This window comes from Talpa occidentalis, unplaced genomic scaffold, assembly GCF_014898055.3.
Source record: "Talpa occidentalis isolate TD23 unplaced genomic scaffold, MPIMG_talOcc4v2.1 talOcc4.9, whole genome shotgun sequence".
Lineage (NCBI taxonomy): Eukaryota > Metazoa > Chordata > Mammalia > Eulipotyphla > Talpidae > Talpa > Talpa occidentalis.
The window spans coordinates 105,917,391-106,129,124 of record NW_023605305.1 but is presented as its reverse complement, the minus strand read 5'-3'; the positions used below and the strand labels follow the sequence as shown (position 1 = coordinate 106,129,124).

General features: G+C 46.0%; 7 protein-coding genes, 1 long non-coding RNA gene and 2 other non-coding genes across 17 annotated transcripts; 5 read left to right on the top strand and 5 right to left on the bottom strand.

Annotated features, from left to right (window-relative positions):
* Positions 1–1,851: 1,851 nt before the first annotated feature.
* Positions 1,852–26,527, bottom strand: CELSR2 (cadherin EGF LAG seven-pass G-type receptor 2). Its single transcript, XM_037498542.2, has 34 exons — positions 22,749–26,527; positions 17,416–18,063; positions 15,336–15,558; positions 14,840–14,955; positions 14,591–14,679; positions 14,072–14,229; positions 13,532–13,695; positions 13,247–13,372; positions 12,739–12,905; positions 12,163–12,450; positions 11,903–12,077; positions 11,541–11,682; positions 11,245–11,365; positions 10,711–10,894; positions 10,442–10,543; positions 9,749–9,843; positions 9,291–9,500; positions 8,675–8,858; positions 8,430–8,558; positions 8,166–8,346; positions 7,837–8,007; positions 7,631–7,757; positions 7,320–7,520; positions 6,841–7,015; positions 6,452–6,564; positions 6,223–6,302; positions 6,007–6,133; positions 5,778–5,900; positions 5,051–5,178; positions 4,769–4,857; positions 4,483–4,671; positions 4,187–4,354; positions 3,853–4,087; positions 1,852–3,449 (listed from the first exon to the last, which is right to left on the bottom strand). Exons 1-34 carry the CDS (start codon positions 26,029–26,031, stop codon positions 3,428–3,430), a joined length of 8,733 nt encoding a protein of 2,910 aa, XP_037354439.1. The 5' UTR covers positions 26,032–26,527; the 3' UTR covers positions 1,852–3,427.
* An 11,677-nt stretch (positions 26,528–38,204) lies between these two features.
* On the bottom strand, positions 38,205–57,020 carry SARS1 (seryl-tRNA synthetase 1). Of its 2 annotated transcripts, XM_037499286.2 has the most exons (12): positions 56,816–57,011; positions 50,631–50,701; positions 47,069–47,149; positions 45,930–46,088; positions 44,768–44,911; positions 43,888–44,043; positions 41,118–41,339; positions 40,152–40,281; positions 39,732–39,889; positions 39,360–39,434; positions 38,913–39,042; positions 38,205–38,628 (listed from the first exon to the last, which is right to left on the bottom strand). In XM_037499286.2, the coding sequence occupies exons 1-12, from the start codon at positions 56,949–56,951 to the stop codon at positions 38,471–38,473; spliced, it is 1,620 nt and encodes a 539-aa protein (XP_037355183.1). In that variant the 5' UTR covers positions 56,952–57,011; the 3' UTR covers positions 38,205–38,470. The 2 variants fall into 2 exon arrangements, with proteins under 2 accessions (XP_037355183.1, XP_037355182.1); XM_037499285.2 differs by lacking the exon at positions 39,360–39,434 and having other exon boundaries at positions 56,816–57,020.
* An 88-nt stretch (positions 57,021–57,108) lies between these two features.
* LOC119235102 (uncharacterized) lies at positions 57,109–124,321 on the top strand. 2 transcript variants are annotated; one of them, XR_008550435.1, is made up of 6 exons: positions 57,109–57,253; positions 59,989–60,045; positions 66,415–66,502; positions 111,444–111,592; positions 123,674–123,820; positions 124,161–124,321. It is a non-coding gene; the product is annotated as an uncharacterized LOC119235102 (long non-coding RNA). The 2 variants fall into 2 exon arrangements; XR_008550434.1 differs by lacking the exon at positions 124,161–124,321 and having other exon boundaries at positions 123,674–124,151.
* On the bottom strand, positions 69,001–130,886 carry ELAPOR1 (endosome-lysosome associated apoptosis and autophagy regulator 1). 2 transcript variants are annotated; one of them, XM_037498175.2, is made up of 22 exons: positions 130,550–130,886; positions 97,834–97,954; positions 96,359–96,551; positions 91,088–91,235; positions 90,527–90,607; positions 89,881–89,986; positions 89,595–89,744; positions 84,089–84,177; positions 81,749–81,926; positions 81,008–81,136; positions 80,745–80,835; positions 79,368–79,473; positions 78,967–79,104; positions 77,969–78,232; positions 76,566–76,739; positions 73,841–74,021; positions 73,443–73,539; positions 72,852–72,953; positions 71,636–71,762; positions 71,380–71,558; positions 70,684–70,849; positions 69,001–69,330 (listed from the first exon to the last, which is right to left on the bottom strand). In XM_037498175.2, the coding sequence occupies exons 1-22, from the start codon at positions 130,700–130,702 to the stop codon at positions 69,289–69,291; spliced, it is 3,015 nt and encodes a 1,004-aa protein (XP_037354072.1). In that variant the 5' UTR covers positions 130,703–130,886; the 3' UTR covers positions 69,001–69,288. The 2 variants fall into 2 exon arrangements, with proteins under 2 accessions (XP_037354072.1, XP_037354071.1); XM_037498174.2 differs by having other exon boundaries at positions 69,001–69,299.
* LOC119237326 (U6 spliceosomal RNA) lies at positions 123,484–123,592 on the top strand. Its single transcript, XR_005123265.1, has one exon. It is a non-coding gene; the product is annotated as a U6 spliceosomal RNA (small nuclear RNA).
* Positions 130,887–131,964: 1,078 nt separating the features above from the next.
* On the top strand, positions 131,965–136,925 carry CFAP276 (cilia and flagella associated protein 276). 2 transcript variants are annotated; one of them, XM_037500106.2, is made up of 5 exons: positions 131,965–132,215; positions 134,482–134,598; positions 135,121–135,236; positions 136,240–136,367; positions 136,751–136,925. In XM_037500106.2, exons 1-5 carry the CDS (start codon positions 132,135–132,137, stop codon positions 136,819–136,821), a joined length of 513 nt encoding a protein of 170 aa, XP_037356003.1. In that variant the 5' UTR covers positions 131,965–132,134; the 3' UTR covers positions 136,822–136,925. The 2 variants fall into 2 exon arrangements, with proteins under 2 accessions (XP_037356003.1, XP_037356004.1); XM_037500107.1 differs by lacking the exon at positions 131,965–132,215 and adding an exon at positions 132,223–132,423.
* A 2,063-nt stretch (positions 136,926–138,988) lies between these two features.
* On the bottom strand, positions 138,989–139,332 carry LOC119237375 (small Cajal body-specific RNA 2). Its single transcript, XR_005123311.1, has one exon. It is a non-coding gene; the product is annotated as a small Cajal body-specific RNA 2 (non-coding RNA).
* A 496-nt stretch (positions 139,333–139,828) lies between these two features.
* Positions 139,829–145,079, bottom strand: TMEM167B (transmembrane protein 167B). Its single transcript, XM_037500277.2, has 3 exons — positions 144,964–145,079; positions 143,054–143,185; positions 139,829–142,252 (listed from the first exon to the last, which is right to left on the bottom strand). The coding sequence occupies exons 1-3, from the start codon at positions 144,971–144,973 to the stop codon at positions 142,170–142,172; spliced, it is 225 nt and encodes a 74-aa protein (XP_037356174.1). The 5' UTR covers positions 144,974–145,079; the 3' UTR covers positions 139,829–142,169.
* A 6,713-nt stretch (positions 145,080–151,792) lies between these two features.
* On the top strand, positions 151,793–159,301 carry TAF13 (TATA-box binding protein associated factor 13). Its single transcript, XM_037499937.2, has 4 exons — positions 151,793–151,870; positions 152,658–152,736; positions 156,053–156,150; positions 157,958–159,301. The coding sequence occupies exons 1-4, from the start codon at positions 151,844–151,846 to the stop codon at positions 158,126–158,128; spliced, it is 375 nt and encodes a 124-aa protein (XP_037355834.1). The 5' UTR covers positions 151,793–151,843; the 3' UTR covers positions 158,129–159,301.
* A 7,635-nt stretch (positions 159,302–166,936) lies between these two features.
* On the top strand, positions 166,937–210,404 carry WDR47 (WD repeat domain 47). 4 transcript variants are annotated; one of them, XM_054691078.1, is made up of 15 exons: positions 166,937–166,967; positions 175,794–175,960; positions 178,116–178,199; positions 180,923–181,028; positions 182,055–182,857; positions 185,737–185,863; positions 188,547–188,725; positions 191,264–191,521; positions 195,417–195,492; positions 196,374–196,531; positions 199,561–199,730; positions 200,550–200,720; positions 201,464–201,599; positions 206,166–206,380; positions 209,056–210,404. In XM_054691078.1, exons 2-15 carry the CDS (start codon positions 175,803–175,805, stop codon positions 209,196–209,198), a joined length of 2,784 nt encoding a protein of 927 aa, XP_054547053.1. In that variant the 5' UTR covers positions 166,937–166,967; positions 175,794–175,802; the 3' UTR covers positions 209,199–210,404. The 4 variants fall into 4 exon arrangements, with proteins under 4 accessions (XP_054547053.1, XP_054547055.1, XP_054547054.1 ...); XM_054691080.1 differs by lacking the exon at positions 166,937–166,967 and having other exon boundaries at positions 180,923–181,007; positions 185,740–185,863; XM_054691079.1 differs by lacking the exon at positions 166,937–166,967 and having other exon boundaries at positions 180,923–181,007.
* Positions 210,405–211,734: the final 1,330 nt, after the last annotated feature.

Here is a 211,734-nt window from a genome sequence, read left to right as displayed (position 1 = left end):
GGTGAGGAGCTCTTTGGTGAGTACCCTAATATTGAGCTTCTGGCTGATTGCCTCAGCCAGAAGATTCGGGAATACCCCATGATAATTTACCTTCTGTCATTAGAGCTCTCGGTGTTTTCCTCCTACCGCCTCTATGAGATTTGAGGTATAACACCAGGATTTATAAACCTGTGCAGGCCTAGTTGTGACACATTCGTGACAGGGAATTTCATTTATTGAAAAAAATGAGGGGAAAATAACGTGTTTGCTGAACGAATGATACTCATTTCTAACAGATTCAGCTAAGGGCCTCCCCTGTATCACAGGCTTTGACTCTTAAAACCAGAATCACCTCAATTCCTTGTGAGTCTTGAGAGAATGTGCTTCCTTTGAAGGCCAGGCCATAACTTAAGGAAGCCAATAGGCAACTGGGCAAAGGGAGTGGGAGAGCCAGCTGGTGCCCTCTGCTCCCCTTGCCTACATGCCCATGCTCAGGCATTGAAATGCCCTTTCTCCTGGACCAGGACTCTACTGCTTCTCCTTTTTATATAGCTGATCTGAAGGTTCAATTAACTCATTCACCTGTACACAGCGAGAGCTGAGTATTCACCTTACTTACTCTGACTGACCTGGAGTCTTCTGGGGTTCCAAGAATTGAGTTGGGGGGTGGGGAGTGGAGACAGATAGTGAGTTTGGCAGAGGCAAGAAAACTTCATGTTTCCCAGCCGTGGCTTGCACTGGGGTCTAAGGAGCAGGAGACGACCTGCTCTGACAAAAGCACAGGAAAGTCATCAAGTCTAGGCATACACTTAGGCATGGCCAGCAGATGGCTTGATTGGGGGGCTTAGGTATGAGCTGGCTAGGCAGCAGTCCTGTGTGCTGATGCCACCTGGTGGCCAGAGAGGACCAGTCATATTCCCTTTTCCCTCTTAGGTCAGCTGAGTTTTGTACACACACCCTGTCAGTCACCACCACCCTCCAGCCCAAACCTGCTTCAGTAACATTCAATAGGCAGTACCAGCAGGGAGGCCTGCCTGCCACAGATGCCCTTCTTGTTCTCCTTGCTTGCTTTCTTCCCTTTTGGGCTGGCATTCTATTTTTCTCTCTTATGCACTCTACCTCCACCCCCACCCAGGAGCAACAGTGAAGGAAGCCAGTGTTTACTGGCCTCTTACTATGCACTGTGAACTGTTCTAAGCGCTTTACATGTGTTAACTCATTTAATCCTCATAAAAGCTCAATTAGGCAGATGCAATTATCATACTTGTTTTGCAGGCAGAGAAACCAGACTCAGAGAGATTAAGTCACTAGTCTGGATCCAGGGTTTGTATGCTTAATTGTTTATTCTCCATTACCCCTGTGTTAACACCCTATCTAGTTTGTGAACAGAACTTTGAAAAACACAAAACTAGAAAACAAGTAATGTTGCAGAGCATGTAGTTGAGAGCATGGTAATTGCCTCATTTCTAATGGGAAAGAACACAAAACAGTCCAGAGCAGTGGCACTTCTAAATTCCCACCAGCCTCTAAACTCAGCTCTCCCTGCCTCCTGAATTCTGGCCCCAGGAATCTTGGCCATCTTGGATTTAGCCCTCAGGGACTGGTTGGAAACCTGCCTGCTCTGTGCGCTCCCTCCATCTTGGTGAAAGGACATTTTCCCGCCACCTGTCACATCTTCCTTGGAATGCAAAGCAGGGGTTCTGTGCTGATAAGGTTTTTGGGGAGCACCACTGGGGTGTTTGTAAAGTGGCTGGCTCATCACGCACTTGGTATCTGAGCCCCCTTCCTAGTGGGGCCTCCTGGAGTCCCGCCTGCTTGTTTTCCAAAGACCAGGCCTTCCACGCCTGGAAGGACAGGGCCCCACACAGACACACACGACCACAATGCTCAACCCGCACAGAACTAGTTTATTCAGTAGTATGGGGAAATGAAAAAAACAAAACAAAAACCCTACCGTATTTACAGTAACAATCAAACTGTACAATCTGATGGTTAGTATCAAGTTAGCATCCAGCATCTTTGTATTTTTTAAGTCAAGTCATCAGTAGTAAAAACCAGTTAAATTTTTAACCCTTTGCAGGAATTGCTGAGGGGAGAGGGCAGGGAGACTCCACGGCAGAACAGCTGGAGACTAGCCTTCTAAATGAGGAACAGGAACCTTTTTTTTTCTGCCCATAGCCTCTTTTTTAGCCACCCGCTCCAGAGGGAAGCTGGTGACAAGTCTGGAATACATGCTTCACGTAAGTGGTGACTCAAATGAATTGCAGTTGGCAAAACCAAGAAGGGAGAGGAGAGGTGGGTAGGTGACAACCTGGCGCAAGAGGAAGGGCCTCAGGCTCAGGCCCCTACGCCAGGATGCCGGGTGCACACCCAACCTGTGACGGCCACCACACACCCCCGGGACCAGACACGAACCCATCCTGACACAAAAAGCAAATAAATAAAAAATATATATTAACTCTCTCTTCGCAGGGAGCTGGGGGAAGGCTGGGAGAGAAAGAGGAACAGGACCTGGTCCTTTGAAGAAGAGAGCCAATTCCAAGAAGGGGTTAAAAATAGAACCTGTCTCAGAGGCCACAGCAGGTCAGACAGAGTGTGGTTTGTCTGATCTTGGGGGGCTGGGTGAGTGGACACTGGAACCCAGACTTGAACCCTGTGCTTGAGATGCTCGGGGTAACCGACCAGCACTGTACTGGCTCTTCCTCCCCATCCCACCCACACAACAGCAAAGAAGCGCAATTTAACACATGACTGGCCTTCCCCAGTGCGGGTCGGGCAGGGAGATGAAGCACTTTTGGGTCAGCGAACTGAGCAAACGCCTGGGCTGCGGCACGTGGCCAGAGTCCAGGGGAAGGAGAGGGCTGGGGTAGCCCAGCCGCCGCCCGGGGCGTGGGCTTCCCTCACAATGTGTTCATGCAGCATTTGGGGGTCCGGGGGCTCTGAGTCCTTCTGCCCCCTCACCGGACAAGGCTTTTTCAGTTCCTGGGAGGCGTGGCACAGGTGGGGTGAGGCGGGCCCTCTGCCCAATGCTCACGCCATACTGAGGCCTGCCCGGGTGCAGCCTGCAGGGCTCAACACCCTGGGTGCGTGTGGCTTTGTCCTTTCCTTTTGGTGATGGCAAATTGGGGGCAGGCCCCCCAAGAGTCCCTCTCCTCCCAGAGGCACAGCAGATGGGAAACTGAGGAGAGGCTGGGAAGCATCCTGGGAGGACCTATCCTCTTTGGGAAGGGAAAGGGAAGTCGGTTTCCAGCGTATAAAAAAAATTAATCCCTGAAGTCATGAAGAGTGGAGATCCTTTTTTAAATTCGTTTTTTCTCTTTTCTGAAAAACTTTGTCTTGGAGATGTTGGCCCCAGGGGTCCAAAGTGCAGTGAGGGGGATGGCGGGGGAGGGAGTTGGCACTAGATGGCCTTGGGGAGGGGTGCCCCTCCCAGCAAGGCCCCGGCTCCTCAGATGGACGTTTCGTCGCTGCTGCGGGCAGGCGTGGGAGCAGGGGCGGGATAAAGCACAAGACAGGAGTGGGCATGAGTGCAGCTGGGGAGGGTAAAGGAGCCTCAGGGTGTAGGAGCCACCGGCCCAGGGTTAATGCAGGAAGTTAAAGAAGAGAAATCTGGAGAGGCAGGAAAGGAAAGCGACAGAAAAGGCAGACAGAGGGTTAGTCAGAGCAGAGAGACAGTGAGAAGCTTTCACCAGAAGGAAACAGAAAAGCAACCCAGCTGCCCGCCCTCCCTCACTGCCCGATGCTGCCTGGGCCAACCCGCTCGCCGCCTGGTGGTCCTCCACTGCCAACCAGGGTAGCCCGGGAAGCCGGGAGGCCGCTCCAAGAGCAGCCGGGCCTCGGGGCCACAGCCTTCCTGCCCCCCGCCACACTCACTCGGAACCTGACGAGTCCTCATCCACCGTGCCCGCCTTGATGCTCATGGCGATGGGCATGACCCCGTTCAGCTGCTCCTGGAGACTCTGCCGGGGTGGGGGGCGGGGAGGGTGCCCACCCCGGCTGCCCTCACTGGCCGAGGAGGCCCGAGAAGACCCTGTGCCCTGCTCCAGGGGTATCCGGAGGAGGCTGCTCTTCTCGCTGATGGTGGGCAGACACTTCTTCTTGAGGATGCCTGTGGCCAGGAGGGCGGGCACCATGAGCAAGTGGAAGGAGCACGGGGCTACCGTAGGGAGGCCCACTGGGGGGACGCAGTTGGGAGGGCCCTGCTTACCTTTGTGAGGTTGGGCTGAAGGGCCTGGAAGGGGGCCCAGAGACACCTCCCGCGGCAGGGCATCTCCATTCTCCCGTGGTCTCTCCTCAGACGCCCCGTTGCCACTCTCCTTGGCTGTGGTCCCAAAGTCTCCTGGCCAGGAGCTCTTCCCAGGCCCTGGCCCCCCATCTGGAGGAGAGAGGAAGTGGATGAGACCTCCAGAATGTAGGCAGCTAGGAGCGTCCCCACCTTAGTCTTGCTTCCCGGGAATCCCAGGCCCTCTGCCCCGCGAAGGCCCAGCCCCAACGTTGGCCCACCCTTGGGGGTGCTGTGCAGGGGCAGTCTCTCGGCGCCAGGCCCCAGCAGGCTGTCCCAGCCTGGCTCTCCGGGGAAGGCGGGCTCCTCCTCCTCTTCCTCCTCCTCACTATCTGACGAGTGGGTGGAGGCGTAGGAGCCACTCTGGTCATCTTCCAGGGACAGGTCGCTGTCGGAGTCCGTGTCCGGATCTGGGAGGTAAGCAAGAGATCACAGCCACTTCCAGCCACCTGGCCAAAGCCGGCCAGCTGCCCCCTCCCGCGGGTCATCTGGGGCACACGTCCTCACCATGCTGCTGGCCTTGGCCTTCCAGGAACAGGCTGCCTGGGTCTCCCAGGCCAGGGGGCCCTTGACCAGGGTTCAGTGTGGACTCCTCCCTAAGAAGACCAGATCGTGCTGGAGCGGCCAACATGGCCCCTCGCCCATGTCCCAGTCTCCCTCCCTCCTGCCTTTCCCAGTCCTGTCCTGGGTTCCTGACTGCCTCTAAGTCCAGCTGCCACCTGCGGCAGTCAGCCCATGCCGTGCGACTCCAGCAGCGGGCCGGCCTGGGTCTCCATCACCAGGGTTCACCTTAGCAAGAAGGGGATGTAGCTGGGCTGACTCTTGCCCGAGCGGCTGGCGCTGTGCAGAGAACCGGCCGAGTCTCCGTAGGGCTGGTACAGCCGCCCGTCTGCGTACGGGCTGGGGCAGTTGTAGGACTAGGCAGGAACAGAGAGGTCAGTCAGTGGGGGAGTAGAGTGGGAGGCCCCAGGCTGCGAAGTGGAAGAGCTGGGGAGCGTGCTCTGGGTTCCACCTGCCCCGGCCCAGGTCTGAAAGAAAGGGGGCCCACATCCCGCCACATCAGGGCCTGGGAGTGGTAGCCCTGCTGTCATACCAGACTAGTGCACCCCAAGTGCCCTGGACACGGCTGTATAAGGGCTTGTGGGGAAAAGATGACAGCAGGAGTTGTCTCCTGAGGCCATCCCAGGAGACAGGCCATTTACCAAAGCTCATGAGGGAGGCTCAGGTGTTGGTCATTCAGAACCTAAATGCTTGTCTCGGCCTCTTCCTCACCTTTCTCTTCCCAGCTGCACCCCCATCTCTCCCACATCAAAATCCTCCTCCTCACCCCTCAGGTCCCCTTCTTCCCAAGCCACACATACCATTATACCACCCTCCATCCCTGCAGGAAAGGGTGTAGGGATAGAGGAAAAGGGAGACAAAAAAAGCACAGAGAACAGACTCCCTGGGCCTCTTCCTCCCAGCCCTCCCAAGACCCTTCCACCTCCCTGACCTCCCTGACCCGCAACCCCCTCACCGAGGTCAGGGTGGACTTGGTGGTCAGAGCAGGGTCAGGGCTGGGCTTTCGGCTACAGGCAAACTTGAGTGCTTTCCGGACCTCCTTGCTAAGCACCACATAGGAGAGGAAGATGAAGGGGCCCTGCAGGCAAGCGACAGCAGCTAAGTGCTTGTTTGGGCACCCCACAGGCCAGCTTCCCCTTTCTTCTCTTCGGGGCCTCCCACGAGGCATTGTCTGGCCCAGGTACCTGGATGCAATTGCAGGCAGCAAAGAGGTAGTGGAAGAGGAGCGTGTCGCTGTTGACGGACAGCAGCGCCAGCAGCCACGTGGCACTCAGCAGCAGGAGGACAGCGAAGGAGGGCCGCAGGCCTGAGCTGGGGCGAGGAGCGGGCTGTGAGTCTGGCCACGAAGCCACCCACGCTGATGCCCATCCACTGCCCCGGCACCCGCACCCCATACTCACACAGGGCCTTTCTTCTCAAAGCCCTGCCGCTGGGCAGCACAGGAGGCCCGGGCCGCCAGGATGTACAGGAAGACACTCATCTAGCAGGGGAGGGGGAGGTGTGAGGGGGTCATCGGGGGACAGACAGCTTCAACCCCACTGCATGGGGGCCTGGCAGCCTCAGCCATTCCTGAAGGGGACCTGAGGGCACACGAGTCTGCTAGCCCCCAGCCCACTCTCGAGCACTTACTGAGACAGCGAAGACCACGGGGCCAGCGAAACTCCAGATGAGCGTATCATAGATGGAGAGCCAACAGAAGTCGGGGTTCCCGTAGCCTTCGGGATCTAGGCCCACTGCTAGACCTGGGAGTACAAAGACAGCGGCAGGGTGAGGGGCGGTGAGGGGCTTGGGAATCAGTCAGGCGGCAAGTGGCTCACAGGACCTGGAGCAGAGGATAAGGGTACTGCCCACCACGTCCTGGATGGCGGGGGCTTCATGGGGCAGGTTAAATCAGAGGGCCAGCCATGGCACAGGGAATGTGAGGCATCTGGGCCCGGGATGTGAGTGGGGAGAACATGGCATGAAGGTGGCTCTGGGATTCAGGGATGCGGAACCTCAAGGCCGGGAACGGTGGGTACCTGTGATGAAGGCCGGCACGCCCCACCCCAGCATGTAGTAGAAGCGCATGGGGCCAGCGTTGACGTCGCGCACCTCGGTGAGAGCCCGGTACAGGTGCAAGGCCTCCAGGAGAGCCCAGGAAAAGGTGCAGAGGTACAGGAAGTGCAGCAGAATGGCGATGACTGTGCAAGCAAACTGGGGGCCAGGTCACACCTGGTCAGTTCTGGGCACATCCAGAGCAAGGCTTCTGCTCTTGGTGGCCAGGGGGGTGGAGGCCTGGGTGCTGGGAGCTGCTTTGGGGCAGGGCAGGTACTTGCAGGGTCCTGGGGAGTTAAGGGGGAGCTAGAGAGGAAGAAACTGTGGACCAGGCCGTAGGCCAGGCTTTTTATCAGTTACTGCTATGGGACCAGGGATTGAGGGCAGAAGACCAGCAAGGACTCCAAGGGAGCCTGGGAGGGCTGGAGCTGGGAAGGTCTTTGGGTGAGGAGGGACATCTTACAGGGAGGTCAGCCTGGTTGATGCCCAGGAGGAAAACCAGCTGAGCCAGGCCCAGGGCAGCTGTGAGGTTCCGTCGGATGCCATGCTGATTGGAGCGCAGGGCCCGAAGGACAGTGAGGAAGAAGAAGGTGAGCAGCAGGGCAGCCAAGGTGACTCCTAGGGCCACATACGTCAGTGTCTTCAGCGGCAAGATCTCCCCATTCTGCAGAGTGAGTGGCAGGGGGTTGGAGGAATCAGAAAGGGCAGGACCTGAGCACCCAGCCCAGTGCCCTGGCTTCCCACCCCAGCCCTGAGACACCCTGTGGGCCCGACCTCTCGCCGGGACACGTCCATGAGCACAGCGAAGCTCGTCATGTGGTTGCACTGGCAGCTGACGTGACTCTCGTTGCGGAAGACAACTTCACAGCCTCGGGCTGACCAGCCCCCTGTGCCGCTGACCCTGCAGGAGGGGACAGTGTCAGGAGGTAGGACGCCCAGGGGCCAGGGCTCGTGACCGAAAGCACTAGGGGGAGGCTCACAGGATGGAATGGTTCCAGAAGACACAGATGGGCTTGGTCCGCTCCTCTGTCTCCAGCAGCCGAAACTGTACGGTGACCGGCTTGTCCAGGGCGCGGGGCGGAAGAAGCTCCTCATCGTCATGGACGCTGATGCTCACCACGGGCGTGTTGATGACAGGGCGCTTGGGAACTCTGATGCAGGGCGGGTAGGCGCACGGTCACCCTGGGAGTTGTGTGACTGGGGGACACCCTCATCTCCCTGACATGCTCCCAGCCCTGAACCGTCCTCTGCCTCGGCATTCACGTGCCTGGCCTGCACCCCCAAGCAGCCCTGCAGCCCCTCCACTCACCTCAGGCTACGCTTGTCCGGGTCATAGTTGTGAGGCAGCAGCCCGGCCAGGGTGCGGTAGATGATGACGCTGGCCACAGCCTCCCCCTGGCTCAGCTCCGGGTGCCGCCGCTGCCGCCGCGCCAGCTCCTCTGGCTCCTGGGCCTCTCCTGGGCCCGCAGGCCTGAGCACTGGAGGCGTTTCTGGGAGTGGAACACTGTCCACTCAGCGGGGTCCTGCATGGTCTGCCCTGACCCTTGACCCACCCCTTGGCTTTCCCACTGACCTCTGAAGACGGACTCAGGCAGGATGACTGTTGTCTCGAGGTCCGGAGGCCGCTCCCCCCGCAGTGCCTCATAATGGGGCAGCTTGGCCCCAGCAAAGTTCCCCTTGTCCAAGCGCACTACGGAGATGACTGGGTGCGGGGAGGTCACAGGTCAGACCCCATGGAAGGTGGGCAGGGTCCCAGCACTGCCATCCTTGCCAAAGACTCTCTCTCCAAATTCCTCCCAAGCCAGGTGCCAGTCTCACCGATATTGGGTGTGATGATGGTGAAGGGGCTTAGGTAGGTGTGCCGCATGTTCTGGGCCAGAGCGCTGGCGTAGGCTTCGTAGTGCTGGAGCAGCCAGGCGGTGCCACCCTCTGTCTGCTGGATCAGGTCCCAGTGCCGCTTGTTGGCTGCGTCCAGGAGTGCACTGCCCACACGCAGCAGGTTCTACGGGTTGCACGACCAGTGAGATGTGCCCACACCCTCTTGTCCCCACCACCAGGCCCCAGCCTGTGTCCAGACCAGTCCTGGATCCCCTAGATGCACCACAGCCCTCCTAAGGGCTGGGTCCCCTCGTCCTATGCCTGTACCCACATAGCTGAACTAATACTGATTCCTCCCCAGTCTGGCTACTGGGCAGACCTCACCAGGAACAATATTCTTCCTGGACACCTTGCTATGAAAAAGCTTAGGAGAGGCGCGCTACATCACCAAGTGCTGGGCCATAGCGCCAGGGAGCTCACAGAGGCATCCTGCCCCCGGGAGCCCCCAAAGGCAGGGGTGGGAACTGTACCGGCTCTACCTCCGGGCTGCCAGGAGCAGGTTCACTCACCATGACCCCCACAGACCCAGCCAGCCCTGCCCCCCGCCAAGTCCCACCTCAGTGAAGTGCACATCCTGTGTGGCAGAGAGTCCGAAGCCCCGCTGGGCGCTCTCGTGGGCCAGCAGCCGCGTGGCCAGCTGGTAGGCCACCTTGACGTCGCTGCCGAAGTACCCGGCCGTGTGCTGTGTGGCGTTGCGCAGAAGCAAGGCCAGCCGCTGGGAGCGCCCCGAGTCCAGGCCTGACTCGTTCCGCTGAAGCCGCTCGGCCTAGGGCAGGGCCAGAAGGGAGGGCAGAGGAGCACGGGATGAGGCAGCCATAGTGCCGAGCTGGAACTCTGGAGTAAATGGGTGTCAGGGAAGGAGTCAAATGGCCTTTCCAGGTGAGGGCCCCAGGAGAACAGGGGCTGGAATCTTTCTCCAATTCCAGAAATCTCTTTATCAAAGCTGGAGGGGGTATTGGTAAGTGAAATGGGGGCTGGCGGGGAGGGGAGGCAGAGATGAGGCGGTTCACTCACAAAGCCCTTCAGCTCTGAGAAGGTGACTGACGTGCAGTTGAAGAGGTTGGGGGGAAGCCACCCCCTGTGCTCGTCACAGTGGCGCACAGCGGTCCCTGAGGAAGGAAGCCCGGAGCTTGGCTCAGGGAGAGGCACCGGGAGCCGCGAGCCCGGCTGGGCAGCCCTGATGAGGTCTGGCCCCTGTGGGCCAGGACGCCCCTCCCTCGTGTTGCCCAGGTGGAAACAGGAAGACAGGTGGGCAGGACACCAGAGCCCAAACCCACAAGACCAGCCCGAACAGGGGCTACAGAAACATGGGGCACCGGGCCTCCTTGTCCCACCAGACATCGCTGCCCCTCGGCCGCCTGTGTTCACAGAGTGAACTCTGCCATAGCAAATCCAAGCACCGGTGCTCGGGGCTGGGTCTCCGGGGACGGCACCCACCGCCCTTCTCCCTGGGCTCCAGTTCCAGGTGGCGAGTGAAGGACAGGAGCCCTCCGTGAGTCCCGGCCTGCTGGTGGGCACACTGCAACACCAGGCACACTTTGCCTTGGCACTCTCGGGAGTGAGGGAAGAGCAAGCCGAGAAAGGACGTGGCGTCCATAAGGGGGCAGGGTTGGGGGAATTTCAGGATCTGCAGCCAGGGGCTCCCACCCTCACCCCATCGTGAGAGGCCCAGCCCTCACTATCACATTCTGGGCCTAGGGCACGTACCGAAGGAACCTTTGGGGCAGGGGGCGGCAGCAGGTAGTCCGAAGCGGGTGCGGGGCCACCAGATCCCAGCCTCAATCGCCCGTGGGCAGCTGTCGTAATTCACTGCAGGGAAGCACCAGAGTCACCCAGGAGCAGCTGTCCCCTGGCAGCCGTGCCCAGGATCCCCAGCCCTCCCCGCAGAGGCCCCGGCCTGCAACTACCGCTCTTCCTGGCCTCCCAGGACACTAGAAGGCAGCGGGGAGCACCACCACCCATGGCGAAAGTCCTACCTTCACAGCCGTTGGTGGTGACCTCGGCAAAAGGGTTGTCACAGCGGTCACACTGGCGCCCAATGACACCCGGCTTGCAGGGACACTGGCCATCCTCGGGGTCACAGACTCGGGACAAAGAGCCCGTGGGGTAGCAGTCGCACAGGAGGCAGGTGGGGCTGCCGGGGGGCCTGTAGTGGTTCTCCTGGGAGGGAGGATGGGGTTCCCTGGCTCAGGCTCTCTTCCCTAGACCCTCACAGATGCTTTCAGCTGTGACCCCTTTGAAGACAGGCTCCCTGACCTCAGATACCCAGAGTGGTGGTCAAAATATTTAACGACTGATGAAGATTTGGAGTCTAACCCATCAATGAGACACCAAACAGTGAGAACAGGCTGCAAACACCCACACAGCTGGCCTAGAACTCGCTGTTACGGACTGTTCCCGGGTTCTCCATGCCCTTTGCCCTCCCCAAAGGCACGTGGCCCTCAGCTCTCGGCAGACAGCTTCCCCGCGGCCTCCCCCAGGGCCGCCGTGGAGGCAGGTCGGGCTGTCACCTTGCAGTGGCACTCGCCGCTTGTCTTGTTGCAGTCTGGGTCAAAGCCTTTGCTGGCGTCACAGTTGCATGGGCCGCATGTGGGGTGTCCCCACCAGCCTCGGGGGCAAGGCTGATCAATCCTGCAGAGAGGGGCCCGGGCAGGCGTGAGCTCCTTCTGCTCCCCGGGCCCCGGTGTAGCAATGTGTGTCCCTCCTGACCCCACTGCGGCTCAGACAGGCCTCAGTGCTCTGAGGGATGCACCAGAAATAAGCAGTGGCCACTGGGACCTGCTGCTGCCGGTCCTGGTCCACTCACCTGGTCTCACAGTATGGCCCAAGGTAATTCTGGGGACACTCGCAGGTGTAGCCATGAGGGGCACTGGGCTTTCGGGTACATGTAGACTGGTGTTCACAAGGGTTCAGGTCGCACACATTAGTACAGTTGTCTCCATAGTAACCTGGGGCCAGAAGGAGGGGAAAGGCTCAGTTCTCACCCTCCCAGCACTTTCTTCAACACCCCCCGCCCCCCGTGCACCTCCTTCTGCTCTGAGCACCATACTAGCTGGGTGTGGGTTTGTAGAGCCAAAGGACTAAGCTCAGAAAATGAGCAGAGCCAGCAGAGCCAGAGTGTGACTCCCGAGGGGTGGCCTGCCCCACTTCCCTGGAGCTTTGGCACACCTGGATCACAGCTGCAGGAATAGCTGTCCCAGTCATCGCTGCAGTAGCTGTTGGCAGGACACGGGCTGGAGTCGCAGGGGTCTGGCAGGCTGCAGCCCGGCTCCACATTGATGCTTTCTCCACGGTTGGGGTCCAGACTGCTGACACCTTCAGGCGTCTCGCTGACCCGCACGCCCTGGGAGAGACAAGGACAGGGTGGGCCCTCGTGGAGCAGGCCTCCAGGTGACGGCAGGTACAGGGAACCAGGGGAGGAGGCTTACCTGCAAGCAGCCCCGGAAGCCCCGGGCCACACCGCTGCCTGGCCCAGGCACGCCCCCCACCGTAATGTTGCTCAGATGCAGTCCATGCAGACGGGGGCCCAGGTTGCCCTCTGCCTGCTGCTGCCCGTAGTCAAATGACAGGATGGCGTGGCCGGGCCCTCCACTGGCTCCCAGTGCCAGCTGCGCATGGTGCCAGTCACCATCGTTGGCCCGGCCCGGCTCCAGTCGGAGAGAGGAGGCCTGAAGCCCTGTTCCCTCGACGCTCAGCACCACATGGCCCTCCCGCAGCTGTCACCAGGGGGAAAGAGAAAAGGGTCAGCAGCCTGCCGCAGCTGGCTCTTCTTCCATTCCACTGTTCCTGTCCTGGACCAGCAAACCCATCCTGCCACCCCACTGGGCCAGAAAAGAAATGGTGTTATTTCCTTTAGGCCCTGTAGATGGCAGCAGGGACCCACCAAACAGATCCAGCTGCTTCTACTAGGAGGGGAAAAAAGACCCCACCCTAGGTCCCAGGCTGACTAGCCCCCCAGGAGGCTGCCCCTGCCAACCCACCCTCCCTAGCCCTGCCTGCAGCACCTGCAGGGTGATGGTGCTGCGCCCCCTGGTGACGGCCTGAAGCAGGACGCCTTCAGCTTGGCGCGTGCGGAACATGAGGCTGAGGTGCCAGGGCTGGGAGATGGGCAACGAGAGGCCGTGCCAGGCCACCAGGCTGTTGCCCAGGAAGCGCTGTGGGTTGGCCATTTCTGGGGAGGCAGAAAAAGGGAGAGTGACGAAAGGAGCAGCTGAGTGCCCCAGGGTGGCAGCTCCATGGGAGGGAGGGCACTGTCTTTGCAGGTACCCACTCCCCTGGTCAGCCCCGCCCTCCAAAGCACTTACCTGTCCTGGGCCCGCCCCACACTGTGCCCAGGCCTGCCTCTGACTGGGCCCTTTGTCTCCTGCGCTACCCTCACAGGGCTCTGCCCAGACACGCTTTCCACCCACAGCCCAGCTCAGCTGGGCCCTGCCCAGGGCCTGCCATGACCCTGCGGTGTTCTCAGCATGGCTGATGGCCCCAGGCCTCGGCCCATGCGTCTGCCCCACCTACCCTGGGCACAGCTCTGGCCCCCGAAGCCCAGGGGGCACTCGCAGCTGAAGGCGCTCCACTGGTTCACACAGGTGCCCCCGTTCTGGCAGGTGTTGCTGTCGCACACATTCTTCTTGGCAGGGCAGCCTAGGAGGGAGAGAAGGCGGCTTGGCAGTGGCTCCAAGCAGGCTCAGTGGCAGAGACTGGAGGGGGCTTGGCTGCCCCCAAAGGCAGGGTTCCCCACAAGAGATGCAGCCCCTCCTCTGCACTGGACTCCTGCCTTGCTCCTGGCCCCGGCTCCCGTACCCGGCATGGTGCCATTGTTGGCGATGAAATCGGCCATGTCCACGTGCCGGCTGTCCACCTGCAGGTTCCGCATGCACCCCACAAAATGCCGTGTGCGGACAGGGAAGCTCTCAGGCAGGTCAGGCACCCCACCCAGCAGCAGGGGTCCTGTCAGATCCAGAGACCTGGGGGTGCAAAAACAATGGTGACATGAGGGAGAGCGGGGAGCTTCTGGTTCTTCTCCCCACACCCTGACACCAGAGCAGAGAGGGGAAGGGCCAGGGTAGGAATCCACGGGCCCAGCAGAACAGCACCATGGAAAGGGAGGCACCCCAACCTGGAGTTGCTCCCATCTCACACTCCTTCACCCAACCCCCAGGTGGTCTGCAAGGCCCTGCTCAGATCCAGCCTTGCCCACTCCCCACCACGTCCTCCCTACAGCCTATGCCCCTTCCCCCAACCCTGCAGAGGGTCAAGCAGGACCAAGGGAAGCAAACCCCTGAAGGGTTCCCATTTCAGGATAGCCCAGGACCCCCCGCCCCTGTCCCCTCCCCTGCTCACTTCTTGCTGCCGCCCTGGGTGCCCTGGGCAGCACACGAGTAATTTCCCAGCACCGCTCCGAAGCGCAGGGCCACGCCTGTGTCACAGCCATCCACCGTCACCACTGCCACCTTCTGTTCAGATGGGCCCTGCGGGAGCCCTTTCTGGCCCAACAGCGGCTGTGGAAAGGGAAGGGCAGAGAGGGACCAGTGGACAGGAGCTCACTGGGCTCCGGGGTCAGGCCCAAGGACTCCCTTACCTGCGTCTGCCTGTACAGAGGCACAGGTACGCAGGTGCATGCACACACTCGTGTACACACACACCTGACTTATATGCTTAATACCCTTCTCAACGTCCCCGTGAGTCTGTGCCTGCCTCACAGAACAGGGAGCACCAAGCGGTGGCCCCTGGAAGGGGGTGTTCCAGCAAAGTGGCAAGTTCTTCCTCCCTCCCTTTCAGCCAGAAGTGCCATGACCAGCCTCCCTGGAGGCAGCGCCACCAAGAGAACCCTCCCACTCCCTGGCCCCCTTCCACACCCACCTTGTTGTAGTACTTCAGCTGCACTGTGTGCCACTGGCCGTCGCTGACCCCTCCAGGCACAAATGGGGAAATGGTGGTGGTCGACTCCCCTGGAGAAAGGACCCAGGTGAGCTGGACACCAGGTAAGGGCTGGGGAGGGGGAGGGGGTGGTTGGGACTGGACCCAGGTTTGGCTGGGGGAGTATGTGACTTGGGGTCAGGGGCTAAGGGCCATTTAGATATGAGCAAGGAAATGGGCACCCAGAATCACCTGCAGAGAAGGTGAGCTGGACCTGCTCCTGGATCACCTCGAGGGCCACGAAGTCATGCTTCTCGTTGAAGCGCCCGTTGTACAGTAGCAGCCCATCACGCTCCTTGGTGGCAAACCTGAGGCGGAGAGGGTGGTGGGAGGAGGGAATGTGGTGCCCACCTGGATGCTGGCAGCCCCATCACCTAACTAGCACCCGATGCTACTCAGGACCCTCCAGAGGGTGGAGATCTTGGGCAAAGCTCCTGGGCTGGATTATGGAAGATGGATCCAAACCAGAACCAGAACCCTGGCGTCCTGGCCCCACCCTGCAGGGTAAGGGCAGGAGCAAAGACGGTGGGAGAGGAAGACCCCCTGCAGTGCACGGGCCACCCCAGGTGCCCACCTGGCTCTGCCCATAACTGCCCCGTGCACTTGTGCTGCCTGTCCTCTCACCTTGTTTGTGGAAGGGAGACTGCCCAGGCTCCCCCCGTACCCCCGCAGCCCAGCGTCCACTCACGAGAGCGCCAGGGTGAAGTGGAAGCGCTGGCGTAGGCCACGGAAGGTGACGAAGGAGCGGGCGGGGAAGCTGCGCGTGGTCACCTGGCAGTAGGGCTTCTCAAAGTCTCCGGACGGGCAGTCACACTTGAAGCCACCCACCAGCAGGTTGACACAGGTGCCCCCATTCTTGCAGACACCCGGGGTGCAACGGCCCGAGCGGGCACTCACCTCGCAGTGCTCACCTGGACAAATGAAGACACAGGTGAGTGCCAAGTGCCCCAGGAGGAGAGCAGGGACTCCTCCCCTGCGATGTCTCCCACAGTCTCCTGTGAACCCCACCCCCATACTCCAAACTCTCCCAGGCACCCACCTTCCCTCATGAGTCCATCTCTGAGATCTATGAAACCCTGGCCTTTCCGGGTGCCATGCTGGGGCCCACTCATCACAACCCTACACTGTAGACTGCCCCCCTGCACATTCCTCAGAGTTCCCAGTCCCTCCCACACCCGTTCAGCCTCCAGAGCACAGGCCTGAGAGGTTCCAGGCCATATGGCCCAGGTCCTAGCAGTCTTTGTTGTCGTGGCTAAAGAACAAGCTTGGGGTGTTGTGGCCCCTGCAGGGGTGAATGTGCATAGAAGGAAGGTCCTGAAGGACAGCATGGGGGCTCCCCCTCCTTCCCAACCACTGGTGCTATTGTCCCTCAGTTTCAACTGATACCATTTTTCCCCCTCTGGGGATGAGCCCCGGCTTCCACTGAGATTTGCTGGATTGGAGGGTGTGGAGAGAAAGCTGGGGTCCCCCCAGCAATGGGGCAGAGAAATCCCACCCTGAGCCCGGGGATCCAGACTGAAGACCTCTGTGCGCTTGGAAAATGTGGTGAGCGTTGGGTAACTGAGCCCTGGGAGTAGAACAGGATTCAGCGGAGGAGCTGAAAATTCCAACATCAGATGGGAAAATCCACCCCTTTCTCTCCCTCTCCATTCCCAGATTCTGGAGATAGGTTCTCAGCTCCTGTGCCTAGTGACTGGCTCTTGTTTCCATGGAAACTGTTGTTCGGCTACTCTAAGCACCCCCCTCCCCACCCTTCTGGACAAAGACTCCCTTCCCCTCCCCCAAGCCCGCCCCTCCCCCCCACCCCACCCACAGCAGCTGAGTGAAGTCAAGTCTGGCAAGTTCTGGGCAGGGAGATGCGGCAGGGAAGGCGGCGAGGGCCTGCCTGGCGCTGTTGGCACAGCCAGTGGGCATGGCTCTGGAGGACAGCAAGGGAGCCCTGAGACATCTGGGAAGCAAGGGCCATGGGGAGAGAAGGGGGTGTCCTAAGGAAAAGGGAGACTGCACAAAGCAGAGGCAGTGACCACCCCACTGCCCACTGCCTGGCAATTTGATGTGTGAAGACCCCAGGCTGCTAGGGAGGCCTCCTGGTCATGACCTTCCTTTACCAGCCCCGGGGCGGGGGTGGGACTCTTCTGCTCAGGTGACCCACGACAGTGAGCTGAAACACCCCTATCCCTCCACCCAAACCCCTCAGCTCTTCCGCGGCTTCCCCTCACTGTCTAGGAGACATGCACCTACTGCAGGTCAGAACGTTAACTCACTCAGCAGGGGGGAAAACCAGCTTCTGGGCCCAGCCTCACCCCTGATCCAGCTGTGAAATGACATCTGGGGCAAGTCACTAGTCTCAGCAGTGCCTTAACCCTCCGCCCACACTTCCCACTGGCCAGCTCTTTATATGCATTACATTAATTCCTCCTCACAACCACTCCATGATAGAAGTGGAGTCATAACCTCCATTTTAAAATTGCGAGGCACAGAGAGGTGGAGTAACTTGCCCATGGTCACACAGCTATTAGTGGCAAAGTTGTGCCACAAACCCAAGCAGATGGCCTCCAGGGCTAGAGCCCACCTGTAGGGGTCCCAGTGGGAGAAGAAAGAACTTCCCTCTCCACCTCCCTCAACAGGTCGTAAAAGGGCACATGGGCTTTGCACACAGCCAGTGTGACCTGTACTTGGTCCAGTACGGCAGGAGGCCAGCCCTGTCCGCAGCCTGACAGGTGCCTGCACAGCAGCATCACCTCCCGGCTGTCCCATCCCCGGCTCACCGGTGTAGCCCTCGCGGCACAGGCAGGTGTATCCGCCCTCGCGGCTGCGGCAGCGCCCGTGGGGGCCGCAGGGCCTGGAGTAGCAGAGGTCCACCTCGGTCTCGCAGTAGTCGCCCGTGAACCCGGGTGGGCAGCGGCACCGCAGCCCCCCGACGGGGTGGATGGGCCTGAAGAGCACGGAGGAGGAAGCAATGAAGGGTGCCGAGGAGTCGAAGCGCAGCACCGACACGCAGCGCATGTAGTTCTCGCAGGGCTCACGCAGGCAGATGTTGTCATCGAAGGGCAGCACGCGCTGGGCCGAGATGGCCGTGAGCAGGCTGCGGTTGAGGTACAGGCGCTCCTGCAGGTCCTCAGAGGGCAGGAAGGGCGGCCCGCCCCCGGGCCCGGGCGGCTGGCCCACCGACAGGCTCACGTTGAGAATGTGGCCGCCCGGGGCGTCGGTGTCCCGCTGCACGTTGAAGACCACCACGTGGTCCGGTGGCGTGGCCAGGGTGGCTGCCACCGCCTGGATGAAGAGGCCCAGCAGCGGCGACAGGAAGCGCTCTGGGGACATGTCCTCCAGGCGCAGAGTGATACTGTGCGTGAGCATCTCGTCGGTGATGATGGTGACCCGCAGAGAGCACTGGGCGGTCACACTGTGCACGCCGTCTGCAGAGGCAACGTGGGTTAATACCAAGCCCGGGCTGGGCGAGGAGTGGGGGGTGCAGGAGGGCCCCCCTCCCCATGCCCCAGACCCGTCCCTGCACGAGGACACCAGGAGGAGGAAGTGAGGGGGCAGGAATCCAGTCTGCACACCCCTGCTTTGCTCACTTGCCAAGAAGGGCGGGGCCTGGACAGGAAGGGGCTTTCTTTCCCCGCTGGCATGAAGGTACTCGAGGAGGTGTGTGTGACTTCACCTGGGATCAAGTCACTCCTTGAGGGCTTGCTCCTGCCCCCCTGGGCATTTAAGGGGGGCAGGGTTTCAGAAGTTCTGTGACACAGTCCCTAAACCCTCTCCTGCGCACAGCATATTTTTTCACATTTGTGCACTTCCCCCCCGCCCCCAAGTCATAGTCCTCCCACCTCCCCTTTTGCTGCCATCCCAGCCTGGGGCTTCCCTGCATAAGAACCCTAGTTTACCTTTTTTCTCTCCTCTCTACAGGGCCCAGAGGACCATGAGAGGCCCAGAAAAATCATCCTTTTGCCCCCTCAGCCTCCTTGTCTCAGCACTACCATAAGCCTGACCCTGGCTGGGATCCTGTAGCCCCCTTGGGGCAGGGTGGGCGGTAAACTGGGTCAGTGGGCCACCCAATTCCCCTCCCACTGAGCCCCATGGCTGCTTGGGCACAGGCCCACTATCCCCATGGCAACGCTCCACACAAAGCAGTCTTCCCGCCCAACACTCCAGGCTGTTGGGGGTAGCCTGGGGGGCCCCACCCCAAGAAATCTAGCTGAACCACCTTGCCAATAGCAGCACCACCCACTGCCCTGATGCTGTGGGGTACCTGGGGGGCAGAAATGAGAGATGGGGCAGAGATGGAAGGGCCTGGATAGCTCTCTACCCTAGACCCCAGACAGAGCCCCACAGGACTGATATTTGCCCGAGGGCCTCTAGCTAGTCCTCCCCTCTTGGCTCACAGCATTGCACTCGGATGCCTGCCACACCCCCAGGCCACACACTCACTTATACACAGCTAAGTATCAACACACTCTGGTGTCTCACTCCACCCACACACCCTAAGCCCAGAAATACCGTATACGCCTGAATGCACATAGACATGGGAATGGATCTGATTTAGCTCTAAAATAAAAGCTAGAAGCCAAGGGGTGGGGACATGGCTTGGTGGGGCTATAAGGGAGCTTTTTATTTAACACAATGTCTGACACATAGTAGGTGTTCCATAAATACTAAGATGTTGATGAGAATCTATTCAGACTCCATTATTAAGAAATGATTTTTAAAATATAGCAGGAGGAGCTAGATGTAAAAAAAGACACCCTAGCAGAAGTGAGTTCCAAGTTGGTGTTTCCAGGGTGGGGTGAGAGTAGGAGGGATCTGGGAATAGATTCTGCTTCTGTGTTGTACCTGCTTGAGGTGGCTGACTATACTAGACACCCACCTTGGCCATGTCCTCGGCCCATAACCACGTACCTCCAAGCCTCATTGCTTGAGACTGCTAAGGCCCACCTGCTCTTGCCTGCAAGCCTGCTTGTCATCACCCACTTCTGCTCTGCCCACTCTTGTCTGGAAGCTTCTGAACAGGCTGTTCCTTCCTATCTGGTCCAGCTTACCAGTCTAAGTCCTAGTTTTCTTTCTTTCTTTCTTTTTTAAAAAAGATTTATTTATTTATGCATACAAGAACTGGGGTACAGGCCAGAGTGTGGGCGGTGAGACGATCCACCAGAGACAGAGTGGGGAACAGAACATGCAGACTGACCAAAATATACTGCTGAGGGGAGCAGCGGGCGAGACAGGAGAGGTCTGCTACGCCATGTGGGTAACTCCCTGGCCGGGGATTGAACTCATGCTGCAGTGGCTACGGTTAGCTTCACAGGTTGCGTCTTAACCACTTGTGCCACCAGGGAGGCCCTAAGTCCTACCTAGTTTTCTAACCTGCCTGAAGCTCACCTATTCTAGGAAGCCTGCCCAGATTTAAGGCCACAGGCTCTATATCCCTCTCTGTCAGAGATCCCTGCTGTCAGATGCAGAGCTGGCAAATGACTTGTGCACCTAGTGCCTCTGCATAATGATTCCTGGATGGGATGGTCCCTCCAGGAAGAAAGCAGCCAAGTCTGCAGAGAGTGCTCCTAACTGATCAGGGAAGAGAGGGGGGCAGTCAAGGCCAATGCAAGAGAAACCCACTTTGCCTTGGGAACAAGCGGTCCTCCCTATGTCCCCCTCCACCATCTCAGGTCCCCCGCCTATGCCCCTCGCCCAGTATGTCTCTGTTGCTTCCCATCTGGCCCACCATCTGTGGCCACCTGCCCCCTCTGCTATTGTCCCCCATCCCCAGCAGTCAACCCACTGCTGTCTCCTGCCTCTTTGTTCTTCTCCCCTGCCTTGACCTGGCTCACCCCTCAGGTGCAAAGGCAGCAGCAGGAACAAGGGTGGAGGGGCTACTTTGCCTGAGTCATGCTCCTGGAATGAAAAGGTTTGGGATGGGCTATGACCCCAGGAAACACCACCTGTGCCCAGGGCCCAGCCAGCCACACCTGGAAAAGTGCCAGGTCCCAGACTGGCAGAATCAGACTCCACGCCTCTCCCCCAGCAGGTGTGCCAGTGGAGGTGTAAGCCTGGGGGAGATCTGATGCCCTGGAGCTGAGCAGGCCGTGGCCTGGAGCTCCCGTGTGTCCCAGCAGAGTAAGAGAAAGGCAGGGAGAATTCAGTCTTCTTTAGGAGAGCCGTTGGCCCAAGCTGGGGCAGCTACAACCACAGGGAATAAGAGAGGGGGAAACCAGAGAGGCCTGATCATGGAGACCAAACAGAGGAAGACAAAGGGCAGGAAAAGAGCCAGAATGGAAAAAGTAAGAAGGGAGGAGATGCTGCTCGCACAGGAGCGGGGAGAGAGCAACAGAGAGGGCTGGAGTGGAGGCCCCACGGGCAGGGGCCCAGAAAGAAAGCAGAGACAAAGAACAAGAGAAGGAAAACAAAGGGGCAGTGGGAGTCAACTCCCCCTCACCCCAGCCTCCCTGAACTTTGGGGTTGCCTTGGTGACTGCCTCCAAGGGTCAGGGCCGAGGGGAGAGAATAGGGCTAGGGCTGAGGGGCCAGCCTGGAGCCTTGCTCTCTGTTCTAGGGGACCTGAGGTCTGGGACTCTGGCCTGGTTGGAGCCTGAAGTTGGGGGCCAGCCCTCCTCTGTTCCCATTCCATGGTGGACAGGGCAGGCCGGGGAGGGAGGTCCATCCTTCCTACTCCTTGCCGCCGCCCGAGTCTCCCAGCACAGATCAGGAATCTAGAGACAGGAACTCCAGCCCCCTGGAGGTGAAACTGAAGAGTCAAGAGGCCTGGAGCCTTGTCCGTGAACTCTAAGAGCCCATGCACCCTGGCTGTGATGGCCACATGCCGGTGGGGCGGGGAACATCAGTGCAGAGGGGACCACGAGTTAGGGAAGGGGCTAAGGATGGGCCCTGACTCTCACAGGCCCCTCACCGAGGTCCCTGCCTGGCCCAGACTGTCCGAGAGGAGTGGTGTCAAGCTCTTCTCTTGCCCCTCCTTGATGCATCTGAGGCTGGCTGGAGTGGGGTCCCTGAACCATCTCCAGGGTGCAGCTAACAACCCTCCTGAGGGTCCCAATTGTTCCCAGGCTTGGAGAGGGACTCAGCAGCTTGGGACTGGCTCCCTCCAGTCACTCCCCATAGCTGACAGAAAAGATCGAACGCTGCCCCCCCCCACCCCCCGACTCTCCTCCCTTCTGTCCAGGGAATCTGCAGGCTGAGCGCTTGGCCAAGCAGCAGGAATGCCCAGCCTGGGTTCTGGCCAGGCTCCCACGCCCCAGGTCTCTGTTGTCTCCCCACTGGAGCAGGGGGCTCTGCCCTTACAGCCCAGCAGGCGCCTGGCTCATCCTAGTCCCCACACCCCATCCCCGGGGCAGGGGCTAGTCACAGGCAGCAGGGAAGGCTAGGCACCCTAGGAATAGCCTTTGGGGTGACAAGAGAGCCCAGGAAGCCTCAGTCTGCCCCTGACTTCAGCCCTTCCCCAGAGCCAGACCCCAAACCACAGCCTCTGACAGTGGGGTCTGTTTGGACAGAGACAATGAGCTCTGGCCTCACTTCCGGTGGGAGCTCTGAAGGGGGAGCCAGGCCAAGCTCTCTCTGCCTGGAGGGAAAAGACTGCACTAGACAAAGTCCCCCTCAGCTGGTCTGCCGCTCAGCCTGGAGCCAGGAGGGGCCAGAAGAGGCCCAACCGCAGGGTCCTGACCCCTTGGTGGCAACCCTGTGGCCCCAGAGCCCTCAGCTCTGTCAGAGACTGTGAGATCACAGGAAGACCCTGCTGGGCATGATGGGGTGGCTTCCCCCACCCCTCAGTCCTCTTCACCCTCCCCCCTGGCCCCCCAGTCTTCCTATGCCTTTTTTCACAATTCTTGGCAGCCGCAGCCTCATAGCATTTCCCCCACCACGTCACAGGCTGGTAGGCAGGGGGCAGCCAACCGAGCAGCTCAGCCCTGCCTGGGGCAGCAGGCGGGGCCTGCACCAGCTGCCAGGATTCCTGGAGCATCTTCCCAAGCTGCTTCTTGCCCCTCGACCTCTGTGCCAGCCAGCACTGGGCAGAGGTGGATCAGCAGTTCCTCCCCGGTGGCTGTGCAGCCTCGCCCCCAAGGGTCACCCCACCCCCACACCACCTGGGCCCGGCTTACCTGACACCAGCACGCTCATGATGGCCTCCAGAGGCCGGTTGTTGTCCAGGGCCCGACTCAGCCTCAGCTCACCGGTGGAGGCATTGAGCAGGACCAGGCTGAGTTCATTCCCCCGCTCAAAGCTGTAAGTCAGGCTATCTGAGATGTCAGGGTCGTGGGCGGGCACGCGGCCGATGGCACCCCCAGGGAAGCTGCTTGAACGGTTGGTGACATAGTTGTTGAAAAGAATCTCAAAGTTTCCCAGTACAGGGGGGTTGTCGTTGCGGTCCAGCAGGCGGACGTGGACGGTGGCCCGGCTCACGAGAGGTGCAGACGTGGCCTGGATGACCAGGATGTACTCGGGCCGGTCCTCATAGTCCAAGTCCACCAGGGCAGTCAGCTCCCCGGAGAAGATGTCCAACTGGAAGACCTCGGGGATGTTGCCCTCCACGATCTGGTACATGATCTGGGCATTGGTGCCTTCATCAGGGTCCGTGGCTGTGACCCGGGCCACAGCCAGCCCAATGGGGCTGTTCTCTTCCACGAACACATCAAATTCGTCCTGCTCAAAGACAGGTGGATTGTCATTCACATCCAACACAGTGACTGTCACTTCCATGGGTGTGCGGGCCGGTGGCATCCCCTTGTCCACAGCGTACGCCCGCAAGACGTACTGGGCCACGTTCTCACGATCGAGCCTTCGCAGCGTTCGCACGATGCCCGAGGTGGACTCTACAATAAAGTCTCCGTCTCCATCGTCGCCCCCTTGGAAGGTATAAAAGACCCTGCCATTAAGGCCAGAGTCACGGTCAGTGGCTGAGATCTGCAGGACACTGGTAAAGGGGGGAACATCCTCATAGACGCTGCCCTGGTAGGAGTCCCGCAGGAACTGGGGGGCATTGTCATTCACATCATTCACCAGGATCTCCAGGTAAGTGGTGTCAGACTTCTGGGGAATGCCATTGTCCCGGGCGGTGATGGCCAGAGTGTAGGACACTTGGTCCTCGTAGTCCAGCTCAGCCTGGGTGGTGACAGCCCCGGTGTCCGCATCGATGCGGAACTGGGGGATGCTATCCTCCATAAAGTAGGTGATGCGGGCATTCTCACCTGTGTCCTCGTCAGTGGCACTGATCAGCACCACTGTGGTGCCCGCTGGCCGGTCCTCGTTGACATTAACTGTATAGTGGGAGCTCTGAAAGACGGGACGATGGGTGTTGGCATCGGTGACGTTGACCACCACCTGTGCTGTGTCCTGCCGCGTGCCATCGGAGGCAGTGACAGCCAACACGTACTGCCGCTCAAGTTTGTAGTCCAGTGGCAGGGCGAGGGACACCAGTCCACCCCCACTCTGGCTGGTGATGGAGAAGCGGTTCCGGGTGTTGCCACTGGTGATCTGGTAGGTGATGACGCTGTGGGCATCCCGGTCCACGGCCGACACCGTCACCACGCTGGTGCCCACTGCTGCATCCTCATTGAGCCGCACTGTATACTCCGGTTGGGTAAAGGTTGGGTTGTTGTCGTTGACATCCAGGATGGTCACGCTGACACTGGCTGAGGCAGTAAGCGCCGGGGTACCGTGGTCTCGGGCTTCTACCCCAAAGCTATAGAAGTCAACCTCCTCCCGGTCCAGCTCAGCAGCCACGGAGATCCAGCCGGTGCCATTATTGATGGTAAAGGGGAAGTCATGCCCCACCCCAGCAAGGCGGTATTCCAGGCGGGCATTGTCGCCAGCATCAGCATCAATGGCCTGGACGTGGAGAACCAGGTAGCCTAAAGGGACACTCTCTAGGACAGTAGCCTGGAAGGGGGTGCTGACAAAGATGGGGGCGTTGTCATTGATATCCAGGACTTGAACTGTCACCAGGCCAGAGACATTGGAGAGTGGGGGACGGCCACCATCTTGGGCCCGGACCCGGAGGGTGTACTCCTTGGTGGTCTCATAGTCGAGAGGGCTCACCACGTCCAGAGCCCCGGTCTGGGCATCCAGGTAAAACTGACCCCGTGCATTGCCACTCATGATGCTGTAATGTACCAGGGCATTGCTGCCCTTGTCTCTGTCCGAGGCTGTGACTCGGAGCACCGGGGCCCCTGGGGTCACATCCTCCCTCACCTGGACCACGTAGCGCTTCTCGCTGAACTGGGGGGCGTTATCATTGTCATCCTCCACGGACAGGAAAACAGTGGCTGTGGCGCTTCGTGGACCTGGGTCCCGACCCTGGTCACTGGCCTCCACTGTCAACTGGTAAGCTTCCACCTCTTCCCGATCCACAGGGCCCCGGGTTCGGATCACCCCTGAGCGAGGGTCAATCTCAAAGACTTCAGAGGGGCTGCCCCCAGGCCCCTCCAGCAGGCGGTACAGAATATTGGCATTGGGAGGGGCGTCACCGTCTGTGGCTCGGACAGTGAGCACCTCGTAGCCAACCTCCAGATTCTCCCTGAGACTCTCCTTGTACTCCTGCTGCTCGAAAACAGGGTCGTGGTCATTGGTGTCCGTCACCAAGATGGTGAGTGTGGCCAGGGCACTACGTCTGGGCATGCCATGATCCTGCGCCGTGACCCTGAAGACATGGGTGCTTTTGGTCTCTCGGTCCAGCTCCTCTGCTGTGGTGACGGCACCGGTGACCGGGTCCAAGGAGAAGAAATGGTTGGAGCGACTATCGAAGAGAGCGTCCATCGTGTACTCGAGCCGGCCGGCCTCACCCTCATCTGGGTCGATGGCCCGCAGGGATGCGACAGGGGTGCCCGCCGGCTGGTTCTCGGGTACCGTGGCCTGGTAGCTGGGGGGCTGGAACTGGGGTGCTGTATTCACATTCCTTTTCCGGCGCCCGCCCAGCGCCTCTTCTGCTGACCTGTCCCCCGTCCTGAGCCCTGGGGTCTGCACCAGCTTGCACGACTGGCATCTCAGCTGTGGGGCCTTTAAGCAGGGGTGTTCGTGGGGCAAGGTGAGCTTGCCCTGCGGCGAAAGGTGGCCTTGGATGCCCAGAAGGCGACAGCTCCAGGGGCAGCCTTCAGGGGCTGGCGGCAGGGGGATGTGGGCCCCCGATTCGGGACACCAGACCCTCAGGCCATCGTGGTGGGGCACCAGGTGGCCAGTCAGCTCTACTCCCGCACCCCTGCAGCGGCTGGTGTAGAGCCAGAGGTTCGAGGCCGAGGCTGGACAGAGCCAGCCCACGGGGGCGCAGGCCCCGGCGGCGGCGCCGCGTCCCCCGGCCCCGAGGGATCGGCAGGGCCCCACTTGGTCTCCCAGCAGCGGCGGCAGCAGCAGGAGCAGCAGCAGCGGGGAGCGGGCCGCCCGGTTCCGCATCTCTTCCTGCTCCCGGCCCGCCGGGTCAACAGCGGCGGCGACTCCTCCTCCGGCTCCGGCCGGCCCGGCTGACCCTCATGCCCGGGCCGGGGTGCCGGTCCCCAGGGGCCACTCGTGCGCCCCGCGGGGCCTGCACCCCGCAGCCGCGGCGGGCCCGGCGCTACGCCCGCGGACGCCCCGGGTCTCGCCCCGCCCGGGTCGGGCCCGCAACCGGGTCACCCCGTCCGCCCGCGCGCCCGGCTCGCTCCACCTGCGCCCGCGCGCCCCGCGCGCCCCTGGCCCCGCCGGCCCCCCAGCCCCGGGGCCCCCCTCCGCGCCCGCGGGGAGCCCACCTGCGCCCGCGGAGCTGCGCGCCCGACCGCGGCCCAGTCCCCGCGCCCCCGAGGGCCCCGCGCCGCCCGATCGCGCACCGCGTCCCCGCCGCGGCTGCTCCGGTCGCCGCGGCCCCGGGCCCAGCCCCGCGCTCCTCGCCTCCCCGCGGGCGGCCGAGCTCTGCAGCGCGCGGCGGCGCCTCATTACCATAGACCTGCTCGCGCCGCCGCGCCTTAAAGCGGCGATGCCAGCCGCACCGAGGAGGGTGGGCCCCACCCGAGCCCGCCTCCGCGCCAGGGGCCCGCAGGCCCGCCGGCCCGACACCCCACGCCAGCACCAGCACCGGCCCAGCACCCGCCCTCCCGCGCGCCCTGCCTGGCCCTGGGTGGGGGACAGACGGACAGACCAGACCCCTGCCATTGCCTAGAGAGGAATTCATCAGAAGCCAGACGGCGGAGAGTAATATGGAGGCAAAGCTAAGTAGGCGCAACTGTTTGCAAAACATTTGGAGTCGCTCAGAGGCCAAGTGCCCTCCGCGCCCCATCAGTTGGCTGCTGATAAGAGCCGGTCCCCGCTTGCTGTCCCCTCCCAGAGGTCCTGGGTCACACTGAGTTTAAAGGGCCCTGCTTGAGTTATAAAGCCTCCCCCATATTCCAGAGAGACACCCCACCTTCCTAAAACTCACAGTGGGGTCTCAGCCACCCTCCTCCAGAGCCCCCCCATCCCCCAGCGTGTTTGTAGTTCTAACCAGGGTATCAGTGGGAGTCCAGCGGCCTGACTGACGGAAAGATCCCAGCTTCATTTTGGACACTACTTGAGTTTGGGGGGAGCTGCAAGCTGAACCCCTAGAGCAGAAGGCAGCTGGTGTAAATTTGCTAATTATACCAAATTGAGACTCAGAGAGGGCAAAACAGATACAGGGGGGGCCTCCCTGGAGGCAAAAGGGGTTAAGCACAGCGCTGTGAAGCTGTTCAGCCTCTGCAGCACCAGTTTGATCCCAGGGCTGGCCAGGGAGCTGAGCCACATGGCACAGCAGACCTCTCCTGTCTTGCCTGCTGCTCTCCTCAGCAGTGTGTCTGTCTGTCAGTCAGTCTGTCTGATGCGGTCCCCACTCTGCCTCTGGTGCATCCTCTCACCCCTCCCCCACCACCTCTGGCTGGTACCTGAGTTCTTGTATGCATAAATAAATAAATCTAAAAAATCCAACGTAGACAGGGTCACAAGACTGTTAGGGGTGGAGCCAAGGTAGGCTTCCTGGTCATCGACCATGGCTTTCACTGCTGGCCAGGGCCTCCTGGAGACCTGGCCTCTCACCCCTCTCTTCTTCCCCGGCAGCACCAGCCACTCTCCTCCTGCCACCCAACAACCCTGCCCAACACACAGGGCTGCCAAGCCGCTTCCCAGTGTAGGCCAACAAACTGGACCGTCCACTTGAAGGTGTATATGAGTTTCCAGGATTCCTGGGGGAGAGCCAGGCTGTGGAGGTAGAAAGTGATCCGGAAGGGGCTCTCCTCTCTCTGCGCCCATCAGGAGCTCCCATCCAGGAACCACAGGACCAGCTGGGTGACAGGCAAGGGCCTGGTCACATAGTGTGAGGACTGACCTAGATAGAGGGGAGGCCAGGGCTTTGGTCATAGAGCCTCGACCTCTGTGACCTTGGTCAAATTCCCGTGCCTCAGTTTCCCTTTTGAAATACAAAGGGTTTGAATGAGGTCAGTGGTTTTCAAAAGTTTATTGAGCAATAGGGCCTCCCCGGTGGCGCAGCGGTTGAGCGCTGGGTTGCGAAGCTGTCCGCAGCCTCCACAGCACCGGTTTGATCCCCGGCTGCTCCCCGGCCACCGGAGGAGGGTCCCACATGGCGCGCAGACCTCTCCTGCCGCCCGCTGCTCCCCTCAGCAGTGTACTTCGGTCCTTCTGCCTGCTCTGCTCCCCACTCTGGCTCTGGTGAATTCTCTCACCCTCCCGCGCTTCTGGCTGTACCCAGTGCTTGCATAAATAAATAAATAAATCTTTAAAAAAAAAAAAAAAGTTTATTGAGCAATAGAATCCTTTTCCAAATGAAATCTGAGTAGAACCCCCAAATATATGACAGCTACAAGTAATCTTGCTGGGGTAAGTGGGGGCCAGGGGTCAGGGTCTTGCCCCATTCCCTCTGACCTGCCCCCCAACCAAGAATCCCCTGTGGAGTTGGAGGGTCTGGAGGGGTACACTTGTAAAGTTAGACCAGGTGTGCCCCTCCTGCCCTATGGTTACCCCAGTGGGTCACAGCAGAGGACCCATGAATCCCCCTGGGGGGGTGGGTTCCTGGTCCAGGTAACTTCTATGTGGTCAAACAGTGATGTCAAGAATGAGAAATCAGCTTTTCTGATGGAGAGGGATCCTAGAGACAGCATGAGGGGTAGGGGCTAGACTATACTCCTGGCAATCCTGGTGGACGGGATGGGGAGAAGAAAGTGGGTGAGGACCCAAGGCTCTGGGAAGTGCCCTCCCCTTGCACTGAAGATGTGCTCCTTGCTCTGGGCAAAGCTAAGGGCAGTTCCAGGGACAAGGGGTGGTGTGAGCAGCCTCCGCAGAGCTCTGCCTCTCCCAGCTTCCATTGACTGTGTGGCTTGGGAGGATCTAGGGGTTGCGTGGGCATTTTGCTCTTCACCTAATAGCCATGTGGCGCGGAGAATGCTCGGAAATTATACCATCTGTTAATTATCCTTTGAATCGAGGTTGGGTAATGAGTCTCTCATTTCTGATGAAGGCCCGAGCCAACACATGGAGAAGCTGCAGCTCTCCATTCATCTCTCCCTTTGTGCTAAAACAAGCTTTCTGGGTGGGAGAAAGAAACAGCCTTGGCTGTGGATCTTGGAACCTGGTTCTGCAGGCTGGCGCCCAGGCAGGGCTTACCGGGGAAGGCCTGGGGACAGGAAGCCTTCCTCTGGGTGCATGGCCTTTTGCCCAAGGGTGAACAGGTTGGGGGATGCAAGGACCCCCTCCCTCCACCTCCAGACACACTTGGCAAATTGTCCTTAAACCTCTCCTCACCCTGCCCCCTGGGAACAGGACCTTAAACTTCTCCAATTCCCTTTCATCTCTGCAGCTGCTCCCCAAAGCAGGAAGGAAACTTCCAAGTCTTCTGTGCATCACGGCCTCAAACTGGGGCTTGCCCTGGGGGGTGTCCTCCTTGACCCCAGGAGAAGGACTGCCTCCTTCATGGAAATTTCCAGCTGTACCTTCAGACCTCACTCCTAAAGGAGAAAACCAAGATCCTGAAGTCTGTTCAAAGGGAATATACAACGTGTCTAGGTCAAACCTCCCACTTTAGAGAGAAGGTGGGGAGGGATCTCCCCCTGCTTGGGGTGGGGGGGTCTTCTTCGCCCATGCTGCTTCCTGAACTCCCCCTCCCCCTGACATACAGAGAATAGACACCCCCTTTATCCTGGGGGATAGGTTCCAAAATCCCCAGTGGATGCCTGAAACCTCAAAGAGTAATGAGCTATATATATATATATATATATATATATATATATGTACACACAAATATATATACACATACGCACACGTATATATGTATATAATGTTCTGAAGTTAAATTTGTAAACTAGGCACAGTGAGAGATAAACACTAATGATTAATAATAAAATAGAACAATTTTAACAACGCACTGTAGTAAAGTTATGGGAATGTGGTCTTTCAAACGATCTTATTGTAGATAATATTTTTAGGCCATGGTTGGCCAGGGGTAGAGCTGAGACTGCAGAAGAAGGGGCTTGTGTACACACTTGTGTAAGGGACGGCTCTCGACTGAGCAGGGAGGCATGGGTGAAGTGCTTTAAGAGCAACTGAGGCAGAAAAGGCTAAAGGAATTGAGAGGAGAGAGCTGAGAGGGTGAGGGAATCCCACGGGCCTCCTAGAAGAGGTAGGACTCGGGTTGCTCCTTGAAGAACCAGGAACATCATTTCCGGTGAGAGGAACTCAGCAGCAGCCCATTCCACCTGCAGGTTAAGGGTCTTCTCCAAGGTTGCACAGCTAGTAAATGGCAGATCTGGGATTTGAGTCCAGGCCACCGAGTCCAGGTCCTTGCTCTTCAAACTATGGGTGAATGAGACACAAGCGTCACCTTAGCTGAAGCCAAGATTGGGGTGGGTGCATTGTGGCCCACCAGAGGGACCGATGGGGCTCTGGGGCAGGGGTCGATCCTTGTGGGTTGAAATGCTGGGATAGATAATCTAGTTGAAAGGAGGGGTGTGGAGGGTGGTTGCTGAGGGAGAAAGGTTACAGTGACCTTGGGTGAATGGGCAGGGCAGTTTCTCTGGCAGGAGATAAAGGTGGGGAGAGGCCTTGGCTCCTGACCCTATTTCTGTTGCTTTATACAGGGCCTAGACGTGGGGCAGGAGAGCCTAGCCATGCGGAGCCCAGACTGCGGGGTGTGGTAGGATGGAAGGCACCAGGAAGCAGAAATCGGAGCAGTCTCCTGTCTACACTTCCCTTGCCTTGCTCCCCCTGGAGGGGGTGCCCCTTGAGGGTGGGCACTGTTGCTTCTTGGCCCCCTACTCCATGCCTGGCACAAGGGCACTCAGAGTTTTGTGGATTCTTCATATGGTTGCTCCCCCTCCAAACCAGTCTCCACTCCGCAGCCTAAGTCACCCCTTTTTAAAAAACTAATAAACAGGGGCCTCCCTGGTGGCGCAAGGGGTTAAGATGCAACCTATGAAGCTTGCCGCAGCCACTGCAGCACGAGTTCAATCCCTGGCCAGGGAGATACCCACATGGTGCAGCAGACCTCTCCTGACTTGCCCACTGCTCCCCTCAGCAGTGTATTTCAGCCAGTCTGCCTGTTCTGTTCCCCACTCTGTCTCTGGTGAATCCTCTCACCCCCCACAACTCTGGCCTGTTCTTGTATGCATAAATAAATAAATCTTTTTTAAAAATGAATAAACAATGTTTAGATTGAAAAAACAATTTTTTATTTTAGAAAATGTCAAGCATTCAGAAAAAATGCCAAAGGATATGACGCACACCAGATACCCTGCCCATGGAGTCAATGCTTGTTGACATGATGATTTTGCTCACCATTTTCTGAGGACAAAGGAAAAGTGAGGTGAAGCATCAAGGTCCCCCAATCAGACCTCTCCCACATCCCAGAAGCCCTGCCCCCCAACCTAGGTGTGATTTAGGGATCAGCTAATACCTAGCCCCATTCAAGGTCCTTACTGACACCAAAGTCCTCCATGGCTGCTACTTTCAAATCAGAAGTTCACGCATTACATTTGGACATACGTTGCCCTATGGTGGTATTAGTGATAGTGATAGTCATGAAGACTCCAGACCAGCTTTCTTATGTCTTCTTTTTTCTTTTTAAGATTTATTTATTTATGCATACATGAGCTGGGGTGCAGGCCGGAGATGTGAGGGGTGAGAGGATTCACCAGAGACAGAGTGGGGAACAGAACAGGCAGACTGACTGAAATACACTGCTGAGGGGAGCAGCAGGTGAGACAGGAGAGGTCTGCTGCACCGTGTGGGTATCTCCCTGGCCAGGGATGGAACTCCTGCTGCAGAGCCTGCAGACAGCATCACAGTGCTGTGCTTAACTCCTTGTGCCACCAGGGAGGCCCTCTTATGTCTTCTTGAATGCGCCATTCTGAGTTTATCAGATGAACAGACCTCTTGGGGTGTCATCTGCAGAGAATATGGCTCCCTTCCTCAGGCCCTTCTCTGAGCTTTTCCTCACTGGTGCATCCAAAACCCAGTGTGGATGGGCCCAGCCTTGTCTTATTCCTCCTGCTTCTCTCTCTTCTAAGCATCCCAGCTCTTGACTACAGCAGTCTTAAACACCCTCTCCTTCATGGTACAGACCCAAATTGTGCAGTAACATAAAGCATTTATTTGTTAATTCACTGGGCTAACACCGCTCCTGTCCACTAACTGTAAGCGCCAGGAGCAGAGAGAATACCTAGCATAGTAGGTGTTCAGTATATTTTGGTCACATGAATAACACATAGTTGTCACTCAGGAAATTTTGGTCACATGAAGAAATGGAGGGGGGATGGCACAGAGAGATGCGGGTGTCCCTCTATTCCCGGAGCTGCCATCTGGGGAGCCGTGGGGTCTCTAGGTTTCTGGCAGCCCTGGAACTCATTCACTTTAACCACAGCTGTGATTTCTCAGTGCCAGCTGCAGCCAGGAGTTGTAGCTCCAGTCCCAGCAGCCAAGATAGAAAGATATCCTTTGGGGTTCATTAAAGATGACACTGGAGGGCCTCCCTGGTGGTGCAAGAGGCTAAGCACCACACTATGAAGCAACCCGCTGACTCTGCAACACGAGTTCGATCCCTGGCTGACCAGGGAGCTACCTACATGGCGCAGCAGACCTCTCCTGTCTTGCCCACTGCTCCCCTCAGCAGTGTATTTCACTTAGTCTGCCTGTTCTGTTCCCCACTCTGTCTCTGGTGAATCCTCTCACCACCCACGCCTCTGACCTGTAACCCAGCTCTTCTATGCATAAGTAAATCTTAAAAAAAAAAAAAAAAAAGATGGCACTGGATGCCTTCGCCCAGTGACAGGTTCAGCCCGCAGTGTTGAGGGGTTGCCCAGGGTGGCTCCATGGGCCCACATTCCATACTGATGTACAGTTCACCCAAGATCCAGCTGAGATCATTTTTGGCTCTTGACCACAAGAGGGGTAGAGATGGAGCCCGGGGCCGAGCTGTGAGCTGCAAACCCTAAAGCAGCATCTGCAGTAACTTCGTTGTTAAGTTGGGGTGGGGTGGGGCAGGAGGCGTTAGGGAAGGTTCAGTACAGGAGGTGGCGTTTGAACCTCCCTGACGGGGAAGTGGGTATTCGGTAACAGGCTTTGCACAGAGGGAACTGCATGAACAAGTGTGGAAGGGCAGACTGCAGGGTCAGTGTTGGGAGAGGTGGGTCACCAGGCCGGGTTGAGCTCAGGGCTCCTGGTGGGGAGGAGAGGCCACAGTCTGAGGGCTCTGGATTCTGGTTGAGAAGTCTGGACTTCATGGGACATGTTGAGGGAGGCTGCTACAGCCCTTCAGCAGGGGAGGGCGGCTGTCAGACAGGCCTCTGGGGACAGTGATGCTCTCACTGATAGAGGCCCTGGAGTCTGGCAGCCTGGCAGGAAATGGCGGGAAGAGTCCAGATGGAGGGGTGCCTGTCCTGAAGCTGAGAACAGGCTGCCACAGGGGCTGACTGAGTGAGGAAGAGACTCCATAAGGCTGGTCACAGAGGAAGAGGGAGGATGGTCCCGGGTGACTCGGGGTTTTTGTCGGGGTGCCTGGATGTCTAGAGGAGGGTGGGTAGAGGGTCAGGTAAACAACTAGACTGGGCTTTTGGGTTTGGGATCCAGGCAGAGATGCTCACGGTGTACGTGTGGCCTGAGAAGAGCTAGAGATGAGACCCAGCCCTTCCACTTCTCTCTCCTCAACCCAACATCCCCCTGGCTCTGCACTCCAGCTCCTCAGGCCTTTTCAAGATCCCTCATCCCTCTCTTATTCTGGAACATTCCACTGTCCCTTGGTGGAATAGGAGGAATAGGAGGAGAATAGGGGAATGGATGGGCTGGGAATTTTTTTTTTTAAGATTTATTTATTTATTTATACAAGAGTGGGTACAGTCAGAAGTGTGGGAAGGTGAGAGAATTCACCAGAGCCAGAGCAGGGAGCAGAGCAGGCAGAAGGACCGAAGTACACTGCTGAGGGGAGCAGCGGGCGGCAGGAGAAGTCTGTGGGCCATGTGGGACCCTCCCAGCTGCCAGGGATCAAAAAGGTGCTGCAGAGGCTGCGGGCAGCTTCGCAACCCAGCGCTCAACCACCGGGGAGGGAGGGCTGGGAATGTTGATGAGGTAGCAGTGGCTACAAATGTCCACTGTTTGGGGCTAAGGAGCCAGAAGGTGTCATAATTCGACAGCAGAGGCAAGACTGCGGGAAGGCTGTTTTAAGATGGGGAAATGTAAGCAGGTAGGTTGAGGAGAAAGGGTGGTGAAGGGATAGGGAGAAGCGAGGTTCAGAAGAGGGAGGGCTGAAGAACAGGCATCTGGAGTCACTGACTGGCCATGAGATCCAGACTCCAGTCGAGAAGGCTGGTTTTGGAGAAAGTGGGAAATTTTTTCCCCCTCTGAGACAAGATGGAAGAAGAAAAGGCTAATCGACCCTATTCTAAATGGGAGCCTAATTCTTCGGTTTCTTTAGGGTTTAAAAAAAAAAAAGAGTTAGGGGCCTCCCCGGTGGCGCAGTGGTTGAGCGCTGGGTTGGGAAGCTGCCCGCAGCCTCTGCAGCACCTGTTCAATCCCTCTCACCCTCCCTCGCCTCTGGCCTGTACCCCAGCTCTTGTATAAAAATAAATCTTTAAAAAAAAAAAGAATTGGGGCCTCCGTGCTGGCGCAACGGTTTAAGACGCTGCTACCTATGAAATTATCCGCAGTCACTGCAGCACGAGTTCGATCCATGGCCAGGGAGCAACACACATGGCACAGCAGACCCCTCCTGACTCACCCGCTGCTCCCCTCAGCAGTGTATTTCAGAAGATCTGCCTGTTCTGCTCCCCACTCTGCCGCAGGTGAATCCTCTCACCCCACAGCTCTAGCAGCCTACACCCCAGTTCTTGTATGCATAAATCTTTTTTTTTTTTAAAGAGTCTCCCTGAAATGTCACACCATCTTACCAGCAATTTACACCTCAATGAAAATAATTTTCCAGACCATTTCTGACGGCAGCGGGGAGGGAAGCCCGAGTCCAAAGGAGGGACCCACATGCTCTCCAAAATGCAGGTCTTGCCAGCCAACCTATCAGAGCAGCTAAAGACGGGAACTTCCCCTCCAGAAAAAGGGGCTTTCTCAGAATCATAGGTCGCTGGGAGCCCCCACCTCTGTTCCACCAGTGGCGAATGGAGGAACCTAGAGATTGGGACTGGCGAGGGGACGCTCCATCTCCTTCCCGCAGGTCCAAGGGGAGCTGCACTTTGCAGGGTTTCTGCAACAAGAACCTGCCTGCAGCACCCCCGCCCTGTGGGGGGGGGTTCTTAAAAGGGTAATGTCAGAGGCAGAGGTGTCAGCCCCATCAGGCAGGCCCTCCTCCTCCGGAGAAGCAGTTGTGCCCCCACTTTGGTGTCTCAGGGAGGAGCCTTTGGGGAACCGGGTGCTGGGAGGTGATTGGGGGAGTAGAGCGGGCCCCTCATCCTGGCGCAAGCTCTGACTTGCAGCACATTTCTCAAGGGCCCATCCCAGCAGCTCTGTCTGTCAGACTCATCCTGGGAGCACAGCCAGGGCGCCCCAGGCCCCCAGTGGGAGGTATGGGGGTGGGGGGAGGGGGAAGGAGGCTTCTCAGGACCCGGTAAACTGGAAAAGCTTCTGGGAAGGAAAAGCTGGACAGGCTCTGCAGGGAAGGTGTCAGTACCCAGGAGTGGTTTCATTATTTGGGGGGAATGTTGGGCTCCCTGGACACTATACAGACGTTCCAGGCAGACTGAACTCTGGCAGGACGTGGGTCCCCACGCGGTGGCCTGGTCTCTCTCTCTGTACAGGTCTTGCCTCCTCACTCTCTTGCCTGAAGCACCCAGACCCGCATCTTGGGCCCTGAATTCCTAGGTGTGGGAACCAAGGCTTGGTAAAGGACCCAGGGCTCTGACTCACTCCACCGGGTCTGTGGGGGTTGTTTGCTAACTGAGGTAACCTGGGGAGCTGAGGTTGGAGATGGGGCAGGCCAAGGTGCCAGAGATGAGGGCATCCGCTGTGGGTTGTGGAGGCAACTGCTGGGGTGGAGTCTAGGTTACTTGGGCCCATTCCCAAGTGCTGGGTTTCCAGGCCAGCCAGCCCATCCGAAACAGGGTTTGCATCACCCACTGCTCCAGGGAAGGAAGGAGTCTGGTTTTGGGCTCAGTCTGGAGAAGGCAAGCCACACCTTTCAGTGACTGAGTTCTTTTGAGTCAAGACTGTGTCCCATTCTTTCTGTCAGCCCTGCTGCTCAGGCCCGGCACAGGGCAGTGCTCTGTAAATGAACGTGCACCCATGTGTGCTTGCCTGCTGCGTGCTGGCAAGTGATCTGCTGGGAGGGGTCTCAGCTCCAGGGTCATCCTTCCCGCCACAGATACCCACCCATTTTCTCTCCTGTGGCTTCAGGAAGGTTTACTTTCTGCTAACACTAGTTGGTTTCTCAACTAGTGGAAAAGTTTTGCAGCTCCGCTCACTCCTTTTCGGTCCCAGGCCAGTCCAAATGCTGACCCAGCTGCAGGGCAGATGGGGCAAGGCTGGCAGGGATGCTAGGCTGCCAGCATAGGGCAGGAGGCTCTCTGTACAAAGCAGACAGCAGTCCAGGTTCCAGGTGCAACCAGGTCCAGAAAACTGGTCAGGTGAGAAGGTAAGTCAGCCAAAGCAGGGGGGAGCTACATTGGGAGGGCCAAAGCTGGGGCCCTGGGCTTTTTAGCTGCGTGTTCAGGGCCATGACAAAAAGCAGTGCCTCCTGGTGGAAGGAAGGTCATGGGCACCTGGAGCTAAAGGGAGTGGGGCACAGAGGCAGCTGTAGTGACCTCTAAGATCAGATGGGGGGGAGGTGTCTAGGGCATCTGAAAATTTCTAAGCCCCAGTGCCCAATGGGCTTTTCAAATGGGGAGGAAGGTGTGTGGCAGGGGGCATGAGAAGAGCAAAGCCAGTCTCCTGCCCACTGTGTAAACAGCCTTCCTTCAAACCAAATTGTCAAGGCTGCAGGAATGTAACTTTCTGATTCTTCTGAATAATGGGAGGAGCTTGCTCTTTTGTCCTCTTGCCCTGACTTTGTTGGAGGCCAATGGGCTACATGAGAGGCTGGCTGTTCCAGTCTGCCTGTGGCTAGGGCCACTGTGGACATTTTTCAGGTGCCCCGTTTTGACAGGGTTTCCAGCAGCAAGGTGAAGAGGATAAGGCCCTAGCCCCAGTGGAAAACCAAGCACATGGCCTCTTTCCTTGGTGCCAAGCTCCAATAGGCCAGGGGAGGCTGCTGTTTAGGGACTAAGGAAGCTCAGAAGAAATAAAGGTTCCTGAGTGACAGGCCAGTTCAGAGTTCTGCTCTCATCCTCCAAAAAAGCAAAACAAACACAAACGCTGAGGAGTCAGGCCTCCTGGCTTCCACCTGGACATGTTGTCTCACCTCCATTATCCACTTGCTCTGTCTTCCATGCGATATAACAGGTATAATCATGTCTCCACCCTCCCTTCTGGGACTGTCACAAAGATAAAAGAGATCATCTATAGGAAGTATTTCAGGCTCCTAGGAGGGCAGCACTAAACTATCATAAGGTGTTATTAAAGTACATGTTTGTAGATTGCAGATGAAAGGCAGCATGTAAATAAGGAGCCTAAACATCACCCTCCCAGAGAAAGGATGAACTGGCTATTAGGCAACAGTGGGAGCTCCAGAGAAAGGACTAGAACATTCTGGTCACCCCCCATCCCCTGTGATGCTGGTTATCCTGATCTTTTGCTAAGCAGTTTGCCTCCCATTTGGGAATGACTGGAAAGAGAGCAGCTGTTAATAAGGCCCTGACCGTGCTCTTGAACCCAAAGGCTCTTTTGGATTAAACACATCGACCCGGAGGCCTCACGCCCCTTTCCGTGGAGTCCTGCCCAGGGAGCCTGAGGCTTTTGATATCAGTTCTGGTCTCTAAGCTAGTCCCAGCTGGTTTTTAAGCAGAAGCAAATTGATAAAGGAGGATCCTGGCTCTTGTCCTGCAAGCTTGTGTGTCTACACAAAGGCTTCACTGGCCCTTGAACCTTTACAAACTTGGCGCTCACCCTCCTTCTCAAACGCTCTCTGATTGGCTAAATGGAACAGCCTAATTGAGCAGAAAAAGCAAAAATAAGTATGGTGCCAGGGGGAGCTGTCAGAGCCTGGGTTCGAGCCCAGGGAAGGAGACCGAGGAAGCGACCTTGTCTTCCCCCCGAGATGCTTTATTACATGGTTTCCCCAGCCATCAGTGATTGGATCCTATGCCCATGTGGAGAGACGGGAACACTGCCGTAGACACTGCAGATGGCTCCCCTTTTAGCTGTGCTAAAAGTCAGATGGGATGGTGATGAGTGGGTGCTTGGCTTCCCTGGGGGGAGCGGGCTCTGGGCTCCAGCTGACAGAGTAAAATCTGGCGGACGGAGGGACCGTTCAGGAATCGGTGACCTCCATGTTCTGCAGCCGGTTTTCCAAAGTGACATCTCTGGCTGCCCCTTTCTTTTTGTTGCCCTCATGCTGCTTCTTCTGCTTCTTTGATGGTTCCTGGTCAATGGGTGCAGGCTTCACAAAGGGGATTAGTTCTTGGAGACCTGGAAGGGAAGAGAAACATATAATCTCTGGGTTCTCAGGAGTTGAAGCTCTAGGACATCTGGGGGGAGTCCAACAAGACAGTGACCCCTGTGAACAAAGGGGACCTGGTGAGCACTGGTTCTATTTCCTCTTTGCTTCCCAATTGGAATTCTAGCTGCAATTGGGCAGGACATCACACAAGAGTCGACTGCTTTCTCAGCTTGCCTAGCGCGGCCCAGCACTGGAGGACAGGGAGAGCTGTGGGACAGCGTCTGAATAAGGAAACCTGGGCCCAGAGTCTTACCTGGAGGCATGAACTCCTTCAATTTCTCGGGCACGAGGATGCCGTTCTCTGTCTGGTAGTTCTCCAGGATGGCGCAGATGGTCCGCGTGGTGGCGCACATGGTGGCGTTGAGCATATGCACAAATTCCACCTGCAAGAAGAGGGTCCCAAGAGCGGGCAGTTACATCTACCCTGGGCCAGGAACCACACAGCCAGACCCACAGACCATGACCACCCAGGTCAAATTCTATCCGTTACTGTCTTTCTCCAATCTTGAGCATCTTGCTACTACTTATTGCTTATTAGATGACTCAGGAAGAGTCCTCAGGCCTCCATGAACTCCCAGTATTCTGAGAGGTGGGCCCTTTAAGGGAAAGGTAGGCCCACTACCACAGTGGCCTCATTTTAACCTTTCATCTTTCAAGTCTTTGACCTAAATTAGGACCTAAATATTGGGAGTGAAAGGACACACTTCCTGGGCGAGGAGAGAGAATACATCAGCTCTGCCTTGTTCTGAGTAGGCAAAGGGGAGTTATTCTTTATCTGGAGCAATGAAAACCAAGCCCCCAAAAGAAAAGCTAGAACTACTTGGGAAAAAAAAAAGAAAGTTCTAGAAAAGCTAGAACTCCCTGTATTTGTAGAATACAGGGAGATTCAGGTTTCTAGCTGGAAGGCCTCATCCCTGATTCAGTAGAATCATTTTCAGATTTCCTTTCTGGTCTAGATTGAGAAGCTCAGATTTTCCCAAGATGCTGGGAAGTAATGCGGTCTAAGCCTTGAGAACTAGACAGGTCTATTCTGCAGTGAAGGTCAGCTTCCCGCCTCCCTGGGGCCGGCTACCTTGTCCATCATCTTCTTGGTTTGCCCGTAGCGGATTCGGAGCCGGCGAGCCTGGTAGTCTGTGCAGTTTGAACAGGAGACTAACTCCCGGAAGGCTCCTGAGCCTGGAAACCAGGCCTCCAGGTCCAGCTTCTTACTGGCGGCATGATTCAAAGAACCTGTAAGGAGAAACCCCTAGAACTCATGCAGGAGGGGTATTTCAGAAGGCTAAACTTCATCAAATCTGAAGAATTCTTTAATTCCCCTTCTACCCCAGAAGAGAAGTCACACCTAGATATTCTCATCACTGAACACTCCCAAGTGAGAAGAGTGTGATATTTTAATTAATGTGGGCAATTAATTGGACTGTGAGCTATTTCACTGTGTGGCAACTCAGTGGGTGAGGGTGGTGCTTGTGGGCTGGAGGAGGGAGCCTGATACCTGAGACAATATTCACGATGTGGTAGGGGATCCCCAAGGACTGGTAGAACTCCTCTGCGGTCGCAATCATCTCTTCAAACATCTCCCATGACTTGTTGTCATGTGGTGACGAGTACACAAACTGTTCAATCTGCAGAGAGGGACCCAAGCAGACAGTGACAATGGGACAGGGGGAAAACATTAAAGGACAGGGCCTTCCTGGTGGCCTAGGGGTTAAGTCTCAGCACTATCAGCACTATGGCCTGAGTTGGGTCCCCAGCCAGGAAGCTAACCCACATGGCTCAGCAGACCGCTCCTGTCTCACTCGCTGCTCCCCTCAGCAGTATATTTCAGAAAATCCGCCTGTCGTGCTCCCCACTCTGTCTCTGGTGAATCCTCTCACCACCCCCATCTCCGGCCTACACCCCAGTTGTTCTATGCAAAAAAAAAAAAAGACATTAAAGGACCCAACAGGGAGGTCTCCTTGCAATGAAGACCCATTCCTACACACTGGGAGTCAGGCATGCCTGGGCCCCATCAAGCCAGATGGGCGCTAAACCGGCCTGGGAGGTGATGAGGCACAAGCTCAGAGTGAACTGACACCAGGCAGGCCAAGTACTGTTCTAAGTGTTCTGCATACACCAACCATGGAGCCCTGTGTAGGCCTACTGGGGAGCGTACTACTATTATCCTCCTTTCACAGAGGAGGAAAATGAGCACTGAGAGGTTAAGCAACTTGTCCAGGTCAAACAGCTGGCAAGCAATGGGGCTAGCAGGCTGGCATCTGGACACAGCAACTTTGTTCCAAATTCTGTGCTCAGAGGCACTCCAGCGTGTGCTCTCGGGCTCTTTCCAGAAACACAGATGGAAGCAATGAGAGGGAAGTCAGGAACCAGAGCAGGCCTCAGCAACAAAGACTCCTGCTCTCCTCTGAGTGTCCCAGACAGGGATAGGGGTACCACTCCTCACCCTGAGCCACCCACTCACCTTCTCAAACTGATGGACTCGGAAGATGCCGCGGGTGTCGCGGCCGTGGGAGCCCACCTCCTGGCGAAAGCAGGTGGACAGGCCGGCGTACTTGATGGGCAAATCCTCTGGCCGGAGCCACTCGTCCCGGTGGAGGGCGGCAATGGGCTGCTCTGAGGTGGCAATCAGGTACTTCTCATCATAGGAGTTGTCATCAGACTTCTCACTGCCTTTGCCGATCACCTGTAGGAGCAGGGACTCTCCCAGTTAGGGAGGGTCAGGGCCGCAGCGAGAGCAAGACACCACAGGACCGTACTGGTGATGGGTCAGGTGGGGTTTAACACTCGCCCAGAGTGAGCAGGGGACACGAAACAAACAAGGAAGGGATTGGGTTAGCCCAGAATCGGGTCCCTAATAGAGATCAAAGAGGTGCAAATTGAAAGGAGATAAAATATTCTGATAATACTCTACTTAGCTGATAAATGAAACAGCTATAAAGGCTAGTGTTGGCAGGCACGCAATAAAGCCTGAGCTGGTAGCAACAGAAATTCATTCACTCAACAAAAGTTTGTGAGGCCTTTACCAAGTGCCAAGTCCTTTTTGCCTGCTGAGCAAAAGGAGACATAAAGTCCAGGATTATAAAAAAAAAAGTGGATGAAACTAATGCAAAAGAAAAAACTGCAGGTGGGACAAAGTTCTTTGCAAAATCACTACTGACAGCAAGAGGAGAAGCCCCCTAAATAATTAACAGGAGAAGCTGACTCTCCTGCATCCAGCCCCATGTCTATTATGAAGCCACTTAAAAACAAAGGTTATCAAGACCACACCATAACACTGAAAAATGCTTTTGACAGACTGCTAAGTAAAGGCAATCTATATACGTTATGATTAGAAGCATGAAAGCTAATATATGTGTGAAAAAAGGCTGCAAGAGAATATTAAAGACGGTAACTGTTATAGTAAGTAATGAAAAGGAGATGACTGCCCCCTGCCTATTTGGAAATCTTCTGCAATGCAGCATTATTTTAAAGGGGGAAAAAAAAAAAGGTGGGGCCTCCCTGGTGGCACTGGGGTTAAGTCTCAGCCCTATCAAGCCATCACCAGCCATTGCTGCATGAATGTGATCCCTGGCCAGGGAGCTAACGCACATGGCGCAGCAGACCTCTCCTGTCTTACCTGCTGCTCCCCTCAGCAGTGTATTTCAGTAGATCTGCCTGTTCTGTTCCCCACTCTGTCTCTGGTAAATCCTTTCACCCTGCACGTACGGCCTAGACTCCAGTTCTTATATGCATAAATAAATAAAAATAAATTAAAAAAAAAAGAAAAAAAAAGAGGGAAGGGAACTTCCTCTGTGCCAGGGTTTGGGGCTCAACAAAAACCACCTTGCTATCTGACAAAAGGCATTTAGTGCCTTGCAGGGCTACCTCACATACAACAGAGAAAACCCTAGGGCTGGACAGCCCAATGCAGCACAGGCACTAGTGTGCCCTGTATATTCTAAGTTGACATGAGTTGGTTTCCACTGTTTCATATGTTCAGGAGCCACATATGGCTGGTGGCTGGACACCACAGCACAGATTCAGGACGTTTCCATCACCGGGCAGAGAAGGAATAAACTGAGGTTTATGTCAGACAAGAAATGCCAGCCAAACTCCTCACTATCCCAATGGGGGATTCACCTTGCCTGTGGACCCAAGAAGCATCTGGATAAGAAGTGGCAGATGCAAGTAACTCAGGGAGACCTGCTACCTGACATTTCTCATAATTCTCCATGTAAGTTTCCCTCCCTGGTATTACCTGCCTGGCCTCATCCTTCTAGAGTTCTGTTAGTGTTTATCCAACCTTGGAAGTTGAGAAGAGAAAGAAAAAAGATCAAATAGGTTTAAGTTGATATATGAACACATTTCTTTCATTAAAAGGAAGAAAAGAAAGAAGCGAGGAAGACACTAAGGTTGTACTCATGCTCAGGATTTTGCTCCCACTGCATCTTGAATGAAAATAGAGCCCTGAACTCATCTACAGGACCCAGTGGGAAGAAGATTCTGACTATGAACCTCTATCCACATAAGGTAAGTCAGGTGAGCCCTAAGACTGGGGTCTACTGCTCCCCTCCATGGGTCTTGGGAAGCAACAGGCAATAAGAACAAAGTCGCCCCCTTCTGACAGAACCTTCTTGAAGAAGGACAAGGGACACGTGAACTTTGGGGCAATGTGGCACCCTCCAGCAGAGACACTACAAATCCTGAGTGCTGGGTATAGACTAGGGGTGTCATGGCTGGTGTTAGAACTGGTGGAACTGAATGACATTCTGAACCTTGACTCGGATCCTCTGGCTCTCTCTCTGATGCTAACTATTGCATCAGAGCCAAGCCAGAAGCCATCCCCACCCCAAGGAAAATGTCTTATTCTGAGGAAACTTTCAGTCTGGAGTCAACAGTAGGAGGGAAGGAAAGATCAGCTACTTCTATCATTTCCTTCTGTCCCAAGCACTCAATAAATGTATTTCTGGTCCAAGCTCATGGTGTTGGTGTGCTTTTCATACACAGCAGATAGATGACCTGGGGAGTGGTGTAGGGGGGCATAGGACAGGGCACGTCCGTGCTGTCCAATATAGTAGCCACTAGACACAGTTTTACTTCCCCAGTTGTATTAGCCACATTCTATGTGCTCAAAAGCCACAGCCAGAGAGCAAGCATTCCCATCGCTGCAGAAGTTCCACTGGACAATGCTGCTCTGTATCCTTCAGGTTAAACTTCACAACCTAAGAAGCCACCCTGAACGGGCCACTCACCTTATAAAGTTCTTCATCAAACTGGCTGAGCTGTGCCACCTCCTGCATGACCTCCTTTCTCATGAAAAAGGGGGTGTAAATAGGAGTGTAGCCCCGGCCTCCCAAGGTGCGAAGCGCGTACTGGATGAGTGCCTGTTCCAGGAACACCAGGACCCCCTGAAGGAGCAAGAGACCCGGCACTGTGAGAGCAGGTTCTGTCACTGCATATCCACCTACTAGGATTACATGAATGTGACTCCCCAGGGACATACAGGAGGCCAGAAAAGGGCCCCAACAACTGACTCAAAACCCCCCTGGCCTATCATCCACGTGAACGGTGAAGAGATTCTCTCCAAGACTCCAAAGCAGGGAAAGGGTCACTCACCCAGGGGGTGTGGGAGTTACCTTGTGCTAATTCTTAAAGACACTGGACTCATTTGTATACATAGAGCATGCCTATATATTTATGTATTTCCCAAATTATTTTACCCCGCCCTCCTGCAAGCCTTCCCTGCGTTCACCTGCCCTCCATCCCAGCTTATCTGGATTGTTGCCTCTGTCTACCCTTGTCATGGCATCGGGCCACCTAGCGCCACAGCGTTTATCACTGGTGGCTTTTCCCCTGCTCCTTGTCTGACTGTTCAATCACCTTAAAAACAGAGACTGGTCTGATTCAGTCAGCAAAATATATTCATTATGAAGGATCACATAGTGGCTTTTGTTCTAAGGAATTCTGTTAAGCAGAATTGCTTAAGAGAAAGAGCAATCCATCCAGTTGCTAGTAGGTATGTGGCGGAAAGGTGGGTATAGGTGGTGAATCGAGGGGCCTTTTAGAACAGCTTAAGTTTTCTATACTTTTATTTTTTAGCCCCTTCTCTCTAATCCCACCCCCAGCTCTTACCTTCAGGAAGTACCCTCGGCTGCCGGCCACCACGGCCCCCTTTTCGCCTTCAAAGCCATCAACCATCACCACCAGGTCCACGTGAGAGTACTTCTTCCTGACTGTACAATCACCCCAAATCCTCTCTACTTTGTTGTCAGCATCCTAAGCAAACAAGACGAGGAGGAAAAAAAAAAGATATGTGATTTCTACGTCACAACCTCTGCCCTCTCAGATCTAATTCCAAGAACGACCTAGTGTTCTGGTAGGCCAGTGGTCACCGCATCCAGAGACTAGCAGGGGTTCTGCTAGAGAACGTGTCCTTGATTGAGAAATAATTCATGAATTCTTAGAACTGTACCCATGAAACTGAAATCACTATTTCCCAAAAGATCGAGGTGCTCTCCCCGGGCCTGCCCCCCACCCCCCCTTTTTTTTTTTACCCTTTTAAATGACTCCTTGAAAATCCAGCACCAGGACAACCTCACACAATCAGCATTGCCTCGGGTGCAGAGAGAAAGTAGCTTTTTTGTTCCAGGCTCTCATTGGTCCCCGGGGCCACAGGAGGGAGGGTTCAGGGCCCTGACCTTCCGAGAGTCTGCAAGTCTGCCCCTGACACCAACTCCCCCCACCCCCCCACAAGCCTGCAGTTTACTGTTCACCAGGGAATGAATGAAAGAGGCACAGATGGGCCCTGCCACTGCTGGGGTGTCAAGGAACAAAGGCTGGGCTCAGAGCAGCTTTGTGCTGGGAAGCTCCCACTCAGCAGGAAACTTTTATCATGCAGATTTCCCTTCAACCTGCAGCTTCTCAGCAGGGTGTGGGTGAGGGGTGAGGTTGATTTAGCAGATCCCTCCCACAAGACTCACTGCTACCAAGGGCAACACGCAGTGCAGGACAGCAGCCCGATTTAGAAGAGATTTCTGTGCCAGGAGTCTCCTCCTACCTGCTGTCTCTGCTACTTCCCAATCAGGCAACGATCTGACTCCTTCCATTCTCAATTGGTGGGCAGAGGGAATACACAAAGAGCTTGCTTCTGACACAAGGACTATTATACAGAGAGCGCCAGCGTCTCACTGTCCCCCTCCCACCCCGCCCCCTTCCCAACCGAGAAGGCATGTAGGGCAGCCGAGAAGGCATGTAGGGCAGCCGTCTGCTGTGGCACAGACGCCTGCCTGCCCACCTCGTCATTACTGATGGGCACAGAGGGGTGCAGAAGGTTCCCGATCTCCCTGAGGTTCTCAAACCGCTCTGCTTCCAGCTTCACACGCTCCGCATCACACTTGAGGATGGCTTCATCGATGAGGAGTCTGACTTTTTTGATTTGTGAGACTTTCAGGTTCTGTAGCCAAACAGACCAGGAAATCGAGTCAAGGACAGAATAGAAGACTGTGGCCGAAGATCTCAGGCTGAGCTCTGATGACTACCGTGTGAGGGGATCTTAAACACTGAAAAGGAAGGTTCTGAAAGAACCAAGAGCCACTGCTCTCAGGGACAGACACAGTCTACTGAGCTGCTGGCATTTTCCTTGGGGTTCCTAGGAGAGAGATGGATCAATCCTGGCCACTCCTCTTGTTCCCATCCATGTCAGGAATCTTAATTCTTGTAGATCTTCTAAGAGTTTTACCTTATTTTACACTTCATGATTTTCCTGATTAAACCAATTTAGCACTTGAATATATGCTATATTTAATGTTCCCTCTAGAAGAATTATAAATTTACCAGGAGCAAGAGACCTTGTCTTCAACTTATTTCGTAATCATTATTGCAGGTGTTTCAATCTGTACTTTGATTTCTTGGAGGGGACCCTTACCAGGTAGGGCTAGACAGAAATAGCACCCCTGCAGCAACTTGCTTTTTCGGTTCAGGCTCTTGCTATGCTTTTATATTTTTTCATCTTTTCGTTTGTTTTTTTTGTTTTGTTTTTTTAATGCTTTTATGTTAAGGGCCATAAAAAAAGGGGACCAATGCCTACAAAACTTGAAAATCACTGCCCTTGGCTATGGTGGTGAGCATTTACTGAATTATAGCAAAATGAAAAATTCCTTCACTTTGTGGAATTGGACAAACTGAGCATAATTGGGCTCCTCTTCTCTTCTTCTCATTCATGGCTTTCACACACACCCTGACTCCATTCTCTGCTGTCTAATACATCACATCAGAGTATAAGAGATAGACGGGGACATTTCCCAGCTGCGGAACTTTAATCCCAGCTGCAGATGCGAAAATGCTGTGTGGAGCAGCGTGGCAGCACCTGATGTCTAGGACTAGAGTTAAGATAAAAGCACAGAAATCCCAACCTAGAGAAGGACAGTAACTTACAACTAGTGTGTCTGCAGTGAGGTCATCAAGGTTTAATGCATTCTCTGGAATGGACTCATCATCTCCCACTGGCTCCTTTTTCTGCAGGGAAGGGGAAAAACACTATTAAATAAAAGAAAATTTCTCTCTCTTTTTAAGATTTATTTATTTATGCATACAAAAGCTGGGGTACAGGCCAGAGATGCAGGGGGCTGAGAGGATTCACCAGAGACAGAGTGGGGAGCAGAACGGGCAGACTGGCTGAAATATACTGCTGAGGGGAGCAGTGGGTTGAGTCAGGAGAGATCTGCTGCGCCATGTGGGTTGTTCCCTGGCTGGCCAGGGATCACATTCATGCTACATAGGCTGTGTATTGCTTCATAGTGTGGAGCTTAACCCCTTGCGCCACCAGGGAGGCCCAAAAGAAAATCTCTTATACAGTTTCATAAGTGTATATCCAATTAATATATCATCTAAACTAATCCCAAAACTTTGCACATAACTGTCCCTAAAAGATGCAATACTCGAGAGCTGACTCAGTGAACAGGTTTAAGGAGTCAAAGTTTCAAGTCTCTGTTCTGCCACTTTCCAGCTTTTTTGACAGACTGGTTAACCTATCAAGGTCAAAAGGTTGATGTCATCAGGAATGTAAGAAAAGTGGCTGCCCTGGACAAAGACCCATCTTGGGCACTGGTAAAGTGTGAAATGCTTAAGAGAAGCTGTGTGGGGCTCAGGGGTCTGTACTGGGGAGTCAGTCACCTAGCTGACCTAGCTCTCAGCCCACCTGCTAAGAGCAATCCTAGCACGGAGCATGGGGGAAATGGATGGGAGGATGCAATGTTAGGAGGCCAAAGAAAACAAAAATTGTCAAAATCTGGAACTAAGTTTGGAGCAATTGATGAATCTTGACAAAAGGGCAGGGTGTACCCCGGGCAAGCTTCTCCTCTCTGGTTTCTATCTTCCTCCTTTTTTATGATGATTTTTCCCACATCATTTCTAATCCTTGCCTAGGGCTATGGGAAAGATCACTATAAGAGTCAAATTTTCCCTAAATTAAACTGAGTTAACGAAAATTAGTCTCAGGCCATGATATCAAGATATATAAGTGCTCAGCAAAATTTGTATAAAAATAAGTTGAGGAGATTTAGAGTCTGCTTTGCAAGAACAAATAAAACAAAATATAGAGATCATGTTCAATGTCCCAAGGATTTATAAAAATTCTATGTATGTAACAATGAGTAATTATGTTTCTACAACCTCATCACCCATTGTACAAAACTAAATCATGAGAATTCTTCATGATCTTCTAAAGGCAAAGCATGGAGATCCTTTAAGCTCATCAGATATCTTCACACCCCAAAATGGGGCAGTGGTATTCTAACCACAACCCAGCTCACATTCTTCAGTGATTTAGGAAAAATCACCTTCCAAAGTTGAAAAAGCCTGAAAATATCAGGATGAGTCTGGATAAGAACAAGCTTATACCACCAGGGTAGAAATAAAGGGCCCAATCTCAGAATTTTCCATATAGTATCAATGACAGCTGAAGTTCCCTTGCTGATAATCCCTCAAGGCAGCGGATTCAGGTTCTGAGTTCAAGTTCTGGCTCTGCACCTAGTGGCTTTTGGGTAAGTCCCCAAATTTCCTATATTCCCTTATCTTTTTATAATAAGGCTGACAAATTTACGACCTACACTCCACAAAGATCAAATGAAAACATGATGTATATGAAAGGGTTTTGCATATTTTCAAGTGTGATGGAAGTTAAAGCTCTGTGAGTAGCCTTCCCAAGGATAGCAATGAGGACACTGCTTGCAGGGCTGGCAGGGAAGGGGTGTAAGAATGATGCTGCCAATGAAAACCCTCATTCCCATCTTCCTGCTATAAAAACCACTCAGCTGGCACTATCTGTATATAGGCCCCAAAGTATACATGAGCGGGGGGAAGGGGGAATTAATCTAATGATGGCCCCTCTGAAATGTAAACGATTAAGCATCATGAGTCCCATAGGAAGAAAACAGCGATAATGATTTCTGCAGCCAGTCATAGGCTGACAGTGTAATAGAATGTTATGAAGAGAAGAATGCAAACTCTTATGAAATGGAAGGTGCTGGAATCCCAAGGAAATCTTTATCATGCTCTTTACTAATCAACATTCTAACATTTTAGAATTTTCTTAATTTCGTTTAGAGGTTTATAACCAAAATGAGACATTGTAGGATGCATTTAATGCTATTTTAAAAGCAATTGAGGGAATAAAAATATATTTTTGAAGATAGCTTAAAAACATCAACTATTTAGGATACCAAAGTAAGGCTGAACTGAAATGTAACATTCTTCAAGCAAAGGAAGGATTTCTGCAGTCAAATGTTCTGCCCCTAGGCCTCCCTGGTGGCGGAGGTGGTTGAGCGCTGCACTGTAAAGCAGTCCACGGCCTCTGCAGCGCGGATTCAATTCAGGCTGGCCGGTGAGAATTCCACATGGCACAGCAGACCTCTCCTGTCTAGCCCACTGCTCCCCTCAGTAGTGTATTTTGTCAGTCTGCCTGTTCTGTTCCCGCTCTGTCTCGGGTGAATCCTCTCACCCTCTGGCACATCTGGCCTGTACCCCAGTTCTTGTATAAAAATAAATAAATCTTTAAAAAAAAATGTTCTGCCCCTGAGCTATACCCCCTTTTAGGAAGAATTTTAGGACAAAGGCCAGTGAAGACTTGTATCCACTGTTACTCCCAATTGCTGAATAACTGCAGTGTTCTAGGCAGTGTGCCAGGCTCTCTACATTAAAAAAACTTCGTTCTCACAATTCTGTTTCATCAGTGAAGATACTGTCATTGCACAGATGAGAAAGCTGAGGCTCAAAAGTTAACTTGCCTGAAGTCATCAGTCTGGGCTTTGGATCCCATATCTGGGCTCTTCTCATTAAAGAGCATGACTACAAAGAATCCGAAGTCTGCCCTAAGAAAACCCTCTTGGCACTGTTACTGGTGGAATGTACCTTCTTATAAGAACAGAATGGACGAGTAACCAGTGTGGCAAGAATCTATCTTGCTATAGATAGATGTATGTTACCCCGATATTTCTGTGTCCCTCTGACATCCACAGTGATGGTATTTGGAGGCGGTGGTCTTCCAGAGGTGATTAGAGCATATCACATCCCTAATCTAAGGGATTAGAACCCTTAGAAAATAGGTCCAGAGCGCGCCCTTGTTCCTTCCACCACATGAGCACACAGTAAGAAGACTGTCCATGAGCAGGAAGTGGGTCTTCATCAAACACCCAATCTGCTGGCCCCTTGATCTTAGACTTTCCAGACTCCGGACTCTCAGAAATAAATGTCTGCCCTCTCTTAAGCAGTCGGAGGGACTAAGACTTAATCTGAATATAGATGGAGTCACCAGCCCCTGAAAAGTACCTCTGAGTTCCCTACTTTCTTTCCTTTCTTTTTAAAATAATTTCCTCCCTTTGATAAAAAATTCAGTATCTCACAGAATGAAATATTAAGTTAGAAATTATGTAAGTATCAACTAAGAATAAGATTAAATACCTCTGTTCATGTTCTCAAAGCTGCTATTTAATTCTCTTACCTTCATTTTCTCTCCAATTGTTTTGCTGCAAAGGTTCTTCAGCTTGTTCAAATTGTCTGCCCGAAATCTGCCTGGAGAATAGGAAACCAAGAATATACCAAAAATGTACATGTATTTGAGATCCCTTGGCTCCTTAGGACTGATGTCAGCCCAAAGCTAAAATGCAGGCAGAACTAAAGGATCTACCTCATGAAGTTGTGAAATCTTATAGCTTTTGAGCTCCAAATTCAGTTGGCATGTATTGGTGACTATGCTAGAGCCCCCCAGCACTTGGTGAGGAAGAAAAGGCCATTCTGAGACTAAAATTAAAAGCAACATAACCTGATGATACCTCTGTAGAGCAGCACATCTGAATAATCTGGAAATTACTCAAGTAACTACAACCTGCTTAATTACCTAAGATTCATTTGTAGAAAGCACTCACTGGGTTCTAGAAAGAAGGCAGTCTTGTTTGCATTCCTATGAACTCTTTGTTACTCATGTGTGCTAGGGATGGTTTATGTTTTTTTCCTTATTCTAACACAGGGCTCGACTGGCAGCCTCTGGCTTCTTATACATTTACTTTTTTGGGGGGAAAACAATGTACTAATCAGCCTACATAGTTAATCTGGCTCAAATTAACATATTGGTATCACAGTTCACCTGTCTAACTGCGATTAGCAAAGTCAGACCTCTTGAGTAGAAGCTTTAGGAGCAGTATGGTAAAAATCAAACTTTTGGCATTATTGGAAATGAGAGCACCCAGTCATAGTTCTTCTTTAAGATTTTCCCAAAAAAATTTTATTTACATTTTAAAGGACAGGGTTGTTAGGAAAAGGAGAAAGAAAAAGAGGCACTTGTGTAGTCACAGGTGGGCAAGAGAGCTGCTGATTTTGCCAAATTTTAACTAAACTAAACTTAAACTAAACTTTAGCACAAAATAATATAACTGCTTTCTCATTCACTTACATTAATTACAGAGCTGGAGAATAGTATGGGCTGGGAGGGGTTAGACTAGGAAGAGGACATGGATAGCAAGAGGCTTCACAGTGGTGATGGAACAATTCTGTATTTTGAGTATGGTTGTGGTTAAAAACCTACATGTGAACACACACACACAGAGCACTATATGTAAATCTGAATAAGGTTTGTGGGTGGTAGCAATGTCCACCTCACGGTTTGGTATTATACCAGTTCTGTCAGATGTTATCGTTGGGGGAAACTGGGTGAAGGGTACATAGATAGGACTTCTCTGTACCATTTTGTAGCTTCCATAAAACTGTTACAATTTTGAAATTAAAAATTTAAAAAAAAAAAGCTATTTGGTTCCTCCTCTTTGCAAGGTCCTGTGCTGAGTGTTGGGAATATGAAAGAAAATAACATGGTAGGTCCTAGGAAATAAAAGAAAATAAGACAATTAAAAAATAATATTGCAACAATGCTGAATGACTCAATCAATGAATCCAGTATATCCTTTCAACATCTTTAATTTTCCTCAGCAATGTTTTGTAGTTTTCAGTATAGGGATACTGAATGTCATAGATTAAATGACATTTTTAGGAATCAAGATGCTTTTAAATTGCTGTCTGCATACAGAAATATCAGTGACTCTGTATAATTGTATAAAATGATCTTGCTAAAGTTAATTTTAATAGTTCAGCATACACAATCAAGTCATCTGCAAATGATAGCTTTACTTCTGTTCCAATCATATATTCCTTTTTCTTGCCTTACATCCAACTGTCTGGTGACAATGGATTAGAAGTAGTGATAGGAGATATCCTTGTTTTGCTCCCAATCTCAAGAGGAAAGCATTTAATATTTCATTATCAAGAATAATGCTAGCTAAGCAAGTTTCTGATAAATGCCTACTAACAGATTGAGGAAGTTTCCTTCCACGCCTTTTGCTGCATTTTATCATAAGCAAGTATATTTTCCACATGAAAAAAACAAAGTGAACTTTGCGCCCTATCTCACATTATATATCCAACCAATGTGAGATAAATTATCTCCCTAACTGTGAACGGCAAAGTAATAAAACCTCTAGGAAAAAAAATCAGAGAATCTCTTCAGGAACTAGGGATAGGAAAAGATTTTTTAAACAGAGCACAAGAATCACAAACTAAAAAAGATCAATAAATCAGACTTCCTTAATAAGATCTATTCATTAAAACTAAAAGAGTGAAAGGCAGATCAGAGAATGCGAGAAAACAGCAATATGTCTATTTGACAAGGTCTTGCATCCAGTGTAAACAATTCCTACAGATCAAGAAGAAAAAGCTAACAAGTATATGAAAAGTTGCTCAATACCTTCAGTCATCAGGAAAACACAAATTAAACTAGTAAGATACCACTATTTGTCCAACCAGAATGGATAAAATTTAAAGGACTGCCGATATCAAGGACAAGGATGAGAGGAACTGGAACTCTTAACTACTTGCTGGTAGGAGCATCAATCACTACAACCACTTTAAAAAACTATTTGGTAATATAAACATAGGCCTACCCTATAACCCAGTTATTCCACTCCCAGGTATATCCCAACAGAAATGAGTGTTGCTGTCAATGAAAAGGAACATGTAACAATGTTGGTTGCACCTCTTTCATAACACCCTCAAAGAATCCATCAATAATAAGTGTTCATCAATAGTAGTGGTTGGTATATTTATGTAGTGGAGTATTATGCAGCAAGGAAAGTGAACCAACCACTGCTATACAGAACATGGAATAATCTTACAGACATCATTTTGAGAGAAAGAAGTCACATACAATAGTAACAATGTTTATTTACATGAAGTTCAAAATCATATAAAAGCAATTTATGATGACAGGAGGCAGAATATAGTTATTTTTGGAGTAGGGAAAATGACTGGGAGCCTGGGAGGGTGCTGCAAAGGTCTTAGATCTTGATCTGGGGGGTGGTTATCAAATTCCTCAAGCTGCACATTAAGATTTATGTACTTGACTGAATATATTATCTCAACTTAAAAAAAATTTAATAAGATATATACAACAGAGATATATGAGAAAACATTTGGAATGCACTCAACAAATAAGGCAGTGCTATAGAAGCAGAGCTAGGTGGGAAAGAGGGCTGTTAATAGTAGGGGCAGTGTCCTGGTGAGGGGTATTCCAAGAGACAACAGTCATGGGTGTTGCATACAACACTGGAACAAAGGGCAGAGGCATATGTGGGAGAATGGCAAAAAAATGAGGATAGAGGGCCTCCCTGGTGGAGCAAGGGAGTAATAAGCTATCCTCAGCCACTGCAACACTAGTTGATGGAAGTCTGGAAGGTAAATGATTATATTTGCATTCCAAAAAGATCACACTTCCTGGGCATGGCCCAGGGCTGGGTGAACTGAAAGTAGTTAGAAAGATATTCTAATGACACTAGCAATAAAGGTTAAAAGGAAGTAACATCTTTTTTTTTAATAGAGGCATGTTATTTATTTATTTGTTTGTTTGTTTGTTTGTTTATACATGCACTGGGTACAGTCAGAAGCGCGGGAGGGTGAGAGAATTCACCAGCGCCAGAGCAGGGAGCAGAGCAGGCAGAAGGACCGAAGTACACTGCTGAGGGGAGCAGCGGGCGGCAGGAGAGGTCTGCGCGCCATGTGGGACCCTCCTCCGGTGGCCGGGGAGCAGCCGGGGATCGAACCGGCGCCGCAGAGGTCGCCAGCAGCTTCGCAACCCAGCGCTCAACCGCTGCGCCACCAGGGAGGCCCAAGGAAGTAACATCTTAAACAGAAATCTCATTCAGAAAATAGGATCTTCTTTTAGGGGAGGACAAAGTTCCAGTAGGTAGCAGCTGATTTCAAGATATATGGACACCCAGTGGTTCTGTTACAGGGCAGCCTTGATATAAAATGGGTTGCCTGGCTGTAGGTCCTCACCGGCGCGCTTAAAAGGGACTTATTAATACTCCACTGCAGGCACACACAAAAGGTTAATAAAAGGTTTATTTACAAGGAAAGGTGAAATAAGGAAATGTACAACTCAGGGAGAAAATAGGGAAATAAAGTCTCAAACGCGTACTACCCAGTCCGCCGACCTGGAAATCCAATGGCATTCTGAGAGCTAGCTATGAGCCAAGAGCTGTGAAGCCAAAAAGCGGCCCCCAAGACCCACATGTCTGGTTTTATACCAAACCTGGCTGTTTAACTCCACCCTCAGGTCCCAGTAACCTTCCCTTTGGTGGTGATGGGATTTATCTTTCCCAATGTCCTGATGGCTTTAGTCTGGAGTGGGGTGGAGTCCGCAAAGCCTGTATGGAATTAGCTTAGGACATCCTTTTCTCCCTAACAGTTTGGGCTTTGGAAATAATCAAATGTTTATCATATGCCTAAATGTGTCCTCATTATATTACTCTGAATTAGAAAGAAGAAATCACAAGAATTTAATTCTGACTGATATAAATTAGCCTGTGGTAAAATTGGTTTCATTATATGTTGTTTCTCTTAAAGTAGCAGTTTGTAAGAACGTACTTGCAATGTTAAGTGAGGACTCACTGTAGCTGTAATGGAGAAGTAGTGAGGCTCCTGCATCCTCAGTTGCGGAACAAGATCCGGGTTCTTAATATGGCCCTGGGTTGTTAGTCCTTACTGCAGCCCATGAGAGAAGAACCCAAGCCTCTGATGTGAGGTTTGGATGGAGAACAACCCTGATACAAGATCTGTCAGCCAGTCTCTGGAGAAAAATCAGTAATTCCCTTTGGCTAAGGAGAACATTGGTAAGGGACGTCAGGTAAAAAACAATCAAATTAATAGATGTGTTGAAAATAAGCTACATACATAAACTGCTTTTCATACAGAAGGGCAAAGTATCCTGAACACAGAAGATAGTTACGAATTCAACAAACTGTTGTTAAGCCCTTACCAAGGACCAGGTGCTGTGTTAGGTCCCAGGATTATCTACAAGCTGGTACATGTATTTCCTGCATGTGTGTATGTATACGTAGGTAAACACAACTCATTCCTGAATAACTCATTTCCTCTCCACATGGTCACTTACCAGTTAAGGGACAGACCCTCCAGTAGAGGTGTATATTATATGTAAGAGACTAAGACAGCTGAAGTCATTTTGAAGCCAATCGTTAGCTTGAAAGGAAAATTTGGTACTTCTGATGGTGAAACAGTGTCCAGTCTAGTTTTTTCCCTTCCATTCAAGTTAATTTCATTGAACTCAAAACTTCTGGTTCAGGGGGTGGGATATCACAAACCACTACATTAGAGCAATTGAGATGCACAAAATCAACAGACAATCTCAGTTTAACAAACACTCTCCTGGTACTCAATAACGTTATAAATTCGGAGAAATCAATTTTCCTAATAGAAACCCACCACACACTTGGGCAGTCACTGCTCTGGCAGTGTGATGTCAATCCTGGCTCTCAGCTGCTTGCAGAACTATTGCATCAGACAAAACTAATCACATGTGCTTGACAGCATCCGGCCAACCACGGACTTCTCCAGCTAATCAAAGCAGAGGTTGACAGGCATTTTATTCAGCTTCACGAAAGATGCTCGGATTAGCTCCAAGTTCTAGCCCAACTCTACAGTGTCTTTTTCGGGAAACTTCCACAAATCACAAACAGCCTCAAGAACGACAAGCCCTTTCTTGTCTCACGTCACCTCTCTACTTGAAATCTGATCTACTACGAAAACACTTCTTGATTCTTAAAGATATGCCCACAGACCAGGGGCATAGCCTTTCCGAAAGCTCTATGTTTGCTGTTTTTAGCCAGGAGAGGCTTCCAAAGCTCCCAAATTCTACCAACATGGGTGGAGGGAAACTATTTACGATGCAGAGGAGATTCAACCTCAGGCTTGAGCCTTTAATCCAATCAAAGCAGAGGGCGACCACTTTCACCCGCGGAAGATGAGAAAAAGACTGGAGGCGACCCAAGAGTCAGCTGCTAGGAGAGGGGAGAGCCCCCCAAGCCTCCCGCGGGCTCTCCTGGTTACCCTTGAGCCGGGGAGGCTTGACAGCTCCCGATGCGCATGCGCCGTGCTCCCTCCCGGGCTCAGGCGCCCCGAGCACGCGTGGAAGGTTAAAGTGGGACGGTCCAGCTTCAAGGATGCTTGGGGAAAGGGGGGCAGGGTAAACCTCGAAGCCACCTCAACCTGGGGTCTGACGAGGGGTGACGATGTGGCCTCAGGAGAGGCGGCGAGGACCCGGGGTACCCAGCGCGTCCGCGTACTTACATCGTCGCCACTCGCCGTCTGCCTTCACCAGCTGATCCACGAGCCCCGGGTCCTTGAAGCGTTTCTCCTGCGTCTCTCGGATGAGAGCCGGGTCCCCTCCTTTATCCACCCGGAACAAATCCAGATCCAGCACCATCTTTCCTTCTCCCGGCCAGCGCGAAGGGAAGTGCGGACTCGCAGCTGGCGCCGGTGACTGACGCACTGCGCCGGCGCGCTGACCCGCCCTCCTCTGCGCAGGCGCAGCGCGGCGCCGCGCAGGCGCCCCCTCTCGGCCAGGAGCGGCAGTGCCGGCGCCGGGGCTCCAGAGGGAAGGGCGCAGCGCGTGGGTCTGGAGGCTCGGACTGTGCGCGGTTCTGGTCACGCTGTGGCTTTGCCCGCCGCTTGTTCTTTCTCCTCAACGCTGCCCGCCTCTGTAGAGCCTCTGGTTGCCCCACAAAAGTGAGTGTCTCGGTTTCTTTCTTATGTTAATGAGTAAATCTCCTGTTGGGCAGAGCCCATCCCCCCCTTGGAAGCTGGAGCCTCCAATAGATGCCAGCAGACACCCCATCCTGAGGCAAGAGTATGTCTACATGTATTAGTTCCTAGATTACCTCAGCTCAGGATACCTGTTCTCCTGCTACCTGTGGAATTTATTTATTTATTTATTTTTTAAAATTTATTTATTTATGCATACAAGAGCTGGGGTACAGGCCAGAGGTATGGGGGGGGGTGAGAGGATTCACCAGAGACAGAGTGGGGAACAGAACGAAGTGCATTCCTGAGGGGAGCAGCAGGAGAGGTCTGCTGTGCCATGTGGGTAGCTCCCTGGCTGGCTGGGCATGGAACTGGTACTGCTGAGGCTGCGAATTGCTTCATAGTGCGGTGCTTAACCCCTTGCACCACCAGGGAGGCCCCCTACCTGTGGAATTTATAACTTTATTAATCTGATTATTAAGTCACATTGCCCCTTTACCAACCCTTCAAATTACAGGTTGTAAAAGTGGGATTGCGTTCATTTAAGAGAGAGATGAGTGTTGTAGAGCAACCCCGATACAAAACGGGGTGCCTGACTGTGGGTCCTCGCCCGCGCGCTTAAAAGGACTTGTCAATCCATCCTTTCCCCCTAACATGAGGAGAATTTTCCAAGGGGAACACTATTTAATAGATTTTGAAGGCAGTTCAAAGTACTGAGGTCATGTCTTAGGATGATTTGAAAACCTGAACAAAGATTTCATCATAATTTAAATTCGTTGTGTTCAGGCCTTTATGGTGAAATATTCTGGTTGCTGAGTGGAGCCGAAGTTATTAAGGAATCTTCCTGATAATAAGAGGGTATTTGGAGGATTTGGGAACAGGTCTTTTGTCCCCTTCCTCCTGCCTGCCCCCCATCTTCCACTTAATAGAGACTTTAGAACCTCAGTGCCCCAAAGCTAGCTGTGTGGAGACCCTCTTGGTCCTGCGCCACTCACATGGGCTTCTGTAATGAGAATATGACTTTGATTTCTCTACTCCCCAGCAAACCTCTGCCAAGCCAAGTCTGAGGTGTAGGACAGGGGGCTCACTGTTGGGGAAGCTGACAAGTAGAGATCCAGAGGGAGGTTTAGGAAATGGGCTGTCTGCTTTTGTTTCCCTAGGTTCATCTGCCTAGGATGTTAGATATGAAACCAGCGGAAAGGAAGTCTAGGGAACTAATTTCTGAAGAGAGCATGGAAGATTGTCTTCTGAAATCTTTTGAGAGCAAGGTCTGTGATGGGGTGCTAACTGCTTCTGTGTCGTTGAAGACACTGCCAGAATGTACTGTGCACCAAGTTTCAAAAGCTGAAGACCCCACAGTGGCTCAGGGTTAGGAGCAGAGGGCCACTGGGCCTATTCTGTAAGAAGGTCACAGTGTATTTGGAAGGATGACCTTAAAGTTCTGGTTGCTCCAAATTTCCACCATTATGTTATTTGATATTGTTTTGTTTTGTTTTTTAAAAAGATTTATTTATTTATTTCTACAAGAACCGGGGTACAGGCCAGATGTGCGGGAGGGTGAGAGGATTCACCAGAGTCAGAGCAGGGAACAGAACAGGCAGACTGATGAAATACACTGCTGAGGGGAGCAGTGGGCAAGACAGGAGAGGTCTGCTGCGCCATGTGGGACCCTCACCAGCGGCCGGGATCAAACCAGTGCTGCAGAGGCTGCAGACAACTTCACAGCTCTGCACTCAACCGCCTTCGCCACCAGGGGAGGCCCTATGTTATTTGATATTGTATTACTTGATAAGTATAACAAATGAACATAAAAGCATACTTCACTTATCAGCTTAGAGTCTCAGCTTAGAGGATTTTTAGAGCTGGAGGTGAATCTTAGCTATCTGCTAGTCTAATAATTCCTAATCTTTTCACCACCCAATCCCCCAAGATTTGAAGTATTCTTGTCTAACAAACATAATTAAAAAAAAATAACTAATGTTCCCTTCTTACTAATCAGATATACAAGGTTGCCAGCTAGAATTTCCCATCAGCAGGAAATGCACAGTGTTAATACTCTAAATAATTCCTGCCAGAAGCTAATACAAAAACAAATCAACATAATACTTCATACCTCTTTTGGATATGTGATTTGTTAGTCTTTTTTTTTTTTAAGATTTATTTATTTATGCATACAAGAACTGGGTTACGGGCCAGAGGTACGGGGTGGGGTGGTGGCGTGAGAGGATTCACCAGAGACAGATTGGGAAACAGAACAGGCGGATTGACTGAAATACACTGCTGAGGAGAGCAACAGGAGAGACAGGAGAGGTCTGCTGCGCTTTGTGGGTCAGCTCCCTGGCGGAGGATCCAACTCATCCTTCAGTGGCTGCAGATAGCTGCAGTGACTGCGGATAGCTTCATAGTGCTGAGACTTAACCCCTTGTGCCACCAGGGAGGCCGATTTCTGTTAGCCTTTACAACTAAGACTAGCTCTTGGGTGCTGCATTTGAGGACTCAGGGGTTTAAGGAACCCCAATTGGAAAAATAGCTATTCCAATCTCTTTATCTTCTATATGAGGAAACTGAGGCCCAGGGAATTTAAGCCATGGAACTAAAACCTGATTACTGCTCAGTGTCTAAGGTAGTCTTATGTTTGGGATTGTCCCATTGTTAACATTCTTTACCAGAAAACAGGGCTTTTTAGGAACTTGGTTAGAAAATGTGTCTTTTTCTTATAGGGCAGAAACCATGGGATATTGGCATCTATATCGCCACAGGACCTAGCACATTGCCTGGTAAGCACCTTAGTAGACGCTTATTATATAACGCTTATTATATACATTGCATTGCATGAGTGAATTGCAGGAATTAGACTGAGGGGTTAGAAGCTTACTGCAGGTACAGAGAGCAGAATTATAGGTGAGAAATTACCTTGGGGCCTTGGGGAGCTATTGGGAGCCCAGAGGGAATGAGTAACTGCAAGTGTTATTAGACAGAGTAAGGGGTACCCCGGGAACCCCAAACCTTCACACTCTAAATGGATTCTGCCACCTGCCACATCAAGACAAAACATACTCTAGTACATAAGTCCTTCAGTAGAAAATAACTTTAATACAAATAGTGTGCAATAGAGAGAAGAAAAGAGAAAGAATCTAGTTTCAAGTAGTTCCAAATCAAGCACCCAAAGTTACCCATCCCCTCGTGGGCAAATGCCCAACCAAATAGGGTTAGCCCAAAGCAGGGCTGCTGAGGCCCAAAAGCCTGCCACAAGTCTGAGGCACCTTCTGGTGGAGACACATAGGAAAGCAGCAGAAGGGGCCAGGCAAGTCTGGAAGAAAAAGAGCAAAATAAAAATCAAGGTAAAAACTGCCATTGTTAATCACCCACAGGTCCCTCACCCACGTCTGTTTCCAGTGTCTCCTGCCATGTTCCCCAGGTCCCTAGTATCAGTCCAAGGCCAAGAAGCCAACACAGCTTCTTTACATGCCTCTCTGCCCCATGTGCCTCCTCCAGGTCCTCTCCTTTCTCCCAGTCTTCTCTAGCTTCTTCTCCCTACTCTGCTCCACCCTTACTTAGGGTGCGGCAGGGAACCTGGAACCTCACCTTTCCCTATGGATTACCCTATTAAACAAGGAGGAAGCAAGAAAAGAGGGGTGCACCCAGCCATAGATGTCCTCCTCAGTTTTTACTAGCTCAGCACTGGCTGACGTGGGAAGGTTCTCTTGGGCCTCACTGCATTCTTCTTCTTTTTTTTTTTTTTTTTAAAAGATTTATTTATTTATGCATGTAAGAGCTGGAGTACAGGCCAGAGGTGTGGGGGTGGGTGGTGAGAAGATTCACTAGAGACAGAGTGGGGAATAGAACAGGCAGATTGACTGAAACCCACTGCTGAGGGGAGCATCGGGCGAGACAGGAGAGGTCTGCCACACCATGTGGGCTGCTCCCTGGCCTTGGATCGAACTCATGCTGCAGAGGCTGCGGACAGCCTCATAGGTTGCGTCTCAACACCCTGGCCACCAGGGAGGCCCTGCATTCCTCTTTTTGCCTTGGATTTGGAGTAGGGTTTGTCAGTGTTTGACAAGCAAGCTCCATCCTCTGACTCCCCTGCTAGTGATGTCGTTTTGTGAAGTTGTGGGGTCCTTGGGTTCACTCTGGGAAAGGTTTCACCAGAGCTCCCGTTTCAGCAGCACATGGCGAGTTTCCCAGGCGTGTTTCTCCATGAGACAGAGACGTTAGTTATATTTAAAGAGCAGGTTTATTAGGGAAAAGAAAAGGGACAGGTTTTGCTAAGAGAGGCCTGCATGGTTGCAGGCAGGCGGCCTTGAGGAGAGCTGCCTCCGCTGAGGGAGGTCAGTGAAGACAAGTCCTGGCATGGGACAGATCACGGGCAGGCAGGAGGCTGCTGCCCTGCAGAGGGAGAGAGTTGGTAAAAGGAAGCACCTGCATAGTCACAGGTGGGTAGTGGGAGTGCTGCACCGAACCTGTGCGGATACTGCACTGATATAGTCCTTTTCTCTTTGGGAGGGGTCACTCCCCCGTGGAGTGGTTGCTTGTTGCCACTGTTGGGTAACAGGCAAAACTAGAAAGGGACCAGAGGGCCTCCCTGGTGGCGCAGCGGTTGAGCGCTGGGTTGCGAAGCTGCCTGCAGCCTTTGCAGCACCAATTCGATCCCCGTCGGCCGTATGAGGGTCCCACATGGTGCACAGACCTCTCCTGACGCCCGCTGCTCCTCTTAGCAGTGTACTTCGTCAGTCTGCATGCTCTGCTCCCCGCTCTGTCTCTGGTGAATCCTCTCACCCTCCCACGCTTCTGATTGTACCCAGTGCTTGTATAAATTAAAAAAAAAGAAGAAGAAAGGGACCAGAGATTCCAGGGTGGGCCCAATCTCCTTATCTTTACTCTTAGGCCTGAGCTCCACTCCCTATAGCATCTGATCCTGCTTGGGTCTCCTGCCTTGTGATAAGGCACTGGTGCCTAAGGGTCAAGACCCTTACAGCTGGGTTAATGGTCCTGTTATTCCCCTCGACCCCTACCTCCTTGTGTGAGTCAGGTTTTAGTCTTGTGAGGCCTCCTTTCCAGTCTTTCTGATCTTGTTCTTCATCACTAGCAGCCCTCCATGATTACCCATTGCCCTTGATTACTCCTTGCAGAGTCCTTGATTTACCCTTACCAGTTTTGTTATAGGACAGCCCCGATATTGAACGGGTTGCCTGGCTGTGGGTCCTCACCTGCGCTCTTAAAAGGGACTTATGAATACTCCACTACAGGCACACACAAAAGGTTAATAAAAGGTTTATTTACAAGGGAAAAGGAAATAAGGAAAATGTACAACTCAGGGAGAAAATAGGGAAATAAAGTCTTTTTTTTTTTTTTTAAAGATTTATTTATTTATTTATTTATACAAGCACTGGGTACAGTCAGAAGCGCGGGAGGGTGAGAGAATTCACCAGAGCCAGAGCGGGGAGCAGAGCAGGCAGAAGTGTAACAGGGTGGTCCCCAGGAAAGGGGGAGGTTCCCTGCCCCTCCCAAGGGAGGGTGGAGCTGAGCAGGAAGAGGAGAAGCTGCAGAAGAGACTGAGGAAGGAAGCAGCATGGAGCCAGGAGACCTGGAGGAGGCGCATGGAGCCTAGAGACACGTGAAGAAACTGCGCTTGTCTTTTGGTCGTGGACTAGGTGACACAGATGTGGGTGAGACCCGTGGGGAGGTGACAATGGCAGCTTTTATCTTGATGTTGATTTTGCTCTTTTCCTTCCGGGCTTGTCCAGTTGTTTGTGACCCTTTTCTGTGGGTCCCCACTGGAAGGTGCTTTAGACTTGTAGCAGGCTTTGGGGCCTTGTTCTGGGCCAATCCCATATGGATGGACTTTTACCCACGAGGGGACGGGTAACTTTGGGTGCTTCATTTAGAAACTAGACTCTTTGCCTTACCTGTATTGTTTCCTAGTTTTATTAAAGTTCCTTCCCATTAAAGTCTCCTATGTTTTGTGTTGATGCGGCGGATGGCAGAACCCATTTAGAATAGGCAGGTTTGCGGGGCTTGGGCTGACCCTCTCCCTGTCCTATAACAGAAGGACCGAAGTATACTGCTGAGGGGAGCAGCGGGCGGCAGGAGAGGTCTGTGCACCATGTGGGACCCTCCGGGGAGGGGATCGAACCGGCGCCGCAGAGGCCTTGGGCAGCTTCGCAACCCAGCACTCAACCGCTGCGCCACCGGGGAGGCCCGGGAAATAGTCTTTAATGCCTCCTATCCGATCTGCTGACCTGGAAACCCAAAGTCACTCTCAGAGCTGGCCCGACGCTGCGAGCTGGCGGGGAGCCAAAATGGGGGACCCCCCCCCCAAAGCCCACGTGTCTGTCTTTATACTCACTTGGCTGCTTCACCCCACCCTCAGGTCCCAGCCACCTTCCCTTGGGTGGGGATGGGATTTGGAGTTCCCAGTGTCTTTGGCTTTGGCCTGGGGTGGGGGTGGAGTCCACAAAGCCTGTATGGAATTAGCTTTAGGACAGCCTTTTCCCCCTAACAGTTTCTCTCCCATGTTCCCTTTATCTCTTGATATCCCCCCCACCTCACATTCTCCAGACAAAATATTTGTGGCTTCCCTTTCTTGCCTCTGAGCCTTGTACAAGCTCCTTCTACCTGCACCTCCTTTCCTTCTCCTGTTCCTCCAAACTGGCTAATTCCCCTTCTTCCCAGAAGCTTCCTCTGGCACCCTCTTGACCCCTCCCCCAGATTGGTCTGGCATCCTCCTAGGTTCCCACAGTACAATAGCATTTATCATTTGGTTTCAGGAAGAACTGACAATCCCATGGCAGCTCCAGGCTGCCTGCCCCCTTCGATCAGAGACACAGGAACAAAGGAAGCTGACGTTGCTGCCCTTGGGCAACCAAGGAAGAATCATTTAAAAAGAGCTTAGGTCAGAGCTAGCCTCTAGGATGGGCTGAGGGTGGGGACTTTGATCTGGCCTCTCCCTCTGTTGGAAAAAGTCACTTCTACCACATTGTACTCTGTGAGGAGTTACATTTTATGTGGAATTGCTAATGTCAGCCCTAAAATGCTGTTTCTGTTCCAGAAGCTCCTCGCATAGGTTATATTACCAATAAATTTCTTTGTACACAGCCCTTCATACATCCTCTCTCTGCAGTGGTCATTGTTGCTCTGTGGTTCTTAAGTGTCTTTTTCAAGGGTTAGACCAAGTTATTAGGATCTTCTTGCCTGGTTACCTGTTAGTGTGTTTCGCTCTTCTCTGTCAGTGATTGGGGAGCCCTGAAAATCATTCACACATTTCCTCCCCTCGCTTCAAGCTCGGTCATGTTTGCTGCGTGTCTGCTGCCCTGGAACACTGCACAGTGTATGGTCGGAATCCTGTAAATTAACTGCAATGTCCCCAAGTAATTGTTTCTTCACTATTGTATCCCCATCGGTGATCCAGGGACGGTTTCACAGTGGGGTGGCTTTGAAGGTTGATTTGTCCAGTGTAAGGGAGGTGGAGGGATAGATGCAGTCAGATGCCAAGGCAGGAGGTGCTTATCACTGGGGGACAGTCATAAGTTCTGTGTGGTTATGTTGTAGGACAGCCCCGATATTGAACGGGTTGCCTGGCTGTGGGTCCTCACCCGCGCGCTTAAAAGGGACTTATGAATACTCCACTACAGGCACACACAAAAGGTTAATAAAAGGTTTATTTACAAGGGAAAAGGAAATAAGGAAAATGTACAACTCAGGGAGAAAATAGGGAAGTAAAGTCTTTAATGCGTCCTACCCGATCTGCCAACCTGGAAACCCAAAGTCACTCTCAGAGCTGGCCAGACGCTGCGAGCTGGCAGAGAGCCAAAATGGGGGACCCCTCCAAAGCCCACGTATCTGGCTTTATCCCAACCTGGCTGCTTAACCCCACCCTCAGGTCCCAGCCACCTTCCCTTTGGTGGTGATGGGATTTGGAGTTCCCAGTGTCTTTGGCTTTGGCCTGGGGTGGGGGTGGAGTCCACAAAACTTGTATGAAATTAGCTTTAGGACATCCTTTCCCCACCACCCCTGAACAGTTAGAGTATCAGCAATGTGGGGAGAGGTGGGGCAGGCTGCTAAGGACCTTGTACATCATGTTCCTAATACTGTAGGAGGTGCAGTTTCTTCATCTGTTATAATGGGATTGTTAGGGGGAAAGGATGTCCTAAGCTAATTCCATACAGGCTTTGTGGACTCCACCCCCACTCCAGACCAAAGCCATCAGGACATTGGGAAAGACAAATCCCATCACCACCAAAGGGAAGGTTGCTGGAACCTGAGGGTGGAGTGGAGTGAAGCAGCCAGGTTTGGTATAAAACTAGACACGTGGGCCTTGGGGGGTTTCTTTTTGGCTCTCCACCAGCTCTCTGCTCTTGGCCAGCTCTCAGAGTGTCATTGGGTTTCCAGGTCGGCAGATCGGGTGCGAAGCATTTAAGACTTTATTTCCCTATTTTTTCCCTGAGTTGTACATTTTCTCATTTTCCCTTCCCTTGTAAATAAACCTTTGATTAACCTTTTGTGTGTGCCTGCAGTGGAGTATTATTAATAAGTCCCTTTTAAGCGTGCGGGTGGGGACCCACAGCCAGGCAACCCGTTTTATATTGGGGTTGCTCTGTAACAGTATCATACCATTATATCATAAAATGGGTTCAAGGACAATGCTGTGAGCATGAATTTAGATTCGGCACTTAATTTAGATGCAAAATTCCTTGGAGTTTTGGTTCCTACTTTCTTAAAGGTTTGGGCTTTACCCTGTCAGTAGGGGCGATACTTCGTACAATCCAGGTACACCCAATCAAAGCAGATGTGGGTCACAGCCAACCAGCTGTAGCAGTTCATTTTAGGGAATCAACTGTTCTTGACGAGAGCATGTTTTGTCTTGATGCGGCGGATGGCAGAACCTATTTAGAGCAGGCAGGTTTGGGGGTTCTGGGGTGCCCCTCACCCTGCCCAGTTAACGGAAGGAAACAAACATGTGAGGTGTTTTATGTGTTGCCTCTTTGGATCGTCACTGCATCTTGGGAGACAAGATCTTGGGTAACAATAGATGCATTTTATTATTGTGGAAACCGAGGCTTTGGCTGATTCTACAACAGATGGTGAGAGGCTTCCAAGTCTAGGCCCATGTTGCTCAAAGTATATTCTTTTCTTTATCATTCTAGAGACTTGGGATCCTCCTTCTCCTCAGCTTCGAGGACACAGTATTTCTCACGTACCCATTGAGCCCATTCAAGAAGAACAACTTGAAAGGTATGTTTTTATTTCTCTCTCTCTCTCTCTCTCACACACACACACACACACACACACACACACACACACAGAATGTGACATGCAATGCCCATTCCCTAACAAACTACAAACTCTTGGAATACACAGTAAAAAGGAAATCCAACCAGTCTTGAGGAGACAGAAAGCTGAAAAATCCAATACAAAGTCTCTGTTGTATATAGTAAGTCTTATCTTTAAGGTAGAGACAGACCAAAAAAAAAAAAACAAAAAACAGGTCTTATTGGCTTAAGAAATCCTGGTCCTTAAATATATCCCAGTCTTCATTTGTATTCTCAGTCAAATACAGGTAATTCCCACACGAGGAACGTCACTTGTGTGTTCCTGGCCTCTAGGTGACAGTGTGGGATTCAAACATTTTCTCTCCTGAGCCCATATTCCTTCCCTCAATAGCTTGTGCAAAACTTATAATGTTAGTTTAAGGATGAAAGGCTTTTATCCCATATAAAAGCTACCATGTGTCTGTTCTAAGATTGATTGTGGTGTTAGATGCACAACTCTGAATATACTAAAGTCCATGGAATTGTACATTTAAAATGAGTGAATTGTATGGTATGCGTTATATTGTGATAGAACTGTTAGACATTATCTGACATGTGTCTAAGTTACTGGAGGGACAACAGGAGACCCCCACAGCATACCTAGGAGTGTGGCAGGTAACAGGGATGGTCTCCCAAAGTCAGTACACTAAGGGGCAGGAAAAGAGAGATCCCAAAGGTATTATGACTAAATCAGTGGAGTTTAAGGTTGCTCTGAAGGCACCCCATTTCATGATGTCAGAATAAAGAACAGCCCTCCAGAATAGGCCAAAGACCTTCTGTGGTCTTTGTCACCAAAGAAAATTATTTGGTGGCAGGGCAGTAGCCCATAGTGATCCTGAGGCCACAGGAACTTACGACCGGAGCTCAGCCATCCCATGGGAGCACCCCAACATGGCCGCAGGTTCTGAGAGCCCAACTTCCTCAAGAGGAGGGAGAATTTGGATGTGCAAAGAAAAGGTTCTGGATCTGTTGAACCAAAGGGTCTGCCTGAGTGCTGCTGCTGTTGGCCAGAAGTCAGGCAGGGCCCTTGTTCTCAGCATTGATGAGACCACCGCCAGGGCAACGATGGGGAATTAGGTCAGCAAACCATTTTGTAGCACACAAGCCACTTAGAAATGCCATCTCCACTCTATACCTACTACCTGGTCATCAAATAGCCATTCAAAAAAGGAAATTGGCACAAACCATGGGCATCTGGGCCCTTGACCATGGAATGGTTACTTCTAGCTTGAGCTTGAGGGAGGAAGAATTGCCAGTAGTAGAAAGAAGGGAATGTAAACTCTTGTTCTGGCTTTACCATTCTGAACTTGAAGTTCATCAATTGCATTTAGTGTAGAAGTGGAGAAAAGGGCCAGAGTGGATATTTACTCTACTCACCCTTTCAAAAGGGGAGATGGCCAGAAATCAGGACCAGAAGTTTTTTCTTTAGTATTTTTTTTTTTTTAAATCACACAAATGAAATGAGAACAGGCAAAAGGAAGAGAAAGGGGCATAAAAGTGTGAAGTGACCCAGTTTGGTGAACACCTGGTTCAACTTCCCAAGTCTTTTCTCCTTGGAGGCTGATCTGGTTCTGCCACTGGGGTGTGGCCCTGGGAGGTGATTCCTTCTTTGGCCAGCCTAGAAATTTCCATTCTGAGGCCAAGCAGGGGACTTAAACTGAGAGGCAGACATCCTGGCCACCTTTAATCCCAGTGCGGGCTGGATTCCCCCAGGATGGCCCATTAAAACTGTGGGCCCCTTGTGTTCTTTCAAAATAAGATACCTCTGCTCTGTGACACGGCCCTAGCCTCTAGGAAAGGGGCACTCAAGCCTGGAGACTTCCTCCTTGGCAGGGATTGTCATCTTTGTGCATAAAGTGCATAGAGAATAAGGGTGGAATACCCAGGGCTGGGGCTTACCTGGTTCTCTGTCATGGGGAGATGCTGTGAGGCTCTGGGATAAAGGGGAGAATAGATCCACCAGGCCTTTGGGCATTTTCTCAGTGAACTTTTCCCTTTGCCTCCAGTGAGGCAAAGAAAAGGGAATGAAGCTCCTAGTTTAAAAAAAAAATACCCAAAAAACCTTCTTTGTTGCTTCTTCTTGTGCTTTTCAAGTCTGTTCCTGCCCAGCCCTTACTCACCTTGCCCTCAGACAATCCTTTCCATTCAGTTTGAGCTGTCATCCAGGAAGGTGAACCCAGGCTACCATGCAGATGGAGCACTGAGGAAGAACAGCACCCTACTTCCCCAATTGCTCCCCCAAATTGATCATGAGCTGAGGGAAACCCCCTGGGTTGCTTCTGCCCTTAAGTAAGAGGGTGGAGGAAGGAGTTTCTGTGCTTAAGGAGAGAGAAATGTTTTCATTGCAGAGCTGCAGGTGAAGCGATGGTTCCAGCGAGTGGACCATTTTGGGAATTAAGATGCAAGCAAGGGAGTAATGTAACAAACAAAGTGTGGGTATATTTGGCAGATTTGAGGCAAGCAGAAAGAAGGGTTTGGGTACTTTCTATAAAAAAAAAACAACAAAATCTGAAATTCAAACTTCTTCTGATAAGGCCACAATGAAGAGCTTTCCAGCAGTGGGTGTTGCAGGAAGCTGGCACCCAAATCGCCACAGTCTTGCAAGGTGAGGTGCCAAGGTGAGGAGGCAAGGCAGGGCAGGGCAGTGCCTCTCACAGGTCCATTTCTGGGCCTCCTGAGGACGTCTTCAGTGGTACCGAGTCAAATCCATCAGGAGTCCTCTGAAAGAGAGATGGTGACAGGAGCTGGCTGCTGCACAGAGGTATGTTTTGGGAACAAAGAAGAGAAATGGAAAATAGGTGACAGAAGGAACCCTTATGGCATCCTGCTTTCAGTTGTTTTGTAGAAACACAGATATAAATTATCCCCTATTTTTCTTGCTCCCTTCAGTGAATCAGAGGAAAGAAGTCTTTAGCCCCCACTTTGCATGTTGGCTGAATTCTAGAAGCTCCAGGGAGATGCTAGGGTCCTGGCATGCACTGTTCTCCCAATGGTTGTGTATGTGTATACATATCAATATCTCAGGAGGCCTAGGGCGTCACCCAGGCAGGTCAGCACAAAGAATGAGATTCAACCACCTGGACACCTCCTTGCTTCCTTGCTGCACCATCCCTCCTGTCCTCTCTTCTTTTGCCACCTTGTGGGCCCACACCTGTTTGGGTGAACTGGTTCAGGGCAGCAGTGGGGTATGGGTGCTGGCAGCATGGGACTGTAGAGGGTTGTCCCTGGAGGAGCTGCTGGGATGCTCTCTGCTGGCCCCATGCCCAGGACAGCGCTGTCTGTATTGCATTTATGAGCTTCAGACTCACTCAGTCACCCACCCACACAGAGCTGCCTCTCCCAGGTCAGAACTGCTCAGTGGCGGACAGCTCAGACTTAACTATGACTCAGCCCCCAAAGCACCAGGCCCAGACATCTGGGGTACAGCACCCTCCACTGGTCAGAGGAGAGCCTTGCTTCTGTCACAAGTTGATTTTGGACCTCGCCTCTTCCCCTCCCTCAAAAAAAAAGAAAAAAAAAGAAAAAGGGCGCAAGGGTTTAAGAACAGCACTGGGAAGCTATCCACAGCCTCTGCAGTACGAGTTCGAACCCCGGCCAGCCAGGGAGCAACCCACATGGCATAACAGACCTATCCTGTCTTGCCCACTGCTCTCCTCAGCAGTGGATTTCAGTCAGTCTGCCTGTTCTGTTCCCACTCTGACTCTGGTGAATCCTCTCACCCCCCGGATCTCTGGCCTGTACCCCAGTTCTTGTATACATAAATAAATCTTTTTTAAAGAAAAAGGGGGAGGAGGGAACTATTCTTACAAGATGGATGGTTCACTATGCCTTCTGGAAGTTAAAAGGCCCAAATAGTCCATCAACTGGAGTGCAGGTTGGGAGAGAAGGACCCCAGTCAAGAGCAGCCTTGGGCCCCAGGGAAAGAGCGCTGGTTTGGAAATGCAGAATGCAGAAGCCAGGATTTTCAGGGTGGGAGACAGAGTAGCATGGAGGGTGGGGAGCAGAGCAGTGGTCCATGAACAGTGTGGGGCCCTTCAGTGTCTTAGGGTTGGTATCTTCTCCAGTCCTCCAGGCTGACCTCTCTGCACTGGCCAGGCTCCCTACCTTGGAGGTAAATGATTTGATCTTCCCAAAGAGTGACTTCTTGCTGGTAAAGATGAGGTCATCCTCCACGTCCTCGCCTTCCATGATGGCACAGCTGTCGGCTGCCGGCAGGTCGCAGTCCTTGAGGGTCGCGTTCATCACCAGCTTGGAGTACTTGTACTCCAGCCTATGAAGCAGGGGGTGGGAGAGACCAAAACATGGAATTGGGGGGAGGAAGAGGTTGGGCTATCAACAGGAGATTTATAATATAGATACCTGTTGATAGATACCGCTATCCATAAACAGACATCTGTCAGTATCTATAAGCAGATATTTCCATACAATGGGGAAGGAAATTGAAACACAGTAGAATGGTGTGAGGCTGGTGTGAGGTTAAGGCCAGCTGTTTCATTATCTCAAAGCTTAATAGAAATATTAGAATCGTAAAGTCGTTTTTAGCATTAACAGTAACAACAGATTAAGGCTACTCTTTGCTTTGCTTTTGAGACTATCAGTCACATATAGACTGCCGCGTAGCATCACAGCTGCTCCAGAGTCAGGAGAAGCTGTACACTGGACCTCAGTGACTCCAGAGGTGTCTCACCAGAGCTGGTATCTGTGGCCCATTCCAGAAAAAAAAGCCCCATGAATTGATACTCCTTCTGGCTCAATGATCCAACCATGTCCACCCCCAAACTCCAGTACCCCACCATGTACTTTTGATTCTTTTTCCAAAAGTAACAGGTCAAGACAGTGAGCAGGATGGCAGTGCAGGTGCCTGCGGAGATGCCCACTTTCAGCCAGAAGTCTATGGTTTTGCAGATGGAGACCCTCTGCTCAGGCAGGGAGATGCCGCCCACACATTGCTTTGGTTCTCGCCATACATAAGTGGTCTTCTGTTGGGGAGGAAAACAGAAAACTCAGCTACCACATTCTTTTCTCCCCTTGAAAGCTCACAAGTAGAGAAACTTACCTGGATCCCAGCCACGCAGCTGCTGACGATGGCGTGGTAGTCGGCTGTGGAACAGAGCGGGCAGGCAGCCATGCTCTCCCACAGGAAGTGAAAGTTACAGCCATCACAGGTCCCTTCGGAGCACGTGCTGGCAGAGCAGAAAAGGAGATGGGAGCAGTCACTCGCTGGACAGACCGGTGAACAGGATCTGGGTGGAGTCCTGTCATTTCACAGCTTGCCTGACCCAGCCTCTCCTTGCCAAATGGTGAGCCCCATGGTCTGCCCAACTGGTTCTTAGCACAGGCTTGCTCGCCAAATTCTCTGCTTATGAAAGCCTTCCAGGCCCTCCTGGGTTCCCCACCCGCTGCAGATTATTTCTGCTGACATCGGTGGTGTGCAATGCTTGAGCATGTCTGTCTGCCCCAACTAAGGGGTCACTCAGAGGCGTCTGTCCTCCTGTGCCTGAGGGACATTCTGCAAAAGCCACTTGGATGCAGCTTCCTGGGAGTGGACATCTGGAATGGACACAGGTCGTGGATACCTGTCATGTACTTTATTGTGATATTTATGGCAAGAGTGATGATTTTGCATTCCCAGACCCCTGCCGGGTCAACGTAGCCCAGCTTGCTCCTCTTGTGCCCCCTAATTAGAAGCAACATTTCTAAATCATCTTCAAGACACTAGAATCCCTCGGGATGTTAGTTAGCTGGTATTATATGGGAAAAGGGAGGTGGGAAAGGGTGATAACTGTGTAATCACATTAGTTCCAGAATTCTCCATTTAATATACTCAACTCTTAAACCCGGAACTGGTTCTTTTAGTTATGAAGTCCCTAAACCTTTACTAATCCTAATAACAGCAAGTACGTGCCAGACCCCAGGAGAAGTTCTCAAGTCTCATTGTCTCATTTAATCCTCATAACACCCTCCTGAGGGAATTCATGATTTCCCCCATTTCGTAGATAAAGAAAGAAGTCTAGAAAAGGCAAGAAATGTCTAACAGAGCTAGCAAGTCTGGCCCTCAGCCCAGCTCTCAGCCACTGTCTATAATGCTGCCTCCAAAATGGTCTGAGATATGAGGGTAGTTTTGACTCTTCCTCTTGCCCAATTCTTCACATCTGAAGATCAAGAGTCTGGAGCCATGCCTGTGTCCCCAAGAATCCATTAATGGATCGCAGACTCTTTTCTCTTTTGATGGAATGAATCCAAGGAAGGGAGACTTGGTTACAGCCTTTTACCTGGGCAGTGACAGAGTTCCAGGGGCAGGCTTCAGTGGACTGCATCTGACCCGGATAGTAGTTGATCTCCCAGAACTGCAGGACTGGGTCACATCATTGGACCTGCAAAGAAAGCCAGCCCCCCGTGGGGGCCAAGTCACTCATCCGTGCCACTGGAGAGCCACTAAGTGAAATCAACCTGGAGCGGTTCCCTTGCTGGGGAAATTCAGGACTTGGACTCTGGCCTGATGCATAGGGAGGTCATCCACCCTTGTTTATACCCAAAGAAAGCAGGGATCGGGAGCACTGGTCAAGAGGAAACGTGCTGGCCTAGAGAAGGCTAGCCAGTGAGCAATGCTGGAGACCTCTTAGATGGGAGGGGAAAACTGTCATTACTGCTCCCTGCCTCTAGGGCAGACTTGCCCCAGAAATACCCAAGAAGCAGGGATCAGGGAATTCCCCAGCCTTTAGCTCTCCTTGCCAGGCAGATCTTCTAGACCTCATACATGTTCTAGCTTGGTAAGCAGAGGATGGCCAGAGAGAGAGGGATACAGCAGAAATTGTGGAGGAGTTCTAGGATGCACTTGCATTAGCCTGGCCTCTCATCTTCACCTGTAAAAGAAGATCACGTCCGGTATTCCCATGGACTCCGGGTGGAAAAGTTCAGCTGGGGAGGTGATTCCATCAAGAATCATATCTGTTGTCACCCCTGCCAAATTAGAGCTCCTAATTAGTTCTCACTGGTAGCATTAGCTGGCAACCACTTCAATTCTTTCAATATACCTGTTAACATCCACCCTTCCTTCATCTCTTCACGTCCCTGAATGGCTCATCAAAGGGTGAGCCAGAGGTTTGTCAGAGGCCCCCAGGGGCACTTGGCAGCGCAGAATGGACTAGAAAACAGAGATCAGGAAGTGGTACCCCTCACCTGAAGCTACCTTGAGCCTGGTAGTTTTACTCTTCCTCGCACACATAGACGTCTGCCCCGGCTGGCACACGGGGTCACTCACCTATAAGTCGATCCGCGAGACTGACAGGCTGCGAGGACACCCCGGCCTTGTAGCCTGTCACCTTCGGGGGAATGATGACGGCCTGGCAGACGTAGGCTGTGATGGATTTGGAGGAACCCGACTCACCATCAGGAACCCGGAGGTCGGTGACATTGTCAGTGCACACGGACATTTTCTTACCCTGGCAGGGAGGCGTGGGGAGGAAAGCAAGGTCACAAAGTCCCCAAAGGGGGCAGGGGACAGTTTTTAAGTCTCTAAAATGCCAGCACTTCAATGGTGTGTTGCAGTGGAGTGATTCACCCTACATCTAATTACGAAATAGATTTTTTTTTTTTTCAGAAGCTAAAAATAAACTAGATGTCCTAGTTTCTGGAACTCTGGCCGGGGTCCCTAGTCTTGTTTCTTTGGAGTCTCCTGGGAGCCCTAAAAGAGCAGGGTTGTGATGGTGGCTGCTGATTTGGAATCTTATCTACCAGTCTCCCAGTTAAGGGCCTTCCTTATCCTCGTCATTTCTCCAGACTCTGATGTATGTAACTGATCCCATGAGATATGTTGCACATCTGGCCCGGTTCACATTCCCTCTCTGTCTCCCTGGGTTCTGTGAACCCACCATACTTCTCCCTGAAACACCTTCTAGACAGAGACTCCCAGGGGTTAAAACAGACCCCATAACTAGCCCCCTCCCTGCCTTGAGGTGGGGTATTTTAGAACATGTTCCTGTTTTTAAAAAATGTATCAAGAGAAGAAAGTATGCTTCTCCTCCAGTCTTTTAACAACCTACACTGTAGAGAATGCTATAAGGTGGTAGGAGTCTTTCTTTTTTTTTTTAAAGATTTATTTATTTATTTGTTTGTTTATACAAGCACTGGGTACAGTCAGAAGCGCGGGAGGGTGAGAGAATTCACCAGAGCCAGAGCGGGGAGCAGAGCGGGCAGAAGGACCGAAGGACACTGCTGAGGGGAGCAGCGGGCGGCAGGGAAGGTCTGCGCGCCATGTGGGACCCTCCTCTGGTGGCCGGGGAGCAACCGGGGATGGAACTGGCGCCGCGTAGACTGCGGGCAGCTTCGCAACCCAGCGCTCAACCGCTGCGCCACCGGGGAGGCCCGGTAGGAGTCTTTCTTTCTCCAGACTTTGTAATAGAGGAAATGTTGAGCTGTTGTTCCTCCCCAAATGTTAAATTTATAGAACATCAATACATAATTTGTTGGCTAATATAAAAATTATTTATTTAATATTTTAAATTTAAGTGGACTTAAAATATAGAATGTAGGATTTTCAGCATCATAAATTTTACTACAAATAGAGTTAAATTGCGAAATCTGGTTTCTCTATTTTCTAGATTGTAAGAAATAAATACCATGAGAACAGAAAAAAACCCTTTGTTATTGTAAAACAAAGAGTTATTTTGTCTTTGAATTGAAATAGTATGACACTACACAGCAGGTATTTCTAAAAATAATAAAGGAACAAAGAAACAAAAAAGACATAATCTCTCCGAATTCCCCAGTTCCATCTCTTTCCCAACTCAATGACTGAAACGTTTGTTACATGGGGCTCAGGTGAGTCTCAATTCCTGACTGATCACCGTCACTTCTGAAGCTCTTTGTAACGTCTCCAAAGACTTAAAAACAAGATAGAGACATCTATGTCTGATCTTCTGCAGAGCAGTTTATAAACGCAAATCAAAGGGCTGAAATATTTCCTTTCACTTTATATAAACACAAATCTATATAAAAAAATCAACTTTTGTGCACGCTGCAGTGGGCAGGGAAGAGCCACCACACACTGTCACAGGCTATATGCTCCAATGCTCTGTATCTTACAGCATTCGAAACTAACCTTCCCACTGCTGATCCTGGTTGGTCTGTAATTTCCTCCCTGCAGTGATGGTGTGATTGCCCTATATATTTCTGCCTTTGAATTTTGGGTCTAAAATATTTGCAGTAGCATGAAATGGTGGGTGGTGATATTCTTTCCTCACCATTGATGCCTTTACTTTCTTTTGCACTGTCATCAAAGATACATGTAGATGAACTAAGAACAGTTTATTTTATCCAGAAACTGTCTAGAAAACAAGTGCCGGGGCCTCCCTGGTGGCACAAGGGGTTAAGTCTCAGTACTATGAAGCAATCCACAGCCACTGCAGCGCAAGTTCAATCCCCTCCAGGGATCTGACCCAAATGGCCAGCAGACCTCTCCTGTCTTGCCTGGTGCTCCCCTCAGCAGTGTATTTCAGTCAGTCTGCCTGTTCTGCTCCCCATTCTGTCTCTGGTAAATCCTTTCACTCCCCCCCTCCGCCCCTCCTCTGGCTTGCATGCACCCCAGCTCTTGCATGCATAAATAAATAAAATAAATCTTAAAAAACAAAGCAAAACAAAAAGCAAGTGCCAAGTGCTGTGATAGCTGAAGACTGCTACTTGGAGGGGAAATAAAAGCCACCACGTCCCTGCCTACATTTTATATACTCATTTTGAAGGAATAAAGGCCAGGCAGGAGTAAATCACCATCTTATTTGAAGCATTTTGATTTTCCCAAATGTTTATGATCCAAATGATTGCATTTTAGAGGGAAGAAATCTCAGGGAAAATTATCATCAGGTCAGATCCCCTGTTCCTCCTCAGTACTCCCCGAAGGCTTTCTGTCTTTTCTTCATCATCCCTCCCTGGCCTCTGGGCCACTCTCGTCCCCTTTCAATTCTCACACTATCAGCACCTTCTCCCCTTACCTCGTTTCCACAGAGGCTGATGGTAAAGTGATGGAAATATTTCAGCCCTTTGGAAGTGAAGCTTGGCCCTCCGGCCAGAGAGATGGTGTTGGCCAAAGCCACAAAGTTGTAGTCCAAGTTCCTGTTGGGCGTCCTGACTGAGAACGTGCAGTCGTTGTAGCACAGGGAGTGGACCTGGGCGGGAAGAGGACTGGTCAGGGCCAGGTGGCTCCTCAGACAGGAGCCAGGACCCCAAGAGGTTGCAGACGCACCAAGCAGTTATTCCTCCCAGCCAAGTCCAGCCCAATTGGGGTGAAAGAAGAGGAAGTAAGGATTGGGTGGGCAGGCATTAAGAGAAGCAAAAACAGGGGGTGTGAGGGGCTTATATATATTTGCCATTCAAATAGCACATAAGGATATTTAAGCCCACACTTACTATTTTCCAGTATGGTTCAGTTGGATCCTATTGCCATGTTCCTATGCCTAGATTATAGAACCCTCTCAAGACACAAGAGAGCTCTTCACCATTCAAACAGAAGATGATGAGGTACTAACTGAAAGAAGGGGGGTCCAGGATAGCAGCAGACTCCCCTGCCCCCCATGTAAAACTCACTGAAGCCTGCCTCTCCCTTCCTAGGTTCTCTGTAGGAAACTAAATTTCAAACGGGCCTTAATTTCCCATGAACCCCTTCCTCACTCCTCTGGGCTCCCCTACTCAGCAGCAAGCTTACACAACTGTCATTCCTTCCCATGGCAGCAGGGGGAGCCCCAGGGGAAGGTTGTGGCAAAGATCTCAGGAACCCCTCAGAGGCCCCCAGGGTCTGTAGATGTGTTATACTTATTGAACAGCTGATCTGTGCAATACTTGCTGACTGCACAAATAATACCCCGGGTACATGTGAATGACCAGCAGAACATGTGTCCATTTCATTTAAAAGCATTAATGACACCCACAAGTTTCAGTCACTTTCTTAGACTCAGACAGTACATGGGGCAACTGCCCTGTTTTCCCACTTTAGCAGAAAGCACTGAGCTAGAAGACAGTGGCACCAATTAACCATACGTCCCAGAAAAGGTGGGTTACCTTCCCAAAGAGGCAGATTCCCATGATAACAGGCAGGGTTGAGGTTACTGAATTAGGACCCCTGGTCCCACGGTGCCCTCCTTTTAGGTGTCTACACAGATGGACCAGGTGGCCATAGGTCCCCCTTACTCATCTCTTTAAGATGAGACTTGCCCCTGAACACTCACTGCTGTAATTAAGAGCTTGCCATCCACTGTCACAGCCTTGGAGGGGTGTCCAGCAGGACTCTGAGCTGGACGTGTGCTATGGGGAATGCTTGGGTGTGAGCCCCTCAAGACCCCAACCGTGGCTGGGCTGCCCGGGAGGGGTCCAGGGAGGGAGTATGGCACATTGCTAGTACCTTGTTGCTCTTGGTTCCTGGACCGCAGGGCATGCAGGCTTGGATGCCATAAGGCTGGTGGGTTTTCAGGATTGTGTTAGGGGGACATGACTGGCAGGTCCCCAAATCCCTATCGATGTAGTAGCCAGCAGGACAAGAGGTGCAGGAGGAGCCCAGATCTGAGGCTTCCAGGGCACAGGGACGGCAGTAAGAAGCCACCCCGTCCATAACATTGGTGATGTTGATGGAGTAGATCTTGGCCATGTCACTGGTGTACTTTCTGCCCTGGAAGCAGGAGGAGAGAGGTGGGAGCCTGAGGCAGCAGCAGCAATTGAATCCTCTAGAAAGACCTACCTTACCTTTTTTATCCTGTGATACTTGGGAATAATCTTGAAGCACCCTATTCTCTTTGTGCATGACTGGAAGCTCCTTATATGCATTTTATATCATTTTAACCTATTTTAAATGACGTATAACATTATATAGTCCCAGGCAACCCCCTTGAGGCCCCTCTCTGTTCAGACGGCTTTCCTGTCCTTCTTATCTGACAATAAATTTCTTACTCTTTTGTGTCATAAGGGAAATATGTAGTAGATATATGTCTTTTCCTCATCAAAGGAAAAAAAGAACTGTAGAGAAATAGAGGCTGTATGGGAGATATGGGTTACCTACGGGGAGTAGACTTAAGAGATGCTTCTTTCCATCTTCTAAGTTTCCTGTCATAAACTTGCATTACTGTGACTTAAGACACCAGAGCTATTATTATTAAAAACAATGACAGGGGCCCGGCATCACTCATGTCCTCAGACCAAGGGCTGATGGGAGCAGCAGGTCCTTTAAGGAGCCGGCAGAATCTTCTTCCCTGGGAGGCAACTGGACCAGGCCACTTGCTCCTCAGCAGCTGCCACAGCTCTCTCCTACTCCTTAAGGTCCCCTGACGCTTGGATTTAAGCTACTGCAGGGCATCTTCCCAGGCTCAGAGGGTCTCTCTTGGGAGTGTGAGGAATGGCAGGACTTACTGTGTCGTGGAAAGTGGTCCTCTGGAAGGCCCAGGTGAAGCTCATGGTGGCGTTCTCCTCAATGATGTAAGTGTAGGACTGTTTGCCTTTGGAACCTTTCCACGTCTCCACGGGAGTGTTGGTCCTAGAATTCATGCCCTGAACCCAAGACAGACAAGTGGAGAAGGCGCGGTGGCTGGTGACGTGTGGGGAAAGGGTGGCCTCACCGCTGCCAGCCCCAGCTCCATCACAGCTGGCCAGACCCATGCTGGACTGCCCTTGCTGGACAGTCTGGGCCCTTTCTCTGTGAATTTGCTCCAGGAGTGGGTGTGGTCTGTGTTGATACACCAATGGGGCAGATGGGGCCAACCCCCCAAATAGTCCTGGGAAGCCCTGTAGCCGGCAGAGAAAGGCAAACGTACCACCATGAAGTAGAGCTCACAGTTCACTGAGCAGATGGTCTCAAAGACAAATGTGATCCTGGCCACCTCTTTGTTCTCTGTGTCTGCCATCTCTGACTGCAGAGATCTGTGGGAGAAGGAATGAAGGGTCAGTGACAGATCAGGCAGGGCTTATTGGAGAGCCCAGACAGCAGCAAAGGGTCTCCTGGGAGGACAGGAGTTAAGTCCCGAGTCTGTGGGAAAGAGCAGGGACTAAGCCTATGAGTCTGATTGGACCGTTTTCAGTCCTATGGCTGATTGGATCGTGGCACCAACTGGCTCATAGCTTGCACCTGATCTGTCCATTCTGCCATCCAGGCACCAAATCCCCAGGCCTCTGTACTGCCTGCAGCTGGAGAAGCCAGAATGCTGGAACTGGCTCCATGGGGCCCTATGCTCCGCCCTGCACCTGAAGCAGGGACTGCATGCTCTGGGGTGGCATAATAGGGGAACCATCATCACTGCTGGCCTCTGCCCGCAGCCTGGGCCCCAGTGGGGAACCTGGTGGCAGGTGGTAAAATGCCCTCCACCCGCTGCCACTTGCAGTGCCCAGAAGCAGTGCTCTGGCACCAAGCACTGGAGGGGGTGGAGGTGGACATTGCCCATAGGCAGCAACTCTGGAGCAGGTGGGAAACCACCACCACTTTTCCAACAGCTCCCGGGCCTCACTAGATTTTTGTTTGTTTGGTTGGTTTTTTTGGTTATTACGATAAATATGACTCTGAGAACAATTCTCCCAATCTTCTTGCCCCAAACAAAGACAACCTGTCTATGGGAACTTCTGGCCCCATTTAAAAGTTTTTTTTTTTTTTAATTTTTATAGAGGCATGTTTATTTATTTATTTGTTTGTTTGTTTGTTTATACATGCACTGGGTACAGTCAGAAGCGCGGGAGGGTGAGAGAATTCACCAGAGCCAGAGCGGGGAGCAGAGCAGGCAGAAGGACCGAAGTACACTGCGGAGGGGAGCAGCGGGCGGCAGGAGAGGTCTGCGTGCCATGTGGGACCCTCCTCCAGTGGCCGGGGAGCAGCCGGGGATTGAACTGGCGCTGCAGAGACTGCGGGCAGCTTCGCAACCCAGCGCTCAACTGCTGCGCCACCGGGGAGGCCCTAAAAGTTTTTTTTTTTTTTTTTAATCTTCACTGATGCTGAGGAGGAAGAGTATGAGCAGCATGGGAGAAGCTGGATGGGACAAGGGAGCAGAGTCAGCGGGTCCCCAACTAAGCCCCTGGCTAGCAGGCAGCTAAGCCTGGTCAGACCATCACCATCACACTCTCTTCTGTTCAGAGGACATCCTTTAGGGGAGCCCTCTCCTGCCCCCACCCCCCTTGGCTATGGTAAGGTGGCTTTGGCTCCTCACCTAAATCCTGACACAACCAGAGTGAGGATCATGAAGTCATTGTCCGAGGCTCCAACCGCTGTGTAAATGTGATCGCCAGCCACCTCCCAGCCTGCAAAAGGACAGGGAAGACTAAGAGTGGCGTCCTCAGGGCAATGTGAAGACGTGCTGGAAGAGAGGTTGTCCTCACTTTCCCCAGACTTTACTGTCATGAAGAAACATGAGGCTGAAGAGCCCCTGTAGTGTGGAGGAGCTGACAGCTCACATGAGGGGTGAGCACTTACCTGTCATGCCCTTGTACTCAAAGTTGATGCCACTGAGAACAGTGGTTTCCATGTTGGCAGGCAGCGTGTTCCACCATTTGTATTCAAATCCCATGGCAGGTTCAGTCCCGGCTGGGCAGTGGCTACAATCTGCAGAGACCACAAGATCCCCACCTTCAGCAGGAAGGTCCAACCTGGCCGAGCTGCTGTCATGTGGTGGGTGACAGCAGTCATGGGTGGCCAGACAGGGTGGTGCTGGGCACCACAGCACGGCCATGTCAAGGAAACACCAAAACGTTCTGACAGGACACGGCATGAACGCAGACCCTTCATTCCAATTTTCCGGCTATCCCACCTACCCAGAGAATTTTCCATTTCACAACTTCAGTGTCTCTTTTAGAATGGCAGATGTAGTTCCAATTATTTGCCATGTTGTCAGTAAATGCATTTTCATTAACAGGTCCACACGTTCCCCCAACCCTGACTCTACAGCACGGTCTCAGGTTCCGGTTGTGTCAAGCAGGCCATCCCAGCTCCCCAGACCTTTTGCTTAGCACCCTGGACATACCTGGGGACCTCTGTTTTGACTTTGACCTACAGACAAGGCCCTCCCTGACCTCTGTCTCCTAAGCTTAGTCCGCAGAGGTGTCCTGACCCTTACCACCTCCCCTGGAAGGGCAGAGTCTGCATTTAGCTGACCACACTGTGCCCAGGTGGCTCGCCCAGTGGGGGTGTGGGAATGGATAGGATGCAAGGGGTTACCAGAGCCATTGGAGTAGAAGCCATAAGGGCAAGCCTCGCAGGTGCTGCTGTTGGTCTTGAAGAAGCCGGGGTTGCAGGGTGGGCAGAGCGTCTTCACACCGGAAGCAGGCAGCTTCACTGCCCCCTCCAGGTCCTCGCCACAGATCTTCGGCTGGGCCCATTTGTACATGAGCTGCGTCTGCAGAGATGGAGTAAGTGTAGCTTAGCCTGCGTGGGAGTTAGTGCATTGTCAGGAAGCTACCTCGAAGATGGGGGTGACAGTGGGGAGGAGGATCTAGGCTAGTATGACAAGGTGGGGAAGCTTGTTTATTCTAAGTCCCATGCCCAGTGCCTGGTACATGGCTGTGCTCAGCACTCTCTGCAGGATGAACGCTGACTAAAGACAGAGACCACTAATGTGTGATGGAAGGAATGGGGTCGGGAGAGGTGTCTCCAGAAAAACCTCTGATTCCAATGTCGAGTCGTATTACTACCACGGTCACAGGAAAAGCAGCTGCTGAAAACCCCAGAACACAAAAGGGCAGGGAGTAGAGGGGCCTGACATAAACTCTGGGGAAAGAGGAGATGATTGAGGTATCCCGGTGTGTCTTTCGGGTTGCTTTGCTTTTTCATTTATTCAGTGAGCATTTATAGACAGCCCAGTGCACCTACACGACAGACCTGGCAACTCAGAGATTACTGAGAGCAGAGTTTGGAGGACATGGCTGCCTTGGTGGTGGGTGTGGTAACATACACATGAAGGGGGTGATCTAGCACCTCTAAATCATGCACAATGTTGTAAACCGTGTTACCCCGATGAAAAGAATAATAACGAGATTGAGCAGAACTGGGGTGGGAGTGAGGCACAAAGTGTGAGAGACTTCTCTCAGGCATTCCTGGTCAAGGTCATATCCACCTGCGCACCTTAACACCCGTGCTTGAGGGCTCCTCCCCTGAGGAGGCCCAACCCACATCTAGAGGCCCCCAAGGTCAGACGAGGGCAGAGGCCGGGTCACAGGCAGCAGAGCACACTGAAGATCTAGAAAGCTCAGCCCAAGTCTGGGAAGGGAGACAGAGGGGCACAAGGAAGTAAAGACAGTCACAGGTGATGGGGGTTCGGGGCTAAGGAAGGAGTGGGGTTGTCCCCTTTAATTAGTGACTCAACTGAGGCCGAGAAAACAAAAATGTTTACAAGGTCACAGAACTGAGCCTCAGATGCAATGACAAGACATTGTCCTTGGCTGCTGGGAAAGGGGAGGAGGCGCCACACACGAGTGGGAAGGGATTGGAGGGAAAATGCGATAACTATGAAAAACAATCACTAGTACGGGCCATTCTTTATCCCATGATTAGTTAGCAAAGGGAGAATCCAGCCAGCCACCCCTGCAGCAGATGCACATCCTAACAGCCCAGCACATGCTTAGCACTGAAGGCAGACGTCTGACTCCTAGTTCTCTTCTGCAGAGGCTCTGGGTAAGGACCAGGCATTTCAACTCAGCATGTCTGATCCAAGACAGGGCCCTCCACTTGTGTCCGTGAGCCAGCCCTGCTCCATCGCTGCTGTTCTTCCAGCCGCAGGTGCCGTCTTGCCCCCTCTGTACCCACTGTGCCCTCTGCCGAGAAAGTGCCATGGCTCCCTTTTCATCTCACCTCGTCAGAGAGGTCACCCCAGCCCTCTGTCACCCTCTGTCTCTTAATTCTTATTTTTTTCCTACTGCTTATTCCCATCTGATATAGTACACACCCAGTGTTGTTTATCTGTGGCCTCTCCCTCCCCAGCAAGGACTCAGCGCTGGGGGAGAAACTATCTCCTCGATTTCTGGAACGCAGTATGCCAGTGCCAGGAACAGTGACTGACAGAATGAATGATCTCCTCTGAGAGACTTTCCTGGGCCCCCAGTCCCTGTTCCTCTCCTCCCCTGCCCCCAGGCCCATTTTCCTCCTCTTCCCTCCTCTCTCCTGCAGTACCCTCCTTCCCCCTCACCCGCACCTGCTCCCAGGCCTTGAGGGCAGGCCCTGCCCCAGCCAACTGTAGGTCTCCAGCTGGACCCAGTACACCACATCTCAATTAATACTCAGAACATACTTGCTGACCCAATGACGAAAATGAAACCGCTGTTGGAAACAGATCATATATGAATGAGTGATGGAACTCATTGTGTTCTACCACTCAAATGTGGCAAAACCAGTTTCTGACCTGAAAATGAATGAGGTCACCTCATTTCGCCTCCCACTGGCCCCCGGGGTCATTGCAGAAGGCTATAGGGGTTTCTCTGGTGCCAGCTCCACTGACTGCTAGAATCCAAATGTGGTAAAGCCCAAGGGGGTAAGCAAAGGGGGCTCTGAGAACTCACTACCCACCTCTCCGTTGGCATCGCAGGCTGTGTGAGTGTAGAAGTAATCTTTGTCTGTGCAGGCTGGGCGTACTTTGCAGGAGGAGGATCCTTTTTCTAAATTACAAAAGCAAAGACAAATATTTGGAGTTACATAAGAGCGCAGGGCTCTTGACCACTTGCTCAAGCCAATGGGGTGCAGCCAGACACAGACGCTGTGGGAAACAGCAAATTCCGCACACCTAGCCTTCCGTTTGCCTCAGCAGCACCCTTCCCAGCCTCTAGAGCCCTGCCCCTGCCCCTGGTGCTGATAAGAAACCATCAGGGCCACAAGGAGAAGTGGTTGGGCCAGAGGACCAGAAGGGAGGAGGTCAAGCACCAGCAGCCCAAGTTCCCTGAAATCCACCATCTTCCAGGTGCCTTCATATTCTTAATTCCAATTCTTTCTCTGAATTTCCTCTCCATAGATGCCTAGAATGAAGGTCTTCCACTTTTGAAACTCCCCCTTCTCCATGTGTCCTTGCAACCATCCTATAAAAATAGGGTGATCATTTCCTCCACTTAAGACATAGCTTTTTCCTACCTCCCCACCCCAAGCACCTGAGTCTTAGTGCTAAGTGTACCTTGACCTGTACTGTATGAACAGTGTTGTTCACTGTCATTTTATTGATTCTGCTCTCTGCGTGTTCTCCTTATGTCTATGTAAGCTTTGTTTTAACTTGATGAGCCCCTGGATAACAAGGGCTAGTTCAGTGAACCCTCCTTAAAGCAATGCATTTCTGTGCTCGCTTTGGCAGCACATATACTAAAGCAATGAATTTCACCTTTTTTGAATTACGAACCCTTTGGGGAATTTGAGAAAAGAACCTGTTTCCTTGTAACTGTGCCCTGATGGGTATTGACTAGACTTAGGGAGCTCACTTTGCAATATATACAAATATCAAATGGTATATCAAACCTGAAAAACTAATATAATGATATCGGTTGATTAGATCTTCATTTTAAAAAGACCTGTTTCCTCTATCCAGAAAAGTATCTGTAATTTTTAAGTTTTCAGTGAGTTTACTTTCTCCAGAATAACAACCAGTGCTTCATAGAGCATCAGTACACGTATACTACCACCACCACCACCACTGCTAATCTGACTTCTGTCACCTACAGGCAAGCACTTGCTAATGGTGAGGTGTACTCCATATTACCCAATAGGCTGTACAGTATAGCAGAATGAGATTTTAAGTCAGACAGATCTGGGGTTGGATTCCACTTCCTTTTTTAGTGGCTGTGTCCCCTTAGGCAAGTTACTTAACTTCTCTGAGCTTAGTGTTCTCACCTGTAGAGCTGGCTTGCTGGGAACCAGCACCTATTTGGCACATTGTAAGGAGGGACTCACTAGATACTGGTGACTACCATTGCCTGTGTTTGTGGGAATGATTTGTATTTGCTAAGTGTCACTGGAGTTATGAGAAGGATTAGAAGTCTCTTCTCCCTTCCAGTTATGGGCTGTTTCTCAACTGATTCTTCTTCCCAAGGCAACAAATGAATTCCTAGATCAGACAATTTCCTAATTACAGCCTTGTTGGCCTACCCTGGGGAGTCCCCTCAACTGCACATTTCCACACCTCTTCTGTCCCTGTCTTATTACCCTGGGTGAGAGGGAGCTTCCGGCTGAGAAACAGCTGGGGTCTTCACAGCTCATTTACTTGTTTAATAAGCAGATAAGGCCTCCTTCAGCATCGAGGACCCAGGGACTCCTGCTCTTGATGGACTTGACAGGGAGAAATTTGGGCAGAGATGCTGAAAACACACCCGTTCTCAGGACCTTGCATATTGGGTCTAGCAAATTGCAAGTTACGAGATAGACAACACATTCCTCACAAGGACCTTTCTCTGTTTAGCAAATATTTGCTTAACCCGATACTGTAGGTCCAGGTTTCAGCAAAAATGGTCCCACTGTTTACATGCTGACAACTCCTAAGGCATTGTAATAAATGATTAACCCAAATGCTGAAGCAGACCTCACTTTCCTAGCTCAGTTTTCATCAAGGTGTTTAAGTTGGATTTGAGTCAAGTTTGAAAGATGTTGGCTGGGGAAGTACAAAGTCCTTGCAGGATTGGCCGTGGGCAAAACTGTAAAGAGATGAAGTTTATTTTGGGGACTCCAGCTCTTATTTCAGTACCTCTCTCCTCTTTCTAGCATGGTCTCCCCACCTCCAGCAGTACAAGGCTCTCATTCTAACCCATTTCCTCAGAGGACATTTCCCCTGGGAATTTAAGTACCTACTGAACATCAGGCTCACCTCAGACTCTGGGAAGATCCTTTAATGTTTTTGAGCTACTTCTGTTCATTTGGGAATGGAGACCTCACTCTTGTGCTCGGTTATGAGTAATCCATGAGCTAGTGTGTTGTAAATGGCCAAGGGCTACACAAGTGACTTGTTATTGTAACTTATGGCAAGAGTATTTTCATAGTAGACGAGGATAGCTGGGGTGGGCCTCGATGGAAATGAATGGAATGGCGTGTAGTGCTCACCACATGCCAGACATTATTTGAATCCCTTTACCTCTATTAATCAATTAATCCATATAGTCACACTGCGAGGTAAATACAATTATGGTCATTCCCATTTTATAGATGAGGAAACTGAGGCACAGAGAAGTGACTTGCACTTGTCTAGTATGGGTAAAGCAGGGATTAGCACCTTGGTGATTTAGTTCTGACGCTCATGGTATCTCTCGGGTGTATCATGGTATCTATCAGGTGAAGCAGGGATTAGAACCTTGGTGGTTTAGTTCTGAAGCTCATGGTATCTCTCAGGAAATGGATCCCTTGCATTAAGTGGGATACAAAGGAATCAGTCTTAATGACCCCATTTTAAGTATTAATGGGAAAGATGCTTTTAGTCAAGGCTTTGTGTTTAAGCCTCTACCTCCACCAGCTCTGCCTTAGCTCCAGCACTCGGTCCCAGCAAGAGTCAGCTGCAAAACCTCCCAGTTGAGGCCTTCCCCTCCAGCTGTTCCTTCCCTAATCCATTTTCTAAAAGGCAGTCAAAGTAGTTTTTTGAAAACGCCAGCCACATGATGCCACATCCCAGATTAATATTCTTTAATGGCCCCCCACTACAGATAGGATCAAGTCCCATTTTTTTAAGCAATGGTACAGAAGGGCTGGTCTCAGCCTGGCGTGCTACTTCTCTCTGTTTAAGCTCCAGCCATCTGAGTTACTCCACGTGCCTATGCCTTCTGCCCTTGGTTCATACTTCTTTCCAGAACATCCTAACCTACCAAATCACTAACTCATTTTTCAAAACCCAGTTCATCTTTTTTTTTTTTTTTAAGATTTATTTATTTATTTATACAAGAACTGGGTACAGGCCAGATGTTGAGGGAGGGTAAGAGGATTCACCAAAGACAGAGAGGGGAACAGAACAGGCAGACTGATGAAACACACTGCTGAGGGGAGCAGCAGGCGAGATAGGAAAGGTCTGCCGCGCCTGGGATCGAACCGGCGCTGCAGAGGCTGTGGACAACTTCACAGCATTGCGCTCAACCGCCTGTGCCACCAGGGGAGGTCCCCAGTTCATCTTTTAAGACCATAGCTAGCAAAGCTTTTCCTTTTTTGCCTCTACTTCCCACTCCATTCAGGGCTCCTGTCCCAGCACCTGCTGCTCCATGGCACAGGAATAACAGCACTAGGGGCTTCTAGAACCACCTTTTGACTTTTTCACATAAGCTGCAGGGCAGGCCCCAGCTCGAACCCTAGCAGAAGGCCCAAGCCCTGGCACCAAGTGGCCCTCAGAATGTACTTATCAATGGATGACCAAACAGTCCCAGGGTCTTCTGTCACTGCCTCCATGCTCATCCCACAGTAGGCTCTCTTCAGGCTCTTTCTGCATTTTCCAACCTCCCACTGACCCTGTATTCTAAAGGAGTCAAGTCCCAAAGAAATGTGATTCTCTGTGAATCCCAAGCTGGAGAGGTGGTCTATATGCTGGCTGTCCTCTTTCTAATAAACACTCACTTCCCAGTCCAGGATTAGACTGAGAAGCTGGTGGCAGATGGAGAATGGGCTCCAAGAATTCCGACTTCCAAGCTAACACTTCCTTAACAGTCTCTGGATAAAAAGAGTCATTCAGCTGACACAGAATTGATCAAAATGCTCCTAGGCAATTTTTCTAGAATAACCACTTTACCATTCAAACATTTGTGCCACTGCTGGGCTGGAGAGAGCTTAAATCTTAGACTAACAAAGACAGCCATTGAGAGAGCAGGGACGAGAAAGAACAATTCAAGTGGAAAACAGCAGTGTAGACTTATAGATAAAAACTCTCCACAAGACCTAAACATTCCTTGTTCTTACTGGAAACAATACCCATTTGGCAAGACCTGTGTAGATAAACAGGACTTCTGTTTTAGGAATAGTGTAGAAATAAGCAGTTCACTAGGTCAATGGCTGGTGTTGGCTGAGCAAACACAGGCTACAACACCTGTGTGAAGGGTGGGTGTGTCTGTGTAGAGACATGAGGGCCGGGTCTGCTGGAGAGAGGGCCTTGAGCTGGGTTTGACTATGGTTCTGTGTGAGAAAGGAAAACTGGGTTGGGTGTGAGTGTTTGCCGGGGAAGGGAGAAGACTTGTTCTTTCCACACTTGTTTGTTTCAGAACCTGTCTGGGCGACCTTTGCTGTCCTTGAAACCCCCTCAAATGACCAGGTCCTTTTCCCCAAGTTGGGGTGCTTTAGGAAGCTACCAAGAGAACAGGTTGTTTCCAGTTGTCCTTTTATTTTCCTCTAGAGAGTATTTTTCAAACTGTGACCAGGGAACACTTTCATTTCCTGACAATGCTTGCTTTCAATTCAGTGGCTGCTCAGGCTGAGAAAAGATTTTAATTTCCATCTTCAGCTTTTGCTATCAAAGTGTTTCACTCAGCAGCACAGCCTCATGGCTCTCCTAACTTAACTTGGATAATAACTTATATATTAAAATGTATAAATGTATACCCTTTTAGCCATAGTTATAATTATAATATTATAAGATATTGTTAAAAAATATCACTGCTTAAAAAAATTGCAATTTCTTTCCCAAACTTTCTTAATCCCTCTAAATTTGGGCTGTTTTTGTTTATTTTTTTTTTTGCCACAGCACCACACACTTTTTATCAACTAACATACTATATAATTTATTATCTATTTATTGCTTATAATGCTTATTGTTCATTGTCCGTCCTTCCCCCACCAGAATGTAAGTTCTGTGGACAGAGCCTTTCTCTATTTGGTTCACTGGTGATCCCAAGCACCTGGAATAGGGCCTGGCAGATAGTAGAGGGTCAATAAATATTTATTACATGATTTAAGGTTTATTTTTAGAGTGATTGATAAAATGTGCACTGGCAAGGCTCTTCCAGGGTCTAGGAAGCAAGGGTTTAAGAAGAATTATCATCAGCTTGGTCAGAAAGATGCCTCTCCTTCCTGTTTTACATGGTGTGTGTCTACACCGCCCCCACCCCTCCCATCAAACCCTCCTGGTCCCCCGAAACATCACCTGAGTATTTGTCAGCTTCACACTGGTGGCAAGAGGTTTCTCCCTTATTCGAGTAAGTGTTGGCCGGGCAAAGTTTGCAAGAAGAGGCGCCCGGCTTGTCCGCATAGGTGCCAGGCTTACAGGGGAAGCACTCAGAAGTGTAGGCCACTCCTAGGGAGTAAAAACAACATACAAGGGCAAGGAGTGAGTCTAGAGACAGAGGCCCTTAGAGACCAACCCCCGTGCTCCCCAGAGTCAGGAGGCCAGGGGCTCAGCAACCAACCCCAGCCCTGACCCTGCTCCCTACCTGTTATGGCGATGTTTCTCACCAGCACAGCATTGGAAACCTTGGCCCACACTGAGAATGCAGTGGTCCTCCAGTAGAGAATGTTATTGCCTCGATTTAGCTCAACCTGAAAGCCACAAACAGGAAGCGAGTCCAGTTGCAGAGACACCCATCTCTAATGCACTGGGTGAGCCTCTTGCTGAAAACCCTCCTGTGAGTGTCCACGGTGCCTATTCTGATCTCTCCCTCACCTTCCTCAGCTTTGCCCGCCCTCGAATATTGGCTTAGCTCCTCTCCTAATCCTTCTCTTCCAGCCTCTCCTCCCTTTGCTGCTTCTCTCTCAGTCACCTACACGTGAGGGACTGGAGGGTAATGACATCAGAGTGACTGGCGTTCCCTTCTTCTTCCCTCACTCTGTTTATCTACCACCCATACTCAGAAGCCCTGGCCCTTCAGGCAGCTGGGAAGATGTTGGTCCTTGTGGATCAAGACAGTGGAGCAAGAGGTCAGCCCCCACCCATATGTCAACTCGAGGAGAGGAATGATAGCATCCTTCTCCTGGGAGTTCCCGATCCTCTAGGGACATAGGAGTAGAGGCGCCCAGGTTGGGAGGGTGGGTCATTGCTCCCTCTTTTGGGGTCTCCAGGAAGGCCAGTGGCCTACTCACACTATGGAATTCCCATCCTTTATCCGTGGTTTTCATCCACCTGGAATCATCGGCATTGGGCTGGCACTGGTCATTCTGAACCTGGGGCAGCAGGAGTGGGGGATCAGCCTCAGCTTTTTAAGGAAGCAAGTTCCTTACCTGGTCCTGCACCAGCCCTCCAGATGGTCCTGATTATGGAGAAGAGCTGCCCATTTCCTTGCAGGACGAGCTCAGAACACGATGAGCCTTGAAGTAGGGCAGGGGCTAGTCACACACAAGTTAGTGCGTTGATGCCACTGCAGTGATTGCAGCTCAGAAGCTATTTACGTGCTATTTCAAGACTGAGCAGCGCGAAACACCTATACTTTCCCCCAGAGTCTCCCTTTGCATTTTGATGCTCAGCTCCTTCCCCGCCTCTGCCGTGCCCCCCCCCCCCCCCGCCCAGTTCTCTCCAGTGGGAAAACCACTGTGGAAATTTCCAATTCAGGACTATGTTTGTGATTCCTGTAAATGAATCTGAGTCCTCAGTCTGGGACAGTCTTTACCTCCCACCCACCTCCCCCAGCTTGGTTGGGGACTTACAAAAAACTCAAAGATGATGCTGGAGTCTGCGTAGTAGTACTCGAAGCTAACAGTCCCAGACTGCTTCAGGTTGACGGCATACATCAGCGTGGACATGCACTCGTCTGTGTTGGAGGAGATGTAGTCCCCTCGAGGAACCCACTTGGACCTGGGGGAGACAGGAGGTGTGGTCATCCACAGGGTGTGTGACCACGCAGGTCTGTCCTGCTAGGTCTCTGGGGGATACCAGGCTTGTGATTCATAAGCAGAGGCTCAGACCTGATAACTCTCAGTGAGGAATGACCCCAGATCAGGGTGCCTGGGGGTACCACCACCAAGACAGGGAGGTGGGTGCCCCTCCCCCACTATGCAGATCTAGCCAATAGATGGCAAGAAGGTGAGAGGAGGTGGATAACATTTATTAATTGCTCACTATTTCCCAGGTATTCTAGTACATGATTTCTTTTCCATAGTGACAGGCTATTTTTTTCCCCATTGAATGGGGAATGGCATTGAGGCTTGGCAGGTACCTTTCCCAAGATCACACAGCCAGCAAGTGGCAAGGCTGAGATACAAACCCAGGTCAGCCTGACTCCAAAGCTGTCATGGAAAGTCAGTAAATGAAGCTATTTTTCAGAACACGGAAGTCCAGCCAGCCTAGTACACTTGTTCTTCTGACAATGTCCACTTTTGGATGCTGGGCATAGCTAGCTGGTTTTTATGGGAAGGGGCAAGAACAGAGGATCCCAGCCAACCAATCTAGTCTTGTTCATTTTATGTCCCATTATCAACTCTGGGTACCCCTGCTCAAGGGCCCTCCGTACGCCTCACCACCACCCCCTCAGCTCTGAACTGCGTCCTGAAGGTGTCTCACCATCCTACCTCCTCCAGTCCCTTCCCCCAATGTGGCTCGAGAAACTCTACAGGGCCTCCAAGACTCCCTGGTGCCCTCAGGATGAGGCACAAATTCCTCACCCCATCTCTACTTTCCCCAGAATGTCTTTTAATTTCTCTGCCAAACTTTCTCTCACCCTTGGTTATTCCCACATTCTGTTCTCCCTTGCTGGAACAAACATGCTCCCTCGGTTCAGTTCCTATTCTTGTCTGAGGACAAATGTCACCTAGCCTAGAAGTTCCCCTGGACTCCTTCCCCTGCCTCTGCTGTGTGCGCCCTCTGGGCAACCTGTTGCCCTTCTCCTAACCATGGTCTCACTCTAGTTCACTTGAATATATTATGACATACTTAAGACCCAACACCCTGATTAAGACACTAAACCAAATGATGTTATTTGAGGACCAGAGTCTGTCTCTCTGAATAATATGCTGCTGTGCTTTGCATGTCTCAAAACTTGATGTAAATGCATCCTACTGATGTGTTCTGAAACTTGCCATTTTTTACTTCAATATAAATAATCATGGAATTCACTCATATTCATACATGTAGCTCTTCCCCTTTCATTTTTATTACTATATAATATTCCTCTGAATGGTTCTACTTTGCTTACTTACTTATGCATTACTTGTGGATGGGCATTTGGATTCCAGCTTTTTGCTATTGAATACACTCTATAAGAAACATTCTTGTTCCTGCCTCCTTTATCTGTATGTCTAAGTGGAATGCCTGGGCGTACTGGGTTAGAGGGCATGTGAGCCTTCAACTTAATCAGCTGCTGCTACTTTGTTCTCCAAAGTGGCCGTATCAGTTTACCCCAGCCCGCAGCATACAAGAGTCCCCACTGAGCCATATCCTCCCCAGACTTGAAATGGGCAGACTTTAAAATTATTGTTAGTCTGATGTGGTAGGAAAGTATAGTGCATTGGGCTTTAAATCTTATCTCCTTGGTTATTAATAAGGTTGGGCATCTTTTCTTAGTGTATTTGGTTGCCTCTTCTGATCAGACTTTAATTTTTTAATTGTCTGTCTTCCTGGCTGGCTTGTAGATGGCATGAGGGCAGAGGCCAAACTTATTTTGATAATAACTTTTATATCCCCAGCACCAAACCCTGGACCTGGCAATAAAAGGGATTTGGGATTAAACAGATGAATGCAGGAAATGGGTGATCAGAACATTCGTATTATTTCACAGTTTTGCCTGAGACCAGTCCAGTTCTCTAATTGTTAATAATGACCCATTCAGGGGACCTCTAATTAGCCCACTGGTTTCCTCTTGTCTTTATCAGAATAATATGGCCCTTTCAGCTCTTCAATAGTTAGTGTTATTCTCAAATGGAAGCACATCCAAAATACTTAAGCTGAGCTCATCCAAGATATCCCAGCTAACCTAATGGTATTGATTTCTTCTTGTTAATAGAGACAATACTTAATGCTGATGTACGCCATGGTGTCAGCTATAAATAACTTCTGAAGTTGGATGAATAATTAAAAGGATGCCATAAGTGGGCTACATTTGCAAAATGCACTACAATTCTGATTTTTGTCAGAACAGTCCCTGGCGAGGATCATTTCACATTCAACAATAACAACACAATTGATTTCTAGTGCTGGGCATCCCTCTAAGTTCTTTAGCAGTATCTCCTCATTTAATCCTCACCACCACCTATAAGAAAAGTATTATATTTATCACTTTTTTATTTTAAGATGAAGAAACTGAGGAACAGTTTAGGAAACTTGTCCCAAGTCATCTAGTAGTGATTTGTTCATACCCACTGCTTTACCATGGCTCTAGGAAGGGAGACAAGTTTCCAGAGAAATCTTCCATGGCAGATACCCATATATCCTGCTTAGGGCCCACTATGGGGCAGTAATAAGTTGCATATAAGTTCATGAGAGCAAGAAGAAACTGTGCTGGGAAACTTGCACATTTCCAGTGTTTGAGGCCCCTTTTCATGTTTATATCTGTTTCCCATTCTCGTTTCACTTTCACAGTATCTGGGCATCTGTTCTTTTTTCTCCACTAATACACAACATCCTTTCTATCATTCCTCTTCATACCCAGCCCCTCCTGCTCATCCTGTCTCTGATCTTAAGGCTGTTCCAGTGCCTTAGTCCTGGGACAGCTACTCAGCAACCACGGATGTGCCCCTGAAGATTCAAGATCCTGTTACAAAAATGCCATCATTTGGTCTGTTTTGCTCCCAGTTATTTATTTTGGGTCAGTTTTATGCTGGGTGTTAGATGCTGGAGATGCAGCAGAGAACAAGACAGACCTGATTCCCTCCCTCTTAGGGCTTGCATTCTGTTTTCAGTTGTGGAGACAGAGACTTAACAAATCATAAAATTCATAGTGTGGTAACAACGGCGATAAACACTACAATGAGATGATGCAGGAGTGTGTAGTGGCATCTACAGGGTCAGGGATGCCATCTCCAGGGGTGTCTGGAGCACAGGAAGCCACAGGAGAGGTAATTGAGAGGCTGGAGGAGTGGGCAGAGGGCAGAGGCCATGTAGGCAGGGCTCTGTGGGCCATGGCAAAGTCCTGGGTTTTATACCAGAGCGACAGGACCAGAGAAGTGAAGGTTTTCAGTTGGAAAGTACTGTGATTGGATTTGTGTTTTATGAAGATCCATCTGGTTGCTGAGTGGACAGTGGAGGATGTGGGAGGGGAAATGTCACTGGCTCGGGTCAGGATGGAGGCAGTGGGTTCAGGTAAATACATAGCAGAGCCAGAAAGTCAGATGCCTGATAATATTGTTATCAGCTCAATTATTACCTTTCTGAGGGGCAGGGGGAAACCATGAAACTCTCTAGATAGCCTTTTCCTCTCCCTGTCCCTGTCCCTTAGGGATGCCATGGGACAGAGGAGAAACATTTTCACTCCTCCCACCCCCCAAAAAAGATGTCTTGTGACACCTTAAGATCCAAGCCCAGAAGCAGTATGTGCAGTGGAAATACACATTGTCATTAACAGGCCAACATCCTGCCTTGCTGAGAGATCATGATTTCTGAGCTCATCGAGGTCCCCAGAGAAGAGAAAACATTCCTTTGCATGGTTAGGCATTGATTAAATGAGCCAAGACCCGAACCTTTGCTGGAGTCAATCACATTCTCTGTTAGGACTCAAATGGGGGTGGGGGGTCTTGACCCACACTTCCCCTCTCCTTCCAGCTTTAATCCCCTCTGGCTTTACCTCTGCCACCAATGTTGTCATGCTAATGATTTGAGACATCCGCTTGTACTCTAAAATAACATTAAAATTGGATGACTAAAGGCCTGGCTCAGACAATGGGGCTTCTAGGAGATTTGAGCACAGGAATGGCGATGCTGCTCCTGGTTTTAGAAATCCAAGTGTAATACAATCATTAAATCCTTTTTATCCTTTGGATTGCTTTACCAAGAGCAGGGATGATTGCCCTTTACATCATTGCACCTGCCCACTTTTTCCTCCCTGGGGCCCACCGTGACTCTACACCCCTAAAATGTCACATGGAGGTAGTTGCATGGGGTGGCAGAAAGCACAGAACTGGACTTGAATTCTGCCTTTCCAGTTGTAAGCAACAAAGTTGACCAATAAAAGACAATTCATGTAAGCTCCCTGGGCCTCCATTCCTTCATCTGTGAAATGGGTACAATAATACCTATTTCATGGAGTTCTTGAAAGGACTATTTTGAAAATAATCTATGGGAAACATCCAGAAAAGTGTCTGACCCATAGGAGGCATGGCATTTAATTCCTGCCCCTAGGATGGGATGTCCAAAGGGAAGATAAGGATAGTTCACCTGGGCTGAGCTTTTCAGTTACTAGAAAGAGCTCCTGAGCTGGAGGACTTTCTCAGCATCTGGATCTTGAGGGATTTGGAAGATCTCAGCCACTGCGGGCCAAAGCTCTGGTCCTCCTCAGTTTGCACTATTATAAACTCAGGCTGGGCAGGCCAGTTTTAGCAGACCCCCCTCTGAATGGGGGGGGGGTCAGTTTTAGCAAGCCAGGAAGTACCCAAAGCTTCGCACATTGTGTTGCCACCAAGTTTCAAGGTTTTGGCCAATGCAGAATTCCATGGTGGACAGTCAGTTGGGCTCTGTTTGAAATGGACTGTCCCAAATAGACAGGGAATAGCCAATTTATTCCCCCACGTTTTTCACCTCTCATGGGTCACTGGCAAACTGAGGTCAGGAAGCTTTCTGGTCACTGGCCATCTCAGCCTAGTGGGCTGAGACGGGCATTATGTTCAGCGGTCTTGTGGGGACCTGAGCAGCCCTCACCCTGCATACATGTGGCTCCTCTCGTCCATCCTCCCTGCCCAGTCTGAGGAGCAGGAGAGGAGGCTGGCAATGGCTCCCTGGGTCCCTTCCCTGGCACAAGAGTGGAGGGAGGGAAGGAGAAGGGTAGCACTCACGAAGTGCAGTTGTCAGCGGACTCTGTGGTGCTGTCCTCTAGCTCCATGTTGGTTGAGAGGCTGGCAAAGCCGTGGGGCAGCTCGTCCCACTCATCAAATCGGATGCCTGTGCCAAGGGAGTAGCGGCCCTCTGCACACGGCTTGCATGACTGGTCCTTCATGTCCAGAAACTCCCCGGCTTTGCAAGAGAAGGCTGGAACACAGAGTGGGGGCAAGGGCCAGTGGTGAGGCCATTGCCACCCCAGAGAAGTGGGTGGCCATGGCACCCTAAAGGGAGGAACTGAGGACAGAGATACAGGAGTGTAGCCACTGAGTTTTACAGCCAAGGCATGTCCCTTCAGGGTTCCATTTACATGGAATATCCAGAAAAATATGCAAACCCACAGAGGCAGAAAGCTGATTTGTGGCACCAGAGACTTGGGACAGGAGCAAGGAGAGGGATTGCTGATGGGTAGGATGGGGAAGATGAACATGATCTGTGATTAGATAGCAGTGATATTTAAGCAGCTCTGTGGCTATTCTAAAACCACTGAATTTTATACCTTAAAGGGGTAAATTTTATGACATGTAAACTATATCCCAATAAAATTGTTGTTCAAAAAAAAGGATTTAAGGCTGGGGACGCTCTGCCCTGTTGTGGGACATGGCTTCCTTGGCATTGGAGAGGTGCCTTGGGCATCCGAGAGCCCTTGGGGAAGAGCCCACCAAGGCCTTTCATGCCGAGTTAACTGAGGTGACTCATTTGTTTCCATCAGACACACCTCAGACCCTAGGCATTTCCACTCATCAATTTTACAAATATTTATTTGCTCACTTAATTAATCAGGGTACAATTTTAGGATTTTAATACCCTCAGTCTACTTTCCAAATCTTCAAGTATTCCTTGATTCTAGGCCCTGATTTTTATGGTTATGCCTTTGCATTTCAAGTATCTGTCAAATGTGGAGAACTTGTGACTGACTGCAGAGGTGGGGATGGGAGCTGCAGGCCTTTCCAATTGCACAGTCAGCTCCACTGCCAAGGAAGGTTCTAGTTCCCTGAAGTGATGCCCAGTGCATTATAAAGTTCCATCCCTGCAGAAACTCAACATCTCTGGCTTTCTTTTCAAGAAAAGCAAATTGCAATCTTTTCTAATGACTGATTGTGGCTGCTGAGTATAGATTGGAGAGAAATACATAGCCCAGATGAAAATGTATTTAAACATAAAAATATTTGATCAGCACACAGTTGGGACCACTTACAATTTATATCCTGATGGAATTGAAATTAAAAAAAAAAACCACTTTGCATCCTTAAAGTAATACATCTGCACCAAATCCCAAAAGGGTTGGTGGGGGTGGGGACGAGTAGGGTGAGGGAAGGTCTGATTTCTCAAGGTGGCTGCACTGCCGGAGGGGCCTAGCTTGAATGGTGGGAGGCTCAGGGCAGAGGCCACACTTTGTGCAGGGCAGCCCTGGAGCAGGGTGGCTGCTTACAGCACTCGGTGCCTTTGACGGGGTCTGGGAGGCTGGTGCACAGGCCAGGAGTGTGCGGGACGGCGACCCTCCACCTGGAACCCGTGCTGTCACAGGCGGTGTACTCGTAGTGGTACTCGGACTGCAGGGGGAGAAAACAATGGGTACAATGGAATTAGCAGCGATCAAACATTCACAGCTCCCACCCACTTTCTGCCCAGCACCATGGTTACTGACACTCATCAGTACAGTAGTCCTGCGAGCCCCCTGCAGGGAACAGGGCATCTCATACTGAAATGATCGCTACTAAGTACAAGAGCTACAATAATGTGGGTCATTCCTCTCCACCTGGCCATGGTCTAATCTTTAAAAATCCAGTGTGTGTGTGACTTTCTTTGCTGTTGTATATAAATAATGTCCTAATCCATCAGAGGAATGTGGGGAGGTAACTAGAGAACAGGCTAGACACAGGTGGGGTGGTTTTCTTACCCCAAAGTGTAGACTTTATGAGCAAGGATGATCTAAATGCAAGGGTTGGTGCACAATAAATTTAGAATGGATTGTCACCGAAGCTGAATTTCTACTTTTCTGAGTTCTTCCTGTGCCCTCTGCCCAGAAAGACTAAGACTTTCCACCTTGCATTTTATTTTTATTTTTTAAAGATTTATTTATTTATACAAGAACTGGGATACAGTCAGAGGCTTGGGAGGGTAAGAGAATTCACCAGAGACAGAGTGGGGAACAGAACAGGCAGACGGACTGAAGACACTGCTGAGGCGAGCAGCAGGCGAGGCAGGAAGGGTCTGTCGTGTCATGTGGGTTGCTCTCTGGCCAGCTGGGAATCGAACCCACGCTGCTGAGGCTGCAACAGCTTCACAGCATAGCACTCAACCCACCGGGGAGGCCCCCCCACCTTGCATTTTATGAAAATGTCATTTTTAGTCCAGGCAGGGGGTGTGTTCTCATCACAGGGGCCTGTTCATGCCTGATTTCTCTGTGCAGTGGGAACTCACACTTCAACTGCTTTACCTGAGCTAAGAATAAGCAGTAACACAATCAAACAGCCAAATCAAGTATGAAATAACAGCAGCAGCAACAAAAACAATCAGAAGCACTAGTTGGGAGAAAGAGAACATGACAAGCCAAGCCAAGTGAACTTAAATATTTATTGCTCTTTCAAATTTGGAAAAAAACAACAGACCCCAGAGTTACTATGATTTTGGCTCTGACAAGTATTTCCTAATCCATGTTTACCTGAAACGATATTCAAGCCCAGAGTTAATGTCCACCTTCCATCCCCATGAAGGCATGATTGTATAACATGTAAAAAATGCAAGGGACTGAGACTAAAAATGAGACAGTTTTGAAGGCTGCTAATCTAAGACAGCACTGAAACCAAAAGGAGGATGCTTTAGGTTCTAGAAGAGGCGAGTGAGCTGCAATTTTGTCTTTTCCATGATGCACATTTCTTTCACGTTGTAATGTCTGAAGTCAATGACTTACAATTGACACAAAGGGAAATGCGATGCTGTATTTTAACGGGTAGAGCTTTTTCTTTGTGGCACATTAAAAAAAAGATGACTTAGAAGCCAAGGTATCTCACACCTGTGCATATATGGTAAGTTTGTTGTCTCTTACCTGTACTTTCAGAAATTTAGGAAGCTGGAGGAACGATTTGAGAGTTCTGTTGCTATTTCCTCCGTTATAAATATTTGCCAGATATACTGTGTTGTCAGGAAAGTCATGACATAGTTTTCATTGAAAAACAGGAAAAAATGCATTATGACTTTTCCAACAACCCAATACTTTGCATGCCTGATCCTTAGAGACCTAGGTGCTGGGCCTCAGAACAGCTGCACATAAACTCAGCACTTTCACCTGGGGGAGAAGAAGCAGAGATAGTGGAATTTTAGGGAACTGTGAGTCTGACTTTCAGCTACGAGCTTTGCCTTTGGATTTAGATGTCAGTGTCACCTTGGAAAGAAAACCACCAGGACAGCATGCTTGGTGTCCTCAGGCTACCATCTGTCTGGGTCTACTTTTCCTCATCATTCCAGTCTTTTCCTTTCCCCAGAGGACTACGAGGATAAATAGGGCAACTACAGTTATTTCAATTGCATTCTAAAAATGACACTCTCTGAAAGCTTCTGGTGCAAGAATAAGGGGTAAAATCCTCAGTATGCAAATGAAGTGACTTGAGGGAACCAGGCAGAAAAGATTCAATGTTCTCCCTGCGAACAACGTAATTATGCCAGTCATTTGCATGGAGCTTTTGCAGTTTCCAAACACCATCTCATCTGATCTTCAAACTCCCATGATACAGGCAGAGCAGGGTGTCTGTTTCGCTGTGCAGACACTGCGAGGGGGTGAAATGGCCTGTCCCTTTGTCACACAGCTGGCAGGTCACCGAGCCAAGATCCCAGGCCTTCCCCAGGAATTTTCCACCCTCCTATTTTTGATCAAACACGAACTCAAACTCATCCAAATTTAGCTGCCAACCCTGAAAATGAAATAATACTGCCAGCAGCCAGGTTCATGGGGAGACCAGAGAACGGGTGTTCAAGTATCTGATGCGTTTGAGGAGATAATTTCCGTTCCTTTTGACAGTGTTTGGCCTTTGGGAGTCACATAGGCCAAGTCCATTTCCTTTCATCATCTTTCATTTGCTGTCCCTGGGCCCTCTCGGGTGGGAGTTTTGCAGGGAAAAATGATGGTTCTGAGCCTTGGAGATTTTCCCTTTCAATATGTGCTAATTCACTGCATGTCACTTGACAGTATTTATGCCCTCCAAGGAGGCTGGCTTAGAGAGGACAGTTCAATTGGAGACCTCCTCAGTTATAGTCAGGGCTCTGTGAACAAATCAATTCTCCAGCAGCGCTGCCACTGGCCAGTGATCTGCGCCATGGGCAGGGTCACAAAGGAGACACACAGGTACATTCAGTATAGACGCTCAGCACACTGCTCCACACACACGGTGAGAGACCCAAAACCTCATCATGATGACTTTGAATGATGCGCAGTAGGTGGGCTGCTGCCTGGTCAACATGTCACAGTGTGAGTTCCCTCCCCACCCTAAGGAAGGTGACTCTGGGCAGGGAGGTGAAGCTGGGAATGGTAACAGTATGAAGTATATAAAGACTGGGAACAAAGGACTGAGAAAAGGAGCAGCAGGAGAAGAAGAGGAGGGAGATGGAGGAAGGAGACTGGAGGAGGCACATGGAGCAGGAGATGTGAAGAAGAAGCTGCACTGGCTTCTTGGCCTTGGACTTGTGCCAGGGACCTGGGGACGGGGAAGGAGATGCTTGAAAGAGAGGTGGATGAGAGACACATGGGGAACCTGACAGCGGCAGCCTTTATCTTGACCTGCATTTTGATTCTGCTCTCTGCCTTCTAGACTTGCCTGGCCCTTCTGCCCCTTTGCTATGTGTCCCCACCAGAAGGTACCTTAGCCTTGTGGCATGCTTTTGGGCCTCAGCGGTTCTGCTTTGGGCCAACCCTGTTTGGCTGGGCATTACCCACGAGGGGGTGGGTAACTTTGGGTGCTTCATTTGGAAACTATATTCTTTCTCTTCTCTTTATTGCACACTAATTATTGCACACTAATTGTATTAAAGTTCTTTTCTGTTGAACATCTTATGCACTAAAGTATGTTTTGTCTTAATGTGGCGGATGGCAGAACCCATTTAGAGCAGACAGGGTTGGTAGCCTGTCAACAACAGGCTACCCCCTCATTCTGTCTGTTTACAATCAAGGAAAGAAGGGAAGGGTTTGGGCATGAGGGATAGGCCCTCCTGCCCCACCCACCCTATCCACCCTCTCCCTCCTCCACATTCTCCTCAGCACACATAATACTGCTAAGAACATGAAAAAGAGAAAAACCACCTGATGTTGGAAACTGCTTTGCCTAATATCAAGCCAGCTGTTGGTAACCATGATCTTTCAGCTCGGGAAGAAGGATTCATTCAGACACACAATACTTCAGTCCTTGCTGTGTAGGGATTAAGTGAACTGCTGAAGTGACTTTAAAAATTGCCAAGTCAGGATGATGCCTGGCTGGGACTGTGTCCTTTCTTCATCTTCCCCCTCTACTCTTTCAAATGATGTCTTAGCTTTTTTTTTTTAAAGACTATCAAAGTACAGTTGGCCCTGGAGCAACATGGGTTTGAACTGGCAGGTCCCTTAGACGTGGAATTTCTTTGGTTAATAAATACATAAGTGTACTTTTTCCTCCCTTATGATGATCTCAATAGAATTTTCTTTTCTCTAGCTAACTTTATTGTAAGAATACAGAGAATGCACATGACATACAACACATGTGTCAGTAGACTGTTCATGTTATCAGGAGGTTTCCTGTCAACAACAGGCTATTGCTGTGTTTTGGGGGAGTTGAAAATTGTATGCGGGTTTTCGACTGCACGGGGGGTTACACCCCCGGCCCCTGAGTTACTCAAGGTCAACTGTAATAGATTAGAGGTTAGAGGCTGGTGGTGAGCTAGAGATGAGGTGTCAGAGAGGCCTTTGGCTGCCATTCCCTGTGGTAGACGTACAAGGTGACAAAGGAAGGTGGGCCACAGCACAGGTAGCAGGAGGACCACAGGACCGAGCTGATCTCTTCGGGGTGCCATAGGAAGGCAAGTTAGAAATGATTCCATCACCTTATTACCCCTCAGCACTCAGCTTCTCTAAGTCGCTGTTGCCTCGTCTAGAAAATGGGGAAATACATATACCTGCCTGCACAGAGAGTAGAGAATAGAAGCCTGAGGATCAGGTAGTCTAAATTCAAGTCCCCAAATAAAATTTTAACTATAAATTTAAATTATCATCCTATTGGTTGGTATCAAGAGATATTGAGAGGGAGGAGGGGAAGCAGGGGTGCAGGGCACAGACAGAGTGGGCATGAGCACAGGCTCACTGGATATGCCCAGTGGTAGCCTGGCGCTGTACCTGCTATTGACAACTCTTGGACTGCATGCAGCTGTGCAAGCAAATATTAAGTGCTAGGGCTTCCCTGGTGGCATAAGGGGTTAAGTCTCAGCACAATGAAGCTATCCGCAGCCACTGCAGCATGAGTTTGATCCCCGGTCAGGGAGCTACCCATATAGCGCAGAAGACCTCTCCTGTCTTGCCTGCTGCTCCCCTCTACTGTATTTCAGTAGATGTGCCTGTTCTCCCCACTCAGTCTCTAGTGAGTCCTCTCACCCACTACACCTCTGGCCTGTACCCCAGCTCTTGTATGCTTAAATAAATAAATCTTTAAAAATAAATAAATATTAAGTGCTAAAAAGATTTTTTCCAGTCTGCTCTTTGGGTATGAAAATGTTTAAACTCTGGAACTATGGTTAAATTTGGACTAGATGAATCTACATTCTAGGAAAACGTCCATCCATTTAATATTCAGCAAGCTTTTATTGAGGGTCTATTATGTGCTGGTGAAGCAGTGGTGTCCAACCTGCCACTGTTTTCTATGATTGTCATTGCATGCTCTTGCTTGCTCCCACCCATGTGGGCTGCTCCCTAGCCAACTGGAGGTTCAAACAACACAAAAACCTTTTCAACTGACAATGGTTTGGCTTGGCTTTAGCTCAAGTGGGTTATTTCGTTGCTTCGGATTTCCAATCCCAAGTGATGAGCCTTTAAAACCATCATACACCAGAACCCACAAACATGTAGTCTACCTTCTTAGAAGTAATAGCCGCTACAGCAGCAGAGCTGAGAAGACAGAGTGGCCAACTAGGACTGTCAGAGGGAGAAGCACCATGCAGTTGGTGGAGGTGAGGTCTGCGTGCCTTCTTCCTGCTGGGGTGCTTCTTTGGCCAGCTGGCCACGGATGCTGGCCACAGTGGTCTCATCTGGCTGGGGTACCAAAGGGCTGCTCCCCAAACAGGGCTTCCAGGGGTTATCATAGGTATGTCCTGGGCTGCAAAGGTCCTAAGGGAAGTGAGGGCTCAGTGGGGTGGTAAAAGAAGTAGATTCTGAGACCAAGGACAAATGCCTAGGTGATCTTCCACTCCTTGGGGCCTCACTCTTCACATTTGCAAAATGAGAAAGTTGGACTTAGGCCACGTCTGATTCCGAAGATTCCTCCCAGTTCCAATAACTTACAAATTTATGGCTGATACTTGCATGGAAATCTGTTCTTCCTTTCACCCTTTTCTCTCTGCCTTTAAAATGTCACATCAGGGCCTCCCCTGGTGGTGCAGTGGGTTGAGCGCCACGCTGTAAAGCTGTCCACAGCCTCTGCGGCAACAACATTTCAATCCCAGCCGGCCGGTGAGGGTCTCACATGGGGCTGCAGACCTCTCCTGTTGCTCCTGCTGCTCCTCCAGTAGTGTATTTCATCAGTCTGCCTGTTCTCTTCCCCACTCTGGCTCTGGTGAATCCTCTCACCCTCCCAAGCCTCTGACTGCACCTCGGTTCTTGTATAAATAAATAAAATAAATCTTAATAAATAAACAAATAAAATGTCACATCATAGTTTTATTTATTTATTTTTTCTTTAAGATTTATTTATTTATTTATTCAAGCACTGGGTACAGTCAGAAGCGCGGGAGGGTGAGAGAATTCACCAGAGCCAAAGCGGGGAGCAGAGCAGGCAGAAGGACCGAAGTACACTGCTGAGGGGAGCAGCGGGCAGCAGGAGAGGTCTGCGCACCATGTGGGACCCTCCTCCGGTGGCCGGGGAGCAGCCGGGGATCGAACCGGCACTGCAGAGGTTGCAGGCAGCTTCGCAACCCAGTGCTCAACCGCTGCGCAACCAGGGAGGCCCCACATCATAGTTTTAAAAATAATTATCAAAGTCATAAATGTTCGTTGAAGAAGATAAACTACAGTCTGGGATAAAAAAGACAACAGAAATCCGCCAAAGCCCAGGGCAGCAGAAATAACTACTTTTAACATTTTATAGTATGGCTTTCCAGATTTCTTTGACATGTGCATATGCATTTTTAAAAACAAAATGAAGATCATATGGTATGTCATTTTATATTATGACACTTTCACGGCAATTTAGGTCACAAGCACTTTCACGTGTCTTAAATGGGTGTGTTAGGGTTTCTTTAACGATTTTCCTATGGTTGGACAGTAGTTGTGTCCAATTTTTCCTTATTTTTAATAACACTACAGTGAAACTTTCTGTGTGTCTCTGATTATTTCCTTTGGGTGGATTCCCAGAAATGGAATTACTAGGTTAAAGAGTTTCTTTAAGATTCTTGACCCGGAAGGGAGATTTCTAAGAGAAAGCAGATTATCTCTAACTCTTAAAATTTTTTTTGTTATGGTTAATTTCAAATACATATATTTAAAATATAATGCCTATAATAACAGTACAAAACACAACAAAGCAAAAACAGACAATTACAAACCAGAGACATCCTGCAGGGGAGGAGAGAGAGGGATCAGAGGGAGGGAGGTAGGAGCACAGGGGACTGTGGTGATGGTGCACGGGTGCCTTGGGGAAGGAGATTCTATGGGGACTCAATCTGAGGGGGTGGGGGGGGAAGCAAATATTGTCTAAAAAATGTAAAAAATGATAAATGTTAAAATAAAAAAATGAAAAAAATAAAATGCCTCCCCCCATATTCCCATCATCTGCTTCACAACTGATAAATTTCTGCCATTACAATTTGGATAAACGGATGCACTGGGGTAAAACATTAGCAGGTCTGAGAACCACAGCACAGGCGCTGCTGGAGGGGGCAGAGAGTAACTCCCCAGCCACTACTGCCCCACAAGCAGAATAGACAAAGGCAACCAGGAGTCTCACATTCTCAGTCTTAGAATCACCTACTGTAAAAAGTAGGAAGCAGGGGATCAACATGCCTTGGGTTTGTCTTGGCTGGGACAGGGCCCACGTCAAAAACACGTTCTTAAGTAAACCCGGACTTTGATTAGAGCCAGGTTTGTAGTAGAGGCCTTGTGCTCCGGAAGAGGCCGCCTCCTACTCTTTTTTTTTTTTTTTTTAAAGTGTATTTTTTTGTTTGTTTTGTTTTTATTTATTTATTTGTTTGTTTTGTTTATACAAGCACTGGGTACAGTCAGAAGCGCGGGAGGGTGAGAGAATTCACCAGAGCCAGAGCGGGGAGCAGAGCAGGCAGAAGGACCGAAGTACACTGCTGAGGGGAGCAGCGGGCGGCAGAAGAGGTCTGCGCGCCATGTGGGACCCTCCTCCAGTGGCCGGGGAGCAGCCGGGGATTGAACCGGCGCCGCAGAGGCCGTGGGCAGCTTCGCAACCCAGCGCTCAACCGCTGCGCCACCGGGGAGGCCCTGCCTCCTACTCTTTGCCCAACTGCAGACTCACCCCTTCTCCTCTCGTCCCTGAAAAGCAGACAATCCTTTAGAGAGACTCTTTAGATTTAGATTTAGATCTGTAGAGAGATCCTTTAGAGAGAATCTCAAGGTGGGGGCAGAGAAGACCAGGCAAATGCCTGAGTTTGGTACAGTAGGGTCAACAGGTATTTACTGTCTCAGTTGCAGACACACCTTGGTTTGGATAGCACCTGACCCAGACGGGAGCAGATCCCAGGAAACAATCAAGGAGAGAGACTAGCCTTTTGCTGGGAGGGAGGAAACAGCTCTTCATAGCACAGAACATGGAAAGCCATGGAGAAATGTCTTATTTTGAAGATCAGGGACCCAGATGGGACTTTCTCTTAGGCGCATGGTTTCACAAGCTCCTGTTCTTTGTTCATTTGGCTTTGGCGTATCCTCACTCAGGGTTTGGGTGGATGATCCTGCTGAGGTTCTGGGGCACTGCAAACTCACTTTGTCCTATTGTGAAGAGGGGAGTGGAGGCCACAGGACTTTTCCTGTTATTCTCTAGTCTACCTTCTCCCTCCCCTTCTCTCCTCCCTTCCTCTGGTGAGTGCTGACTCAGGAACAGTGTCCCCCGCTTTGGCCATTGACACAGCTCAACCAGTGGACAATGGGTCTCCATGTGCAGCTGGTGCAGCTTGTGCCACCACGCCCAGGGCCTGACAGGGCCCGGCAGACCCTGACCCTGCTGCTCGGCCTGCCTTTAAGTCAAGCTGCTTGTCCATTTTGGGCACGGCAGTAGCCTGGTGCTCCTGGGAGACACTGACAGGCTAATGAGGAAGAGAGGTCTGGGAGGGGCGGAGGCCACCATGAGTGAGCAGGCTCTGGTCAGGCACTTTACACATATCTTTCCTACTAAACTTCACTGCCCCCCCATATCCCTATTGCTTTGACCTCCCTGCTCACAACTGCCATCTGCTCCCCAAATTCTCAATGATGTTTTTTTTTTTTCTATAGCACCTACCACCTTCAAACACACTTTATAATTTTAGTGATCCATGGTGCTTACTGTCCCTGCCTGCCCCCGCCCTAGCTCCGCATCAGGCGTGAGCTCCATAAGAACAGGCATCTTTGTTTCTGCTCTCTGACGTAGCCGTGCCCAGAACGGTGCCTGCCCGGCAGCAGCTCTCAATGAGTCTTTGTTGAGTGACTGAATGGTGGGGCAGGGACATGGCACTCGAGCACCTCTGAACTGCGCCTGGCACTCTGGATCAGAACCAGAAGATCTAGACTCTCATCTTGTGCTGCCACCCCAAGCACCTTATGATCGAGGACAAATCATCAAACCTCCCCCCACACCAGCCAATAAATTGATTCTTCCCCTCCCCCAAACTGAGTAACATGAACCTCCTGGGACAATTAGGAGACTATATGCAGGAAAGTTCTTTGTAAACTGGCTTAAGACACACACACTAAATGAACAGGTATAGCTATGACCTTGCTGGAGGGAGCTCCCAGGGGGCACAAAGGCCATTCTTTCCTCATTCTGGCGAAGGGAGCAGGAGGAAGGAGCCCAAAGACATTTCAGGTCTAATAGCCATGAAGACAGCGGCAGCTCGAGCCTCCCCAGTCCCCCTGGTGTTTGCCGCCCTGACTCACTCCCTGCTTCCATCAGTCTTCTCATACATATGGAACAACATCTGTCCCTTTTCTAGGTTTCTCCCCCAGAGTTAATCTCACCAAGGGAAAGGTTGGTCTCTGACATTTATGACACTGGGTTACTGCAACCAGCCCATCAGGTGCAGAGGGCTTTTCACTATTGCTTATAATTATCCTTAGGATTGAAATGGCTTTGTAGCCAGGAAACAAAATGTCCCTTTATAAATTCCAGTCCCTTTCTGATAGGTGAGAGTTTGGTACACACATCTGTCTACAAGGCAGGGCTTTATGAGATTATATTTCAAAGGTGTGCTTCTTTTGTTTTTTAATGAGATCAAAATGTTCCACTAAATTTTTTTTCACCTGAGCTTTTAATCATACATGAAAGAAAGAGGCCAACTAGCTCCTGGCCTATGCAAAGGTCTCCAAGGACAGCTTAGTGTTTGGATGATAGCAATTTGTGATGGAGAACTTGACCCTGGAAGACGAGGATGGACTTGGGGGCTATTATAACTATGATTACAGTAGCTTCCATAACTCGAGTGGAACAAATACAAATGAGTGACCGCAACACTACAATCTCCAAGAACAGTTTCTCAAACTGGGGTAAGGAGTCCTCAAATTCTCACCCATTAGCAGTCGGGTGAGAATGACTCTCCATCTTCTTCCCTAGTACCTGGCAACCACAAATCAATGTTCTGTCTCCATGGATTTACCTACTCAGGATATTTCATAAAAGTTGAATCATATACTCTGCAGACTTTTGTGCCTGTCTTAACATAGCATGTTTTCAAGGTTTATCCATACTGGGGGATGGATCAGTTCTTAATTCCTCGTATGGCTATATAATATTTCAATATCTAGATGCACAACGTTTTCTTTAATTTTCCATATATCTTTTCCTTTTTAACCCTCACCTTCCCTCTTCATATCCCTGCTATCTTGACCTCAATGTGGGTTGTTTCCAATTTTGAGCTGCTATAAAGAATGCTGCTATGTATATTTATGTTCAAATTTTGTGTGAATGTATATATGCTTTAGTCCTCTTGGGACTATATTTAAGAGTGGGATTGCTGGGTCGAACGATAACTCTGGTTAACTCTTGGATAAAATGCCAAACCATTTTCCACAACAGCTGTGCCATTCTATATTCCTACCAACAATAAATAAATGTTTCAATTTCTCGACACCCAAGTCAACTTTTTTATTACCTTTTTTTTAAAAAGATTTATTTATTTATACAAGAATCAGGGTACAGGCCAGATCTGCGGGAGGGTGAGAGGATTCACCAGAGACAGAGCCGGGAACAGAACAGGCAGATTGACTTAAATCCACTCTGAGGGGCGCAGTGGGCAAGGCAGGAGAGGTCTGCTGCACCATGTGTGTTGCTCCACTGCCGGTGGGGATCATACTGGCACTGCAGAGGCTGCAGACAGCTTCACAGCACTGTGCTCAACTGCCTGCACCACCAGAGAGGACTTTTTTTATTACCTATCTTTATAGCCTCATTAGTGGTTCATTTTATCACTTAAGCATATCCTCCACTTCTCCCCGACAAAATACTGGGTTTCCATCAGGACAACATCCAGTTGTGAGCTGGAGTTCCCTTGTATGAGCTCACAAGAGCTGAATATGCTCATCTCTGCCCAACTCCATACTCACTGACCCTGACAGCTTGAAATTGACTATGGTGGGAGTATTTACACCATTGGCATTAGCAAACACTTTAAAGCAGAGCAACCTTAACTTTTCTAGACTGTCAGTTGTTAAACATTCACCAGTACAACACAAACAGTATAATTGTACCCCTAACTCCTCAGTTTTCTTCCATTTTCTCTTTTCTTCAGCTTGCAAATCTACCATTTTCCTTACATACCTTCTAGTTTAATTAAAATTCTAGCTTTTTCCAAAGCTCGGTTCAACTCTTTTACACAAAGCTACTACCACCATTTCAATTGCCTTCATGATCTGATGATTCTAAGTTTCTATTCTGAATCCAGCCCTTACTCTTGAGCAGCCAGTCCTTATCTTTAACTGCCTATGGATGCATTTCTCAACTACATTAGATCCAACATTTAAAAACAGTTCTCAGTTGTCCTCTCCTGTGGTGGTCCATATCTAACTTGCTTTGTGGTGGCAATATTGGTCTTCAGTAGTTTTTGAATTCTACACTTATCTGCTAACAATTTGTGTTACAATGATAATAAGTAATGCTTATATTTTTATAAATGTACATTTTACTTGATGTGTATGAAGTACATTTGAAATGTTTCGATATTTATTTTTACTTATTTTTTCAAAATAGTTACTAAGTCTCAAACACTTAAAAAATTAAATACCAGTCTTGGCATTGACCTTTTGCTCTGATATTAATACTGCAACATTCAGCACCTCCTCAAGCCAAAAACTGGCCTTGACATCTATCTCTTAGTCCCCACATGTAATCTACAAGACCTACCTATTTTCTACTTCCAAAATATCTCTTGAATCAGTCCACTTCTCTCCATCCATACCACCAAGAAATAAGTCAAAATACAGTAACTTCTTATCTAGAGGAGTCTACTCACTGATCTCCTAGGCTCTGCTCCCTCTTCCCTTCTAAGACATTTTCCAGGGTACAGCCAGTGACCCATCTGAACTGCAAATAAGGTTGTACCACTGATACCCTCAAAGCAAACACCAGCTTCCCTGCAAAGTTTATAAGGGCATTTACTCCCTGGCCTCTGCTTATATCTCCAATGTTTCTTTATTCTGACCTTATGCCCCAGCCACCAGTTTACCTCAAAGTAATTCAATTAAAAAATCTTCACTAAGGGCCTCCCCTGGTGGCGCAGTGGTTGAGCGCTGGGTTGCGAGGCTGCCTGCAGCCTCTGCAGCGCCAGTTTGATCCCCTGCCACCGGCAAGGGTCCCACAAAAAAAAAAAAAAAATCTTCACTAAGTATAATGTGAAAGAATACAAATATGATTGTGGCAAGTCTGGCATATATACAGGGACCACAGAGTACAGCTGCATAGGTTGTACGCTGCACAATCCCTGGGAGTGCCACTAACATGCTAGTATAAAGGTACTATCTTATAAGATATATACACAATATAAGAATGCTGCAAATATATACATAGACATGATATCAGGTAGAAAGTGACAGATGAAAAATAACAAACTTTGGGCCTCCCCTGTGGCGCAGTGGTTGAGCGCTGGGTTGCAAAGCTGCCCGCAGCCTCTGCAGCGCAGGTTCGATCCCCGGCTGCTCCCCAGCCACCGGAGGAGGGTCCCACATGGCGCACAGACCTCTCCTGCCGCCCGCTGCTCCCCTCAGCAGTGTACTTCGGTCCTTCTGCCTGCTCTGCTCCCCGCTCTGGTGAATTCTCTCACCCTCCCGCGCTTCTGACTGTACCCAGTGCTTGTATAAATAAATAAATAAATAAATAAATAAATAAATAAATAAATAAATAAATCTTAAAAAAAAAAATCTTACTTTAAAAAAAAAAAATAACAAACTTTAAGAATGAAATACCTCCTTGATTTCTTTTTACCTCCAGTCCATACTCTGATCTCCTGGTTTACCTAGTTTGAAATTCAACACCTCTACCTCCAATCCCAGGGTGAATAATTAAAATCAATTTAAAAGAATTCCTCATCATGGGTGCATTATACTTTGATTTTGGAACAAGCATGCTGCTGCATGAGCATCTTCCTACTTGGCTTTTGGTTTTCCCACAGAGAGAAGCCCACGATCAGGACTCTCACCATGTCTTCTGTACATGTACAGCACCTACAGATGCCTTGGCCATGCAGACTAACTTCAGTAGTAAATGTGATGGCAACAGGGGCTGTATCTTGGCAGGACAACTTGGTGACGGAGGATGAGGGTAAGAGGACACTTATGCTTTTTGAATTGATTACCACGTAGATGAATTACCTATTCAAAAAAAAATTTTAAGTATTGTTTTTTTTTAAAGTGAATGCCTCCCTGAGAGTGAAACTTTTTTTTTTTTTAAAGCAGGATTCTTGGAGCTGGGTGCTCAGGGAGTGCCATGTGGGGGGAGGCGGCCACAGCATTGTGCCACCCCGGCCAGGAGCTAGCACTGCCATTGTGCTTCACAGATGACTCCCAACCATAGGGAAATGTTCTTTAGAGGATAAATTAGGAAATCAGGAAGCCTTAGTCTGCTGGTGGAGGAGGGGGTGACAGAAACAGTTTCTCTTATAGTCTTATCTCTGCAAAGGGACATTATCAGCTCTGGGTACTGATAAGTATCAAGTGTGAGTGCTATGAGCCAGAAAGGCTGAAAAGACACCTGGGTAGATGCCTCTTTTCCCATAAAATGAAATCTACATTGATGACTAATGGAGCTATTAATGCCAGCTTTGCGACTCTAGAAGTTCTGAATACAAATCCCAGCCCATTCTCTGGGACATCCCAGCCTCGGCCACTGCCACGTGTCACGAGCTGAGATTTGAACCCACCCTTCTGCCATCACAGGGGAAACTGAGGTGGGCGAGTACAGAATTAACTCTAGGACACCAGGCCTGCTCTGGCCAAACTCATCCTAATGGCAAACAGAAGCCTTGCTCTCGCTTAAGTCAGTTCTGCTGTGGCCTGGGGCCAAGATCTGGGAGCAGGGTTTGGGGGGAATGTACTTGGGCAGGTGATTTTAAAAAAGTTTTCCAACAGTAGAACAAGTTCCTGCACCAGCAGAGCCCAACCACTGTCCCATAAAGTTGAAATCTAGTCACTCTGGGCCTCATCTAACTTGACCTTCATTCTAGAAATAGCAAAGATACTTTTCTTTAAGTCTCTACACTTGTGAAGGAGCGCAGCAAGCAGATCCTCTTTGCTGCCCTTTACACCTTTTGAATTGCTTGCCTGTCTGTATTATCTGTTCAAAATATAAATTTAAACAGTGTCATCCTGCCCATGGCACTGATTCCTGCAGAGTGGCACACATTTATGACTGATCCTCTAAATGAAAGGGTCAGAAGAAAACCCAGAACCTTCTCACCCCACATGATGCCCCCCCAGCCCTGCACCACTTACATCTCCCAGTCCCTACTGAAACACCCTTTCCCAGGGCTTCTTGGAATGGTCCCTGATCCTTCTAGAACCTCTGTCCTCCACAACATTCATGGGTCGGATCATAAACCACCTTGTTTTGTTGATACCTCCCGGTTCTTCTCTCCAATTAGGTGGTAAATTCTCTGACTTGCATCTGTGTGATAGACAACCCCATGTCTAACTGTACTTTTCCCACAAACACACTTCCCCGCATGTTTTAGAGGATTTCTTATTGTTTATGAATTAAAGCAAGGTCTTATAATCCAAGCTTCAACCAGGTACAGCAATGCTGATAGACCTGACAGGTAGTTAAAGCTGTTGGTTAACTAAGAGATTAAAAGATCCAGAGACAGGGGAGTTTACTCTTTTAAGAGTGCTTAGCAGTAATTATACCTACACTTAATTTTTTAAAATTACAAACATGTTAGTAAACAAATTCAAGTAGTGATGTATAAGGTAGAAACTGAAAATTCTCCTTCACCTCTTGAAGCACCCCATTAAACGATGTGCTATCATCATGTCCCAGTACCTGTATCAGCCATAACAGCCCTAACAATTACTATACACAGGAATGCATTGTTGAACAAAAAAAATGTGTTGTCTCCCAGTTCTGGATGCCAGAAATCTGATGTCAAGTTGTGGATAGGGCTGATTCCTTCTAAGCTGTGAGGGAGAATCTGTTCCATGTCTCCCTCCTAGTTTCTGGTGATGGCCAGATATCCTTGGATTCCTTGGTTCCTGCTGGCCCAACTCCACTCTTCACATAGCATCTTTCCTATGTGTGTGTCTGTGTCCAAATAGCTCCTTTTTTAAAAAAAAAATTATTTGTTTATGCATACAAGAGCTGGGGTGTAGGCCAGAGACATGGGGAGGTGAGAGGATTCACCAGAGACAAAGTGGGGTGCATAATAGGCAGAGTGAATGAAATACATTGCTGAGGGGAGCAGCGGGCAAAACAGGACAGGTCTGCTGCACCATATGAGTCACCTCCCTGACCTGGAATCAAATTTGTGCTGCACACTATTTACAATAGCTAAGATTTGGAAACAACCCAAATGCCCAAAAATAGATGCCTGGATCAAGAAGATGTGGTACATGTACACCATGGAATATTACTCAGCGATCAAAAAAGATACACACATGCAATTTGCAGCAACATGGATGGCGCTAGAAGGGATCATGCTCAGCGAAATAAGCCAGAAAGAAAAAGAAAAATACTGGATGGTCTCACTCATAGCAGGAATCTAGAAAACTTAAATAAGGGACCAGGAAAAAGAATAACTATAAGAAAGAAAATATCAAAATCAACAAATAACTATGAACAAGAGACACTCTATGGGGGGTGGGGGGCAGGGAAAGGAGGGCTTGGGGTAAAAATAAGGGGGTTGTAATTGTATGGGGAATATAAAAATAAAATTTAAATTAAAAAAATTTGTGCTGCAGTAGCCGTGGATAGCTTCATAGTGCTGACACTTAACCCCTTGCGCTACCAGGGAAGCCCTAAATGTCTCCTTTGGATAAGGAGCCATGACTGACATCCTCTTAACTTGACTATGTCTGCAAAGACCCTATTTTCAAATAACATTTTGAGGTGCTGTGTGGTATGTCAGCGGTGGGGGCGGGGTGGGGGCACGGTAATCTCAGGTACAAATGAATGTTTGGAGGACACAATTCAACCCATACAGCACCCATTCCTCACATTTTCCATTTGGACTAGGAGCTGCTCATAGCTTGCTTGTAAAATCTGAGAATAACTTCTTTCGACAAACAATAAAAAATGTCAAAATAGAATCATGTTACCTCCTGTGCGGGAAATAAAATTAATGTTTATTAGACATCTCTCGTGGTTCTGAAACCTTGTAAGTTTTCTCCCTTTAATCTTCACAACCACCTAAAATTCCTTGAAATCAAAGACTATTGTGTCCATTGTCACGACCCCCCTTCTATAGTAGACCCAGCCCAGAGCTGCAATAGTCAGACAAGAAGCATTTGCTGAATCAATGAACTCCGTGGGGTAGATATTATTTCCCCCATATGAAGGGTGAAGAACCCAATTTGGAGCTACCCAGGCTCATGCCACAAAGTCACATGGCTGGTAAATAAGCTGCCTGTTTGGGAGTCAAGTCCAAGCCCTCCTGACTTTCAAAGCTCCTGCCCTTGCCCTAAACTGAAACCAGAGGTTCTCCAAGTGTGGTGGCAGGACACCAGCGACAAGAAACATAAGAAAGGTGAAGACACCTACAACTGGCCGGCCTCAGCAGGGCCTGCCTGCGAACTTGTCAGAAATGCAAATCTTGGGCCTCTTCGCTAACCACTAACCCATGAATCAGAACCTCTAGGGTGGGCTCAGCAATCTGGGTTCCAGCAGGTTCCAGCTAGCCCCACCTGTGACAGCTTGGAAGCACCTGTACTAATCTGGGAAGCTGGGTGGGTGAAGAATTAGAGATTGGCTTAGTCTTTTATTTATTTATTTATTTATTTATTTGAGTTTCCTATGCTGTTGCAGAATTTCCAGAAAACCCCTTCTACTCCAACCATCGTTGTTATTTCTTTATGCTTAAAAATTATATTACCCACTGTTTTTGAAAAGTAGAAAAGAGAGAGATAAGAGTGCCTAGAGGTAATTATTGAAATCTGAACTCTTTCTTCAAGTTTCTCTTCTCTGCGGGAAAAGATGTGGCATCGTGTAAGCAGCCCTGGTGAGCCACCACTGGTAACTCCTAAATTCAGCTTCAGCTTTTCCACTTAGCAACGAGGACAGACAGTCCTCTCGAGGGTAAGAGTGTGGCTGGAGAGCACAGCTGCTTGCTCTCTCGTATAGGACTGGCTAGATGCTTTGAAAGCTGCCAAAGGACTGAGGATCTTGTTGGCAGCTAGTGCCTGCCCAAGGAGGGAGAAACCAGGACCCCACCAGGTGGAGGCGGCCTGGGCAAGCTCCCACACAGGGTTCTGCATCTGGTCTTTGCCTGGACAGGGTTATAAGACTTTGCAGCAGAAAATCTGGAAGCACCCAAAACTAAACCAAGTGGCAGGGGGAGAGCAGTGCCATTACTGACCTGCAGCATTTTCCTTTGGGAAACTTTAATATTGTTCATTGTGAAAAGGGAGGTAGGATCAGCAGAAGGGGAGCTAGAGAAACGAGTGCCATCTAAAGCAGGTTGCTCGACCTCAAGCCATTTGCCTGACTTCACGTTCTCAGATGTCTTCTGCTGCAAGGCAGAAGGTGGAGAGCTCCTTTATTTGGAACTAAAATTGGTAGCAGGGTTCCTTTGTTCCTTCCCACACCCCCCCAACCACCCTGCACCCAACAGTGCCTAAGGCACATTAAGACTCAAAGGGTTCCCCTGGGGCCATCCTGGAGCACCACATTGGGAACTGAGTCCACAGCAGCCTTTCACTCTGCCAAAGCAGAGATGGGACCTGGGACCAAGCATGAAACGAAGGCAAAATGCCATTCTCCTGAATATTCAGGAAGGCCTCAGATGATCCTTCTGCTCGCTAGCAGTCACAGGAGGAAAGGAGACAGCTCTTCCTACTTCTTTATTTTTATACTTACTGATAAACAAACAACTTGCTCTTTCCTCCCACTCTAAGCAGTGCCAGTGTCTGTAAAGGCTAATAGATAGTAATTAACATCCTATCCTTGCTACTTCAATTGGAGACCAAAGGAAATTACTCTAGATGATAAAATAAAATATATTTCACTTCTACTCTGGTGTGTGTGTATTTATGGACATCATCCCCCTAACCCAATAAGCTGCAAGTTCCTTGAGGTTAGTGTTGGGTCGATTTGTCCCAAATTCCTAGCTGCATGTGCAATACCGGCGTATTATGAGTGTTCAAGATGATTATTGCATCAAGAAATAACATCCTGGAGATTTAGGGACACCAGATTTAGGGCACTAATCCAACATCAAAAGGATTGGGTGATTTTATGATATGCCCTTATGTGGAATTAAAAAGTATGTCCACATATTCTTTGATGTTCCTCCCTCAAGAGAAAGTTTAATTCTCCTCCCCTTGAATGTGGGATGAACTGAGGACTTGCTTCTAATGAACAGAATATGGTGGAAATGACTAGGTCCTAAGAGGTCTTGTGCTTCCTCCTGGCTCTCTCTGACCCACCTGCTTGGAAGGAAGCTGGCAGCCACGTCATAGGGACACCTAAGCAGCCCTATGGAGTGACCCACACATGAAGACCTGAGGGGCCCCCAATAGCCATGTGGGTAAACATTTGGGAGGCTGATCCTCAAGTTCCAAACAAGCTTTTGGGTGACTATAACCCTGATGGACAACTTGACCGTAACCTATGAGATTCTGAGCCAGAATCCCCCAGTTAAGCTGCTCCTAAATTCCTGACCCAGCGAAACTATGAGATGATAAATGCTATTTTCAACCCTTACTTTTCAGAGCAACTTATTATAAAGCACTTGATCACAGACAGCAGCGATAATAGTGTATCCATTCTGAAAAAGATTGTTTCGAATTCCTGTTGCACCAAGAGATTTCTATCTCATTAATAGCCGATTTTACACGGCTAAAATTCTACTGTCAAACTTAACACTGACAAGACGTTCTCCCCACCTCAAGGGCCCTGCTACATCTTCAGTTCTTACTAAAATTTACCACTTATGTAAAGCCTGGTTTAGACTCTTAACCACACTCATCCACACTAAAATAACTTTCCTGTGCCTATTTGCACTTTGGCATTGGATTGGCATAACCAGTTGCGCCTACTGAGCCCAGGCTATATGCCAGTGTACTGGGTGGGCCTGTTTCCCTCCAGAATCCTTGTTTTCCTAGCACCTTCCAATGCGTAGCATTACTTAAAAATGGGGTCTTTAGGGATCTTCCTGGTGGCTCAAGGGGTTAAGCACTGCATGATGAAGCAATCTGCAGCCTCTGCAGCACGAGTTCGATCCCCAGCCAGCCAGGGAGCAGCCCACATGGCAAAGCTGACCTGCTGCTCCCCTCAGCAGTGTATTTCCGTCGACCTGCCTGTTCTATTCCCCACTGTCTCTGGTGAATCCTCTCACCACCACCACCCCCGCCCCCGCATCTCTGGCCTGTATCACAGCTCTTGAATGCATAAATAAATAAATCTTTAAAAAAAATGGGGTCTTTACATATTTACTGTAATTAGATGATGAGGTTATAATAGAGTTGGATGGAGCCTAAAATCAACAACTGGTGTCCATATAGATGGCTGTGAGAAGGCACAGAGACACATGGGGAGAGACACAAGTGACAGTGGAGGCAGGAAGGGGAGTGCTGCAGCTGCAGAATAAAGGAAAGTCCCAGATCACTGGTCACCACTAGAAGGTAGGAGATGAGAGAGAAGTCTTCCCTACAACAGTCAGAGAGAGCAGGGAGCTGCATGTGCTGATATTGAACTCTTAGCCTCCAGAACTGTGAGAGAATAAATTTTGATTGCTGTCGCCAGCTTCTGGAGCGGCAATCCTAGCAAACAAATGCAACTAGTCAATGTGCATATTTTTTCTCATTTCTAAATTTAACAACGATCCTTCAAATTGAATGGGGTTTGCTCCTTTAACAAATGAGTCTCGCAAGCAGTGAAACTACCCTGGGGCCAGCAGTGGCCCCAGAGGCTGTGCTCTGCCCATGGCCCCTTCCTACCTGGCCCCTGGCATCATCTATAACTGCTGTTCCCTTCAAGGTTGTGTGTGCTGTCAGTGTTGGTTTCATGTCATGTAATTCTGTCTTTTTATAGAGGCATGTTTTTTCTTTTTTTTTTTTTATTTGTTTGTTTGCTTGTTTGTTTGTTTTGTTTATACATGCACTGGGTACAGTCAGAAGCGCGGGAGGGTGAGAGAATTCACCAGAGCCAGAGCGGGGAGCAGAGCAGGCAGAAGGACCGAAGTACACTGCCGAGGGGAGCAGCGGGCGGCAGGAGAGGTCCGCGCGCCATGTGGGACCCTCCTCCGGTGGCCGGGGAGCAGCCGGGGATCGAACCGGCGCCGCAGAGGCCGCGGGCAGCTTCGCAACCCAGCGCTCCACCGCTGCGCCACCGGGGAGGCCCCATGTAATTCTGTCTTTTTCAGTTCATTACGTTCGATAAATACTTGGTGAATGAATTACTTTAAACTTCAGGGAGTTAAAAGTTAAAAACAGTTAAAAATAAAAATAGCTAAAAATAATATTTTTAAAAAAGTTGAAAATAGAAGAGGAAAAATAAGTATTCAGTGGAGAAAACATGGCAATGGCCCATTATCTCCAGAGAAAACCTGTCGTTGGTGTTTTCTAGCTCTGAGGAACTGCTTTCTGGAATCAGGGACCAATGTGGATAGCAATGGTCAACATTCCTAATAGAGATTAAAAGCAGAAAGGGGGCCTCCCTGGTGGTGCAAGGGGTTAAGCTCCGCACTATGAAGCAATCCACAGCCTCTGCAGAATGAGTTTGATCCCCGGCTGGCCAGGGAGCTACCCACATGGCGCCGCAGACCTCTCCTGCCTTGCCCGCTGCTCCCCTCAGCAGTGGATGTCAATCTACCTGCTCTGTTCCCCACTTTGTCTATGGTGAATCCTCTCACCCCCCACACCTCTGGCCTGTACCCCAGCTCTTATATGCATAAATAAATAAATCTTTAAAAAAAAAAACCAGAAAGGACATAGGGTGGAGGACATAAATACTAGAAATAATGGGGCCATCTCGCGACCACTTATTTTGCTTAACAATTGCAAATGTTTAAAAAAGAATAATTTTTATCCCTGCGGTATGGATTTACTTTAGAAATAGTGAACTTATTACAAAAGGTAAAAAGTATTCCTTTTTAAATATCTGTAATGTTAAGCAGTGTGACCCAGCTGAGGATAAGCACCCACCCAGCTACTGGAGGGGACTGGTGAAGATGCCCAGGTCGGGATGACCACTGAGGTCCATGCCAACACCAGCATTTTTGAGGTGACAATTTTACCCCTAAATGGTACTCCCCAGAGTGACGCAACCCATCCATCTCTGATGGGTTTTTTTAGGTTATCTAGAAATTAAAAGGATGTCTCCTTTTGCAGAGAAGCACCTAAAAATCTACTTGCCTGCATTCAGTGGTATAGTGCTCACACTTCTTTATGTCCACTCCCTTACGTTACTCATCATTTGACCAACATGAGGATGTGTAAGCAATTGTCTGCCTAAAACCAGTGTGTGGTCACAAGCACATGTTTCTCTGAAAGCTTACATAAATCTATTGCACATGAGGAAAACTGGCTGGCGAATATAAAATCCGGGGTAGTCTTGTAGATAACGTGACTAAACGTTATATACGTCCTTTTAAAAATCTGTCCTTTCTCTCCACCCCATTTTTTCCAGTTCTTTGTTTTATCTGACTTCCTGCTAATTTGTTTCTTATTTTATATTTGGGTATAGCCCCTTCTTTTCTTTTATAGATGATTCACACAGTTGAATTAATATGTACAAAGGGAAGTTTTAGCACTAATTTTAAAAGTATTTTTACAAGAAAAACAAGTTGACCCATCAATTCAAAGTTTATGGAACAGCTAGTCGCCCAGGTCTTGACATATCTGACTTCTCCTAAGAGCTAGCCTGGGCCACAACCATCCTTGCACTAAGAATTTGAACTAAGTCAGACGAATAGATATAACCAGTGCTTGTCTCTTGTGGGTTTTCTAGTCTAGAAGGGGTTGGAGATCAAAGCAACCAATTTCAAGCAAAATCAGATAATTTCAGTTTCCTTTCCAATTCAGAGACAGCTTTCCTTTATTGTTTTGGGAAGGAGAGGGGTTCTCCAATGAACATGCAGGCTTACCTTCTTATATTAAAGCCCATTTTTTTCCTTTTATTTTGTATCAGTGGTAAGATTCAGATTTAAAAAAAAAATCAAATTCTAGGCCTAAGAAACTCAATGTATTTATTTTTCAGACTGCATGGCTCTGTGGGTCTTTTTAAATGCCTTCAATAATCCTGACACATCAAAGAAGAAAAAGAGGGGGTAACTTCATAGTAGGTTTCTCAGACTTAAAGGAATTTGAAAAGCAGAGAACCTAGGAAGTATAAAAAAGATATTTTCTTCCAGCAGCTGTCAAACACTATAATTATCTGTTCTGTGCTTTATCTGGTGTGACATAGAAGGAGAGCTTAAGAAAAATGTGACAAATGGCACAATTTTTATTACTTACCAGGGAGCCAATGCTGATAGAGGAAAAGCTCAGAGTTTGGCTAATTATTTCAGAAAATTTGGTAATTTAGCCATCAGGCCCATCTGCCCTGACCGGGAAAAGCAGGCAACTATATGGAACCAACCAACCAGTAGGGCACTCCGTGTCTCAGGGATTCTCTTTGAGAATAAACTCTGATGTGCCATCATGGCCAAAGCCTCCTTCCTCCGTCTGACTGCATGTGGAGAAGGCCAGCGTTATCTTTAAAACTCTATCTTACCAGGGGCCACCCTGGTGGCCTTGGGGTTGAGTCTCAGCGGAATAACCGCTGTGGCCAGGGTGCTGACCCACACATGGCGCAGCACACCTCTCCTGTCTGGCCCACTGCTCCCCTTGGCAATATATTTCAGAAGATACACCTGTTTAGCTCCCCACTCTGTTTCTGGTGAATCCTCTTATCCCTGGGAAACTCTGGCCTACACCCCAGCTCTTATATGCAAAAATAAAGTAAATAAAAATAAAACTTTATCTTACCAACCTGACACACAGCTACTAAAATGTTAAACACTTGCTGTTTGACTCACTACTTCTACCTAAAAAAATTTACCCTACAGATGGACTCAAACGAGTTTGCATCAATACATGGAGGAGGAAGCTCACTGTGGCGCTGTTACCATAGAAACAACTAGACTCAACCTAGTCTTCAAGTTCTGTTTCAATAAGCTGTATTGAAACAGATATGCATACATATAATGAACTAACATTTAGTTGTTAAAAATAAAGACACAGAGCTGTCATCATAAAAATAGTAAAATATAGGACAAATATTCTGATCTGATTTGTACAGAAAATAAAAGAATAGACAGATGTGCCTGTAGAGGCATTGAGATTTCAAAAAGAATATATTTAAGCAAGTATAGACAGAGGTTAGTCTTTGCGGTTTTACAGGGAGGAGAGGAAACTTTTATCAGCTTTACTTTTGCTCTGGATTTTGAGCGTGGACAGGCAGAAAACAGCACAGTGATTAAGAGCCCAGTTGCCTAAGACCCTGTTCTTTTACCTGCCAAGTAACCTCAGACAGGCTAATGTCTCCGTGTCTGAGTTTCATCATCCACAAAATGGGGATTTATTCAGGAAATCTGTTGATGTGTGATGTGTGAAATCTACTATGTGATAGTCACTAGAAACAGAGAAAAGAATGTAAGAATACTAACCCTCTGAGAGTTTACCCTCTAAGCAGAAAAGATGAACAATTAAACATACATATGTGAAACATATGCCAGGTGGTAGAGTGTTTTGGAGAAAAATAAAGCAGGAAAGAGGAGAAGCTGTGGGTGGAGTAGGGGTGGGGTATTGATGGTACCTGCATCACAGAGTTATTGTAAAAACCAGATGAGTTAATGCATACAGCTTACTTAGAACATAAATGGGAAATATTATTACAAAGATGATGCACATGTATTATTTTTATAATGTAAAAGTAAATGTTAATTTTTAAATGAATCCCTGCCACCAGGACTTTGATCAAAATCTCAGCTTTTTTTTTTTTTTAAAGATTTATTTATTTATGCATATAAGAACTGGAGTACAGGCCAGAGATATGGGGGTAAGAGGATTCATTAGAGACAGAGTGGCAAACAGAACAGGCAGATGGACTGAAAACACACTGCTGAGGGGAGCAGCAGGTGAGTCAGAAGAGATCTGCCACATCATGTGGGTCAGATCCCTGGCTGGGGATTGAACTCATGCTGCAGTGGCTGCGGATAGCTTCATAGGTTGCCGTCTTAACTCCTTGCGCCATCAGGGAGGCCCCCAAATCTCAGCTCTTTTAACAGTTTTTGAAGCTCCAAAGTAGGAATATATTTTTCATTTTACAAGTGTTAAATGTCACCCAGCCACTCTGGCCTTCTCCATCCTCAAGCACTAGATCCTTTCCTAACTACAAGCTGCCCCCTCGTCTTCAGCAGCAAACTCCTCCACATCCTCCTGTTTGTCACTTCAATGTACTCCTCGGTGAGGCCTGTTCTAACCTTCCCCATCTAGATAAGTCTCCTTGTCTTCTCTCATAATATCCTTCACTTTTCTTTCATAGCACTTAACCAAATTTAAAAGTCAGTTGGAGTGATTATTTTTATATCAGCTGTGCTCTTGAAGTGAAAAAATCTCTCCAAGAACCACTTGGGTGGGGGAATGTGAGAAAGAGGATGAAAAGGCTGGGAATTTTCACTCTGGGCTGGGTGGAGAGGCAGGCAGCTGAGAAGGGATTTAGAACAAGATTGATGAATAGAGCCTCCCCGGTGGCTCAAGGGGTTAAGCATTAGCATTATGAAGCTATCTGCAGCTACTGCAGCAAAAGTTCGAACTCTGGCCAGGGATCTAACCCACATGGCGCAGCAGACCTCTCCTGTCTCGCCCACTGCTCCCCTCAGCAGTGTATTTCAGTCAGTCTGCCTGTTCTGCTCTCCACTCTGTCTCTGATGAATCCTCTCAGCCCCTGCACCTCTGGCCTATACCCCAGCTCTTGTATGCATAAACAAATAAATCTTTAAAAAAATGAATGATGAATAGGGGGCTTGCTTTGGTAGCACAAACACACAAACACTCTAGAGCGATGTAGAGAAGATCATCATGGCACCTGGGTAAGGTGGACATGCAAATTCATGAAGCGTTCCGCCTATTTTTGTTTTAAAAAAGGAATGATGTAGAGGATTTTTTATACTCTTTGCTGTAGAATGAGCAATGCTCTATCTCTTGGTTGCAGTAACACACTGAAGTCATGGGGAGCTTCAGGTGGGATACCTCCTGAAATACACCAGGATGCCTTACTACCCACCAAGCCAAGAATATGTGTACTGCCTACAAATGTGTCAAAGTCTAGAAGGACTGATAGACTTGCCAAGGTTGTGAGGTGAGGTGGAGGCGTGCAAAGTTAATGGGAAGCAAAATTGCTGTAATTTCTCCAATAGAGATTCTGGATAAAATAATGAAGCAATAAAGAATGTATGTGCCCTTTAATTGAGGAATGCCCATTTCTAGGGACATAATCTAAGGAGTTAATCAAATGACAGCTGAACAAGTGTTTACAAACATGTATGAATAGGTGTTCATTTCAGTCTTGTTTATACTAATAGAAATGAGACACTATCTGAATTGGTTGGTAAATAAATTATATTACATGCTACAAAACTATGGAATCTTCAAAAAGAGGACCTATATTTATTAACATTTTTTTTGGTATAAAAAAATAGGTTCTGAAACAGCATTGTGATAGGATTCCATTTATGGAGAATTATATATTGACTTCTATACATATAAGTATAGAAATTCTACAAGGATAGAAAGAAATGTACATCTGGAAAAATGTTTGCCGTGTTTTTAACAAGATAAAATTCTGGGTAAGTTTTGTGTCTTTTGGGATTCTTTATTTCTTGATTTTTAGAATGCAATGTATCATTGTTACAAAAATAATGCTAATTAAGCACTGTATTCAGAAGACAGTACAGCACTCTGGTATTCAATCCCATTTCAAAATCAATATTTTGCTTTGAGTATGCTATATCTGTACTGTACTATAGTTTTCTTGTTGTATTTCTTGAGCAGCATTCTATACCAACACACACTGCAGTTAAAAATTCTCAGATGTCATCTTCCAGCAAGATGCTGAAGTATATAAAAGTCCACTGGTACACTGTAAATTAGTTATCCTGAGATAATATCTCATCATGTCCTTGACTTATCTTAGCACTGAACCTTATTTAACACCATAAGAAGACTGGAGTGGTTATTTGTACATAGCAACCCTGATTTTCAAGGTGACAAACTGAAAAGATGACCACAGATTTTTACCCCTATATGAATATAACTTTGCAATAATATATATAATTCCACTAAAAATCTACTAACATTATTGACAATTATTGAGTACTGACTATGCACTAGTCTTCCATCTTCTTTTTATTTACCTTCATTTCCCAATATTTCTGCAATTGGAATGTGTCACTTTTTTTTTTTTAAAGATCTATTTATTTATTTATACAAGCACTGGGTACAGTCAGAAGCACAGGAGGGTGAGAGAGCTCACCAGAGTCAGAGCGGGGAACAGAACAGGCAGACTGATGAAGTACACTGCTGAGGGAGCAGCGGGCGCAGCAGGAGAGGTCTGTCATGCCATGTGGGACCCTTGCCTGGCGGCTGGGGATAGAACCAGAGCTGCAGAGGCTGCGAGGGCAGCTTCACAGCCCAGCGCTCAGCTGCTGTACCACCAGGGGAGGCCCTGAAATGTATCACTTCTGCAATGTTTAAAGTCAGATGTTTGCAGGCTGGTTCAGTTTTAATATACCATTACCTGACACAGGGGAATGGGCAAAATTACTTCTTAAAGGTCAAGAATCTACTATAATTTATTCCTCCCTGATAGTAAACAAAAACAGTAAATTTTGCTGCCCTAAAAATACTTCATGATACAGGGACACTTACTGTTTTTCTCATCATCATATGTGGCAGGCTGTTTAAACATCAAACTTTGCAGATTCCCAAGCAGAGAAGTCATTTTCAACTTACACTTACCCTAAAATAGTTCCTAAAAGCCCAGGGGTCTTTAATGCTTTCTAGAGAAACCTATTTTCCTGTAAATTCAAATTTTCAACACTTGTGTAGGGTAAATGATTCTCAGGCTTTTCTGCCCTCTGCCATTAGGAGTGCCCTGCCTGATGGGGTACCTGCATTTGTTACATTGTTATAAGTTATGTTGTTTACTTCTGTGGGCCACAGCAGCAGTATTTTTTTTTTTTTAAAGATTTATTTATTTATTTATACAAGCACTGGGTACAGTCAGAAGTGTGGGAGGGTGAGAGAATTCACCAGAGCCAGAGCGGGGAGCAGAGCAGGTGGAAGGACCGAAGTACACTGCTGAGGGGAGCAGCGGGCGGCAGGAGAGGTCTGCGCGCCATGTGGGACCCTCCTCTGGTGACGGGGAGCAGCCGGGGATCAAACCGGCACTGCAGCTTCGCAACCCAGCACTCAACCGCTGCGCCACCGGGGAGGCCCAACACAGCAGCAGTATTAAGATATTTGCCAAGAGAAGCAGAGGCAAGAAAGAGGGACAGGAGAGAGAAGGGAAAAAGAAGGCCAGAGAACCCATAGTGAAGACTTGCAGGGGCCTTGGAGGTCTTTTGGCCTCCTTGCACTCCTGCCTGCCTTGTACCTGGTTGCTGCACTACATGTAAAAGCTCAATAAAAGTCTGAGAAAGACATCAAAGGCTCCAGGACTCTGTTTTCCCCTTCTGCTCGGATCATAGAAATCTGCTCTGGCCCATCCTGTCCCTACAATGTGTTAGAAACAAATACAGGAAGAACTAAAAGAGCATAGAAGCTTTGAGTGACAGGGAAGCAGCATGCAAGGTCTCAGGACTCTTTCCCACCTAGAACAGGGGTAGCCTCAGGGGAAGCATTTATTGTGTTCCTTATAGCTGTTCTTTCTGCATCTTGGCTGGTTGCTTCTACTACATAATCCTGATTAAAATCCTTGATTCAGGGGCCTCCCCCGTGTCGCAGCGGTTGAGCGCTGGGTTGCGAAGCTGCCCGCAGCCTCTGCAGCGCCGGTTCGATCCCCGGCTGCTCCCCGGCCACCACAGGAGGGTCCCACATGGCGCGCAGACCTCCCCTGCCGCCTGCTGCTCCCCTCAGCAGTGTACTTCGGTCCTTCTGCCTGCTCTGCTCCCCGCTCTGGCTCTGGTGAATTCTCTCACCCTCCCACGCTTCTGACTGTACCCAGTGCACGAATAAACAAAACAAACAAACAAATAAATAAAGCATGCCTCTATAAAAAAAAAATAAAATAAAATAAAATCCTTGATTCAAGGCCTCCCTGGTGGTGCAAGGGGTTAAGTGTTAGCACTGTGAGGCAATCCGCAGCCATTGCAGCACGAGTTCCATCCCAGCCAGGGAGCGACCCACATGGCATAGCAGACCTCTCCTGACTTGCCTGCTGCTTCCCCTCATCAGTGTATTTCAGTACATCTGCCTGTTCTGTCCCCCATTCTGTCTCTCGTGAATCCTGTCACCCCCACTCCTGTACCTCTGGCCTGCACCCCAGTTCTTATATGCGTAAATAAATATTTTAAAAATAAAATAAAATCCTTGATGCACCCTCTTCATCACCCCACACCTTCAATAAGTTGCCAAATCCTCTAACTTCTACCCTCACATTTTTCCTATTTATGCCTTTCCATTCAACCCACCGCCACCACCCCAGCGCCATTCCTTGGTTAACAGCCTCCTTGACCTCAGTAAAATCTTCTCCACTGGTTACCTGGCCCCCAGCTCTCTGTTCTCACCTTTTGGTCTGCCTGCTTCCACCATGTTACTTTGTATTCATGCTAATCCACTCCACTTGGCTTTTCTGCCAGAGTCCTCAGGGATTCTCCATCTAGCTACTAACCCTCCGGCCTTGATTTCCATTGTATTCTACACCTGCTTCACATTCCAGCAACTTGCAATCCCCAGGATCTTTTGCATCTTCCATTTGTGGATCTTTCCTCAGGCACCTCCCTCTATGGAGAGAGCAAACTTTCTCCCTCTCTGCCCACTGAAATTCTACTGGTTATTCCAGAAGCAGGTTAAGTGCCAGCTGTTCAAATACATTTCTTCGTTTCCTATCAATAGCTATATTGCTACTCCGGCATTGCTTTCCACACGTTAACCTCATGTGATCATTTATATGCCACTGTATACCAATATTTTTGCCTACCAATACTTCCTAGCACCTAAGAACCACCAAGGATATATACTGAGCACTTTCTATGTGTTATCTAATCCCCACCAGAGCCTGTGAGATAGGCATTAGCATCCACATTTTACAGATCAGGAATCTGATGCTGTCACAAGTCCATTAACTTTCAAGTGACAAGTCCATTAACTTTCAGAGTGACATCCTTACTAAGTGGCAGAGTCCTCGCTTATTCAACACATTTTATTCTACTCCACGTCTGTCAGATTCCTAAACCCTATGGACTTTTCAGTACAGACTGGCAAGTCCCTCTGAGAGCAATTAACACTGGAGCCTTAAGACAAGGCAGATTAGTTAAAGGCAGTTGTGTTTCTCTCTCATCTGATTTTAATGCATGGTGCTATTGAAATGCACCTTCTGCTCTCAGTCATCATTTAGCCTGGGTTCCAGTGACTCATGAAGACAAATACTATACAGGATGTTTAGTTCCACTGGTGACACTGATTATTGTAAAACTGTGAAAGGAACACTCAGCTCCAGCACATGGGTAGCCATCTAGAATTCCCAGACCTCAGTTTAGGCCTCATGGCTAAACCTCGCTGTTTCCTGATTAGATCCAGAGGGCTGCCTCAGCTTTCAGAAACAAGGTTGGGACATCACTGTGCTCATTAGGTTGGCCTTGGCCTGATAAGAGCCCCCCCCCCATTCATACCTCACAAGAAATTTACAGGAAGATAAGAATAAAGAAGGGGTTTAGTCTACCTTGAATTGGCTCTCCACCATTTATGACTGGAAACTTCCAAACTTGTTGGGTCAGTTCCTATTGCCAAATGAAGAATACTATAATAATTCTCTTCCTTATTGTTTTGGAGTTGCCAGTGTTCAGCAGTCATTGTTTGCTCACGAAGAGTGTAAATAGGACTTGGTGACTCTGATGGCCACTAAGCATACATATCTCCTAAGCCACTTTCACTCCTGTGTAGGGTGTGGATCTAAAGGTTAAAAAAAAAAAAAAAACTATGTGGAAAAGGACTAGGTGACTCTAATTTGTATTCTATTTGTATCTTCTCTTTCAATCCTCAAAGCAATCTTTTTCAAGCTAGGGGTTATTGGAATACCCATTCCACAGATCCCAAAACTGGAGGGTAACAGGCAAGGTATGTTGAGCCCCCCAGCTTTCCACTGCCTGAAGCTCATGCTCTGTGGCCAGATCTTTTGCTTAGGCAAATCCAGTCATTTTAAAAAGACAGAAGGCAAAAATCATACACAAGTCAGAATTCTCCAGTATCAATATCCTGTCCGCCCTCCAAACCAAGATTTTATGAAGTGTTTCATTTCTTAAAAGTTTCATATTTTCCATAGTTGATAAAGATCTCAACCACAGTGGTAGTTGAACTAGAAGATTCTTACCTAAACCCAGGGGCTTCCTAGAGAATTGTTACGCACATGGGCTTGCTTGGGAGGGTTATCTCAAGTTTGTTAGACCACAGGCCACCAGAGCCAGTGACCCAGTCACTGACAACATCACCCTATTCTCAGTCATCTTTGAAACAGGACATCAGGTGGCTGGGTAGAAATGCCTCAGTGGGACTGCTCAAAGTCAGTAAAAGTCCCACTGACAGTGGTGGTGGTGGTGGTGGTAGTGTCATTTGCATCCCATGAATGAATGAAGCCAAACATCTTTATTCTTCTCTCCCCACCCCACTTCAGCATGATCTGTTACACTGTATAGAGCCTAAAGGTTAGGACATTTTCATGATAATATATTTCCACACAGGGCAGGGAGGGACTTGTTATTTCTGACAACTTATCAAAACAAATATTTTGACCCCTCAAAACCTGAGCCAAGTATGACCTTTGGGATTACTTTTACAGGACTAGACTGTTGATGTGTCCTTCAGCCTTTCACATTTTATAGGGATAATAAAACAACTTGTATTTGCCTCCCCCAATGTAGTTTTCACAAATAATGGGTTGCTGCCTCTGCCATATGGTTTTAAAAAGTTACTCGGAGCAAAAAGACAAACAAAAAAGTTACTCAGAGCACAACTAAATACTGTTATTTCAATAATATAGAAATTACTGAGTTAGCTACCCCCTGGTATCTTTTCATACCTCCCCCCAAAAAAACAAACGTTCAAAAGGCGTGTTGAGGTGGTAGACATGCACTATCTACTGTCTTTTAAATTATGTTGGCGATACTTTAGGAACACCTTGCAAAAGACTGATGGCACGTGTCAGAGGTCCAGAGACAGAAAAGAAGACTTCACAGATCTCAAAGTCTGGACAGAGGTGGGTGAAGTGCTCTCAGGTACGTGAAGGAAGGAAAGCGCACCCAAGGGAGATAAAACTATAAAGAGGTCCCACCACAGCAGCCTGCGGGCAGCTGGGGAGCTGGATGTGCACCAGCGAGGAAGAGAGGTGACACCTTCACTCTCTCTCCCACCTGCGTCCACCACTTTTCTTGCCCTCCCTAACTCCTTTCTTATCCTCTTTCTCCCCTTTACCACTTTCTACTCGCCCCTCTCTTCCTAATCTTCGGGTTTGAACCACTTTGAAGGTAATTAGCCCCAGCTGGAAAACAGCCCTGCTCTTCCTCCTCCCTCATCCCCTAGTCCGGGTTCCCGCTGAGCTCCCCGCAGCTGGGACCTTTCTCCCCGAGCTCGGCAGCCCCAGCTGGCGGGGGTGATCTACTTCGCGAGCCTACAGTGGGCTGGCCTCCCCATGACGCCAGCCGGCTCCCCTCCCGCCTGCTCTCCGCCAACCGCACTCCCCCACCGCGCCCCATCCCCAAAGAAACCCAAACTCTTGTGGCCTCTGAAACTGTCAGTGTCCCCAAGGTCTCTGCCGGGATCCAAGACTTTCCCGATCCTTGTGGGGTCGCGTCCGGGGGTGGAGGGGGGACATTACCTCTTTGCAGGCGTGAAGCTCCGGGGCCGCTCCCCGGGTCACCTGGAAGGCGGTCCCGACCCACAGCAGCAGCCGCAGGAGCCGTAGTGCGCGCTGCTCCGCGGTTCCGCCGGCGGCGGCAGAGGGATGGAGCCTGCGCCCAGGCTCAGCCATAGCGTCGTCCTGAGCGGGAGGCAGCAGCGGCTCAGGTGCGGTGGCTGCTGCTACAGCTGGCGAAGGCAGGGAAAAAAGGGGTGGGAGGTTCCCAAGGGGTGGATGCAAGGGGCTGGGCTCGCTCCAGTCACCTCCCTGCGGCTACGCCAAGGCCGCCCATCCTACCTCCTCCCTCCTGCCTCCTCTCCCCGCCTACCCGCGTCGCCTAGGCAACCGCCTCCTCTGCTTCCGCGCGGGTGGGGTGGGGACCACGCGCTCCTCTGCCGCTCACCTGCCGGTCGCCATGGCAGCCGCCGCCGCTCGCTCGCGCGGCGGGGAAGTGCGCGCGCCTGGAGGGGGGTCGCAGCTTGCCCAACAGGCGGGTGCGCTAAGGAACGCGATGGAAACATCCTCCAAGCCATCGCCACCAAATTCATATTTTCCACTGCCTTTCGGGCCCTGAACTCTTCAGGAGCATCTTTCATTTTTCAGACGCGGCGTTTGACAAATACTTATTAAGCCCCTTCTGTATGTGAAGCGACCGAAGGAGACGGTGTGGCCGAGACGAGCGGTCTCCTCCGGTGACTGTCAGCTGCTGCAACAGTCGCTTCAGGAGCTCCCACGTCCACTTGGTGAAATCCATCCGTGCCTCTGCAACCGCCGAGTTCAACTGAGTTTAACCGAAGAGAGTTTGCTTTACCCATTAATTTTCCAAGCAAGACAAATGGGTTCCCCTGTACCTTGACAGCCCCGTTCTCTCTTTGCTTTGAAATAATCATTTTGTTAAATACGAGGAGAAAGTTCTTGAGTTCTTTTGAGTACTTCTTTCTTCAACCAAAGTCATTTGCAGAAGTTCTGTATCACAGAATGTGACATTTTTCTTTCCTTTTTTTTTTTTTAAGATTTATTTATTTATGCACGCAATAGCGGGGTGTAGGCCAGAGGTGCGTGAGAGGATTTACCTGAGACAGAGTGAGGAACAGAACAGGGAGACTGGCTGAAATACACTGCTGAGGGGAGCAGAGGGGAGACAGGAGAGGTCTGCTGTGCCATGTGGGTAGCTCCCTGGCCAGCCGGGGGATCGAACTCGCGCTGCAGAGGCTGCACATTGCTTTATAGTGCGGTGCTTAACCCCTTGCGCCACCAGGGAGGCCCGGATGTGGCATTTTTCAACTAAAGGCTCGTGAATGCAAATCCAGGCTTCCTGGTACCCTGAGAGGCGGATGCTCCGAGTTCCCGGGAGCTTCCTCCTCCCGAAGGGCCGCCTCGTCCGACCGCCAGGGGGCGCCGGTCCCGACGAGCATCCACCTCGGTAACAGTTGACTGGGCAGTTGCCTGACGACCGAAACTGGGCATTCCAAACAATTGGGACCCTGGAACCGCAGCCGCAAGGTTGTGAGCGGCTGCTTGGGCCTCCCATCCCTCGGGGGAGCGCCGCCTTGGGCATTTTACCATGGCTTACACCCGAGAGTCTGTCCAGAACCCTGCGTTGAATAACGCTGATGCCTTCTTGGGAAAAGTGCAGGGTACCAAGGTACTTGACTTAGTGAGCAGATTCCCCAGAGGGTCGACCCTCCTCTTTCTGTAGGCGTGGCGGGCAGAGGTGGTAACTTAGGCGACTGCTGAGGACACTGAGTCAGGAACCGGAGAAGTCTGTTTCCACCTACCTGCATGTCCCCATACTCAGGTCTGCTGAGTTATCGAGGTGCCTTCGGAAGGTGAAGTAGAGTTCTAGTCTAAAGGTAAAAGGGACTTTCACAACCCGGAGTGGAGATCTGAGTTAGTAGTGGAGCTGTAACAGACCTGGTAGGATTCCAGGTAGCCCTTTACAGTGTTTGGAAAATTGTTCTCTGAAGAGATGAGAGATGGAGTGGGAGAGAATCCTTTGAGTGCCCCCATGTCATGCTTTGTACACGCCTCCCTTTTTTCTGGTTAATACTGGTGTGTTGTGTGCGTGTGCATGTGCGTGTGTGTTTTTAATGATTGTTGTCAATAATTTGGACATTTAGATCATCTTTTTTGGTATAAGTGTTTGGGATGTTCGAAATGGTGCAAAATAAGGTGAATTAAGCAGTAATGTGGCTTAATAACAGAATCAAAGCACCTCCTTTTGTTTATTCAGTATTTATTATTTACTATATGCCAGATACACTCCTAGACACTGAGGATATATAGACAAATTAGATATAGTTCCTGCTTTCAGGGAATTTGATTTAAAAAGACAAGAGGAACAGCAAAAGTGCTTACACAATAGTAATATGTTGTGAGAGTGACAAGTACAGTGTGATGAGAACTGGAAGTTCAAAGGAAAACTTACTGGAGCAGGTGAGTTTTGACATCCAAGCATGAGTTAGCTGGGCCAGGTGAGGGAGACAGTGAAATGTGACTTAGGAAGAAGGAAAATAGGCACCAGACATTCAAGGTAAAGGGAGAAGCTGTGCTGCATGTGTGGAAAGGATAATGAGAATGACCTGTTTGGAGGTGATTCCAGAATGACTGAAAGGTGAGTGAGGAATGCAGGAGAGAACTGGAGCTGGGGAAGCTTTTTTTTTTTCCCCAAAGATTTATTTGTTTATGCATACAAGAACTGGAGTACAGGCCAGAGGTGTGGGGGGTGAGAGGATTCACCAGAGACGAAGTGGGGAACAGAACAGGCAGATTGACTGAAATACACTGCTGAGGGGAGCAGCGGGCGAGTCAGGAGAGGTCTGCTGTGCCATGCAGGTCAGCTCCCTGGCCAGCCTGGGGATTGAACTCGTGCTGCAGTGGCTGAGGACAGCCTCACAGTGCAGTGCCCAACCCCTTGTGCCACCAGGGAGGCCCCTGGGGAAGCTTTACCCTGTCGGGTGTGCTATGTGCATCATGGCAGTGAGCTTGGATTTCATCCTGCAAGCACTGTGGAATCATGTTGGGATTTTAAACACTGGAGTGACACAGTAAGTGGGTATTTCAGAAAGCATAAGTAGCAGTGGATTGGACCGGATGGGAGTAGGATGAGAAGGATCAGCTAGGAGTCAGAGATCCCAGGAGGCAGCTCTGAAGTAGTGATGCTTTGTACACATCATGCTTTGTACACGCCTCCCTTTCTCCTGGTTAATACTGGTGTGTCGTGTGCGTGTGCATGTGCGTGTGTGTTTTTAATGATTGTTGTCAGTGATTTGGACATTTAGATCATCTTTTTTGGTAGAAGTGTTTGGGATGTTCGAAATGGTGCAAAATAAGGTGAATTAAGCAGTAATGTGGCTTAATAACAGAATCAAAGCACCTCCTTTTGTTTATTCAGTATTTATTATTTACTATATGCCAGATACAGCTAGGAGTCAGAGATCCCAGGAGGCAGCTCTGAAGTAGTGATGCAGGAGATGGCAATAAAATGCAGACATTGAACAAAATATGCTGATGTCCTGCCCAATATGCATTTCAGGCGCATACTATAATGATTCTGCATATGCATATACACTCCAGTTTTCTACCTCTAAATAGCATTAGCATATCTCACCTTTTCCTCAAACTTAGGATGTCTAATCTGAACCTGAGCTCCTCATCTTTCCTACTGCTCCCCACCTTTCATCTACTTTGTCCCCTCCACTCCTTTCCCTGCATCTCTGGTGCATTTATGTCAATTCTAAGATTAAAGATTTAAGAGGCTCAGATGTCTAGGGAGTCTTGCCCAGTGTCTTTCTTCTCTTTACAGATGCTCCTCTGAGCTTCAGCTGAAATAGAAGGGAATAAGGGGGTGGATGCTACCACACCAGCAAGGATCCTGTAACCAGATCTTTGGTGTGCTTTCTCTTTTGCAGAAACTGCCCTATATGAAGACAATTTACCTTGCTCAGCAACAGGAACCCTGGCGTCGACTCAGCTTAATTCCCACAGCCACCTCCCTGAGAAGGGATATTTATTTTTTTGATCCTAAGGTATCCAGTGTTGAAGTGTTATTTCTCTTTATACCCACCTAAGATTAATATCCTTTTTGTAGCCTGACCATGACTACATCATCTTCTGTTTTGTTCCAACTCAAGATCCATCAAATCGAAAAACAATTACCAATTTGTCTTGCCTCTGGGAAGTCAGAAAAGTTGGGTTTTGCTCCAACCAGTGATCTGGAGCAAATAAAATTTTTTTTTTTCACCAAACTTCTTCCTCTCCCAATTTTAAGGACGTGTGAGTTAAGGACCATTAAGCCCAAGCCTGGGACAGCATAGTGACTCTCAGGGTTCCAGTGGGAGCGCATCACTCCTTAGACCTACCCATTGAGAGACAGTTCTACATTGACAAGAAGTCAGCATGTACAGTTTAGTGTGAAAAGAATTGGTGTATCTCAGAAGCCACAGGGGTACACCCTGCTTTTGGGGAAGAGTAGAGTCCAACAGAATCAGGCTGGAGAAAGGGGCAGAGGTGATAACTTAACCTTGGGGGGTGGTTGACTTCCTGTGTAGATTCCGAAGGATGACCTGGATTTCCGCTTATCAGCCTTGTACAACCAACACACTGGGATCTTCAACAACAAAAATGAGATACTGCTCCACCAGGAGACCATCAAGGATACCCACGGGTAAGCGGTACAGGAGGAGCCTCTCCACCTAAGGAAGTTTGCCAGGGCAAACTGTCACCTGGGAAATAACAAATCAATAGGAACTCAATTGTATACATTTCTGTATTTTTTTTTAACATCTGCATCTGTAGTGCAACTTCTGTTTTTGGTTTCAGTTCAGCAACCTTTGTTCATTTCTGGTGGGGGGGGGCGAATAATGCCTCCCTTTTCATGCTCCTACCCCTCCCTACCCCAGGGCACTGTCAGTGTCAGTGTCCTCTGTTGGGGAGGGTCCTGGTGCCCAGAGGCATGGTCTGCAGGCTTGGCAGGGCAGCTTGTTCTGTGATGGGGGCGCTAATCTCCTCTATAGAGGGACTAGAGAAAGGTGGTCAGGACACTGCCAGTCAACACCCCGCTCTATTATGTCCTCAGTGAGAGCTACAGTGTAGTAAGGGTGGGAGTGTCCCCAACCTCAGCAGCCAGAGGGACCCAGGTTCCCAGGTAGTGCCAGGGAAGCAAGTTGGAGAGCAGGGTCCTGATGGAGGGCAGAGCTGAGGGAAAGCCATGTTGGGGGGCTGCAGTAAGGGCGGTCATTTTGCAGGCTGAGTTGAGAGAAGTGGGTGGCCACAATCTCTTTGGCTGAGAACTGCTGGTGTAGGGGTTCCCTGGGGAGACAGACTGGCTAGAGTATTCAAGGACACGGTGTGACAGGGACCTGGTGTCCAGACCTGGAAGCACCCCCAGTCATGCTGGGCCAGACTACTGGCGGCCTGACCCCAGTGGCTGCTGCAGAATCACTGGAGTTCAGGGTCCTTTCAATTTCTGTATCGTTGTCTAAAATGAATATAGATCCTCCAAGATTGTGTTCATTTGTATAAACAAACAAAATCTCCAGTTAAATCCACAGAAGGGCTTAAAAGGGTCTTCGGCTGCATTATTTTTGAAGTTGTATCCATCTGTCTTTCCCTCACCTTTCTCCTGATTTATTTCACTCCCCACTGTTCTTCCCCACACCATCTTCTAGAATCGTGGCCCAGTTCCCTGGAGAATGTTTAGCCCCTGCCCCACCACCTCCTATCACTTCCCGAGCTAACATTAGACACTGGATCAACCCTAAAAAGGAATCCATCCACAGCATCCAGGGCTCCATAGGTAAGAGTTAGAGGACTTGGTGGGCAAATGGGTGGTGCACGTTTCTGACCCAGGAAACAGGGAGTTGTTGTGATTGACTTTAAGGAACATCAAGGATATATAAGGAGCTTGAGAGAGAACATATGGGACTAAAACCAGGGAACATGCTCACTAGAGAGCCATAAAATGAATTAAATTCCAATTGAGCCTTGAGCCTGGGGAACAAAGATTCCAGCAAAGGGCTGAAACCTGGGAAAGGAACTATAGCTATCTCACTCTGGTTCTTTATATGCCCATTTCCCCAGCTGTTACAAGAACCTTCTCCATAAATGTGTGGGTGACTAGAATCCTTGAAAAAGCAAAGGATCTGAAATTCACAAATCATTCCCTCTTCTCTTTTCTAGTGTCCCCTCACACTGCAGCCACAAATGGAGGCTACTCCCGAAAGAATGACGGTGGCTTCTTCTCCACCTAATGTTGACAGGCTCCTGGACTAAGTAATCATACGGCACTCTCCTGCCGCTCACCTCATTAAATAGATTTGTGCAAGATGGAGCCTGAAGTGTCCGTTACCCATGAACTATGAGTTGCCATTGACTACTTTTAATTTTCTTAAGGATTTAAAAAAAGGATTTATTGGGCCTCCCTGGGTGGTGCAGTGGTTGAGCGCTGGGTTGCAAAGCTGGCTGCAGCCCCTGCAGTGCCGGTTTGATCCCCGGCCGCCAGGCTAGGGTCCCACATGGCGCACAGACCTCTCCTGCTGCCCACTGCTCCCTGCAGCAGTGTACTTCGTCCCTCTGCCTGTTCTACTTTCCACTCTGGCTCTGGTAAATTCTCTCACCCTCTCACGCCTCTGACTGTACGCAGTGCTTGTATAAATAAATCTTTTTAAAATAAATATTTATTTATTTATGCATACAAGAACAGGGGTACAAGCCAGAGGTGTGTGCGGGGAGGGGTGAGAAGCTTCACAGAGACAGAGTGGGAAGCAGAACAGGCAGATGTACTGAAATACACTGCTGAGGGGAACAGTGGTTAAGGCAGGAAAGCTCTGCTGCGCCATGCGGGTAGCTCCCTGGTGGGGGTTTGAGTTGGTGCTGCAGTAGCTGCGGATAGCTTCATAGTGCTGCATCTTAACCCCTTGCACCACCAGGGAGGCTGGCCATTGACTACTTTTTAAAACATGGAAGGAAAGTTTCCAAACTTCTAGATACTAGTCCTGTTGGGCCTTTTTGCAACTTGGAAAGTCATCTTGCAGAAAAGATAAGAATTTAGTACAGAACAGCTCTGCTTTGCACAGGAGGCAGGTATTTATATTTTGTAAATGGGAGTCATTTTAAACATACAGCTGCATCCATTCAACATTTCCTACAAATCTTTTGTGTATCAGACACTGAGTTAAATGTTGGGGAAACAAGAAACATAGCCCATTTTCCTATTAAGTTTATAAACATTATAATGTTAGTAGGTGTAAGGCAGCACAAATATTTTTGCTGAGGTCACACTTAGCAGATTTCAGACCTGGGTTAATCATCTGTTGCACTTTACTTTTCTATGTGGGTCCCACTTCCCTGCTCTTGGCTCCAACTCTGCTACTGTCTCCTTGTCTGGGAGTCAGGTTCCTTTTTTGTGTGTCAATCTGTACATTTGTTGATGGACCCTGGCAACTGATATATAAACCTGGTTCTTAAGGAACATGGTCCAACAACCTGGTGCTTGGGTTTGAAGGCACTTAAAAAAATAATGCATTAATAGGTTCGTAATATTACAACTCGGATATGGTAAATTACCATGTTCAAATTTGGACACCATGTGCATTATTGAGTAATCCAGGGGCTTGAAGGGGCTTTTTCCTGGTACTGAGCTGCAGGGTCTTAAATATCACCCAACTGTCATAGCTTCTTCTCCAGATACCCCAGTCTATTCAGATAGTATCTGCTACCCAGGGACAGTTTCAGTTTTTCATTATTTAGAATGGCTGAATGGCAGAGGGGGACTGGATAAATCACCTCATGCAGGTGGTTATTTGAAATCCTGATCATTAAAAAATGTATCACCCTGATCCATGCATTCAGACTTCTAAAATACGGGTTTCTAGACTCCCTTCTAATTCTGATTCAGTAAACCTGGACTTGGTCCCTGGAAACTGAATTTTATGTTTTCCGGGTTCTCCAAGACATGTATGTCCATATACAGACGTGCGTGCATGTGTGTGTGTATAGAAAGAAATAAGCTGTGTATGTTTTTTTGCTGTAAATTACCTTCACCCTGTGCACTTTTTGGTACATTCTGTTATAAAAACGTCTCAAAATTGAAGTGTTCAAGAGTTTAGGTCGGGCTAACCCACTCAGTAGGCTGTGAAAACTGTACACCCACCCACATACATACATACAACCATTGGTAGCAGACACTATGCTATCGCTGGGCCTAATGGCACCAGTGCCGGCACTATACAACGAATCAGCATGGCAGGCAGGACCATAAGAAATCTAAAAAAAAAAGAGGCGGGGGGGGGGGGGATTAGGGGATTACAAACTGCAGCAGCGCGAAGCAGGCCTCGCGAGCTCCCAGCTCCCGCGGGCGGGCGGGCACCGGCGCTTCGCCCCCCGCACCCGCCCCCCTGCCCGGGGTGGGGGCCGCGCTCAGATCAGAATCGCCTCGATAATCAACGGCCCGGGACGAGCCCGGCCTCGTCTATCTGATCAATTCATCACTTCTGAGCGCGGCCCCGGCAGCCGACCCCGGGGCCACGCGCCCCGCCCGGAGGCCTCGCCGCACAGCGCCCGGGGGCTTCGCGGGAGGCGCTTCTCACCTCGGGCCGGCCCGGCGGGCGGGGGCCCGGCCCGATCAAATAAGATCAAGGTGTAGGCGGGAGGGGCGCAGGGCGGGCGCACGCACTCTCCTCGCACGCCCACGCGCGCCCGCTCACACTCGCACTCGCACGCCCACGCACACACTCGGCCCGCACGCGCCGCCACGCAGCACCCGGGCACACTCACACTCACGCCGCCCGGCCCAGGCCCGCTCCGCGCGCGGGCGGAAGTGCGCACGCGCCTTTAAAGCCTCCGCCCCGCCCCCGCCCCGGAGGATTCTGGGAGGAACCGCGGACCCCGCCCTCGCGGAGAGCGAGCGCTGCTGCCCTCGCGCGGCTGGGCGGGGAACCGCGGGCGAGGAGGGACAGGTTCCGTGAGGACAGGCTGCACGGAGGTGGTGGCTACGTGTCTATACACACATCTTTATTTCTTTTGATCTTTGACCCATATGGGTTTAGGTAAACACACACACACACACACACACACACACACACACACAGCTGTCTGTATTTAGCTGAGTATCTGCACGCACCAGCGCCCCCAAAGGGGAGAGGTGAGTCCGCGTTGATTCTGAACTATGTAATACAGTCAGCATTCAGGGGAACTTAAAAGGTAAACTATGGGCAGAAACAAGGGGAGTGTTGAACTAAGCTCAGGAAATTCAACATGTGACCAATAAAATAGACAAAGACAATAGGGATAGAAATTTTATTTTCAAGGATTTTGCAGACAATGGTGAATTTAAAAATTGTATTTCAATTATAAAAAGCTGATTTCTTTCCACTCTGGCATACAGGGGATGACAGTGTGAGTCTGAGGCAATATTGCTATCCCCATTCCTCTACCTCTGAGACTCCCTCAGAGGAAAGCCTCCTATACTTTCAGTGGAAAATAGATAAGACACAGCAGCCAATAATGAGTTAAAAAGGCCTGGCTTATCTGCATACATAAAGTCAAGAAATGAAATAAGCTGTGCATTTGTTTCTTGCTGTAAATTACCCTCACCCTGTACACTTTTTGGTACATTCTGGTATGAAAGCGTCTCAAATTGAACTGTTCCAGAGTTTAGGTCAGGATAACCCAATCAGTAGGCTGTAAAAACTGAACAACTTGAACTGTGAAATGGAAATAGTTTAAAATATGAAGGATTCCTAAGCACCAAGCTTAGACACTAGCCCTATTAGAAAACAAATCATTAAAGCTACAAAATAACAAGTGCAAAACATGCTGAGCCTGCGTTTCCAGGGCATGACATTCCCCCTGGCCAACAGGTCCCAAACACACCCACAAGGTGTAACTCCTCTTCCTGTTTCACTAGATTTCCTTTCTCGCATGTGAAAGATCCATAGACATGATGGTGGAAAACATCCAATCACTAAAATTTACCCTGTGGACCAATTCCTGAAGAGACAATAGTCACAACTCTGAGATGACTAGACATGTAGTGTTTACTTGATGACTTTCACAACCTAAACTTCTAGCAGCTTTTGTTCCTTTGGAGTAAAAGACAATTTGCTGCCACACAGGGGTCAAGCACAACTAACTAGCCCAAAGTTTTACTTTACCGGAATTTTCAACCAGTAGACCTATGTCTATCCTTGCTTGTTATAATAATTTTAAACCAACTTTTTTTGTTGTTGTTGGTCTTCAGAAAAGCAACAACTGATCCTTTTGCAGATATAAGGAGGGAATGGCAAAGTCTTCCCTTTCAATGCTGAGTCATCTAAAATGATTTGCTCAGGAATTATCATACTCCATGGAAAAGCCTATCATTTTCAATTGCAAACCTGTCTCCTGATAATCCTCATTTTATTTATGAACTGTCCAACTGTGGCTATGAATATTAGCAACTTCGTTCTACAGTCTCATGTTCTTACAATAAATAGAATTTCCAAGAGATAGCAAAGACTATAATATTTAGAAAATGAAAAATTGGCCAAGAAAAACAAGGAATCAACTAAAAACTGCCATAACACCACCAATTTAAACATAGAATACAAAGCTTGTATCTTGGATAACATGACAAAACTTCCATCTAACATCACAATAAATTCTTATACTAGATGAATTTACTTGTATATCAACAGATATACTAGACCTATTTATATCTTCTACCCTAATGACAAATATATTAAACAATTATTTCTTCAATACTTTCTCTTTCCCCTAGTGAGTAACAGTATTTAGTACTCAGTAATTTAGAAAATATAAAAGTCTTTAGGAAAATAGCAACAGTGGATTAATTTTCCATATGCCATTTGATTGGGGAAAGTCATCTTTTGGGGATTCTGGTGAACGAGACTTTTTTTGTCTAAGTTGCTGCTTTCTGGTCTCATAACAGACGGATAATTTGCAAATCTTATGTAGATGTAGGTTCTCTTGGCAAAACTCTCAAGCTACCAGTACGCGCACAGCTATTTCATCTGTTCTTTTTTTGCAGAGAGGATCATGCCTCTCTTGTGTTCCCACATGGGCATATGAAAGACAAATTTCCAGAGGAAAAAACTTCTTGGCATCATATAACTTCTGTTTCCTACCCAGCACCCCACAAACCCCAACTGCCAAATCCAAATCAAACAATGGAAAAAAAGTCTTAAAAATTATCTCTCCTTCCAAGAGGTTTAAATTATGTCCTATCTCCTTTCCTAATGAGTCTCTTTGAAAAGATTCTGTTGAAGAGCTGAAAGAAAATAGGTGAGAGGTTTTAAAAGCTGAAGGTATGTAATCTTATCATCGAGGGGTGTAATTTATCTGGATATTATATACTTTCTGCCATGGATTGATTTACACAGATCAAAGGAAGTTGGCTTTCTGGAGTCCCCTGAAGCATAAATAATGTTCGTAGCCATGAGGAGCTTTCCCCCCACATGTGGTGGGAGCAGATGCTGTGGTGTCATTCTGGGGACTTTGATGTTTTTAGCTGAACTCTCCTACACTGGGCCCAGGCCCCTGATAGGTTCTTCAAGCTTGTCCCCTTGGTTGGCAGTTGATGAGATAGGTGCTTTGAAATTCATTTTATGAACAGGACATAAAAGGCCATTACAATGCAGGCAATTGCCACAGCAGCATGCAGTCTGGTTCCAATCACAGCGGCTAGCAGGCAAAAGTAAAAAAGAGAAATCACACTCTATCCTTCATGAAAGTTCTCCCTTTCAAGGTGATATTTTAAAGTCTCTAGTCACATATGAAGAGATCTCAAGAACCCATAGGAATGCAGTTAAATAGTGCCCTTAAGTTCTAGATTCTAGGTGAAAATACCACTTAGTTATATTTTGCCCTATTTTGAATAGAGATTTAGATAGGTTAGAGTCCAAATTAAAGTGTCAAAAATAAAAAGTAAAAAGGCATGTGAGTTAATGAAGTCAACACTGAAAAAGAGACTAGTGTATTTTTTCCAGAAATTAAGAAAAAATTTTCATGTTTTTAATCTTTTTAGGTCAGGGAATACATTCCTCCAAACAATTCCAGTTTAATCTAAAATTTTTTATTTTTATATTTTTACTCCATGGAAAAATAATAAAGTCATCTTTTTTAAAATTTTTGCATAGAAGAAAGGCGGTTTAGGCTGGAGCTATGGGGGCGGGGTGAGGGGATTCACCAGAGACAGTGTGGGGAGCAGAACAGGCAGACTGACTTCAATACACTGCTAAGAAGAGCAATGGGTAAGACAGAGAGGTCTGCTGCACCATATGTGAGTTAGCTCCCTGGGCAGGGATTGAACTCAGGCCGTAGCAGTGACAGCATTGAGAATAAACCCCTAGGTCACTGGGGAGGCCCAATAAAATTATCTTGATGCTAAAATAAGCAATTATAGAAAATCAAAACCAAATACAATCTCGGTTTATCTTCCCTCCCCCCACTTTGTAGCATCTTATTGTCCAGAGATTATCTTACCTTTGTAAAACACTCCCCAAACTCCCTTCTTCTCTGATAGCAGCCAGGTTTTGAGACGAGGTACTTTCTTGAAGTAGGCACAGGTGCATACAAAGAGCAAACCAAACACCAGAATCCCATCCAAGGAGTACACTATTACAGAAAGAGAAGAAAACCTTTGATAGTAATCTAGCTTGGGACAAGTGACCCCACTTTCGAAGGCTCCAAGGAGAACAGAGTATGATATACTATCAAGATAACCTCAACTGTAGTGCCAACCTGTGACAAATGGGGGCCCAAGTCCTTGGACTATCAAGGTTAGCTTATCCCCAAATTGCCTGCAGACATCCCCCTTGCAACAATTTCACCACCCCTTTACTTTTCAAGACTTCAAGTCCCAGTGAATCAATTTATGCAGAATCAGCTTCCCAGGAATGGCTAGTGTTGGCAAATGGTAAAAAAAGAAGAAAGAATTGCTGGCGCCTCAGAGGAGAGAATTATTATACACCAATCCTGTGACAAAGGAGAGCTAAACATTTAGCCAAACCTCTCAGATCTGCCTCTCTTTGTGAAGAATATGTTATGGCAAAGAGTAAAACTTAATGGAAATTGCAAGAGTTATAATCCACATGAGCACAATTTTCCTATGCTAATCCTATACTTCAAGCATGCTGCTGCTGACATTTCTGCCAAAATAAGAGATTCATGCCAAAAACTAAAAAAAAAAAAAAAAAAAAGGCAGAAAGTTTTGAAGTTATTTCTTCTACATGTGAGCACAATCACCTAAATGCTAAAAATCGTAGACCACAAGAGAGGCAAAGGGGACTTAAACTTATTCAATAATCACTGTGTCAGAATGCTCTTTTATTGCCTAGTCCAGATGATTTCTTCCTCTGCATTCTGTGGTTAGTAATGTCAGACCTCTGACTGCCCAGGAAGCTCTATAAGAATATTTTAGATAACCAACATCTGCCAGTTCTGAACCACTCTATTGCCCTTTCTTCCCCCAGGAAAACTATCTCACACAACAAAGATCTGGCAAATGAATATATAAACCACATTTTTAGGATGAATACCTTTATGTGCTCGTCTTTTACTCCCATAAGTTCTACCGACTGTCAAAATTCAGGAAATGAAATTTAATTCTTCAATAACAGGCCTATGGAGAAGGCACTTTAAAGAAATGCTTTCCAGTGCCCCTCAAATCATACGGCCTAAGAGGCCTTTTCTTTCCTTTAAGGCTAACTCTTAAGATCATAAAGGCAATGCGTCCCGATCTTCCCAGGAATCACAAATCATGTCTATAAGGTGCTTTAAGATTAAGACCTGGAAAATTAGATCAGATAAACAGTGGTAATTGTCTTATCTTTTAAAAGGGGCAGTATCTGACGCCAACCCTTGTAGCAAGGGTCTCCGTTTGGCATCACCTACGCAGAACTTCAGAATTAAACAAACACATAAAAAGGCTACTCAGCATTATTTTCAAAACGAACTTTTTTCCCTGGGGGTTGCGGGTGGGAGTAGGGCCTGAAAGCCTGTGTGATTTCTTGGTATTCCCAAGTCTACTGTGAGAAAGATCGAAAACACAGGCGACTAAGAGTCCCTTTTCCTTGGGGCTAAAGCAGTAGTTCTGCCGGGACCGCCCTCCCCTTCCAAGGGTCAGATCAAACATCTAGGAAGAGGAAAGAGAGAGGCTCAGGGTAGGTACCGAGGCCTCAAGGTGTGGACACAACGGGCTCTGCTGGGCCTCGCTGGGCCCAGAACGGGAGAACCGGAGGAGACACTGGGGGACAGGAGTTGGGGGCACCTGGAGGCCAAGGGGGGCTGGGCCGGGAGGGGGCGGGAAGAATGGCCACGTCAGTCCCGGTCCCGCCCGGCACGCCTCCCCTCGCCCTTCTCGCCCATCCTCCATTCTGGGCATTGGCTCTCACCGTTCGTCATGGCGGTTGGGCCCAGGCCTGACTTCGGGGTCTGGGTCCGCAGTGGCAGAGGCGAAGGCGGGGGAACGCAGCTCCCGCTTGACACTTCCGATCGCGGCCGCGGCGACGGGCAGGTGTGTCAGTGCGCAGGCGCCAGGACAGAGAGGCGAGCGCCGATCGCGATCAGGCGTGGCTAGCGGATTGCCGAGATGAGGCGAGGGGCCTGCCTGGGTGGTCCTTGGGTGCTTAGGAGGGACCGAGAAGAGCTGGCAGGGAAGGCTTCCTCAGTAGCCTTAGTAACCAAGACTTTTGGGGGCGTCCCTGCGGAGATAGTGCTGGCGCATAACTCCACCTGTCCGCGTCGGTGTTTTGCAAAAGGTAAAGGCTTTCAGGAGGGTGTGCGCGCCGCGCGTGGCCTCCGCACTGAGGAGAAGTCTGACACCTGAGGTGAAGAGGCGGCCCTCAGGGCCCCCAGGACTGCCCTTGCAATGCCCCTCTTCGTTACTCCTTAGGGAATTCTGGGCTCGTGGGCTGCGTGTGAGCTTTCGAATTGAGGTAAGGTATACTACGACAAAAACAAGCCTCATATTTCAGGTCCCACATCTCCACTTCATTGGGAAAATTCAGATAATTGCCTGTTTGTGTGGGGTTTTTTGTGGGTTTTTTTTAAACTCTGAGGACAGTCTGTTATCTCCGGTATTTAATCAGTGCTGGGGTCAATTTGACCGCTTTAACCAGAAATCGGTGATAACTGGACAGCGCTTCTCACAACACTTTTGCAACCTCAGATGCTGTCAGTTTAGTGGTGGGGGTGGTGTGGAGCAGACAAAGCCAATGATTCCATTTTGTAAAGGGAAACCTTTAATTGCAGACAATTCGATCAGCTTTTCAGTGTCCGGGCGAAAGTGAGACTCTGAGTCTGCCCAGGTTGAAATGTTAAGATTAGGACCGACTCTGCCCCCTTGCTTCAGTGCCATCTGCTGTCTGAGGGTTGTTATGCAAAAGAAGGGGAAAATGACCACAGTCGCCTTCTAGGAACCGAGAAGTAAGCCAAAGAATTATAATGCAAAGCAGATGCCTTGCGAAAGTATACATAAATACAGAAACAAACAACTGGAAGGCTTGGAAGGCATGCAGGGCTAAATCTAAGAGAAGTCCAGGTATGTCAGTGCATATGCACACACAAACCTCCCTACCCTAAAGAGCTGTTCAGGTTCACTCAAAAACAAAGCAAAACAAAACAAATAACTCCTACTGAAGAGTTTTGGCCTTTGAACCTTTCATCAATTATTATCTAAAATAGCATCAGCATTATCATCATCACAACTGACTATTAATTCTCTGTACCAAGGCTGAGTAAAGATCCCAAATCATTCTAACCAGGTTCTAAGCAAATTCATGTTCACTAATTTAAACTATTATGTGGCTCATCTTCATCTAAAAAAAAAAAATCTCCTTCTTAGAGACTATGGAACTATGCCCTCTTCACTTGCCTGTGAAAAGACTTATTCTGTCTTCTTCAAATGTACTCTTTAATATCTTATTTTTGCTTATGCTATTTAATCTTTTGGAGAGTAAATCAGGAGTGGTTAGCAGACTATCAAGATGGGAACCTGCTAATCAGAAGGGAATGAGTTTGGCTATATCTCCTCATTTTTCACTGGCGGGAAACTTCTCCAATTTCTGTAATGTTCTGAAAAAAATACATCTTCCCATCACTCTCTGAGCTTAAGGATAAATCACAATTGAAGAGCTGGATATACTGATTAACTTGGCTAGTACAATATCTTACTTTGATTAAACTTTTATTTTTCTCAGAATTCACCCTTTTCCTTCTTTCTTTTCCCATTTCTCTCTTGTCTTCCTACCCTTTTATCCCGCTCTTACATTTATGTCCTTTTTCTTTTTCCTTCACCATACTTTATCCAGATCGCAGAAAACATTTTACCTTTTTTATTGAATGAAGTGAATCACACCAGATTTTTATTTCAAAATTTTAGCTTTAAAGATTATATTTCTCTCTGTAAAATTGGGTTATAACCCTTTCTAGGGTTGTTGAAAGATTAAATAAATTACTATTTGTAACAAAATCTGGCATGAAGTGCTTGCCCTGTGTTAGCTACTTTGTTTTTGATTTGTTTAAAAAATATGTAACAGTATCTACTAAGTGCCAGGTACTGTGCAAATTTTGCAGGAGTAGGGGCAAGAATGAGTCCTTGCCATCAGAGAACAAACTTTATTGGGGAAGACAGATGAATAAACACATTTTATTAGAGTATAAGCATAGTGTATTTAAAGACATTACCTTTGATCAACTGTTTTACAGCATATTTTTTACTGTACAGCATATTTTTTACTGCGGTAACATTGGTTTATATCACTGTATGTGATTCAGAAGTATAGGTTGTGTGTCACCAGACTACACCTACCACCGAGACACCCAGAATCCTCCACCATATTCTAAGGAGCCCTTTCCCCATCTATTCTCCACCCTCCCCTTCCCTGTCCGGTAGCCTCAATTTTACAGTCAGATTTCTAGGGATTGTTTTTGATTTGGTTTTGTCTGACCCTTTGTTTTGTTTCTATGTATTCCACATAGGGGTGAAACCATCCAGTCTTGTCTTTCTCTTTCTGGTTTATTTCACTTAGCATACTCCAGAATATGTTTTAAATGAGCAATCTGAGGCCCAAAGGAAGCACATGGCTGAAATCACATAGCTAGATAGGATCCAAACCTAGGTTTGTCTGAATTCAAAACTTCTTTCCCTTTGTTACCACACTGCTCAAATTAGGATGCTGTTCTCTGATACTGATCTTTGCTTATTTTGTTCCAAGCATTAGTGTTTCTGTCATCCTGGAAAGTGCCATAGTCTCACATAAGGCCAAAGCCTGGGTCACTTGCTCTTGTAGCCCAACTACAAGGAATAAATAGAGCCCTACTGGCTGCAGACTCTATTCAGACAGTCCTTCCTTGGTTCATGTCAGCCTGCACTGGCTGATCACAGTTGTTGCCAAATGCCTGTCAGTCAAGAACAGTGGCCTGTTTGTTAGGTTTGTATTCACTGTGGTGAATGCTAATCAGTCAATGGGGCCATGACTATGGCATTCTGGTTTCACCAAAGAGAAAGTTCAGTCCCAAAGGCACAGCTTGCAATAATAGCTTCATTTGAATTACAACATATTTGAAAAGGGATGTCAAATAGGCATTAATTTATGCTACAAATATTTGTTCCAGAACGCCTAAGTCTAAGAAATGAGCTAGCCTTTGGGAGATCCAGGATGAATAAGAAACAGACTCTGTTCTTAATAAGTTAAAGATTTAGTAGACAAGATAAGCTGTGTATATAAATATATAAATAACCAGAAAATGCAGTAGACAGTGAAATGTGTGAACGGAAAATGAAAATGAAGTGTTAGGAGTGTAATGGAGAAAGTGCTTTTCAGGAGGGCTCAGGGAAGGCATTATAGGGCAGCAGCCATTTTAGCTTGGCCTCACAGGCATGTAGATTTCAATAAAAAAAGAAAGGTTTACTAGTGGGAAAGGAGTAGAGTGATCAAAGGCACACGGATGGGAAAATAGAGATATATATAGGGGCACAGCACACACTTCCCTCCTCCCAATACACTCTTCCTCCTTCACTAAGGAACCCCATTCATCTATCAGGTCTCTTTGCAAATCACTCTTGCTCAAGGGAGGCTTCTTTTGTCTTCTTGGTTTCCCTTACCCCATCTTTTTTTTAAAGATTTATTTATTATTTATGCATACAAGATCTGGGGCACAGGCCAGAGATGCGGGGGTGGGGGGGTGAGAGGATTTACCAGAGACAGAGTGGGGAACAGAACAGGCAGACTAACTGAAATACACTGCTGAGGGGAGAAGCAGGTGAGACAGGAGAGGTCTTCTTCATCATGTGGGTTGCTCCCTGGTGGACTGGAGATTGAACTCATGCTTCAGAGGCTTCAGATTGTTTTGTAGTGCAGTGCTTAACCCCTTGCGCCACCAGGGAGGCCCCCTCCCTTCCCCCATCTTAAGCTTCCAAAGCATAAATCACTATTGAACTCATGTCCCTCTCTTACACCATAAGAATCATTGGCCCTGGGCCTCCCTGGTGGTACAAAGGGTTAAGCCTCAGCACTATGAAGCTATCCGTAGCCATTGTAGCACAATTTCAATCCCTGGCCATGGAGCTGACTCACATGGCGCAGCAGAGCTCTCCTGTTTTTCCTGCTGCTCCCCTCAGCAGTGTATTTCAGTCAATTGGCGTGTTCTGTTTCCCACTCTGTCTCTGATGAATCCTCTCATCCCCTGCACCTCTGACCTGTGCACCGGTTCTTGTATGCATTAATAAATAAATCTTAAAAAAAAAAATCATTGGCCCTTATCTAGCAACACCTAGCAACACCCTAAAAGTAATTAACCTAACAATAAATAACAATTCCACAAAAGAATGAATTCCTCTCCAGGGCCTCCCCTGGTGGCGCAGGCGGTTGAGCACCATGCTGTAAAGCTGTCCACAGCCTCTGCAGCGCCAGTTCAATCCCGGCCACAGGCGAGGGTCCCACATGGTACAGCAGACCTCTCCTGTCGTGCCCGCTGCTCCCCTCAGCAGTGTATTTCGTCAGTCTGCCTGTTCTGTTCCCTGCTCTGGTGAATTCTCTCACCCTCCCGCGCTTCTGGCCTGTACCCCAGTTCTTGTATAAATAAATAAATCTTAAAAAAAAAAAGAATGAATTCCTCTCCAAAACAAGGACACTATCTCAGTACAATTTCTGCATTGGCAAATGCAGCTCTTTGTACATGCTTGTGTGTGTGCAAATGTCTTCTCCCTTCCTTTCTTTTAATAACCTTTAAAAACCTTCTAATAATCTAAGCTTTTAAAATATAACCTTTGCCTGCCCTTGTCTGTGTAAATGTTTTAATCTCCCTGGTAAACTGCCAAAACTTTTTGCAGAGATAACCTGAGTACCCCACTCACTAACCCCTACATCCCATCAAAATGACATCAAGGAATTGAATCCTGCTGACAATCATGTGAATGATTTTGGAAGTTAATTTTCCCCCATCAAAACTTTAGATGAGTCTACAGCCCCATCCAACATCCTAATTGCAGCATAAGGAACCTTGCATCAAAGGCACCCAACTAAATTGCATTCAGATTTCTGACCCACAGAAACTAATAAATGTTTAGTGTTTGGGGATAATTTGTTACACCGCAATAAATAACAAATGCAGCTAACTACCCACATTAACTAAAAAATAATATATAATGTTCTAAATGTAATTTCAGGGTAATACAAAGATAGCCAATTATAACACATGTTTATTTTAAAGATTTTTTTTAAATTTATGCATACAAGAGCTGGGTATAGGCCAGAGATGCAGGGGGGTGAGAGGATTCACCAAGACAGAGCGGGGAGCAGAACAGGCAGATCTATGGAAATACACTCCTGAGGGGAGCAGCCGGTGAGACAGGAGAGGTCTACGGGCCATGTGGGGTCAGCTCCTTGGTGGGGGATGGAAATAGTGCTGCAGCAGCTGCTTCCTTGTGCTGAGTCTTAACCCCTTGTGCCACGAGGGAGGCCCCCTATAATAAATGTTTTAATATCTAAATGCTCAGGCATAACTACACTAGAGATTGTAGCGAAGATTTCTGATTTTGCACCTATATGAAATGCAGACTGATTCCAGTGAGTATTAGCTACTCAAATTATTACAAGTGATGTGGCCCTTGGTGACATAATTTCTTGAAATGATTCACAGTTTTTGCTAAGTTCCACACAAAAGTAAGTACAATAACCCATCAATTTCAGGGTGGTTTCATTCCTAGAAAATTCAATGTACATTAAAAGGATAGGAAAATACTTTGTGTTTATGTTAATGAATTGCAGGCTCAGATTATTATAGACATTTTTCACCCACATGAATATATAGAACATTCAGAAATAGTATATTTGGGGATAAGTTTCCATTCCGTGGTAGATCATCTCTATCATCACAAACCATCTTAGCTCCCTAGGTGTAGGTTCTAATGCCCATGGTTTATCCCAATCATCATTGTGACCAAAAACTCCCACAGAACTTCACCTTCAGTCTAAGGGGTGGTTCCTTTGGAAACCAAAGGAACCAATTCAATACTTGGCATTAAATAATAGGGGGACTGTAAATTGTTGTGGTTGTCTAGATACCCCCTTCAGCAGTCGAAGGACGTCTGGCTAGCTCTCCAATGAGCCATAGCGTCGCAGTTCTGGATCACGAATAACTATTCGATGAATGGAAGCAAATTTAGGGTGACAACAAGATATATGCCGTTTAGCCCAGGGCGTCCTGCTCTTTGCTAATCTTTAAAGATTTATTTATTTATGCATGCAAGAGCTGGGGTACAGGCCAGAGATGAGGCAGGTGAGAGGATTCACCAGAGACAGAGCGGGGAACAGAACAGAGAGACTGACTGAAATACACTGCTGAGGGGAGCCGTGGGAGAGTCAGGAGAGGTCTGCTGCGCCATGTGTGTTCTCCCTGGCCGGGGATCGACCTCGTGCTGCAGTGGCTGCTGACAGCGTCAGAGGTTGCGTCTCAACCTTTTGCGCCTCTAGGGAGGCCCTCTTTGCTTTTCTTTAATTCCTTCCTTGGGATTGCAGAGCTGAGCACATCCCTTTCTTCTTAAGCACCTTCCAGGTCTCGCCGCTAGGGGGAGACACACTCTACTCCCCTAGCGGGATCCTCAGCTAGGCCCCGCCCCCGCCTGGCTAGGCCCCGCCCCACCAAGCTAGGCCCCGCCCCCGTTCCCGCCCCGCCTAGCTGGGCCCCGCCCCGGCGTCGCCGGAAGTGAGGCGGCGGAAGTAGTAAAGCGTGGCGCCGGGAGGTCGGCCGGGTGGGCGCGGCTGTGGTGGGATGGCAGATGAGGAGGAAGACCCCGCCGTGAGTTTCATTCTTTCCTTCACTCCTTCGGGCGCAGCTAGCGGAGGCGGCGCGCGGGCTCGAAGCTGTTTGGTGAATTCAGCCGAGAGGGTCCGGAGCCCCCGCGCCGGCGCGTCCTCGCGGCCGCTGTCCTGGGGGGCCCGGGCGGCGGGGCGTCGCCTCCACGGGCCCGCGGCTGCCGGAGCCGGCAGAGGCCGGAGCCGGGGCTCCCGGGCGCGCGCTGTGCAGCAGCAGCTCGTCTGCTAACGCAGCTGCACACACTCGGGAAAGATAACCGAAAACCAGGGAAGTTGGGGTGCAAACTGTACCCTGTGACCAAGTTTTAAAAACCTGGGACCCGCGGTTTTCTTGTCGCTCACCGGGTTAAGGCTCACGTCAGGGAGTTCCTGGCGCTGTGTAAGCAGGGGTAGTAAATAATGATTTTGCTAACTTTTAAGATTTTATTTGCTTTTGCGTGGAATAACGGGTACACGCCAGGGGTTTAGCCAACTTAATATTCATATTGCCTAGCAATAGGCCTACTTAGTTGGTTAAAAAAAGAAAAAGGGAAAAACGAACAGATGGTCATTGACTGAAGGGTTATTTGTGAGGGACATTGTGGAAGTCATTCCTGAGCGTCTTGGAAGTTGGACTGAAAAGTCTTTAAGGCCCCTAAAACGCCAAGATTTCACCATTTTTTGTTGCTTGCTTTACAGTTTCTGGCATATTAGTGTTGAAAATGGAAAAAAGTGATGATTTTTAAAAAGCAAATGCAGTGCTTGACATTTCTATACGTTTTAACTTCTAGTTTGAGGAGGAGAATGAAGAAATTGGAGGAGGTGCAGAAGGTGGACAGGGTAAAAGAAAGAGACTTTTTTCTAAAGAATGTAAGTAGTATTTGACAATGTTTTTATAGCTAAAAGCTTTTGGACATGTCCTTTCAAAGTTCATTTCTTGTTCTAAATGTGTTTACCTTTGAGGACAGTCCTCTCAGACTTGATAAAATTCTGTTTAACTTGTGAATCGTAGATCGTAATGGTCATAACCCCTATTTATATATGCTATGTGTACACGTGCATTTGAATGTGTGTGTATGTGTATACACATTTTTCATATGACCTTTTGGCCTTCTGGATATCCTCTTTGGTGAAGTACATATCTGCTGCCTATTAATTGGTTATTTTTTATTGTTGAACTGTATGAAGCTTTTATATGTTTTGGATATTAATCCCTTGTCAGTTACATATTGTATGAATATTTTTTTTAAAGATTTATTTATGCATACAAGAACTGGGGTACAGGCCAGAGGTGTGGAGGGTGAGAGGATTCACCAGAGACAGAGTAGGGAACAGAACAGGTAGATTGACTGAAAAACACTGCTGAGGGGAGCAGCGGGTGAGACAGGAGAGGTCTGCTTCGCCATGTGGGATTCTCGTTGGCTGGCTGGGCTGGCTGGGATCGAACCCGCGCTGCAGAGGCTGAGGATAGCTTCACAGTGCGGCTCTCAACCACCTGCACCACCAGGGAGGCCCCTTGTAGTATACGTCTTTTACCTCCATTGTTAGGTTGATTCCCAGGCATTTCTTTTTTGAATCAATTATAAATAGAGTTATTTTCACCATTTCTTTTGCTTCTTGTTCATTGTATATAAGAAGCTATGTATTTTTCATACGTTGATTTTTGTGACCTGCTACTTTGCTATATTCATTTATTGTTTCTAATAACTTGTTGATGGAGTCCTTAATGTCTTCTCTATATATTATTCCATATACAAATAGTGATAGTTTCACTTCTTTTCTGCTTGGATACCCTTCATTTCCTGTTTTTCTCCAATATCTCTGGTCAAAAAATCTAATGTCAAGTTAAACAGAAGTGATAACAATGAGCATCCTTGTGCTGGATCTTATGGGTAGAGCTTTCAGTTTTTCACCATTGAATATTATGTTTGCTGTAGGTTTGTGATATATGCCCTTTATTATATTGAGGTAGGTTCTTCCTGCTCCCGTCTTGTTTAGCATTTTTATCAAAAATGGGTGTTGAATCTAGCATATGGTCTCTCTCTATCTATTGGATATTATATAATTTTTATCTTTACTTTTGTTGGCATATATTACATTAATTGACTTATTTTTTTTTTTTTTTTTTTTATAGAGGCATGTTTTTATTTATTTATTTATTATATTTGTTTGTTTTGTTTATACATGCACTGGGTACAGTCAGAAGCGCGGGAGGGTGAGAGAATTCACCAGAGCCAGAGCGGGGAGCAGAGCAGGCAGAAGGGCTGAAGTACACTGCTGAGGGGAGCAGCGGGCGGCAGGAGAGGTCTGCGCACCATGTGGGATCCTCCTCCGGTGGCCGGGGAGCAGCCGGGGATCGAACCGGCGCCGCAGAGGCCGCGGGCAGCTTCGCAATCCAGCGCTCAACCGCTGCGCCACCGGGGAGGCCCACATTAATTGACTTATGCATATAAAACCATCCTTGAGTCCCTGAGATGAATCCCAATTGATCATGGTATATAATCCTTGAGATATGCTGTCAAACTTGATTTGCTAATATTTTGATGAAAATTTTTGCATTGATGTTCATCAGGGATATTGGTCTATAATTTTTTCTTGTGCTCTCTTTAGTTCCAGTACTTAAGGTAATGTTGGCATCATAAATTGTATTAGAGGGCATTCCTTCTTATTTTAATAAATAATTTGAGCAGTGTGGGCATTAGTTCTTAAAAGTTTGACAGAATAGGGCTGGACAGGGAGATATCCACATGGCGCTGCAGGCCTCTCCTGTCTCGCCCGCTGCTCCCCTCAGCAGTGTTTTTGGTCTGTCTGCCTGTTCTCCCTGCTCTGTCTCTGGTGAATTCTCTCACCCTCCCTAGCCTCTAGCCTGTACCCCTGTTCTCGTATAAATAAATCTTTAAAAAAAAAAAAAAGTTTGACAGAATGGGGCCTTCCTGGTGGCCTATGGGTGAAGACTCAGTGCTACCACCATGAGGGCCCACTGCAATGGCCTGAGTTCTATCCCTGGCCAGCCAGGGAGCTAACCCAGTGGCACTGCAGACCTCTTCTGTTTTGCCTGCTGCTCCCCTTAGCAGTATATTTCAGTAGATCTCCCTGTTCTGACCCCACTCTGTCTCTGGTGAATCCTCTCACCCCTCTCACCTCTGGCCTACACCCCAGTTCTTCTATGCCAAAATAAATTTAAAAAAAGAAGTAAAAGTTTGACAGAATTCATTTGTAATGTTTTCTGGTCCTGGGCTTTTGTTTTTAGATTATTACTGTTTCAATTTCCATGCTTGTGATTGGTTTATTTGTTTGTTCAATTCATCCGTTTTTATCTGGGTTAGTCTCGGTAAACTGTATTGACCTAGAAATCCATCCATTCTTTCTTGTTTATTGAATTTATTAGTATATAGTTGTTTATTGTAATTGCATATGATCTTTTGTATTTCTGTGTTATCTGTAGTGATTTCTCCTCTTTAATTTGTGATTCTGTTTATTGATCTTTTCTCCTTTTTTTGTTAGCCTAGCTAGCGATTTATCTGTTTTGTCTTCACCAAGAGCCAGCTCTTAGCTTCATTTATTTTTCATGTAGTCTTTCTGATTTCTATTTCATTATTTCTGCTTATTTTTAGTAATTTACTTCCTTTCACTAACTTTGGGTCTTGTCTGTCCCTCATTTTCAAGTTGCTTTAGGTGTGATATTAGGTTATTTGGGATTTTTCTTGGTTCAGATGAACCCTGTAGTTATATTGATGTAGGTAATGAAATGTTAAGATTCTGTAGAGTAAGCACTCTGCTTTCTCTCTTCTATACCTTGTGACTGCCTATAACAGTTGGAGCACTTTCTTTCATGTCTTTTTTTTCTGTGATTGTATCAGAAAGGATTCTGCCATTCTGCCTTCTCTTTTACAATGTCCCACTGCTCCTTCCCCATAAAGACAGAAGGTTGGTTTTGGTAGATAATAGAGACCAGAGAAAGATTATTGGCAACAAGGTTTAGTAGCTGGAAGGGAAGGGGAATTTTGTTGGTTGAGATTGTCAAGGTTTAAACATTTCACACCAAATCCATAGTTGGAGACAGCTACAATATAAATATGTTTATATGTCAATATCTTCTATAATTTGATTGAATTCTACTTTTTAATAACTATTGGACAGTTTGTTTAATTTGCTCAAGTAAACAAAAGTAATTGTTCTTTCACAGTACGATGCATGATGTATGGGTTTGGGGATGACCAGAATCCTTATACTGAGTCAGTGGATATTCTTGAAGACCTTGTCATAGAGTTCATTACAGAAATGGTAAGATTCTTTTGTAATGGGTCTTGAATAAATTTGAAATTCTAACTTCTAAATGAGACTTAGAAGTATGACATTCATTTGAAATATGCTCTCTACTTAAATGACTGTTTTATAGAAGTTTCTGGTAATTATTACTAAGGATAGAAATATATGTGTATGTAAAGTGCGTGTATCTATATACACACATATGTGTATGTTTATGTGTACACACACACACACACACACACACACACCATACACATAAAGTATGTCCTGTCCCTTCCTCCTGAATTTTATTTAGGAGGATGTAATTCTAAAATCCTTGAATAAAATTTAAAATATTACCATAATCCCATCATCAGTCCCATTTATAGCATTTACAAGTGTACATACGGTGTTTTACATAGTGATGATTATAGTAAAAATTAATTTTACTCCAAATGTGTATTTGCTATGTTCTAATCACATATATTTCAGTTGCTACATAAAATTCACTCAAGTCATTTTCTAGTATACTTAATTCTCATATTATATGTTATTTACAGGTGGTTTTATTTTTAACTAAATGGATAATTTTGTATAGCCATATTTATAAAGTTTCTGTCTTGGATTTATTCAGAGATGGAATTACTGTATTTAGTTGTATCCAGTTCGTGTGAAATTTTAGCCCTGTGTTTTAGCTTATTTTTAGTACAGAATAATAAAAGTAAAATTCCAGGGTCAGAAATTATACATTTTGAAGAATCTTTTTTTCTGCTTACAAAGTAATTATTAATTTGAGAAATTATAAAAACGTAGAGGGAGAAAATAAATTGTATTCTTTCCACATAGAGACAACTAATGCTAGCATTTTGGTGAATTTTTTTTGTCTTTTTGCATATTTTTAAATTATAAAATTGAAAATCTTACATTATACAGTCTAGATTCTGCTTTTTCACTTAAATCTAGAACATTTTCCCCATGTCATTGCTTAATGCTCTGATATTTTTAATGGCTTCATAATATTCATTGAGTGAATGTGCTCAAATTTGTTTACACAGTGCCTTATTAAATGTTTCCATTACTTTAGTCATTAGAAGTAATCCTTTGATGAACCTTCATTTTTTTGCATAGAATGAATATATAACGAATGATAGTGGATCAGATTTATGTGATTTTAAGAAAATCCACTAATTTTAATCAGTTATTAAGATGTACACAATGCATAAATCGTGTTTTCAAGTAAATTATAAAATGATTTTATACAAATAAAGTTAAAACCTACTTTTAAAAAAACAAAAAAGGAACATCAATAAATTTTACAGTTTTAATATCTTTAGTATTAAAAAATGTCTATTAAAAATGTCTATAGGGCCTCCTGGGTGGCGCAGCTGTTGAGTGCTGGGTTGCGAAGCTGCCCGCAGCCTCTGCAGCACCAGTGCTATCCCTGGCTGCCAGGCGAGGGTCCCACATGGTGCGCAGACGTCTCCTGCCACCTGCTGCTCCCCTCAGCAGTGTATTTCGTCAGTCTGCCTGCTCTGCTCTCCCCTCTTGCTCTGGTGAATTCTCTTACCCTCCCGCGCTTCTGATTGTACCCAGTGCTTGTATAAATAAATAAAATCTTTAAAAAAAGAAAAATAAAAAGTCTATAAAGCATTAAGAGGAACATTGTTAATAACAGTAGAAAGTGGACAAAGGATGTGAGTAAAAAGATAATTCACAAATGCATAGCTATAGTAATTAGAAAACCTTCAAACTCACCAATATTAAATAAGTGCAGATTAAAAGAAAAAATTTTTAAAAATTAATTGAATTTAATGTTTTGTTTTGTTTTGTTTTTTTGTAATAGACTCACAAGGCAATGTCAATTGGAAGACAAGGTCGAGTACAAGTTGAAGATATCGTCTTTTTGATTCGAAAGGACCCAAGGAAGTTTGCTAGGGTTAAAGACTTGCTTACTATGAATGAAGAATTGAAACGAGCTAGGAAAGCATTTGACGAAGCAAACTATGGATCGTGATAACATTTGTACTCTGCAGTGTTGTTACCTTCTAGGGAAACCCTTAATAATAACTATATTTTCCACAATGAGGTCCTGATATCTAGCCATGGAAATGAAAGAGAAACACAAAGTTTTTAGCATTTATTTTCATATCTTTGATTTTAGAGTGATATCTGAGCCTTTACTTGCCTACCTTTAGAATACCATACTTGAATTACTGACTAGGTTTTAATGACCACACAAATTGAAGTAACTTGCAAACCGTACTGTTCTCTCTGACTTTCGGCTATCTAACACTGTAAAGTAGTATTTGTGTGCCATTTTAGGCTATACAGTAGTTCTTTAACATGTAAGGTCTAAATGGCACCTTTGACTTTATGATAGCTGAGACATGTTTTTCATATATTCTAGAGTTTTGAGACTACAGCAGTTGAGGTAATTAAAAGATAGTGAACTGGTTTGTTCCTTTTAAAGGAAGAAGATAAGAAAATAGTCTTCTGTAGGAATGTTTCTGTCACGGGATAATATTTTTAATATTCCTTTTTTCAGATGAGGGATTTTTGGAGAAACTTAAGTTTCGTGTGAAAGCTTCTGTGTTAGAGGACTTCTTTGATTTAAAATCTTTTGGGTCTATAACATAATTTGTCAAGATTTAGGATAACTCATTTTCCCAGGTCAGATTAGAGCTTCTAAAAATGAATGTTTTCAGTATCAGGAATGATAATGCTTAAAAAGCTGATGGCAGGAAAAGTATTTCAGGTAATGTTTTATTAACATTTGTTAGTACTTGTTCAGTGTGGAAATGTGTACTTAAGTAGAACTCTATGTGGCTATGGAAACCTCATTTGTAGTTCAAGATATACAGGTTTTGTGTGTGTCTTTAGCTTATTAAGTTATTATTGCACTTTGCTTAAAATGAGGATTAAAATTGCTTTTAAAGGGATTACTGAATGTTACTAGTGAAACTGAACGTTTTGTCTGCCACTTATAAATATTATAAATCAGTAACTAAGAAAATTTTACTTTCTTAACCTATTGGTACAAAGAATAAAGTATGCAAAATTAAACAGGTCAATACTTGAATTTGGTTATGTGATTTATCAACTTCCTGCCATAACTGGAAATATGATTTTAGCTGCTTAATCTCAATAAAAGCTTTTTTTCTATATTACTCTTATAATTTTTCTGAATTGATAATGAGATTCATTAAATAGCTGGCTTGATCTTTTTGTTATTTATAAAAGTTAAAAAAAAGAAAAAAAAGATTGTAGTGTAAGCTGAAATCAAGAATGGGAGTGGATTATAACAGATTGATAGATAAATCAGGGACTGCTTCACCCTAAGAAGAAACTGGTAATAACTGGCACTAGGATGACTATGTTAGTCAGCTTGGGCTGCCAAAACAAAATAGCATAGACTGGGTAGCTTCAACAGAAATCTACTTTCTTACAGTTCTGGAGGCGGGAAGTCTGAGATCAGGGTGCCAGCCTGGTTAGATTCTATTGAGAACTCTTTCTGGGTTGCAGATAGCTAGCTGCCTTGTCCCTGTACTTCACATGGCTGAGAGCGAGCTCTGTTGTCTCTTCCTTTTCTAAGGGCACTAGTTCCATCAAATCAGGGCTTCACCCTTATGTCCTCGTTTTACTTTAATTGACTCCTTGAATTCCCTGTCTGCAGTACATCAGATGTAGTATTAGGGCTCCAACATAGGTGTTTTAGGGGGACAATTCAATATATAATGCTGCCTTTGCTGTTATCATTTTGTTAATGACCCTGCCTTCTAAGAAATTTTTTTTGGTGCAACTTCGTATTATGACTTTCTTAGGTTGCAAGTAATAGAATTAAGAGCAGTATAAGCAAAAAAGAGGCATTAATTTATCTAACCTGAAACAAGGAAAGGAGGGATGGAGTTGACTCCAGGATTGACTGCATCTAAGAACTTGAGGACAATTAAGATTTCATCTTCTATCCCAATTTTGTTTTTATTCTCAGGAACCCCAGTGTATCAAGGGAACTTGATGGCCCGCATTTCTAGGTTTTCATTCCTACGGCTTGTGATCAAGGTAGCTGCTTCACTTCCTGATACAGAACATTCCAAGCAAGGATTTTCATTGTCTTGACTGTGATCATTTTTCTTCTTGGACCTGTCACTGTGGCCAGGAAGAAGTTGTGTTGCCTAGATCTCAGGGGTGGAGGGGCTTAGTGTGGGGGTGAGCAATGGGAGATAGGTATAGCAAGAAGGGGAAAGAGGCTGAGCAGACAAAAATAACAAATGTGCACTGACTTGATTTGTGAGTTTACTTTGAATTCTGTACAGCTGCACTGTGTAACATGGTATTTAAATTCAAGTAATTAAAATCAAAATTTCAATTCCCTTGGTTGGACTGCCTGTACTCCAAGTGCTTAATAGCTCCTTGGCCAGTGGCTGCTGCACTGAACAGGGCTGATACACAACATTTCCACCATCCCGGAAAGTTGGATGGTACTAATAGATAGTATTCATGAGCTCTCTCCTGAGTTATTTCACTTTTTGAAAAAACATGATATGGAAAATCTTAAAATATACACAATAAGAAAACAGTATTATGAAACCCCAACTCCAACTATTAATCAACTTTTTCTCAATAATCTATCCTCCCACCTTAATTTAAAAAGTATCCCATATAACTATCACACTAAAAAAATACACTAATGCCTCAATATTCCTCTAATATTCACCCTCTATTTGAGTCTACTGATATGTCTCAGAATATTTGAGTTTGCATATTTTTCTATTGCTGCAGTAACAAATTACTACAAATTCTGTTACCACAAACTCACTCTTACCTATTTCTAGGTCAGAAGTCTGGCTAAAATCAAAGTATCAACAGAGCTTTGTTTCTTTCTGGATGTTCTAGGAGAGAATCTGTTGACTTGCCTTTTCCAGCTTCTAGAGGCTGCATTCTTTGGCTCATGCTCCCCTCCCATCTTCAGAGCTAGTGTCACATTTCTCTGACCCTCTTTAGTCATAGCTTTTCTGACCCCAGCTGGGAAAGGTTATATCCTTAAAAGGCCCATGTAGTTATATTGAACCCACCTGGATAACCCAGGCGGCTCTCTTCATATCAAAACCCTTAACAACCAGGAAGCTCTTCTACCATATAAGGTAACATATTCACAGTTTCTGGGGATTAGGACATGGCCATCTTTAGGAGAGTGATTATTTTGTCTAGCACAATTTATTTCCCATAGAATCTAAGCAAGTGTCACCTATTATATTTAGTTGGTGTGTCCAAATTTCTTTAAATCATTAATAACTTCCCTCCTCCACTTTAAGCGAAGCTCTCTTTGAGATCATACCTTTTGTTTCTTAACTAGCATGTTTATTAGAAACTAAAAGAGCATCTAATATATATGATTCACTTGATGTTGGTTTTACTGTTTTTAAACTGGTTTTCTTAAGTAAAAACTAGCATTAATTCTAAGTGTAGAAATTTTTAAATGGGAGAAATAGTTCACTTGGCCTCTATCAGTGAAGGGAGGTGTGGTCTGGCAGAGTTATTTGGCTGCTTTTCAAGAGGCCTCAGAAGCTTGCATTACTAGGGTGAATGTACTATAATCCAGTGTTTGCTTTACAGCATTGCAGACTTGGAAACTGATTTCATCAGCAAATGGTGAGCACACCAAATTCTCAGGGTGGACTCAAAGAAACCAAACTCCTAAGATGAGTGTTTAAAAAATGGATGCCTATTTACAGATGCAGGTAAAACAGCAAATTCTTCCTTCTCTAGGCAGACAGACACAAGGGAAACTGAAACATAACAATGGGTGTGAATCAGAATGAGGGGAGTTAGATGAGTGTGTTGCCTAGAGCATCAGGTAAGATAAGGATACAGTTATTAATAGAGAACTAGGAAAAATGGCTCCCTGGGGCCTAAAGCAGTGCAGAGGGGTTTGTTGCCTGGGAGCTTCCTTCAAGATTCTCTTGTTGACACCAGAGATTTGACCGGAGTTTTTCACATCTTTGACAACCCATCCAAGCATTGTCTGGTGTCTTCAAGTGACTTTGCCTGTTTCTACTCCCACTCATTTAAATGTAGATCTCAGGTAATTCAAGGAGGACAATTTTATTTCCATATGCTTCAGGGAATCTTCATAGTTGCTCCTAAGTGCTGATAATACTGAGCTTTGTGCCTGAAAATACAGAACTTTTTAAGAGCATTGTCTGTATTCCAGAACATTCCCAGTTCTCTAGGTTTGATTATTGTAGGGTAAAGAAAATGTCAGGCTTTTCTGCCCTTCTGCCATCAGGATAGATGATGGATCCTTGTCCTGAATGCATGCCTGATGGCGGGCACCTGGAATAGGGTGTGGGCATAGGTAGATGGGATTCAGCTGAGCTAAGACTGCTTTTTAAGGGCAGCGTCACGGGGACGCCAGTAGCAGCAGCAGCAGCAGTAGCAGCACCAGCACCAGTAGCAGCAGTAGAAGCCGAAGCAGAAGCCGAAAGAGAAGCCGAGAAGCAGCAGAACGAACACCAGAGAGTCCAGATAGAGTGAAGACTTGCTGCCAGCAAGTGAAGACTTGCTGCCCCTAGCCAGCACCCCTGCCTGCCATATGCCTGGTGAACCCCAAATAAAAAACCTGCAAAACCACTGAGGACTCTGACTCCTCCTACCCGGTCTGCATGGGATCAGAAAACCTGCACAGTGCCCGGTCCTGCCCTTACAATTATCTTAGGGTCTCTATGCTTTCCTTCTTACCACAAATAGAGGCTGAGAGATTGATGGCCATCAAGGAAGGTGTTAGTTGGAGGCTGATGCTTTTCCTGGGCCCTGTTAACACGTGACTAGTCATACTTAAATTTATGGGATGGGATCAAGGAAAACATTTTGATATATTAAGTAACTATCTGAGGCATAGCACAGGCACCATTTTGGTTAAAGTTATCTGGATAAATGGAATTTAAATTTCTAGGGAGGAGCAATTTCATGTTACCAGTAGGGTGATAAGCATTTTCATTTGAACTCTTACACAAAAATCCCAATTCCTGTTATTTGTAGCACTGGGACTTCTGTGCACATGGTCACTCTATTATATACTTATTACTAGAAAGCCTGGCAAACTGCCTTGAAATCCTTGGGTATATTCTTTTAGTATAGAAAGAACAGTTGCTAAAAGACAAATCGTTTCTTGTGAGTGACCATTTTAGATAAATAGTAGTTTATTAGAAAATAGCCTACTTAAGTTATAGATCAAATGCTAACGGAAATACCAATACTATAATTTTTCTGAAATAGTAGTTTTATAAGTATTTTGGGGGAACATGAACTTACAAGAACTACTGTTAAAAATTATATAACAGCCCAAAATGGAGTGACTCTTGCTAAACCTCACTTCAGAAAACACTATTTAAGCTAAAGGCAGTTCCAGTTTCTCCTAGAAATGTAACCTTTAACCATGCAATCTGGAATCTTGGTCAGCACTAATCAGGTAATCTGCCCCCCGGGCCCCTTCTGTCCCTCACAGGAAGGTGATCTTGCCTGAAACAAACCTCTCTTCCTGTTATCCTGTGCCTCCTTTCCGTAAAAACCTTCCATTTTGTAAAGCTCTTTGGTTCCTTTCTGTTTTTCTAGATGGGATACTGCCTGATTCATGGATTGTTTAATAAGTGAATTGTGATATTGACTCAGATGAATTTTGTTTTTTTTACCACTATATACACTAATTTTGAATTTCTAGGCAAGATCTATGAAATAATTTGAAATTTACAACTAGAAATTTACCTTAACCTAGAACAGCCAGCTGAAATTATGATACTTAATGTGTTTTATGTATTAACATTAACTAATATAATAACCTTTTTTATTTTTATGTCAATGACTTAATTAAAATTTAATTTTTCTAAAACAAAATATTTTTGTTTTCAACATAATACCCAGATATTTACTTACAATAAAATAAATAAAACATTAAAGCACTTCTCTTTATGTTGAAACAACAAGGATTTTTCTTTACCTGGTTTAAACATCAGCACATAATTTAAACTTTTGTTTAGAGCGCTAGATAGGAGCCCTGGTATTCTACCTACATCATCCTCTGACCTGTTTGAAGCAACAGCAGCAGTAATTACAATACTTTGTATAAATTCTAGTGAGAGTGGAAACTTTAAAATGCGTTTCCTTATCCCCACTTAATTCCCCTGAACTTGAGGCAATATTTCCTAACTTAGGCATGTATTCTTTCTAATGTTTGGGGAAACCCAAACATTTCTATTCCTCTTTTAAGAAATGAGATTTGCGAGTCACATTAAAAGGGGTGTACCTTAGCCTACAGGCATTTAAGTTGCAAGGCATGATGAATCATTTGTCAAGTTGGAACTTGCCTTTTCAAATGATGCCTAACCTAGTTCCTCATCTAGAGTAGGCACTCGATAAAATATTTGGTGAATGATTGAGGCAGTACCTCAGGATCTAAGGACAGTCCTTCATCTAAGAAAGCCTTGTCCTTTCTGAACAATTCACTGCTTTGCAGCAACTAGAGTGAAAGGCAAGAAGATCTAATCTTAACCAGTGTGGCTGAGTATAGAAGGAAAGGTGATACCTAGGCTAACAGCAATTAGGGTTGTAGTGTAAAACTTGATGTTACATTAGGAAGCAAGTATACAGTGAATGCATTTTTCAGTGTACAAGAGATAAGATGTACCAGATGTCTTGTATTACAGCTCCTGATTCATTTCCTCTTCTCACCCCCTTTTTTCTGAATATATGGTTGTGCATTTACTTCTAACAATTTTGATGTCCACGTTTTGAAACTTTAAATGCAAATAACACTATGCCATAGGCTGTGGGGGATATAAACATGTGGAAGACCACTTACTCTCTTGTCAAAGTAAGGTCCATTTTCTTTTTTTTTTTTTTTTAAAGATTTATTTTATTTATTTATACAAGCACTGGGTACAGTCAGAAGTGCGGGACGGTGAGAGAATTCGCCAGAGCTAGGAGCAGAGCAGGCAGAAGGACCAAAGTACACTGCTGAGGGGAGCAGCAAGCAGCAGAAGAGGTCTGCACCCATGTGGGACCCTCCTCTGGTGGCCGGGGAGCAGCCGGGGATTGAACCGGCACTGCAGAGGCTGCAGGCAGCTTCTCAACCCAGCGCTCAACCGCTGCACCACCGGGGAGGCCCAGGTCCATTTTCTTTAAGCTAAAATTTCCAGTTGATGCACAGGTGGAGTGGAGAAAGCACTTAAAAGTCAGTGATTACAATCTTGGCTCTGTTACATATCAGCTGCTTGGCCTTGGGCAAGTTATTTCCCTAAATCTCTAAAATGGAAATAATTAACAGGCATTTTTTTAAAAAAGGGAAATTGTGAGGATTAAATGAGAACACAGGCAAAAGCTATTCATTTTGTGCTACATGAGTGCCAAAACCAATACAGTAGCACATCAGATTCTTCACAGCATTCTACTCCTGCTAATAAATGGTCATGTTTGTCAGATTGTCCCTAATTACAAACTCCTTCTAGATTTAGGTGATTTAGAAGATTTATATATTTAAATGTAACTGTTATTGTTTGAGAATCAAGATTGAGAAGTAGGTTCTCTGGTGAAATGTACTGATAAAATAATCGAGAGACTATTTGCAGAATATATCATATATGCCTGCTTTTCCAATAAACATTTTTCAGGGTTTTTTTTTTTTTTTGGTCTTTTTCATTTAAATGTCAAGGCCCTGGATGACATTAAATTGTGTTTTTGTATATGTCACTTATCCTTGAGAGAGTTCTTTTGGAAGATGTCTTTTCAAAAATTAATGAGGACGAGGCAACTGAAATTTTACAGTTTAGCTTGTGTTGCTTACATTGTTTCCCCTGAATTTGTAAATACTTTTCCTAGAACCCCTCCCTTAAGCGACTGCTTCTTTTATTTAGAGCTGGATCAATTCATCCTTTAAAGAAATGCATTTGTTTAATCTCAACCTGCCTCTTCCCTCACTTCCTCCTCTTTGGGAGACCTAGCTCACTCTGGCCTTTGCAAGGAAGAAGTTCTTAGAGGTTTGTCCCTGTATTCTTACTTCTACAGGGTTTTGCTCTTTGAATGTTCACTTCACCTTGGCTGAGCATCACGTGCAGTTGTGGAAGGCTCCTGCACCGCAAAGGTGGGAAGTGCTGAGGTCTGGCTGACAATGCCTCCCTAAGGGGTTACCAAAAATCTGGGAACGTGTTAAATGTTAAGTCACCACAAAGTGCTTCACGGCTCCCCAGCATCACAAAAGAGAAACCACGGAGGAGGAAATACGCCGCCAGAGTTTCCAGGGAGCAAGAGGGGCTCGCAAGAGCGGAGAGGTGGGGAGCAGCCAGACGAGCTGGGCAGCCTCGCTCCACACGCCACCCGGGGGCCGCGAGGAGAGGCCCTCCCAGCCCGCGGACGACCTCTCGATTTGGAGGCGACCAACCCCTCCGCGCTATTTCGGGGCGCGGGGTCGCGGGCCGCTGGCCCAGGGGTGCGGCCCGCAGCTCGGCCCTCGGGCGGGCCCCCGCGGGCCGCGCCGACCGCCCTTCGGCGCAGGCACCTGCGTGGCCGCCCGCGGCGGGGTCCTGAGGCGCCTCGGCGCGGGGGGGCGCGCGGCGATTGGCTGCGGCGCGGCGGCGCTCGGCGCTTGACAACCGCAGTCGCGGAGGCCGGGCGCGGCGCGCCGGGGAGGGGCTCCGCGGAGGACGCGCGACGCGCGGATGGGCTGACGCGCGGGCAGAGGCAGGACCGCCGCCCAGCCGGGACCGCCGCCCTCGCGCTCCCGCGCCCCGGAGCCGCCGCCCGGGCCTCGTCGCCGGCCTCCGCCGCGCTCCCGCCGCCGCTCCCGGCCGCGCCCGGGCCCGCAGGTGAGCGGGCGGGCGGCGGAGGCGGGGTCGCCGCGCCGCGCGCCCCGGGTTGCCATAGCCACTGGCCGCCACCTGTCACCGCGCCGGGTCCGGCCCGGCCGCCCGGGCGGCGCGCGCGGCCGGGGAGAGGGGCCGGGTGGGCTCGGCGCCGGCCGGGTGGGGACCGGGGTGGAGCGGGAGGCCCCGGCGCCCGGGGAGGACCTGGGACTGGCGGGCCCGGGCTCCAGGCCGCCGCTCCTGCCGCTCCTGCCCCGCAGGCCGGCGGGGCGCGGGGGGCAGCGACGCCCCCGCCGGGCGCTGTGGGCCGCGCGCAGGAAGCGGGCGCCGGGCCGGTGCCCCCCGCGCCGGGGGCTGGGAGGGGGTGACTGCGCTCCTCCTTCCTTCCGAGCCCCGGGAGTGGGGGGCGCGCCTGGCCGGCTGGAGGGGAGGGGGCTGCGCCGCTAGCGGCCGAGCTGCGGCCGCGGCAGCCCGCGAGGCCCGGGTTTGGCCTTTTCCAGGTCAGTGGTCAGTGGGAGGAGGCCTTTTGGGGGGTTCTGAGCCCAGGTCGGGAAGAAGAGCAGCAGCAGGGTTTGGATCTGGGGTGGTGCCGAAGCTGGGGGCGGGGCGCCTGCGTGTGAGGCGCGGGAGGTGGTCGAATTCAAGGGGTTAAGCCGCGGCTCTGTATATTGGGGAGAAAGAGATTGGGGCTCCAGGTCTGGGGTAAGGCCTTGGGCAAAAGGGGTGGTCACGGGGGTAGGCCAGGACGACATCGATCAACATTTGATTTTTTTTTTTTTCTTTTCTGTACCAGACGTGCTGTCAGTAACCGTGCATGGTGTCTGAGTAGTGCGTTTTTTTGGCAACTTGGTTCTCTCTACATAATGAAAGGAGAAGTCTTTGTTCCACCCAGAATCATAGGTTGTGATCCTAACACTTATTTTCCTCCCTTTGTTGTAGACTTCACAGAATTCTTCAAGAAGTTTATGGCACAGAAATTAGTATGTAGGGTTTTAATAGAATATAAATATTTTTTTCGCAGTAAATCCAAGTAGAATTTTTTTTTTTTTTTTTGGTCTCCAGTGTTGGCATGTGTTGCCTTGAAATTTTACTAGAAATGAGAAACGCCTAAGAGAGCATTTTACTTTATATGGCTTATTCTCGATGTTCTATTTAGGTGGAAGGTGTAATGAATTTACCTTAGGTTTTAGGAGGTAGATTGCATCCACATGGCAAAGAAATAATTACATAGTGACAGAAAAGAAAGCAATTAAGCCACAACAGTATATTGTTAGATAAAAACACAAATCAAATCCTTGATTTTGTATGACATTATAAATATGACGTGTGTGTGTGTTGGGACTTTAACCTGTTTTAGCTCTCACCCTTCTGTGTCCTAATTCTTTTCTCTCTTCCCCACCCTTACCCCTCAGTAGTGTGAATGTATCATAAAACAGGGGTTCTATCCTATGTTCCTAATTACATAATTATGTTCAGTCTCTTTTCTGTTTGTGAGGTCAAGTTTCTCAGGTACTGAGTGGACAGCATGTGCTACATGTGCTGCAGTTTGAGAAACACTTCAAAATGAGCATGAACAGATGCAGTTTTCCTAGGAGACTGGAAAATCAGAATCCCTGGATTTGTTTCTCTTTGCTACTGATTATGGTCATGGAAGGGCTTCTCTACTATAGACTATTTCTAGATCTGTAAAATGGGGAAAATACCTCCTGTTGTTTTAATCTGGAAAGGGACTCTGAAAATAATATTTGAAAGCACTTTGGAAAACATTTTAAGGCATTTATTGATTACCTTTTAATAGAGTAGGCCATTGACAAGGAGAATTAAAATTTTCTGCCTGATCTTTTTAGCACTTCTAGGTCCCATGCTTTATTTCTTACAGTGGTCATAAAAGGTTCATGGAGTAATTAAGGTACATCTTTACTCCATGGTAGTTTTTTTTTTTCCTCCTGGTGACATGAAGAAAAAGGTGTTTCCTACCTAAATGTGGGTCAGATTGCTTCCTGCTTTAGATAGGATGTTCTCATATTTTAGAAAATAAGTCTATGGCCAATAACTAACTTGCATTTCATCAGATATTAAATAATTCTTAGTGTAGATTATTTGAATAATCAAGAAATAGCTTACTTTCCTCCCTGTGATCTCTGGTTTTCAAATCGGAGTATTTGCATTGTTAGAGATAAACTGCATTGTGCCAAGAGAGCAATCTGTGGTCCTGTGATGTCGGACACACTTAAGGAACTGTTGTTAATTTCACCTGAAGACTTGGATAAAGAATGTTTTTATATTAAAACAAAAAGATATGGAGGTTGTACTAGTTACACTAATTTCTGAGGCAAAATTCAAAGACTTCAGAGAAATTTCAGGGCTACTTGCTCTCAGGAAACATGTTCATTTTTTCTGCCCTGAATGGAGAAAAGTTTAAGAAGCATTGCTTACACTTACTAGCTAGTGAATGACAAATAACTATATCGTACAGGAATCCAATTTCTAAAACTTGTACTGACATTAGGCTCAAGATTACTTGAATTCTAATTATCCTCTCTTGTTTTGTAAATGTCAGAATGTTATGGTGGAAAGGTCAGAGGATTTCAGTCAGTCCCATACTTCTACACTTTTTGCTTTGTGATCTTAGATGCCAGTACCTAGTGTCTCTGAATATAAGTGTAATCATCTGTAAAATGAAATTATAGAGTTGTAAGAATTACACTGATTATGGGAGAATTTAGCACAAGGCCTGACATAGTTAATGTACAGTAAATGTTACCTTTCCCCTTCCCATCTCTGCATTATGGTATATTAACAATATTTCAGACCACTCATGGCAGGAAACCTGGTTACTCCTCTGAACTTCCATGGCATTTTATTTGTAATTCTTTTCTAGCTCTCTATACTTTGTTGTTTACTTGACTCCAAGTCTTCAGACTCCAAATCCAGTGCTGGTTTACACCTGAGGAGGGAGAGGAAGAGAAACACACACTCACACACACACACACACACACACACACTCTTGATCTTGCCATTTAATATAGAGACCATTGTATGGGCTAGCTAAAGCTTACATATTTCAGTTAATTTTTCTTCATCTTTCTTCCTTTTTTGTCTTTCTTTTCCTTTCCTTTTGTTCTGTTGAAGTGGAAATGTATCTTTAGGCTACCAGAGGGAATGAAAGGGCTTGGGGAACAAAGGGAGGAGGGGACCCAGTGGGTATGGCGGAGACTGTGGGTGCTTGGGTGGTAGGTATAATGTGGTACAAATATCTGAAGAGGTATAAACCTATATCATATACAGTGTTGTCCACCAACATTAGCTCAACAACAATAACAAAACATGCAATTAAAGAGAACCTTACAAAACACCACACATTCCCTGATAACCTTTCTTTTTGTGTTTTATCTTCTTTTCCATCGTAACTCAGTCACTGTATCCAGGATACATCATGCTGCCTGCACATAGTAGGCACTTGTGTTTGTAGTGGATACTGACTTGAAACATGTTTTTCCCACAAGTAGGAGTCCCTTAATGTGTATCTTTAACATACAGTCATGCAGGGCTTAGCAACAGGATACATTCTGAGAACTGCAGTGTTAGGCTGTGTGAAAGTCATAGAGTACAGTTACAGCCCTAAGTGATAGAGAGAGCCTGGTACTCTCCTGGTTTATATGGTATAGCCCGGTGGGACCACCTTCATCTGTGTGGTCCTCCATTGTTAGACCAAAACATCACTAAGTGATGCATGACTGTAATTAATCTAATCAAGTTTCCCAATACTTTAAAATTATTCTGAAAATATTTTAGAAATAGGGTAAACTTTTTCCAAAATAAATTTTTATACATTATCCACAGCAGAGTAATTCTCCCAAAACTTGTTTTAACGGCTTTTTTGACACATTATCCTCATGTCCGAGCATGAGCTCTGAAGGGAAGGAATGCGTGCCACTCTGTATGGAGCTTTATCTCACCTCACAAGTTTTATCTCATTTACACACTATTTTATAGAGAAAAAGTACTATGTAGAAAAGTGTAATATTTTTATGCTATTTACATTTGATTGAAGCAACGAATTCTATAAAATAACTTTCAGTAACATGTTTTGTGACTTTTGTTGATACATTAAAAACAAAATAGAAGCTTACCTAAAAATTTTTCAGATTAAAGAACTTAGCTACAACTGGAGACTGCCTTTAAAGGTCCATTTTAGGTTTAACTTTTTTTTTAAACAATATTTTAAATGCTTGCAAATAGAGTTAGGTATTGGAAAGGGAAAATCCAGGAAGTTCAAAAGCAACATCTCACAAGTAGGTAACAAAATAGGCAACTTTAAGTGCTCGGGTGTGTTCATTGTATATGGAGTGCCCTTATCATAGCAAGTGTTGCTTTCACTGTACACAGTCGCTAACCAGAACTTACCTAGTATTGTGTGTGTTCTATTTTGAGTGCTTCAGAGGGCATTAACAAATGTTCAGAGGAATATGACCAGAATGGTAGGGATCTGGAAGTTATGTGAAGAATGGTTGAAAGAAGTACAGTTGACTCTTGAACAACCTGGGGGGGTTGGGGCGCTGACCCCCGCACATAGTCAAAAATCTACATATAGCTTTTGACTGCCCAAAAACTTTACTGCAGTTGACCAGAAGCCTTACCAGAAACATAGTCAATTACCACATATTTTGTATGTTCCATGTATTATATTCTTACAGAAAAGTAAGAAAAAGAAAATGTTATTAGGAAAATCATAAGAAAGAAAATACATTTACAGCACTACACTGTCTTTCTTTCTGTATGATTTGGTAGGTGATTTGTTGGGCCTGCGAACAATATTGCCATTCATTTATATAGAAAAAAATTTTGAGTGTTCCCAGATTGCAATATGACCTACAAAAATAATACCAAATAGGAACATTTTACTTTTAGATAGAAGGAAAAACCTGTATGTGTATCTTTGTGTGTATTTGCAAGTATTTTTGTAGATAGATTTTCTAGAAGCAGAATTTGAATTGGTGAATCAGAGTATATACATTTAAATTTTTCGCAGACTACGATTCTCATGTCAAATTCTCTCAAAAAGTCTGCCCAGTTTACATTTCTTTTTTAAAGATTTATTTTTATTTATGCGTACAAGAACAGGTGTGTAGGCCAGAGGTGCGGGGACGTGGGGGGAGGTGGTGTGACAGAGTGAAGAGCAGAATAGGCAGATCTACTAAAATACACCTTTGAGGGGAGCAGCAGGCAAGATAGGAGAGGTCTGCTACGCCACGTAGGTCAGCTCCCTGGCTGGGTATTGAACTCATGCTGCAGTGGCTGCCCATAGCTTGATAGTGCTGAGACTTTAAATCCTGAGCCACCAGGTAGGACCCTTCACACCCCCAGTTCACATTCTTTATTTTATGAAAGGACATTTACGCACACTCTTGCCAATAGTGGTATTATCATGTCTTTTTCATTTTTCCAAAACTGATGGGCTCTTTTTGGAATGGAATCTTATTTTAACATCCGTTGTGAACATCTTTTCATAAATTTGTTGGTTATTTGTAGTTCTGTGAATTGTCTGTATTGCTTCTTTGCTCAATTGTAATTTTTTTGCAGGCATATTGGTTTGAGGATGCTATTATATGTCTTAGATGGTAACCATTTAACTTCTAATGTATGTTAAACTTAGTCTTACTTTGTCCCTTGTCTTTTAACATTTTTTATGGCAACTTCTGTTAAATGGGACATTTATATTTTATGATTTTAGTGTCAAATTTGACAATTTCATTTCACATTTTATAAGTTATGTGACTTAATTATGTGATCTGAATCAAAACTCGTTTTGCATATCCTGTACATTTTTTGTGTGTCAATAAATGTTTTAAACATATTTGTGGCTTGAATATGAAGAAAACACAAATACTATTTTTTTGGCATTTTATTTTATTTTATTTTTTTAAATAAATTTTATTTTTATATTCCCCATACAATTGCAACCCCCTTATTTTGACCCCAATCCCTCCCCTCCCCGCCCCTTACCCCCCATAGAGTGTCTCTAGTTCATAGTTTTTTGTTGATTTTGATTTTCACTTTCTTATAGTTATTCACTTTCCTGGTCCCTTATTTAAGTTTTCTAGATTACTGCTATGAGTAAGACCATCCAGTATTTTTCTTTTTCTTTCTGGCTTATTTCGCTGAGCATGATCCCTTCCAGCGCCATCCATGTTGCTGCAAATTGCATGTGTTTATCTTTTTTGAATGCTGAGTAATATTCCATGGCGTATATGTATCACATCTTCTTGATCCAGTCATCTATTTTTGGGCATTTGGGTTGTTTCCAAAGTTTAGCTATTGTAAACAGTGCTGCTATAAACATAGGGGCGGAGGTGCTCTTTGGAATTGATGGAAAACACAAATATTTTAATCTCATGAATAAAGATTGAAATATTTGAATCGAAGCAGTCTTAGATTATGACAAAAATACAAATAACTTTGAAATCTTCATGATATATATATATAATTAATACATTATATTCATTATATTGCTAGTTCTTCCCAATTATTTTGTAATTGGAAATTGCAAATAATTTACAAATGGAAGTTCATTGCTTATGTTTTATATTTTTTAAAAATATTTTTGAGTAAGTAATATTGTGAATGATATAAAATATAAAAGGTACAAAAAGGGTACATAGTGATAAAGTCTTCTTTCTTTAATTCTTTATCCAATTTGGAGACAGCCATTTTCATCAATTTCTTGTCTTTTTCCAGAGAGATGTTATGCATATATGCATTATATATTTTATGTTATTTTAATTCTTTTCTTTTTATAGCTGCACCTGCTTTAATATAATTTGTTCTTTAGGAAAATCATCAGTAACAGATGGTATGTTAAAATAATTAATGAATAGAAAATAGTTGTCAACTTTCTGCATCTGTGTTATAAACTTTATTAGCAGAGATGGTGGAGTTTTGCATTTAACGGAACTTTTGTTGGCTTAAATGATCTAATATAGATATATTTTCTCTTATTAAACTAATCTTTAGAGATTACTAGTTTTCCAGACTTGATGTTACAACCTAAGAATACATGTTTCCTATTACTGAAATCAGAGTTAAAGCAAATTTTAAAACTTGATGGTAAAGCATAGAAATTAGCAAAACTAACATTATTTTATGTCTGAAGAAATTGAAGTTTGTAGAGATTAAATGACTTGTAACATCTTATTTATACTCATGAAGGAGCAGATATTTACAATTTAATGACCTAGCACCCACATAAGTTTCTGGAATGCTATTTTATTAAAAACTCTCTATCATTTTTTTTTTTTTTTTTTTTTTTTTTTTAGGAAAAGTGAAAAGTTAAAGGCAGAAGTAGTCTTATGCTACAGTTTGATATTTTATTTAAAAACTTCATAGTACTTCATTTTTTATTTGCATTTTCTCCTCTACATGGGAGTGGCAAAGCACTGTTGTTAATTGTTAGGCACTCCATAATATTTGGAAGATTACAGAGAGTGGTTTTTATCATTTGGGATAGAGCTGGTGATTAATGGAGCTTTTCTTAAACACTTTTTTCTCGACTATAAATTTTTTAATTGCTGTGCCCTAATTCCCTTAACTTTATACTTCTGAGTCATTATTAGCTTTGTATGTTTTCTCCCTCCCAAGTGTGTATTATAAGTAACTAAAATAATCTCATTGCAAAGGAAAGTTAAATCATGCCTATTTATATTTGGCTAGAAAGCTATCACTTGTATTTTTTCCATTAAACTTTTTTTCATATCTATATATGTAAATATAAATAGAAGTCATTGTATTTCTTTTGCCATTTTTCCTTATTTATTGCTGACATTTTACCTTAAATTTTAGATTTCTAAAAATAATTTTATTTCTTGCCCCTTGATGCATTCTTCTCATAATCTTGATTCACTAAGATAATAATGATTTCCATCTGGGAATTTAGTTTCTGAAGATGTTAATTGTATCTTAATAGTACTAAAATGCTAGCCACCTTTCAGATATACTCATAAAAGTAAGTATATACAGATAGGCCTATATTTACAATTGTAAAATAACATGTTTTGGTTTATTAGTGACCTTTAAAAAATTCTGTTATGGCAAATTTTACATATGTCTAAGAATAGTAGAATAATATTGTATTAGTCCATGTGGGCTGCTATAACAGAATACTGTGGACAAGATAGTTTAAACGGCAGAAATGTAAAGCTCAATAATTCTGGAGACTTGAAGTCCCAAGATCAGATTGTGGTGAGGACCCTCTTTCTGGCTGCAGACTGCTGACTTCTTATATTCTCACAGTGGACTGGCCTAGGTAACTTTCTGAGGTCTCTTTTCTAAGGGCACAGATCCTTATCCTGAACTTGTGCCCTCATGTAATCATCTTTCAAAGGCCACATTCTAATATCATCTTTGGGGATTAGGATTTCGATGTAGGAATTTTAGGAGGACACAAACATTCAGACCATAGCAAATATAATAAAACTCTTTATCCATTACTCTTCTTCAATAGTCATGATGGTTCTTTTTCATCTTGATCTCCTCCCAGTCCCCTTTTTGTATTGTTTTTAAAGTAAATCCCAAACTTTATATCATTTAATCTATAATTATCTCAATATGTGTCTCTCAAATATAAGTACCCTAAAGAAATCACATAGTCACACTTTCATCACACCTTAAAGAATGACTTGGTTTTAATAAATTTTAAAGTTACTTTCCCTTCAAAATGCCTGTACTAAAATTTTCCACAAAACTTGTTATGTGTAGTTTCCAGACAGTTAAAAACACTTGGAAATAAAGCAGCGGGACTAATTTTGGTTTTGTTTTCTGTTTAATCTTTAGGCTATCAACATGACGGCCGAAGAAACAGTGAATGTAAAAGAGGTTGAAATCATTAAGCTAATTTTAGACTTTTTGAATTCAAAGAAGCTTCACATTAGTATGTTGGCTCTTGAGAAGGAAAGTGGAGTCATAAATGGCCTATTTTCAGATGATATGCTATTCCTGAGGTATGATTTCATTAGTACTATGAGGTTTGTAGCTCTTTCAGAGAAATGTTAAGTATTAATAAGGTAGTATGTATAATACAGGTAGAATTCTGTAATCACGAAAAGGCCATGTAAATATATTTTTAAAAATTATGTTGGTTTTAACAATGAAAAATTTACAAAATAATGTTTTCTGTAGTAACATCCAGAGGTCCTTTTAAAAAAAACCACCAAGAACCATTACTTCACTGTGGTTATGGCATCATCATAAAAGATACTTGATTTAGGTATCAGAGCCTCTAATAATCTTGATTCACTAAGATAGTAATCAGAGGCTCTGGAATAAAATATGTCTGAAATACCATTTTTTTGACCATAGATATAAAACAAATTGATTATAGAAAATAAAAAATCAACCTACCTAGCACACCACTGACAATTTTCTGTGCATATTACAAAAATAATAGCAATTCTCTTGTATTTATAATTCAGTATCCTGTTTTTTTATTAATTATTGGCATTATAAGAATTCTCTATGTGATTACAAATTTATAAGTAAAAATTTTTCAATTTACTTAATTTCCTAGTGGTTCCTCTATTTTTAGATCAATTGTTTTCAATTTTCTTAAATGCTCTACTGAGCAGCTTTTTTACATCTGATTTTTTCCTGTCTTGAATTTTTTCCTTAGAACAGAGTTCTTGGTGGAATTGCAGGGCAAATGGGGATGAACATGTTTGCCAAAATGGAAAGCTAAATATATCCTAACTTGAATTGGATGAAAAAAAAAAAAGACCCAGATTTCCAGACAGAAATGTATTCTCTGCTTATGTGATAATCCTTGACAAGGAGTACAGATTCTTGGACATTTGGCATTTTGTGACTTGGAAAGCCTTAAGAAATTAAATGTTCCTAGCTCATGAAAAAGGAACTTAAAAAAAAAATCTTTATTAGGAGAATTTATTTAAACTCATTGCTTGTCCCTCTCTTTGGTGTTATGAGTGTCATCCAGCCCAAGATGCTTAGCCTATGATGTAGTCATGATGTACATGATGTACTGGGGCGCAGTATTTTTCTGGTCCTGTCTTTCATTGCTATTCCCAGAATTTAGTAGTGGCTCTCAAATATCCCCTTCCAAGAAACTGTTGTTTTATGTTGATGTTTTACTGGTCTGAGGTAAGAGGCAATGAAATACATAATAGTAAGTTTTTCATTAAACTAAATGTATTCATCTTAAAGGGCTGCCTTTTGAAATCATGTCCTTCTTACCTTTTAAATATTAAAGTGTCCCTTAATAAAATTATTAAGATAGTGATTGCTTTTATTGATATTGCTTTGCAGAATTAAAAATTTGAAATCCTATGAAGACCCTCTTGTTGATCCCTTCCTTTTAAGATTTTGCTCTTTTAAAATTTCAAAATTATTCATTATAATGAAATTTCACGATAATGGAAAATTACTATTGTAAAAGAAGAAATTGCTATCACATAAGAATGCCTTACAACTTTTGGAAGTTCCCATAGATTACACTGGTCTGGGATAAAACTGCCCTCATTCCATGCTGTTTTCACTTTCAGTGTATAAACTTTAGTTCAAATTCCTCTGAGATAAAGAATTTATGGGTTAGAGCAGGAATTCACAGCCTCAGCTCTATAAACATTTGGGCTAGATAATTCTTTGGTGTGGGAGGTGGGGTGAGGTGGGTATGTGCATTATAGGATGTTTAGTAGCATCTCTGACCTATAGCTAGTGGATGCTGGTGGTGCCCGCAGTTGTGACAACTGAAACTGTCTCTGACATTGCAAGTGTCCCTTGGGGGCAAAATTACTTCCATTTGAGTACCACTGATTTATTGAAAATGAACTCTGCCCACTCTGGCTTTTAAATAATACAGAATAAAATTGTAAAGTAAATGGGGACATAAAGGAACTTTGAGACTTAGTACATAATTAGAAAACTATATACTATGAGAAATGGTTGCAAACCTACAAATTCTGATGTAGTGTATGTGGTTACAAATGAGGTGTGAAAAAAATGCTTTATTATAGTGGTTGAAGAATCTAGCAAAATGTCAATCTCATCATCTACATTATGAGCTTTTGATGCTATTTTGTTATCTATTCTGCCTTTCAAATAGTGTAACTCAAAAATGATAATGTGTGGATTTTCCTTTTTTAGGCAACTAATCCTTGATGGTCAGTGGGATGAAGTTCTTCAGTTCATTCAGCCTCTAGAATGTATGGAAAAATTTGACAAAAAAAAGTAAGATTTAGCCTAAAGTTTTTAGTGTCTTGACATTGGTTAAAGCTTAGCAAAACAAACAAAATTTTAAAGTGAGACTGTTAGCTTACCTAGAAAGTAACATACTCTGTCCCATTGAATTGGAGCACTTCTAGAGGACAAGTTGCATGATATACAAATTGACTGAGTCAATAGTATCTATATACAAAATGTTACAAGGGGGCCTGCCTGGTGGCTCAAGGGGTTAAGTCTCAGGACTGTGAAGCTAGGTAGCCACTGCTTTTGTGTAGTCTTCATTTGTCTGAAATACTACCTTTAAATAGCATGTTCCTAATCATCTGCCAGAAGTCATGTTTTGTAAGATTTTCCTTCTACTTCTCATCCCTTTGGGTAGCATTGCTTTCATACTCCTTTGAGACCTTGCTGAACATCTGAGACCCTATACATATTTCATATATGCTTTTTTAGATGACTCTTTTTGAGGGCAGAGATTCCATTATTTTGGACATGTATCTGTTATTACAACAACAGTTGTAAGAATGACTATATCTTTATTATTCTTTCAGTCCTTAGAGATACTTTTCCTTTAAAGTACTTAAAGGTATCAAACATTTTTTGGCTGGTAGACAAGTCAGGTAGGGTCTTTGCTTTCCCTTCCCCTGCCTCAAAAATCCCTGTTAAAAAGCTTTAAATTTGGGCCTCCCCTGGTGGCACAGGCAGTTGAGCGCTGCGCTGTGAAGCTGTCCACAGCCTCTGCAGTGCCAGTTTGATCCCGGCTGGCCGGCGAGGGTCCCACATGGCGCGACAGACCTCTCTTACTCTCTTGGCACTGTTTTTATTAAATATTTCTCATGTTTGGAAAGAAGAAAGGATATATTTGAGGAAACCAAAGCGCTTTGAATATAAATGATTTTGATTACATATTAGGTGACATTCGACATTTTCCATAAAAACTTCCTTTTTGTTGGGGCTTCCCTGGTGGCGCAGGGGTTAAAGTCGCAGTGCTATGAAGCTATGGCCAGCCACTGTGGCATGAGTTCCATCCCTGGCCAGGGAGTTGACCCACACGGCTTAGCAGACCTCTCCTGTCTTGCCCACTGTTCCCCTCAGCACTGTGTTTCAGTAGATCTGCCTGTTCTGCTCCCCACTCTGCCCCTGGTGGGCCCTCACACCCCCCTCACTTCTAGCCTACACCCCATAAATAAATGAAAATAAATCTTTATTTAAAAAACTTGATTTTGGGCCTCCCTGATTGCACAGGGGGTTAAGACACAACCTGTGAGGCTATCCACAGCCACTGCAGCACCAGTTTGATCCCTGACCAGGGAGCAACCCACATGGTGCAGCAGACCTCTCCTGGCTCGCCCACTGCTCCCCTCAGCAGTGTATTTCCATCCATCTGCCTGTTCTGTTCCCTACTCTGTCTCTGGTGAATCCTCTCACCCCCCACACCTCTGGCCTGTATCCCAGTACCTGTATGCATAAATAAATAAATCTTTAAAAAAAATCTGCTTTCATTAAAAAAAAGCTTGATTTTTCTTAAGAATTAATTAATATTGGAAATTGGGCCTCCCTGGTGGCGCAGTGGTTAAGCGCTGGGCTGCGAAGCTGCCCGCGGCCTCTGCAGCGCCGCTTCGATCCCCGGCCGCCAGTGAGGGTCCCACATGGCGCACAGACCTCTCCTGATGCACCCGCTGCTCCCCTCAGCAGTGTTCTTTGTCAGTCTGCCTGTTCTGCTCCCCGCTCTGGCTCTGGTGAATTCTCTCACCCTCCTGTGCTTCAGACTGTACCCAGTGCTTGTAGAAATAAATAAATCTTTAAAAAAAAAAAAGGAGGGAATACCTACCTCCATATATACCTCCAAAAAAAAAAAAAAAGAATTAATATTGGAAATAGAAGTCTTTGAGAATTTTTTTTTTTTTAAAGATTTATTTATTTATTTACACAAGCACTGGGTAGAGTCAGAAGCACAGGAGGGTGAGAGAATTCACCAGGGCCAGAGCAGGTAGCAGAACAGGCAGACTGACGAGGTACACTGCTGAGGGGAGCAGCGGGCGGCAGGAGAGGTCTGCGCGCCATGTGGGACCCTCCTCTGGTGGCTGGGGAGCAGCCGGGGATCTAACCGGCTCCACAGAGGCTGTAGGTAGCTTCGCAACCCAGCGCTCAACCACTGTGCCACCGGGGAGGCCCAAGAATTTTTTTTTTTTTTAAAGATTTATTTATTTATTCAGGCAGTTGGAAGTGTGGGAGGGTGAGAGAATTCACCAGAGCCAGAGCAGGGAGCAGAACAGGCAGAAGGACCAAAGTATACTGCTGAGGGGAGCAGCGGGTGGCAGGAGAGGTCTGCTTGACATGCAGGACCCTCCTCCAGTGTCCGTGGAGCAGCCAGGGATCGAACCGGCGCCGCAGAGGCTGCGGGCAGCTTCACAACCCAGCGCTCAACCGCTGTACCACCGGGGAGGCCCTCTTTCCTTTGAGAATTAATTGTGATTACTTGTACCGAAAATATTTGAATTATGTCTTCAGTGTGATGAGAGGAAAATAGTAAAATATCTTTGTAAAATATCTTAAGAATTTTCTGACATTGGAGAATTAATTTTTAAAAGCCTTTTTAAAGAAATAATTAATCCTTCAAGGAACCCTTCACCTATTTTGCTTCAGGAACTTGAGTTTCATTTCTAGTCTTTTACATTACTGTTATTCAGCATTGTTTCATTTTAATATTTTATGTTTATTTTTCACAGGTTTCGGTATATTATCCTGAAACAGAAGTTTTTAGAAGCTTTATGTGTTAACAATGCAATGTCAGCAGAAGATGAACCCCAGCATGTAAGATTTTTATTCCTGAAGGTTTGCGCCATAGTCTTGTTTCAGTCATAAGTATTGTATTAATTAAGAAAAAAAATTAGTATGGTGAGTTTTCAGTGTCTTTGTGAGCTAGGATGGACAAAATTTGCTCTTTTGCAGATATGTGCTTTCATTCTATAGTGCTTCTAAATTTGTTCTGTGATTTAGGCAAAGGTGATATATGAATGGATGATTGGTAGGCAATGTGTGTTCATTTATTATTTAAGGTGATTTAGATAGCAATAGATATTTGACTTGATGAATCTAAGTCATTGCTTTTCTTATACTTGAAGTGAATTATGCTTACTCCTCTTTCTGTCTTTTTAGTAATTTCTTTGACCCAGTGGTTGTTTTTTGATAAAATATATCTATCTTTATGACAATTTAAATTTAATTATATTAAATTCTTTTTGATTAAAGTGATTTTGAAATTATTAGTTTTGTTATAACCACGAGTGAGGAAGCTTTTATTAAGTGTCAATAAGTGTTCATTGGAGTAAAACCAAAAGGATATTACAGTGGGGACATTCATATATAATATAGAAATACTGCCAGATAATGATGTTCAAAGGTGGGAAAAAAACACTTGAATGTAAGTCAAAAGATCTGATTCTTTTCTTTGTCGCTATCCAACTGGATTAACTTGTTAAATCTGCACCCTCATTTTTCCCCATATATAAGATGTGGAAATTGAACTATGTAAGCACTAAGGTTTCTAACAGCACTAAGAGCTTAAGATTCTAAGACAGCATTCACTGTACAAGTTATTGTAATTTGTCTCTCAGCTGAGTTTCCTTTTGTTCTCCTGTTTTTGTAGTAAATGAGCTATAGATGTTCCCTTTTCTTGATTTGCTTACTTTTCCCACACAAACTGGTCCTAAGGCAAGTTTGAGTTTGAGAATCGTTCTTTTGTTTTTTGAAATAGTTTATGAAAGTTTGTAAAATATCTTTGTGTTTGAATAAAATATTCTCATTGACTTCATATCTCAGAGCATTTCTTTTTATAGTGATCACATATTTTTCTTACAGTTGGAATTTACCATGCAAGAAGCTGTGCAGTGTTTACATGCCCTAGAAGAATACTGTCCTTCTAAAGATGATTATAGCAAGCTCTGTTTGCTTTTGACTTTGCCTCGTCTGACCAATCATGCTGAATTTAAGGACTGGAATCCCAGCACTGCACGGGTTCACTGTTTTGAAGAGGCTTGTGTCATGGTTGCAGAATTCATCCCTGCCGATAGGAAGCTAAGTGAGGCTGGTTTTAAAGCAAGTAACAATCGTTTATTTCAGCTTGTGATGAAGGGCCTGCTTTATGAATGTTGTGTAGAATTTTGTCAAAGTAAAGCAACTGGAGAAGAAATTACAGAAAGTGAAGTACTTCTTGGCATTGACCTCTTATGTGGTAATGGTTGTGATGATTTGGATCTGAGTTTATTGTCATGGCTTCAGAACCTCCCATCTTCTGTCTTCTCTTGTGCTTTTGAACAGAAAATGCTTAATATTCATGTTGACAAACTCCTGAAACCCACAAAAGCTGCATATGCTGATCTTTTGACTCCTCTTATCAGCAAACTTTCTCCCTATCCATCGTCGCCAATGAGAAGGCCCCAGTCAGCGGATGCCTATATGACCCGCTCTCTGAATCCTGCTCTAGATGGCCTTACCTGTGGACTAACCAGTCACGATAAGAGAATTTCAGACCTTGGAAACAAAACTTCTCCAATGTCACATTCCTTCGCTAACTTCCATTATCCAGGGGTTCAAAACCTCAGTAGAAGTCTCATGCTTGAGAATACAGAATGTCACAGTATTTATGAAGAGTCCCCTGAACGGTAAGTATTTGCTCTTAAAAATTAGAACATCCTCACAATAAGTTACCTCACACGTGTGAGATAATTTAATTAGTATGTGCTTTTTTTTAATGTTCAGGTTTCTTTAGTTGAGAGTTAGTCCTTAAAACTTTACAAAAATTTTTAAAATTAAAAAAAATAAAATTGAGGTAACATTAGTAGTAATGCATGTGTTATTAGCTAAGCAGTAGTAATAACCAAGAAATCTTGTGTCATGCCCTGAAATTGGAAAACTTAGAAGGCAAAGTAATGAGGAATAAAGAATAGAACATGGTCTTCGGAGTCAAACTTGGGTTTGAATAATAACTTTGCCATTTACTAGCTGTGTGACCTTGGATAATTACTTAATCTTTCTGAACTTTATACCCTCTCTATAAAAGAAAATATTGTCTTCCTAAGTGAGGTAAAGATCCTAGCAGAGTCGCAAATATGTGACTGGTGATTAATAAATGTAAATTTCTTCCCTTTGAAGCCCATCCCCTTGGTAAGTACAGTTTGTCAAAGGGACTGGTAATAAAATGGTATGGGACAGTTATTATGCCATGGAGAAAGTATAAAGATTTACCTTGGAGAAAGCTTACCTTGTTTGAAAAAATATTTATTTATTTTTAAAGATTTATTTATTTATACATACAAGAACTGGAGTACAGTCCAGAGGTATTGGGGGGGGGAGTGTGTGTGACAGGATTCACCAGACAGAATGGGAAACAGGACAGGCATATTGACTGAAATACACTGCTGAGGGGAGCAGCAGGCGAGACAGGAGAGGTCTGCTGCGCCATGTGGGTCAGCTCCCTGGCCAGAGATTGAACTTGTGCCGCAGTGGCTACGGATAGCTTCATAGTGCTGCATCTTAACCCTTGCGCCACCAGGGAGGCCCCTGAAAAAAAATTTTAAATGTAATTTTAAAATACTTAGAAGCCCAATTAGATTCATTATAATAAAGGTGCCACTAGGGGCCTCCCTGGTGGTGCAAGGGGTTAAGCACCACACTATGAAGCAATCTGCTGCCTCTGCAGCACGAGTTCAATCCCCGGTCAGCCAGGGAGCAACCCACATGGTGCAGCAGACCTCTCCTGACTCGTCCACTGCTCCCCTTAGCAGTGTACTTCGGTCAATGCACTCTGTCTCTGGTGAGTCCTCTTACTCCCCGCATCTCTCCGGCCTGTACCCCAGCTCTTGTATGCATAAATAAAAAGAAATCTTTAAAAAAAAATAAGTAAAGGTGCCACGTGAACAGACCTGTACTTGTGGTAATACATTTTTGAAGTAGATATTTTAGTGTGTACTCATGCTAACACCATGCTGCATGCTGCGGTTCAACATTGAGTTACTATGATAAAAATAAGAGAAAACATGAAGGTTTATAAAGGAGTGTGTGGGTTTTGAATATTACCTTTTCACTTAAACAAAAACTCAAAAGATAAATCAGTTGAAATATGTAAGCTTTGGCTATTCAATGTAATGGTCTCAAAATTAAATGGTAACCGGGCCTCCCTGGTGGCGCAGGTGGTTGAGTGCCGCACTGTGAAGCTGTCTGCAGCCTCTGCAGCACAGGTTTGATCCTGGCTAGCCGCGGAGAAACCCACATGGCGCAGCAGACCTCTCCTGTCTCGCCCACTGTCCCCCTCAGCAGTGTATTTCGTCAGTCTGCCTGTTCTGTTCCCTGCTTTGTCTCTGGTAAATCCTCTCATCCCTGGCATTTCTGGCCTGTACCCCAGATCTTGTATAAATAAATAAATCTTTAAAAAAAAATAAATGGGTATTCTTAGGCATGGGCCAGCAGTGTATCTGGAGTCTGAAGATCTGGATCAAGTCCTAGTTTTATTTATCAGTCATTCAGTTGTAGGGAAATCACTTGTTTTTGAGTATTTCTTCCTCTGAGAAATGGGAGTTGAAACTTATTTCACAGGTTATTGTGCAAGTTAAATGAGATAATGTATATCAAAGTGACGTCTAAATTGAAAAATTAAATCAAATGTTACTTCTTGAAGGTTGTTTTATTCTATAAATAGTTAACACCATCTACAATTTCAATTTTATGGACACAAAATGAGGCTTTATTTAGTCATTGGCTGCTTACTGCTCTGTCTGGCAAAAGAAACTCTTCCCAGGTCTTTCTACCTCTTGCTCTGGGGACCTCCTTGTTTAATAATCTGGTATTTTTCTGTTAAAAGCACATTCTGTTTAGGGGGTGGGGGGCGGGAGGGGAGGGATTGGGGTCAGAATGGGGCGTTTGCAATTGTATGGGGGAATATAAAAATAAAATTTATTATTTAAAAAAAATAAATAATATCTATAACCTAAAAAAAAAAAAAAGCACATTCTGTTTAAAAGACAAAAAACTAAAACCCTTTACATAGTTGTTTTTTTTTTGTTAAAGATTTATTTATTTATGCATACAAGAGCTGGGGTACAGGCCAGAGATGCCGGGCATGAGAGGATTCACCAGAGACAGAGTGGGGAACAGAACAGGAAGATTGACCGAAGTACGCTGCTGAGGGGAGCAACAGGCGAGTCAGGAGAGGTCTGCTATGCCATGTGGGTTTCTCCCTGGCTGGCTTGGTATTGAACTCATGCTGCAGAGGCTGCGGATTGCTTCATAGTGTGGTGCTTAACCCCTTGTGCCACCAGGGAGGCCCTACATAGAGTTCTTAATAGAAGAAAGGAAAAAAATCAGTTTTGGTACATTTGCTAAACTAATGTGTATGTAAATGAATAGTTGTGAATAATTACATGAATATTATTTGTATGAATAAAATGGTAAATATTCATTGTTTTAAATTAAAATTTCTCCAGCTAAAATATATTTTCCTTCACCTTCACTTCTTCCTTTTTTGTTTTTTGCACCTTTTTGAAAGAAGTGATACACCCGTTGAGATGCAGAGGCCTATTAGTAGTGAAGTCCAGGGCCAGAGTTCAGTTTCAGAAAAAGAGCCTGCAAATGGAGCACAGGATCCAGGACCAGCTAAGCAAGAAAAAAATGAGGTAATATTTATTAGCTGTATTGTCTTTTAGAGTTACTCTCCTTGTAAGAGGTAATTGTATTGCTTGCTTAGAATTTAAAAGGAATTTTCTGATATTTGAGAGCAGAAGAGAATATCTAGATTATCTAATGACTAGTTTACTTTCGCCCCTCTTCCTAAAGAATATATGGAGTTTTCATTTGTAGTTCTATATTTTGGAGCATTTAAACAGGTTATTAATCTAAAAGACTACAGCTGAAATATTACACATTTCAGGACTCAAGTAATTGCACTTTATATGTGTACAATTTGTATTTTTCATATATAAACTCTGTATTTTACTAACTAGATTTAGTGAATAATAAACTAATGACCTTTATAATATAATGACCTTTCATCTAAGCTTTTGGAGTTCTAGATTTTTTTTGTGGTATTTTAGTTTTTGTGGTATGAAGTAATGTGTAAGTTTTATCTAGTAAGTTGAATAAGTTTGTTTTCAACTAAATATGAAAAATATAGTAGAAAAATGATTATTGAAAGTACATTCATATATGCACCAAACTGTAGAACCACAAAATATATGAAGCAAGCATTGTCATAGTTGAAGGAAGAAATAGATAGTTCTTTAATAATAGATGGAGACTCCAAAACCCCTTAATAGTAATAGAGCATCTAAACAGAAGGTCAATAGAAGGATATAGAGGACTTGAATAGCACTTAAACCAACTAGATATAATAGACATCTGTACAATGCTGCATCCAACAACAGCAGAATGCTACATTATCATGCTAAGAGATATAAACCAGACCCAATATGAGAAATATTGTATGATTCCACTTATATGAGATATCTAGAATAGGCAAAATCTTGGAGACAGAAAATAGAATAGAGGTTGCCATGGGTTTGGGGGAGGGAGAAATGGGCATTATAGTTATATTCACAATATTAATAAAGAAGGATTGTTACTATATCCTGGAAAAAAAAGATTTAACAGCTTTAGTTAGCTATGCAGAACTCTTGTTTAAGCTTATTGTCAGTGTTGGCATGATTGATAGAGATGATTGATTTGTTTCAGGGTAACCCCAGTGTACCTGGTCCATGTAATATGACTAGACTCCAACTTGACAGGAGAATCTATACCAATGTTAGAATTCACTAAATATCTAAGTCCTATAAATTTGTTTAAATGTTTTACAGTTCTTTTAGAAGGGTGAAGTAGCAATTTGAGATTGACAAGTTAAACCCATTTATTCCACTACCTGTGAATGACCATTTAAATCTTGAAATAAAGTAGTTTTTTATTAAAATAGAGGGAAATTTTACGTTTCTCTCTAGAGTAACCTATTAAGCCATTTACTTGCATAAATTAAGTGTATTGGACAGGGTTTATTAAATATCCCTGCAGTTCCTCACTAAATATTTTTTCTCAAGTAATATATATAGGTTTGTATTAGTCTTTATCCACATTCATTTTCTCTCTTCTGTTATCATTGTGATTTGTTTAGCCAGAGGTTCAGAATGACTGTTCATTTTTTTTTTTTTTTTTCTGAGCTGCACTGTTTATTTTGCTGCTTGAAACCTAAGTGACAGTATGCCACTATAGTTATGGGGTTTCGTCTAAACCTTTACTACACTGCAGGTACAGAAATATACGGACACATTTTTGGAGAATTGACATTTTGCAAAATTCAGCAAACATTTTAATTTATACATGAGAAAAGGAAGTGTTCAAAAGGGTATGCATTTCAAGTTATTGCAGGTTATTTGTGAGAGAATTTCTGCAGGTAAAACATGTTTAAATTTAACCAACAGTAGCGTGTCAGTGTATTTAAAATCATGACAAAAATCTTCTCTCTGGTCATGTTGCCCATGACAAATTACTATGATGTTGTATGCTTAGGGCAAGATGTCAATACAGCATAAATCCCATGGCATTTTGGTTTTCTTCTGGAGATTAAAGCTGTTTTTCTTGGGATAAATGCAGCAGCAAAACACAAACCAGTTGATCAAAAAAAGCACTTCTGCCATAACGCCAATAATTTTCAGGACACATCAACCGACAGTAGTTTTGCCATTCCCAGTTCTTTTAAGGATTATATCTCTGCACTGTTGCTTTAAGTATGTCTGTAAAAGCTTGTTCTCTGTTAAGCCAGTTTACTGACTACAGCCTGGTTGAGAGAATTTAGTTGGTTGGTCCATTTATCTAGTGCAGTATATCGGGCACCACCCCTCTTCTGATGATCCAGTTCAAGAAGTTGGTTGACTTGATCAATTCTGCCATGAATAGTGTTATCCAATATGCACTGCACCAGTAAGCTCTCCACATCAGCTACATCTATGTTTAACTCCTTAGAAATAAAAGGAATATGTATTCTTGTGTAAGGCTTTATTAATTTTATGAGCACTTGTGTTCTGATGTTTCGCAAAAGCTCCTCAATGTGTTCCCTTATGAAAGGATCATGACTGTTCATTTTGGTCCATCTCTTCCTGTGGAATAAAGCAACTTAATTACTTACTTGACTATTAAAACCCATGGACAGTCAGTATATTATTTTTCAAAGAGCAATATGTTAAGTATTGCTTAATTGTTAAGTAGCTATTTGTTTATTTTTAAACAAATAGCATTTATAGAAGTTACTGTTGAGTAAGGACATAATTCAAGCATAGTCTTCTCAAATATATTATTTTTTTCTATTTTTTTAAGCTTCGAGATTCAACAGAACAATTTCAAGAATATTATCGGCAAAGATTGCGCTACCAACAACATTTAGAACAGAAGGAGCAACAGCGACAGATATACCAACAGATGCTGCTTGAAGGAGGTGTCAATCAGGAAGATGGTCCTGATCAGCAGCAGAATCTTACTGAACAATTCCTTAATAGGTTGGTCTTTTAGTCACTTTTTAAAAATATAAGGGATTATATGAAAACTTAAAAGCATATGACAACTGCTACTTTCCATGGAATTTTCAAGCTTTTTAAGTGTTTCAAGTAATATGGAGTGTTAACATAATATTTTCTAGTCAAAGCTTTCTGAGGGCTCGTTTAATTTTGTTTTTCCCTTTAAACATTCTTTCACATATAAGCAACAAGAGCAGGAGAATGTGGTGCTTTGAAGCACAGGCTGGAAGTAGACTGCCAGGTGGATCCAGCTTTGTCTCAGAGTAGCTGAGCACATAGGAGTTACTTAGCTTCTCTGCTTTTTTCTTGATCTACTTCAAAGGATGGCCATGAATATTAAATGAATTAATCTATATAAAGTATTAGAACTTGACACATAGTAAGCACTATATTAAGTGTTAGCTGTTGTTTTTATTGTCATTTTGAGTGCTTAAGCTTTCAGATTCTTTTAAATTCAATATATTTACATTTTTTTTAATAATTTCTGCCAAGACTATAAACTCACATTATTTTTAGTTATAGAAGGTGTATATATATCTCATCCCTTTTTTTAATCAGTAAACCAGAATATGTGTATTTAAGTGAGTAGGGTTGTTGGAAGATTAAATGAGTTTACATAAAATAGGAAGTGTGCCACTTATGCTGGCTGTCATCATGATATGACTAGGCAATGCAGTGATGACTGTCAGTTCGTAGTTCAAAAATATTGGAAGTCATTTGTTTGACACTCTGAGGTTTGTAGAAACCGTGTGAACTTGAAATTGTTCCTATCTTTAAACCTTATCTCAAGGAATATTTATAGTGGCAATCTAACGAGTCTGAGTAGACCTCTGAACTTTCAGTTTGAGGATTTTTTTTTCTTATCAACTCCAATGAAAGGCTTATCAGAATTAACCTAATTTGATGACTTGCCACTTTTGATTTTTGCATGTCTTCTTCATATACATAAAAATTGTGGTTTGCAATTTGATCCTGTCCATTTTATTTTTCAGTGAAAGCAGATATCTAGTGTTAAGTTAGAAGATAATGTGGCAAGGTTCTGTGACTTCAATAATTGTAAGCATATACTTCCTTAGGAAAAAAGTTAAACTATTTAAGATGGTTTGTCCTTTCTTTAAAGACAATCATAAGTTAGAATTCAAGTTCTTATACCTTAGGTTCAGTTTAGCGCATATTTATTGTTTATCAGATGTTCTCAAATTTTTTTGGAGATCATACTTTAAAATTACATTGAAAGGTAAAGTATATTATAAAAATCCATGGGATAACCAGGTCTGTTGTATGAATGAATGTCTATCCTAAGCTTTTGTAAATTAGTTTCACATGAATTTTCTATTGTTCTCTTAATCTTTTCTTATCTATTTTGTTTTCTAGCCCTTTAATATAATACTTTTATTATATCCTTCTTTTAGACCTGTAGTTTGACATATCTGAAGCCTGTTCTAGACTTCAAAATACTTATACCAAGCACAAATTGAATAGAGAGAGGATTTGTAAATTGAAATACATAGTTTAAATGTATAGTCAGCATAGTTTCTAGATTTAAATTTTGCTTTTTCCTTCTAAGGACCATGGAAAGAGGAGTCATAGATACATAGAAATAAGATCTTATTGAAAATATCAGCAACATAATGGAATTTTAATTATATGACTATACCTCCTGATATTTTTGTTTCTATTAATACTAATAGTTGGCACAACTTATTTGGAACTTATAGGATATTTGTACTTCCCTATCCTCCCCACTTTTAGAGTCAAATGATATGTTAACATTTTAGACTTTTTACTTAAGTAGGCATTTCCCAAATTTATTTGACATCAGACTTTATGGGAAACATTACACAGGATTAGTGTTTCATAGAAGATAATTTGGGAAATGCTGTCTAATAAATTAACTGTTAGATATTTAATGGCTGTCAATTCCTTTTTTAAACTATTCTTTCTATGTTTTTTAAGTCTAAACATACACATTTTTAATGTAGGAAAATTAGAAAATAAAATAAACCACAACACCTATTGACAGTCACACTCCTGTTTAGTAGTTCTCTCTCATTTTGAATATAGTTTGGGTAGTGACCCTAGGCCAATTCTGGGCTAAATCTTGAGAATCCAACAGCTTCTTCTGTGTGCCCATTAAAGCTTTGAGCACAACATAATCACTTGTTTTGTTGCTGAGAAATTTTGATAATGGTGGCTTTTTTACTATTTTGAGAAATTAATTTTTAAGTTGAAAGTTAAAGTTATCCAGAATTTTTTTTGTTTTATATAATAAATGATGCTAAATTTTTAAAAATCACTGATTTTCATTGTATCTATCTCCTTTTTAGTATTGTACTGTAGGAAAATTCATATCTTCAGAGTCCTGGTTATACCTTAATTAGTGTAATTTTTAGTACTGAACTTGCCATAGCTGATATATTATAGATGTATGTGTTTACTTTCTCAAACTTTCAATCTTTTATAAGTTAGGAATGTGATTAAGTTTTTATTTTAAAATAATTACATTGTTTTATTTTATAGGTCCATTCAAAAGCTTGGTGAATTAAATATTGGAATGGATAGCCTTGGTAACGAGGTATCAGTACTCAGCCAGCAATGTAATGGGAGCAAAGGCAATGGATCTAGTAATTCTTCTGTAACAAGTTTTAATACACCACCCCAAGACACTAGTCAGAGATTAACACATGATACTTCAAATATCCACACAAGTACTCAACGTAATCCTGGGTCAACAAACCATATACCTTTTCTTGAGGAATCACCTTGTGGAAACCAAATGTAAGTGCTTGACTTTGTAAAATCTGGAAATATCAGCTTCCTATTAATGAATAGACATTTAAAGTTGCACTTTTCTTTGGAGTCTTACGAAGAAGACTGAGTCTTGTTACTTACCAAATTTTTTTCCTAATCTACCTTTATTTATCTATATTTTCTATTGATGTCTAAGTCTCTTAATCTTTAGTCTGCTTATATTTTTCTATTTTTTTAAACCATCTTATTCTGCGATCATGAAGTTTGAAGCTTTATCTTTTGATTTTTTTCCTTGCATTGGTATAATCTTTCAACAAATAACCTTTAATTCACAGACTTTTAGAGCACAAAAGGTTTTGTAACCTGATGGGATGATTGCGCGAGATAGTGTTGGCAACTCTTGCAACAGCAGTTGAAGACGTTCCATACTTAGTTTTCACTAGTCTAGGAAATTTTTTATTTTGGTAACATTAGTAAACAAGTATTTATCTATGCACTGGGAGTAATTAAGGGTCATTTTCTTCATCTGTTCTTAACATTAAATACCTTTCAGAGTAGTTCATTTGAAAATGCAAAACTTGCTTTTGGCATTTGGATGCTCCTGGGAATTAACCTTACAAATCCAACATCAAAAGCTTGAGTTTTATATTTCAGAACACAGCGTATCCAATATTTTCTTCTTTTTTAAGGTTTCTAAGGGCCTCCCCCATGGCGCAGCGGGTTGAGCACAGTGTGGTGAAACTGTCTGCAGCCTCTGCAGCGCAGGTTCCATTCCCGGCCAGCCAGGGAGATTCCCACATAGTGAGGCAGACCTCTCCTGTTGCACCTGCTGCTCCCCTCAGCAGTGCTTTCGGTCTATCTGCCTGTTCCGCTCCCCACTCTGTCTCTGGTGAATCCTCTCACCGTACTGCGTCTCTGGCCTGTACCCCAGCTATTGTATTAAAAAAAAAAAATCTTTAAAAAAAATAAAGTTTCTAAAACACTTATTTTGTATATTCCCAAAATTAGGACTCAGATTTTAAAGTTTAATTTTTATTTTTATCAAAGTACATGATTTAAAAAACAAATAACTCAAAGTCTTAAAACAATGGAGAAGCCCATTTCTTACCCATCTTTGTTCATGATTTCTGTTTCTGGTAGGCTACCATTTTCAATCCAGTTAACTGGGTTAGCTCTCTCTTTTGCTCTGTATCTCCACATTTTTTTTTTTTTTAAAGATTTATTTATTTATTTATACAAGCACTGGGTACAGTCAGAAGCACGGGAGGGTGAGAGAATTCACCAGAGCCAGAGCGGGGAACAGAACAGGCAGACTGACGAAATACACTGCTGAGGGGAGCAGTGGGCGCAGCAGGAGAGGTCTGTCGTGCCATGTGGGACCCTCGCCATGTGGGACCCTCGCTGGTGGCCGGGGATCGAACCGGCACTGCAGAGGCTGTGGGCAGCTTCGCAGCCCAGCACTCAACTGCTGCGCCACCAGGGGAGGTCCTATCTGGCTTAACACATTTCTGATTAACATCCTTTTACTACTGTGTTTATTATCCACTGATTCCCTGTCCTTTAGATTTAGCTACTGTGCATATCACCAACAGCACACTCTCTGTTTACCCCTTTTTCCCAGTATGTATTAATTTTTGTTTAAATCGGTAACCACATTGTGGCCATGTACATGTTATTTACTGTTGAGTTATGTAATGTAATATGATTACTTTTCCTTTTAATACAGCTTTTTTTTTTTTTTTCCTGGGGTGATTAATTCCCTCATTTTGGGGGTGTGTGTGTAATACATGAGTACGTTTAGTTTCCTGAGTACCTATCACTAAACTATCTACAGATGCTTTGACAGAACTGTAAAATCATAAAGCTTCTCTTATTACAGTAAAAAAAAAATCAGGTGCTTTCTCTTTTCCATTTTTTCTCTCTGTGAGACATTCCTCCAGGATCACTCCTGTTTTACTTTAAATCTTTTTTTTTTTTTTTTTTTTTTTTTTATAGAGGCATGTTTTTTTTTTTATTTATTTATTTTGTTTGTTTGTTTGTTTTTTTGTTTATACATGCACTGGGTACAGTCAGAAGCGCGGGAGGGTGAGAGAATTCACCAGAGCCAGAGCGGGGAGCAGAGCAGGCAGAAGGACCGAAGTACACTGCCGAGGGGAGCAGCGGGCGGCAGGAGAGGTCTGCGCGCCATGTGGGACCCTCCTCTGGTGGCCGGGGAGCAGCCGGGGATCGAACCGGCGCCGCAGAGGCCGCGGGCAGCTTCGCAACCCAGCGCTCAACCGCTGCGCCACCGGGGAGGCCCCTGTTTTACTTTATATTCATTATTATTTTATTTAGAACTGAAGAGTCCCGAAACTTCCTGTCACAGTCCTTCTGGGAATTTCCTTTGCCCCTTTCCTGTATTGAATCCCCAGTTTTCAGAATTTCATGTAGTTTCCCAAAAAGAGATACATCTAGAGGTGTAGTTTTGGAGACCTTGCAACTCTGTTTATATCACATTTGATTTGATAATTTTGCTGACTATAGAATTCTAGGATGAAAATCATTCCTCAGAGTTTCAAAATCATTGTTACATGATCTTCTAGTTTCAGTGGTATAAAGAAGATGTCATTGTGACCTGATCTTTTACATAAGCCTGCTGATTTTTCTCCTCTGGATTTTTTTTTTTCCTACTCTGCATTTTTTTTTTTTAGGACTTTCTCTTCATTGATATTCTAAAACTTCATGATATGCCTCAGAGGGAGTCTGTTTTCTTTTATCATACTTGGTATTTTTGGTGTCTTTTTGCTGAAAATTTTAATTATGGATAATTGAAAAAATATTAGCATTTTCCTCATCTCTATTTTCTATTGATTTTTTTCTACTGCCATATTTTTATTTTCTGAACTTATTCTCTTTAAAAAATTGTTTTAAATAGGTATCTATTCTTGTTTCCTGGATTTCATTATTTTCTCTTCTATTTGTAAGGATTTTAATTATATTTTTTTAACTTTTGTTTGCTGAATTGCCTTTCTACTTCCAAATTGTTTATCTGTTCACTTAATCTGACTTTCATCTAGGAGATTTTCTTCCAGTATTTAGAAATCTTTATGTGTAAAGAGTGTGACATTAAAAAAAAAAAAAAGTACTGTTTGGAAGGAAGGGGCCTTTAATACTGACCTCACAAAAAAATGAATAAATGGAAACATTCTTTATTGTGGGATCCTCAGCTGTCAGTCTTTGTTAGTCTTTTCTCTGGCGCTAGATAATCTTCCTAAAGAGCAATTCAAGTTCTTGCCTGGGATAGGATAAAGCATGACAACCAGGATTCTGGAACTAAGCAGGTGAAAAATACTGGATACCTCACTTTAATTTGTGAGCTTTGACTTTACTTTTAAGAATGTCATCTCAGGGCCTCCCCGGTGGCGCAGCGGTTGAGCGCTGGGTTGCGAAGCTGCCCGCGGCCTCTGCACGCCAGTTCGATCCCCGGCTGCTCCCCGGCCACCGGAGGAGGGTCCCACATGGCGCGCAGACCTCTCCTGCCGCCTGCTGCTCCCCTCAGCAGTGTGCTTCGGTCCTTCTGCCTGCTCTGCTCCCCGCTCTGGCTCTGGTGAATTCTCTCACCCTCCCGCGCTTCTGACTGTACCCAGTGCATGTATAAACAAAAAAAAAAAAAAAAGAAAGAAAGAAAGAAAACATGCCTCTATATAAAAAAAAAAAAAAAAAGAATGTCATCTCAGCCCCCTCCTTATAGCTGCTTGATATCACTGATTCCAGAACTTCTTAACAAATGGCTCCAGAGAAAAACTTTGGAACCAGTGAGGCTATTTTGCAAAAAAAAAAAAAAAAAGAAAGAAAGAAAGATAAATATTGGTGATTGAAAGGATAAATTTAATTTCTATTTTGATGTTCAGAGTAAATTTCATTTGAATTTCTACTCATACAGCTCATCCGAACATTCTGTCATTAAGCCACCTCTTGGAGATTCTTCAGGGATTCTATCAAGGTCAAGAGGGGAAGAGGTAATACTTTGAAGAAGGAGGTTTCATTGTTTTTTTTAATATGTTTGTAATTTTAGCTAAGGAATTCTCAAGTTAAAGAACCATTTTTAGAAATAATCATTACTGTTAGTAAATGCTGGTATTTATCTCCCAGTAGTCTTGAGTTTTCACTGGGCTAAGCACATGTGAGAATATTTATATTAATTACCCGGTAGTGATCTTGGCAGATGATGTGGGACTGTGTGCTACTCTCTGTGGTTAATTTGCTCAGGTGTTACCGAGATCTCCTTTGGGCTTCTCATTAATGCATCTGTTTTTTGTTGTTGTTTTTTTGTTTTTGTTTGGAACCAGACATCCTTCCTTAATAATATACAACTTCACTCCCTCTTAATCTTCCTAGTTCACATTTTCACCTCATAAACAAAGACATTATTTCAGATGCTTATGGAGGCAAAAGGTAGCATGAATAAATCTGACCGTTTCTATGATAAGCACACAGGAATAGTGTCCTTTGCACCGAGAAATACACTAGTGTTTTTAGTTCTTTTGATTTTCAAGAAAAGCTGTAAGTGTAGGTTTTTAAGTAAAATCTAGTTTTACATGGCAACAAATTTTTAACACATTGGAGGAGCAAATGAAGTTAATTTATGGCAATGTCACAAATTAATTGTCATAGTCAGTGAAGAAACACTTGAATGAGCGATCTGCACTTTAAATTTAGTAATGAATAGCAAGCAGAAAAGTTGTGCTAATTGGGATTTCCACTTAAGAGAATATATGATAGTAGGTAGTGAGCATAAAGTAAGAAAGTAAATAATACAGTTCAACTGAATTTAAAATAAAGATGAATTCTTTTCAATTCATTTGTTATAGGAGGACATTCATATTTATTCTTTCCACAGGATGACAAGTCAAAAAAACAGTTTGTTTGTATTAATACTCTGGAAGACACACAAGCTGTGAGAGCAGTGGCCTTTCATCCGGGTGGTGGTTTATATGCTGTTGGTTCAAATTCAAAAACTCTGAGAGTATGTGCCTATCCAGAGGTTATTGATCCAAGGTAAGGATAGATATTTATACTGCCATTCTATTAAAAAAAAAGATTTATTTTTATTTATTTATGCATACAAGAACTGGGATGCAGGCCAGAGGTGCGGGGGGTGAGAGGATTCACCAGAGACAGAGTGGGGACAGAACATGCAGATCTACTGAAACACACTGCTGAGGGGAGCAATGGACGAGACAGGAGAGGTCTGCTGTGCCATGTGGGTCACCTTCCTGACTGGGATCAAACTCATGCTGCAGTGGCTGGGGAGAGCTTGATAGTGCTGAGACTTTAATCCCTGCGCCATCAGGGAGGCCCCGATATGACCTTATCTATTAGGTACACAATTCTTTAAAGTTACTAAGAAAGCAGATAACTTAGGTAGAATCTCAAGAAAACTGAATTTGAACTCTTTACTTTTTTATTTGGTATTCTTTTTGTCAGTTTATTTCTTAAGGTTTTTATTATCAAAATTAGTTGGCATAATAAAGATCATGAGGTATTTGGTAGATTTTGCAATTTAAGAAGTGAATGCCACAAGTGGAATCATTTTCCTTCCAGTAGACAAAAGCACCCAAACAAATCTTTAATCCTTTTATTTTTTAAAAATAAAAATCAATACATGTCATAGTGTGTTTCGGGAATTTTTCACTACTCCTAAGCCTCTAAGGCTTTTTAAATAATAAGTCCAGGGAGGGAAGAGCACAAGGGACTACAGTGATGGACCACAGGGGCTGCTGCGGTGGTGGGAGAGCTATGGGGACGGCACCTGAGAGGAGAAATCAAATACTGTCCAAAAATTAACAACAATGTAAGAAAAGAAGTACTTCATCTAAAAATAAACTTAAAAAAATATAACTCCAGTTTGGAACACAAGAGTAGAATTTTTTAATTGCTTTTATTAGAGTCTCTGTCTCTGAAACCAAAAATTAAAGCTTTTGGGCTGCAGTAACATTCAAAGGTTGGGAAGGAGAATAGGACCCATGTCAGATGATACCATTGTAATTTATTGGTGCTCATTTTTTTAAGTTGAGTAGGAATACATGAAGAAAAATAGGCAGAATTTCAGATCAGAATGGAAAATAGCAATAATTACAGAGGCAATGCCAAAGACTTGAATTTTTAGGGTTAGCCTGACCTTAAGTTAACTGTTTCTCTTGTTTTGTATTTCATGTGCTGGCATTAATGTTACATATAGACATTTTGTGAGGAAACTGATTTTTGTGAAAATTAGTCCCTTTATTTAGCAATTTTGAGATCCTTCTATGTGCTAGGTATTATTCTAGGTTTGGGAGGTGGTTGTGAGTTAAAAAGAACATGTTCATTGACTTCATGGAACTTCTGGTTTAGTGCAGATAATGGACATTATGCAAATAAACACACAAATAAATATAATTATACATCGTGCTGAAAGTTTTGCAGAAAAAGTACCAGGTGCTATAGCAGAGTAAAATGGGGAGATGAGAGGACTGCAGAGTCAGGGAAAGACCTCTTTGAGAAGAGGTATTAAAGCTGAGATCTGAGGATGAATAGAACCCCCCATGTGGAGAGGTAGTAGATAATAAACAGAGGGAGCAGAGGCTTTGTGAGGAACTGCAGGTGGGCTGGAGTGTGAGAGATATGGACATGAACAAATTATGCAGAGCTTTGTAGCCATTTTGGAATTTATCCTAAGTGCAGCTTGAGAAGCTACTGAAAGTTTTAAGCAGAGCAGTGTTGGGATCTAGATATATCTTGAGACCATCACTCTGACTGTGGGTCTGGTGTCAATACAAGTAGATCCTAGGAAAAAGGTAAGAAGCTGCTGTCATTGATGGCTAGTATGATTGCAGTGGAGAGGAAGCAAAATGGGGGAGGTAAAGTCTGTTTAAAGAAAGAATTAGTAGGCCCTGGCAATGAGTTGACTGCAACTGAAAAGAGACTCTTTTGACCTGATCCAGATCAGTATTAAATACCTTCCAGGTATTGAAGATTTGTCAGTCTTTCTTAGTAATAAGTTTCTTAATTGCGAAAAATTTCAGTTGTATGTAAAAGTAGGGACTACTCCACTGAAATAAAATTCTTATCAAGATTTTTATCACATGTTATATTTATCATCTTTTGTTTGCTAAAATATTATAAGGTAAATTCTAGACAGGTCATTTCATCCTTTTGAATGAATCTTAAAACATGTACACCTTCATATATAGACTTGATATTATCATTATACCTAATAAAATGTCTGGTAACCTACTGGTAGTCTATTTTAAAGTACAGATAAGATTCTACTCCACAAAACCAATGTTTAACTCCTATTAAAAACTAAACTCTTAAGAAACGTGGAATTTTGTACTTTCACGGCTGTGCCTGCAACTCCTCATTCACGATTTACACCCAGGTTTCCGGGATGTCCTGAATTCTTCACTCTAGAGTCCACAGACTCTTTCCATGCTGTGTGCTTGGCTAAGATTTTCCCTGCTATACTTCATCTTTACTAATGCTATTTGCCTACCTTCATTTTTTCTGTAAAAATTCTCCCTGTCTTTTAAGGCCTAGTGCTTTGTACTGGACTGTAATGCTTACACTCACCTCACTGAATGTGGGTAGCCATGACATATCTGCCCCCCCAGATTTGTAATTCTGGACACATCTCTTGCCGCCTTTATTTTTTCATCTGTCCTTTGCCTCCCCTCAACCCTAGCTAATTACTCATAATGTTCATTAAATGTGTATTGGACTTTTTGAATTTGGTAGCATTATTAGCTCTTTTTAAAAGTTCATTTCCTTTGGTTTCTCTTTTAAAATCTGAAAAATATATGATGAAAACTTTTAAAAGTATTCCATTCCTATGAGGTCTCAAATGGGAGTTAGATTAGTATAAGGATGATTTATGATTTTACTTTTGGATTTTTTTAAAATGCTGTAAATTTGTTTATTCTAAGATTTTGAAATTGTTAACATGTTGTCTGGTATCTGTTTTCTCCCTCAAGAACCACCAGAATTTCATATTCATTAACTTTGGCAAGCAAAAAATGGAAATATCTTTCTTTAATTTTTCTTTGTAGTGCACACGACATCCCTAAGCAGCCAGTGGTACGTTTTAAAAGGAATAAACACCATAAAGGATCCATTTACTGTGTGGCCTGGAGTCCGTGTGGACAGTTACTAGCAACAGGATCAAATGACAAATACGTCAAAGTGTTGCCCTTCAATGCAGAGACCTGTAATGCCACAGGTAGGGCCGAGTATGTAAGCAGCCACTTAGGGTGCATTCTTTAGGTTTCCTCATATTGTATCTCTGATACCTCTCTATTTCTCTAATAAAATATAGGAATATAGCATTTAGGAGAATTTTTTGGCATTCAAATTGTTTAGTCATATTCAAGAAGCATTCTTTTTCAGTAAGTTTTTACAGGAGGCAAGGTGGCTTCTAATCCTTAGAAAATTATTATTACTATTATTATTATTTTGATGGAAAGGACAGTTTTTTTTTTTTTTTTTTAAGATTTTATTTATTTATACAAGCACTGGGTACAGTCAAGTGCGGGAGGGTGAGAGAATTCACCAAAGCCAGAGTGGGGAACAGAACAGGCAGACAGATGAAGTACACTGCTGAGGGGAGCAGCGGGTGGCAGGAGAAGTCTGCGTGCCATGTGGGACCCTCGCCAGTGGCCGGGGATTGAACCAGTGCTGCAGAGGCTGCGGGCAGCTTCGCAACCCAGCGCTCAACTGCTGCGCCACCAGGGAGGCCCAGAAAATTATTGTTAAAGAAAAATACTTTCAAATAACCACCAGAATTTTTAATGCATATTTTGTAGAGTATCTGCCTTTTCTTTTATTTTCTTTGGGATAAAATACAAGAAGGTAAATTGACATATAGCTGTTCTAAGTGATAACCGAATTGGTATTTCTCAAAGTCCTTTGCTCAGTAAAGTGAAATGAACCCATACCACTCTGCCTTTATTTTTGGTCATGTTTGAGGCAGTTTAGAATTTCAAATGATCACATTAAATTGAGCAGCATCTTTTTTTTTTAATTCTTATTGCTGTTTCAGGACCAGATCTGGAATTTAGTATGCATGATGGGACAATTAGAGACTTGGCATTTATGGAAGGCCCGGAAAGTGGTGGAGCTATTTTAATAAGTGCTGGTGCAGGGGACTGTAACATTTATACAACTGACTGTCAAAGAGGACAGGGCCTCCATGCTCTGAGTGGACATACCGGTATGTGACATCAGTCTCAGAGGCTACTTTTCTTTTTGTCCAATTCGTGCTGTCACCCTTCCTCCCTTCCAGCTCCCCCTCCCCTCACCTCCTCCCTTGCCATTTTCTTTAAGGGCTATATTTTCATCAAAAGGGATTTCTTCAAGACAGGGAATTTTTATTTCAAAAATTTAAGTTGTGAACTTTGGCTAGCAACACAGTAATGATGGCTAACATTTCCCAGTACACTAACTTTTTTATTTATAGACATAATTCCTTAATTTAATCATCACAACAATCTTATGAGGCAGGAAGTTTTGTCTCTATCTTATACACGAAAAAAGTGAAACTTAAGAGGGCATAACGATTCATATAATCTTACTGATAAATGTGGTAGATCTGAGGTATGACCCCAGCTGTGTCTCTTCCAAAGCTGGTGATAAGACTCCATAATTCAGGAAAATTTCCTCTGAGGAAAATTTGCAATAACTTCAAATGATAACTTTTTTCCTTCAGAACTGTGATGTTCTGAAATACTGAATCACTAAAAAAGAGTGTTCATTATGGCTTTGATGTATGTTTTACTGAATTTTAATTTCTTGAAAAGTATCAACATGTTTGATGTATGTGGAAAATCTACCACATTTGATTTAATATTTGATTTGCCAGACCTTCACATGCCCAGTAATAAGGAGTACTTAGCTTTGAATGTGTTATAGAATAGTATTGTTCAATTTTATAACTGAGGATATGGTCTTTCACAGGGCATATTTTAGCACTTTATACCTGGAGTGGCTGGATGATTGCATCTGGGTCTCAAGATAAGACTGTTAGATTCTGGGATCTTCGAGTACCAAGTTGTGTTCGTGTTGTTGGTACAACCTTCCATGGAACTGGTAGGTTTTTCTGAAATTTAAATGAATTTATATGAGAAAGAAACTTTATAAATTGCACTTAACCTACTTCTCCCCTACAGAATATATGTTGAAAAGAATAGGAACAACAATAAAATGAATACTTGGCACTTTTGTTGATTACGTTAAATTCTTTGAGAATTCTTCTATGTTATTTTATTTGTAAAAATGATAGCTTAGGAAACAAGCCTAGTGACATTAGTATTTTGCCCCAATTATTCTGTTAGGGCCATTTAAGAACTCAGACTTTTAAAAGACATTTTTTTCAAATGTATGCATATGGCAAAAATGGAAATTGGACAAAAAGAGTACAGTATTCTCCTTCCAGTCCTAATCCTTCTTATATTTATCTAAAGGACTAGTTCCTTATTTATTCTTCTGGAAATATTGTATAAATATATCACCAAAATGTTTACATATCTCATAATCTCCCTTTTCCTTTAACCATATCAATACAAAAATGTCTTGCTTTTTTAACACACACAACTGTCTTTCTTTTTCAACTTAACAGCACATCTTGAATTGTTCGAGGTAGACTGAGACTCCTGCTTGTCCCAACAATAGAATATCTAAGAGTCACAGTTTTCTGCTGAAGTCTTTATTTTAGACTCTTTTTACAGTCTTTGTAGTTTTTTTTTTTTTTTTAAAGAGTTATTTATTTATTTATATAAGCACTGGGTACAGTCAGAAGCACGGGAGGGTGAGAGAATTCACCAGAGTCAGAGCGGAGAGCAGAACAGGCAGACTGATGAAATACACTGCTGAGGGAAGCAGTGGGCGGCAGGAGAGGTGTGCGTGCCATGTGGGACCCTCACCCCGTGGTGGGGATCGAACCGGCGCTGCAGAGGCTGCGGTCAGCTTTGCAACCCAGCACTCAACCACTGCACCACTGGGGAGGCCCCAGTCTTTGTAGTTTTTAATAGCAATTCTTTGGCACTATTTCAAGTGTTAGGGCCTGCCTTATATTCCTAACTGCTGGAGGGTTTTTTTTTTTTAAGATTTATTTTTATTTATTTATGCATACAAGAACTGGGATGTAGGCCAGAGGTGTGGGGGGGTGAAAGCATTCACCAGAGACAGAGTAGGGAGCAGAACAGGCAGATCTGCTGAATTACACTGCTAAGGGGAGCAGTGGGTAAGACAGGAGAGGTCTGCTGCGCCATGTGGGTCATGTGGGTGGGTTAGCTCCCTGGCAGGAGATCAAAGTCATGCCACAGTGGCTGGCAATAGCTTGATAGTGCTGATACTTTAACCCTTCGCTGCCAGGGAGCCTCTTGGAGGGTTTTTTTTAAAAAATGCTTTTTTCTGTACTTTCATGTACCTTTTTCTATACTTTGATTCAAACTATATATGATTTATTACAGCAAATTTGAGTCTGAAATATACACACCTATTTTATATTTATACGTAGGAATTTCTGATCATTGATCTGTTAAAATTTTGCATTGATAGCAATGCAATGTACATATTGGGCCTCCATGTGGCTTAAGAATTAAATCTCAGTGCTACTACCACAAAGGCCCAACATGGTGGCCTGAGTTTGATTCCCGGCCAGGGAGCTGACCCATGTGGTGTAGCTTCCCCTCAGCAGTGTATTTCAGTAGATCTGCTTGTTCTGCTCCCCACTCTCTCTGGTGAATCCTCTCACCCCCCACACCTCTGTCCTGCACCCCGGTTCTATGCAAAAAATAAAATCCTTTTTTAAAAAAGTTAATGTATAACACAATATAAAGAGTCAAACAGTTCAGTAAAGCTTATTAAGAAAAATAACACTGCCTTAGGAATCACCCCCTGCCCACCATCCCCTGCCTCATTTCCCATTTCTCAGAAGCAACCATTTTTAACTCCTGTTGCAGTTTTATTTTCATATATCTAAATTGCATGTCTATAATCATAGCCTTTTGAGATCATTGATTTTCTTTCCACCATAGAAGATGAAGATTTAATTTTCTCATGTCCCTTTCCAACTCCTACCATCCCTCATCCATTTACATACTTCCCTGTCCCATCCTTTTGCTATAGTTCTGTCAAGTTTGGTTACATCAGTATTATATTTTACATTATATTTAACCACGGAAGTGCTATTCATATATTTTCTTGCATATCTTTTGTTTTCCTCGGTGGTAATAATTGCTTTTTAGTTTTGTTTTCTTAGTTTCTATATACTTATCACTACGTTATCTCTGAACTTTCTGCTGTCTGAATTACTTCAGCCTTTTTTCTGGGACTTTAATTTTGGGGTCATTTTCTGTCTCTTGCAATATTGATGTTTCTTCCTCTACTTCCTCTTCCTAATTTTTTACTCCTTTTCTTACTCAGATGTCTCAAAAGTGTTGCCTATTAGTGCGTTCCCCGTGTTCCCTCTGTCCAGTATGTGTCCCGCAGCCACCATTCTAATGAGAGCTGCATTGTCAGGATCACTGATGCCCCTCGCCTCATGTTGTCAAATCACATTTACATCCTCATCTCCCTTCGGCCTTCAGCAGCACATAATGGTTTAGCTCTTTTCTTTGGGCTTTCTTAACTTCTTTAACCTTTCTGGGTAACTACGCCTTTGCTGCCTTTTTCTCCTCTGCACAGCCCCAAATGTTGCTCCTTAGGCTCAGGATTTTTGTCTTCTTTCTGTCTCTGTTATTACCTATCATAAAACTATTGCACATACTTTTTTTTTTTTCTTCTAAACATTTGCTTGAGTAATTCTTCCTGACCATATTAGCCTTCTTGTTTTCTCAATCAAAATTTCAAACAAATCATTTTTTTTATGGTGATCTTTTTTTTTTTAATAATAAATTTTATTTTTATATTCCCCATACAATTGCAACCCCCCCATTCTGACCCCAATCCCTCCCCTCCCGCCCCCCACCCCCCAAAAAGTGTCTCTGGTTCATAGTTTTTTGTTGATTTTGATTTTCGCTTTCTTATAGTTATTCATTTTTCTGGTCCCTTATTTAAGTTTTCTAGATTCCTGCTATGAGTGAGACCATCCGGTATTTTTCTTTTTCTTTTTGGCTTATTTCGCTGAGCATGATCCCTTCCAGCGCCATCCATGTTGCTGCAAATTGCATGTGTTTATCTTTTTTGAATGCTGAGTAATATTCCATGGTATATATGTACCACATCTTCTTAATCCAGTCATCTATTTTTGGGCATTTGGGCTGTTTCCAAAGCTTAGCTATTGTAAATAGTGCTGCTATAAACATAGGGGTGCAGGTGTTCTTTGGAATTGATGTTTCTGTGTCCTTTGGGTAAATACCTAGGAGTGGAATTGCTGGATCATATGGAAGCTCTATGTTTAGCAGGTCCAGAAATCTCCACACAGCTCTCCATAGTGGTTGGACCTGTTTGCACTCCCACCAACAGTGCAGAAGAGTTCCTTTTTCTCCAAACACCCTCGCCAACACTTGTTGTTGCTAGTTTTTTTAATATGTGCCATTCTCACTGGTGTAAGATGGTATCTCATGGTAGTTTTGATTTGCATTTCCCTGATTACAAGTGATGTTGAACATTTTTTCATATGCCTGTTGCCATTTGCATTTCCTCTTCCTTTTTCTCCAAACACCCTCGACACTTGTTGTTGCTAGTTTTTTTAATATGTGCCATTCTCACTGGTGTAAGATGGTATCTCATGGTAGTTTTGATTTGCATTCCCTGATTACAAGTGATGTTGAACATTTTTTCATATGCCTGTTGGCCATTTGCATTTCCTCTTCAGAGAAGTTTCTTTTTAGCTCTTCTGCCCATTTTTTGACAGGATTATTTTCTTTCAAACAAATCATTTTTTAATAATATGACTGTATAATACATATGACCCCCCCTCCCGCCCCTCCCATTTATACTGTTTACTGTTCTTAAGGATCTAACTGATGTCCCTGTTCTGTGAAGTCTTCCCAGGTGATTTGGTCGAGAGCACTGTTCTTCAACCTTACTTTTGTTATTGCCTACACTAAGGAGAAAAACTATATTAAATATTTTCCTAATAAGAGAAATTAAGTACTTATAAAGAACAAGATTTTTTTGGGGTAGGATAAAGCTTTGGAGGACTACAGAACATTGATTTTTAGAGATTTTTTTTTTTTCATCCCTGACAAGCATTTCATGTTCCTTGGGGCATTATTGTTTGAAAATACATGTTATGGGGTTTGGGCTTCAGCCTGTGAACTCAGGGCTTATTTTCTGTTGTGTTCCTCTTGTATTCATGTTGCTTTGAGACATTTCCTACACCATGTTCTGAAACATATTTCGTTATTTAACTTATGATTCCCCCTATTAAACTCTTAGGTTGCATATGGGAGTATTTGTGGGCACTTACCCAGCAGTGAAAGCTCTGTAATGCTGTCCCAGTGGGCTTTTCTCATTACTCACAGAATCTTGCTTCATACCTTGCCCCTAAACAGGACACAAATGTTTGTTGATTGAAGTCAGTTTGAATTCTTCCGTAGCTATAAGCTATATCATATCCTTAGTGTATGGTTCAGCAAATGTAATTAGCTGTTGAAGTTAAGCTATGTTGATTTTTCCATATTGAAACTTCCCTTTCTCCTGCTGTAGGTAGTGCAGTAGCATCTGTAGCCGTAGATCCCAGTGGCCGTCTCTTAGCCACAGGACAAGAAGATTCTAGCTGCATGTTGTATGACATAAGAGGCGGACGAATGGTACAAAGTTATCACCCTCACTCCAGTGATGTTCGCTCTGTTCGATTCTCTCCTGGAGCTCATTACTTACTAACAGGATCCTACGACATGAAAATTAAGGTGACAGACCTACAAGGTGATTAATATTGACCTGTTTTCTTGTTTTCAGTCTCTGCTATTCTATTTGGTGTCTTTCTTTTTTTGTTAATCTTTTATTACTAACTACACAACCTTTTTGAATTTTAGTTTTATAGTCTTTACTGAGCAATTTACTGGTGCTATATTGAGACAAGTGTAGCAAATTATTAAATTAACTGAGGTTTTTAAAAATGGATTTGTTTTTTAATAGTACATAGTTTTTAAAATATTTAAAAGAATCAACGTTTATTATGCCGACTCATCCTGAGTTTGATAGTGGCAGATGGTAAAATGGGCATTTATGAGCTCCTATTTGCCTCTACTTTAAAAAACTTAGTGTACGACTTTGTGTAATTAGTTAAAAATTCATTAAACAAATATCTATTGGGTAACAACGAGGGACAGAAAAATGAATAACACGGTGACTTCTTGATGGAACTTACATTTTAGAGATGGATAAAAAGAAAACCAGTAAGTGATGTAATTTAAGTATTGGCAGGTGTTTTTAAAAAATTAGCAAACTACTAAGGTCAAAAGGGAAAGCCATTTTATTTTTTTTTAAGATTTATTTATTTATGCATACAAGAGCTGGGGTACAGGTCAGAGAATCACCAGAGACAGAGTGGGGAACACAACAGGCAGACTGACTGAAATCCACTGCTGAGGGGAGCAGCGGGCAGACAGGAGAGGTCTGCTGCGCCGGGGAAGGCTATTTTAGATGGGATAAAGTAGTTCTCTGCAGGGAAGAGCTGTTTGTGAAGAGACTTGAGTGATGGAAAGGAAGAAGCCACACTAGGACCTCATAGACCATAGAAAGCATGAAGTTGCTGAGGCCGAATGAAATTGGCATGTGCAGGACACTGCAGGAAACTTGTGTGACTGGAGCTTAATGAGCGCAGGAGAGAGAGGACAGTAAGTGAGAAGCAGGGCTTTTAGGCATTTTTAAGGGCATAATGGCAATCCTTTGAAAGATTTAAAACAGAGAGTGATATGATCTGAATTACATTTTCTTTTGGGTTGCTGGGTCCAATTTCCAATGTGGGGAGGGGGTTTCCCATATATACAATAAGCAATTCTCCAGTACCAGCTGGGTATCCTCCAGTTCAACTTAATTATGACATTGTCTGCCCAGAGACAGTCATGTTCTACAGTACTGCATCTTCTCCATCCCATTTCAGATGCTATTTCCAAATGCAGGGTGATACCCGTGCTTCTGAACAACATGTCTATAAATCAGTTTTCCCAAAACTCCTTCCCTGGGCTCTATTAATTTGCTTTACCAGCTCACAGAAGTCAGATAAACATTTTACTTGTTAGAGTAAGTTTTTATAAAAGGATATAATGCAGAAACAGCCAGATAGGGCAGTGTTTTTGTAGGAAGGATGTGGACCTTTCATGCCTTCAACATGAGTCTGCCATTCTCCCCAGTCTCCATCTGTTCACCAACCTGGAGCTACCTGAACCCCGACCTTTTGGGTTTTTATGAGGGCGTCATTACCCAGACATGATTGATTAACTCATTGACCAAGTATATATTTCTTATTATAAATCACACATTTTAAAAAGATAATTTTAAGTTTTTTAAGGAAAATGGTTTATAAGTATATCAGTGAGGAGGCTATTGGAGCAGTTTAGGGAAAACATGTTGGTGGCTTGCACTGGGGTGGTAGAGGTGGCAGAGGTAATAAATGATTGAATTTGGAGCATATTTAAATTTGATTGGATTAAACTTGGGGAGTGAGAGATAAAGGAATTAATCCTGATTCCTAAAGTTTGGGCACAACAGCCAGAATGGGCAATGCTTTAACTGAGATGAGGGAGACAGGCAGGGGGAAGAACAGGCTTAGAGATGAATATCAAGAGTTCAGTTTTATTTATTTTATTTTTTATTTATACAAGTGCTGGGGTACAGGCCAGATGCACGGGAGGGTGAGAGGATTCACCAAAGACAGAGTGGGGAACAGAACAGGCAGACTGACTTAAATCCACTGCTGAGGGGAGCAGCAGGCGAGACAGGAGAGGTCTGTCGCGCCATGTGGGATTCTCTCCGCCAGCCGGGATCAAACCCATGCTGCAGAGGCTGCAAACAGCTTCACAGTGCGGCGCTCAACCACCTGCGCCACCAGGGAGGTCCAAGAGTTCAGTTTTAAACTGGGAAGCTGCAACTTTAAGTGAAAGAACATGTAATGAAAGCAGATCCTCTAATAAAATTACCTGTGTCAACATTGGCCAGGATTGTGTTTTCTCATAATGCTATAAGGAAATGAGGTTATTCAAGGACCTACTGTGTATCAACAGCCATGGCACCAGAAAAATAAGAAATGGGTATGAAAGGAGCAAGAAACTTGAAGGCTGACTCTTGGGACTCACCAAACTTTGTCAGGAAGAGGAGGGAGACTGAGAATGTAATGGCCCCGAGGCCAGGGAGAAATCAAGTTGAGAGAATCACAGGGAGTGAGGGCCGTTATGTCAAATGTTGCTGCATATGTTACTGGATATTACTAACGTGATTGGTTGTTCAGTAATTTACCCCAGTTTAAGCCTTTCAATGTATTACTTTCATATAGTTGGGGATTTTTCATACTATAATGTCTTACGTAATAGGAAGTCTGAGAGCTCTGTGCATATACTTATTTTGCATTGTAAATCAACTCTCTTTTCCTTTTAATTTAGGGGACCTCACTAAGCAGCTTCCTATCATGGTGGTGGGGGAGCACAAGGACAAAGTGATTCAGTGCCGGTGGCACACCCAGGACCTGTCCTTCCTGTCATCCTCTGCAGACAGAACTGTAACCCTGTGGACTTACAGTGGATAGAGTACATGCACTGTCTGTCTATGCAGTGAAAGCAGAGAGACTTACAGACTACTGAGTTGTGAAAGTTACCCATTTGAAGAACATAGACTGACCAAGAAAATGGCTTAGCAGGAGGAGGCCCCTTATTCCCATGTATCCCTTTGATAGGAGGTGTTGGGTGGTGTTATTCTGCAGTGCTTCCAGTCTTCCTGTGAGCTCGTGCTGCTGTGACCTGCTATGTGTAGTCTTGTTGCCAAAGTCCACAGAAGAGCTCGTATGTTGTCAGTGTGCACTCCAAAGTCAAGGTGGACGATGTGTTTACGGTTTAGTATTAAATGCATTCCTTGGTCTTTGCCTAAATAACAGTTTTGTATACACATTGAGATTGAACTCTAAGCATATTATTACAATGTAATGCAGCCAAGTTCTACCCAGATTAGACATAGGTGTTCAGAAATTACTTTTGCTTTTCTCACAATCCCATGATAGTGTATCACTTGTCAGCTAGAGGTCAGAATTTTATATATCTCTCAAAAGTTACATGGTTGTTTTTACTAAGGATCATTATGGAGTTAAAGGTGAATGGAAAACTGCTTCTTAGTTCATTATGTGATACAGGCCTTTTCTTTTTTCTGAAAACCAGGGATATAGTTACTATTTTGTCCATTTTTTTGTTTCAGGGTTAAAAGGTAAATGTGTTTGCTTCAGAAATTTGTTAATTTCAATTTTTTGAATGCAACAAGATACCTCCCTTCTGAACTGTACTGTAGTAGCGGAGCCGCAGCCTTGTTATGTGATGCAACACTTGATGGTACAGTAAACTTTCTGGCTAGCATTTTTCCTCTTAAAATGAAAAACTTTACTATAGACTATAGCATGGCTTGAAATGCTATGTCTGCATGATAATTAAAAATGAAAAATTTAAACTTTGCACTCCAAAAGCTTATTTGGATTTTTTTCTTGCACTGTTTTATGTAATGCAGAATAATAATTTTATTTCTATGGCATTGTAGATCCTAACATTTATGTATCTTATTTTCATATTGTACAGTAATTTTACTTTAAATTATTAAATAGGCTATTTTATTTATTTCAAATGCAGTTGAGTTGGTTTCTAATTTTTGAAATGTCTGTGCACTGTATGTAGCAAGCATTTTTAATCTATTGTATACAAGTGGAAAGGGTATTAGAAGTGTAACTGTGCTATTATTTCAATAAAGACCTCTAGACACCTATAACTTCCTGTTCCTAAGTATCTGTGGCTTACTTTAGAGTGTTTTTGCTTTTGTTTTCAGTTTAGTTGGAGGTGTTGTGGTCCAGTGGGTGAAACCCACAGTCAATTTATGTTTCTTTCTAAAGTTCTTCCAGTAACTTATTTTTTTAATTTATTTATGCATACAAGAACTGGGGTACAGACCAGAGGTGTGGGGGGTGAGAGGATTTACCAGAGACAGTGGGGAACAGAACAGGCAGATCGACTGAAATACACTGCTGAGGGGGACAGCGGGTGAGTCAGAAGAGGTCTGCTGCACCATGTGGGATGCTCCCTGGCTGGCCAGGGATCGAACTCATGCTGCAGTAGCTGCGGATAGCTTTATAGCTTGTGTCTTAACCCCCTGCACCACCAGGGAGGCCCTAACTTATTTTTTAACCTTGGCAGAGGCATAACTTTTGTGTGTCTCTTCTATCTTTTTCATTCACAATCTAGAGCCTTCCATTGTAAATATGTTGTCAAAGTTGATTCATGAAAACCTGACAAAATTATAAATTCTAACTTAAATTACAAATATGTTAAATTGAGAGCTTTAGGGGAAAAAGAAATCTAATTAACTTGTGGATATTTAAGAGGTAGATAGTTTTTCTACCTATCAGTCATGTAGAAGTCTCTTCTCAGTTTACTCTCATGCTTAGTTTCACACATCTTGAACGTGAAAACAGGTCATTAGTATTAACTTTAAAACTGGGAAAAGGGTAATTTCTTGTTATAAATCAGCTCAACTTCATAGTGAAAATGTTCGTGAAATTATGTATTTCACCTTCACTATGGGAGAAAACTTCAAGATCGTCCTAGGTATGGGATATGAATCCATTTTGCAGTGCATCAGATAGTAAGCATCGCTTATACATGTCCTTCTCCCCAAACCTCCACACGGTCTTCTGCATGGAATTGAATAAATACTTTGAGGTTGATGAGAAATTAGAAAACTGAAGTATTTCTAAATTCTTTGAACCTCACTCTATTAGGGTCCAGGGAAGGACTGTGGGTGCAAAGGTCCTTAACTCTTCTCCAGCTGAAGTTGCAGAGGTCTGATTAAAAAAAGATTTTTAAGTATTTTCTAGAGCTTGTAATAAGCCAAATCACACAACAAAGTGAAAACGCAACCTGTGAAATGGGGGCAAATACTTGCTGATCATATTTATGATAAAGAATTAATAGGCAGAATATATAGAGATTCAAACTGATTTTAAAATGGGCAAAGGACTTGAATAACCATTTCTATAAGGAAGATAGACAAGTGACCAATTAGCACTTAAAAAAAAAGTTCAACATCACTAA

What these genes read in the sequence shown, in the direction of transcription:
- TAF13 (XM_037499937.2), top strand. Translation starts at nt 151,844, where the DNA reads ATGGCAGATGAGGAGGAAGACCCCGCC. An exon ending in ATGAGGAGGAAGACCCCGCC is followed by an intron (nt 151,871 to 152,657) that starts GTGAGTTTCATT and finishes TTTAACTTCTAG; the next exon opens with TTTGAGGAGGAGAATGAAGA. An exon ending in GAGACTTTTTTCTAAAGAAT is followed by an intron (nt 152,737 to 156,052) that starts GTAAGTAGTATT and finishes GTTCTTTCACAG; the next exon opens with TACGATGCATGATGTATGGG.
- TMEM167B (XM_037500277.2), bottom strand. An exon ending in TTGGGGAGTGTTTTACAAAG is followed by an intron (nt 142,253 to 143,053) that starts GTAAGATAATCT and finishes TTTGCCTGCTAG; the next exon opens with CCGCTGTGATTGGAACCAGA.
- ELAPOR1 (XM_037498174.2), bottom strand. Translation starts at nt 130,702, where the DNA reads ATGGCTGAGCCTGGGCGCAGGCTCCATCCCTCTGCCGCCGCCGGCGGA. An exon ending in TCCGCTGACAACTGCACTTC is followed by an intron (nt 91,236 to 96,358) that starts GTGAGTGCTACC and finishes TGTCTCCCCCAG; the next exon opens with GTCCAAGTGGGTTCCTCGAG. An exon ending in TGAAGCTGACAAATACTCAG is followed by an intron (nt 84,178 to 89,594) that starts GTGATGTTTCGG and finishes TTTGTAATTTAG; the next exon opens with AAAAAGGATCCTCCTCCTGC.
- CELSR2 (XM_037498542.2), bottom strand. Translation starts at nt 26,031, where the DNA reads ATGCGGAACCGGGCGGCCCGCTCCCCGCTGCTGCTGCTCCTGCTGCTG. An exon ending in GCGGCGAGTGCCACTGCAAG is followed by an intron (nt 10,895 to 11,244) that starts GTGACAGCCCGA and finishes CCTCCCTCCCAG; the next exon opens with GAGAACCACTACAGGCCCCC. An exon ending in TACATCCCCTTCTTGCTAAG is followed by an intron (nt 4,858 to 5,050) that starts GTGAACCCTGGT and finishes TGGTCTTCTTAG; the next exon opens with GGAGGAGTCCACACTGAACC.
- CFAP276 (XM_037500106.2), top strand. Translation starts at nt 132,135, where the DNA reads ATGGCTTACACCCGAGAGTCTGTCCAGAACCCTGCGTTGAATAACGCT. An exon ending in TTTATTTTTTTGATCCTAAG is followed by an intron (nt 134,599 to 135,120) that starts GTATCCAGTGTT and finishes CTTCCTGTGTAG; the next exon opens with ATTCCGAAGGATGACCTGGA. An exon ending in ACCATCAAGGATACCCACGG is followed by an intron (nt 135,237 to 136,239) that starts GTAAGCGGTACA and finishes ACCATCTTCTAG; the next exon opens with AATCGTGGCCCAGTTCCCTG.
- WDR47 (XM_054691078.1), top strand. Translation starts at nt 175,803, where the DNA reads ATGACGGCCGAAGAAACAGTGAATGTAAAAGAGGTTGAAATCATTAAG. An exon ending in ACTGAACAATTCCTTAATAG is followed by an intron (nt 188,726 to 191,263) that starts GTTGGTCTTTTA and finishes TTTATTTTATAG; the next exon opens with GTCCATTCAAAAGCTTGGTG. An exon ending in ACCTTCCATGGAACTGGTAG is followed by an intron (nt 201,600 to 206,165) that starts GTTTTTCTGAAA and finishes TGCTGTAGGTAG; the next exon opens with TGCAGTAGCATCTGTAGCCG.
- SARS1 (XM_037499286.2), bottom strand. Translation starts at nt 56,951, where the DNA reads ATGGTGCTGGATCTGGATTTGTTCCGGGTGGATAAAGGAGGGGACCCG. An exon ending in TCACTGCAGACACACTAGTT is followed by an intron (nt 46,089 to 47,068) that starts GTAAGTTACTGT and finishes GTTTGGCTACAG; the next exon opens with AACCTGAAAGTCTCACAAAT. An exon ending in CATCGTGAATATTGTCTCAG is followed by an intron (nt 39,890 to 40,151) that starts GTATCAGGCTCC and finishes TTCTCCTTACAG; the next exon opens with GTTCTTTGAATCATGCCGCC.